The sequence below is a fragment of the Phyllostomus hastatus genome, unplaced genomic scaffold (assembly GCF_019186645.2).
Source record: "Phyllostomus hastatus isolate PE091 unplaced genomic scaffold, TTU_PhHast_1.1 phas_scaffold_60, whole genome shotgun sequence".
In the NCBI taxonomy this organism is placed as follows: Eukaryota; Metazoa; Chordata; class Mammalia; order Chiroptera; family Phyllostomidae; genus Phyllostomus; species Phyllostomus hastatus.
Window position 1 is genome coordinate 8,136,368 of NW_025334038.1, and position 288,358 is coordinate 8,424,725.

Below are 288,358 nucleotides of genomic sequence, written 5' to 3' on the forward strand. Positions count from 1 at the left end.
CCTCCTCTTCTCCCTCTCCTCCCCTTCTAAAATAAATGAATGAAATCTTTTTAAAAAATCCATGTTTGCTTTCTCAAGCACAGACTTTGGTCTGGAAAGTGGCTGCACAGGAGGACTACATTCCCTGGAGACTACATCTCCCATAGCTCCAATGTGGCCATATGATTCATCACTCCAATAACACTGGCTGGAAATGATGTTTGTATTTGTAAGTCAAGTTTTAAGAATGGGTTATGGTTCCTCTATGCTCTTTCAGCTTCTGCTAGCTTGAAGTAGGAGGCAACAAAATCCTGAGGATGGAGGAACTACACACACTAAAAAAATGGTGCTGAATTCATGTTTACGAACAGGAATATCAATGGTGAAATGAATAAGATATAAGGTAGGTTGCATTATGGCATTCTGTATCTGTGGGCCTACCTGATAGTACATTTTGACCCAGATTAATACAGTAGTGTTTTTGTAGATTTTACAAGGCCCACAAAGGAGTAAAACACTTTACACTTCTTACAAAAATTAACTTTACTCTAAAGAAACAAAGAATCATGCAAAAAATTAAAACAATACAAAATATGTAGTGATATAAAATTTTAAGAGACACCAAAGGACAGTAGAAGTGTAACAAATAATCAGCACCCCCCTAACTGCTGCAATTTCAAAGGAAAGAACATAAACATTTATTTAAATTATATCCTTGCAGAAATAATGAGTTCTGCTGCTGAGAGCTACACTTCAAGATATATTGCTGAAAATAATAAAATAATTTATAATAAGGATTGTTCTTCTGGAAAATTCTTCACTTGGACAAATAAACCTAAAACTCCAGGTATCTGTAACTCTTTTTTTAAATTATATTTTATTGATTATGTTGTTACAGTTATCCCAATTTTCCCCCTTTGCTCCCCTATTGAGCACCCTCCATTCCCTCAGGCAATCTCCACCCCTTTTTCCATGTCCATGGGGCCTGTGTGTAAGTTCATTGGCTACTCCATTTCCTGTACTGTACTTTACATCCCCATCGCTATTCTGTGACTACCAATTAGTACTTCTTAATCCTCTCACCTTTTCTCCCAAACTCCCCTCCCATTCTGCAACCATCAAAATGCTCATCATATCCATGATTCTGTCTCTATTGCTGTTTGCCTCATTTCATTTTAGATGCCAATGTTGATAGGTATGTATTTATTGCCATTTTATTGTTCACAGTTTTTATCGTCTTTTTCTTAAATAAGTCCCTTTAACATTTCATATAATAATGGTTTGGGGATGATGAGCTCCTTTAAATTTTTCTTGTCTGAGGAACTTGTTATCTGCCCTTAGATTCTAAATGATAGCTTTGCTGGGTAGAGCAATCTTGGCTCTAGGCCCCTGTTTTATGTGACTTTGAGTATTTTTTGCCAATCCCTTCTAGCCTGCAGTTTCTTCTGAGAAATCAGCTAACAGTCTTATGGGAATTCCCCTGTAGGTAACTAACCAATTTTTTCTTACTGCTTTTAAGATTCTCTCTGTATCTTTATCTTTTGGCATTCCAATTATGATGTGCCCTGGTGTGGGGCTGTTTGTGTCTATCTTGTTTCGGACTCTCTGTGCTGCCTGGACTTGCATGTTTATTTCTTTCACCAAATTAGGGACGTTTTGTTCATTATTTTCTTCAAGTAGATTTCCAATTTCTTGCTCTTTCTCATCTCCTCCTGTCATCCTTATGATGTGAAGTTGGTATGTTTGAGGTTGTCCTGGAGATTCCTCACACTATTCTCTTTTTGGAGGGGATTATTTTTTTTTCTGGTTATTCTGATTGGTTGTTTTTTGCTTCTTTATGATCCAAGTTATTGCTTTGATTTTCAGTTTAATACATTCTACTATTGATTCCCTATAAATTGTTATTTATAAATTAGTATATCTTTCATTTCTTCCTGGGTCTTTTTCATGCTGTTGAGTTCCTCACTAAGTTCTTCGAGCATCCTTGTAACCAGTGTTTTGAATTATACATTTCATAAACTGCTCATCTCCATTCTGTTTAGCTCTTTTTCTGGAGCTTTGGTCTATTCTTTCATTTGGGCTATGTTTCTTTGTCTCTTCATTTTGGCAGCATCCTTGTGTTTGTTTATATGTATTAAGTAGAACTTCTTTGACTTTCTGTCTTGGTAGCATGGCCTAATGTACTAAGGGTCCCATAGAGTCCAGTGGCACTGCCTGCTCTGTCACACAGTTGGGTACTCAAGGGACACCTTCTATGTGGGCTAAGTACATCCTCCTCTTGTAGTTGAGTTTTGATTGCTATTGACCGGTCAATGGGAGGGATTTAGCCAGGCAAGTCAGCTACAAGGACTGGCCCTGACCACTTATCAGCAACCTCTGCAACGTGTACCTTTGAAATGACTAAGCCACTTATACTCTTATTTTGTGTAATTTCCTTAAAACAACACTTTTTAATCAATCCATGCCCATAATGTAAAAGGATTTCTATCATTATTCAGGCAGTAAATTTATAAATTATAATTAAAGAGATTCAGTTCAAATTCCACCACAAATTTTAAAAGTTCCAGAAATAAGCTAGATGTACTCATATTTTTAAAATAACTACACATTGACTGTTACTATTTGTTAGACACTGCAGATGTAATGATAAGCAAAGCAACATGCCCATGCCCTTTTGGTACTTATATTCTAATAAATCTCCTTGTAAAGGATGACAATGTCATATACAGAAAGAACTGTATGTATTAAGCCCATACTTCTAAAGATGAGTTGGTAGTAAAAAGAAAACTATCTTCAAAGACTTAAGGCTTTTCCTTATGAAATAGAGATTAGATTATCCCTCATGGCCTCTGTCCACTGATGACCACCAGCAATTAGGGCTGTGTCCAACTTCCATTAGAAACTCAAAAAAGTATATTTTGAATTAGTAAATGAATATCAATCTGATTTTTGGAAATAGACTCTATCTCAAACCTTCCTCTCATTTGCAGTGAGGAGTGGCAGTTAACTCTTATCACCTATTTGTTGTTAGTCTTTGAAAAAAAAAGGAGTTAATATTTCTGAAAACCAGAACTATTGGATAAAACCTGTGAGGAAACTCACACTTGGGTTCCATATAAAGGAACGATTTCCAAAGACCAGAGTGCTCAAACACAAATAGTCTCATTTTCTGAAGGAAATTATTTACTGGAGGTTTTCATTCACAGTAGACTTGGATGATAGGGACTTTCTTTGTGAGAAATTCAGATGATGGAGGTTCTTAGACAATGACTCAAAATATGAACTTTGCAGTGGAAATTTCAGGTGGTTGGAAATAATCAGAGCAAAGACATTAAGATAGCTGAGAGATAAGATCAGTGAAAGAGCTAGATGATGAACCAGGAAACCTTCAGTAATCCAGTTTGGGACTAGAGTATTAGACAAGGTTAATAAGCTTAAAAAAGGAGGAAAGCTAACTGGAAACTTTGTCCTAAGGAGTGAGCTACCCAGCGAATTCATGTGCTAAGAATACAATGATACCAAGGACTCAGTGCTAAGTACTAAAACAAGGCCTGTTTGAATATGCAAAAGCTAGTGTGTTTGTTTGGGGCTTGGGTGTGGGAGAGGAAATCAAAGATCTCTTTAGTTCTAATCAAATGACTTAACCCTGAGCCTGGGAGTTTATTTCTTAGTAAAAGTAGTAAGGAATGAAGGGTCTTCACACATGCTCTGTGATCTTAAGAAGGCTTCTCTGATTTTTTAAAATCATTTTTTACTTTTCATTTACAGTTGCCATACAATATTATATTAGATTTAGGTGTACACCTCAGTGATTCAATGTTATATAACTTCCATGTGATCATTCCAATAAATCTCTTACACATTTCACACCATACATAGTTATTAGAATATTATTGACTATATTCCCTCTGATGTCCTTTATATCCCTATGACTATTCTGCAACTATCAATTTATATTTCTTAATCCCTTTACCCATCCCCTCCACCCCCTCCCATCTGACACCTGTCAAAATGGTCTCTGTACCCTTGTCTCTGTTTCTGTTCTGCTTGTTCCTTTATTTTTTAGATTCATTTGTTGATAGATATGTATTTATTGCCATTTTATTGTTCATATTTTTATGTTTTACTCCTTCTTAAAGGATATACTTTAACATTTTATGTAATTGAGCTCATAGGTAAAGTGAGGATAATAATGTGGAGCTGGTAATGTGGTGGTAAGAATTAAGTAGAACTGGTTCTGAGCACAGAGCAGGTAGCTTGCTTCCTGACCTATGCTGGCTGCCTAATCAATGTGTTTCTCGCCTTTTTGCTTCTAGTCTTGAAATTATAGAATTCTTTCTCTCTGAGAAGCTTCAGGTTCTTTTCATTTTCATTTCCAGTTGGGAAACTTTAATTCATCTTCTAAGGAAATCAAATAGTATTTATTGATCCATGGAAGTGAAATGTGTCATTATCTCATATCAAAACGCATCTCCTTAAACTGCAGTAAAGAAAAATCCCCCTTTAGAATCACAGTCACTCAGTTTGACTATTTCATTACCCCACCTATTTTTAATCCTTAAACTGCATTTGAATAATTAGAGTCACTGTAGGAAGGACAAACACACATTTTTACTTTCATTTCTGAATATGGCAAAAAGTCTGATACTGTCATGTGATTTTTCCTTCATCCAAAAAAATCTCTCATTAAACAAGCACATTTGCCTCCTGACTGAGTCACCAGGCTTGCATCAAATAAAAGTATGTTAGCATTACAATAATCAAAGCAGAACCAACTCTGCCATTTAGTCTTCAAGCTGCTTCAAATCAAACAAAATATGCCCCAAACACATTGCTCCCAAACAATGCTTTTTCATGAGAATGAATAAAAGGTCCTAATGCATTTTCAATTTACAAAGCAATGTTCCCTATATTTAGATATGTCAATTTATATCTGAGTCCAAAAATTAAAAGGGATCTGACATCTCTCATCTCTAACACAATATCGTTTTTCAAAAAAATCATGTTCTCAAACATTTTTACCCATCTCTCAGAAATAGACTCTTTAGTTGAGGTATCTCCAGCCACATAAATGCTTATTTTTATACTTGAAAACTGTCTGATTCACTTTTTCAGCTCATGGTTTTGTTTGTAAAGGTTCTATGCAAGGTGCATACAACAAAATCAAACAATCATGTCATTCAACATTAGAAAAATAGTCATTAATGCATCTTTTCAAGCCACATAAAATCAAAATTATGCCTTAAAATCCTCCAAATCTCTTAAATCTGTGTTTATTGTTTACTCATATGATTTGATTTGATTTGATTTGATAATAATCCCCTTGTATCTAAGTCATTTGTCCTTAGTATACTTTAATATGAATTAGGTTTACTGTTTGTTTTTAGGTAGATAGTTAAATAAAGACAGGGTAAAGTCAGGACCAGGAAATATCAGAAGACTTGCATCTCAAAAATACACCGAGAATCAAATGGAGGTATAGTGCTTAAGAGCAAGGGTAAGGAAATAATAGTTGGCATTAATTTTTTTATTTCTTCATATTGGTGGTCAGAAGTAACCCAAATGATAAGCACCACAGAAAGATTTTTTAAAAGTGGATAATGAAATATTTCTGATTACAGTTTTGGAAGGTGGTACATAGTCAGCATGTTAGCAGTTAGTTCAGGCTTTTAGCTAATTTCCAACTGGAAATCAGTCATTTCTGAAGTCCTATAAAATGTAGTCCTTCCTTTTTTTAAAGAAAAAACTAACTTGTCTGTAAATATAACATTTAGGAATTGGAAAAAGCAGACTTTTGTGTGAAACCTTATCAAAGTCATTTCCATGAACTCCTGTAATTTTTTTTTCTGGTTATAAATGGCACCTCAAAATTCCTTATGCTGAGTGGCTTTCCTTTCTTCATCTATAAAGTAAGGTACCATTACCTTACTAAGGGCCCATCTCTGGCTGGTGTGACTCAGTGGATTGAGTGCCAGCCTGCAAACCTAAGGGTTGCTGGGTTGATTCCCAGTCAGGAAACATGCCTGGGTTGCAGGCCAGGTCCCCAGGAGGGGGTGTGTGGGAAGCAACCACACATTGATGTTTCTCTGCCTCTCTTTCTCCTTCCCTTCCCTCTCTCTAAATATAAATAAATAAAACCTTTTTTTTAAAGGTAATGGACTAGATAAACATTTGTCCAAGTTTGTTCCTGAAGTTTCTTACCTGAAGTGCTTATTGAAAAGTAAACCTTTCTGGACCCATCCCAGACTTACTGGTAGATTCATATCTCTATGGAAGGGACCCAGAATACTTCACTTGTACCAAGTTCCTTCACTGACACTGAGACATACTAACATTTGAGAACTACCTGTTCCAGGTAGTTTCTGAAGTCCTTTCTACTTTTCATATCACAAGATGACAAGGACAGAGCCACCCCTTCTTCCCATCCAGTTGAATACATAGAACAAGTTAAATTCAAACAATGTGGCCCAAATAGGTTAGGTCACCTTAGTAATGCTTTTTGTCAGGCAACTGAGCTATAAAACATAGAAATACTCTGATGTCAGTGAAAGAACTCAGCATTTTAAATTAAAATGACTAGATTCAAACCTTGCTTCAGTTATGCCAACTTCTTCCCTTAAATTTCTGAGTTTCTGTTCCTATCTGTCAAATATGTATTATGATGCCACATTGCTTATATCTTAAGCAGGATTATTCCAAACATTTCTATAAAAGAGAGATTAGGAAAGGTAATGTGGTTGGAAATGCAAAGTGGGGTGATGACACAGGGGGTCGATATTGAGATTTCATTTGCCTCGCATGGTCCATTTGAGATGGCATTGGAAAAGGTGGGGTGTAGGAACTAGTGAGGATCTACTACCACTACTCATATGATTATGAGAATTAATAGAAAATATGAGAAAATATGGATTTTGCATAGCAGAATGTGACAAAAAAATCAATGAATAACTTCTTAAATTGAACTATATAAAATTGCTAGTTTTCTACACTTTTTGATTGTCAAAATGGGCAATTCCATATGGTTTCAACATGATATAATTTAACATTGAAATCCTACTATGATACAATTTGTCCATTTATCACAAATTATTCAGACCCTTTTCAAGTAAGAAAAAAGTAAGGGAGGCATTACTGACATTATAATGATTTTCTTTCTTCCACACCAATTTTTTTTCTTTTAATGAAAAATCAAAAAGCTTCATCTTAAGTCACACTACTATCATTTTCTTGAGTAATGATATAACAAAAGGTGAGACAGCAGGTGGAAATTTTGATAGAAAACACCCAGGAGGAAGTCAGATAAGGGATTTCTATGCCCTGTTTTATTATTATTACAGGCTGTCATTCTTGGAGAGCACACTCTGTTTCATTGACTTTAATTATGAACAAAACCCCTCTTAATCGTATGTTAAAGTGGCTCATAGACTTGGTTTGGCACTTAAAAAGTCACAGAATTTCTGTCTGCTAGTAATGGATAGCTTTACATTTCCTTCCTTTAAGGCTGACATATAAACAAGAACTAGCCATACGGAGTATAAAAATAATTAATGTACTTAACTGAGCTATTAATACTATGTTACTAACTAGATGAAGTATCAATCTAATTTATTTGGCTAATTTCATATTAATGTTTATATTCATTAAATAAAATAACTAAAATGATCAATAAATCACTTTGAGTTTCATATGTCTAAATGTTTTTAAATTGTGTGTGTGTGTCTTTATTGAAATGTATTTTCTGTAAGTTCTCAGAGCGTATGTGGAGAGCTTTGTAAAATAAAGAATGTAAACGCAAGGATCCCAAGTGATAACCACTTCCATGGAATGTCTTACCTATAAAACATAACATTTTGCCCCTTCTTGAGTCCAAATATTCAGGCTGTCATGTAAGGACATGATAACCAAGACAGAGAAACATAAGCCTAAATATTTTATTAGAACCTCAGAATTACAAAGAACCCAGGTTTAGCAAAATGCATCCTCAATAATTAGTATTGGTTGATAATGACCCAATAATTCAAGTTTTTTTTCTCTCAGGTGACAGAGGAACACAGAGAAGAAAGCATTGTTTTTTTTGTTGTTGTTGTTTTTTAAAGTTCATACTGATATCTCCATTTTTTAAAAGATTTTATTTATTTATTTTTAGAGAGGGAAGGGAGGGAGAGAGAGAGAGAGAGAAACATCAATGCACGGTAGCTGGGGGCTGTGGCCTGCAACCCAGGCATGTGCCCTGACTGGAAATCGAACCTGCAATGCTTTGATTCGCAGCCCGTGCTCAAGCCACTGAGCTACACCAGCCAGGGAAAGCATTGTTTTTAAGGTAGATTTGCAATCCAGCACTCAATCACTGAGCCACACCACCCATGAGAGGCAACCACACACTGATGTTTCTCTCCCTCTCTTTCTCCCTCCTTCCCCTCACTAAAAATAAATAAATAAAATATTTTTTAAAAAGTAATTTTGGGAGGGTTTTCTTGTGTATTTTATGTTTGTTTGGTTTAATTGAAATAGGTTGAGAAGAAGAGAGAATTTTTCACCTGAATTTTTCTCTACCTCCATCCATGACTTGTTGTCTGGGTCAGACTTTACAAGCTCCTATGAGACTTATTTCTGTGTCTTTCAGTGATGAAGTGAGGAGAGAATGCTGAACTGGGAACTAAAAACAATGAACAATGGATTCAGAACTGTGATTGGAGTCCCTAAATTTCCCTTGATTTGACTCAGCTTGACATATCTACACAACATGATATGGTGAAGAGAATGGGAGAAAACAAACAACCAAAAAGAAAACTACCTCTGTTCCGGTTTCAGCTTCTGACATGAAACCAAGAAACTGAGAAAGAACAAACCTTAAAATGAGAGATTGAGGTATACTCTATCCAGGCTAAATCTGAGCAGTAACCATAAAGACTACAAGCTGGAAATCTTAGCATTTTCAGAAACTGAAAGAAAGATGTGCCAAGGATGGTCTCATGGAGATCATGGGACTCAGGTTCATTGTTGGTAAAACAATAGTATTCAGGAGGCTAGAAAAGTAGTAAGTAAACTGTACTCAGAGGGCCAAATCACATTTGTTTTGTTTTTGTCTGTTGGCTTGTTTTTTTGTTTTTTGTTTTTGTTTTGGTTTTTTTCATCTCTATTGAGCTATAATTGAAAAATAAAATTATAGGATATTTAAAGTGTATAATAGCACAACTTGATATATGTATGCATTGTGAAACTATTTCCACCACCGAGTTAATTAACAAATTTATCACCAAACTTATTTACCTTTTTTATATTTTGGTGAGAATACTGAAGTTTTACTCTCTTAGCAAATCTCAATTATATAATACAGTGTGATTAACTGTAGTTGCCACCATGTTATATATTACACTTTCAAAACTTATTTATCTTTCAATACTCATTTAACAACCTGTCCCTGTTTCTCCAATCACCCAGCCCCTGGAAACCACCATTCTACTTTCTGCTTGTATGAGTTCATTTTATTTTAGATACCACATATAAATTATACCATGCAACATTTGTCTTTCTCTGTCTGACTTATTTTACTTAGATAGCATAATGCCATCTAGTATCATCCATATTATCACAATGGCAGGAATTTCCTTACCTTTAAAGGCTGAATAATATTCAATGTATATATTAATATATGATAATATATTACATAATATGTGATATGTATGTAATATATACAATGGAACTGCCTATGACCCAGTGATTCCATTTCTGGGAGTTTATCTGAAGAAACCTAAATCACTATTTTGAATGACTATAAACAACCTTATGTTTATTGCAGCATTATTTACAAATGCCAAGATATGGAAGCAGCCCAAGTGTCCATCAGTAGATGAGTGGATAAAACAACTATGGGACATTTACACATGGAATACTACTCAGCCATTAAAAAGAAGAAAATTTTACCCTTTGCATTAGCATGGATGGAACTGAAGAACATCATTTTAGGTAAAACCAGCCAGTCAGAGAAGGACAAATACTATATGATTTCACTCATATGTGTAATCTAATGAACAAACTGAACTAACGAGGAAAATGGAGACAGACTCATAGATAGAGAGCAGGCTGACAGCTTTGAGGGGTTGTGGTTAGGAGGTGGAGAGATCTAACAAAAGGGAAAAAGGACTCTTGAACATGGACAACAGTGTGGTGATTGAAGGGGTAAGGGGATTGTAAGGGGGATAAATGGTAATGAAAAAAATACAATAAAAAAATCCCACAAGAATCAAGTAGAACAGATAGTAGACCAAAGCGCAGCATTATAAAAATTAATTCATTTTATTGATGTGACCCTGCCCTCCCACTATTACTGGTGTACTAAATTATAAATACTGCAGATTTTGACTTGTTTAATGAGAAAGCAAAAGCTGCCTATGGATCTGTAGGTAGCTCCTCACATCCCAGTCCCATTGTGGGGAAGTGAGCACCCTGGGGTCATTTTGATTGAAGGGCCAATTTAAGTATACTTACACAAAGGAAATAAAGTCACAAGATGTATTACTACATATCCCAGAAATGACAGGGGTGGAGGGGAGCACACACTGAGCTGGAGGAAGGGCAGTCTTATGTCCTAGGTTATAGGTAAGCAGGAGATTGTAGAGTAGCAAGCACCTGTTATATTCATAAGGTGGTTGGGACTGAGGTCACTAACCTTTCACAGGCTCATCTCTAAGTGGTTATTTTATAAAGTGCCCTGGGAGAAGCAAAGTGGAATTTATGGCAAGATTAAGAAGCTCAAGCCCTTATCTAAATATCCAGGCTCTGAGTGCCTAGGCAGCAACTCAAAATAGTTGATGTCTCTAAATGGAAACATTGGAAGATACTTAATTCTACAAGTTAAGAGGAAAGGGGTCTTCAGATTTCTGAAAAGCAACATTGCTTTCAAAATTCTGAAGTACAACAAATGGTAGCATAGAATTCAACACCCGGGCAAACTACCAATCAAGAATCAGAAGAGTTTGAAAACACTTTCAAATTGATAAGATCTCAAAATATTAATGTCCTGCACATTTCTTCTGCAGAAAGCTGCTGGAAGAGATTGTTCATCAAAATGAGGGTGTAAACTAGAAAATAATACATTATAAGACATAACAAACAGGAGATGCAACACAAAAAAAGAAACAAAGAGAACCACCAGAATGATGGGGTAGCAGGTAAAACTGTTGTATACCAAATATAGAGAGCAACCAATCCAGACTTAAGCAAGTTTAAATTTGTGGCTAAAACAGCACAGGGCCCCATATCTACAGGCAACTTTTCCTCTAGAGTGAAGTGTTAGGCATACTGAAATTAAGGGGATAGTCACTTTTATTGATGATATTCATCATGGTCATAGTGTATGGCTAAGGCTAAATGACAAAACAATAAAAAATGTGTTCTCATTAGAAATGCTGACAACAAAGCCTGGTGTCTCTGTTTTAATCAGTATCTTGGCAAGAGCTATCTCCTTCCTGTAAACTACAATGCAGAAGAAAACACAAAGCTTCCTAAATAAAAGTAATTCTCCTACATACAATATATACTTGATTATATACACATGGAATACCTCTGAAGAATTCCTTATAAGCTTTATCCCCGGAGAAAGAAAGTGGGGTAGCTAGAGAAGATAAGTTGACTGAAGACCTAATTTTCACAATTTATTTCCTTGATCCTCCAGCAAGTACAATATGTTCTTGTATTACCTTTTGAAGAAATTATTAAAATAAAATATATTCCCTGAAAATTGTTATAAACACACATACTTTTGATTCATTAATTTTACTTCTAGGAATTTATCTAACAAGTAAACCTATATATGTGTAAGATGATCTGAGTAGGAAATTATCCATTGAAACATTGCTTGTAATACCAAAAGACTGGCAACAATACAAATAATTTATAGGGATATAGTAAAATAAATTAAAATACTATAAGAAAGAAACCAGACCAGACATATAAGTAATCTCAGTAAATGTTAATGAATTAAACACTAATTTCCAACAAACATACGACAAGATGCTCAATGATAGTAATCATTGAGAAAATATAGAATGAAATGTTAATGAGAGACATTTTTATGAGCATTATGTTAACAAAGTCTGACAAAGGAAAACTGCAACTCTTAATCTTTTGTCAGAATCTATATAGTCCCATATTTCCAACCAGGGTATCTATCACTCTTCAAATGAGTTGTCAAAAACGCCCCACTTATTCTCCCATTTATCTCCCCAAACGATCTGATGATCACTATTTCAAGAAATCACCCTGGTATACATACAAGGAACCATCCTCACTCTGTTCCCTGTGGCTACAATTGTGGAGTACCATCAAGCTTCGTGACACTCTGACAAGCTCAGAATCCCTATCCCTGCTGTCTAGTCTACTTTCTTGATCCTCCGGTGTGAGAGCTTTTAGTTTCTCCTCATCTTTTTCATTAGTGAAATCTACTGCATTTTGTCCACTAAGGTTCTGGGTTTTATCTGTGTGCCTTCAAAGTGTGCTCTCCTGTGACTTTGATTCCATACTTCATACCTACTGCAGCATGATCATAGGATGGGCAGACTACATGATTTGTGAGAGATGGAGTAAGAAAGAGAAAGACAGAGGTGTAACATTCAGTGAGCATTAACTAAATTACTGTGACTATATAAAATTTATTTTTTAATTCTTAAGATAATGTTGCAAGGAATACAATACTATTTTCCCATTTTACAAATGAAGAAACTGGTCCAGGTCTTTTATTTTTTTTGGTGTGTGTGTGTGTGTGTGTGTGTGTTGTGTGAGGAAACCAAGGAGGGTTCTAAGAAAAGGCAACAACTTAGCATTTCAAGAGATAGTGCTTAAAAAACCAGTTAACACTTTTGTGGTTAGATATGATCTACTTAACCTGGCTCCCCAACCCTACCCTTCTCACCTTCATAACCTTTTGTCTTCCAGGTCTTTCCATCCTAGATTCACCCAGAAGCCCTGGCCATCCTGGTTTGCTTGCACACTCAGGGGATCCTCTTTTCTCAGGACATTGACACTTGCTGCTTCCCCTGCTTGGCATTTTCCTCCCAGTGCTGGCTCCCTCACCTCCTTTAGGTCTTTGCTCAAACATCTCAATATAACCCACTCAACTTAACTTGCAGCTCCCCATCACAGCCCTCCCTATACCCTTCTTGACTCTTTTTCTCATTTCACTTAGCACCATGTGATAGACTTAAATGATTTATTTATTTGAGTACTCTGTCTTCCCCATTCAAATATAAATTCTAGAGTACAGAGACTTTTGTCTGATTGTTTACTCCCTGTGTCTACACCATCTCCTGTCACATAGTAAGTGGGAAATTAATATTTACCTGATGAAGTGACATAAATGAATAAAGTTTAGGAAAAGTTGAGTTAGACCAAGTTAACTAAATTTTTAACTACAGGAGAAAAAGCCATTGGTATTTCAGTGGGTATTTTTAGTCACCAAGAATAAGAATCTAGCATTCACAATCTCTCAAATATATGTAATGCATAACCCTGTTTACAGGGAATGGATGCTTGTGCTTCAATGGAAATGGAACTATAAGAACAGGTTTTGGCAAGAAGAAAAATGGGGACGACACTAGAATCCAGTGTGTCTTAAAGAAAGCGAGAAAGAGCAGTCTTATTCATTCATTTGTTCAGAAAATGTGTATCAAGTACATCTGATAGGCCACAAATCCTTCCAGACATAGGGCAAGGCAGAGACTGAAAGCAGCTAGGGTCCTAGCTCTCACAGAGCTCACATCCTCCACTAACCTGTCTGCCTTTAATCATATAAAACCTCAGAGCAAGAATGTTCTAAGACTGTGTCACTACTGTTTTAAGACTCTTCTTTCTGATTAGAAAAAATGTATAAATATAATTAACCTCTAGGTGAAAAAGCCACATGTAAATTTGTGAAGTAACACAAGGTATGGATTTCCCACCTGCTCTGATTTCACCCCTTAAAGATATGAACCATAATCAATATCCTGGCATCCAAAATGTGTGACTGAGGAATCCCAGATGATGGCCACCCAGATGAAGAGTGAACAGAACTTCACTCTTTTATCACACCTTCCTTTGTGGCAAGGGAGATGATCTTAATGCAGAAGGAAGGGGTTGGCTTAAATACTAATTGATGGGAGGTTACTTTATCATTTCCAGTAGAATAAATAAATAAATGAATAAATGGTTTTATCTTTTAAAAGGATCCTGTCTTACTGATAAATAGAACAGGGCAACAACATATTATTTAATGAGTTATTGTGCCTAAAATCTCACTGTGAAAATTACTTTTTATGGCAACAGGCAGATGTCACCCCTGAAACCAACAGCTTGACAGATTGTTTCAATTATCTAATTTTCACGATGAATGAACCCTGTTTATAGGAAATCCATAGGTGGCAGCTGTGGTAAATGGTGGCTGTGACATGTTGGGAGCCAGTAGATTTACATTCCCTGTCAAATTTCAGGATTGTAGTTTCTGTAAATATTCACAGAATTAAAAGAATAAGAGCAAGAGAAAAAAAGGAACTCATAAAATTTCCCCTTTTTTCTTAGCTCCTGAGATGTGCCCTTTCTCTCCAAATTGCCCTCTCTGTCTAGTTCAGACACTGTTGCATGGAAGCATGGACCGGTCTGTGGTGCATTACCTACCTGCATCTTCCTCCTCCCACTGTGCCCCTTACAGTGCTTCAGAGGCATTATACGCATGACCAGCAATGCCTGCAAAAACTCCTTGGCTTTATAGAAAGTGCTATTTCACAAAATAAGTTTCACGTCAAATGTATGGTGACATTACGTATAAAGCTCTCTGCTAAACAAAAAATTACCCTACATTTGAATAATACCTCTTATTTTGTCTTCTTCCAACATTTTTAGGCCAGCTGTCTAAGACATTTCTAGGGAGGCCTAAGGGATAGCATTAATTTTCTGCCCCACCCAGATAGATGTCCTTGGTTTGATTAAACCAAGAAGGAGGTAGGCCTTGTGATGGGTACATTCTCATCATCTAATTCATCCTTCAAGTGTTTATCTCTCACCAACATAGTCCTACTTCTCCACTTTACACCTCTCTTCCCATCCTAGTTTCCATCTCCTGTTCCCACCAACCCCTGCATATTCTGTTTGTGTGTGTGTTTTTTAGGAGGACAATATAAACCAAGATGTCTACCAAGAAACTTGACTTTCTCCAAAGTATGGATTTTTATGGTAAAGTTATAGGCACCAAGAACATTTTTGTGTTGTGCTAGTGGTGGATTCTTTTTCTTAAACTAGTGAGGGTAAGGCATGACCTTGGCACCAAAACAATCACACTGTGTGAAATTATACTCTCCAAACACACATGGTTCTTAGTATGACTCTCAGTGCTTAAGAAAATTGACACCCACCCATCTTACACATTCACTTAGATTCCTGATGCCTTCAGAGTCTGATACAGTGAAAAATTTCCATTCCCTGCACTGACTTCCCCCTAATAATCACTTCTCCTTTTCCATGCAGATTAAAAACAGAGAAGAGAAATAATTTGATTTAATATATGATTTAATTGTAATCTCTTCTCTTTTTTTTGGTGGTGTACACATTGATTGCATTGGTTTGTTTTCAAAGTAATGTTACTGAGTCCCAAAAATGAAGAGGGACTTGGGCATTCAGGTATGCATCACTTTATTTACTTGTTGGCAAAGTTTAGTTTACAAAGCCAAGCTCAGAAATGATCTTCTTTTTAATAAACTGGAAGGACACATTTAAAAAAAGGTTTTCCCAAGTCCACTGGCTGGTGCACATTGTAGGTGCCTTCAGAAAATCTAGAGCCCTATTTTTGACTCAAAGTCTCTGGTGATATAGGAGAGAAGCTATAATCATCAATGTTTTAAGTTCTAGATGGTGAGAGTTTGTGATCAGCTTCTTTTCAATCTTTGTTCAAAGACCATCTGTCTTCAGTTCAACATTTAAATTCTAATGACTACATGAGTAAACATTTATTTTGTAAATTGGCAAAGGGGAAGGCAGAAGCAGGCTGAACCTTTCACTAATATTTTGTTTACAGTGATAGAAAAATGTCATCAGATGAATTAAAGCCAGAGAGATTTTTTAAAAAGGCACATAATATTTATTGAGTAGCTGAATATTGTTTTGTTTAAAAAAATTAAAAAGGTATTAAAATAGTATTTTTGCTCTGTGTCATTGCCCTTTACCTCATGAGGCATTAAAATGATGATAAAATCTTTGCAACAAAGTCAGTATATTTGGAATTGTAAGTGTTAAATATACTGTAGTATTTGTAAGATACTTTGGGAATATGTGTAGTTGGGCTCTTGCAGAAAGTCATCTTTAAGTGAGAAGTGTGGAGAGTCAAAGGTAGAACAATTCAAGTTTTCACAAAACCTGGAAGCAGAACCAAATTTTCTGACACCCCTATTCCAGTGTGGATTTTTCCCCCATACACCCAAGCTATTCTCAGACACCAGCAGCGTACTCTGACAGACTGGCTATAAATTAAACATTTTCATGGCCCTCTTTTTGTGTTCCATTAATTTGCTAGAGAGGCTGACAGAATTCAAGAGAAACATTTTACATACTCTCTAGATTACCATTTTATTACAAATTATATGAAAGGATACAAATCAACCTGATGAACAGATATATAGAGCAAGTTCCTAAACAAAGAGCTTCTGTGTCCCTGGAGTTTGAGGTCTGGCACAGTAGTACTTGGAAGCATTCTGACTCCTAATACTGGAAGGTCTTTGAAACCCTCCATTTGCATTTTTCTGGAGGCTTCATTGCATAATTATGATTTATTAAATCATTGACCAGTGGTGATTGCTTCAACCTCCTGCCCCTATCCCAGGAAATTAGGAACTGAGAGTTGCAACCCTCTTTTCATGGTCGGTTCCCTAGCAACCAGCCTCCATCCTCAGGTGCTTTCCAAAAGCCACCTCATTAATATAAACCCAGTTGTAATGAGAAGGGGCTTGTAATTAATAACAAGACACCCATTTAATCTGTATGGCTCTTAAATATTTTCAGGAATTGACAAGAGTCCAAATATTAAAAAAGATACTACCATTGCTTGCTTTTTTCTTTTTCTACAAAATGAGTACAGAAAATTACTTTTTTTCAAATGATTTTTATTGTATTTTTCCATTGCCATTTAACCCCCTTATACCCTCTACCCCTGCAATCACCACATTGTTGTACAGGACCATGAGTCCTTTTACCTTTTTGCTCGATCCTTGTACCCCTTAAACACACCCTCATAGCTGTCATCCTGCTTTCTATCTATGAGTCTGTCTCTATTTTGCTTGTTAATTCAGTTTGTTTATGAGGTTCCACATATGAAAGACATTATGTGGTATTTGGTTTTTTTTTCTGGCTGGCTTATTTCACTTAGCATAACATTCTCTGGGTCTATCTATGGTGTCACTAAAATTAAATTTTTTCTTTTTTATGGCCAAGTAGTATTCCATTGTGAAAATGTCCCAGAATTGTTTGTTATTTACTAATGGGCACTTGGGCTGCTTCCATATCTTGGTGATTGTAAATAATACTACAATAAACATAGGGGTACTTATGTTCTTTTATATTAGTGTTGGGGGTTCTTTGGATACATTCCCAGAAGTGGGATTGTTGGGTCAAAGGTAAATCCATTTATAATTTTTTGAGATATGAGCCAGAAGAAGCAAGCATATATAGTGGGCTAAAGATAGTGTATTCAATAATGGTGTTGGGAAAATTGGACAGTTTCATGCAGAAAAATAAAAGTAGACCACCTTCTTAAACCACACACAAAGATAAATTCAAAGTGGATTAAAGACTTAAATATAATGTCCCAGGTTCGATTCCCAGTCAGGGTACATGCCTGGGTTGCAGGCCATGACCCCCAGCAACTGCATATTGATGTTTCTCTCTCTCTCTTTCTCCCTCCCTTCCCTCTCTAAAAATAAATAAACAAAATCTTTTTTTAAAAAAGACTTAAATATTAGACCTGAAACCATAAAAATCCTAGAAGAAAACATAGGCAGCAAAGCTTGGACATTGCTCATAGCAATATTTTTACTGATATACTTCCTAAGGCAAGGGAGATAAAGGAAAAATAAATAAATGGGACTACATCAAAATAAAGTGGTTTTGCACCATAAAGGAAACCATTGACAAGATAAAAAGACAACCCACAGAATGGGAGAACATATTTGATGATACATCTAATAAGGGGTTAACACCCAAAATTTATAAAGAACTTACAAAACTCAACACCAAAAAACACAAATAATTTAATTAAAAAACAGTCAAAGAACATGAAAAGACACTTTTCCAAGAAGGATGTATAGAGGGCCCATAGGTATATGAAAAGATACTCAGTATCACTAATCATCAGAGAAATGCAAATTAAAACCACAATGATATATCACCTCACACCTGCCAGAATGGCCATCATCAATAAATCAACAAACAAGTGTTGGCAAGAATGTGGAGAAAGGGTAACCCTTTTGTACTGTTGGTGAGAATGTAGATCATTGCAACCACTGTGGAAAGCAGTATGGAGATACTTCCCATCGCTCTTATCACTCAGAAAACTCCAAGGGTTTTGGAAGCTGTGAGCCAGGAATTGTGAACAAAGGCCAATATATGTGAGAAATATATATTTCTTATTTCTCATATGTAAGTCATAGTATCACAAGGACTCTGTGAAAAATTACTTCTTTTGTCTTTTAGCCGCAGCAGAGTTAAGAGGGATGTTAGATAAATATACAGTTGATACATCCATCATACTTCCATTTATACTTTTATTCCCAAATGTATCATTTACCTTCCTAAGTTTCATGACTTTGAAGAACTCCAAAAGCCTGACTTCTTATATATTTCAACAACCATAATATTTTTCATGCATATTAATTCACAAATATTTCTACTTAGGCTTCATACTTACATAAGAGAAGACAAGAAGTTGAGTGAGGCTTGGGCTGACTCTTATGGTGCTCTGTATAAAGAGTTACAGCTATTCCTCAGAAAGGTCTATCATGATGCTACCACTTGAAATATATAGGGTTTTAAATAAATTTTTATTGTTGTTCAGGTACAGTTGTCTCCATTTCACCCCCACCACTCCCAACACCCCAGCCATCCCCACCTCCCACCCTCCATCCTACCATCCTTTGGCTTTGTCTATGTGTCCTTTATACATGTTCTTGAAAACTCTTTGAAGGCTTCTATTTAAACAGACTTTAAGGAAAAACTCAGACCACAAGTACAGAAAAATCAGAAATCACATTTTGAGAAAGGGTTTGGCTTGGATCAAGACAGAAAGCAGATGTCCAGCAGGGAGTGGGCAGATAGCATCCACCAAGGCCAGCATGAAGGAGCCAGTCAGCAGAAGAACCCCACAAGGCTGTCCAATCTAATCTAGGGGCTGTAACCAGTCATCTCATCCAGTGGTTTTAAAACTAAGGGTAGGTAACAAGACTCTGCATGAAAAGCCAGTTTTTTATTCAATAAATATTTATGCACCTCTTATGTGTCAGGTACCCTGTGTTAGGTGCTAAGGATATAGTGGTGTATAAAACAGAATTGGTTTTTGCTTAATTGTATTTATAATCCAGTGGGAAGGCAGACTTTTCAAAAATCATCACACATATAAACTATACACTAACCAACAACCTCAGTTTCAAGTGTTATGAAGGGAAAATCTAAGAAACAGTTTGGAATCAGGGGAGTTTCTGAGGAGCCAACTTTAAACTGAGACATGGAGGATTAGCAGAGGTTGGACTGACAAGGAGTTAAGGCAGAGGTGAGACAAAACAGGAAGGTGCTGTGAAGAGGGGAAGAACTCCCTGGCTCCAGAGATCTGATAGAAGTCCCACATGGTCAGAGGACAGTAAGGAGGAGAATAACAATGGACATGAGACCAGCAACCTGCAGGGCATTACAGACCATGGTAGGATTTTGGATGTTATGCCAAGTGGAGTAGAAAGTCATTGAAAGATTTCAATCAGGGAAGTAAATCATATAGAAGGCATTTGTTTAGAAAGCTTACCTTGGCTTCCTAAATTGGACCAGGGAGGGAGTAGAGACAAAGACATTAGATAGGAGTTTTATGCCATGGTTGTATGAGAGCTGGCAATGGCTTGGGCTGTCACAGAACAGTGTAGTTAGAAACTAGAGGAAATTCTTTTCAGCTGTGACAGAAAAGTGAAGCCCACTGCCCACTTTCAGGACCCACTTGAGTGTCTATCTCAATTGCTGTTACTCATTTTCATCTGATGGGCCCACTAATATCAGATAAAAGAACTGAAAACCACCATAACAGTCACCTGGATTAGTAATCTTTAGAATGGTTTTTATAGCCAACATTCACTTGAAAACTCTATTTTGTTAAATTGAAAGATTGCTTATGGTAAGCAAAGTGAAAACATTGCATGCTGCTAATTCTTTTGGCAGAAGATTTCTAAAATACTGGAGCCAGACACAAGCTAGCACTGACCTAATCACAGGGAAAGCAGTAGTTCTTCATTGAAAACCTGCAAGAAACTTGTCATTTATTATTAACATCACCATGGGCACTGATGGCTTTCATATGAATGCTGGATATACCTGCCTTTTCCCAGCCTGGCACGATAACCTCATGCTCCTTTACTCAGCCCAAGAGCATTTAGGAAGAAGTTTTTTCAGTGGTTTGCCCTCCAGACTATATTGGCAAGCTATTACAAGTTTTGTGTGCAAACACCAAGTCATTTCAAAAGGGATGTATGATTTGCTCTCACCAAAATTTAGAAAACCGGACAGAAGATGGCAGCTTTACTCTAGGCAGCGTTTTTCTCGGCTTCTGTGAAGAGGGGGGAAACTCGAGGATCAGTGGAGAAACAGAGCAAGTGGGCTAGGTTACCGAATCACTTTTGAAAGCAGGACGTCAAAAATTATTGCACTCACTGGAAAACCAGACGGTAAGGAGACGCTACAGGACAAAAGGGGCCCAGGGATCAGTGTGGGGTCTAGGGGTGTGCAGATCCCAAGCCCTCCCGGTGCTCCGGGGTCTGCCCCAGGGCTCCCGGGGGAGGGAAGTCGCTGCTCCCTCCCCCGAATACGGGGGGTGAGCAACTCCAGGGGAGAACATGTTGCTAAAAGGAACAGATTGGCCAGTTAGACTAGGAAAAAATCTCCCAGGGACTATGAACACCCTCCCAGAGACCTGGGAGGAGTGAGAGACTCTAGCCAACAGGACCAGGGGCAGCCTGGAAGGGCGCCTGCACCCCTAGCCTGGTGGAAGTGCAGATCGGTGGAGAGTACAGAGCCGGGCCGTGCTCCGCTCACGCCCCAAAGGGAGGCCTGAATCTCGCGCTGCGATCCCGGGAGGGACGTGGCTCTTGGTGCATTCCTACAGTGGTGGCTCAGAGATTTCCAGCCAGCTCAACGGGGCGGGGCGGGGCGGGGCGGGGGGGGGGGGGGTGGCGGGGAGCCCAGAAAGGTGCCAACAGCCGGTTGGAGTGCGGTTCCGCGGGAAACACAGGGCTGGAAACGGCTTGGCTCGTGCACCGTCAGGATGACTGACTCTCTTGCGCTTTGATCCCAGAAGGGTCGCAGTGAGGCACTTAGGGCGATCCTAGACCCCAAATCTCAAAAGTTTGGGGGAGGGGCGTGCCCTTTTATGATCCCCAGGGAGGGCGCAGTGAATCCCAAAATGTCCCGGGTGCCTCCTGAGATCATAGAGCTGGAAACCTGCGGGACCCCGGAGTCCGGAAGAACGTGAAAGTGAGATCCAAAGAGCCAGTGTGTTTGGGAGCGCCCAGGATACCTGACAGACTTGCTGAGATCTGGCTGGGAGAGAGAGAAGCATTTCAAAGGTCCCTCAGCCAGCTGCAGCCAGCAAGATCAGAAAAACTGGTCTGGCCAGTTAGAAACCAACAAGAGGTTTTTTTTTTGTTTGTTTGTTTGGTTTTGTTTGGTTTTGTTTGGTTTCTCTGCCTGTTGTTGGTTAATTGATTTTATCTCATGTTTTATGTGACATTTTATTTTTCAATTGTTATTATTCTTATCTTGCAATCCTTTATGTTTCTCTTCCATTCATCCTAATATTACTCTTTCCACTCCAAATTTATCTCTCCTGCACTACATCTTCTGCTTTTTCTTTCCTTTTTTTTTAATCTTGCAAGTTACTCTAAATTTGTATTATCTTTTTCTCACTCTTCCGATATTTTTTATTTTAATAATATTTTGGTATTCTTTTTCTTTCTGTATAATCTTCTCTGCTTGGCTGGTTATACTGTCATTTGATAGGTTCCCCCTGGTATCTCAGTCACAAAGTGTTGATAAGTTACTACCCTTCATCTGTGTTCCATTAATACACCTCTCAAGGATCTATACTCTTTATTCTTGTTATCTAGACCTCATCGATTCTGACACAAGACTGTCACTTTACTATTACTGCTAGTAAGACCTAGTCTATACAATTGTAAATGCTTCTCAATACCCCTACCTGATCTCAGCCCACTTTGCAATTTTCTGAACTATACTATTGTGGGGGTTGTCTCTATTCTTTTACTCACTACTCCTATATACTAATCTTTAGTCCAACCCTACCTTAGAATCTGACCTCCCACAGCCTCACAGCTTTCTAGATACAACTAACAATCCTCTCGTCCCCAATAAGAGTCTTACCTTCTTTCCATCCTTTCTAAAACGTGGATAGTGGGGTGGAGGATCATGGTTAATACTATAAGGAGCCAAAGGATAACTCATCTCTTCTCTACTGGCTGCTAAAGTAAATATCATAGTATACTGTCTTGCTGTTTTAAACCATTTTGCCTTACTCCTCCAACTGATCACAAAAAAGAGTAGGGGGAAGCTGTGAGCACCAGGATACACGAAGGAGATTGCACCACTGAATCTCACAAATATTCTACCACAGAAGTTCACACCATAATTAAAGGGAATTAGAACAGATCAAATTAAAAAACAAGAAGAAAAAAGAAGAAATCCACGAACAATGAGAAAACAAAGAAACAACCCCCAATTGAAGGGAAACGAGGAAGCCTCAAGAAAAATGCTAAATGAAATAGAGGCAACTCAACTATCAGATAGTGAGTTCAAAACAATGATTACCAGGAAGTTCAATGAACTCACAATGAGCTTTCAGAAATTAGAGGGAAACTACATCAATCTCACTGCAAACTATATAAACATAAAAAAGGAAATAGAAACTCTCAACAAAGGTCAAGAGGAAATGAAGGATACAATTTCTGAACTGAAGAACACAGTAGAAGGAATGAAAAGCAGGAATGATGAAGCAGAAGATCGGATTAGCAAGCTGGAGGACAAAGTAGAAAACAGCATCCAGAAAGAGCAAGAAAAGAAAAAGAGGCTCAGAAAGAATGAAGAGGGATTAAGAGAAATGCAAGAGAATATGAAACATAATAATATCCGTATAATAGAGATACCAGAAGGAGAAGAAGAAGAGCAAGGGATCGAAAACCTAGTTGAACAAGTAATGAAGGAGAACTTCCCTAATTTGATGAGAGAAAAAGTCACACAAATTCAGGAAACACAGAAAGTCCCAATCAAGAGGAACCCAAAGAGACCCACCACAAGGCATATCATAATTAAAATGACAAAATTTCAAGACAAAGAGAGAATCTTAAAGGCAGCAAGGGAGAAAAAGGAAGTAACATACAAGGGAGCCCCAATAAGGCTAACAGCTGACTTCTCAATGGAAACACTTCAAGCCAGAAGAGAATGGCAAAAAATACTCCAGGTAATGAGAACCAGAGGGCTGCAACCAAGGCTACTATATCCAGCAAGGCTCTCGATCAAGATAGAAGGCCAAATAAGAAGCTTCCCAGACAAAAGAAGTCTAAAAGAGTACACCTCGACCAAACAAGCTCTGCAAGAGATTCTAAAAGGACTGCTTTAAGGAAGGGAGGGAAAAGAGAGAGAGAGAGAGAGAGAGAGAGGAACACACGTACATAAAAGACAATGAATACATACCTATCAATAATAACCTTCAACGTAAATGGATTAAATGCTCCAATCAAAAGACATAGAATAGCTGATTGGATAAGAAAAAATGACCTACATATCTGCTGTCTACAAGAGACCCACCTCAGGATAAAAGATCTACACAGGCTGAGAGTAAAGGGCTGGAAACAAATCTTCCAAGCAAATGGACAGGAAAAAAAAGCCGGGGTAGCAATACTCATATCAGACAAAATAGACTTCCAAAAAAAGTCCATAAAGAGAGACCCAGAAGGTCACTTCATAATACTCAAGGGAAGAATCCATCAAGAAGACATAAATATTGTAAATATATATGCACCCAACATAGGAGCACCCAAATACATAAAGAAAATCTTAGAGGACTTCAAGAAAGATATGGACAGCAACACAATTATAGTGGGAGATTTTAACACCCCACTATCAAAAATGGACAGATCTTCTAAACAAAATATCAACAAAGATATTGTGGCATTGAACAATACCCTTGAGGAAATGGACTTTACTGATATATACATAGCCCTCCATCCAAAGGAAGCTAAATATACATTCTTTTCAAATGTACACAGAACATTCTCAAAGATAGACCACATGATAGGACACAAAACAAGCCTCAAGAATTTCAAGAAAATTGAAATCATACCAAGCATTTTCTCAGACCACAAGGGACTGAAGCTAGAAACCAACCCAAAGGAAAAAAAACAAAAACACTCAAAATCATGGAGATTAAATAGCATGCTATTAAACAATGAATGGGTCAAGAATGATATTAGGGAAGAAATCAAAAGGTTTCTGGAAACAAATGAAAACAAACTCACAACAACCCAAAACTTATGGGACACAGCCAAGGCAGTCCTGAGAGGGAAGTTCATAGCGATACAGGCCCACCTAAAAAGGTTAGAAACATTCCAAACAAAGAACCTAACCCTACGTCTACAAGAACTTGAGGAACAACAACAGAGGCAGCCCAGAGCAAGCAGAAGGAAGGAAATCACCAAGATCAGAACAGAATTAAATGACATAGAGACTAAAAGTACAATTCTAAGGATCAATGAACCCAAGAGCTGGTTCTTTGAAAAGATAAACAAAATCGACAAGCCTTTAAGCAGACTCATCAAGAAAAAGAGGGAGAATACCCAAATAAACACAATCAGAAATGAAAGAGGAGAGATTACAACAGATACCACAGAAATACAAAGGATTGTAAGAAATTACTACAAAGAGCTGTATGCCAAGAAATTTGAAAACCTAGGTGAAATGGACAACTTTCTAGAAAAAATATAATCTTTCAAAACTCAATGAAAAAGAAGCAGAAAGCCTGAACAGACCAATAACAACAAAAGAAATTGAAGCAGTAATCAAAAAAACTCCCAACACACAAAAGCCCGGGACCAGATGGTTTCACAGGAGAATTCTACAAAGCATTTAAGGAAGAGCTAACCCCTATCCTTCACAGACTATTCCAAAAAATCCAAAAAGATGGGAGTCTCCCGAACTCTTTTTATGAGGCCAACATCATCCTAATTCCAAAACCAGATAAAGACACAACAAACAAAGAAAACTTCAGGCCAATATCACTGATGAACATTGACGCTAAAATCCTCAACAAAATACTGGCAAACCGCATGCAACAATACATTAAAAAGATCATACACCATGACCAAGTGGGATTCATTCCAGGGATGCAAGGATGGTTCAATATTCGCAAGTCAGTAAATGTAATACATCACATAAACAAAAGCAAAGACAAAAACCACATGATCGTATCAATTGATGCAGAAAAAGCATTTGATAAGGTACAGCACCCATTCGTGATAAAAACACTCGGCAAAGTGGGAATAGAGGGAGCATTCCTGAACATAATAAAGGCCATGTATGAGAAACCTTCAGCCAACATCATTCTCAATGGCCAAAAATTAAAATCTTTTCCACTAAGATCAGGAACAAGACAAGGCTGTCCACTTTCAGCACTTCTATTCAATATAGTACTGGAAGTTTTAGCCACAGCAATCAGACAAGAAAAAGAAATAAAAGGCATTCAAATCGGAAAGGAGGAAACAAAACTGTCACTGTTTGCAGATGACATGATAGTATACATAGAAAATCCTGTAGACTCTACCAAAAAATTGCTTGACCTAATAAATGAATTTGGCAAAACAGCGAGATACAAAGTCAATATCCAGAAATCAAAGGCATTTCTGTACACCAACAATGAAACAGCAGAAACAGAGATCAAGGAAAAAATCCCATTTGAAATAGCAAAAAGAAAAATTAAATATCTAGGAATAAACCTAACCAAAGAGGTAAAAGACCTGTATTCAGAAAACTACACAACACTGAAGAAAGAAATCAAGGAAGACACAAACAAATGGAAACATACCGTGTTCATGGATTGGAAGAATTAATATCATCAAAATGTCCATACTACCCAAAGCAATTTACACATTCAATGCAATACCTATTAAAGTACCAATATCTTATTTCACAGACATAGAACATACACTTCAAAAATTATATGGAATTATAAACGACCCCGAATAGCTGCTGCAATTTTGAGAAAGAAGAGTAAAGTAGGAGGGATCACAATACCCGACACAAAACTATACTACAAGGCCACTATAATCAAAACAGCCTGGTACTGGCATAAAAACAAGCACAGAGACCAATGGAACAGAACAGAGAGCCTAGAAATAAGCCCAAGTCTCTATGGTCAATTAATATTTGACAAAGGAGGCAGCAACATTAAATGGAATAAAAATAGCCTCTTCAACAAATGGTGTTGGGAGAACTGGACATCCACATGCAAAAAATGAAACTTGAGCACCAACTTACACCATATACAAAAATAAATTCAAGGTGGATAAAAGACTTAAATATAAAACGTGACACCATTAAAGTCCTAGAGGAGAACGTAGGTAGGAAAATCTCAGATATTTTACAAAGAAACTTTTTTACTGACGTGTCCCCTAGGGCAAGGGACATAAAGGAAAGAATAAACAAATGGGACCTCATCAAAATTGAAAGCTTCTGCACAGCTAGATAAAACAGTATCAAAATTAAAAGAGAACCAACTGTATGGGAAAACATATTTGCCAATGATACAAAATATATCTCCAAAATATAGAAAGGGTTTAATCTCCAAAATATATAAAGGGTTTAATCTCCAAAATATATAAAGAACTTACAAGACTGCACTCTAAGAAGACAAGGAATCCAATTCAAAAGTGGGCAGAGAACTTGAACAGACACTTCTCCAAGGAGGACATACAGAAAATCCAAAGACACATGAAACGATGTTCAATATCGCTAGCTATCAGAGAGATGCAAATTAAAACCACAATGAGATACCACTTCACACCAGACAGAATGGCCATCATAAACAAAGCAACAAACAACAAGTGTTGGAGAGGTTGTGGAGGAAAGGGGACCCTAGTGCACTGCTGGTGGGACTGCAGACTGGTACAACCACTATGGAAAGCAGTTGGAACTTCCTCAGAAAACTAAAAATGGATCTGCCTTTTGACCCAGCAATTCCACTGCTGGGACTCTATCCTAAGAATACTAAAACACCAATTCAAAACAACCTATGCATCCCAATGTTCATAGCAGCACAATTTACAATAACTAGATGCTGGAAGCAACCAAGATGCCCATCAATAAATGTATGGATCAAAAAACTATGGTACATTTACACAATGGAATTCTATGCAGCAGAAAGAAAGACGGAGCTCCTACTCTTTGCAACAGCGTGGATGGAGCTGGAAAACATTATGCTTAGTGAAACAAGCCAGGCAGTGAAAGAGAAATACCTTATGATCTCACCTTTAACAGGAACCTAAATAACAAAACAAAGAAACAAGCAAAATATAACCAGAGACACTGAAATAGAGGACAGGCTGACGGTGACCAGAGGGGAGAGAAGAGGGAATTTAAGGGGACAGTGGGAAGGGTTCACAGGAACAAACTTACAGGACACATGGTCATAAACTAAGGGGAGGGTGGTAATGGGAGGGAAGTGGGGAGGGTGGAAGGGGGGACTGGATTGGGAGTAAAAAGGAGAAAACTGTATTTGAACAATGATTAAAATAAAAACAAACAAACAAACAAACAAACAAACAAAAACAATTTAGAAAACCATGGGGTTTTCTAGAAACATCCTGTAAAGGAAATGAGAGCTTCTAAACAGGACTACAGGGCACATTCCATGTCATTTAAATATGAAACCCATGGTTGTCCTCTAACCCTAAAGGTACTGATTCATTACCTTGCTCTACCAGTAGGAGCCCCAAAAGGCAGAAAACATTTAGGACCTTGACTTCTGTTCCAAGTTCTCTCTTTGCTATATTTTTAAAATATATTTTATTGGTTATGCTATTATAGTTGTTCCATCTTTCCCCTTTAATCCCCTCCATTCCCCTCCTCCCTTTACTCCTCCACCATCACCCTCTCCCTTAGTTCATGCCCCTGGTCATACAAATAAGTTCTTTGGCTTCTCCATTTCCTATACTATTCCTAACGTCCTTCTATCTATTTTGCACCTACCATTTATGCTTCTTATCCCCTGTACCTTTCCTGCATTCTCCCCTCTCCCCCTCCCCACTGATAACCTTCCATGTGATCCCTATTTCTGTGAATCTGTTCCTATAATAGTTGTTTGTTCGGTTCATTTTTCTTTTTTTGTTTTTTTTTTTTTTAGGTTTGGTTGTTGGTAGTTGTGAGTTTGTTGTCATTTTATTGTTTGTATTTTTAATCATCATCTTTTTCTTAGATACACTAACATTTCATACAATAAGGGCTTGGTGATGATGAACTCCTTTAACTTGACCTTATCTGAGAAGCACTTTATCTGCCCTTCCATTCTAAATGAAAGCTTTGCTGGATAGAGTAATCTTGAATGTAGGTCCTTGCCTTTCATGACTTCAAACACTTTTTTCCAGCCCCTTCTTGCCTGCAAGGTTTCTTTTGAGAAATCAGCTGATAGTCTAATGGGAACTCCTTTGTAGGTAACTGTCTCCTTTTCTCTTGATGCTTTTAAGATTCTCTCCTTCTCTTTAATCTTGGGTAATATAATTATGATGTGCCTTGGTGTGTGCTTCCTTGAGTCCAATTTCCATTGGATTCTCTGAGCATCCTGGACTTCCTGGAAGTCTATTTCCTAGGCCTGATTGAGGAAGTTCTCCATTATTTTTTCAGATAAGTTTCCAATTTCTTGCTCTTCTCCTTCTCCTTCTGGCACCTCTATGATTTGTATGTTGGAATGTTTCAAGTTGTCTCAGAGGTTCCTAAGCCTCTCCTCATTTCTTTTTTTTTTAATTCTTGCTTCTTCATTCTGTTCTGGTTGAATATTTATTTCTTTTTTCTGTTCCAAACCATTGATTTGAGTCCCAGCTTCCTCCCCTTCATTGTCAGTTCCCCATACAGTTTCTTTTATTTCACTTTTCATAGCCTTCACTTTTTCCTCTATTTTGCAACCATACTCAACTATTTCTGTGAGCACTGTGATTATCAATGTTTTGAACTCTGTATCTCGTAGACTAGTTATCTCTTCATCTCTTAGTTCTATTTTTCCTGGAACTTTTATCTGTTCTTTCATTTGAGCCATATTTTTTTTGTCTCAGGCTCCTGTTATGTAGTAAGGCATGGAACCATAGGTATTCGCCAGGGCAGGGCTACCCACATGGCTGCATTGTGGCACTGTATGTGGGGAAGGAGTCTGGGGAACAATTTGGCTTGGTCAGTTCTCGATAGGCTTTAGTCACTTCCTCTGCTACCCACAAGCAAATTGGGCCCTTGTGGTGCTGATTTCCAGGTGGGTAGTTTTGTGTACATTCTAGGACCCTGTGGATCTCTCCAACAAACTCTCCTGTGAGACTGAGAGTTTCTTTTGCTGTCTTAATCCCCATAGGCTTTTTTCAGTCAGAGGTTATGAGGCTTTATTTCCCTGTGCTGGAACCCTGGGTTGTGCAGTCTGTCTTGCTCCCCAGTAATTTCTCCTGGTTTTTCTGCTCACAAATGTGGGACCATCCATTCCTCCAGTTGCTACCTAGCCTAGCCCGGTCCTCCAGCCACCACCTTGCCTGGAGTTCTCTCCACCCTAACTGCCCATCTCTACCCCTCCTACGGTCTGGATGAATGTTTCTTCTTTAACACTTTGGTTGTCGGACTTCCATACAGCTCAATTTTCTGGAAGTTCTGGTTATTTTTTGTTTTTAAACTTGTTGTCTTGCTTTTGGTTGTGTGAGGAGGCAAAGTATCTGTCCCCAGTTCTTGACCACAGAACTATGTATACTTAGATCACATTAGGTATTTCAGGTGAATGCTGAGAGCCTGGCAAAGCAGAATTGGAGTGGGAAAGAAGGTGGGCAGAGCCACAAACTCCAGATTTTTTAGATGGTAGACTACAGAGTACACATCTGGGAAAGTAGGGACATAGCACACTTGTAATCTTGCCAGCCATTTTGCCAATAACTTTGTTTAGTAAGCTCCCATGTCGAGTCTGCTAAGTCTTACATCAGCCACAGGGAGTATTTATTTCTATAAAATAAGGTAAGGGGAGCTTCCTTTATTGATTCCCTGTATTGGCTGAATAACATTCATTCATTCACTCATTTATTCATCATCAATTCAGAAATATTTGAATGCCAGACATTGGGCTTTTCAGACTAGTTACTAAGTCTCTCTGAGGACCAGAGGTCTTATTTTTATAGGGAGGTTTATAGTCCAATTACAAAGTGATTTTTCCAATTAAAAGAATAACATTTTTAAATAAAAGGCACATTGTCTGGCAATTAGAAGCTGCTCCATTTTTCTTGCCTTGAACCTTCATCTGCCACTCCTTCAGTGTAGTCTTTCCTATTGTGGAATTGCAACCATCTCAGAAAAACAGGAAACCAGGAAACCCTTGCAGTTACTTATAATTTCTGAAGGACATGGAATTCGACCAGCCTGCCGGCCTGGTAACACATCTCCACAATGGTAGGGTGCATTTATTTCCCCTTCTCTCTGATTAGGCCATGGTGATTTCTAAGCACAGTCTTTGGGAGGTCAGGTGAATCTTGTTTTCACCATGTGGGCCCCCAAATTTTCTGCACTGTCAGAGGAAAGAGCTGCTTTGGCTGACCTCTGGACTTCTTATGATGGCACAGAGCTCTGCTCTGCTGCAGCAGAGGCTCTGCAAGGTCTGAAGAGCAACTTGTAATTTGAAAATGCACCACAAAATATCAAGCAAGGCTCACCACACAACAATTGAAAAAAATATCAGAGAATATTACTGGTAAGGAAACAGTATAGTTAATTTCATGAAAACTTCACTGCAATAGAGACATGAAATTAATTGTGCAAAAATATTATGACATAACCTCAAAGCCAACATAAAATAATCACAGAAAAAATGAAAATGAAACAAACCTATTGTTGTACATGTAGAGAATGAATGACTGACAGTTGATAACAAACCATAAGATTCCAGCATGCAAATGCTGGCTGGAGTCATCTCACATACTTAGGAAGACAAAACTTGCATTTTGTTAATGTTAATGCTAAAAATCATATGCTGTTTGATTATATTTGATGAAGGCATTAGTGAAGTAAGAAGAAAAAAAAACCTAAAAGCATAAATTAGCAAAATAAAAATGGGGTTAGTTTTGCTAGCCTCAGTTGCAAAATTTCCATAGCCTATGTTTTCCCAAATGGAGAGTTGGATAAGTCTATTCTTTATCTTATTTCACTACAGAGACCATTGAGAGAAATTCTACCCTAGGAGGGGCTGTGTTACAGGGAGAGGAGCCTGAGAAGGAGTGACCAAAACTAAAGAGTAACTACCATTTATTGAGCATCTACTCTCTGCCAGGCCCTATGTCAGGCACTTCATATACACTATATACATCCTTTGAGCCAGCTGTGTGAATGAATTTGAGGGGCGACAGTGTGAACCAGCAGGAGAAATTTCCAAAAGGTCAGAAACCTTTTGTTCCAACCCTACATATGTGAAAAATGGCTAGATGGTACCAGATGAGCCACATCAGTCTTCCTGTGCCTGTTACCCTGGCTGAATGGCAATCATTGTTGGACCTACCTCAGATGGACCAAATAAGAGGATGGATACAAACAAGTGCAACACAAATGCCAAGACTTGTTTCCTATTGTTTTGTCTGTTTTGTTTTTTTTCTTGTTTTGCTTTTGGAATTCTTTGTATTTAAAATACTGATCCCAGAGTAAGTGAATTCTCAATGGTGCCAAGGCTATTGTACAAGTTTTTTCAGGGACTGGAGGATAAGTTTCTCCTGCTTTGATGACTAATGTGACCTTGAAGAGCTCCTCATCATTTGTATTTTGCTCTAATTATGTTACCTCTGAAATGAAGGGGTGTTAAGAAAGTGGTTTTGTTATTTTTTCCATGAATCTTGGAGTCCCTCCAGATGTTTAAAATGATTGAATTTGGTAGATAAAACTCTCATCTTTTTTTCTTAAACTCCAGAAATACCCAAGTACTGTCATGTCTTTACATTTCAGAAACTGACATTAGCTAAACCATCTTGCTTCTGCATTTTCCCTCTTCAATGACACTCATGTCCACTTTTTACTCTTGCTTCAAGCACTCTGTAGGAACATCTCTTTGAACCCCTACATGTATTCAGCAACTAGAGGTGAGAGAGAGAAACTTATTTGGGTAATTCAGAGAATATGACATAAAAGTCATATGTTCATCTTTTCATAGAATCTGAGCCTTTTTTGATTTCTAATGGACCTTACCAATTACCTCATTTGACACTCTGCATATGTAGATGAAGAAATTTGGTCCAAAGAGTCTGAAAAATTCTACTGATATTTGGACCTGGAAAATCACCTGCCTCTGTTTTATTTTCCTTTCAAATTTAGAAGTCCTCTGCCTGAGAAACAAGGAGCATGGCAAGGAAGTACCTGACTATGAGCTGCTGAGAGAACTGGTGGACACCCTAAAATACCTAGTGTTAAAAATCCAGAGATCAGGATACCCACAGGATATACTAGATTTTGCAGTGTATAATGAGCACATTTTGCCCAAATTTAAGAGGGAAAAATAAGGATGCACATTATACAAGGGTATAAAGATTACATACCATGGGTATAATAATGGGTATAATGAGCACAAAAATATGGTGTGCATTATACGTGGCAAATATAGTAAATGATGCTTTCCATGTTCCCTAAACAGACTCCATGACAAGCAGAAAATAAAATGCACATGACCATGATGACACAGCTACATATTTAAGCTAACATAACCAAAGACTTGTGATCTAAAATACAGGGAATCAGAAGTAATTAAGAAACTAGGGCCCAGTGTACCAACAGGTGCCAAGAAATGCTAATGTTTAGGCTATTATGGGGATAGGCCTTGTGGCAAGACCTCTGGGAGTTAGGTCACAAGAAACACATCACTGTATATGATGTGACTGGGCATGCACCCCTTGCTTCCCCTGTAAATGATGAGGCTGATATGCTAGCCAAGGTACAACTGCTGGAAATGGTGCCCACCAGCCCATTGGGAAAAGAAGTGGCCCAGCAGCTACACCAGCACCTCTTACATACTGGACAAAAGGCCATGTGATCCACTATAAAAACTTGGGGGTTACCTGTCCCTTTAGCAGAGGTACGGGAAGCTTGTGAGACCTGTGTTGTCTGCATTCCCGGAGGCCTGTGGGAACTACTGGGCAAGTGGCACAGGGACAAGTACCACTGATCCAGTGGCAAGTTACTGTCATTGGGCCCCTACCTAGTTCAGAGGGGTATAAATGTGCAATCACATGTGTGGACATGGCTACTGGACTTTTAGCTGCTTACCCCCCATGTCACCTGGATCAGAAAGTGGTAATTGCTACACTGGAGTGGTTTGCATCGCCTGTGGGTGACCTTTGATCATTAAAAATGATCAGGGAATGCATTTTACTGGGGCCCTGGTGCAACAATGGGCTCCAGACCTGTAAAGTGACTGGAAGTTCCATGTAGCCTATCACCCCCAAGCTGCCAGAATGATTGAATGATACAATGGTCTCTTAAAGCAGGACCTGTGAGCTGCAGCTGCCACCCCTACACTGGGGGGTTGGATAAAGCACTTGAGGACTGTCCTCCATATTCTAAATAAGAGGAGTTGGAGGCGGGGCCCAGCTCCAGTGGAAGCACTGCTCCACCAGACTGCTGTTGCAATTCAGTTGCAGGTACAGACTAAGGATGCTTTGTGGAAACCAGGCATAGGAAAATGGGGGAATATTCTCTTCCCTTCCTCTCAAGGCATGGAGCAAAGGCAAACAGCCACTAGGATGTGCCTGTAGGAAATAAAAGCCCCCCACATGGGTTGGGTGGTTCTTGTTGCCCCTTGGGGACAAGGGGTGGAGAGAAACTTGCAAATAGTGTCCTAGGTGATTGGGGCATGGCCCCCAGTCTTTTTTTTAATATTGTATTTATTTATTTTTAGACGAAGGAGAAGGGAGGGGCAAGGAGAGGGAGAGAAACATCAATGTGTGATTGCCTCTCAGGCACCCCCAGCTGGGGACTTGGCCTGCAACCCAGGCATGCTCCCTTACTGGGAATCAAACCAGCAATCCTTTGGTTCACAGGTCAACTCTCAAACTACTGAGACACACCAACGAGGGCTTGCCCCGCCCTTCCGTCTTAAAGACGACATACTTAGGGCCAGCAGACCATGAAATGCTTCTTTGTGGCACCTTTGTGATATCCCTATGGCCCATTATGAGATCTCCACTATCGTTACAAGTAGATGCTGAATCCCGACTTGAGACACAATAGGTATAGTATTGGTACCCAGGAAGGCCTCCTCTGCTGGCCATTGTCTTACCAGCTGACCAGAAACTTACTTGTATAAGTAAGCCTGGCTGGGGGTTATGTGGCAAAGAGACAATATTTATGATGATTCCTCTTAGCTTCCATGTAAAGGATTACAAGTGGTGACTCTTGATTCCAAACTGAGCTGGATCTCCTTTGCCAAAAAATGTTGCCCTAGTCTTCCTTTGGTCTTCCTGGTCTCCTAAGTTTATTCATCCATTTTAAAACACATGAGAACAAATTAAACACAAATGTAACAAAGTTTTAAATTGGGTTCCTTGAATAAGATGGCCCTCGTTTTGGTATAGGCCTTATGATTTAACATTATATAAAAAATCTAGTATATAATAATTAGCAACTACCTGTTTTGTAGATTCTGGGTAAAAATGGAAGCCACTGAAAAAGTCTTGCCCTAGCTCATTCAGAAAGAACAATCAAGTGACACAGGCCTCATCTACAACAGCATTAAAGCTAATGTCTCAAAATCTGTACACTATGCAGCACAGATGCTGTTGGATCACCAAAAAGACTAGAGAAAATGTGCCAAGGTGCTCAAGAGGTGTGAGTGCTCCAAAGTTTGGTTAGTCATCCTCATACTGATGGTCAGGTGGGTTGTGGAAAAGCTCAGGCCAGGGCCTTCTGAGCTGCCGCTTGAGGAAGTGAAGCTGTCAGGATGGGCTTCAGATGGAATCAATTTTCTTTACAAAAGACCATTTAACACTATTTATTCATTATAAAACACATTAAGAACAACAATCAAAATCATCTTTCTATAACCAGGTTAGCAGAAAATGATTGAGTCAGCCCCACATACCCTGGCCTTCTGCCCCTGCTTCTGTGAAATGGTTTTAACAACTATTTTCTATCAGTTGGAGGAAAGACGAGGGAAGGCTGACTGGTGCTGGGAGCCTGGAGTGAGGAGGAGAGTCAGGGGAGATCGCCGGCCCTCTTTAGGCTCCATTGTACCAGCTCCTGGCAATACGGAAGTCTCTGGAACCCCTAGAAGCAGGGCTCCAGGGGGCTCTGGGCCCTGGCACCCCCAGCCTCTCTCCTTGGCCCTGGGGCAGCCTGGAGCTCTCCATGAGGTCTCATAGCCTTGCCTCCCTTTCATTTCCCTCAGGGAATTGCAGGACATCCTTCTGGGTGGAAAGAAATAAAGCCTCCAAGTCCAATCACGTGTTCTTGGGAACGTTGACTCCAGCTGCACCTCTTCCAGGTCTGGGTTAAACAACTTCTATTGCTGGTAGAAGGGCCTGGTCTTTCTGAGAGCCCATAAAACGTTGCCCCCCAAGTAGCACTTGGGAAGGAAATTTGGCTACAACATGGCTGCCACCTCCCCACTTGGAGGTCAGATGCATCTCTTGAGAAGGCAAGTTTGCAAGATGAAGAGTGAGGGACTAGCCAAGCATGAAACCTCCCCACAAGCTTCTTCCCCAGGTTTCTCAGTTGCCCTGCAGCCCTGGGACCTGGGCTGAGCCTCTGAGAACCCAATCTTCCCTTTGTCCTGGGCTGGGGACTGAGGAGCTCTAGGGGACAAGGCTCCTGTCCCATGGAGTTATTCATTCAACTCCAAATGTATCCATTTACCCCATGAAGAATGGGGAGGGACCAGGTGTGCTGGGCAGTGTGTGGTCTCACGAGGACCAAGATGACCCATATTTGATTTGGAGGACTTCTGTGTGTGTGTTGAGAGAGAGCATGGACAGAAGGAATTTGGAGGTCAGGTGCAGGAGTAGAATTGGGCATTCCTCTGGAAGCAGGGTCAGGCCATGACTCTTCCCATGGGCTGCAGCTGGGAGGCAGCCCCAAAGCCAGCCAGCCCTCCCAACCTGGAATCCTGTCATGCTGGGCCTGGGGATGCTGGAGACTCTGGCAGTGCGTTCTTACTTGGCATTTGGACTGTGTCTGGACCAGAACACTGCAGAAGCCCCACTCAGGGTGGGACCTACCCCTCCAGCAGATGGACAGAGAAGAGAAGGGGGCTAACTGGTCAGGAAGGGTCCTGTGGAGGAGGTTCTCAAGCTCCGCCTGGCTCCCCATCTGCTCTTGGCATTAGAAAGCAGAGCCCAAGGTTGGGGTCCTGGCAGGCCGCATTCACCTGATGATCTTTTGCAAACTGGAGGCCATGGGCAGAAGGGGTCCAGTTCCTCTGGCCTGCAAACGCTGTGCTTCCTGGTGAGGGGGTACCAGTCACAGGGTGTGTCTTCAGCACATGACTTCACCGGACCCGAACGTGGTGATCAAAACTGAGGAGGCTACAGGGGCCAAAAGAGAGAATCATTCTGGACCCTGAACACAGCAGGCTGTGGTCAGGACAGCCAGCCCAGGTGGGTCCCCTTTGATGGGCAGGCAGCCTGTGTGGTTTCTGAGTGTCCAGGGGTCCCCCTCCCCACATAAGAGCACTACTAAGACTCACCTTTCTAGGAACGTTGGGGAAGTATGCCAATTTTTGGCCATCCACTCTCAAGCTGCTTGGGTCAGCTGGGCCAGCAGGAGAGTTGGAACATGGGTTCTCCAATGTCCAGCCAGTCACGGCTATCCTTGCTGGTGCCAGAGATGGGAAATGGGAGTAGCCCTGGCTGTCCTGGGCCCTGCAGGGAAGAGAGGGAAGGATGGTATGAGGGTTCCTGCAGATAACCTTCACTTCCAGGTGCAACATTCTCCCACACCCTTAGAGGCTTATGGCTGGCCCCAGGGAGGCTGCAGGAACATGGCCCTGACCCAGTGACACTGAGGACCAGCTCAACTGCAGAGCTCAGCAACTGTCTTCTGAGTGTCCAGAACCATAGTGAACAGGGAGTTTTACCCTAGTGGGGTCCCTGACCTTCCTCAGCCTCCAGATCCTAATATCTTACAGCAGGACTTCACCTCTCTTCCCACTGCCACAGTCCTCTTACTCCCAACCCAGATGGTCCTTGCTCTGCCAGAGGGATCCTAGTCATTCTCTCCCAGAGAGGCTGGTTTGGGGAGTGGGGCATATACCAGGCACAGGGCACCATCACCCCTCCTCCAATTTCCAGGAGGGCCATCCATCTGGTGACAAGGGCTAGATACCCACATGCCTGAGAACTTACTGTGGAGATGGCACAGGACAGAGGGCTTCCTGCATTTCTGAGAGTCCCACCAGGATTATCTGTGGCTGCTTCCCTCCATATTTTGTACCCTGAGCACAAGAGGTGTCTGACACTTGAATCTCTAAGTGGTCCCCTGTGGCTGGGACTCATGGGTCCTCGGGAAATTTGCAGGATGGCCCCACAGAGAGGAGATAGTGGCAGGAAGTGGTGACTCATCAAGAGGTGGGGAAAGGCTGGTAAACCCTCTGCCCAGGGAGCCAGAGGCTAGAAATGGCCCAGGAGGTGGTTTTGGGATTAGAGTACAATGACTAGCAGTGTGGGAGACCACTTGGGCAAAGGGAAGGAAAAAAGAGGAAGGGGGATTGGCAGTGCAGGGGGTAATAGGGACCCCAGACCCTATGGAGGCTGCTGGCCTTGTGAGCTGGCAAAACAGGAATGGCCCCGCTGATGACAGATGGGAACTTGGTGTGGCTGGGTGCGGGGGCAGGGAGAGGGACAGGCAGAGGCCCAGAAGGTCAGGCCTGTGGAGGGCAGGGGGAGTGGGAAACCCATAAGAAGGAAGAGGCAGAGGGAAAAGGAGTGGGGAAGTGTGGTCTGGGGAGAGAAGCAAAAGAGACATATTTCTTCTTCATTTCTGCCAATGCAGAGAATGAGAGCCTGACCCAACATGGGGTTCTAGAATCTCAGTTGTCTGCCTCTTTTCCTTCAGAGTCTGTCTTTGTGACATCAGGAGCAGAGAATTTTAGAGAGAGTGACCTGGAGGGCTTGCCTGCAGCACAACTGCGGACACTGTAGGAATAAACAAACTGAGGTCTTGATGGAGACTGGAAGGTAGTGCCTGGGCCAGAGCCAGAACACATCCTTTCTACACCCTAAGTCACCTGGGCTGGGGCTGCAACCCAGCTCATAGCCTGCTGGCTGCCCTGGGGAGGCTGTCTGAGAGCCAGGCTTGTTGGTGTTCTGACATGGCCTCTCCTTCCTGGGTACATCCACCCTCTCCCAGGATCCCCTCCACGGGAGTCAAGGGGCTCAGCCAGTCCCTGACCTTGAGTGCCTGGAAGATATCTGGGCTCAGAAATCTCCTGGAATGAACAGGGACGGCCCAGTTTGTTCCTGGGCATCACAAGCCAAGGGGGGCCAGGGCTCCAGGGGCAGCAGTGAGTATTGCTCCAGAAGCAAGAGCCCACACAGCTGAGTCCTCCCAAGGCTGTGTGCTAGGACACAGTGAACCGTGCACAGGCCCCAGGCCCACCCCTGTCCTCCCTGGCCCCTGCCCCAGTCCAAGAGAAGGACCAGTGACCACAGTCAGGAAGGAAACCCCTCTGTGAGGTCTCTCATCATTCACACAGTAACTCTATGTGAGTTACTCTCGTGATCTCAAGAAGGACCTCAAGGAGACATCTCAGGACAATGGTGGAAGTTTCCTAGCACTGGACCCCAGAATCAGGAAACCTGACATGGAAAGGAGCAAACCCACACCTGCCACATGTGACTGAATGATTTTTCCTAGGACTCCATCAGCCTCACAACTGGGGTTAAGGAACTTGGGGATCTGGAGTCTTAGTGAACTCACCAGGTGCTGCTTTGTCCCCAAGAAAATGCCCCAGAGAGCCTGAACCCCATCAAGCCACCAATGATGGCTGTCCTATCACAGCTTCTCCCTCATATCTGTTTCTTCTGATGTCACCACCTACATTTGCCACTGTGCTCCATCCCAGCCCCTCTCAGGGCCTTGGGGCCCCATCCATTACTCCACCAGCTCTTCACTGTTCTGTCCTCCCCTTTCCACATTCCCTCATTATAATGGCTCCCTTGCAGACACCTCAAGACACTGGCGGGTCATTGAGAAGGGTCCCTGTGCCAGCCTCTCACAGCCCCAGGGGTGAGGCAGCTGTGGGGAGGGCATGACAGAGCCCCAGGTAGTGCATGGTGACAAGAAATCCAGAAGGGCTGGGCTGCTTTATCTGCCCAGGTGGAAGGTGGGACCTTGTGCTGAACTCCCCAGAGATCCCAGTAGCCAAACCTGGTGTGGGAGCTCCAGGCTGACCCCTGCACACCTGGTGGTGGTGGGAAACCATGAGAGACCTCATCCAGTCATTCCTGGGGGTGGGGAGGGGGGCATTGGATTCTACATCAGGAAATATAGAATAAACCCTGGGGCTGTGAACGGGGAGGAAGCATGTCAGTATTCAAGCAGAGAGGACTGTGGATGGGTTATACAACCTGATTGCCCAGGCCCTGGCTGGCTAAGCTTTCTCAGGTATATCAGATGTTGATTGCAGTAGACCAAAAAATCCCCTGAATCTTGGGGCTGACCCCGCCTCAACTCTACAAAGCCGTACCTGCCACACTTGTGTGTTCCTGTAAAAAGAGGAAAAGACTCCGGAGTTAACCAAGACTAAGTGCCCTCAAGACAAAATTAATCCCTGGAAAAAAATGAAGAAGCTATGGGTCCATCACACCTGAGTTTCAGAACTCAGCAGTGGATAAAAACATCATTTCAGCCATAGGCACTGTTGCCTAGTGACAGAGGTAGATATTTAAAAAGATAATGATATGAGCTCCCGTATCCTCCTACGAGAACCAAGATTGTCATGTGCTGCTGGAATTCCCATCCTTCTGTCACCAGCCAGAAGTCAGTGTCATTTCCTTGTGAAACAATGTCCTTACATGTATCATCTACCAGGAAGAGTGGAGGTCACACTGGACTACAGACACAGCCATATTCTTGATGGAGGGCTGCTGTGGGGGCAGTAGGCTGTGCTGGGGCTGACTCTGAGCCACAAATCCCGGGCCAGGGGCTTCTCTCTCTCAACAGAGCAGCTGGCCCCTCAGTGTGTCCAGGCCTGGATAAGTCTTGCCAATGTCACTTGCTCAATCTCACCCCACTACCACTACCATAGGTTAGAGCCACTGCAAGCCGCCTCTTGATGGGTTCATTTCAGTGATCACTGGAGTTCCTAGTGGGTCAGCCTATAGTCTTGTTCCTCTGTTCCTCTACCAAAGACCTTTCAGAAACTGTACATGTTCACTCAGCAAAGTCCAACCTCCTCAACAGGCAGGTGAGGCTCTTGACCTGGCTGTTGCTTCTGCAGCAGCCTTACTCTCCTCCCTCCATACTCTGGCCACACTGACACGCAGTCTGAGGGGCTTTGCAGTTAAGCTTCTAGGCTAGGAATGCACTGCTGACCTCCCATCCCAGGCCTTCACCTCACCACAGTCCATATGGACTTGAAGTGTAAATTCCTCCATGGAGGGGAAAAGGGATCAAAGGAAAACAGTTCCTTTGATGAGATGGTAGATATCAAAATCATTTTTCTGATTCACATGGTGTTTGGGCAGTTGGCACTATGAAAGCTGGCTCAGCAGATGTGTCTTCACTGTACAATGGAGTCTCTATCCAACAGCTGATCATTCACTTGTCCCCCTGGGCTACTCCATACAGTTCATTTAAACACCTATGAACCCTGCATTATGCACCATGCTGGGCACTTTACAGGTTGTTTCATTTCTGTAATGACCTGGTTGGTACTCATGTTTGTTCCCACTTTGGCTGAGGAAGAGGTTGGGTACCAGCCCAGGGTCTCATGCCAGGTAAGAAGCCTGGGATTTGAAACTGCTCTCTCTGGAGCTAGGCCTCTGTTTTTACACATCAGACTCCATGGCCCACCACCCAATAGGTGGGGATGGCTTGTGAATAATGTTGTTGTAGGTTGAATTGTAACTCCCACTCCCTTTCAAAATAAAAGGCTATGTTGAGGTCCTCACCCGTTCCTCAGAACATGCCCTTGTTTGGAAGTAGGATCATTGTGGATAGGATCAGTTCAGAGGAGGTCATGCTGAAGCAGAGTGGTTGGTGTTATAAGAAGAGGAAGAGACTCCTTTCTATTAATAGTTGACAGATTCAGCAGGCAGATAATCAGTGAGGATGTTGTTAAAATGTCATCAATTATTTCTAAGTAGCATTTATAGGATATTTCACCCTACAACAGCGGGATATACATTTTTCTCAAGATCACATGGAATATTCACCAAAATAGACCACATTCTGGGTCATAAAACAGATCTAAACAAGTTTAAAATGAATTATGTTCTCAGACCACAAAGGAATTAAACTAGAAATTTAACAGGATAGATTTAAAATCACAAAATATTTAAAGATTAAACAACACATTGTAAAATGACATATGGCCCAAAAGAAAATATTGTGAAAATATTTTAAAATACTTTAGATGAAAATGAAAATTATCAAAATTTGTAGGCCACAACAAAAGCAGGGCTTGGAGGAAATTTATTGCATTGAATGCACAAGTTAGCAAGGAAGACAGATCTAAAATTAATATCTAAACTTCTACCAGAAGAAGTTAGAGAAAGGAGTACAGTATAAAGGCAAAGGAAACAGAAGATAAGAAATGATAAAAAAAAAGGAGCAGAAATCAATGAAATTGATAACAGGAAATTAATAGATAAAATCAACAAAACCAAAAGTTGGTTCTTTAAAAAAATATATTATTAAAGCTGATAAACCTCTATCTAGGTTAACCAAGGAGAGAAGATGTAAGTTACTACCATCAGAAAAGAAAGAGGAACAATTACTATTAATCCCATGGACACTACAAGGGAAATAAAGGAATATTATTTAAAAGTCTATGCCCATGAATTTGATAATGAAGATGAAATGAGCCAATTCCTTCAAAGGCACAACCTACCATAACTCTCACAAGGAGAAATAGATGATCTAAATAGTAATACTCAAAGAAAGTAAGTCAATAATTAATAACCCTTCAGAAAGAAAGCACCAGCCCAAATACTTTCACTGGGGAATTCTATATTTAAGGAAAAAATGATACTGGCAGAATAAAGTGCTGCAAGAATGTATGATTATTGTGAAAAGCATTTGTTTTATATACCAAAAACAGTTATTAAGAGCTTCCCAGTGGGAAACATCCAAGATGGTGGATGCGTGAGTGGCAGTTATACTAACCTCCTCCCAGAACCGAGCTGGAATTACAACTAAATTGTGGAGAAATCACCCAGAACAAACAACTGAACAATAGTGAGAGAGAAGCCGTATAAGCACAGACAAACAGAAGAATCTGCTTCAGCATGACATGACCGGTAAGGAATGTAGTGGAGACATGAGAGGGTTGGCTGGGTGCCCACAGGCAGCAGGTGAGGTGCTGGAGGGATGTTTAAGTGGCTGGTTGGATCCCACTGAGATGTGAGGGTCTAAACCCTAAGCTGGGATCCCCAGCATAGAGCACCAGAGCCCAAAACAATATTAAGATGACATCCTGGTGTGAAAATCGCAGAGTTGCTCTTTGCCAGAGACTGATGACTATACACACAAAGAGCTGTTTAAATGTCCAATGCATAAATTTTAACTTGCAGTCACTTACCCTGGGCTCTGGAAAAGAGGGGGACAAAAGGGACTAGAGATGTTTGAGGAGAATCTGGGAACAGAGGCTTTGGGGAGAGAATTAAGAGTAGCTGCTGAGTCAAGCCCATACTGCAGCAGCCATCAAGCTCAGGCAGTCCGCTCCTCTCTGAGGGTCAGCAGCCTGAGGGCAAACAATACTCTGACCCCAGAAAGTACCCTGTCCCACCCTGTGATGCTTAAGCCTGACTGCTGAGTGCAGAGTGACTAGAATAACAACTGAAGGAGTCAGCCACAGATAGTAGAACCCTGGAAGCCTCGAACAGGCTGCCTAAGGCCAGACTGGGACACCATCTGACATCACTAGAGGTGGATCCAGAAAGAAAAAACAGTGTTAAGTACTAGATGCTACTGAGACAAAATCCACCGCGGTTTTCCTCCATGACTTGTGATATTTTCTCTCTTGCATAGCTTTTTAACATTCATTTCTTGCCCTTCAAGTTCATGCATTAAATCACTGGATTTTAAACTATAGTTCATTTCAATTCACGTATTTTGCCCCTCCCTTCTCTTACCCTATTTTAACTTCTTCTTTCCTCTTATTATTTTCATTTTAAATTTTGTCTTTTCTCTTTCTGCAACTTGTTTCAATTCCACAATCTTACTATTTCTCCCCTGTCCAGCCTCTCAAAACCAATTTCCTTTTCAATGGTCACCTCATACTTTCTCACTCTTAAAATACCTGCGCCCTCTCTCGACCTTCAGCAATCTTTGCTCATTGGCTGTGGATAGGGTAGTTGTTGCTGCATTTTTTCAATTTTATCTCTAGATGTTCACTAAGTTTGTACTTCAAATCTCAGATCTTACACTTCCCTTCTCCTATGCTTTTTACATCTCAAATTTTAATTTTGCCCTGTCTTAGCCTATTTCTTTCTTTTTTCCTCTCTTTCATTCTACCCTTTATTTATTTATTTTTTAAATTTTTTTCCATCTCAAACTTTAACTTTTCCCTGTATTAGCCTGATTTTCATTCCTCACTCTTAGTATTCCTTCTCCCTCTATCATCTCAAAATCATTTTTTTCTCTATACATCTCTTAAGCTTTTCTTCCTTCCTTCCTTCCTTCCTCCCTCCCTTCTTATTTTCATCCCACCTATATTAATTTTAGCTCATTTGTTTTTCATAGTGCTGTGGTGGAACTTTCTCTACACTTTGGTTCCTATTTTTTAAATTATTTATTTACTTTTCTTCCCTTTTTCTTTCTTTCTCTCATTTTATTTTAGTTGTTTTAAATGTCTGTTTAAACTTAATACTATACACTTCCCTTCCCTTCATTCCCTTTTTTATTTACAATATGTAAATTTTACTGTCCCTCTTTGCATTGCTCTGATTCCCTACACTTATTAGTGCTCCTCCCTCTACCTTCTCAAAATCATTTTCTTTCAGTAAGTCATGCCATATTTTATCTCTTTTATTATAATAGTTTAATCTCTTTATACCCTTGTTAATATGGTTCATTTTATGTTGACAGTGGAATTGCAGGAGGGGAAGTTATTTGTGCAGATGCAGTTTTGTTTCCTGGGCTTTGTGGTTTTGTTCTGGAAGCATCTGCCCAACAACATACTAGATATGGTAGGTGGAGTGACACTCAGTGAACAGCTTGAGGGAAGGACCCATCAAAGAATGACACAACAGCATTCAAAACCCAATTATATTCAGAGAGCCAACATAAATAGCATAAAGACATCCCCAAAGCATCAAGTTCAGGAGATAAAGGAGACTGCACCACTGAATCTCACAGGTCTCCTACCATAGGAGATAAACACCACTAAAAGAGGAAGTCAGAACAGATAAATTTAAGAAGCAGAAACAAACAAGAAGAGTCTCCCCAACAATAGAAAGACAGAGATCCAACCCACAACTGAAAGGAAAGAAGGAATCCTCAGAAAGAGTACTAAATGGAATACAGGCAAATCAACTATCAGATATTGAGTTCAAAACAATGGTTATGAGGAAGCTCAATGAGCTCAGTGAGAATTTTTTAAAAAACTACATGGAAGCTACAAGGAATTTAGTGAGAACTATATCAGCATGAAAAAGAGCATAGAAACTATCAATGAATCAGGAGGAAATGAAGAATACAATTTCTGAATTGAAGAACACAGTAGAAGGAATCAAGGGCAGGCTAGATGAAGCAGAGGGCCAAATCAGCAAGCTGGAGGACAAGGTAGGAAAAACTCCCAGAAAGAGGAAGGAAAGGAAAAAAGACTCAAAAAAATGAAGAGGGGTTCAGGGAACTGTAGGACAACATGAAACAGAATAATACCCATATAATAGGGATTCTAGAAGGAGAAAAAGAGAAGCAAGGGATAGGAAACCTGTTTGAAAAAGTATTGATGAAAAACTTCCCTAAATAATGACAGAAAAAGCCACACAAGTCCAGGAAGCACATAGGGTCTTAATCAAGAGGAACCCAAAGAACCCTGGCTGGTGTAGCTCAGTGAATTGAGCATTGGCCTGTGAACTTAAGGGTCACTGGTTCAGTTCCCAGCCAGGGCACATGCCTGGGTTGCAGGTCAGATACCCAGTGAGGGGCTCATGAGAGTCAACTGCACATTGATGTTTCTCCCTCTTTCTATCTCCCTTCCCCTCTCTGTAAAAATAAATAACGTTTATAAAAAAGAGGAACCCAAAGAGGCCCACTCCAAGATACATCATAATTACAATGGAAAAATTGAAAGACAAAGAGAGAATCTTAAAAGCAGCAAGAGAGAAACAGGATGTAGAATAGAAGAGAGCTCCAATAAGGCTAGCAGCTGACTTTTCAAGAGAAATGTTACAAGCTAGAAGAAAATGGCAAGAAATTTTCCAAACAATGAAAAGCAAAGACCTGTAACCAAGACTACTCTACCTACCCAGGTCCTCATTTAAAATGGAAGGTGAAATACAGAGTGTCCAAGACAAAAGAAAACTAAAAAAATACACCTCCACCAAACCAACATTGGTTAAATGCTGGTTTGCATTTGCCACCAGTATGCTAAAGGGTCTGCTGTAAGAAGATTTTGAAAAAGAGTGAGAGAGACAGGAACACAGGTACAATGGGAGAAAATGGCATTGAATATGTAATTTTCAATAATAACCTTCAATGTAAATGGATTAATTGTTCCAATCAAAAGACATAAGATACCTGAATGGATAAGAAGACAGGACCTTAACTAAAAATATGCTGCCTACAAGAAACCCCCCTCAGAACAAAAGACTTACACAGTTTGAAAGAGAAAGGATGGAAAAAATATTCCAACAAATGAACAAGAAAAAAAAGGTGGGGTAGAAATACTAATATTAGACAAAGTAGGCTTCAAAAAAAAAGACCATAAAAAGGGACACAGAAGGACACTTCATAATACTGAAGGGAAGAATCATCATGAAGACATAAATATTATAAACTTATATACACCCGACATAGGAGCACCCAAATATATAAGGAATATCTTGGGGAACTGCAAGAAAGATATAGACAGTAACACAATTATAGTAGTGCATCTTAACACCCACTCTCAACAATGGATAGATCTTCCAAACAAAATATCATCACAGATATTGTGGCACTGAATGATGCAATAGATCAAATGGACTTTACTGATATATACAGACCCTTTCATTCCAAAGAAACAAAATACACATTCTTTTCAAATGCACATGGAACATTTTCAAAGACAGACTACATGATAGGACACAAAACAAGTCTCAACAGATTTAAGAAAATTGAAATAATATCAAGCATTTTCTCAGACCACAGAGACCTGAAAATAGAAACTAGCCTCAAGGAAAATACTCAAAAGCTTTCAAATTCATGGAGACTGAGTAGCATGTTATTAAACAATGAATAGCTTAATAATGAGATCAAGAAAGAAATCAAAAGCTGTCTGGAAATAAATGAAAATGAACACACAGAAGTCCAAAACATATGGGATATAGGAAACACAGTCCCAAAAGGGAAGTTCATATCAATATAGGCCTACCTAAAAAAGATAGAAACATTTCAAATAAACAACCTAACCCTCCAAAAACTGGAGAAACAATGACAAACAAAGCCCAGAGTGAGTAGAAAGAAGGAAATAACCAAGATCAGAGCAGAATGAAATGACATAGAGACTAAAAGAACAATTCAAATGTTTAATAAATCCAGCAGCTGGTTCTTTGACGAGGTAAACAAAACCAAGAAACCTTTAAGTAAACTCATCAAGAAAAAAAGAGAGAGGACCCAAATAAATAAAATCAGAAATGGTAGAGGAGAAATTACAACTAATATCACAGAAATTACCAAAGGAGTGAGAGAAAATACTATGAACAACTCTATGCCAAGAAATTTGAAACCCTGAGTTAAATGGACACATTTCTACAAACATATAATCTTCCAAAATTTAATGAAGAAGAAGCAGAAATCCTGAACAGACCAATAACAGCTAGTGAAATTGAAGCAGTAATAAAAAATTCCCCAACACAAAAACCTTGGACCAGGAGAATTTTACAAAGCACTTAAGGAAGAACTAATTTCTATCATTCACAGACTATTCAGAAAAATCCAAGAAGACAGAAAACTCCCAAAATCTTTTTATGAAGCCAGCATAATCCTAATCCCAAAACCAGATAAAGACACAACAAAGAAATATCAGGCCAATATACAGGCCAATGATATATATATATATATATACACAGGCCTGTATAAATATACAGGCCAATATCACTGATGAAAATAAACACTAAAATCCTCAACAAAATATTGACAAAATGCATCTGGCAATCCATTTAATGATCATACACCATAGTCAAGTGGGATTCATCCCAGGGATGTAAGGATAGTACAATATTTTCAAATCAATAAACATAATACATCACATAAACAAAGGAAAAGACAAAAATTATATGATCATATCAATAGATGAGGAAAAGGCATTTGATAAGGAACACTACCTATTTATGATAAAAAAAAAGCACTCAGCAAACAGGGAGTAGAGGGAGTACACTTCAACACAATAAAGGCCATATACAAGAAACCTACAGCCAACATCATACTCAATTGACAAAAACTAAAAGATTTCCCACTAAGATTATGAACAAGACAAGGGTGCCCACTTTTACCACTTCTTCAACATCGTATGGGAAGTTCTAGAAACAGTAATCACATAAGAAAAAGAAATAAAGGGCATCCAAATTGGAGAGGAAACAAAACTGTTATTGTTTGCAGATGACATGATAGTGTACATAGGAAACCCTAGAAACTCCACCAAAAAACTACTTGACCTAAGAAGTAAATTTGGCAAAACACCAGGATACAAAGTCAATATTCAGAAATCAGAGGCATTTTTGTACACAACAGTGAATTATCAAAACAGAAATCAGGAAAAAATTCCATGTGATATAGCAACAAAAAAAATAAACTACCCAGGGATAAACCTAACCAAGGAAGTAAAAAACCTGTACTCAGAAACTACAGAATACTAAAGAAAGAAATCAAAGAAGACACAAATAAATGGAAGCATATACTATGTCCATGGATTGGAAGAATTAACATCATCAATGTGTGCATACTATACCAAACAACTGGACAAGTATCCATACTATCCAAACAATAGATTCACATTCACAGATATACAACAAACATTTCAAAAATTTATATGGAACCATAAATGACCTCAAATACCCTCAGCAATATTGAGAAAGAAGAACAAAGTGGGACAGATCACAATACCTAGTATCAAACTATATGGCCACTGTAATCAAAACAGTCTGGTACTGGCATAAGAACAGACACATAGATCAATGAAATAGAATAGAGGACCAAGAAATAAACCCAAGACTCTATGGTTAATTAATATTTGACAAAGGGGACAGCAGCATAAAATGGAATAAAATAGCCTCCTCAGCAAATGGTGTCGCTCCCATCTGGAAAGCTACATGCAAAAAAATGAAACTCGATCACCAACTTACACCATACACAAAAATAAACTCAAGATGGGTGAAAGACTTACATATAAGTTGTGACACCAAAGAAGTCCTAAAGGAGAACATAGGCAAGAAAATTTCAGGTATCTCACACAGCAATATTTTCACCAATATGTCTCCTAAAAGAAGGGACATAAAGGAAAGAATAAACAATGGGACTTCATCAACACAAAAAGCTTCTTCACGGCTAAAGAAAATATCAGCAAGATGAAAAGGGAACCAATCATATGGGAAAATATCTTTGCCAGTGTTTCCTCAGACAAGGGTTTGAGCTCCAAAATATATAAATAACTCACAGGATTCCACATAAGGAAGAAAAAAAATCCAATTAAAAAATGGGCAAAGGACCTGAAGAGACACTTCTCATAGGAGGACATATATAAAGCCCATAGACATATGAAAGAATGCTCAGTATCACTAGCCATCAGAGAGATGCAAATTAAAAGTACAGTGAAATAGCTCTTCACACCAGTCAGAATGTCCATCATAAACAAATCAACAAAAAAACAAGTGCTGGCAAGGTTGTGGAGAAAAGGGAACCCTAGTATACTGTTGGTGGGAATGCAGACTGGTACAACCACTGTGGAAAATAGTATGAAATTTCTTCAGAAAACTAAAGATGGAACTGCTTTTTGATCCAGCAATTTCACTGCTGGGATTGTACCCTAAGAATCCTGAAACACGAATTCAAAAGAACCTATGCACCCCAACATTCATAGCAGCACAATTTATAATATCCAAGTACTGGAAGCAACCTATGTGTCCATCAGTAAATGAGTGAATCAAAAATCTGTGGTTTATTTACACAATGGAATACTACACAGCAGAAAGAAAGAAGGAGCTCCTACCCTTCATGACAGCATGGATGGATCTGGAGAGCATAATGCTAAGTGACATAAGCCAGGCAGTGCAAGACAATAAACATATTATCTCATCTATAAGTGGAGCCTAATCAACAAGCTAAACAAGCATGTGAAATGTAACTGGAGACATTGAAATAAAGAATAAACTGTCAGTAACCAGAGGGGAGAGGGGAGAGGGATAATGTTGGAAAATAGGGGAAGGGGCATCAAGGAACATGTATAAAGGACACATGTACAAAGCCAAAGGGGGCATGATCAAGGGTGGGAGGTGGGAGGGTGTGGTGGGGGTGAAGAATGTGGGGAAAGTGGAAACAACCGTACTTGAACAACAGTAAAAACTAACTAAATAAATAAAGTTTAAACAATCAAAATACTGTGGCACATTTACACAATGGAATACTGCACAGCAGAAAGAAAGAAGGAGTTCCTATCCTTTCTGACAGTATGGATGGAACTGGAGACCATTTTGCTAAGTGAAATAAGCTAGATGGTGAGGGACAAATATGATCTCACTTATACGTGGAACATAATCAACAAAACAAACAAGTGAGCAAAATAGAACCAGAGACATGGAAATAAAGAACAGACTGACAGTAACCAGAGTGGAGGGGAGAAGGGGTTAATGGGGGAAAGAAGGTAAGGGTCATCAAGGAACATGTATGAAGGACCCATGGACAAAGACAATGGGGTGGGGGGATGATTGAATGTGGGAGGTGGGGGATGGGTAGGGCAGGGGGAGATTAGTAGGGAGAAATGGGGACAACTGTAATTGAACAACAATAAAAATAATAAGTTAACATTTTTAAAAAAGGATTGTCCTATAAAGTGTCTATTTATTTAAGAAACAAAAAGTGATGAGAGAAAATGTCAAATTATTAAGAGGGTACATGTGTACTTTTAATGTCCTCTTTTTTGCTGTACGTCCTGGTTTGCAAAGTCACCAGCAGGAAGGTGCAGTTTGAGGAGTGGCAATTCTCTGGATTCAAGACATATTTTCCAAGATGATAGCAGTTAGATAAATATAACTCTTCAGTAAAGCACTGCAGAGTTGTGTGCTTCAGGGTATGACTACTGAAGAGAGCCCCCAGTTTTCCTAATTACAGGGTAAACTGTCCTGGGCTCCTCACTGTATTCAATGTAGTTAGAATTCAAATGACAGTTCCATTTTGCAAACCCATGCAAATCTCATTCTAAGCCAACACAAGTGTATCTAGCTCTCTAGCAACTATAAGCATTGCTAATATATTTCCACTTCATTAAAAATTCCCCTTCCTCCCACATCACATCTATTGTACATTGAGACCCCACACTGATGGTTAGCTGAGTGCACTGACTTCAGTAGTTAACCAAAACATGACATAAACCATTTCCCCAGTGTAAGCAAATATGGAAATTTAACATAATTTCCATATATCCACCTAATTTACTATCCAGTCTTCTGATCTAAATAAATCTCCACTGGAGACTCCCCCAGACATCCACGCTCTTTCTTCTATTCCCTGCCCAGTGAAGACTCAGTATCTGGAAGGTATACCCATTCAGGACAATAGCCTCAGCGTGAATGGATGACAAGGTTTAAAACTGGCCTTTCTTAACAGTGCAATAGAAATTTCTTTAATGAACTTATCTCCGTGAATGGCAAATACAAAGAGAGTGAGTGTATAAGAGGTATGTCTGACAAGCATGTCGTACTCTATATCCAGATCCATAATTTAAGGGTTATCTGCTACTCCCAACATTCTCAAAGAAAATGTAGTGTTCTGAATAATATATGCCCATTTGAAAATATATTCATAGAGGAAGTGCTAGATACTCTGTTAAAAGATTTGGTGAAGTAAACTACATGTCCCTTGTTGCCAGGAGGTTGCCAGAACTACAGATATGTATCTGGATTAGGATTCTTGGTTATGGTACTAAGAACAAATGGTGAGTTGATAAGCCAGAGATCAGCCTCAGTTGCCCACATTTTAAAAGATTTTATTTATTCAATATTCTAAACACTTCTTACCTTGCCTACATGCACTCCACTCTGGGACACTAAATAAAATAAAAAACATCATTTAATTCCTTCTACTCTCTGAATAATATACTAAAACTTAGGCAAAGGCTAATCAAGTTCTCTCTTCATCTTGAAGTTATAAAAGTGTATGCTACCAAATATCTTTCCAACAACAAATGCAATATAGGGTGTCCCTATGATGCTTTTTTAAGCTACTTTATATTTTCTGAAAGATGGTTTCTGTGGATAGCAGTAGTGTTTTATAGTTTTATTCAAAGAAGAATAAAGAACTAACTCAGGCCTTGCTTTATTTAGCTACAAAATTAAAGCACTGAAACTCATCACTTGAAAGACTTCCTATAACATTATACCTGAATATATATAGAAAGGTTCTTTACCACCAATAAATGTTCAAAACAAATATTACTTTACCTATATAATATGTAATAATAGCATAAATCTTCTTATGATGGAAATTTAATTAATGAAAAATGAAAACAAAGCTACCTATGTTTGCAATTGGATATATCTGATTAAGAAGTAGGGTGGTGTAATAAAATGAGCACATTCACATTTCCTTGTACCTAGAACTGCTATTTTTTTCAATTTTATCTTTTTTTATTGTTGTTCAAATACAGTTGTCCCTTTTTTTCCCCAATTACTCTTCCCTGCCCTACCCACTCTCACCTCCCATGTTCAATCCTCCCCACTGTCTTTATCCATGGGTCCTTTACAATTTCCTTGGCTTGACCCTTCTATTTCTCTCCCCCATTCTTTAGAATATTTCTTTTCCCTCATTTTTTAGAATATATTTTAGAATATATCTTTTCCCTTGTGGTTTAGATTGCTTTTTTAGAATATATCTTTTCCTAAGCCCAAGTTTTCTAGAAAACAAAGGCTTGAGGCAAAATATACATATGTTTTATGAAGGGTACAATCCCAAGTAAGCTAGAATGGGGGGAAGTGAAGTAAAATGAGGAAAGAGGAAGAATAAATACAAAATAGTGTATTATAATTTTGGCCAGTGAACAGCCTTGGCAGAAAACACACCTGGTTGCTTAAGTCACAGCACCTCTCCTAAGAGGACTTTGGAAACACTACATTTGGCAACAGTCTATCAAGTGCAGGGAGGGAGAATAATTTATTCACCAACTCTATGATGTCACCTTTGATGAAGGCCCCCCTCTGGGGGAGATAAGTATATAGTCAGTACCAGGCTAACTGAAAGTCACCCAGTAGCATCCAGCAGAAAACCATGGCCAAGCAAATCTGATGAGAAATATAAATTTGACCCAGCATAACTGTAAGTAAATACTTATACATGTGCTTAATGGAACATCATTAAGCAAATAAATGGAGCTTAATGCTCCATTAAGCACATGTAGCATTATTTTTATCAAGAAAAAGTGAAAAGAGATGGAATATACAGTATATTATGATAAATCTAATCATGGATGGATTAAAATGAATGAAATACATCTATATCACTTACTGAAAAATATACGATGGTCTTATTAAATGAAAAAACAAGTCACATAATTATGCATAGATCACAATCAATATTAATAAAAACAGAAGAAAACCTTGTATGTGTATAGCCATAAATAGGATATAAATACAACATTGTTATTAAGATACACATTAAAATCATAGTGGCTATAACCTCTGAAGGGCAATTTCACAATTATTCTAATTCCATTATAGTTTTAAAATTTTAAGTTAATAAATAAGTTAAAGAAGAATGGAGGAGAGAAGAGTGGAGGAAGATAGAACATAGGACTGGGATTCAGATTTCACTACTTTTGGATTCTGGTGGGGTGATTGTCACAGGCAAGCAATGTGTTTCTTTCTGAGTTTCAATCCTAATACTAGTGTGGTGATTTTTAGAAGTTTTTGTTTATGAAAAGTTTGGATGATATGTTTCAATACTATAATGATGTATATATTAAAAAGAAATCTGCTATTAATATGAAACAGAGTTTGAATGACTTTTGGTGAAGATTACAGACCAAAAAATCCTCCCCCCACAAATCATTGTAAATAGAAGGTCCAGAAAGCACATAAGTGAAAGAGAAGGAGAGTGCCAGACAAATTCACCAGCTTGGTTGAATGTGGTCAGGTAGTGAGGGCAGAGAAAGTCAAGGTAAGTGAAACAGCAGAATGAGCTAATAAGTGCTATGAGGGTTGAAGGGTTTATTGAAGCAATCTGTGTAAATGATGCCTTACAAATGCATCCTGAGTGACAGCAGTGAAAAAACTACAACCATCCTCCACCTAACAGGCAATGGAGGGAAATAAGAGCTCCCTTGGATGGCGAGGAACTGGCAAAAATTGTGTCCAATGCCTTTTAGCTGCACAAATAAAGAAATAAATCTCTGCAGTTGGTAAGTAAAAGATCTTACTCTGAAGTAGCTCAGACTAAATGTGATCATTTAAGTCAATGGAGTTAGTGGTGCCAACATATTCCACATTGTTGTTTCTAGTGTCTTCAAGTCATTAATTTTTTCAAAGGTCATTGAATTTTAAAGCAGAGATAAACCTTAAAGGCTATCTTACCAACTTCTTATTTTTTAAAGTATAAAACAAAACACAAGCAGAGAGTAGTAGAATGCAAGTCACTCAATGAGGGTGGGGTGTCAAAGACTTGGGTGTGGTCATAGCTCTTCCCTGATGACCTGTGTTACCTCAAGCATGTTTCTGACTTTCTCCAGAGCTCTGCCACTTCCTCTGTGAAGTGAACACTACAAACTATGGTCTACCTCTGAATTCTCTGCCATATTGATACTATTGTGAATTATCTTTCTTAGGGAAATAGAACATTTTTGGAGCTATAGATAAGTAAATATACACTTCCATTATTCCTATGGGTCAACCAGGGCCTAGAAACACCAAATGACCTAAGTTCTCATAGCAGGAGACTGCATGAGAAGATTTGAGAAATTGCATGCTTTCAAAAAAAAAATAGCTTGTTTATTTTTAAAAAGTTATATGTGTTTATTTTCTTAAATGAAATGTAAAAAAAAATCACCTGAAAATTTTATCAACTAGAAAACAATGGTAGAAATTTGGGTGAAAATGTATCTATAAACATCTCATTTTCTTTCTCACTGTGTCACCAATACCCCTTTCTCCCATTGGAGGGAATAGGTGTCAAGAAAACTCTTATTATAATTTTTTTTGCCAAACATACTACTGGTACCCAGAATTTGAATATTTCTGAGATATGTGGAGAAAATGCTATAAATAGAGCCTCCTTGAGGAGAAATTTCACAGCTCAAACACTTTTCATTTAGATTGAAAGATACAGAGACTTATTGGATTAATCCAGTAAGACCAACAGGACTACTATAAAGAAATTTCCAAAGGGACAGGGAAAAACAAGACCACAGTGAACATTTCCAGGCACTAGAGAAATGGGCTTGTGATTGATGGACATCAAAGCCCACAAACCTAACTTGCTTCTGACTGGCTGTGGGGGCCCAGGTTGAGAATCTGCCCAGTGTTGAGTTAGTGGGAATATTCCTCCTTGCCTCATCAGAGCATCACTTATGCTTTCTTGAAGGCATTTGCTCTATGAGTAATGATAAGAATTAGAGGCTGAGACTTGGTCATCTCACTCAGACTTGATGGGGATGGTGATATGCTCTCCCTTGAATCTGACAGTGTCAGCCATCCGGGGCGGCGGGGGGGCGGGGGGGGGGGAGCTGCAACCCGCAAGTCTTTGGCTTGGTAATGGATAATCCTGTTCAAAGGAATAAGATTTACTGGTATTGTTGGTAGCTTCCAGCCTCAAGGGAGTACAGCTGAGATCTGACTTCCACTCCGAGACACAAGTAGTCTGAACTGACTCTATGGGCATGAAAAGGGATTGTGTTAATTTGCTGAGATCATCATAGAAGAGGGAAAAGACTTTTGATTAGAGGCAAACTGGAAACTTTGGCTTTTTAATTTAAGAATTTATAAGGAAATGTGACAGTTGAGTTGCTTCCAAATCTTGGTTATAGTAAGCAGCCCAAGTGTCCATCAGTAGATGAGTGGATAAAAATGTTGTGATACATTTACACAATGACACACTACTCAGCCATTTAAAAAAAGAAAAGAAGAGGGAAAGAGAAAGAAAGGAAGGGAGGGAGGGAGGGAGGAAGGAAGGAAGGAAGGAAGGAAGGAAGGAAGGAAGGAAGGAAGGAAGGAAGGAAGAAGAAAGGTTGGAAGGAAGGATAAAGAAAAGGAAAGAAGAGAAGAGAAGAGAAAGAAGAGAAGAGAAGAGAAGAGAAGAGAAGAGAAGAGAAGAGAAGAGAAGAGAAGAGAAGAGAAGAGAAGAGAAAACAGAAATCTTAACATTTGAGACAGTATGAATGGATCTGGAGAACATTATGCTAAGTAAAATAAGCCAGTCAGAGAAAGACAAATACCATGTACTTTCACTCATATGTGGAATCAATGAATAAAATGAATGAAGAAGCAAAACAGAGACAGACTAAGAGATGGAGAACAGGCTTACAGCTGTTGGAGGGGACTTGAGGGGCTAGGTGGAGGGTGGAGGGATTGAATGAGAAAACAAAGAGAGAGAAATCCATGAACACATGACATGGACAACAGTGTAGTAATTGCCAGGGGAAAAGGGGGCAGGAGAGGTGAAAGAGAGCATAGGGGAGATAGTTACAGAAGGAGACTTGACTTGGGATGTTGAACCCACAATACAGTATACAGATGATGTGTTATGGAATTGTGCACCTGAAACATGTATAACTTTGTTAAACAGAGTCACCTCAATAAATTCTACAAAAGGATAAATAAATAAATAAATAAATAAATAAATAAATAATCTTGTTTTGAACTACAAACTCATAAATGAGCCATACTGATGGTCTATATATATGTATATGTGCAGGCTTTTAAATAAATGACACCATATTATATATGCCATTAAGCAATCAACTTTTTCATTCAATTTTGTCTTTTGGGTGCCATTCTATGTCAATTAACGAAGCCTGACATCCTTACTAATAGCTGCATATTATTCTAAAATAAATATACAAGCCATAATTTATTTGTTTCCTTATTAATAGACATGAAACTTGAATCTTTTTATTTTCTTTGTCAACATTATAGTAAAAGCAATGCTCATTTATTAGTAATCATTCAAGAATGATCATTATTAAATATTTGTCTTTTAATGTTTAGCTCATTATCTTAAGACCATTTCCTAGAAGTGGAAATGCTGGATCCAGAAGGATTCAAATTTTCTCCTTTTGATACCGTCTGCCAAGCAGCCCTTGATAAATATTGTACTGATTTTTACTGTACTAACAGGGTGTGAAAGGGTTCATTTCTCTATATTCGATGCACATGCTGTGTTACTAATATTTTATATGCAAATCTAACAAAGGGGGCTGTGGTTGTTTTAATTAAATATAAAATAAAATATTGAACATTTATTGGCCATTTTTATTTGTTTTGTTATGAATTACTTGTTTCTATCTTTTGCACATTTTTTAAAATTATTTTATTGTTGTTCAATTACAGTTGTCTGTATTTTCTCCCCACCTCTACCCCCTAACCCCTCCAAACCCACCTCTCTCCCTTGCTTCCACCCTCCCCCTTGGTTTTGTCCATGTGTCCTTTATAGTAGTTCCTGAAAACCCTTCTCCCCACTGTCCCTTCACCACTCTTCTCTGGCTATTGTTAGATTGTTCATAATTTCAGTGACTCTGGTTATATTTTGTTTGCTTTTTTTCTTTTGTTGATTATCTTCCAGTTAAAGGTGAGATCATATGGTATTTTTCCCTCACTGCCTGGCTTATTTCACTTAGCATAATGGTCTCCAGTTCCATCCATGCTGTCCCAAAGGGTATAAGCTCCTTCTTTCTCTCTGTTGTGTAGAATTCCATTGTGTAAATGTACCATGGTTTTTTGATCCACCCATTTGCTGATGGACACTTAGGTTGCTTGCAGCACTTGGCTATTGTAAATTATGCAGCTGTGAACATTGGGGTGCGTAGGTTCTTTTGGATTGGTGTTTCAGGGCTCTTAGGGTATAATCCCAGCAATGAAATTGCTGGATCAAAAAGCAGTTCCACTTTTAGTTTTCTGAGGAAATTCCATACTGTTTTCCACAATGGCTACACAAGTCCAAAATCCCACCAACAGTGCACTAGGGTTCCCTTTTCTCTGCATCCTCTCCAACACTTGTTTGTTGATTTGTTTATGTTGGCCATTCTGACAAGTGTAAGATGGTATCTCATTGTGTTTTTAATTTCCATCTCTCTGATGTCTAGTAATGCTGAGCATCTTTTCATGTGTCTCTGGGCCCTCTGTACGTCCTCCTTGGAGAAGTGTCTATTCAAGTCTTTTGCCCATTTTATAATTGGGTTTTTTGTCTTCCTGGAGTGGAGTCATGTGATTTCTTTATATATTTTGGAGATCAAGCCCTTGTCCAAGCTGTCATTGGCAAATATGTTTTCCCATGAGGCTGGCTCTCTTGTCATTTTAATGCTATTTTCTTTACCATGCAGAAGCTTTTTAATTTTATGAGGTTCTATTTGTTTATTCTTTTCTTTATGTCCCTTGCTTTAGGGGACATATCTGTGAAGACGTTGCTACATGGAATGTCTGAAATTTTCCTACCAATATTTTCCTCCAGTACTTTTATGGTGCCATGACTTATATTTAAGTCTTTTATCCATCTTGAATTTATTTTTGTGTATGGCGTAAGTTGGTGATCAAGTTTCATTTTTTTGCATGTAGCTGTCCAGATCTCCCAACACCATTTGTTGAAGAGGCTATTTTTGTTCCATTTTATGCTTCTTCCCCCTTTGTCAAATATTAATTAACCATAGAAACTTGGGTTTATTTCTGGGCTCTCTGTTCTGTTTCATTGGTCTATGTGCCTGTTTTTATGCCAGTACCAGGCTGTTTTGATGACAGTGGCCTTGTAATACATTTTGATATCAGGTATTGTGATCCCTACTGCTTTGTTTTGCTTTCCCAAATTTGCTGCTGCTATTCAGGGTCATTTATGGTTCCATATAAATTTCTGAAATGTTTGTTCTATATCTGAGAAATATGTCATGGGTACTTTAATAGGTATTGCATTGAATCTATAAATCACTTTGGGTAGTATGGCCATTTTGATGTTAATTCTTCCAATCTATGAACATGGTACATGCTTCCATTTGTTTGTGTCTTCCTTAATTTCTTTCTTCAATTTTGTATAGTTTTCTGAGTACAGGTCTTTTACCTTCTTGGTTAGGTTTATTCCTAGGTACTTTATTTTTCTTGTTGCTATGTCAAATGAAATTTTTTCTTAGTTTCTGTTTATGATATTTCATTGTTGGTATAACAAAATGCCTTTGATTTCTGAGTATTGACTTTGTAACCAGCTGTTTTGCCAAACTGATTTATTAGGTCGAATAGTTTTTTGGTGGAGTCTATAGGATTTTCTATGTATACTATTATGTCATCTGCAAACAGTGACAGGTTTGTTTCCTCCTTTCCAATTTTATTTCTTTTTCTTATGTATTGCTGTGGCTAGGACTCCTTTGCACATTTTTAATGTGAGTAGTAATCTTTTTCTCAATGTTTTATAGGAATTTTTAAAAGTTATTTGTGAGATATAGGTACTAACCTACATTTCAAACACTTTCTCCACTTTTTCTTTCTTTAAACTTCATTCCATAACATTTTTTTCACGTTATGGTTTATTGTTTTAACTAATCACATCTACCATCTTTTTCTTTTGTGGTTTCTAGTTGGAATGTTATACTTTAAAAGCCCTTCTTCAACCTCAAAATACACTAAGCATTCATAATTTTATCTAACATATGTATGGTATAATTTCTACATTTAAGTTATTGATTCACCTAGAATTATTTTAAGGCCTGTTTTTTCCATGTCTAGCCAACTTATTCCAACATTAATTATTAAATAATTAGTTATCAAATAATCCATTTTTCTTCGCTCACTTAAAATGTTAAATTTCCATGTGCTCTTGGAACATTTTCTAGAATTTGTGTATTGTTTCCCTTGTCTGTCAGTTCATTACTCACCCAGTACCACATGGTCTGATTACTGATAGTTTAAATATACTTTAATACCAATGAATTATTTGAAAATATTCAAGAAATTTTAATAAGTCCTATGAGATTCAGAGACATGAAATGAACCCAAGAAATTAGAAGACAGTTCATGTGAATTGATGTAGAGAACACCCAAGTAGAATCATACATCCATAGGATCATTAAATAAACCCATCTAGTAATAGAGAATTTCTTACTCAATAAATTTGGGGAAGAATCTTAAAAATATTTATTTGGATATCAATAATTGAAGTTGGTGTTAAACCCATCTCTGTGATGACACCCATCAGGCAATTCTCATTAAAACCTTTCCATAATTTAACACTGTCTTTAGATTTTGATAGGTTTAACATAAAATCTTATTTTAAAATAATCATCTTTTTCTCAAATGCCATATGTAAGATCCTGGGATATTTTTTTCCCTTCATTGTTTACAGAGAAGCTGTGCTTCTGCCTTACATTACAAAGTTCCTGTAACTTCTAAGAAATCAGATACTCAGTTTTTAGGACACTTCAACCCACATTCTCAGTACCGAATAAGAAGCATCAATTGTAAAAGTACCAAATGCCCCAAGTGTGGAAACACACATGAGGGAGATTGCTGAAAATAAATGTGGTTAATTGACCAAAGAGTAAGAAAGAAGTCCTTGGAAGATGGTCGTACTTAATCTTGAAAATGAAAGAAAAAACAGACAAACTTCTCAGTACATAAGTCCATAGATTATAAATATGGACAAAAGAAAAAAGAAAAGAAATGACTAGAAGAGAGGTCTTTGAACCTAGGATATGGTGCAACTTGAATGAAGCTACACTCTGGGTGATACAGGGACTAAATATTGGCCACAATTTTGATTCTGTCAGTCAGCCACTTAATGTGGGATAATAAACCCTGAATCCAGTGGATAATCATGAAGTCTAATGTTGAGCTTTGAAATCAAAACTCATCAGCAGTACCCTTAAGGATATTTCCTACCAGGGCAAATCTAAAACACATTTAGAATAATTCTTAGTTTATCATGTCACCAAAGTAAACAAATGTTATTCATCCTAAATACTCCAAGAGATCTTATATTATCCTTTTAAAATTTTATAGTTAGCTCTAATTTTATCCATGCTAAATTGGATAAAAAAATTTCCAGTTAAGCATTGTATATATATATATATATTCTGTTCCTTAAATATATATATTTTTATAATAGTACAGTATATTTTTTTAAAGATTTTATTTATTTATTTTTAGAGAGAGGGGAATGGAGGGAGAAAGAGAGGGAAAGAAGCATCAATGTGTGGTTGCCTCTCTTGAGCCCCAAACTGGGAATCTGTCCTGCAACCCAGCCATGTGCCCTGACTGGGAATCGAACCAGCCACACTTTGGTTCACAGACTGACACTCAATCCACTGAGCCACACCAGCCAGAGCAAGGAACAGAATATATTATAGTGATGTGAGTTAGGAATAAATTGCACTATACTCAGGTGGAGAAAAAAGTCTCTCTAACTTTCTCACAGAAATTTTAGGGTCATTCATTCATTCACTCAATAAATATGCATTGAGAACCAACAGAGTGCCAGATGTTGCTCTAGGAACTGTGAATAGAATAGTGAATAGACAGATAAAGTATTTGTTTTGCAGAGCAAAATATATACTGTGGGAGAAGTATAAAAATATAAATCAAATAAAATATCAGATATTGAAAAGTCTTACAAAGAAATGTGCTAAGGTAGTGTATGTCAAGAAAAACCTCTGAGAGGGGATGAGACTTGAAACAAGAGCTCAGAAAAGTGAGGGAACATGACCTTCCAAGGTTTAGAGTAGGAGTATTCCAGGTTGAAGGAAAAAGGTGGCCAGAATAATTGGAGAGGATGAGGTGGGCAGTGGTGAGAAATGAGATGATAGGGAGGGCAAGATTCTGATCAACCTTGTAGTATAATAAGGGATTGAATTTTATTTTTGGTAATCAGAAGCCACTGAAGAGTGTGAGAAGGGGAATTGAAGGATTGGATTTGCATTTTTAATTGATCACTTTGGCTGTTGACTTGAGAAATAATTCTAGAGGAGCAATAACTGAAATAATTTTTGTCAGTGACTCAGAAGAGAGATAATGTCAGGTAAGGTTAGATTGACAAGGTCAAGTTGCAGAAAAGAGGACAGACAGGAAGCAAACTCAACAGACATGACAATGCATTAGATTTCTACCTAGGTCATTATGGTCTAGATTCTGGAACTAATCTTAGGTGATTTCTTAATCTACCTGAGACAACTGGAATAATTTGTTTTTAATCTGTAGAATAAAAATTTTATAATATACCTTAAATTATTTTCAAAATTTAACAAATCCTTTGGCAAGAATATTTTTGGTCAGTTTTTCCATGTATAAGAGTTCTTTTCACTTCTTTAAGTATATATATATATATATATATATATATATTACTATGTGCTCAAGTAAGCTTTTCAAATAATTAATTTTAAAGATAATACTCATTCTATATTGTTCAGTATACATAAATCCTCACTTTAAAAAAATTGATAAAATATTGAGCCTTCTTTTGAAGTGATATTTTGCCACATACAGATACAATTTTAATAAACAAATCCGTTGCTATTATCACTGATATGACAAACTTTAAAAAACCCATGTAAAACCCATGTCTCTGAAATGTCTTTTGAGAATGCCATGTGCATAAAACCACTTAATTGGATAGGGAAAGAGATCTATTAAATATGATAGGTATTTTTGATTTTTTAGTGCCATCATAAAACTTTCCTACTTGTACACATACATACACATGTGATAAATTGTATAAGCAACAGTTATAAACTAATAGGAGCCATCAGATATAATGTGATATTATGGAGCATGCCATCCATTTACAGATTCAGATTTGACATTATGTTTATTTACTTTAGTGAAAACTATGACATACATAAAGGGAAAATAGGCCATTTCCCAATCCCCAAAAGACATCAAACACTGAAATGGCAGTGTGTGATTTATCTTTGGGCCCTGCATTTCACATAAATGGGGAAGATTCATTAATATCTTTGTGTGGAAGCTGCTGCAATAGGCAATCAAGAATTATCATTTCATTGAGAACCCACATTCTCCAGGCAGCTGTTGCTTGTTTGTGCTTAAATAAGCCGGGGAACAAGGAAGAGCACAAAACCAAAACACGGGGCCAAATCAAAGAGTAAACTGAATTGTATCTCAACCCCATGACACTTAAAATGCCATGTTCTCTGAATATAGAAATTCTTGACTAACTTTACATTTTTAAAAAATATACCCTGGTAAATTTATGCTATAATAAAATCATCTGAGCTCAGCTAAAATGGTTTTATGGATATAGTGAGAGGGCATTATTTTGAAGTTATGCTGGAGGCAAAATGACAGTGGCAAAGTCTGTGCATACAAGAAATTATGCTTTGATCTCCTCACACTGATATTAGTTCCAGTATCTTAATTTTTTAATGATCACATCAGATACTAAATCCATTTTCAATTATTTCATTAAGAAAAGAACAAAATCCCATTTTATGTGTATTTTTCCTTTGAGTGCTTCACCCCGCAAAAGGCAGTAATATTGTAAAATATTTATTCCATTAGTTTTATGTAATTGAAATGCCAACAGCTAAGCACTTAATCTCTGCCGGCAGAGAGAGCTGCCTGCTGTCACTTTTTATTAAGTCTTTTTCTGCTGCTTTTTCGTAGTCGATAACAGTGTCTGAACCCAAGAAAAGATATAGAGTAACATTTAAACAGCAGTCTATGATAAGGTACTGTTTACATTCAGGATAATATGAAAATGTCCACTCTAGAGTGGCAAAGATTTTTCTTCAGGTTAACTAATTAGAATGTTTATTAGCTTCATTCATTATTCTGACAGGCTCAGGGACTGCTAAACATTATTAACTTCTTAAGCACCTTATTCTCTAAAGAGCTTTGTCTGCTGAAATCTGGACAGGTGGATTTTGGCAGCACTTGATATTTATCTTCCCATGCCTACAATAGTACAAAAACAGAATACAGAGCATTCATTCTTAGTACCTCCAGGGCACGGAAGGGGCCTTCAGTAACTCCTCTCATCATTTTTATGTCACCCTTCACAACTCTGCCTGGTGAATGTACAGCCTTCCCAGCTGGACTTGGATCAGTAACTTATCATCATAGTAAATGGACAGAAAACAAATCTGTCTTTAGTGGCAATAACTGAAAGGGGAAAGGTATATTTCTGCCACAAGGGGTGGTAAGCACACAAGCAGAGCTTACAGCCTCCTCCTACTACCTGGGACACCATGGTGAGAAGTAAACCCCTGGGAAATCTGGCTCTTTAGTCATAAAACAAGAAAACTCTGTATCTTTTATTTCAACTATGCTTAGCTTGTGTTTTCTGCCATATACAAGTGTTTATTATTCTCAGCATCACAACTGGAGACTGAAATATACAGCTGTAACTAATTTTTAAAGCCTCTCACCAATGCACCAGGGTAAGGAAAATGGATTTTAGGTTCAAAATTACCAGTCTTCCTTCCCTACATATTAGCTGTGCAACATGAGTCAGATTATTTGGCCTCTCTGGGCTTCAATTTTCTCACCTATAAAGTAAAAATAGGTTCATATTTCGTGAACCTATTGTCAGGATTGGGAGGAATGAAAGGCAGTGTAGACAAGTGGTTCAACCATGGTCTCTGCAGTTAAACTCTGGCTTTGATCCTTGGCTGTACTCTATACTAAGTTCATGGCCTTGGGCAAGATATATGGCATGTCTAAGCCCCTATTATCTCATATGTGACAAATAAACAATCATAATCATAGCAGCCACTGCGTGGGATGAGAAATTTATTAATGCAACAACTATCTTTTCAGTGACTCTTCATCTAGAAACTAGGACATAGCAAAAAACTTAAAAAACGATCTGCCCTCATGGAACTTATAGTCTAGTAAGGAAAGACTGAAAACAAACAAAATGAGTGGTAAATTTATTACTTGGAAAAGTAATAAATTTTTCTATGGAGAAAAATAAAATAGGAAAGTAGTAGTTAAATGTAAAAAGTTTAGCTTAGTGCCTAGAACTTGGAAAGTACCAAAAATAGTCTTCATTTCTCAGCCCCATGTTGATAGTAAACATGTCCCAAAATGTTACCATCAATCCTTTTTCCTTTCTTATATCTGAGTTCCCCAATTTTTTCATATTTGAGGAAGAATTTGAAGCCAAAACCTACATCAACAGAGAATGAGCCTTTTTGGAGCTTTTTGGCAGGCAGCTCTTACCCATATAAGGGCCACTTAAAAACATAAGAGCAAGAAATAGTCTTTCATTTCAATTCATGATGAGGCTTAAAATGCAAATATTTCATTGAGGAGCCATTCTTAGTGAGACTGAGTTGCTGTAGGAGAATAAATTGTAAACAAATCAACACACTTAAAGCTCATTAGTTGTTCCCTGTTTTGAGCTAGAAAGAGAAGTGAAATTAACTATACAAGAGTTACTCATCCACGCCTAAAGAGTAAGTCTTTTTAGAAACTGAAATGCTGTTAACTCTCCAGGGTCTATGTGAAGAGAATAGTACATATCTATTGGGGATTTTGTAGAGGGGAGCATAGTAGTGCTGAGAGAAGATAAAAGAATTCGTGCAGCTCTGGCTGGTGTGGCTCAGTGCATTGAGGGCTGGCCTGCGAACCAAAGGGTCACTGGTTCGATTCCCAGTCAGGGCACATGCATGGGTTGTGGGCCAGGTCCCCAGTGGGAGTACACAAGGGACAACCATACATTGATGTTTCCTTTCCTCTCTTTCTTCCTCCCTTCCTCTATCTCTAAAAATAAATAAATAAAACCTTTAAAAAAAGAGTTTGTGGAAAGATTTAATGAAATGGGAAATCAGAAATCTACAGGAGGATCTTAGGGAAATCTATAGGAGAAAAGGACTCTTTAGGGTCAAGGTGTAAAAGTTTAGAGCAAACATTGTCCTTATCCTGTGTAGAACCCAGCACAATGAGATCAGCTATGGGACAAGTATAAATGGCACTGTTGGCCCAGGTATTGACTTCTTCACAGAGGAACTCAGCCAGAGGTCCATGGTAAAGCACAAATGGGACCAGAGCAGAAACACACCAGGCACCCACTAGAAACCAGAAATAACTGGGAGAATATTCACTGGGAAGAACTATTGTGAGACAGAAAACTGACTTGAGATAATATTGGAACCTACCATGACTACTTTGGTAAGTGGAAGTTGGTATATTTTTTTGTAAGTCAATTTTGGTATTTCATAGCTAGATTTTTTTAATTGCTAAAAAATATGAAAGTCATTCTATGCAACAATGAGTTATGAAGATACCAGCTGAATTCAGGTAAAATAAAATTATCTACAGTTATCGTCTATAAACCATGATCAACTTTACTTGTTTCTTAAAGAACAACCCCCTGTCCCTCACACATATATACATAAGTCTTTGTTGAAACACATAAAGACAAAGGTTAGCTCCCCCCTTACCCCCATGTACAGGAAATAGAAACTAAGACTGCCCACTCAATGCTAATGGCTTAAGTTAGTGGGAAGAATGCAGCTTCCCATTACTTCCATGATCTGGTAGCTGCATTATCCTACTTTGCTGTTTTTTCTTTAACCTGTCACTCATTCCTCATTCCTCCAGGTGACTAGAGATTAGTGAGTTGGGAGAAATGGCAAAAGAATCTGCATAGCTGAGGCCCTGTATCTTTTTGGAACAAGGTGAAGTCTTCTCTGTTTGGTTGTAAAGGAAGATCTGCCTGGTCTAGTGCCTGGGTGAAAATCTGCCTAATTCTATGGTTTGGTTTTAGGAGTTTATTTTTTTCTTTCTTTCTTAATTTATAAATTGTTCAAATACAGTTGTCTCCATTTCCCCACCACCACTCTTCCTCTCCCTCTCTTTCTTTCTTGGGAGCCTGCTTACCTATGGAAAGCACATGCTCACCATTGCTTTCTTCCAGGCAAAAAATCACAAGACCAGGTCCTAACTAGCATTGTCAGAGGAAATGAATTCAAGCTCCAGCTTCTGGAATGTTGAGCAAGGAGACTGGAAATGAACAAAAAGAAGCAAAGACAAGGAGATTCTGAAATTTTATAAAAAAACAAAGGACTTGGGAGAGGCTAAACAATTTTGAAAGGCATTAACAAATTTAGAGAACTCATACTACTTAATTTCAACATTTACTGTAAAGCTACAGTAGTAACAAGTAAGTAGTGTCCTTGTGTTTCTGGCACAAGGACAGATATATGAGTATAAATTAATGTGACAAAATAGTGTGCTCCCAAATAGACCCACACATATATGAGCAATTGATTTTGACAAAAGTGCTAAGTAAACCAGTAGAAAGAAGATGATCTTTTCAACAAATAGTGGTAGAATAGTCAAACATCCAAAAACCCAAGAGAGAGAGAGAGTCATGTCAAGGGTGGGGATGAGAGAGAAAGAAAAAGAAAACATTAAAAAATCTAGGAAAAATGTAGAAATATATCTCACCTGGGATTAGGCAAAAATTTTATTAAGGCCACAGAAAGTTTTATTAGAATATATACACACACACACACACAAAATATTCACCAAAATTAAAATATGTGCTGCTCCAATGACTCTCATTAAAAAATGAAAACAAAAATAAGCTGTAGACCAAGAGAAAATATTTTCAAAATACTACTGGAAAAACAATGTGGATCTAAAATATATAAATCACTTTTGAAATGTAGTAACAGAACAAGCAATACAATAAAAAAAAGCAAATGGTTTAAATAAATATTTCATCAGAGAAATGTTGCACAAAGAAGCACATGAAAAGATGCTTAATATTTTGAAACATGAGGGAAATGCAAGTTAAAACCATAATGAGACACAACTACATAACTATTAAAATGAGTTAGAAAAAAATTAGAATACCAATTATAGTTCAGAGCAATGGATATTCTCTAACATTGCTGATAGAAATGAAAAATGGCACAGCATCTTTGGAAAACAATTAAACACTTGCTTATGAACTTAAATACATACATGTCCACAAGACTCAGTTGCCCTACTCCAAGGTAAATGAATTACCCAAGATAAATAAAAATATGTGTTCACACAAAGACTTATGGATGCATGTTTATAGCACATTTACTCAATTTCCCAAAACTGAATGCAAGTCAAATGCACATCAGTAGGGAAAGGCATGGATAAGCAAGTTGTGGTACATCCCATAATGAAATAGTACTCAGCAATTACAAGGCACAAATTACTGATGACATAAATATGTGAGTAAATCTCAAAAATATTCTGATATAAATGAAAGAAGTTATATACAGAAAGCTATGTAGTAGGTACTCCCATTTATATGATACTCTATAAAAGGCAAAACTATAGAAATAGAAATTAGGTCAGTGACTGTCAAGACTTGGGGGTTGGAGAAGCAACTCATTATAAAAGAGCATAAGGGACTTTTCTGGGTTCCATATGATGATTGTGGTGGTGACTACACAACTGTATATACTTTTCAAAATGCAGAACTATACACTCAAAAGGGTAAATTTTACTGGATATAAATTATACCTCAATAAACTTCATTTCTAAAATACAAAGAAATGAAATTTAGGGGAGCTAATAAATAAAGAGCAGTTGTGACTTCCTGTGTGTCAGGATGCAGGTTGTTTAAGTTCTGGTATTTTACTGGGCTATAAAGGGTTTTAACCACATCCATTTGTAAAGTTTATTCTGGGTTATGAGGCTGGATTTTTATAGCTGGGCATTTTCAGTGGTGGCTGCAACCTCTCCTATTGGCTTGAAGAAACTATCATTTTCATCTTTTTCCAGCTTCCTGTTTATGAACCTCATGTTTGTCACTTAAAATTCACCATAGAAATCAGCAAACACTATAAACCAGATTGGGGATGGGGACTGATCTTCAGAGAGCTGGTGTTAAACATTTACCAGCACATCACTGAGTATTTGGCTTTTTACTGTTGTTACATTGTCACCTTTGCCAGGATCAGGAGTCAGGGGCCCTGGAATTTCCACCTTGCTGAGTGTCTGCAGTTAAGGTGGTTTTGTCCACAGATGAGGACTATTTGAGGAAGAATGTAGCTGCAAAAACAAGGCTTTAAACTGGAGGGCTTGGCAAAAACCTTACTAAAAATGCAGGAACAGGTTGGCCTCAGGAAAGCAATAGTGTGGAATGCCAAGCCTCAGCTGGGACACCAGCCAGAGGTGAGGGCAGAGAGGTGCCTATCCAAGCACTGGCACCAAAGCTGATCTCCACAGCTGGTTATTAGGGCCTAGCAAGGAAAGGCTGTGTGTTGGGCCTGTAGCAGATGCCATCAGTTTTGGGTTCAGCTGCCATAGCTTTTCCTAGGCTATACTGGCTCATTTTTTCCTACACAGTCACAAAAAAGATAAATTTTTTAAACATTTTTTTATTGTTCACGTACAATTTTCTGCCTTTTCCCCTTACCCCTCCCAACCACCCCAGCCCTTCTCACCTCCCTCCCGTTTCCATCCCACCCCTTATTATTGTCCATGTGTCCTTTATAATTGTTCCTGCAAACCCTTCATTCCTTTCCCCTATAATCCCCTCCCCTCTCCCTTCTGATCACTGTCAGTCTATTCTCAATTTCAGTGTCTTTGGTTATTTTTTGCTTGCTTGTTCATTTTGTTGATTAGGTTCCTGTTAAAGGTGAGATCATATGGTATTTGTCTTTCACAACCTGGCTTATTTCACTTAGTATAATGCTCCCCAGTTCCATCATGTTGTCACAAAGGGTAGGAGCTCCTTCTTTCTTTCTGTAGCATAGAATTCCATTGTGTAAATGTACTGTAGTTTTTTGACCCATTCATTTACTGATGGCCACTTAGGTTGCTTCCAGCCCTTGGCTATTGTAAACTTTTAATGATAGAGAAGAATCTATTCTAATACAAGCCATTTAGACACTGTGATGCAAATAGTATTTACTGATGTTAAAATGCAAGGAAGTCATGCTCTGTCCACAGAGATCATTTCTAAGGTTCTAAGTTTATATTGTTAGTACTAGGCAGAGCAAAGAGTAAAAGAATATTTAAAAGTGAAGAACACACCAAAAATGAAATACTTAGATATAAATCTAAAAGTATATGTATAATACTTATATGAAGAAAACTACAAAACACTAATGAATGAACTCAAAGAAAAATTAGATAAATGGAGAAATACTCCATGTTCATGGATAGGAAGAATCAATGTTGAAATACCAATTCTTCTCAATGTTGTCTGTAGATTCAGTGCAACCCCAACCAAAATCTCAGCAAGTTATTTCATACATATTGACACATTTGTTCTAAAGTTTATATAAGGCAAAAGACCCAGAAAAGTCAATACAATATTGAAAAAAAACTAAGTTGAAAAACTAACAGTACCCAAATTCAAGACTTACTATAAAGCTGTGGTAATTAAAACAGTGTAGCATTGGCAAAGAATAGACAAACTGATCAATAGAAAAAAATAGCCAAAAAATAGAACCCCTAAACACAGTCAACTTGTCACTGACAAAGAAAGACAATACAATGGAGCAAAGACAGTCTCTTCAACAAATAGTGTTGGGACAACTGGATACCCACATGCTGCAAAAATGAACCTAGGCACAAATTTTACACCCATCTTAAAATTAATTCAAAATGTATCACAGACTTAAATATAAAACACAAAACTTTAAAACTTCTAGAAAATAACATAGGAGAAAACTTAGATGACCTTGGGGATGGTGATGCTTTTTAACATACATTAAAGACATGACCTGTGAAAGAAATGATTGATAAGCTGGACTTCTATGAAATTAAAAACTTCTCTGTGAAAGACAATATCAAGAGAGTGAGAACACAAATCATAGGTTGGGAGAAAATATTTTCAAAGGACACATCTGATAAATAACTGTATCCAAACTACAAAAACAGCTCTTAAAACTCAACAATAACCAAACAAACAACATAATTTTAAAATGGAAAAAAATCGTAAGATGCACCCACCCTCAAAGAAGATAGATAGATGCCAAATAAGCATGTGAAAATATGTTTCACATCATATGTCATCAGGGAGCACAAATTAAAGTAACAATAAGATACCACTACAAACCTATTAAAATAGTCAAAATCTGGAATGCTGACAACACAAAATACCAGTGAGGATGTGGAGCAATGGGAACGCTCATATTTTGCTGAGGAGAATGCAAAATGGGATAGCCACTTTGGAAGACAATTTGACAATTTCTTACAAAACTAAACATAACTTTACTATATGATCCAGTAATTGTACTCTCTGGCATTTATGCAGAGATTGAAAATTTGTGCCCACACAAACACCTAGATATGGATGTTCATTGCAGCTTCATTAATAATTGTCAGAACTTGGGAGCAACAAAGCTGCCCTTCAGTAGCTGAGTGGATGAATAAACTACGATACACACACAGTGGAATATTATTCAGCACTAAAAAGAAATGAGCTATCAAGCCATGAAAAGATATGAAGGAAACTTAAATACATATTACTAGGTGAAAGAAGCCAATCTCTAAAGGCTATAAGCTGTAGGATTTCAATAATATGAAAAGGCAAGACTACAGAGACAATAAAAAGATCAGTGGTTACCAGTGGTTGATGAGGAAGATGAACAGGCAGAGCACAGAGAAATGTTTAGGACAGTGAAAATACTCTTTACCATATTGTAATAATAGATACATGCCACTCTGCATTTCTTCAAACCTATGCCAAGAGTAAATGCCAAGAGTAAATCCTAAAGTAGACTATGGACTTTGGATGATAATAATGTGCCAATGTATCCTTGATAAAATATGTACCATTCTGGTGATTGGTGTTGATAACGAGGGAGGATATGCACATGTGGGAGCAGGAAATACAGGGAAAATCTCTGTATCTTTCTCTCAATTGTGTGATAAACCCACAGCTGCTCTAAAAACAAATTAACTCTTAAAAAAGTGAAAACAATACTTGAAAAGAAAGAAGAAAACCTCAAAGAAGTCCCAGTGATCATATACACCATCAGGGAAAATTTCTAAACTTAATAAAGTGGGAAAACACACAGGATAATAGGTGAATTTCTCCTGAATGTGGTAAGAACACGTTATCAAAATCAACCTCCAGCTTGAAGATTTTCTCTCAATTGAGTTATAATTTACAAGTGGAAGCCTCTAGAAAACTGAAATAACTTGAGGACTTTCTGATAAAGTTAAAATCTAGATTGTCTTCGTCAATAGGATGGTCATAAAATTTATTTTCCAAATAAGGCAGTTTTCAGGGTGAACAAGGCTGCTCTTGATCATTACTTTGGGATAAGAGGCATAGCACTGAAACTGTCTCCAAGAAATTGGGATTTATGGTTGCCCTTCTGAATAACCACTGAGTCTCTCCCATGGATTTGAGCAGCACCAAGTACTGTGTTCTGCAAGCAAATGCTTACCTGGAACTGCTGCTATCAGGGCTGGGGATTGACCTGCTTTCTCAACGTGGTAGAGGAGACACCAGTGCTACTAACTACTAGTGCCTTAGTGAGATTCATCAGATATTAGGCATTGGACTAATTCATCTTCCCAGCTCCTGAAGGGACCATGATGATTCCAGTACAAGCTGATTCAAGAACCCCAATTCTACACACACACAAAAAAAACATGTTAAGCCAAAAGTGAACAAAAGAAGAAATTGGGGAGAACTCTTATTTCATTAGACTTTTAATTATCAAAAGCAAGTAAATTTGATTTCTGACTTTAATTCTTTTGCACTCAAACTTGTAAAGCAATTTAACTTTTGTACTAATTTCTCCCCAAGAATTTGATAATGAGTGTTTATATTCAATTGGAGGCATTTCTTTGTTCTTGACATTTTGTTATTGGGAATATCTTAATGTTGTCATTTAATTTTATTTTTATTGTAGTATCTCTGGTGGGCTCTTATTGTATAGATGACTAGACATAATTTGGAATAGCGATAAATGTTCAGCCTGGAGCATAGAGTGGCCTCAGAGTTCATTTCATTAAGATATTCTTCTACCTTATTTCAGAACCTTCTGGAGCAAAATCTATGCTGCTCACCAGGGATCCCAAAAGATGCCCAGAAAAACAGCAGTTAGTGGTGGGAATATGACCTGCAGCTAGTAGCAGACTCTTTCAGACAATTACCACCTCCCTGGGGAGGATGTCCATACCCCTCCTTAGTCTTCTTGCAAAGGAAAAAAACTGTGTTAGCATCACACACCTGGTTTCTCCACTCCTCTTTTTTGTTATTCTTTAGGAGAGGCCGAAAAACTTCCTTCCCAAGAATCTTTTGTTTGTGAATTTCAACTGGGACACACTAGTTCATCTGCACATGCCTGCGCACCTGAGATGTGGACTCTTCTCTCTCCACCCAGATGGTGGGAGGGAGTGGCCCAGGGAGCATGCCTGCTCTTCCAACTCTGACTGCCCACTGGTAAGCTCTCCACTGACAAGTAGTTAGCAATCACTTTTTGTTTTTCTGTCTGCTCTCTTTTGGCTTCTCAGTTGGCTCAGAAACTTAGTCAAGAAAAAGTAGCATTATTTATTGGATTTTTCTAGGATCCCTGGCAAACAGCTTATACAGAACTTCAAGCAGAATATCAGGACACTTGGTCAATATTGTTGAGAGGATGATGAGAGCTGAGATGTACAAATCACATCAAAGAGACAATGGTCCCCAAGTCTTGACTAAAGATACTGGCATTGTAAAGAACTGTGCCAATCATATGGGGTTGGGGTTTAACTTACTAAATAATGTAGATTTTTTAAAAAAGATTGGAAAATAAGTTTCAACCTAAGCCTTGGCAGGAGAGAGGAAGTTGGCCCATAGAATTTTGTGAGAAATTTTGATGGCAAGGGAAGTCTTTAAATATTATTTCTTACTTTTTTTACAAAAACAAAGAATTAATCTTTGTTATAGAATCATTGGAAACCCAGATAGTAAAAACAAAAAATCAATGACCTGAAATATAAAAGTCCAACAAGAACTATTACTAATGTGTATATCTTTATACTTATTATTTTTCAATTAAATACATATCATTATATAGAATTTTTACCAAAATAAGTTCTATTTTGTCCTTTCATTAGACATAGTGTGATAATATACATATATATGAATTTACTGTCATTTTTAAATAAATGTAATTATTATGTGATTTAGATATATAATGATTTCATCAGTGTTCTATTTTTAATTTATATGTAGTTGTTTGTAGTTTTTCTCTGTTAAAATAAAATTATAAAAACATAATTGTGCCTATTCATTATGCCCACATTTTTGTGCATATGATTGACCTTTCCCAGGATGGACTGTTACCATGTGCCAGTAGAGTTTTGAAATTTCTCAGTAATAACTTATGTGCCAGAATTTTATTGAGCATTTTTGGATACATTGCCTTCTTTGACCCTCATAAAACCCTGATGAGATAATATTTACTCAGTTTTACAGAAGAGGATACAAGATAAAGTTAGTTAACTGGTCACAACTAGTAAGGGGAAGAACTGAAGTTACAAGTGATCTGTCTTTTTACAAAGTTGGATGAAACCACATGGTAAAATCCCACTATGGTTCCAGGATGTGTTAAGATTTTTTCCCAGTAATTTGTTGTTTTAGGTGCTACTACAAATGAGATTTGCTTCCCAATTCATTTTCTAGTTAATGTTTATTGTTATATATTAAAACAATTACTGAAATATTTAGAACTCATTATTTCCAATAGCTAATTTTACATGAGTGTGTTAGGTTTTTCAGACATTCATCTCATTATACCTCCTGTAATTATTTTATTTACCACTTTTATTTTTTTATTTTAATTGTTGTTCCAGTACAGCTTCCTGTCTTTTATTCCCATCTCAGCCCACCACCCCAGTCCTCCCCACCTCCGTCTCATTTCCACCTCATCCCCTAGTTTTTGTCCAAGTGCCTTTTATACTTGTTCCTCTAAACCCTTCCCTTTTTTCCCTGAAATTCCCTTCCTTCTCCCCTCTGGTCACTGTCAGCCTGTTCTCTATTTCAGTGTCTTTGGTTATATTTTGCTTGCTTCTTTGTTTTGTTGTTTAGGTTCCTGTTAAAGGTGAGATCATATGGTATTTGTCTTTCACCTCCTGGCTTATTTTGCTTAGCATAATGCTTTCTGGTTCCATGTGTGCTATTGCAAGGGTAGGAGCTCCTTCTTTCTTTCTGCTGCATAGTGTTCCATTGTGTAAATACAGCATAGTTTTTTGATCCATTCGTTTACTTATGGGTACTTACGTTGCTTCCAACACTTGGCTATTGTAAACTGTGCTGCTATGAACATTGGGGTGCATAGGTTCTTTTGGATTGGTGTTTCAGGGTTCCTAGGATATAATCCTAGCAGTGGAATTGCTGGGTCAAAAGGCAGATCCATTTTGATTTTTCTGAGAAAATTCTATACTGTTTTCCATAGTGGCTGCACCAGTCTGCAATCCCACCAACTAGGGTCCCCTTTTCTCCACAACCTCTCCAACACTTGAACTTACACAACTCCACTCTAAGACAAGCAACCCAATTAAAAAATGGGCAAAGGACTCAAACAGACACTTCTCCAGGGAGGACATACAGAGGATCCAGAGACACATGAAAAGATGATCAGTATTGTGAGCTATCAGAGAGATGCAAATTAAAACCACAATGAGATACCACTTCACACCACTTTGTTTATGGCATCATAAACAAAGCAACAAACAAGTGTTGGAGAGGTTGTGGAGAAAAGGGTACTCATTATACCTCCTATAATTTAATAACTTCATCCTTTCCAATTATTATACTTCTTTTATTTGCTGTTGTTTTCATTCCTATTTGCATTAGGTAATACTTCCAAAACTATGTCAAACAGTAAATATAGTAGTTTTTTTTTTTAATTTCATGTGACCTCACCTAATCTAGTCTGTCTTTGGTAGAGCTGAAACTGGTGTTCCCTTGAGTTCAATTGCCCATTCCTGTCATCTCAAGAAAGGACATCTCTGTTCCTAAAGACTAAGATTTGATTTTTAAAATTATAATGTTAAATTTTATTAAATGCCTATTTAACAACTATGAAAATTATGTTTTCCTCATTAATCTACTAATATTATAAACTACATTAATAAAGGTCCTAATGTTGCCCCACACTTGCTTTCTCAGCATAAGTTCTACTTAGTTACGGTGAATTATTGATTGAAGATGCTGCTGGATTTGTATTTCTCATATATTATTTAAGATCTTTATTTCATATATAAATGAAAAATTAGTTCAGAGGTTTTTTTTGTTTGTTTTCATTCTGCACCATCTCTTTCAATTATTTGCTACCAGAAGTACACTATCCAGGTAAAAATAAATAAAATTATAGTGAAGGTCTTTTTTTCCTGTACTCTATAAAGTTGAAATAGTATCAGCACAATTTATCTCTTGAAGGACCATAAAACACTGATGAAAGCATTCAGGCTGACAACTTCCCTGAGACTAGTTCTTCTGATAATCTTTTTATTTATTTTAGAGTTATCAATAGATATATTGACACCTTTTATCTTCTTATGTGCCAATGTTGGTAATTTTTCAAAAAATTATATTTTAATGAGAATTTGAAGCTTAATAACCTAACATTTTACAAATTATTTTTATATAATTAACTTAATTTGCTTATATTTGTCATTACTAATTTTATGCATTTGTTTATGTTTTATTTAATTAGGTTACATAATCTTTTGTCTATATTATTTTTTTTACAAAGTAATTTCTTGGAATTTAATATAAGCTGTACTAACTTATAAAACTGTCCTTAATTTATTATGTTTTTTCACTTATTTCTTTGTTTTGTCATTCTTTTCATTTATTTTGACAGGTCATTTCTTTTTTTCTTAAAGAATTTCTGGGGGGGGTTTAATGTGCATAAGGGCTATAGTCCTAAATTCTTGCATGCCCGTTCATCCTTTTGCTGTTTTTGTTGCCTTTAAATGAATGACAACTTGGTTAAGGATAGAATTGGGGAGCATAACCTTTTCCATCAAACTGCTGTAATCATTGCTTCATTATCTTCTGGCATCATCTAGCATTACAAAAAAAGCCTGAGTGCCATTTAGATTTTCCTCTTCCTTTGTGAATCTGTTTTAACTGTTGGTTAGTTGATTAATGTTATTGTTTCAATGCCATTATACATTTAGAATTCTTTTTTCATTTTTTAAAATCAAAACTTTCATATTCAATTAAGTTTCCTTTGTACCTGAACCCTTTGCATATGTAGCCCATCCATTATTTCCCCCAGGCTGGTTATTGTTATTCCAACCATTCCTAGTATGGAGACAAAAGCTGCTTTCTATGCCTGTTGGGGGCTGACTGAAAGTCAGGAGCAGTGAAGTCCCCTGAACAAATGTTACTCTGGACACCCTGGGTCAAAAGACAGTAAATCAGGATCACGTTGTGGGTACAAATTTGCCAGGACAATTCTAATATTATGGCAATTAATTATAAATATCATGACAATTAATTATTTTCGTCCTTCTAAAAACCTCAAATAGCAAAGGAAACAAGAGAAAGACAATTAGGTGATTTGAAACTCGGCCTCACAATCAAATCTTTACACAAGATTCTGAGTACCAGCAAAAACACTGATAGCATTTGTCTTGTTTCCTTTACTCATCCTCGCATCATCATCCAACCAAGGCACTGGTTTCAGGGAAACAACTGCATGGCTTCTTGTCCTTCCGACTGAGTTTCCTTTTTTTTTCCATGGCACTTGTCCTATATTTTCTTCTTATACATTTTTGGGGTAGATCAAAGGATAGAGTCATTATGTATGTGCACATGTGCACAAATGAGAAAAGCTAGTGGAGAAAGAAAACATTGTCCCAGGAGAAAAAATAATAATAATAGTGGTCCTTGAATGTGTTGACACCCAGAAGGAATATGCCAACATGGACTCCCTGTGGTTAATTGGGCTTAAATTCATAACCAGAGTCCAGTGGCCGTTGCTGGCAGAGGCCTCTCACATACTCTGCATTTCAGGCAAAACCTATAGAATAAGCTGCCATGCCTCCTACACTGCATTCCTGCTGGCTGAGTTGACCCTTATGAAGAAGTTTCTGGAATTGAATTTCAACCAATAAGCTAAGATCTTCTCCATCTAATCAGAGCTGCTCAACTACACCCTCATTTGCATCTTTACCAATCAATGAAAGTAGCTCCATAATGACCAATCAAAATGCACAATTCTGACCAATTAGGACAGTGTTATTTGGACCAATCAAACTGCAAATTTATATTCTTCATTTGCATAAAAATAGATCAATCAGAGACTAGGGCAGACACTTTCTTTTTTATTACATATGTTACTGTTATTCTATTACAGCTCTAATTTTTCCTGCTTTGCCTTCCACAGTCCAGTCCACCCTCCACTCCCACAGTCAGTCCCCACCCTGTCATCCATGTCCAGAGGTCAGTCATTCATACATGTTCCTTGAATACTCCCTTCCTCTTCTTTCCACCCTTACCCCCCTTTCCCCACCCCTCTGGTCACTGTCAGTCTGTTCCTTGTTTCCATGCTTCTGGTTCTATTTTGCTCATTAGTTTATTTTGTTCATTAGGTTCCTCTTATTTGTAAGATCATATGGTATTTGTCTTTCACTACCACTTAAGACAATGCTCTGCAGTTCCATTCAAGCTGTCACAAAAGGTAGGAGTTCCTTCTTCCTTTCTGCTGTGTAGCATTCCATTGTGTAAACATACCACAGTTTTTGGATCCACCCATTTACTGATGAGCACTTAGGCTGTTTCCAGCACTTGGCTATTATAAATAGCTCTGCCAAGAATATACAGTGTGTAAGTTCTTTTGAATTGATATTTCAAGTTTCTTAGGGTAGATTCACTTTCTTTATATCAGTGGGCCTCCCTTTTGTCCTAGGGGAGCACCCTTTTTGTTTCCTCCAGAGTCTGCATTTCCCCATTTTACAAACTGTTCACCTAAATAAAGTTTCTCCTTTTACTGCACTTGATACTGGGGACTCCTGTTGGCATTCTGTTTTTGGCAGCAAACTTATGTTGACGAATAATAAGAAATAAATATGTCTTTGCTAAACATTCAGTCACTCGTGCCTTAATTACAGTGAGGAACTAGAGACAACAGAAGTTAGGAAGACATACTTTCTACCTTATCATATTGAATACCTATCCCCATCACTACCACCATTTACAAGGAGAGGTGGGCCTGGATAACTTCAAGGACACATAGTTTAGATACGCATGGATTAAGAGGACCAGTAACCTCAACCCCCACAAATATTTTGTATTGCTCCTCAATAACAAAGACACAGGAAAAACTCTACTAGGTAAAAGGCCATGATGAGAATCTGGAGGCTGAAAAGCAAGACTAACCTTGAATGAGTCATTAACCTCATTCCATGTGCACTGTTATTTCACCTGGTATCTCATTAAAACTCTATATGAATTCTTTGGGTACATACTATTATCTTAAGGTTGGAGTTGGAAACTGGTAATAAAAGAAGTTATTACATTCAGCCACACAAGAAATAGGAGAAATTTCTCTTTAAAATATGTTGAGGGTAGTTTCTTGCTTAAAATAACAAAAAGGTTATAATCACAGATTCAATTCTTAATTACAAGAATTATTAAAATCAAATTAAAATATTAAAATATATGACTCACAAGCATATTTCTAGATTGGATGTTGCCAATATTAATTCAATAATTATTTTGTAATGTTTCAGTAATATATTCTATATTTCCAATTAACATTGCATGCACAACATATATGCACACACATGTTCCTACATTATTTTAATTTAATTTCTATTGAAGTTACAACACGTGATTTAAAATTTTAAACAAACAGCGTACTGAGGTTTTCTAGGGTTCACAAATAACTTTGAATTCTGATCATGCGTATTTAATTTGCAGGCTTTGTACAGAATTTGTGCTTTGTCATCTGAGGCTACCACCATCTGAAATTACTGGAGATTAGATGAAACTAAAACAACCATGTGATTAAGTTGGAAGTGAATCCTCTAGCCCCAGTCTTACCTCCAAATGACTGCAACAGCAACAAACATTCTGACCACAACTTTGTAAGATCCTGAGCTAGAATCAAACAGGTAAGCCTCTATCAGACTCTATCCACATGTGATAACAAAAATTTTCTTGTTGTTGAAGCCACTAAGTCTTGAGGTAATTTGTTGCACAGCAATAAGTAATACTTGTCTCATGATTTTTATTGAAAACTGGACATTTTAGATAATATGTTGTAGCAACTAGAAAATTCTGCCCTTTTCTTCTGAAAATTATAGAATTTTTGCAGTGAAGCAGTATAAGTTGTCTGAAATATAACTGCAAACATTATCTTCCCCCAGGGTATTCAGCTGTTTATTTCCTATTCTCATGCCTTCCCATGGGGACTCCTTAGCCTATGAAATTTGACAGTCTGACAAAGATTTGAATAAAAATAGAGTTTACCCCTCTGTAGTTTTCTTGCTTCTAAGGCTTTCCTGAATCTCTAGCTTCTCTGTCAGCCTTTGGTTCTGCATTCCGACCCTTTAATATTTCTACCTCCCAAGCTGTGCATGGTTGGGAAGTTTTAAAAAGCGTGATATTCACAGATTAATCTGGCAAGAGTATATTTATCTCTGGTTTCTGCCTGCTTTTTCTACCATCCTTCCTAGAATCCTCCCCCAATTCCTTGTTTAGTTAACTGTCAACCACAGATGTGGGCATTTTTATGCCCTAAATTTGGGTCTAATTTCTTCAGGGGTGCTTATGCCACCAGAATTTTTCTTTAAACTTTCCATCTCCATTCCTTTCCTTTAGCCTGTGAGGATGGACCAGGAAAGTCAATGCTCTTCCATAGCCATGGCCATGGGGATGGACAGCACCTTGGCCAAGGAAGCCAAGAATTCATGATTCTGAGCCTTTTCTTTCTATTCCTTCTGTCACAAAGCTTGTTTTTCTTCTTTCTTTCAGACCAGCATCCCTCCCAGTTGCTTTCTGTTTGAGGGTTCTTTTCAGTATTTCTTTTTTATTATGTCATACTTATAACTGTTATCTACCAGGGGTTTATACAACTGCTTCAGTATTGCACTGTTAACTAAAGCGACCCCAAAAGTCTGCTTTCAGATCCTTCTTTTGATTTTTTTCTTTCTTTTGATTTTGATTGTGGCATCTTTAGACATTACAGGAGACTAAAAATTTTTTAATCTTTACATTTAGTGATTGGAGTTATCTCAAGAAGACAGTGATCAGTAAATTCTGCAAAATGATAAGATATATTGCAGACCTTCAAGAATTAAGAACAGTGAACAGATTAATTTAATTTAGACCTAGGACCTATACAATTTTTGCTGCTGAGAGCCTGCTTCACTGGGCTTAATATTAGACTGGGTACTTGTGTTAGTTACCTAGTACTGTATAACAAATTAACACAAACTGGAATACATCAATCAGCATCCGTTTCTTAGCTTCCAGTTCTACAGGTCAGAAGTCCAGCAAAACACCACTGGGCTTCTCTGGTCAGAGTATCATAAGGCTGAAATCAAGTTGCTAGCCAGTCCTAGCTCATCTAGCAGATCAGGAGAGAAACTGCTTCCAAGCTCAGTCAGCAAAATTTAGAGTTAGCAAAATTTAGTTCCTTACAGATGTAGCACTGAGGTCCCTATTGCCTTACTGGCTATTGGTAAAAAGACTTTCAGCTCCATGACACACACAGTGTTTCTTCTCACATGTTCTCTCCATTTTAAGGCCAGTAGTTTATCCCATTTTCTTCATGATTCAAATCTCTGATTTCCTCTTCTACTACCAGCTAGAGAACAATCAATTTCAAATGAGTTCACGTTATTATATCAGGTCCCCCTGGATAATCTTCCAATCTTAAAGTCAACTGTGCCATTTAACATGACATAAGCATGGCAGTGATAGCTCATTATACTCACAGATTCTGGATGCTAAATGATGGAATCTTGGGTTCCATTTTTAGAATTCTGGTTACTGCAGTCTCATCATAAAAACATCTCTTTTACTGTATCCTTATGCCACCCAAGCACTTGAGGACATCAAGAAAATATAAAATGTATTCACATATTACCCACTTTGCATCGTACTTGTCAAATTCAATTATTAATCAAGAGTCAGTGAGTCCTATATTGTAATCAGCATCCCAAGAGAATGCAACAAGAACAGATCCTCACATCTAACAAATTATAGATTCTTTCCTATTTTTTTTTACACCAATAGGAATAGTATTTATGTGTGAGTACTCTCATACATTATATTTTGGGAACTGAATCATGTAATTTGTAGTCCAAAAAGTGTAAAAAGTAACTAATTTACACATGAAAAATTATTTATATGCAATGCTCACTACAGCTTCATTTATAATAATGACAGTAGTGTTTAAAAACACTAGGGTCCAAAGCAAATTATGGCACATCTGAAAGAGAGTCATTTATTTACTCTTTTGGCCTTTTGACAAATGTTTATGTTTTACACGCCATGTACCAGGTACTGTTGGGTGGTAGATATGCAATGATGCAAAAGAGACCTGGTTCTTAGTCTTATGGAATTTATATTCTAGTTGGAGAGTAAAGATATTAATTAAATAATTATACAAACTAATGTAAAATTGCAATCTCTGAAGGGTGTAGCCATTTAAAATGATGGTTTTAATTTAAGTAGTCCAAAAAAGGAGAAACCTGCCTATGATCTCATGTTAAGATAAATAAGAAGTGTCTGTAGATGTATACATACAATGGCACTAATAACATAGATGTTGCAAGGAGGAAAGACTGGAAGGACACAAACCAAAATGAATACTAGTTATCTTATTTACATTTAGTTCCCAACTTATATAATTTGCATATATTATTTTTATAAATAGAAAAATTAAATTATATTACAAGAATAAGAAAATTATTTTTATTCAATCTACTCTTCTAATCAGAGGCTTAAAGTTTGCATGTTCTGAGCTAGATTTTTCACATCTTCTTTATTTGAATTTTGTGATTTAGGCTGAACTAATTGAAAACATAAAATAAATGTGAAACTAACCAGTTATCGCTTGGCAAATTCTCACTCCTTACATGGTCTTGCAGATGTTGCCCAATATTCTAAAAGCCTTCAAATGCTTTTCAGCAATAATTAAGCTCATAACATGTCACCATTACTGCTCCTCTACTCACCTCTCCCCTCCCCCTCCTTGGTCAAGACCAGTATCTTCTCCCCTTATCATAATATCACTGCTTATGGAGAACTTACAGTACTAGATATTTATATACATTGCTTCAAATCCCTACAACCATGCTGCATGCAGGAGACATGGCTGTCCTCACTTGGCAATCCAGGTATCAAAAAAGCTATATTACTTAACAAATTATAATGGCCAAAGGCAGGAGTTGAACCCAGTACTGTCTGACTCCCAGGGTCATGTTCTCTCATGAATTTGGTAGGCAGAACTCCAAGATGACCCAAAGATGACCCATTCCCTGGTGTGCATGCTTTCCCCAATCCCCTGCCCTCCAGAATGGGCAGGACCTGTGATTCTGATGGAGTATCACTACTGTGTTTGTGTTACATTATAAAGCAAAGAAATTTTGCAGATGTATTTAAGCTTTGATTTAGAGTTAATCAGAAGGGAGATTATTCTGGATGTGCTTATTCCAGTTAGGTGAACCCTTTATAAGAGAGGCTGGGCACCTCCCTGAATCAGAGAGATCTGCCTGCTGACCTTGAAGGAGCAAGCAGCCTAAGTCCTATAGCCACAAGGGAGTGAATTCTGCCAACAACCAGGGATTCTGGAGATTGATCCTAAGCCTGAAGGAGATGACAGCTCCAGACATCACCTTCATTTAAGTCCGGTGAGAACCTATGCAGAAAATCTGGTTAATTTACACCCAAACTCCTAATACATGGAGACTAATAAATTTGTGTTGTTTTAAGCTGCTAAATTTGTATGTGACTCATTACTAGAAAACTAATACAACTATATTATTATGCTTCATGCCTCTAGTGTGACCTCTTTATTTGGGTAAGTAGAGACCCAAGTTTCTATCCAGGCTGAGGAACTGTGAGCTTGAGCTGGTGATTTCTTTGGGGAATTGAAGTCTTCATGAATAAAGGGGCATTTGGAAGCTTCAGGCCCAATTGGGATGGCCATGTTGTGAGAACTGAATCCCCAGAAAGTGCCTAACAAAGACAAAACAAATGGAGTGAGCAAGTTCAACAGGTTCAGTTGGTGCATCCTTGAGACATCTCACAAAGTAAGGAGTAGCACACCTTTGTTAGTGCTCTCAATGGACAAAGGGGAGTTGATTAAATTATCAAACTAAGGATTTCTGTTCCCAATTCTCCCTGCCTTCCTTTGTGCCATTTTAATGTCCATAACCTGAGAGGTCCAAGTATGAGCCTGCAGAAAGTCCACCCAGCCCCTCCGCCCCATAACCAGCATGGACTTCCATGAAATCAAGTTGGGTTCACACACAGACATCAGGTTGCAGTGTTGTAGACCTCCAGGCTTCAGTCCCAACCACTGGGCCTGGTGATGTAGAGAATGGGAGATTTATGACTGTCATTCCTCAAAAGATCTCTTTTAACATTCATGCTTTACTATGAAGGTTGATATCATAAGAGATACTTAACATAAACTCCTATAAAATATTTTATTAAAGTATAGTTGACATACAATATTATATAGTTTCATGTGTACAACATAATGATTCAACATTTGTATGTTATAAAATGATCACCATTATAAATCTAGTAATCATCTGTCACCATACAAAGTTAATACAATATTATTGACTGTGTTCCCTATTCTGTACATCTCTGTGACTTATTTATTTTATAAATGGAAGTTTGTACCTATTAATCCCCTTCACTTTTTTTACCAATCCCCCAACCCTCTCCCATCTATCAACCATCAGTCTGTCCTTTATTTCTCATAAGTCTGTTTCTATTTTGTTTAGTTTGTTCATTTGTTTTGTTTCTTTAGATTCTATGTATAAGTGAAATGATAGAGTATTTGTTTTCCTCTGTCTGACTTATTTCACTTAACATAATACCCTCTAGATGCATCCCTATTGTTGCAAATGGCAATATTTCATTGTTTATCACTGAGTCATATTCCATTGTATATGTGTATATACTTTTTTCTCTATCCATTAATTTATTGATGGACATCTAGGCTGCTTCTATACTTTGGCTATTTAAATAATGCTTCAATGAACATGCGGGTACATATATCTTTTCAAGTTAATGTTTTTGTTTTTATCAGATAAATACCCAGAAGTGAAATTGCTGGGTTATATGGTAGTTTATTTTTAATATTTTAAGGAATGTTTTCATGCCTGCACCAATTTATGATTCCACCAACAGTGTACGAGGGTTCATTTTTTTTCACATCCTCACAAACACATAAGAGCCATTTTGACAGGTGTGAGGTGATATCTCACTGTGGTTTTCACTTACATTTTCCTTACAATTAATAATGTTCAGTATCTTTTCATGTGTCTGTTGGCCATCTGTATGTCTTCTTTGGAGAAAAGTCTATTAAGGTTCTCTGCCCATTTTTTAATTGATTTTTTTTAGTGAACCATTTGAGTTTTTTATATATTAACCCCTTAATATATTTTGGATATTAACCCCTTAGCAAAGATGTCCTCCATTAAGTAGCTTGTCTTTTTATTTTATTAATGGTTTTTTTCACTGTGCAAAAGCCTTTTCAGTTTCATGTAGCCCCATTTGTTTATTTTTGCTTTTGTTGCCTTGGCCCAAGGAAACTTTTCCAAAAAATATTGCTAAGAGTGATGTCAAAGAGTTTACTGCCTATGTTTCCTTCCAGGAGTTTCATGATTTCAGGTCTTACACTTAAGTCTTCAATTTTGATGTCAATGAGAGCTTTAAACAAAATGTCTCTCAGCACTGATGTTCCAAACCATTCTGGTGGGGCAAACAATTTACCATATTTCAGTTTATTTCAGGACAACCAAAAACATCTGATGATTACAAAATATCTTAGGCCTTGCTGGCCAACACTTAAAATTCATTATTTGAGCTTTAATTCTTTGGTTTATAGGTCTATGCTTGTTAAAATACAGGCACTTTTAGCAAAGACTCCTTACTTTAGTATTATCGGTCTACAGACAGCAACAAATTTCACACCCTATCTTGTGAGCAGATGTGGACATAAAAGGAATAAGAAATGAGTAAATTACAGAGGTTCTGAAGAGTAAATATAGGGCAGCAAACATTTGCAGAATGATTATTGAAGGTACTGGACATTGAAAGCAAACATTCTGTTTGTTAGAAGCACCTGGGGCCTGAGCAGCTTTTCTTTCTGTACCACTGAAACGAGGCAAATTTCCATTTACCTTATCTCTCTCTAGCTCAAAGTTCAGCACTGTTCCTCACTTTGCCCACAGAGTAGAAGGTGTAATCCTTAGTCTCAAAGTTACATATGGAACATAAAATTAGCGAGAAGTACCTTCAAATAAATGAGGAGGACACTGATAAAACAGAACCCACACTTAGTAACTAGGGAAACTTACACATGACTGCTCCAAACCTCGGATAGGAGAGAAGTAGTGAGAAGATTAGCAAGCACTTAGACCTGAGCCTCTAACAACAGGCCAAAGGAGCTGTTTCCCAGAGCACATTGTGGGGCAAAGGTCCATGCCTCCCCTTGAAGCACGGCAATGGTGTGCTGCTCTTACTGCTGTACCATCCCCCCTCCAATGCCCAGCCACTCCAGGCTTACAAACCAGGCTAATTAACCACATGGCCTCAGGAGTCTGCCATCTTGTGGAACACAGTCCTAGTCACTTTTCTTTCCACCAGCCTTCTCATGACCCCTCTACTACTCTCTTTGGCCCTGAAATCCAACTAGGCCTCCTCTTTTAAAGACAGCAGAATTTGATCTCTCAGAGGGAGAATAACTATCAAACATAAGCTTTTTTACCTTGGAGTGGGGAGGAGGGCAGGATGGGTGTAATGAGTAATTCTACATAAAGGCAACCAGGGTAAACCTCTGGCACCCGTTTCTGGAAAAGAAACAAAACCACAGATTTAATCTCTAACAAAAACTATCCTGCACAGGATTCTGCATGGTGAATATTACCTCAGAAGTGGGTAAAAGGGGAGCTCGAAGAATATTTAGACCTACAATCACTTCCGTCAATCATCAAGACACAGGTATCGCATGTGTCATGCACTGTGCTAGTTGCAGAACACCCAGAGATAAACGGGAGTTGGCAGGATAAAGCAGGGAACCAACCACCAACAAACATTGTTACAGAACAAAAGGGGCCAAGGGTAGCATACTATTAATGAAAGAACCCCTTACTGGGCTCAATTGTCTACCGCCTTATAGGAAAGACACTTCTCAATGCCAGAGATTTGTGAAAAGGAAAGGAAATGTTTATTTAATGCTATACAGACTTAAAGCAGTGACCTAACATCTTCATTAAAATATGAAAGCACTTTAGGATACCCACAGACTCCCACAGTGCTTCCTTCTCCCCCTGCCCTAATTCGGGGTACCATAACTCCAGAAAAGAAGCAAACATCCGTGATTCAGGCTCCTAACACCATCAGCTGTGTCACTGTCCAGATAGGATCTCCAATTAATCCAAAGCCATGAAGAACCTTCTCATGGCTTACTGGCAAGAGTTCTTATACCCTTCTTCCAGACAAAGTCTCTCCTACTTCCCAAGCCACAAGGTCAAAGGGAACACCCCAAAGCTGCATGGTCTTCTTCTACCAGAGCTGCAGGGGTCTGCACTCTGGCAAAACTGCCTGGATCTCACCACAAAGCTGCAGGGAGTGGGGGTCGCCACTTTAGCCAAAGCCCTGTGGCAGTTCACTGCTAAAGCCGCATGGTGGTTCCCCCTACTAAAGTTGCGGGGGTCCCCGCTCTGGTGAAGCACATGGCTCTCCCTTACATGGGCACAGCCAAGTGGTGCTCTCTGCACTGCCACAGCTTCGTGGTCCTCTCTCTCACATGGCAGTGAGAGTCCCTATTCTGGCAAAGCCACATGGTTCTCCCTCTCACAAGCCACCGTGTCTGGGTTGGGTTTAAATCCTCACACCAGTCCTCCCTGCAGCCCCATTTCTGACTCCTCCACAATTGGCTACACTTGCCAGCACTCTTATATCCTTCCAGCTTTACTGGGCTGCCATCGTGAGTCTGGGCAGGCGTGGCCCCATGGCATGGAGTCAATGTTCTCCAAGCTCCCACACAGGCGGTGTAACTCAGGGGACCTGCCCCCCAGTTACTGTCTTGGTGGGGAAGTTACTTCCATTCCCCTGGCTCAGAGCAGGGCCATAGCTATTTAACATATCTATTCAACCAATTAAAAGTTATAGATATGTTAAATGACCATGCCAGAGGCACTACAAAGCTGTTGCTATCCAAAACACTTCTCAATGGCCTTGCTCCATTTGTCCTTTCCCCCAACTCATGCCTGAAGGGGGGAAGGGGTGAGGACATCTTATATGTCCTCCTAATATTTCCTGGACACCCTGAGTTCTGGGCCCCATTCCAAATCCCTATTTGGCCCCCTCCCCCAACTCTTGGCTGCGCCCTGTTACAACATCACAGTGCGTGAATGTACAACAGATACAAAATTCAGGGTCTGCACAGCAGGGGGTGCAAAGTAGCAAGAGTCCCCTTTTCCTAGAGCTCTGGGGCTGCAATTCAAACCTCTGGGGTTATGTGTAATAGAATGCAAACCTCCTCAGAAGCAGCAAAAGGCCATGCCTCACTTGCTTCTAACATGTGACTTAGCTCCCAATCTCATCAGCAGCTAACTAAATATTTTTGATTGATTGGTAGATTGATGTAAAATCTGATCAGTGAGGTTGTTAAATCAGTTTGTTGAAATGTGCCAGTTTAAGTCAAATATACACAAACATCATATTCCCAAATATGACACAATATAACTTCTGAGAGGAAGAAAAGATATGTTTCAATGGAGCCTTGGCATGAGCTCAGAGGGGAGAGATAAGAAAGAAGTTGTCAAGTTCTTAATGGCAGCAACTTCAACTGAGAAAGCTTTTTACATTTATGGGGATTTGATTATTCAGAGCGATAAGATAGAAACTGGTAAGGGAAATCAAAGTGAAATAAAACTCTTGAGATAGCCTGAGAAATCAAGTTATTTGGGAATAGACAGAGATCATTCAGCCAGTTGTTTTCTATTAAAAATAAAATCCCTAAGCCAAGATTTCCAAGTTGGTATTATTTGAGTCCTTCATAAAAGATGAAAAATTTAAATGAAAAGAGTACTGAGCTAAAATCTGTTTTAAAAATAAATAAATAAAGCATTGATTTAAGCTATAGAATAGTAATTTACAAATATAAAATTGTCTTAGGAAATGCTTGTAAACTGATGGTAAGACTTAGTATAGACCATATTTTATCGTTTAAAGACATAATATAGCCCTGGTCGGTATAGCTCAGTGGATTGAATGCTGGTCTGTGAACCAAAGGGTCACTGGTTTAATTCCCAGTCAGGGCACATGCCTGGGTTGCAGGCCAGGTCCCCAGTAGCGGGTGCTTGAGAGGCAATCACACATTGATGTTTCTCTCTTCTCTTTCTCCCTCCCACCCCCTCTCTCTAAAAATACATAAATAAAATCTTTTTCAAAAAAGAAATAATATAAATCCTTAAATTGTTTAAAGTTGCATCAGTTACCATTGCATTTTCCACTCAGAGATTCCAATCCTGATATCTGAATAATAATGAATAAAGCTAAAAGCAATGATGAAACAAATAAGATGCTGGTGAGATGTGTTTCTTTCCTTTTAACCGATGAAGCAATAGCATATTCCTCCAGACTATGAATATCAGAGCCACACACATGTGCACAAACACCACATAAGCATGAGTACACACACATTCAAAAATCAGAAAGTAAACAGAGAAATGGTCTCAGTCGGTCTACACACCGCTTTAGCCTAAGTGTTTATATAAAGAAAAAAGAGAGAGAAAGTGTGTGTGTATGAGAGAGAATGGGAACCTCATAATTAGAATGATGGTGATTATTTTTGGATTCCTTGCCTGGTGTGAGACAAGTTGCAGTCATTTACAGACAGACTCTGTGCCACAGGCTAATTAAAATTGACAGCTGCCCAAGCTGTTGATAATAGCACTGCCTATTTAGAGAAACTATCCTCCCTTATCTAGTTAGGAAAAAACCTTAGAGGAACTGTGTCCATTCTTCATTTCATTTTCCCTACACCCACCTAGTTCATAACTGACCCAATGTATAATATAAGTCATCCAGCCTCTAACTCAAGGGAAGAAGTGGGAAAGCCAGAGCATTAAGCAGGTCCAATTTATCACCTCAAAAATAAACAGGGCCCTGCTCCTGCAGTGGTGAGAAGATAGCAGCTGGGTTATAACTAAACACCCCAGCAGCGGTTGTTGAGCAGGAACCAGTCAGTAAAAACTTGACCTTGAGGAACAGAGAGGCAGAAGACAGATGACCAGGCCAGAGAGATGAGTTTTGTTGTTTTTAAATGAGACGATGCTTTATAACTTCTTATATTTCTCTAGTTCTCCACTTTCTGAGGCACAGTACCAAATACATCTCATTTGATCCTCATGACCTCATTAGCAACTTTGAAAGATGCTGTCGAATTTTATCATTTCACCAGATTTGTGCATTCACCTTTGTCCTTGAACTAGCATGTTAGCAACATTATCAATCTCTAGTGAAGCTTGGTTATCACAACTTGTATGGCTAAGGAAGAACATTTTTTTAAAAAGGAAAATACCAGGGTAACAATCCCCCAAGCACATAAACTGAGACTCTAAGGTATTGAAATAGCTAATGTTTTTAATTTCTTTTGCTAACTAGCAGAGACCAAATCAGCACTGCTTTCAATACAGTCTGCCTTTTCTAAGTATAATTCATAGTTGCCAATATTTTTGGAACTTTTTTATTGGATGTAAATCCATAAAAAATTGAAATTTCTTTATTTACAGTCACATTTTATTTTTTAATTGATTTTGGTTAATAAAATTACACAGGTTTCAAATTTATAACTCTATAATACATCATCTATATATTTTACTGTGTGTTCACCTTTTAAAATTGAGTCTCTTTCCATCACTACTTATGTCCCCTTTACCCTCTTCTGCCTCTCCACACCTCCCTTGCCCTCTGGTAATCATCATACTGTTATTTGTGTCTATGAGGGTGGTTTTGTTTTATTTTGTTTTGCTTACTCCCTTCACCTTTTTCATCCTCCCCTCTGACAGTTGTCATCTGTTTTCTGTAGCAATGAAACTGTTTCTATTTTGTCCATTTGTTTTTTTGTTCATAAGATTTTACATATAAGTGATATCATATGGTATTTGTCTTTCTCTGACTGACTTATTTCACTTAGCATAATGTTCTCCAGGCCCGTCCACAGTCTTTCAAAAGGTAAGATTTTTTTTCCTTTTTTACCACTGTGTAGTATTCCATTGTGTAAACGTACCACAGCTTTTTTACCCACTCATCTACTGATGGGCACTTGGGCTGCTTCCAAATCTTAGCTATTGTAAATAATACTGAAATGAACATAGGTGTGGATATATTGCTTTGAATTAGTTTCTCAGGTTTCTGCAAATATACTCTAAGAAGTAGAATCACTGGGTCATAATGCAGTTCCATTTTTAATCTTTTGAGGAAACACCATTCTGTTTTCAACAGTTGCTGCACCAATCTGATTGTCACCAACAATGCAGAAAGGTTCCCTTTCCTCCACATCCATACCAGCACTTGTTGATTTGTTGATGACAGCCATTCTGACACGTGTGAGGCAATATCTCATTGTGGTTTTAATTTGCATTCCTCTGACAATTAGTGACATTGAGCATCTATTCATGTTTATTGGCCACCTGTATGTCCTCTTTGGAAAAGTGTCTATTCAGAACCTTTGCCCACTTTTTCATGGGATTGTTTTATTTGGTATTGACTTGTGTAAGTTCTTTATTAATTTTGGGTATCAACCCCTTATCAGATGGATCATTAGCAAATACGTTCTCCCATTCTGAGTGCTGTCTTTTAATTTTATTGATGGTTTCCTTTACTGTGCAAAAACTCTTTAGTTTGTTGTAGTTCCATTTCTTTATTTTTTAAATTTCCCTTACCTAAAGTGATAGATCAAAAAAAAATATTGCTATAAGAAGTGTCTGAAATTTTACTGCCTATGCTTTCTTCTAGAGTTTTTGTGGTTTTGAGTCTAACATTTAAATCTTAATCCATTTTGAGTTTATTCTTGTGTGTGATATAAGAAGGTGGTCCAGTCTCATTTTTGCACATATCAGTCCAACTTTCCTAACACCATTTATTGAATAGACTATCTTTATGCCATTGTGTGTTCTTGCCTCTTTTGTAAGATATTAATTGACTATAAGAGCATGGGTTTATTTCTTGGCTCTCTGTTCTGTTCCATTGATCTATATGTCTGTCTTTATCCAGTATGGTGCTATTTTCTATTACTATGTATTACTATGGCCTTGCAGTATAAAGTAATACAAGGCCAATGAATTACTATGGCTTTGTTGTGTAGTTTGATATTAGGTAGCATGATTCCTACAAATTTGTCCTTCTTTCTCAAGATTGATGTTTTTATTCAGGGTCTTTTGTGGTTTCATATAAATTTTTGGAATATTTGTTCTAGTTCTGTGAAATACACCATTGGCATCTTGGTAGGAATTTTATTGAATCTATAGATTACTTTGGGTAGTATGGACATTTTAATGATGTTAATTCTTTCTACCCATGAACATGACATATGCTTCCACTTACTTGCATATTCTTCGATTTCTTTCTTCAATGTCATAAGTTTTTGAATACAGGTCTTTTACATCCTTGGTTAAATTTATTCCTATGTACCTTTTTTTATGCAATTGTAAGAGAGATTATCTTAGTTTCTCTTTCTGATAGTTTCCTTTTCATTATTAGTGTATAAAAATGTAACAGATTTCTGGGTGTTTATTTTGTATCCTGATACTTTCCTGAATTCATTTATAAATTCTAGTAGTTTTTTTGTGGAATCTTTAGGGGTCTCTATATACAGTATCATGTCATCTGCATATTGTGACAGTTTTACTTCTTCCTTTCCAATGTGGATACCTTTTATTTCTTCTTTTTGGATTGCTGTGAGTAGGACTTCCAGTACTATGTGGAATAAAAGTGGTGAAAGTGGACATTCTTATCTTGTTCCTTATTTTAAGGGAAATGTTTTCGGTTTTGTCCACTGAATATGATGTTGGCTGTGGATTTGTCATATATGGCATTTATTGTGTTGAGGCATGATCACTCTATTCTCTCTTTGCTGGGAGTTTTTGTCATAAATGGGTGCTGGATTTTGTCAAATGTTTTTCTGTATATATTGATATGATTATGTGATTTTTAATCCTTCATTTTGCTTACATATTGTATCACATTTATTGATTTGCAAATGTTGTGACAATCTTGCATCTCCAGAATAAATCCCACTTGGTTATGGTGTACAATCTTTTAAATGTATTGTTGGAACCACTTTGCTGTATTTTGTTGAGGATTTTAGCATCCATGTTCATCAGGGATATTGACCTTTAATTTTCTTTTTTTGTAGTGTCTTTATCTGGTTTTGGAATTAGAATAATGCTGGCCTTGTAAAATACACTTGGGAGTCTTCCCTTCTCTTAAATTTCTAGAATAGTTTAAGAAGGATAGGTATTAGTTCTTCTTTGAATATTTGGTAAAATTCACCTGTGAAGCCATCTGGTTCAGGACTTTTATTTGTTGGAAGTTTTTTTATCACCACTTCAATTTCATTAGTTGTAATCTGTCTATTCAGTTTTTCCTGATTTAATTTTGGAAGATTGTACATTTCTACAAATATTCATTTTATTCAGACTATACAATTTGTTGGCATATAGTTGTTCATAATAGTTTCTTGAAGACCTTTGTATTTCTGCAGGTGTCAGTGATTACTTCTCTTTCATTTCAGATTTTATTTATTTGAGTCCTCTTTTTTTTATCAGTCTTGTTAAAAGTTTGTCAATCTTTTTTATCTTTTCAAAGAACCAGCTCTTGGTTTCATTGGTCTTTTGTGTTATTTTTTCAGACTCTATTTCATTTAGTTCTATTCTGGGAATATTTCCTTCTTTCTGCTTACTTTGGCCTTTATTTTTCTTTTTCTATGTCCTTTAAATATAAAGTTAGAATATTTATTTGAGATTTTTCTTGTTTCTTGAGGTCAGCCTATAATATACTATGAATTTCCCTCTTAGGACTGCTTTTGCTGTGTCCCATAGGTTTTGGAGTTTTGTGATCTCATTTTCATTTGTTTTAAGGTATCTTTTAATTTCTTCCTTGATCTTACTGTTACCCAGTCATTGTTTAGTAAAATGTTACTTAGCCTCTGTGTCTTTGTGTGTAATTTTTTCCATTTTTTTCTTCTGCTTGATTTCTAGTTTCATATCACTGTGTTAAGAGAAGGTCCATGATATGATTTCAATGTCCTTAAATTTATTGAGACTTGTTTTGTGTCTTAACATGTAGTCTATCCTAGAAAATGTTCCTATGCTCTTGAACACATTGTATAGTCTTCTGCTTTGGGGTGATGTCCTCTGGAGAGATTAATTTCATCTGGTCTGCTGTTATTTAAAGCTACTATTTCCTTGTTGATTTTCTGTCTGGAAGATCTGTCCATTGATATCAATGGAGTTTTAAAATCCCCTATTATGACTGCATTGCTATCAATCTTTTTTTATGTCCATGAAGATTTCCTTTATACATTCAGGTGATCCTATTTATTTCAGGTGCATAAATTTTTACAAGTGTTATGTATTCTTATTGGCTTACTCCTTTTATCATTATATAGTGTGCTCTTTTGTCTCTCAGTATAACCTCTGTTTCAAAGTTCATTTTCTCTGCTAAGCATTGCTATACCAGCTTTTTTTCATTTCCATTTGCAATAAATATTTTTTACATCCCTTTAATTTTAGTCTGTATGTGTCTTTTATTCTGAGGTGGGTCTCTTGTAGACAGCATATATATGTGTCTTGTTTTGTTTTGTTTTTTTTTTATGTCTTTTGTTTGGAATTTAAGCCATTTACATTTAAAGTGGTTATTCATAGGTGTGAATTTTTTGCCATTTTATTTTTTATAACCATGTTCCTCTTCTCCTCCTCCACCTCCTCCTTCTTCATTTCTTCTTCAAGAAGACTAACATTTTTTTTGTAATACTGGTTTGGTGGTAATAAACTCCTTTACCTTTTTCTTATCTGGGAAACTCTTTATTTCTTCCTCAATTTAAAATGGTAGTCTTGTTGAGTAAAGTAGTCTTGGTTATAGATCCTTGTTTTTCATCACTATGAATATTCTGTGCCGGTATTTAAGTCCTGAAAAGTTTCTGTTGAGAAATCAGCTGACGGTCTTATGGGAGCCCCTTATGAATAACTAACTATAATGCTCTTTCTACTTTTAAGACTCTATCTTTGCCTTTAACCTTTGCCATTTTAATTATGATGTGTCTTGTCATGGGCCCATGGTTTCACCTTGTTTGGGGCTTCCTGCACTTCTTGGATGTTATGTGGTTTTCTCTTCACCAGGTAAGAGAGTTATTGAAATACATTCCCAACCTCTTGCTCTCTCTTCTCCTGATATACCCCAATGATGTGCATGTTTTTATGCTTTATGTTTTCCCAAAGGTCCCTTAAGCTATTCTTAGAATTTTGTTAAAATTCTTTTTTGTTTTTGTTGTTTTGGTTGTGTTTTTGGCTACTTTGTCTTCCAAATTACTGATTTGATCCTCTGCTTCATCCAATCCACTGTTTATTTCTTCTAGTGTATTCTTTATTTTTAGATATGGTAATTTTGATTTCTGACTGGTTCTTTTTATGGTTTTTGTGTCCTTTTCCTCTAACAGTTCTCACAAAGTTCCTTGAGCATTCTTATAACCATTTTTTAAACTACATATCTAGTAAATTTCTTGCCTTCACTTATTTAGCTATTTTTTTCTAGAGATTTCTCCTACAGTTTCACATGGAGAGTGATTATCTTCTACTTTAGCTGCCTTTTGTGTTTGATCTGTCTCAGTCTTGATAAGGTTATCTTAGGTAGTAGGTATTCAATGGGATCCAGTGGCACAGTCTCTCTGGTCACCTGAGCTAGGTGCTCTAGGAATGGCATTTGTGTGGATTGTGTGAGCCTTCCTTTTGTAATTAACTTTTGATTTCTATTAGCCAATTCACACAAGGGTTCAACCTTCTGACTGGCTAACTATGAGGACTTTCCTCAACTATAATGTATAAGCCACTGTGTAGGTGCTGACCACATGAAGTGGAACTTGCCTCAGCAGATTCTTATGCCTGTCAAGACCTCCCTTTTATGCTGCTTGTAAAGCTAATTGGATCCTTCTCTGATATTGTATGAAGTTGGCCACAGGATGTTTTGGTTCTGGGGACTCTTGGGGAAAACTCTAATGCAATTCAATGTCAGATGCTGTCTGTGACTGGCCCTGGAAAACCTGTTTGGAGCTACAAAGCAATCTTCAGTTTGTGGATGCCTCTGCTAGTTTTGGGTGTGCATGGAAAAGACCGAGCTGTGCACCAAGTCCAGCTTCCACCAGCACCAAGTCCAGGGGCATATCAGCAAAAGGCCCAAGGTACCCCAAGATCCACTTTCCCCCCTCCATCTTTTGGCTGCCTATTAGACTCAGTCACTGAAAGAGCATTTGGTGGAACCGGAGTTGCATGAAAAAGGTTTCAGTGCATCACCAAGCAAGGGCAAGACATGTTTACCAAATTGATACAGTGCCAATCTCAGTGCCAATACTGGAACTGAGATGACTCTGCAAAAGTCCTAGGGTATTCTATGTCCAACTGCCACCCACCAGGTACCTGCAGATCTTTGTGGTTGGGTAGGGTCTCAGTAGTAATCAGGGTGAGTCCAGGAGAATTTATCAGGCTCAAAAATACCAAGGTTTGGCCATGTGAATGGAGAGCTCTGAACCAGATGGATGTGAGAGAGAAAAAAACGGCCCCCGTCCATGGCCACACAACTCATTCTGTCCCAGATTTAAGGCTGAGTTCAAACCCATCAGGGTGAGGGTGCCAAGAGTCAGAAGGGTATACCTAGTGGATCTCCTTTGATGGGGAGAACTGATCAGGCTTGGAGGAAAAAGAGACAAGTGGCTGTTCTCCAGAACTACACAACTCAGTTACTGATACTCTCTGAGTCTACTCGGACTTTGACACCCCTACCTAGGCAACTGAGTACTCCATAGGGAATGAGCTCATAGAGAGTCCAGAAGGAGGGGCTATTGCACTTCCCCAGGCTGATGCCACAAGAAGGGGAATGCTCCACCCAAGAAAGATTTCATCTGCCACGTGGAAGGGGAACTAAGCATGGGGATCCTGATGGCTATGCCTTCAGCTCTCTCCCCTGAGCCACAAACCCCAGCCTTTCCTCATGCAACTCTAGCCTGTTTCAGCTTCTTTCCACCAGAACCCAGACTGAGTAGCTGTAAATGATATATGTAGGCCTTTTAAGAGGATCCCTGTGTCTCTAGCAGACTCCTTTCTCTCCCTGACAAACAGACTCCCCACTGATTTTTACAGCCAGATTAGGACATGGCACCCAATCTTAAAGATGACATATTCAGGACCAGCAGACCACAAAATGCTTCTTTGTGGTACCTTTGTGATATCCCTATGGCCCAATATAAGTTCTCCACTGTTGTTACAAATAAATGCTGAATCCCTATTTGAGGCAGGAAAGGTATGGTATTCATGCCTAGGATGGCCCCCTCTGCTGGCCACTGTTTTATTGGATGAATAGAAACATAATTCTATATTGCCAAAGGGTCATGATTTGCCATCGTTGGTGCCTGTAACTCCTTTGTCTTTTTGCTCTTAGAGTGCAAAGTAACACCTTAGTGGACTGGGTTCATACCTATGCCTCAGTGACTAACCAGTCAGCATGCTGGGTCTGCACTGAAATCCCTGTGAACATATCTACTGGTTTCCCATGGTGCATCTCTCCAGCTTCTGTCTCGTATTGGACTTGGTTATAACACCAGTGGAACAGTGCACATCCCTTGTGGAATGTGATCTAGACTAACATCTAACTGAGGCAAAGCAGCAATGTGACCAGCCCAGGCCATTGGTCAGCTACTCCATATAGGATGGTTCAGAGTGGCTTACTGTTGAGGCCATGGAGCTGGCCGGACCAGCTCTCCTTTGCATTGAAAACCTGGAAGGACAAGCCTAAGTGGGCTGATCTCCAATGGGTCTTTATAAGATTCAGACTTTAAAGTATGCATGGGAGGTACAGACTGATGCATGGACTATCGTTTCTACTGGGGCCCTCTAGGTTTCTGGCTCATATGGGTGGCTTTACTTACCCAGAAAATAGACCAGCTGTTTTACCTGGGGATGGCCGTATTTGCCTCTGGAGTTCAGAAAACTCTTGTAATCCAGCCAACCAATTAAGAGGCATTGAAAGCATCACATTGGGTAAAGTGTACTCCCTGGTGGTGTGACCCATTAGCTATTTTTCTCTTCAAGCTGCTTCCATAGTCACTGAGACTGAGATAACTGCTTTAGCCTTGCACACTGTTCCTGCATTGAATGCAACACAATTCCTTAAGCCTCTTAAATGAGGAAGTGTATCAATTGAGAAAACAGCCTTACAAAATCGTATGACCTTACATAAGCTTATTGCATCCCAAAATGGAGTGTGTGCCCTAGAAGGGGTTGAAGGTTGTATATACAGCCCAGGTATCCATCACAATGTTAGCCAAGCCTTACGGGCATTAACTTCTGAGACTTGTGCTATGGAACACCTGACACATGGTCCCCTGCAGGAATAGTGGGCCTCCCCAACTACTGAATGAGCATGGGTCCTCGCTATCTTGGGTGGCAGTGCTTGTGTTTTGGTTGCTCATCGCTGTAATCTATACTGCTGTTGTGGTATTAGGGTGCAGGGCTCTGCCCTCCTCGCCAAGGGACATTCACAGAAGACACCCTCGAATACATTGTATAGTGAGGAACCGTGAAGGGATAGATTGCAGGGTAATGGAATCAGTCAGGCTCCCTTACCCAGATGTCTGGACAACTAAGATAAGCAGTGTTCTCATAGCCTTGAGACTGGATCTAATAAACTATATTCCTTGACTGAATTCCCAGAGCCCTCATAGTCTTGAGTGGGCCTGCATGCACAAAATCACACTGTGTTATACAGTGTTTGGGTACCATGCCAGTATTGTGTACATTTGGTATATAAGGGACTTGGGCTTCAGGCTGAGTGACACACAGCTTGCAGAGTGTGTGGATTGCCCCACCTGTGAATAAAGGCACATCAGGCCTTCTCACAACTCCACACATTTTATTCCTCTGCATGAATCCCAAGTGAAGCTCTTGGGCCCTGAAAGGCTAAAAGACAGGTGGTATCTAATTTTTAATGATACAATTCAATTATAATTCATACTGACTCATTTAAGTCCAATTTGGGGACTCCATATATCTCAGAATTTTACAAGGAACCATATAAAACAAAATGCATGACATATTTCATAAGGGAGTATTACCCAGAATACAGAGAACTCCTTAAAAAATAAATAAATAAATAAACACTCTGACTCAAAAATGGGCAAAGGACTTGAATAGACATTTCCCCCAAGAGATAGAGATGGACATTAACCACCTGAAAAAATGTTCAACATCATAATCATTCAGGAAATGGAGTCAAAACTACAGTGAGATTCCACTTCACACTCTTGAAGATGACTATTTTTTTTAAGCAAGTATTGGAGAGCATGTGGAGAAATTGGAACTCTTATGCTCTTCTGATGGGAATGTGAAATAGTGTAGCCACTAACAGAGACAGTATGGAAGTTCCTCAAAGAATTAAAGAGAGGATGACCACATGACCTACCAATTCCACTTCCTGAACTAAAAAGAATTGAAAGCAGAGACACAACAAATATTCACAATAGCCAACAGGCAGGAACACCTGAGTGTTCATCTATACATGAATGAATAAACAGCATGGCATTTATACATATACACAGTAAAATATCACCTAGCCTTAAACAGGAAGAAAACTGACACATGCTATAATGTGAATGAATCTGAAAAACATTATGCTCAGTGAAATAAGCCAGTAAGAAAAAAACAAACACTGTGTGACTGATCACAGATACATGAGAGACCTAGAGTAGTTGGAGACAGAGAGTACAGTGCCGGTTGCCAGGAGCTCGAGGTGGGGTAGGGCATTGATACCCAGTGAGTACAGAGTTTCAGTTTTGCGAGATGAAGAGAGTTCTGGAGATGGATGGTAGTGACGGTGGCACAGCAATGAGAATATATTGAATGTCATCAAACCATACACCTGGTTAAAATGGTAAATTTTACTAAAATTTTAAAACTTAAATAATAACCCAGGATAATTAGAGTGATGATTATAATACATTGTCTAAACTGGGACACTTTGGGGGGATAAATGTGATGGTCCTGAGTAGCCCAGGTTCCCCCAAACCTTCTACTCCTTCCACAGAGAAAACAGCCACTGGCCTCAGTAGAAAACTTAGTCTGGTGAATGTTTAGCAGAGTAACTATGGAAGCAATCTCACAATTAACAGGGACAAGAAATAATGATCTCTGCTCCAAAATCTCAAACTTTTAAAATTAGGCCAGAAGACTTTTGAAATAAATTTTTGGATATGTTTCAGATTTACAGTTTTCTCCCAGAAGTCCAGTCTGCTCTGGGACACTCACCTTTGGTTTCCGGGCTCAGCCATCCATACATGCACGTGGGACACACATTTACCTCCCTGCCCCGTCCTCCTCCATCTCAGTGCCATCCATCCTCTAAGGCAGATCCCTCCAAAGCACCCACTCATCTGTTTGGCCTCCCCTGATCCACCAGGTGGAATTCTCCACTTCCAAACTTTGGTGGCACTTTGCATGGTGTGAGGTTAAGATGAGAGAAAACATAGATTATTGAATGAATGCTATTGACCTCTGTTCAGCTGCCAAGCCTGAAAAGCAGCCATAACTAAAATCATCCACCAGCTGTAAGGAAAATTACCTTGGTCCTCCCCACATAAGCTCTGTGATCAGAGGCTTGGTTTTCACAGGAATTTGTTATGCAGATTGAAGCCGAGGGATGGAGGAAAAATCTGATTTGATTCTTGGCCATTGCGGAAACAGGTGTTCTTCTGAGTGTCTTTCACGTGCAGGGAGTGGTCATTCTCACCCTCACTGGTCTCAGGCTCTGACACTGGAATCCCCAGCCCCAAAGTTTGGTCTCTATGCTGCTAAAACCCTGGACTACAGGTGCTGGCTGAAAATTGTCCCTGGTGGGGCTGGTCCAAGAAGAGTGATTCCCCTACTGATATGAATTTTTCAGGAGGCCTGGATGTCCCAGGCCTGGGCCAGGTCACCCTCACCACAAACACAATGTAGCTTTACAAAGTCCTAAAAGCCAACTGTCTCAAGTATTTCACATCCCTCCCTGAAGTTAATATCACGTCTGTTTTTCTGTATTCCCACAGTACATTGTAAGAGGGCTATATGTTGGAAAACTGTCTCCTTGAGGTATTTTTGTTTGTTTCTTCATTTGTTTGTTTTGCAAACATTCAGCTCACCTCATGTTTAGTATACACCAGGATTCCTCTCTTACAGCTGTGAGTCCCTGGATCACCAACTTAGCTGCAAAGAAACACAGGCTCACCTGATTTACAGGAGAATGGAAGCCTTAGGGGGCCTCAGGAGACCAAAGGGCAACATCAGAGCAGATGACTGTGTCAATCACGTGACACAGGTCTCATCTAGAACAACATTAATGCTAATGTCTCAAAATCTGTACACTATGCAGCACAGATGCTGTTGGATCACCAAAAAGACTAGAGAAAATGTGCCAAGGTGCTCAAGAGGTGTGAGTGCTCCAAAGTTTGGTTAGTCATCCTCATACTGATGATCGAGTAGGTCGTGGAAAAGCTCAGGCCAGGGCCTTCTGAGCTGCCGCTTGAGGAAGTGAAGCTGTCAGGATGGGCTTCAGATGGAATCAATTTTCTTTACAAAAGACCATTTAACACTATTTATTCATTATAAAACACATTAAGAACAACAATCAAAATCATCTTTCTATAACCAGGTTAGCAGAAAATGATTGAGTCAGCCCCACATACCCTGGCCTTCTGCCCCTGCTTCTGTGAAATGGTTTTAACAACTATTTTCTATCAGTTGGAGGAAAGACGAGGGAAGGCTGACTGGTGCTGGGAGCCTGGAGTGAGGAGGAGAGTCAGGGGAGATCGCCGGCCCTCTTTAGGCTCCATTGTACCAGCTCCTGGCAATACGGAAGTCTCTGGAACCCCTAGAAGCAGGGCTCCAGGGGGCTCTGGGCCCTGGCACCCCCAGCCTCTCTCCTTGGCCCTGGGGCAGCCTGGAGCTCTCCATGAGGTCTCATAGCCTTGCCTCCCTTTCATTTCCCTCAGGGAATTGCAGGACATCCTTCTGGGTGGAAAGAAATAAAGCCTCCAAGTCCAATCACGTGTTCTTGGGAACGTTGACTCCAGCTGCACCTCTTCCAGGTCTGGGTTAAACAACTTCTATTGCTGGTAGAAGGGCCTGGTCTTTCTGAGAGCCCATTAAACGTTGCCCCCCAAGTAGCACTTGGGAAGGAAATTTGGCTACAACATGGCTGCCACCTCCCCACTTGGAGGTCAGATGCATCTCTTGAGAAGGCAAGTTTGCAAGATGAAGAGTGAGGGACTAGCCAAGCATGAAACCTCACCCACAAGCTTCTTCCCCAGGTTTCTCAGTTGCCCTGCAGCCCTGGGACCTGGGCTGAGCCTCTGAGAACCCAATCTTCCCTTTGTCCTGGGCTGGGGACTGAGGAGCTCTAGGGGACAAGGCTCCTGTCCCATGGAGTTATTCATTCAACTCCAAATGTGTCCATTTACCCCATGAAGAATGGGGAGGGACCAGGTGTGCTGGGCAGTGTGTGGTCTCACAAGGACCAAGATGACCCATATTTGATTTGGAGGACTTCTGTGTGTGTGTTGAGAGAGAGCATGGACAGAAGGAATTTGGAGGTCAGGTGCAGGAGTAGAATTGGGCATTCCTCTGGAAGCAGGATCAGGCCATGACTCTTCCCATGGGCTGCAGCTGGGAGGCAGCCCCAAAGCCAGCCAGCCCTCCCAACCTGGAATCCTGTCATGCTGGGCCTGGGGATGCTGGAGACTCTGGCAGTGCATTCTTACTTGGCATTTGGACTGTGTCTGGACCAGGACACTGCAGAGGCCCAGCAGATGGACAGAGAAGAGAAGGGGGCTAACTGGTCAGGAAGGGTCCTGTGGAGGAGGTTCTCAAGCTCCGCCTGGCTCCCCATCTGCTCTTGGCATTAGAAAGCAGAGCCCGAGGTTGGGGTCCTGGCAGGCCGCATTCACCTGATGATCTTTTGCAAACTGGAGGCCATGGGCAGAAGGGGTCCAGCTCCTCTGGCCTGCAAACGCTGTGCTTCCTGGTGAGGGGGTACCAGTCACAGGGTGTGTCTTCAGCACATGACTTCACCAGGCCCGAATGTGGTGATCAAAACTGAGGAAGCTACAGGAGCCAAAAGAGAGAATCATTCTGGACCCTGAACACAGCAGGCTGTGGTCAGGACAGCCAGCCCAGGTGGGTCCCCTTTGATGGGCAGAAACCTGTGTGGTTTCTGAGTATCCAGGGGTCCCCCTCCCCACATAAGAGCACTATTAAGACTCACCTTTCTAGGAACATTGGGGAAGTATGCCAATTTTTGGCCATCCACTCTCAAGCTGCTTGGGTCAGCTGGGCCAGCAGGAGAGTTGGAACATGGGTTCTCCAATGTCCAGCCAGTCACGGCTATCCTTGCTGGTGCCAGAGATGGGAAATGGGAGTAGCCCTGGCTGTCCTGGGCCCTGCAGGGAAGAGAGGGAAGGATGGTATGAGGGCTCCTGCAGATAACCTTCACTTCCAAGTGCAACATTCTCCCACACCCTTAGAGGCCTATGGCTGGCCCCAGGGAGGCTGCAGGAACATGGCCCTGACCCAGTGACACTGAGGACCAGCTCAACTGCAGAGCTCAGCAACTGTCCTCTGAGTGCCCAGGACCACAGTGAATAGGGAGCTTTACCCCAACAGGCTCCCCGACCTTCCCTAGCCTCCCAGCCCCAATACCTTACAGCAGGGCTTCACCTCTCTTCCCACTGCCACAATCCCCCGACTCCCAACCCAGATGGTCCTTGTTCTGCCAGAGAGACCCTAGTCACTCTCTCCCAGGGAGGCTGGTTTGTGGAGTGGGGCATACACCAGGTACAAGGCATCATCACTCCTCCACCAGTGTCCAGGAGGGGCATCCACCTGGTGACAAGAGCTAGACACCCACATGCCTGAGAACTCACTGTGGAGACCAGGGGAGTGGGCAATTTCCTGGATTTCTGGGCCTCCCACCAGGATTACCTGTCTCTGCTTCCCACCATATTCTGCATCCTGAGTACAGGATGTGTCTGGCACCTGAATCTTTGAGTGGTCCCCTGTGGCTAGGACTCCTGGACCCTGAGACAGTTTGTAGTATGGCCCAAGGCAGGGGAGGTGGTGGGATGTGGAAATGGCAAGAGGTGGGGAAAGGCAGATGAACCCTCTGCCCAGGGAGCCAGAGGCCAAAAAAGGACCAGGAAGGGGTTGGGGGAGAGGAGAAACACCCATATGCCTGAGAACTCATTGTGGAGACCACAAGGGTTGGGTGGCTTCCTGGATTTCTGGGGATCCCACCAGGATTACCTGTGGCTTCTTCCCACCGTGTTCTTCTCCCTGCGCATAGCAGGTCTATAACATTTGAATCTTTCAGTGGTTCCCTTTGGCTGGGATACCTGGCCCCTGGGACGGTTTGCAGGACGGCCCAAGGGAAGGGAGGTGATGGGATATGGTGACCCGGCAGGAGGTGGGGAAACGCTGATGAACCCTCTGCCCAGGGGGCCAGAGGCCAGAAAAGGACCAGAAGGGGGTTTGGGGATGAGAGGACACTGACTAGCAGTGTAGGAGACCACATGGGCAAGCGGGAGGGAAGTAGAAGAAGGGGTATTGTCAGGGCAAGAGGTGCAGTAGGCCCCAAAGGACCTGCGGAGACTGCTGGTTTTGTGAGCTGGCAGAAGAGGAGTGGCCCCACTGGTGACAGTTGGGATGTTGGTTCGTCTAGGAAGGGAGGTAGGGGGAGGGACAGGCTGAGGCCCAGAAGGTCGGGCCTGAGGAGGGCAGGGGGAGTGGGAAACCCGTGAGAAGGAAGAGGCAGAGGGAAGAGGAGAGGGGGAGTGTGGTCTGGGAAGAGGAGCAAAAGAGACACGTTTCTTCATCACTGCCAATGCAGAGAATGAGAGTCTGACCCAAGCGTGGGGTTCTAGAATCTCAGATGGCTTCCTCTGTTCCCTTGAGGTGTGTCTTTGTGACCTCAGGAGCAGAGAATTTTAGAGAGAGTGACCTGGAGGGCTTGCCTTCAACACAACTGTGTGCACTGTAGGGATAAGCAAACCGAGGTTTTGATGGACACTGGAAAGCAGTGCCTGGCCCAGAACCAGAGCACGTCCTTTCTATAGCCTGGGCTGGAGCTGCAGCCCGACCTGCTTGCTGCTTGGGGAGTCTGCCTGAGCGCAGGCTGGCTGGTGCTCTGGAGTGGTCCCTTTTTCCTGGGCACATCCACCCTCTCCCAGGATCCTCTCCATGGGAGAGTCAAGGGGCTCAGCCAGTCCCTGACCTTGAGTGCCTGGAAGATGTCTGGGCTCAGAAATCTCCTGGAATGAACAGGGACAGCCCAGTTTGTTCCTGGGCATCACTAGCCAAGGGGGGCCAGAACTCTGGGGGCAACAGTGAGTGTTGCTCCAGAAGCAAGAGCCCACACAGCTGAGTCCTCCCAAGGCTGTGTGCTAGGACACAGTGAGCCATGCACAGGTCCCACACCCACCCCTGTCCTCCCAGCTCCCTCCCCTGACCCAGGGGAAGGACCAGTGTTGGAAGACAGGGAAGAAACCCATCTGTGTAGTCACTCATCACTCACATAGTAATGTCCCCTGCTCTCTGGATCTCAGGAAAGACCTTGTGACTTCCCAGGACAATGGTGGAAGTTTCCTAGCACTGGACTCCAGAATCAGGAAACCTGACATGGAAAGGAGCAAACCCACACTTGCCACATGTGACTGAATGATTTTTCGTAGGACTCCATCAGCCTCACAACTGGGGTTAAGGAACTTGGGGGTCTGGGGTCTTAGCGGACTCACCAGGTGCTGCTTTGTCCCCAAGAAAATGTCCCAGAGACCCTGAATCCCATCAAGCCACCAATGATGGCTGTCCTGTCACAGCTCCTCCCTCATATCTGTTTCTTCTGATGTCACCACCCACATTGGCCCCTGTGCTCCATCCCAGCCCCTCTCAGGGCCTTGGGGCCTCATCCATTACTCCACCAGCTCTTCACTGTTCTGCCCTCCCCTTTCCACATTCCCTCATTATAATGGCTCCCTTGCAGACACCTCAAGACACTGGCGGGTCATTGAGAAGGGTCCCTGTGCCAGCCTCTCACAGCCCCAGGGGTGAGGCAGCTGTGAGGAGGGCATGACAGAGCCCCAGGTAGTGCATGGTGACAAGAAAGCCAGAAGGGCTGGGCTGCCTTATCTGCCCAGGTGGAGGGTGGGACCTTGTGCTGAGCTCCCCAGAGATCCCAGTAGCCAAACCTGGTGTGGGAGCTCCAGGCTGACCCCTGCACACTTGGTGGTAGTGGGAAACTCATCCAGTCATTCCTACTAGGGGTGGGGAGGGACAGTTGGGTCCTATATCAGGAAACATGGAATGATCCCTGAGCCTGAGAGTGGGGAGAAAGCAGGTCAATGTCCAAACAGAGAGGAGTGTGGATGGATTAACACGGCCTACAGAACTGATGACCCAGGCCCTGATAGGCTATGGTTTCTCAGGGATGTCAGATGTTGATTGGAGTGGACCACAGAAGCCCCTAGGCTAAGGCCTGACCCAGCCCCATCTCTGCAAAGCCCTACCTGTCACACTTGTGTGTTCCTGAGGAAAGAGGAAAAGACTCCTGAGTTATCCAAGACTAAGTGTCCTCAAAACAAAAATTAAACCCTGGAAAAATGAAGAAGCTATGGGCCCATCACACCTAAGTTTCAGAACTGAGGTATGTATTGCCCTAGGCAGAGAAGAAAGACATCATCAATGACTTTCTGGTTGATGCTACCTCCCTGGTGATGAAGGCAGATATCCAAACAGATAATGATATGATGCCCCATATCCTTCTATGAGAACCAGGATTGTCACTGTGCTGCTGGAATCTCCTTCCTTCTGTCACCTGCTAGAAGTCAGGGGCATTTCTTCATGAAACATTGTCCCACCGTGTATCATCTACCAGGAAGAGTGGGGGGTGCACTGGCCTACAGACAGAATTGTATTCTTGCTGGGGGGCTGCTGGGGGGGCAGGGGGCTGTGCCAGGGCTGATTACATGCCACAAATCCTGGGCTGGATGCTTCCTTCTCTGGACAGAGCCACTGGCCACTCAAAATTTCCAGGGCTGCACAAGTCCTGCCAATGTCACTTGCTGAATCTCACCCTACTACCACCACCGTAGGCCAAGCCACGACAGCCACTTCTTGTGGGATTCACTGCAGTGATCACTGCAGTTCCTAGTGGGTCGGCCTCTAGTCTTGCTCCTCTGTTCCTCCACCAAAGACCTTTCAGAGCCTCTGCATGTTCACTCAGCAAAGTCCAAACTCCTCAAGAGTCAGATGAGGCTCTTGATCTAGCTATTGCTTCTGCAGCAGCCTTGCTCCTCACTCTCCTCACTCCATGCTCCAGCCACACTGATAGAGTCTGAGGGACACTGTGTTTAAGCCCCTTAGCCTGGAACCCACTTCTGACTTCCCATCCCAGGCCTTCACCTCATCACAGTCCACTCAGCCTTGAAGTGTAACTTCCTCCATGGAGGGGGAAAGGGGGCAAAGGAAAACAGTTCCTTTGACGAGATGGTAGATTTCAAAGTCACCCTTCTCATTAGAGATTTTGGGCGGTCACCACTATGAATACTGGCTCAGCAGATATGTCATCATGGTATGGTGGAGCCTCTATCCAACAGCTGATCATTCACTCGTCCCCCCGGGCTGCTCCATACAGTTCATTTAAACACCTAGGGACTCTGCATCATGCACCGTGCTGGGCACTTTACAGGTTGTTTCATTTTTGTAATGACCTGGTTGGTACTTATGAGTGTCCCCACTTTGGCTGAGGAAGAGGTTGGGTACCAGTCCAGGATCTCATGGCAGGTAAGAAGCCTGGGATTTGAAAATGCTCTCTCTGGAGCTAGGCCTCTGTTTTTACACATCCATGGCCCACCACCCAATAGCTGGGGATGGCTTGTGAATGATGCTGTTGTGGATTGAATTGTAACTGCCACATCCATTCAAAATAGAAAGCTATGCTGAGGTCCTCACCCCAGATCCTCAGAAAGTGCCCTCATTTGGAAATAGGATCAATGCAGATGGGCTCAGTTCTGAAGAGGTCATGCTGAAGCAGGGTGGCTAGTGTCATAAGAAGAGGAACAGACTCCCTTCTGTCAGCAGTTGACAGATTCAGCATGCAGAAAATCAGTGAGGATGCTGTTAAAATGAACAGTATCATCAGTTAATTACTTCTAACTAGCACTTACAGAATTCTTTACTCAACAACAGCAGAATATACATTTTTCTCAAGATCACATGGAATATTAACCAAAATAGACCATGTTCTGGACCATAAAAAAGACCTAAACAAGTTTAAAAGGATAGAAATCATATAAACTATGTTCTCAGACAACAATGGAATTACTAGAAATTTAACAAGATAGATTTAAAATCCCAAAATATTTAAAGATTAAATAACACATTGTAAAATGACATATGGCTCAAAAGAAAACAATATTGTGAAAATATTTTAAAATACTTTAGATGAAAATGAAAATTATCAAAATTTGTAGGCTGCAACAAAAGCAGGGCTTGGAGGAAATTTATTGCATTGAATGAACCGGTTAGCAAAGGAGAAAGATCTAGATTTAATAATCTAAGTTTCTACCTCAAGAAGTTAGAGAAAAGAGTATGGTATAAAGCCAAAGCAAACAGAAGATAAGAAATGGTAAAAAAACAAACAAACAAACAAAAAACAATGGAGCAAAAATCAGTGAAATTGATAACAGGAAATTGATAGAGAAAATCAACAAAATCAAAGTTGGTTCTTTAAAGAAAAATCAGTAAAATTGATAAACCTCTAGCCAGGTTAAAAAAGGAGAGAAGACATAAGTTACTACTGTCAAAAAAGAAAGTGGGACAATTACTATTAATCCCTTAGAGTCTAAAACTAAAATAAAGGAAAATTATTTAAAAGTCCATGCCATAGAGAACAAGCTGACAGTGACCAGAGGGGAGAGGGGAGGGAATTTCAGGGGAGAAGGGGAAGGTTTGCAGGAACAAGTACAAAGGACACATGGACAATAACAAGGGAGGGGTGGAAACGGGAGGGAGGTGGGGAGGGCTGGGGGTGGACTGGAATGGGAGTAAAACGCAGAAAACTGTACTTGAACAACAATTAAAATAAAATTTTAAAAAATTTTAAAAACTCCATGCCCATGAATTTGATAGTTAAGATGAAATGGGCCAATTCCTTCAAAGACAACCTACCAAAACTTGCACAGGGAGAAACAGATGATCTGAATAGTTATATTCAAGGAAAGTGAATCAATAATTAATAACCCTTCAAAAAGAAAGCACCAGGCCCAGATGCTTTCACTGGGGAATTCTATATTTAAGGAAAAAAGTGATACTGCCAGAATAAAATGCTGCAAGAATGTATGATTATTGCAAAAAGCATGTGTTTTATATACCAAAGACAGTTATTAAGAGCTTCCCAGCGGGGGAGATCCAAGATGGTGGACGAGAGAGTGGCAGTTACACTAACCCCCTCCCAGGACCGATCTGGAAGTCCCGCTAAATTGTGGAGAAATCACCCAGAACAAACAACTGAACAATAGTGAGAGAGAAATCTTATAACCACGGACAAACAGAAGAATCTGCTTCAGCATAGCCTTACAGGTAAGGAGCGCGGTGGAGACATGAGATGGCTGGCTGGGCGCCCACAGGCGGTAGCTGAAGCACTTGAGTGATGTTTCGGTGGCTGGTTGGATCCCCCTGAAAAGTGGGGGTCTAAACCCTAAGCTGGGATCCCCAGCATAGAGCACCAGGGCCCAGAATGTACTAAGATGACATCCAGTTGTGAAAAGTGGCAGGGCTGCTCTTTGCCAGAGACTGAGGGCTGGAGACACAAAGAGCCATTTAAAGGGCCAACGTACATATTTTCAGTTTGTGCCACTTACCCGGGGCTCTGGCAAGGGGGGAAAGGGTGGGCACAGGGGACTAGAGATGCTTGAGGAGAGACTGGGGACAGAGGCTTTGGGGGTAGAATTAAAAGAGTAGGTCCTGGGATCCCAGTGCTGAGTCAATCCTATACTGCAGCAGCCATCAAGCTCAGGCAGTCCGCTCCCATCTGAGTGTCAGCAGCCTGAGGGGAAACAATATCCCCAACCCCAGGAAGGACACTGACACACCCTGTAGGGCTTAAGCCAGACTGCTGAGTGCAGAGTAACTATATAAATAACTGAAGGAGCCAGCCACACACAGTATATCCCTGGTAATCTTAAACAGGTTGCCTAAGTCCAAACTGGGGCACCATCCGACATCGCCAGAGGTGGATCCAGAAAGAAAAAAACAGTGGTAAATATTAGATGTTATTGAGACATAATCCACCATAGTCTTCTCCATGATTTGTGATATTCTCTTTTCTGCATGCTTTTTAACTTGTCTTTCTAGTGATTAAGTCACTAGATTTTATACTATAGGTCATTTCAATTCACGTATTTTCCCCTCCCTTCTCTTAATGCATTTTACCTTCTTCTTTCCTCTTATTATTTTCATTTTAAATTTTGTCTTCTCTCTTCCTACAACTTGTTTTCATTCTGCACTCTTATTATTTCTCCCCCATCCAGCCTCACAAAACCAATTTTCTTTCAATGGTCATCTCACATTCTTTATCCCGCTGTTAAAATACTGGCATCCTCTCTCCACCTTTAGCAATCTTTGCTTGTTGGTTGTGGATAGGGTAGTTGTTGTTACATTTTTTTTCAATTTTATCACTAGATGTTCACTAATTTTGTATTTCAAATCTCAAATTTTACTGTTCCCTTCTCCCAGGCTTTTTTATGTCTCAAATTTTAATTTTGCCTTTTCTTACCCTGTTTCTTTCCTATTTTTCTCTTTTATCCTGCCTGTTTTTCCTTTTTCTTTCCATGCCAGATTTTAACTTTTCCCTGTCTTAGCTTGGTATTTGTTCCTCACTCCTAGTATTCCCTTTTCCTTTACTATCTCAAAATCCCTTCCCTTTCCTCTAGACATCTCTTAAGCTTCTCTTTCTTTCTTTTTTCCATCTTAATTCCCACCCACCAATATTAACTTTAGCTCATTTGTTGTTGATAGTGCTCTGGTGGAGCATTGTTTCCAATTGGGTTCCTTTTTTCTTATTACTTATTTACTTTTCTTCCCTTTTTCTTTCTTTCTCTCACTTTATTTTATTTTATTAAAATTTCTGCTTAAGCCTAATAACATACACTTTCCTTCTTACTCCATTCTACCTTCTTCATTCCCTTTTTTATTTATGATGTAAATTTTGCTGTCTCTTTTTGCATTGCTCTGATTCCCTTCTCTTATTACTGCTCCTCCCTCTACACTCTCAAAATCATTTTTCTTTCAGGAGGTCATCTCATATTCACTCTTCTTTCTTATAATAGTCTTAATGTATTTACACTTTTATTCATATGCTCATTTGGCATTGATAGTGGGAATGTGGGGGGCTGAGGGAGCAGTTATTTTTGCAGAATTGGGTTTGTTTCCTGGGCTTTGTGGTTTCATTCTGGAAGCTCCTGCATGACAGCATAAAAGACATGGTGGGTGGAGTGACAATCAAGCAGCTGGAAGGAATGACTCACTAAAGAAGGACCCAACAACAATCAAAACAATTACATCCAGAGAACCAATATAAATGGCATAAAGGGCATCCCCATAGCATCAACTTCAGGGTATGAAGGAGACTGTACCACTGAATCACACAGGTCTCCTATCATAGAAGTTTATAGCACAAAGACAGGGAGTCAAAACAGATTAGTTTAAGAAGCAGAATCAAACAAAAAGAGTCTCCCCAAAAATGTGAAGACAAGAAACAACTCCCAACTGAAAGGAAAGGAGGAATCCTCAGAAAGAGAGCTAAATGACACAGAGGCAAGTCAACTATCAAATATTGAGTTCAAAACAATGTTTATAAGGAAGCTCATTGAGCTCAGTGAGAATTAAAAAAAAAAACTACACAGAAGCTACAAGAAACTTACTGGGAACTACATCAACATTAAAAGGGACATAGAAACTATCAATGAGTCAGAAGGAAATGAAGATACAAATTCTAAATTGAAGAACACAGTAGAAGGAATCAAAAGCAGGCTAGCTGAAGCAGAGCAGTGAATCAGCAAGCTGGAAGACAAGGTAGAAAAAAACTTCCAGAAAGAGTGAGAAAAAGAAAAAAGACTCAAAGAGAACAAAGAGGGGTTAAGGGAACTGCAGAACAACATGAAACAATATAATATCCATATAATAAGGATCTCAGAAGAAGAAGAGGAGTGAGGAATAGGAAACCTGTTTGAAATAGGAATGATGGAAAACTTCCCTAATTTGATGAGAGAAAAAGCCACACAAGTCCAGGAAGCACACAGGGTCCCAATCAAGATGAACTCAAAGAGGCCTACTCCAAGACACACCATAATTAAAATGAAAAAATTCAAAGACAAAAAGAGAATCTTAAGGGCAGCAAGGGAGAAACAGGAAGTGACATACAAGGGAGATCTGATAAGGCTAGCAGCTTACTTCTCAAGAGAAACACTACAAGCCAGAAGGGAATGGCAAGAAATATTCCCTTCTCATACACTTGTCTTTTTAAGACAAGTAATGAAAAGCAAAGGCCTACAACCAAGACTACTCTAGCCATCAAAGCTCTCATTTAAAATAGAAGGGGAAATAAGGAGTTTCCTAGATAAAAGAAAGCTAAAGGAATACACCTCCCAAACCAGCACTGCAAGATATACTAAGGGGACTGCTTTAAGAAGATGAAGAAAAAGTGTAAGAGAGAGAGAAACACAGGTACAAAGGGGAAAATGGCAATGAACAAGTACCTATCAATAATAACTTTAAATATAATGGATTAAATGTTCCAATGAAAAGACATACAGTAGCTGAATGGATAAGAAGACCTGACTCTAAAAATATGCCTGCTGTAAGAGATCAATCTCAGAACAAAAGATCTACACAGACTGAAAGTGAAGGAATGAAAAAATATTCCAAGCCAATGGATGAGAAATAAAATGTGGGGTAGCAATACTCAAACAAACAAAATACAAACAAAATAGACTTCAAAACAAAGACCATAAAGAGACACAGAAGGACACTTTATAATACTCAAGAGAAGGATCCATCACAAAGACATAAATGTAAACTTATGTGCACACAACATAGGAGTACCCAAATATATAAGGAAAATCTTGGAGGACTTCAAGAAAGATATAAGCAGTAACACAATTATAGTAGGGCATTTTAACACCCCACTCTCAACAATAGATCTTCCAAATAAAATATCAACAAGGATATTGTGGTACTGAACAGAGAACTAGTACAAATAGACCTAGCAGATATATACAGAACCTTTCACTCCAAAGAAGCAAAATACACATTCTTTTCAAATGCATATATTGCAGATGGAATGTTTTCAAAGATAGACCACATGATAGGACACAAAACAAGCCTGAACAAATTCAAGAAAATTGAAATCATATCAAGCATTTTCTTGGACCACGTGGCCCTGAAAATAGAAACTAACTTTAATGAAAAAGCTCAAAAACACTCAAATTCATGGAGACTGAGTAGCATGCAATTAAACAATGAGTGGGTTAATAATGAGATCAATAAATAAATAAATAAAGTTTCTGGAAAGAGATTAAAATGAACACACAACAGTCTAAAACTTATGGGAAACAGCAAACACAGTCCTGAAAGGCAAGTTCATAGCAATACAGGCTTACCTAAAAAAGATAGAAATCTTTCAAATAAACAACCTAACCCTACATCTATAAGAAATGGAGGAACAACAAAAATCGAAGTCCAGAGCAAGTAGAAGGAAAGAAATAACCAAGATTAGAGTGCAGTGAAATGACACAGAGACTTAAAGGACAATTCAAGAGCTCAATAAATCCATTGAGTCAGTTCTTTGAAAAGACAAGCAAAATTGACAAGCCATTAAGCAAACTCATCAAGAAAAAAAAAGAGAGGACCCCAATAAATAAAATCAGAAATGGAAAAGGAGAAATTACAACTAATACTGCAGAAATACAAAGGATTGCAAGAAATTACTATGAACAACTATATGCCAAGAAATTTGTAAACCTGGATGAAATGAACAAATTCTAGAAAAATAGTCTTCCAAATCTGAATCAAGAAGAAGCAGAAATCCTGAACAGAACAATAACAGCTAGAGAAATTGAAGCAGTAGTCAAAAAAACTCCTGGCACACAAAAGCCCTGGACGGCTTCATGGGAGAATTTCACAACACATTTAAGGAAGAGTTAACCTCTATCATTCACAGACTATTCCAAAAATTCCATGAAGGGGGAAGACTCCCAGACTCCTGTTATGAGGCTAGCATTATCCTAATCTCAAAACCAGGTGAAGACACAACAAAGAAAGAAAACTACAGGCCAATATTGCTGATGAACATAGATGCTAATATCCTCAACAAAATATTGGCAAACCTCATTCAGCAATACATTAAAAAGATCATACACCATGGTCAAGTGGGATTCATCCCAGGGATGCAAGGATGGTACAATACTCACAAATCAAGAAATGTAATACATCACATAAACAAAAGGAAAAACAAAAAACACATGATCATGTCAATAGATGCATAAAAAGCATTTGATAAGGTACAGCACCCATTTATTATAAAAACACCCAGCAAAGTGGGAGTAGAGGCAGCATACTTCAACATAATGAAGGCCATATATAACAAACTACAACCAACACCATACTCAATGGGCAAAAACTGAAAGCTTTCCCACTAAGATCAGGAACAAGACAAGGGTGTCTGCCTTCACCACTTCTATTCAACATAGTATGGGACACTTTAGAAAAAAATAATGAAAAAAAAAGAAAATAAAAGGCATGCAAATTGGAAAGGAGGAAGTAAATCTGTCACTGTTTGCAGATTACATGATTGATAGTGTACATAGAAAAACCAATAGACTCCACCAAAAACCTACTCCTCCTAATAAGTGAATTTGGCAAAACAACAGGATAAAATGTCAACACTCAAAAATTGAAGGCACTTTTATACATCAAGAATGAAATATAAGACACATAAATTAAGAAAAAAATCCCAGTTGCTATAGCAACAAGAAAAATAAAGTACCTAAGAATAAACCTAACAAAGGAAGTAAAAGACCTGTATTCAGACAACTACAGAATACTGAAGAAAGAAACTAAGGAAAGCACAAACAAATGGGAGCATGTACCATGTTCATGGATTGGAAGAATTAACATCAAAATGTCCATACTATCTAGAACAATTTATAGATTCAATGAAATCCCTATTAAAATAACAATGACATATTCCACAGATATAGGACAATTTTTCAAATATTTATATGGAACCATAAATGACCCCAAGTAGCCACAGCAATGTTGAGAAACAAAAAGTCAGAGGGATCACAATACCTGATATTAAACTATATTACAAGGCCACTATAATCAAAACAGTCTGGTACTGATATGAGAACAGACATATAGATCAATGGAACAAAATAGAGAGCCCAGAAATAAACCCAAGTCCCTATGGTTAATTAATATTTGACAAAGGGGGCAGAAGCATAAAATGAAGTAAAAATAGCCTCTTCAGCAAATGGTGCTGCTTCCATCTGGACAGCTACATTTAAAAAAATGAAACTCGATCACCAACTTACACTATACACAAAAATAAACCCAAAATGGGTAAAGTACTTAAATATAAATTATGACACCATAAAAGTCCTAGAGAAAAACATAGGGAGAAAAATCTTAGATATCCCACACAGCAATATTTTCACTGATATATCCCCTAGAGCAAGAGACATAAAAGAAAGAATAAATAAATGGTATCTCATCAAAGTAAAAAGCTTCTTCACAGCTAAAGGCAACATCAGCAAAATGAAAAGGGACCCAATCATATGGGAAAATATCTTTGCCAATGATATGTCACACAAGGGTTTGATTTCCAAAATATATAAAGAGTTCACAGGACTCCACATCAGGAAGACAAACAGTCCAATTAAAAACTGGGCAAAGGACCAGAACAGATACTTCTCATAGGAGGACATATATAGGGCCTATAGGCATATGAAATGATGTTCAGCATCACTGACCATCATTGAGATGCAAATCAAAACCTCAGTGAAATACCAGTTCACATCAGTAAGAAAAGCCATCATAAACAAATCAACAAAAAACAAGTGCTGGCAAGGTTGTGGAGAATAGGAAACCCTAGTGCACTGTTGGTGGGAATGCAGATTGGTGCAACTACTATGTAAAACAGCTGGAATTTCCTCAGTAAACTAACAACGGAACTGCCTTTTGACCTGGCAATTCCATTGCTGGGATTATACCCTAAGAATCCTAAAACACCAATCCAAAAGAACCTATGCACCCCAATGTTCATAGCAGCACAATTTATTGGAAGTAACCAAGTACTAGAAGCAACCTGTGTGCCCATCAGTAAATGAGTGGATCAAAAAAAGATGGAATATTTCCACAATGGAATACTACGCAGTAGAAAGGAAGAAGAAACTCCTACCCTTTGCAATAGCATGGTTGAAACTGGAGAGCATTATGCTAAGTGAAATAAGCCAAGTGGTGAAAGAAATACCATATGATCTCACCTATAAGTGGAATGTAATCAAGAAAAAAAGAAGCAAACAAAATACAACCAGACACATTGAAATAAAGAACAAACTGACAGTAACCAGAGGAAGGGTTAGAGGAGTAATAGGGTATAATAGGCAAAGGACAACCAAGGAACATGTATAAAGGACACATGGACAAAGCCAAATGGGGTATGTTTGTGAGTGAGAAGCAGGGATGGGTGGGGTGGCAGGGCATGGTGGGGTGAAAACGGAGACAACTTTACTAGAACAACAATAAAAAAAAGCCATGGTACATTTACACAATGGACTACTATACAGCAGAAAAAAAGAATCAGCTCCTACCTTCATAAGAGCATGGATGGAACTGAAGATCATTATGCTAAGTGAAATAAGGTGTACTTTAAAGAGTTTTATTCCACATAATTATTATGTCTAGTGTACTATTAATTATAGCTTGTGATCATTTTCTTAAAATATTGACTTTCAGACCCTTGTTCTAGAAAAAATGTCTATAACAACTGTAATAAAAGAAATAAAACGTATTCTCAGGACACAATTTCACTGTGAGAATACATTATTTTGTTGACTGAGAACTTTGTAAAGCCATTTCAGGGGCGAGGTAAAAAGAAACCCCTCCCATTATCTGTCCTTGTTCCTGGCAAGAGGCCATGCTTGAAGAATAATTGACTGTGACAGTTCTGCTAATATTCAGGGATTTTTTTTTCTGAGTGGTACAGGTAGGGAAGCAGGGGGTGTTAGCTACATTTCTTGACACAATAGAGAGGATTTCTTAGGTTTTCAGGGAAGAAGAGTATTAGGTTGGGAAGAAGATCTTTGATGGGAAGACAGAATGATCTGACAAGCAATGTTATTAAGTGGAATGTAATGTGAATCCCCTTTAACACCTTACAACTGGATTTTCAGTAGAATACAGGGTGGGACAAATATAGGTTTACCATTGCATGTGCAATGCAGTGTATTCTTATATTATTATTTATTGATCATTGCATTATTTTATATATGAACAACTGTAAGCCTACATTTGCCCCACCATGTGTCTATCTTTCATTAATTGTTGATTTAATATTGTTTGGAGAAGATGCAGCAAAAATGTGTGAGGAGCACAGCTGAGACAATACGTAAGTCCAGGGTATACAGGAAGCAGACTATTTAATATTAAATATTAGTTCCATGAGAAGTGTGGAATGGTTATTACTTTAATACTGGTTTATGTGAGAATGTAATTAGATATGAATATAAGAACTCTCATATTTAAAATAACAATGACAATAATAATGTCTTCAATATCTTTTTCTATTGCATTTCTGTATAAAAATATTTCTCTTTAACTGCCATAAGAGAAGACAGAGGAAATACAAGAGAACCAAAAAAATAAATATGATAATTGGATTAATTGTTGTCAGCTAGTATTTAGTAATAGTAACCACCTCCTTCTATTCCACCCTAAATCTCAAGTATAGAAGACTAAAATCTACATTTCCTAGATTCCTTTAGATCTAGGAATGTGAATAAAATATAGGTTCTGAGAGTACAATAAACTTATGTGATACTTGGAAAGCAAATGGAGGTGGAGGGATACTTCAGAGGCTACAAGCAGTGTCTGAACTCAAGATTCCACTTGTTGTCACCTGTTTGCGTAATGAGAGAAGCAGTGATGGCTGCAGGAAAGCAGCAGTATCCTGACTTCCAGATCACATCCACAGCAATGGCTTCTGATTGCTGTTTCTACAGGAATTTGAATAATTTTATAAGCACCTAATTTCCTGTGTTAAATCTCATCCTGTCTAAAGTACCTACCAGAAATTTCTGTTTCCTATGCTAAATCTAAATAATATAATGACATATGAGATCATACATACTAATACATCTCTAAATTTAAAGTCAATGGTTTAATTTTTTTAATTGTACTTTTTAAAAATGATATTTTTAATTTATTTTAGACAGAGGGGAAGGGAGGGATGAAGAGAGGGAGAGAAACATCAGTGTGTGATTTCTTCTCACACTGCTCCTACTGGAGACCTGGCCTGCAACCCAGGCATGTACCCCAACTGGGAATTGAACTAGCGACCCTTTGGTTCAAATGCAGGCTGTCGCTCAATCCACTGAGCCACACCAGCCCAGGCAATGGTTTAATTTGTAATTGGCATGATCTCTCTCCAAATTGTCCTGCAAAAGGAAGAAAAGCAACTTAATTTTGCTAGCTTAATTTCTTCCATTCTATTAATATTTAGAAAACATCCACTAGGCAATAGGACTACTTATTCAATTTATGAAAAACTTTACCAAATGGAGTATGCAACTCCAAATTGTAAAACATTCAACCACGATTAATAAAACAAGCAGTAGCCATTAAAACAGTCAAACTGAATAGAAATTCCTTAGAAAGCAACTTAAGCAAGGTATGTCCTGTGACCTAAAGGTCAACATGTAGACATGCTAACAAAGCTGGGAATCCAGGTAAATGTCTTTACCCACCTTCAAGCAATGCACACCCAAGTCATGTTGTTTGTGCTGTTCCTTTTTTTGGATTATTTATCTCTTTTGAAATTCCCACTCTACCCTCTCTCACCTACCCACACTTCTAATCTCCTTAGGAGCCCATATGAAATCTTACCTCCTCCAGGGAGATTTCCTTGACCCACAAAGCATAACTTTTCCTTCAGCTGTCTGTTTATAATTCCCATATCTATGGCATATACCATTCTTTCTGACATGACACTTTTATTTCTATTTTCATTGGATGTAAAAACACAGTGATAGTTCCCTGAAATCTATCCAGATGGTAAGCTCAAGATATTAAAAGCTGAATTTATTTTGATTTTTCTGCTTATTTGTTAGCTTCTTTGTTTTGTCATTGCTTTATCTCCAGCACCTAGCACAGTGCTCATTATTTGGTAGAATCTCAGTAAATATTTGCTTTTAAAAAAAGAATCCTGGCAAGGATTCTCAAGCCTGGCTGCATACTAGAAACTCCTGGGAAGCCCTAAGCCCCCGATGCCAAGACCTGACCTCAGAATTTCTGTGACTGAGACCCAGGCACCTGTAGAGTCTGAGACAGGTGAGTGCAGCCAGGAGATGGTGGAAGGGGGACAGGCTTCTATGTAGAAGATGCCATAACAAAAATGAAGCTGTGGGAATGAAGCTGTACTTGCCCTGTTACATTCAATTTGGGATTTGGCCACATACAAATGTCAAAAATGAACAGTATTTAACTCTATGAAGATTAATGGAATAAATAACATATCATTACCATTTGCATTAGCTCTCCCCACATAGTAATAGCTAATTCCTTTCTGTATGCCACAGTGGGGCAGGAGGATGATAGGACCAAAGAACACTGACTTTGAATTCTAGAGGCCTGTATTCCAAGGCCATAGAAACACGTTGTCCTCAAAACTTACTTCCCCCAAACTTTACATCCCAGGAAAACCCTCTCAAAATTTATAATCCATATTTGTCTCTTTGTCTCAGATCCAATAATTTCTGTCATAATTCAGTGGATCAATTTTCTAGAAAGAAAGCAGCAACAGAAAACAACTCATTTATTTATTTATTCATTCATTCATTCATTCATTTATTAATTATCAAACTTCTCAAAGTCTTTTCTTATTGCTAAATCAAAATCCTTAACCCTGTGTTCACTTTAATTACTTCACCCCAAATAACCCCTCTGAGTGAAACATGTATATCTAATCCCATTTTTAAAATGGACAATCTTTCTCCATCTAAGGCCCGGTGGAGTGGGAGCTACGTCTAGGCAGAGTCTTGTCTCTGAGTCTTTAGCACCAGGTTTGCAAGACATCTTTGTTGAACTAATAACTCAGACTCATTGGTTTCCTGTACAGATTCTCAAAATTTGATGACTACTTTACCTTTAACATGCTAAGAACATGGGTGCACAAAATCTCTTTATGCCTCTACTTTGATTCTTTTGTGTACATTCCCAGCAGAAGAATTGCTGGGTCAAATGGGAATGCTAGATTTCATTTTTCAATGACCCACCATACTGTTCCCCACAGTGAAGGCACCATGTGTTATTTTTTATTACCAGAAATTACTTTTGTAAAAAGCTGATAAAAACTTCAAACAAACATTGTCTTTAGTCGATCTCTTCATAAAGTGTAATGTCCAAAGAGAAGTCCTTCCCTAAAAAGGAAGGAAAGTGTGACACATGGTCTAACATGGATGAGCCTGGAGGACATCATGCTGAGTGAAATAAGCCAGTCACAGGACAAACACTGTATGATTCCACTTCTACAAGGTGCTTAGAGGTCAATGTCATAGAGATAAATGGTGGTTGCCAGGGTCTGTGGGGAGAAAGATGGAAGTTGTTGTTTAATAGGCCCAGAGTTCAGTTTGTGAGCCCAGTGATGTGAATATACTTAAGACCACTGAACTACATACTTACAAATAGTTAAGATGGTAAATTTTCTGTTATGTGTAGTTTACCACCATATAAATAAATATAAGTAAAAACATGCTAGCTACAGAAAACTAGGCAAAAGAAATAAAACCAGTCACAATCTCACTAAAAAAATTTAATTAATTAGTTAATTAATTAACTGTTTTCAACAGATAGTGGTCCACTGAAAATCCATGCACCCCTATCCATCGTAGAGTTATTCATGGGACTGATATTCCCAGCACCCTTGCATCGAGGGGTAGCCATATGCCTATTTCTTTTTTTTATTTTATTTTATTGTTGTTCAAGTACAGTTGTCTGCACTTACCCCCACTGCTCTCCACCACTCCAGCCATCCCTACCTCCCCCTCTGATTCCACCCTCCCTTGGCTTTGTCCATGTGCCCTTTATAGATGCTCCTGAAAACCCTTCTCCCCATTACCCCCATTATCCCCTCCCACCTCCCCTCTGGTTACTGTCAGATTGTTCTTAATTTCAATGACTCGTTATATTTTGCTTGTTTGTTTTCTTGACTAGGTGCCACTTAAAAATGAGATCCACACAGCAATATTTTCACTAATATGTCCCCTAGAGAAAGGAACATAAAGGAAAGAATAAACAAATGACACCTCATGAAAATAAAAACTTCTGCACATGCTTGTTTCTTGCCAGTAGAACATACACAGAAGTGAAGTGTGTCCTTTCTCGACTGGAGTAATAGAGACATATCCGTTTCCCTTCCAAAGACTGGAAACAAAGAGGTCCAAGGCTCTTAATAGTTAGGGAGCCACAAGAAGAAAGAGGTCTGGATTCCTACATTCCCAAAAGGGAAAACAGAGCATTCATTCATCAGTAATATTTATATTGCATATTTACATAAGTGAGAAATGAAAATGTATCTTACTGTCCATGTGAAGATCAGCACATGATTGTTTATCAAAGTTTTAGTCATAATAGCTAAAAACTGGAAATAATCCAAATGTTCACTAACCAGTAAATGAATAAATATATGGTGGCATATCTATTCAATGGAATATGACTCGGCAATAAAAAGAAACATACTAGTGATATATAGAACAACATGAGAGAATCTCAAAAAGCACTGTGCTGAGTAAAAGAAGACACACAAAAACACTATATCACAAACAATTCCATTAGCATAATATTAGTATAGTATTAACTTATTATAATATTAATGTAATATTCTTTAAAATGCAAAATCATAGCAGCAAAAGTCAAAGTAGTAGCTGTCAGTTTCTGGAAGTGGAGGAGGTTAACTTTAAGGGGTCACAAGGGGTCTTTTTTAGGTGGTGGAAATGGTAATGGTGAGTACATAGCTGTAAATGTTTGTCAAAGTTCATTGAACTTCACAGTTAAAGAGTACATTTTACTATTTATAAAACATTCCTGGAGATTTGATTTTTAAAATGAAATCTGTGTTAACACTTTGGAACTGTGCAGTTTATTTGATACATAGCCAAATATGTCAATGTCATCCCAGTTAATATATGCATGAAGGACAGAGGATGTCAATCACAATACCAGAGGCAGCGTCTACATGTTCCTAAAGCCCCACATGCTACTGAACTCATAATTAGTGCTCAGGAAAAATGTACTGAAGTAAATTTAATTTCTCTCCCACAATTTTTACATTCTGCAGTTTATCCACAATCATTTACATCCACCCATCCGTTGCCTCCTATCACTGCATCCCATGAAACAAAAGCTGCCAAGCCCTAAACCTGGCAAACATGTTTCTCAAATACTTTTCATGCAAGCAATCAGGCATTGGCCTGTTTTATTCATGAGACAAATTTTTCGTTCTAGTTGCTAGAGCCATTTAAACATTTAATATCCATAAAACTGTTTTAATTTTTAAGAACACAAATGGGGATTCCATAGCAATGAATATGCAATTATTTGGTGTCTTAGCAACAAGCCTCATTGTGCCATTCAGAATTCACTTGCTAGGAGTAGTTTTCAAACAAATCATCTGACCCTCTCAGTTATTTTTCTTATTCACAGAATTAGAATCCTAGGTTTCCAACATTCACTGCCATTCCACTTTGAAACTACTCTTTTCTATTGTACCTTGAAAGGAGTTAATACCACTACCATTTCATTGAACCTATACTCCAAAGTTAGCCAGAGTGAATGGAAGTGCCCTGGAAAAAAAAAAGAATTTAAGAGAAGAAGTAGATTCTCCATTTAGTATGATTTTCTGGAAAGTATTCTCCAAGACTATACAGAGTTAGAATGTTACAGGGTGCAGCCAAGAGGGGGGACCCCAAATAGGCATTTGAAATGGGGTCCAGAACTCAAGGTGTCCAGGAGATTTTAAGGTGTCTTCACCCCTTCCCCCACAGGTGTGAGTTGGAGGAAGGGGCACACAGAGCAAGAACATGCAGGGCAGCTTTGCAGCTAATCCATGGCGTGGTCATTTAGCATACCTATAGCCTTTGGCTGGTCACTTAGATATGCTAAATAGCTATGGCCATGCTCAAGGCCAGGGGGATGGAAAGGGATCTCCCCCCAAGATGTGACTGGGGGGCAGGTCCCCTGAGTTACAGCGCCTGCGTGGGAGCTGGGAGAAGATTGGCTCCATGACATGGGGTGACACCTGCCCAGACCCACGATGGTGACCAGAAAAGCTGGAGAAGACAGCAGATTGAGGGCAAGTGTGCCCAAGCGTAGGAGGAGTCGGAAATGGGGCTGCAGAAGAAGAATGGCGCGGGGGATTTAAACCCAGACATGGCAGCCATTGGGGGGGAACCACGCGGCTTTGGCAGAGTGGAGACTCCTGCATCCCAGAGGAAGAGAACCATGCGGCCTTGACAGAGTGGAGACTCCCATGGCCCTGGGGGGGAGGACCACGTGCCTGTGCCAGAGTGGGGACCCCCACAGCTTTAGAAGGGGGAACCACCACCTGGTTTTAGCAGAGATCCCGGCGACTCAGCAGAGGGTGCTGGGAACCCAGGGAGGTCTCCCAGTCGAGATGCAGGACTAACTAAGAACCAGAGGACTGCCTGAGCCATGGACTTCTATTTCCTTTCCTGAGATATGGTACTCTGGATGGGGCAAAGGGGGAAGGAAGGAAAGACTGTGTGTTTGTGGGTGTTTTCAGGGACTTTAGGATTTTTGATAAAGACTTTAAGTCACTACTTTAAGTTAGTATAGCATTAAATAAACATTTCCTTTCCTTTTCACGAATCTCTGGCATTGAGAGACGTCTTTCCTAGGGGGGTGGACATAACGGACCCGGGGCCTTCTTTCAATAATAGTATATCGTCCCAGGCCCCCCCTTGTTGTGTTCTGTAACAAGAATAGTACAGTAGCTCAGTAGTTTAAATAGAAGACAATGAAGGCTTTAGAACAATCCAGATGTACATTGAAATCCCAATCATATACTTAAGAGTTCTGTAAAATGGGCCAGTCATTTAAGTCCCCTGAATCCAGGTTTTCTCATCTGTAAAAATGATATGAGAAACCACTTGACAAGAAGGGGTTAAGGATTTTGTACATTATTACTCTCAAGGGCTTCTGTATTGATCAAGACTCAACAGAGAGGCTCTGCTTTACTTAAAAGAGTGAATTTTTTAAAGGAAAGACTATCAAGGTGAAAAACATTGCATCTTAGAGTTAAGAGTGGTCTAAAAGTGAAACTGCTTCCAAATTTGAAACAATGTATTGTGGTATAAGGAGAGAAATGAGTGGAAAAAACTAGGCACAAGTTCCATGTGGTCATGAACTATATTTTTTCCTCATGGTGGACACAGGCTGTCTCCTGGTCGGTGATCAAAGTCACTAAATGTTGATTGAAAGCAGGGATTCTGGACTCACACCACTATGACAGTTGTTATCACCCCAGTGGGCCTTGGTTTCCTTATATGTAAAGAGGTTATCTAGGTCTGAAACACAATAGCTTATAGCTCCTAAAAGTAAACAGGGCCTTAAGGGGTCACTTAGTCTAATGCTGTTCCTGCTGCCACTGTTTTTTCCCCTAGTAGCAGGCCACTTAAACCTTCCAAGATAGATTGTTGCCTATCCCTTTGATGGAAGAGAGGTACATGACATTAGGTGATATTTCTGTGTCTCCTCTTGCATACTATAAATAATTCCCTACCTTATAAAAAATGTGCTGTACCTTACTAACTGAAATGTCAAACTGACATGCCAAGATTATAGTTACTCTAAGAACAGGGTCAAATAGCTCAGAAAAAGCAATTTGCATTCTGGGGACCACCACAGTTCCAGAGGTCTTGCAAGTGCCTTGACACTATCAGAGGTCTGTGGAAGTAAAATCTGTCTCATAAGACAGATTTTGCACTGGCCAGACAATTAATAAGAGAGGCCATTAAAGCTAATCTGTGGTTGTTAGCAATTGAACAGGAGCTCTCTGAAAAATAGGCTGGAAAAAAAGACATTAAAATAAAGAAACCAAATTTGGTGATGGCACTTTTCTCCACTTTGGATGGATGATGGATGAGTAATGTGAACAGATGATGGATGAATCAGTAATGTGGACAAATGGTAGAGAAAGTTGTCTTCTGTTTCACAGTGACATTCTTGGGGACTTTGCCTGACTCAAGGAAGTACCACTGATCTGTGGGTTAATTAAGTACTCAGTCATTCATAGGACTAGAGGAATATAATTTGTAATCTAAAAAGTTTTTAATGCTATTTAAACAACACATACCCTCGTCACCCTTCTCCATAACAAAATCCCTTCCTTAAGTTCTTATGACAAAAATGGTTAATGCAAAGTTTGGCTAAAATTGCTAAAATTTGACAATTGAATGATAACAGGATAGTTGGCATGGTTTAGGAGGGTGACACAAGGAAGATAGGAAAAGGGGCAGAACAGAAAGAGCAAAATAGGTGTTTTAGTCAGGTTAGGAGAGGTTATGCTAGGTGACAAACTCCGTAACTACACATCAAAACTTTGATTTTTATATTTCACTCCTACAAAAGTCTGCTTCAGGACTGGGAGCTTCTCAAGAGCACCCAGCCTCTAATCAGCAATTTTGTGACCTTGGATCTGTTGGCTCTGCTACCTCAGCATAAGGATTCTTCAATACCAGTACAGAAAAAGAGGTAGGAGAGGACTAGCCATCTCAAAGCTGAGTACCAGACAGAACAGCTTTGAACAAGGCACACTACACCTGAGCCCCAAACCATCTTATTGAGAAACTGTCTTTTCCCTGAATTTGGCAACATCACCACAAAGGATCCTGTCAAGCCTAACTCCTTCTGCAATGTGGAAAATTAGGTCGGCCTATAGGGACATTTTATATGTTGATATTTAAATTTCAAAAAGAAAAGATAAGACAAAGGCCATTCTTAGAGCCTAGCATGAGATAAAGGAAAGGGGCAACAGATTCTGGGAATAGTGGAGGAAGTATCAATCACACTGATTCCTAGAATGGCTGAGATCCTCGAAAGACCCAGATTTCTGTTCACTTGAAGTGCTTCCTCACAGAGTTGAGTTGCTGACCTGATATCTCCCAATTGTAAGACTTCAAAGCTCGTGCCCTTAGACCCTACATAAAACTCAGCCAGTTCAGGCTTCAGTGCCAACATGGTCTTTATGTGAAGGCTGCATGAAGACCGCAAATCACAGTGCATGCTCAGCAGCTTTGCAAACCCAATGTTACAGTTTACCTGGTAAGTGTTTAGCACAGAGCCAGCATATACTGCTCCTGAAATGATAGCTCATGTTTAAAGCTCTCATTTTACATAAACTATTCCTTAATCCTCTTAACAACATAAAATCTGAAACCAGGCAATCTAGTTCACTACTCAGCTGCTCCAGAACCTCCAGCCCTCTGACAAACATCGTAGACCTTCTCAGACCAGGGTCTCACCTTCCATTGCAAAGGCCTCTCAGTGGCTGCAGAGTGCTTCTGAGTCCCAGTCTCTGTGACTGGATGCCTGCTTTTACTGGAAGAGCTCCTTTATGTTGACCATCTTTTCCATTTTTATTGTATATAAAAAAACAACTCCTTCTGTGTTGGGGGTCCCTATGTCCACCATCCCCACCGATTCAGCAATTCCCTAGGAGAACTTCTCACAGTACTCAGCATGGAGTCATACCCATGACTATGTTTTACTAAAGTGAAAGGATACAAAGCAAAATCAGCAAAGGGAAATGTGCATGTGGTAAAGTCCAGAGGAGACAAGGTGTAAGCTCCCAGGAGTCCTCTCTCAATGGAAACACACAGGACATGCTAAATTCTTCCAGCATTGGATTACAAGACATGTGAAGTGTTATCTGCCAGGAAAATCATTAGAGCCTCAGTGCACAGAGCTTTTGTTGAGGGCTGGTCATGCAGATAACCTCCCACCTAGTATATACCAAAATTACAGACTCCCAAAGGAAATCACATTATTTGTACAAATAGTTTAAGCACAGTGAACTACACTTATCAATTCTGAAGTGGTAGAAGCCCTCCTGAAATTCAAGTTCCCAGATGCCAGCCATAAACTGGCAGATACTGTAGGCAGATCTTTCTAAGTGTAAGAGATGTGGTACATTAACTCTTTTCTGGACACTCACCTATCCACTAAGTACTACTAGGAATGAGTCACAAAGACTCATTAAGTATCCACTATGTGCCAGCCATAGTTTCAGTGGGTGGATATATAGAAAATAGAAAAAGGCAGACAAAACCCTTTCCTTATAGAGGCCTCACTATATAGTGAGGAAAACAGACTTCACAGAAACTAATAATTATTTCATAAAAATGTCAGATAGTGAAGAGAGTTCTGAAGAAAATCAAAAGGGTGGAAGAATGGAGATGACTGAAAAGGCACTGCAGAGAAAGTACTTTGGAAAGGCCTTGGTTATATGGGTACATTTAAGAAGAGACCTGAGTTATGTGATAGGAGGCAAGTCATGTGACTCTCAGAGCTTTCCAGGTTGAGAGGGAAAGGAGTGCAAATTCCATCAGATGGGAATTGTGCTTGGTCTGTGTGGAACAGCAGCAAATAGGCCTTAAATGGTGGAGAGTGGTAGGGAATGAAATTGAAGAGATAGAATCATATATAAAGTCTTCAGCTTAGCCAATTAGTTCCTTTGTGATCTGCTCCTGTGTAAATGTGCCTAGATGCTGATGGAAGGTTTAGCAAAGGGGTGGCATGGTCTAGTTTGCTATAAAATGTGAGTAAGTTAAGTCCTGCTTCCTGCCTACATGGGGCTCCTGGTCTACTAGGTGAAACAGTTCTGTCAATTATGATGGTAATATATAATAGGTCATCTGCTAAAAAGGAGGTGTAGTATAGAACAAAATTGAAGGGATAATGCAATCTGATTTGAAGACTTATAATAAAGACAGACAAATAGATTGATGGAATAGATTAGTCTAGAATTAGACCAACACACACAAAGACAACACACACAATGACAACTTGACAAAAGTCAAACTGATTTTGACAAAGGAAATTCAGTGGTGAAAGCACAGTCTATTCAGCAAATGGTGCTAGAAGACATCTTTCTAGCACCATTTGGCAAATAAACACATGAAAAGATGTTCAACATTATAACACATGAGATACCATAGTACAACTTTCATAACATAATTTTAAAGCAAATAATTATCTAAGCTATAGCAAGGACATGGAATAACAGAAGTCTCATACACTGCTAGTGGGAATATAAAATGTTGCAATCACTTTGGAAAACAGTTTGTCAGCTTCTTAAAAATTGAAACGTGGAGTTCCACCCAAGATGAAGATGTAGGTAGAAAACCTTCACTTCCTCACACAACTGAGAGGAGAATAACAACCAGTCTAAAATCAATAAACAACCAGAAGTGCCAAAAAATCAAACTGCAAGGAGCTCCAATTACCAAAGAATTAAAGAAACAATCAACCAGAACAACCAGATTTGTGAGAACCCAAGGTGAGGCAGGAGACCATGTGGGTGGGGCTGGCTGAAGGGAAACTGGGACTCAGAACTGACTGGGTACTACAGCAGTTGCAGCAGTGGGAGAAACTCCCAGTCTCACACTAGTTCATTGGAAAGTCAGCTAGAGCCAAGCAGGTGAGCTGCATTGTTCCTTCTCTGGCCCCTCCCCAACAGGCAGCGCCACAGCGCAGCAAGGAGGGTTTCCCTGTTTTGGTGAAAACCTAAGGCCCCACCCCCTTACAACTTAACAGGTGCACAGAGACAAAGAAATATGGCCCAAATGAAAGAACAGAGCAAAACTTCAGAAAGAGAGCTAAATGATGAGGAGATAGCCAACCTATCAAGAATTTAAAGCCCTGGTCGTCAAAATGCTCACAGAACTGAGTGAGCTTGGACAAAAAATGAAAAAACAAATGAAAGCTACCCAAAATGAAATAAAGCAAAATATTCAGGGAACCAATAGTGACAAGAAGGAAACCAGGACTCAAAGCAATTATTTGGAACAAAAGAAAACATCCAACTGGAGCAGAATGAAGAAACAAGAATTAAAAAAAAAATGAAGAGAGGCCAAGGAATCTCTGAGACAACCTGAAATGTTCCAATATCTGAATTATGGGGGTGCCAGAAGGAGAAGAAGAAGAGCAAGAAATTGAAAACTTATTTGAACAAATAACAAATGAAAACTTCCCCAATCCGTGAAGGAAATAGACTTTCAGGAAGTCCAGCAAGCCCAGAGTGTCCCAAAGAAGTTGGACCCAAAGAGGAACACACCAAGGCACAACATCATTAAGTTACCCAAATAAAGATAAGGAGAGAATCTTAAAAGGAGCAAGAGAAAAGCAGATAGTTGCCCACAAAGGAGATCCATACGACTGTCAGCTGATTTCTCAAAAGAAAGCTTACAGGCCAGAAGGGGCTGTAACGAAGTATTCCAAGTCATGAAGGGCAAGGACCTACATCCAAGATTACTCTATCCAGCAAAACTATCATTTAGAATGGACAGGCAGATAAAGTACTTCCCAGATAAGGCCAAAAAAGTTCATCATTACCAAACCATTATTACATGAAATATTAAAAGGACTTATCTAAGGAAAAGAAGATAAAAATGTGAACAGTAAAATGACAGGAAACTCACGACTATCAACAAATGAACTTAAAATAAAAGACAATGAAAACAAAAACTAAGCAAACAGTCAGAACAGGAACAGAATCAGAGAAATGGACATCACATGGAGGGATTTCAGTGGGAAGGGGAAGGGAGGAATGAGGGGAAAAGGTACAGGGAAAAAGAAGTATAATTGGTAGGCATAAAATAGGGAGAGGTCAAAAATGGTATAGGAAACAGAGAACTCGAGCTTATATGTACAAGCCACAGACATGAACTAAGGTGGGGAATGCTGGAGGGTGAAGAGGTGCAGGGGAGAGGGGGAATAAGGGGGGGCAATTGGGAAAACTGTAAAAGAATAATCAATAAAATATACTTTAAAAAATTAAATTATAAAGGACACATGGACAAAACCAAGAGGAAGGTGGCAGCAAGGGAGGGAAGTGGGTTTAGCTGGGGTGGGGGCAGTGGTGGAGGAAAAATGCAGACAACTGTAATTAAACAACAATAAAATAATTATTTTAAAACTTAAACATATACCTTTCATATGATTTAGTCATTCCACTTCTAGATATTTACACAAGAAAAATGAAAGTATATATTCACATAAAGACTTACACCTGACTGTTCATAGAAGCTTTCTTTGGAAGAAACCTAACTGGAAACATCCCAAACATCTACCAGTAAGAGAACTGATAAGTGAATTGTGCTATGACCCCTACTGTGGAATATAACACAGAAATAAATGATGAACTATTGATAGATACAAGAGCATGGCTGATTCTCAAAATAATCATTCCAAGAAAAAGACGCCAGAAATAAAAAGAGTACACACTGAATAATTTCATGTGTATAAAAATCTAGAATCTATTGTGCAAACTAGTTTATAGTGATAGAAAGTTGGTAAATGCATGCCTGTGGGCAGGGGTAGAGGAAGGTTGGTAGAAGAGATTACAGAACATTTCCCCTGAGGTAATTTTTGAAGTGATAGATAGGTTCATCATTTGATCATGGTGATGGTTGCACAGATCAATCTTTCTGTAGATAGATATACTTGTAGATTTAGATATATAGATGGCAAAATTTATCAAATTGTATTATCTCAAATCTGTGCAGCTAATTGTATGGCAATTATACCTCAATAAAGCTGTTAAGAAGAAGGAAAGAGAGAAGGAGGTGGTCATGGAAAATATATCTGGTACAAGAGGAAGACATAGGACAGACCCTAAAATATTCCTATCTGTTATTTGAATCCTGACTATTACTCAACATGATACAACTACCCCAACCACTGTTCACCTTCCCAGATGCCTTCATGTTGCCATCTTCTGAAACACTTCCTCATCACCTGCTCCAAACTTTACAAATTCATTTCAGTGTCCGGATACCAACCACCCAGATAGATGTAGCTCAATCAGCTGTCTGCAGAGTCCCTTTCCCAACTTTGAGAAAGAAAGTGTAGTTTAAATAAGCATAAGACTGCATATAAATATGCTTAATATCAACTGTCATTAGAAAAATGCAAATTTAAATAATGAGATACCATCACATGCTGATTAGACTGGCTAAAATCTTAAAAATTGGTAATTCCAAGTGTTGACGAGGATGCAGAACAACAAGAACTTTCTTTCCATATTTAGTATTTGGAAGTACAAAATGGTACAGCCAATATGAAAGACAGATTTTTTCAGTTTCTTTCAAAGCTAAGCATAGTTATGCTATATGATGCACCACTTGTACTTGGTATTTACCAACCAATTTGAAAACTTAGATCCACACCAAAAAAAATCATACAAATGCTTATTGCAGCTTTATTAATAATTTCTCAAAAATGGCAGCAACCAAGATGTCCTATTATAGATGGATGAATAAACAACTGTGGTATATCGATAAAAAGGAATGCTATTTAGCAATAAAAAAGGAATGAGTTTTCAGGCCACACAAATACATGGGTGAATCTTAAGTGCAAACTACTAAGAGATAGAAGCCAGTCTGAGAGGGTACTTATGATCTAATTTATATATCATGCTAGAAAAGGCAAAACTTTAGAGATGATAAACAGACTAGAGAGACAGTGGTAGGGAGGGGAGGAGAATCCAGTTGAATAGGTGAAGCACAGAGCATTTTTTAGTGAGATTATTCTATATGATATTATAATTGTGGATAAATGATTACACATATATCAAAACTCATAGAACTTCAAAAAACAAAGAGCGAACCTTAATGTATACAATTAAAAAATACTAATAATTTCGTATGTTTGAAAATATGAGGACAAAATGCAGGTGTGATAAAAAAATTCTAAATGGATTACACATATATGGCCCAATCTTATGGAAGGAGATGGAGGTAAATGCTACTGATTTAAGTAAATTTGGAAATGAGTGGAGTATGTAAGACTAAAGACAAAAGGAACTGCACATGAGCACTGTATTCTAGTTGATAAATGTATTTCTCAGGAAGTACAGGTTAACAATTCTAAAACCACTACATATGTATGCTGGGGCTGAACAATTAGGAAATGTATGAAAAATTGTGGACGCAAAGGTTTCTCACTGTTGCAATGGGAGGATGCAGATAAGCAAGGAGAAAAGGCTAGAATAATCCATGTGATAATAGATTAAAATGGAAGACATTAGTACAAATTCATGTTTAGCTTGCTATACATATAGATGGCTATATACATTTATATTTATAGATATGTATATATAAACAGGTTAGTCTACACATGTATTTCTTTGCTCTCTGAGTTGAGAAGACCTTGATAAAACACAATCCCAGTAGCAACTGAGCACATTCAACATCCAGATTTTGGTTTCTAATATGTGGATTTGGTCCAATAAAAAGCCTAAGCTCCTTAGAGAAATATCTGATTGTAGGACAGTTTCAGAAAATATACAAGATTAACCTCGAGCATCTTGTAGCACAAGAAAGTAAGAAAATACTAAAAAAAATTAAAATTTTATAAACATAATAATGGAGGTTTGTCAAAAAGAACACAAGAACCAACTGAAAAAGCAACAAATAAAGTAATATTTAATTATAATCCAAAGTATAAAACAAACATCTGTAAGTCTATGCTGATGTAAATAAATGATTATATAAATTATGGAGAGAATAGACAAATCCCCCATGCAGACTAATTCTAAATAATTTATGTATATTCTTTACTCTCAAGGAGATTCAATGTAACTCTCACTCCTTAAGTACAGAAGCTTTTACTTTAAGTAGGTAATGACTTCCTTCCAAAGAGTACAGTATAGGAAAGAGGGAAAACATGTAACTGTGCAGTATAGACACCTGACAGCCATGGTTGCAGCCACATGACCAAGGCTAACAGCAACAGTACTAAGTCATGCTGATAACATGTGCCCTGGATATGAGGTGATGTGGATGGCACATTACCTCTCTGTTATGCCTCCCAGGACCCCCAAGTCTCAATCTAATTATAAGGAAAACATTAAAAGAAAAACTAATCAAGGGACATTCTACAAAGTGCCTGACCTGTACTTCTCAAGATTATTCAAAATATGAAGGTCATCAAAAACAAGGAAGACAAGGAAAGTCTGAAAAAGTCTTCATCCAAGAAGTATCAAAGGAGACCTGACAACCAATGTGTATATAGGGTTCTTTGGATAGGATCCTGGAACAGAAAAAGAACATTAGGTAAAACTAAGGAAATTTGAATAAACACAGGCTTTACAAGAAGTATTAATATTGATTCATTAATTATGACAAATGTCCTATACTAAGTAAAGTAGAAGTAATAGAGAAAACTGGGTATGGGGTGTATGGGAACTCAGTGTACTATCTTCACAATTTTTCTGGGATTCTAAAACTATTCTAAAGTAAAAAATATACACTTTAAAAAATCATGTGACATGAAGTCAGAGAAAGTTGGGTCTAATCTCCCATCTATGAGGCCTTGGGCAACATACTTAAACATATCTAGGCCTTATTTTTCAAGAGGTTAGTATAACCACATTCAATCTACCTCATGATGTAAGTAAAGTGTCTCTGCATAGCAGAGCCCCCCTGAATTCACACCCTTCCTTTCTCTCCCTGTACAAGATGACAAAGTACCAGGTGAGAGGTTAAAGGCCATATTCATCTTGCTCATTGCCGGTTAGCAGATAGCCTCTCTTCAGACCCAAGACAGGTAGGTGTCTCCTTCAAGTGTGAAAATCTAGCAATAGTGAGGCAAACAACATCAGAAACCTGCTTACTAGATGCTTCTGGACTGGGTCCTTCACTTTGCATAAAGGATACCTTACAAACCAACAGGGCTATGTTCCCCTAATCCCTCCCAAAACATCCAGGTGGTCTTCCCTAACCCTAACATTCTTCAGTCCCCACTCTGACCTCTGGGCTTCCCAGCAATGCATACCCATTCTGCTCTTCCATTTTGACCCCAAAGTCCATATATAAAGGCCTCTTGTATCATGAAGTTATTTCCATCATTTCAGAGGACTCAAGGCATATGGCATGATTAAGTGCATAGTTGGCCAATCTTTCCTTTCTTGTCCATCCTTTTTGTTTTTGTTTCCTTTCTTCCCTTTATCAGTGTTCCAATATTTAGCCATAGTTGGCATTCAAACAGAACCCAACGTAGGATTTTTGTTTGAAAAAAATTATAGCAAGGAGAAGTAATGAAATAAAGTAAGTGGAGAGGTTTTTAAATTTATTTTATTGTGTGCATTTAACAAATACTAATATGGACAGAACTGCACATATATGCACTTAATATATGCATTATAAATACTAATTCATTTAGTTACTACCTTATAAATAATGTTAAAACTTATAAATATTAATTCACTTAGTTTTCACTTAATCCCTATGGATTATTATTATTTGTATTTTGCAGGTAAGGAAACTAAAATATAAATAGTTTCAAGAACTTGTCCAGGGTCAGAGAGCTAATAAGTGGCAGAACAGAGCTGGGGTTCCCACTCAGGCAATCTTTCTCTCTGGGCTGGAACCTGTATAGCAGTAGACAAACACTTCAAGTTTTTTATTTCATCTCATTCTTATGACAACCAATTACAGTTAGTATACACACCCCCCCACCCCCAAGAGGCGGACCTTGCAAAATTCAATGTTATGCCCTGGAAAAGAGTGGAATAGACAGAAAGACAGAGCTGTAGAAATACAGGATGCATCAAAATAAAGGAAAGAATTTTGTTTGGGGCTTTTTTGTTTTCTTTTTGAAAAGGCAGACTCTCCCACGCAATGTCCTCTCACCCAATGCCACTCCGGTGTTCCCTATCACATGGCCCCCTCACCAAGCTATACAGTCCTGGAGCAGACCACCAGTATTAGCCCCTCCCTTTCAAGTAAACGAGCAAGACAGAAACACCCTTCATGTTATTACCTGGACAAAATCCAGGCTTTGTCTGCAGTTCCCAGGCTCTTTGAATAATAAAAACACTTCCCAGGCTTTAGGCCAGCTCCCTACCAAATTCCTTGTTTAAATAGTTATGGCTCCCCACCTCCACCCAGAGAGATGCCATGCCCCTACAGAAATGATTGGCATTTTAAATCCAGTAACCAATCAAGACAAATCATTACAAAAACTTGAACAGAGCAGTGCACCACAAAAGCCATTTGGCTGCTTTTCTATCATTTAGCATTAACACGATTTACTAATTTGCATGTTTGAAGATGTATTTTATTCAAATTTGGTGTGTTCTATCCTTATTAGACCTTGAAGAATTTCAGTAATAGGAAAGGCTTCTGCAGGTAGTGTTTTTCTTGGTTGTGGAATTTTACATTTCCATCCCCCCATTGTGTCCTTCCTCTCTACATCTCAGCTCCTTGATTCCCACTCCCATCTCTCCATAACATTAATGATTCCTGGTCAACCATGGATATCCCTGAGTGGATCACAGTGTAGCTTAGGTAGGAAGTAAATTGTAGGAAAGAAACAGTGTCAGACCAGTGGTCACTAGAAAAGGTCTGGTTCCAGGGCTACTAACAACCCTGTCTGTGGCTTTAGGCCAGTTAACTGACCTTTCCAAGTAGAAGGTTTCTCATCAGGCAAATCACCATTACACAAGGCCACTCTACCTCCTTTGCTCTGAGGAACACAAAGTGGTTCTCAACTGGGCAATACTGAGTTCATACAGGGCATTTGGAAAAGTATTCAGGCACTTTTTGGGTTATCACAACATCCAGGGAGCGTTACTGATATTTTAGTGTGAGGGGACCAAGAATACAATGTTTGCCACAGTCTTATGTAATGAATAATTTCCCCACAAACTTTGGTAACAGTGAGCCTCTAAAAATCCCCGTTGGAGCACCAAAAGGCAAAAACTGACAAAAAGCTTTACAAATTTAATATGTTAGCACTAAGTGGTTAAATTCTTGTTTTACTTTATTCAAAGGCATTTTATAACTGAAAAACTCTGTGTGTGTGTGTGTGTGTGTGTGTGTGTGTGTGTGAATACACTTAGATGAAAACAAGCACTCACCAAATTGAGAGTCTGGCGAGCCAGATGCTAATTCTAGTTCTACCACTGACCCACTGTGTGACCCTGAGAAGTACTCCCATGAGTCACACAATCTCCTGACCCCCACTTGGAACGTTTATTCTGGTTAATTTCTAAGGTACCATGAAGCTCAACATTTCCTTGACTCTAAGGCCCATGAAAACCTCATTATCCTTTCTCTACTTTAATAAGCAAATGTAAGCAATGTAGATAGATTAAATAAAGGAGTTAAAGATTGGTGGGGGTTACCCTAGGTTTTTCCTATGAAGGTCAAGTCCAGTGAAATGACAGCAGTGATGGAGAGACATCATCAGGAGGTAATGAAAGCAAATGGCAAGGTTGCTGTATGCTTCTGCTGGTGGTGTTTCCTTAACTCAGGAGCAGAGGTATGAAAAGGCTAAGACATATCATCTCTGAGCAAAATATCTGGAGCCTGAGCAAGGATGTAACTGGTTGGAAAGGAAATTTTCATGCAGCTGTTAATGTATTCTATGAACATTTATGAGGCCCACACTGTGAGGTAAGCACTGGGGTAGGAAGAGTAATAGAAAGCAAAGGCTCTACCCCCAGCCCTCAAAGTATTCACAAATAGTTAGAAGGAAACAAGCTATATTGAAAAACATGGCAAATGCATATAAAGTAAACTGAATACAAAGAATAGAGGAGCCTTACCTAAGAAAATAGACCTTCACAGGCTTTTGGTGGACATGGGGTCACCTGGCAGGGAGTTGGAGTGGGTGTTGGAGAGAATGGTGGGAACACCCTTTCAGGCAAGTGTGACAACACAAAGAGTAAGAGAGAGCAAGGCATGTAGGGGGAAGACAGATAAGTTAGTTTGTCTTGAGAGCAGAGTGGGTGTTAAAAAAAAATACAAGAGATGCCCTGGCTGGGTAGCTCAGTTACTTGCAGCAAATCGCCAAGATTGCTGGTTCAACCCCTGGTCAAGGCACATAAAGGAATCAACCAATGAATGCACAAATACGTGGAACAACAAATCTCTCTCTTTCTCTCCCTGTCTCTCTGCCCCCATCCCTTCCTCTCTCTTAAAAATCATAAAAAGAAATACAAAGAATAAGACCAGAGGAATAAGCATGGTTCAGCTGTTCAACTATGTAGTTTAGACATTATGTGGTAAAGCACATGGATGATTAAGGAAATTTCTAGTAGGGGCATGACATAAGCACATTGCAGTTGGCGAAATGTGGAAACAAACGTTAAGAAAATTAAGGCTATAGAAGGAGACAGAAAACTTTTCTGTAAACCTAAAACCATAAGTTGCTGTGAGAAAAGGAAAGGGTGAGTATACACAAGAAGAATCAAAAAATAATAAGGATTCAAAATGAAATTAGCACAAAAACTTTTGCTTAGGTCCCAGTGAAATACAAATGATAGAAAACCAAACAAAAGAGAATACGTGGGAGACCACCTGCAAACAAGACAGGTTTAACAAATTTTGAAAGGGCAAACAGAGAATGGAAAACTTTGAATGGGTAGAATGTAGCTAGAAGCCCAGAAAAAGCAGGAAGAAGCTGTCACCAAGAGAAGGGCCCAACTGCTCCCCAAAAAGCCCATGGAAATTCCAGATGCTGGATTTGTCTTGAATTCGTCCTTGAAACCTTTGCAAGGACACTGGAGAAAGAGAATGAAAAAGAGTGCCTAAAGAGGAGACCTGACTGAACCTCTACCTACCAGCCACCATATCAGTCAGTAGTCCTTGTTTTCTATCCCCCTGCATAGGTGTGTGTATGTGCATGTAGGAATGCAAACACACACACCTACACACTGCCCCAGTTGCCTTCATACCTAACATTATATTACTAGGAGAAACACCTACTACCATTAAACTGACAAAAGAACTCTTTCCCCTGAAAAACAGAATGAACTACTCAAAGGGAAATTGGGTAGCTAGGGTAGATTCCATAATGTAACAGGGTGCAGCCAAGAGGGGTACCAAATAGGGATTTGTAATGAGGTCCAAAACTCAGTGTCCAGTAAATATTAGAAATATATATATATATGATATTCATATATATATATATGATGTCCTCACCCCCACAAATCTGAGCTGGAGGATGGGACGCATGGAGCAGGGCCTTTGAGAGTTGTTTTGAATAGCAACAGTTTTGCAGATAACCTCTAGTATGGTCGTTTAGCATATCTATAATCTTTAACTGGTTTTATAGATATGTGAAACAGGTGTGGCCGTGCTTTGAGCCAGAGGGATGGGAGTGACTTCAACCCATGATGTAACTGAGGGACAAGTCCCCCTGGTTATAGAGCCTGCATAAGAGCTTGGAGATGATTGGCTCCATACCACAGAGCCACATCTGCCCAAACTTACTATGGCAGCCCAGTAAGGCTGAAAAAATATGGGAATGCTGGCAGCTATGGCCAATTGTGGGAGGAGTCAGAAATGATGCTGCAGAGAAAGACTGGCACTGGGATTTAAACCCAGGTGTCGCAGCCCTGTGGCACCTTTTTGGAATCATGCAGCTTGGGCAGAGAAGAACCATGGACTTCAATTTCTTTTTTCTGAGATACAGTACCCTGGACTGGGCAGAGAGGGAGGGAAGGATTGTGCATTTGTGGGTATTCTAAAGGACTTTGGGATCTCAATGAAGACATTAAGTCATTATTCTTAAGTTTGTATGACTCTTTAAATAAATAATCCCTTTCCTTTTTACCAATCTCTGGCATTGAGAGATGTCTTTCCCTGGCAGGGGCAAGGTGAACCTAGTACGGGGTGGGGGATCCCTGGAGTACAAGGGTAGGTCCATTCGGTAATAGTATATCGTTCACCATCCCCTGGGTCTGTTTTGTAAAAAAACCCAGAGTATAACTCTCCCTTTTTTGTACTTGAAGGGCCCTAGTATAAGAAACAGTTTTTATTTATTTTCTTTTGTTGTTGTTGTTTCACTTATTTTTTAATATTTTTTATTGTTATTCAAGTACGGTTTTCTCTATTTTCACCCCACCACTTCCCCCACTCCAGCCATCCCCACCTCCCACCCTCAATCCAACCCCACTTTGATTTTGTCCATGTGTCCTTTATGGATGTTCCTGAAAGCCCTTCCCTCTTCCCCACCCCAATATCCCCTCTAGCCTCCCCTCTGGTTATTGTCAGTTTGTTCTTAATTTCAATATATCTGGTTATATTTTGTTTGCTTATTTGTTTTATTGATTAGGTTCCACTTATAGGTGAGATCATATGGTATTTGTCTTTCACTGCCTAGCTTATTTCACTTAGCATAATGCTCGCCAGTTCTAGCCATACTGCTGCATAGGGTAGGAGCTCCTTTCTGCTGCATAGAATTCCATTGTGTAAATGTACCATAGTTTTTTGATCCATTCATTTACTGATGGTCACTTAGGTTGCTTCCAGTACTTGGCTATTGTAAATTATGCTATGAACATTGAGGTACATAGGTTCTTTTAGATTGGTGTTTCAGGATTCTTAGGGTATGATCATAGCAGTGGAATTGCCAGGTCAAAAGGCAGTTCCATCGCTAGTTTTCTGAGGAAATTCCATACTGTTTTACATAGTGGTTGTACTAGTCTGCATTCCTACCAACAGTGCATTAGGGTTCCCTTTTCTTGACAACATTGCCAGCACTTGTTGTTTATTGATTTGTTTATGGTGGCCATTCTGACTGGTGTGAAGTGGTATCTCATTATGGTTTTAATTCGCATCTCTCTAATAGCTAGTGATGCTGAGCATCTTTTCATATATTCCTGAGCCCTTTGTATGTCCTCCTTGAAGAAGTATCTGTTTAAGTCCTTTGTCCATTATTAATTTTTTTTTGTCTTCCTAGAGTGGAGTCGTGTGAGTTCTTTATATATTTTGGAGATCAAACCCTTGTCTGAGGTATCATTAGCAAATATGTTTTCCCATACAGTTGGTTCTCTTTTCCTTTTAAAGCATGCAGAAGTTTTTTTTACTTTGATGAGATCCCATTTGTTTATTCTTTCCTTTATGTCCCTTGCTCTAGGGCAGGGGTGTCAAACTCATTTTCACCAGGGGCCACATCAGCCTCATATTTGCTTTCAAAGGGCTGAATGTAATTTTAGGACTATATACATGTTTTTACCCCTTAACAGTTAAATGAAAGCTCAGCACTGCCACTGGGTAGAAACAAGGTGCTGGGCCAGATGAAACAAGGTGGAGGACTGGATTCAGCCCATAGGCCTTGTGTTTGCCACCTGTGTTCTAGGAGACACATCAGTGAAAATATTGCTGCATGGAATATCTGAGATTTTCTTGCTTATGTTCTCCTCTAGGACTTTCATGGTGTCACAACTTATATTTAAGCTTGTTATCCACTTTGAATTTATTTTTGTGTATGGTGTAATTTGGTGCTCTAGTTTCATTTTTTTGCATGTAGCTGTCCAGCTTTCCCAAAATATTTAGTTTTTTTCTTTTCTTTTTTTTAATTTTATTTTAATTGTTGTTCAAGTACAATTTTCTATTTTTTAATCCCATCCCAGCCCACTCACCCTGTCTTCCCTACCTACCTCCCATTTCCACCCGCCCCTAGTTTTTGTTTACATGTCCTTTATATTTGTTCCTGTAAACCCTTCCCCTTTTCCCCTGAAATTCCCCTGAAATTCCCTCCCCTCTCCTCTCTGGACACTGTCAGCCTGTTCAGTGTCTTTAGTTATATTTTGCTTGTTTCTTTGTTTTGTTGTTTAGGTTCCTGGTAAAGGTGAGATATGTGGTATTTGTCTTTCACCACCTGGCTTATTTCGCTTAGCATAATGCTTTCCAGTTCCATCAATGCTGTTGCAAAGGGTAGGAACTCCTTTTTTTCTGCTGCATAGAATTCCATGTGTAAATGTACCATAGTTTTTTAATCCATTCATTTACTGATGGGCACCTAGGTTGCTTCCAACACTTGGCTATTGTAAATTGTGCTGGTATGAACATTGGGGTGCATAAATTCTTTTGGATTGGTGTCAAAACCATTTGTTGAACAGACTATTTTTACTCCATTTTATGCTTCTCTCCTCTTTGTCAAATATTAATTGACCATAGAGACTTGGGTTTATTTCCAGGTTCTCTAATCTGTTCCATTGGTCTATGTGTCTGTTCTTATGCCGGTACCAGGCTATTTTGATTACAGTGGCCTTATGATACAGTTTGATATCAGGTATTGTGATCCCTCCTACTTTGTTTTTTCTCAGAATTGCTGTGATTATTCAGGGTCGTTTATGGTTCCAGATGAATTTTTGAAATGTTTGTTTTATATCTGAAATATGTCATTGGTACTTTTAATAGGGTGTGTTGAATCTGTAAATTGCTTTGTGTAGTATGGACATTTAGATGATATTAATTCTTCCAATCTATGAACATGGTACATGCTTCATTTGTTTGAGTCTTCCTTAATTTCTTTCTTCAGTGTTGTGTAGTTTTCTAAGTACAGGTCTTTTACCTTCTTGGTTAGGTTTATTCCTAAGTACTTTATTTTTCTTGTTGCATATCAAATGGGATTTTTTTCCTGATTTCTGGTATTTCATTGTTGGTGTACAAAAATGCCTTTGATTTCTGAATATTAACTTTGTGTCCTGCTGTTTTGCCAAATTCACTTATTAGGTTGAGTAGTTTTTTGGTGGAGTCTATAGGATTTTGTATGTATGATATCATGTCATCTGCAAACAATGACAGTTTTGCTTCCTCCTTTCCAATTTGGAGGCCTTTTATTTCTTTTTCTTGTCAGATTACTGTGTCTACGACTTCCAATACTATGTTGACTAAAAGTGCTGAAAGTGTTCATCCTTGTCTGGTTCTTGATCTTCCTGGGAAAGCTTTTAGTTTTTACCCATTGAGTATGATATTAGCTGTATATCTATTGTATATGGTCTTGATTATGTTGAGGAATGTTCTCTCTATTCCTACTTTGCTGAGTGTTAAAAACCAGCTTTTAACAAGTACCCTTGTAGTAAAGATGTTCCAGTAAGGGAGACCATTTGACTCAGTTTCATCTAACAACATAGAAGAGAAAATCTAATGGGGTTCTCCTAAACAATAATAAAGTTCCTAATAAAAGTCTCAGGTGCAAGACAAGCCTTTGTTTTTCTTCCTCTCTGGAACATACCTGTGATCATGGAGAAGGAGCAGTCCTCTAGTGACCATAAGGTAGCAAGCAAAGTGGGGAAATAAAAATGAATAAAACTTAGCAAAATTGGAAAGTAGAAAGATATGGAATAATTTTTTAACTTGTTTATCTGCTAAATGGCACCTAGAACATCCTATGTTCAGTCTTATTTTGAAGTAAGATAATAAACACCTAAATTGTTGAGGCCACTTTAGTTGGGTTTTCTATTATTTATAAACTTATCATAACCAATAAATAGAGCTAACATCAGACCTAAAATGAATGTTCTTTAGGAAGTGACACTGTGTAGAAACAGAAGAGACAGATTTAGCTTTTTTGCACTATTTTTAAAACATACATGTCTTACTCTGATAAAAGACCTATCCATTTTGTTAAATACATTGATTTTCTTAAACACTGGACTTTTAAATTACTTCATTTTTAACTGTTTTGTAATCTTTTGTATTGAAACAGAAGCCAGATATTTGTCCATAAGATTTAATCACAGATCTCATGTGCTTGTGACTCCCAGCTGAAGGATGTTGCAGCTGTATGATCAGTCTCTCTCCTTATCTAGCTACAGCAAATGCAGGAAATTTAACATTCAAATCACTGACTATGAGTTGTTTCACTCATGAAAGGTTTGTGACCTTAAGATGTTATTTTTACACAGAGATGGGAAATAAAGCTATGTAAGCACTAAGAATGGCTGTCAAACTCCATGTGTACAAGGATCACCTAGGAGCTCACTAAAGCTAAAAATGCAGGGTTCTGAGGCCCAATTTTGAAGATTCTGTTTCAGAAAGAATATGCATTTTTAGTAAGTCCCCAAATAATTCAGAGGCAGGTGTCTCATGAACTAACTAAACACCACCTGGTTTGACATACAATACGCTAAAAGGTGGGAGAAGCAGTTGCCCTCATGTAGACTTGATTGACCATTCTCCCACCCACCCAGCAATCCATTCATCTATGCATGCAACAAGTGTTTGCTGAGCACATACAGCATGCTTATCACTGAATACACAAATGTGAATAACACAAGAGTCTTGTCCTGGAGACCTAAAGTACAGTTGGAAGGAAAACATGTTAATGGAATTCCCCCTAGATTTTTTTTTATTTTAGCTTTATTAAGATATAATTGACAAATAAAATTGTGATATTTAAATTGTATATCATGATGATTTGGTGTAGATATACAGGGTTAAGCAAAAGTAGGTTCATAGTTGTGAGTATGTGAAACAGAGTTTATTCTTGTTTATTAATTATTGTATTATTTTCCATATGAACAACTGTAAACATACTTTTGCTCCACCCTGTGAACTATGAAAGGATTCCCCCATCTAGTGAATTACCATACCCATCACCTCACTTTTTATTTAGTTAGTTAGGAGAGAACATTTAAGTTTATTATCTTAACAAATTTCAATTATGCAATACAGTGTTATCAACTGTAGTTGTCATGCTATGCATTAGATTCTCAGAACTTATTTATCTTATACCTGAAAGTTTGTACCATTTTACAAACCCCTCCCTCTTTACACTATTTCCCAGCCCCTGGAAATCAATTTTCTAATCTCTTTTTCTGAGTTTGACTTTTTTTAAGTTTCACATATATCTAATGTCAAGCAGTATTTGTCATTCTCTGTCTGGCTTATTTCATTTAGCATAATGCCCTCATGGTCCACCCACATTGTCACAAACATCAAGATTTCCTTCTTTTCTCATGACTGAATAACATCCCATTTCATGTGTGTGTGTGAGTGTGTGTATACATACACACACACATGGATCTATTCTTCTTTATTCATTCATCTCTGATAGACCTTTGGGGTTTTTTTCCAAATCTGAGCTATAGTAAATGAAACTGCAATTAACATGGTATCACAGATATCTCTTCAATATCCTGTTTTCATTTCTTTTAAATAAATACCCCAAAATGGAATTGGTGGATCATATAGTGGTTCTGTTTTAATTTTTTGAGGTACTTCTATACCATTTTCCATAGTGACTGCACCAATTTACGTATCCACTAACACTGCACAATGGTTCTCTTTTCTTCACATCCTCACCATCACCTCTTGTCTCTTGTCTTGAAAATGAATGTTTCAGCATTTTGGAAACAGAAAAAAATTGCTATTCAGAGCAGAACACCTCAGAGATAGCACTTCAGAAATATTTCTTCTAATACTAGAGACACTGAAATCAAGAGGAACCATGAAAAAAGCCTGGATCTGGTCCCTTCCAATGGAAAGAATCCTGCCTCTTGAGCTTTACCAGTTATTTATCCTACATAAACACAACTTTTCCTAGGGTTATAACAACTAAGGTCACTTTGCTTTGTATAATTTATATGCATAACCATTTTGCTTGAGACTCAGATAATGTCTAGACATAAGCAATAAGCAAGTGGTTTACTTTTAATAAATTCCAGTGATTTGGCATGTTAAACATCTTAGAGATTCAAATCGCACAAGCTTTGCTACAAAGCTATTATGACAACCCAAGATTCTGAATAAGAGCTACTTGGGATTCTTTATATCATGTGTATGGACTGAGTCATTTTGAAATGTTTTAAACTTAGCGAGACATCCAGATATTATAATGTAATGCTGACAATCAGACATGTTGGCATTATGCAGCAAAAGCCTTGGTTTTTTCATAAGCAGAAACCAACTTTATATTTGGTTCTAGACAGAAACATAAGCTCCTGGTTACACTTTAAAATTAATTTCCCTTTTAATTCTCTGACCCAAGTTTCACATTTAAGAATTTATTCATCCCCTGCTTTTCATAAATCAGATCCACAAAGCAATAAACAAAGTTCTGAGGTTGATGCATCATGGCTTTAATTAAAACCACCTTTCTTAGTACATGTCAAGTCTGGCCCTGTGGAGCAAGCAGTTTGAAAATGTACTTCCCAAATTTAAGAAAGGGCCCTCTGAACTACAAGAACAACACTACTAGTTCTTTATAATGCATGGCTTTTTTTCAAGCATTAAATATTTTATTGACTGGAAACTCCATTCCAAATACTTTACTCATTTCATTATTCCCATTATTCCACCTGCATTGTAAGAGATTTAAAATGTCAAAAACTACACATTATTATAGGTAACTCTTAAAAATTATGGAAACTGACAAGTGCAAAGTGAATGTGGCATCATCTTCTTATATTATTCTTTGTTATGGTAGAACCTATCAAACCAGATCCACCCCCATTCACTCACACCATCATGTTAGAAAGTAACATCCAATAGACAATACTAATCTCATTGCTATCCTCCAATAGTAGTATGATAAAGAAGTTTTGTTTTTCAGGTTCTGACCCAGTTCTACTAGGTCACACTTTTCGTATCTTTTCATTTCTGGAAAATATATGCACAATATCCTCTTTAAAATAAGCTTTAAGACGAGAGTGAGTTTCTGAGTATGAAAATATTATTACTTAAAAGGTAATTATTTTAAAAGAAAATATTAGACTGATGAATTACCACATCAAATTAAGTATAGTATCTAATTAACCACAAGTCATACAAAAAGGATAGTGGTTGCATTTGGGCTAGTGAGAAATGTCTCACTTTTCCTGGGAATGAAATTGAAAAGAATAATAGTTAAAATAGTTTCCAAAGTATTTGTTCCTCTAAGTCTGTTTGAGGCAACAGCTTAAAGAGTCAGGTCAGGGGGCTAAAATGGGGCAGGGGAAATCATTACTCTTGAAGTTGCTCGACAATCAACATTTCTTAAACTAATCTCTCTGCAATATTAATCCTGACATATTCAGTGATTTCAAAAAGTTCTCTGACAAAAGATAATTGAGGGGCTTTGTATTTCACTCTCCTCTCTAAGATTTCCAATGAACCTCAGCATCACCAAGGTTTAAAAGTCCTGTTATAGAGAGCCTTTAAATTCTGCTTAAATCACAGTTCCCTGGAACGATGTTACCAGGTAGCATGTTATTTCATGGAGTCTGGAGGGTTAAAGCCTTGGAAAAGTGTTTTGATTTCTACCCAGATGCCCTGAACATCTGGAAAATGAGCTGAATTCTTCACTTTTGTATGATATTTAATTCTTGTGCAAACTAGTCAAAGCAATGCTAAAAATAAACAGTAAGACCTATATATGTTAGCATTGGTAAAATGTCCCAGTATATTGTTCTATGGCAAAAGAGTATTGATTTTTATGAAATTCCTTTGAAAGGAAAACAAAATATTGTTTTCCGAGTGCAAGTATTTCCTATTACTTTTTCATGCACTCTCCAATATTTTACCTATTCCCTGTCCCACCACTCTTCTTTCCGGGAATTCTCAGACAGTTGACAGCTTAGAGAGGGCAGCAGTGTAAATCTTACTAAAACAAAGTGGGAGTAAAACCTCGCAAGAAGCAATTCATTGCTGCAAGAGAAGTTTCATGTTCAGTGGAAGGAGACCAGAATAACTGATGGGGGAGCCCAAAGGACTTCCAAACTGCTTAACATTCTTTTTTGGTGTGATCAGAACAGTTTTCTACAGTATCTAAGCTTTTAAACCCAAATATAGTTTTCAAGATCAAGCAAGAAAAAGGATGCTTTTCAGCCAAAAAAAAAACATTAAAATTTTACAAATTTTCTCAAACTAAATCAGTACTGTTGCCAGTCCTACAAAACTAATTCAGTCCTTTGGAGTCGCACCTCCTGCCACACAGTTTCAGTCAGGATGTTGACAAGAGGATACCAGGATGGGAATATTCACGGGCTCAGGGACTGAAAAAATCTGTCCTAAACTCATTGCTGCCTCTAAGTTGCTTTGTCTTGATGCAATCACTATACCTTTTAGGCCTTAATTTCATTATCTTTAAGAAGGGTATGAGGAAATTGCTATCAAATGATTACACTCTCATTATGGAATAAATGCATTCTTAACTGTCTTGAATGTAATCATTTTGTAGGATAGATAAATTTATATTCTTTATTAGATCTAGAAAAAGTGTAGCTGGATTCCTACAGCAAGTCATAGCATACCAAGAACATCCAAGAACTTAAACCCCATGCTTGGCTCTATGCTAAGTTCCACTTAAACCTAAGTATACCAGTTGTATTTATGACAACAATTATAGCCTTTAATTTTCACTTTACACTAATAAGTAGAAAAACATTTTTTCTCAAAGGCTAAGTTAAATGCTTATATAAATCCCCACAGTAAAATAAAGATGAGATCCTAAAACTATTGTTGAAATAGGTATAAGAACTGGAAAAGTTTTGGTGTAAAACATATTAAAAATTCAGAAGAATACTGAAATATCTTCAAGTTCTAAATTTACTTTCTTAATTTCTATTTGAAATAGTTGGACTTATAAAAAGTTGCAAAAATAGTAGAGTATTCCTGATTTCCCTTCACTCAGCAACCCAATAATAACTTACATTGTAGTTATTATTTGACAATGTAGTACATTGTCAAAACCAGAAAATTTGTATTGGTACATTATTAACTTTAGATCCACTCTATAATCCAAATTCTAAATAATGAAGGATGCATTATGGATATTTTAAATGAGATAAAGGTGAAATGGGATTCCAACCCACAAGTTCCTAACCATATAGTTAATTGATTATTCATATGTCAAATAAAAATGTAAGAGCTGAAAGTTTTATAACAAGGGATAGGTAACTTTCACATTAAAAAAAGGCATAATATCTATTTATTCAACACTATCAGGGAGAATTTATAGAGTAGTCTACTTGACTTGTGACATATGGAAAGAAGAGAAACTGTTACAGGGTGCAGCCAAGAGGGAGGACCCCAAATAGGCATTTGAAATGGGGTCCAAAACTCAAGGTGTCCAGGAGATTTTAAGGTGTCTTCATCCCTTCCCCACAGGTGTGAGTTGGGGGAAAGGGCACACAGAGCAAGAACATGCAGGGCAGCTTTGCAGCTAATCCATGGCGTGGTCATTTAACATACCTATAGCCTTTGGCTGGTCACTTAGATATGCTAAATAGCTATGGCTATGCTCAAGGCCAGGGGGATGGAAAAGGACCCCCCCCCAAGATAGAACCTGGGGGGCAGGTCCCCTGAGTTACAGCGCCTGCGTGGGAGCTGGGAGAAGATTGGCTCCATGACATGGGGTGACACCTGCCCAGACCCATGATGGCGACCAGAAAAACTGGAGAAGACAGCAGATTGAGGGCAAGTGTGCCCAAGTGTAGGAGGAGTCGGAAATGGGGCTGCAGAAGAAGATTGGTGCAGGGGATTTAAACCCAGACACGGCAGCCATTGGGAGAGAACCACGTGGCCTGGACAGAGTGGGGACTCTCCCTTCCCATGGCCCTGGGAGAGAGGACCACGTGCCTTTGCCAGAGTGGGTACCCCCCCCACAGCTTTAGAAGGGGGAACCACCACCTGGTTTTAGCAGAGATCCTGGTGACTCAGCTGAGGGTGCTGGGAACCTCAGCTGAGGTCTCCCAGTCGAGATGGAGTACAAACTGGGAAGAACCAGAGGACTGCCTGAGCCATGGACTTCTATTTCCTTTCCTGAGATATGGTACTCTGGACTGGCCAAAGGGGGAAGGAAGGAAGGACTGTGTCTGTTTGTGGGTGTTTTTAGGGACTTTAGGATTTTTGATAAAGACATTAGGTCACTACTTGAAGTTTGTATAGCATTAAATAAACATTTCCTTTCCTTTTCACAAATCTCTGGCATTGAGAGACATCTTTCCTAGGGCGGCGGACATAATGGACCCGGGGCCTTCTTTCAATAATAGTATATTGTCCCAGGCGCCCCCCCTTGTTTGTTCTGTAACAAAATAACAAACACTTAATAAAGATAATGTGTTTGAAAGTGAAATTATTGATGATGCAGAGATGCTGCTATACATGACAGAAACAAATGGATCTAAAGATAAGGGAGATGGAAGAGGGTAAGAGATATGGGATAAATATAACAGCAAAAAAATGTTAATACAGTAAATAAAGATACCCAGGAATTAGTTTTTTATATTGAACAACCTGAGTTGATGTTGATGTCACCATACTTTTTAAGTATTAGACCACACTATGTATAAAAACTAGGTTACTTCTTTTAAGCAATGTAAAATTCTGTATTTTATCATATTAACACTCTTTTACACACATGTATTTATTATAAAATTGTGTGTATAGTTATATCTATAAATAATTTTTATATTTTCTCTTTTTTGAACTACGACTACCAGTCCCAAATTGTATTAGATAAGATAGGGTCTATTATTCTCTAATATTATAGTGTAGACTTTTCTCTGTGGGACCTAGGGAATAAAGAAGAGAAGAAAACAGAGTATTTTATCTGAGAATTTATCAGAAGAAACCATGTTAAAAATCGGAGTCAGTAAAAGCAAAATCATCTACTTTGGACTTATGTGTACCAATTAATAGTAACCTAGAGAGAGTCCTCCCATAGAATTCAGTGGCATTTCCTTAGTTGAAAAAGACTACTTGAAAAAGAAAAAAAATCAGTTTGGGGAAGCTGGGATTTAACTGTGAATAGGGTGATATATCAAAGAACAAGTTCTTCTAGTCTTAGAAAAACAAGATGGCTCCCACAGGTCTCATCTGTGAAATAGACAGAAGTTTAGGTGGGAAGAGTACAAAAAGCATCCCTGGCATTATCCCTGATAATCTGATTATCTTGACATAAAGAACTCTTTGTTGCTTTTACTAAAAATAGTTCTTTGGAAATAATATTGTTATTTTCTCACTTAAATGTCACTAAAGTTGTTTTGGAAATACTAGTCTATCTAAACTGAGCTAAAAAGAAAATAGCAAAAAAAAGTTTTTATTCAAGAGAGATCATCTTACAGGTTGAATTGTGTCCCCTTGAAAGATATGTTGAAGTCCTAATCCCCAGTATTTATGAGTGTGACTTTATTTGGAAGTAGCACCTTTGCAGATGTAATCAAGTTAAGATAAGGTCATTAGGATGGGCCCTAATTCAATATGATGGTATCCTAATAAGAAAAAAAATACCATGTGAAGAGAGAGACACACAGAAATGTCATCATGCAGACAAAGGCAGAGACTGACATGATGCTGTCACAAGCCAAGGAATACCTGTGGCCACCCAAAGCTAGAAGAGACAAAGAAAGATCTTTCCCTAAAGGCTTCAAACAGAACAGTTGCTGACAACTTGATTTTTGACTTCTAGCCTCCAGGTCTGTAAGACAGTAAGCTTCTGTTGTTTTAAGCCACCCAGTGTGTGGTACAGTAATCACCCCTTTATCCACAGGAATACATTCCAAGACCCCCAATGGATGCCTACAAATGTAAATAGTAATAAACTTTATATATGTAAATTGTTATTTTTTTCCTTCACATACATACTTATGATTAAGTTTAATTTATACATTAGCCAAGTAAGAGATTGGCCATAATAACTAATAAAATAATAGAGCAATTATAACAATATACTATAATAAAAATTATGAGAATGTGGTCTCTCTCTCTCAAAAATACCTTACTGTACTGTATTCACCTTTCTTGTGATGATGTGAGATGACAAAATGTCTACATGATGAGATGAAGAGAGGTGAATGACATAGACATCATTATGTAGTGTTATGCGACTAACAACCTCCTGAGCAAACATAGATAGCACTTTACAGCTTCTTCTTGGCATGTCCAAATGGCTAGCATCATTACTCATGTACTTGGGGGCCATGATTAAGTAAAATAAAGCTTGATTTAACACAAGCACTCCTATGCCACACTGTTGCTTTCATAACCCAAATGATTTCAAAGTGACTAATGGGTAGGGAGCATGTATAGTGTGGAGAGGATAGACAAAGGGATAATTCATGTTCTGGGTGGGATGAAGTGAGATTTCATCACACAACTCGAAACAACACACAATTCAAAATGTATGAATTGTTTATTTCCATATTTAGCATTTTAAGGCCACAGCTGATCTCAGGTCATTAAAACTGCAGAAAGTGAAACCCTGGAAAAGAGTGAGCTATTGTACAATTGACCCTTGAACAACTAGGGGGTTAGTCGTGCTGACGCCCATGTAACCGAAAATCATACAACTTAAGTTGGCCCTCCACATGCACAGACTCCCAACCACAGATTGAAAATACAGTTGCTGCCCTGGCTGGTGTGGCTCAGTGGACTGAGCACAAGACTGCAAACCAAAGCGTTGCTAGTTTGATTCCTAGTCAGGGCATATGCCTGGGTTGTGGGCCATGTCCCTGGTAGGAGGTGTGCAAGAGGCAAATCACACATTAATGCTTCCCTCCCTCTCTTTTTCCCTCCTTTCTCCTCTCTAAAAATAAATAAAATCTTCTAAAAAAGAAAATACAGTGCTATATACACAGCATATAGGTGGACTTGTGCAGTAGAAACCTGTGTTGTTCAAGGCTCAACTACAATTTGTTACACTAGCTCTAGGAGACTAATGCATGAAAAGAATTGTCTAGGAACAATTGCCTTGATGGGCATCAGAGCTGATAATTCTAGAAGTTGTGGGGAAAAACTTGGAAGCTTCCTTCAGGAGCTTTTTTCTATGTTCTTTGGGAAAATTATACTTCTTGTTTGATTAAAAAGAAATTTGCCCTCATTTGGGCTAAGAATAGAATCTCCACAGGCAGTCCTAGAGGGTAACTATCCTGTTTGCTATAGACAGTCCTGGTTTATGTCTCAACCCAAAGCAATTACTCATTGTACCACCTTTCACTTTCAAAGTATCCGATTTGAACAACAAAATTTGGGTCATCTACTTATAAGCCTAAAATACTATGATTCTAATAATCTATTAATCTAATACTAATCAGAGTTTAACAGAGTTTATCCAGGGTTTCCCATCTTCTTTTTACTTCAGGAAAAAATGGAAACAAAAGAAGAGTGAAATATTAATATTAAGAAAAAAAACCTTCCACAGATTGTTTGGGTCCATGTGTCTTCAACCAGTCTCCAACACATTCTATATCTCCATTTTTCATCTTGTGCAAAAAGTATAGGTATGTGGAATACTGACATTAAGACCATAAAAGATCTTCCATTATTCAATGAACACATGCATATAAATACACGAGTGCACACACATAAAGGCAGTCACTCTGCCTTTTAGGAAAGCTAGCATGTAGAACATGAGGAGGACATAAAACATATCAGCAGGGCTTAAAGACTATGAGCATGGAAAGTGCATACCCAGATAAGCACATAACAGGGGCAGGGCCAACTCCCAGAAGCCATCTGGCATATCCCCATCCTGATCAAATCAGTCCCTCCCCCTAACTTTTATAACAATTATTTCCTGGCTTTTATTTATGGTTTTACTGCCTCTGTATGATTTGCATCTTTAATAATTATAAGTAATTAAGAATTAAGAATTTAGTTTTGCTGTTTTCCCCAAAACTCTCAATATAAGAAATATTTTACTTTTTGCTCAACATTATGAAGTCCTTGATGTTCTGGCATATAGTTATAGTTTATCCATTTTCATAACTCCATAGAGTAATCCATTCTATGCCTAAGCACACTTTATTTATTCATTCTATTAATGACAGACATTTCTTTTTTAATTTATGCTATTAAGAACATTCTGGGCTATAAATATTCTTACACATCTAGCCTTGTGCTCATTTGCAGGAGTTTCTCTAGGAATGATTATTCATGGTATGCATATTTTCAGCCTTAACTACATAATGTCAGTAACTGTACTAATTTACACTTCTACCAGCAGTGAGTGTATGGGAGTTACTCTTGCTCCAAGTGTCACCAACACTTGGTACCAATACACTTTTTAGTATTGGCAAATGTGGTGCCTGAGTACTGCCTTGTTTTACAAATGAAGAAAATGCCAACCCCTGTTCCATATCTATTAAAGAGCTCATTGCCATGCTGATGGCATTAAGAATGCCACAAACTCTATCACTACTACTTCCACCTCAACTCAGGGAAAAATTCTGATGCTAACTTCACTTGAATGCCTTCAGTTACTGTTTCCATACAATCTCCATCTCTCTCTCTCTCTCTCTCTCTCTCTCTCCGCCCCCCCCCTCTCTCTCAGTCTCCATCCTTTCCCTCAATTTTCATAATAGGCGGGCTATTTCTTAACTATTTATCTTGGCTCTTTTCACTCCCTCCTGATACTTCTTTCCAAAAGTGACTCTCCATTCACCAGAGGAATCATGCTTCAGGTCTCTGCATCCTTTCTAGGCCCACAGGACAGGCTGGGGCAGCTGCAACCCCCAAACTGCTACTTGCTAATGTAGGAAGGTACTACACAAAAATAAGTCCCAAACAGGCAAGTGACTTGTCAAGAGTTACAGAGCTTCAGAAGCCAAACAATGCCAGACCTCCCAATTTCCAAGCCAGTGCTCTTCCTACCGTACAACATTTGTGCAAAAGGTTGAAATCTATGGATTTGGTGTCATCTATGTCCCACTGAATTCCAGATTGATGCTAAAAATTATCAGAATGAGAATGTGTTTTGAGAATTGAATTGAGTGTTTAAATAGCACAAGACACCACAGCAACTTGCTGGTCTGGTCAGAGTGGAATACTGACGGCAGCACTCTTGCAGTAGCACTCCATGGAAGCCTGCGGTTGGGAAGGTACTGTGTGCCCATCTGCACTGTTTCATTTCCAAAGGATCTAGTTGGCATTTCCATGCATGTGAAAAAGCTTCAAATTAAAATTTTGTTATTTTTCCTTTAGTAACTAATGTAACAGTTGCCATTCTTATGCCATAATACTCTTCCTATATGGGCCACATGATCAAGAAGAAATAATATATGGTCAGCAGGAAAAAAAGTTCTAAAATGATGAGCTTAAAATTGGCATTATTTAGATTTTAAAATACAAGTTAAAAGGAAACAACAATTTAAAAACAAAACCAAACAAAAAGCCTGCAAGTGGAAAGAGCACTAGGTTCGAAGACAAAAACCCGGAGATAAATACCAGGCATTAATTTGCTGTACATCCTGAACAAGTCATTTGACCTCTTTAAGGCCTGGGTTCTGCATATGTAAAATAGGCACAAGCAACAGTGTGCACCTCAAGCAGCTGTGCTGCGGAGCACAGCGATGGCAGCTGATGCAACTTTACACTTACTGAATTGCTATACCCATTAATCTGGAAATGGCCTTATTCTCACCATTAATTTCACCAGTAAGTCCTCAGATTCCAAGAAAATAACACAAGGAAAAAAGTCAGTAATAAGTACAAATTATTTCAGTCAGAAAATTAGAATTTAGTAACAACAGAAAAGAAATGAAAAGAAAACTCTAAAAAGAGTCACCAAAAGAGGTAAAGGTTCTTGGAACCTCCAGCTCCTCCATAGCTGAATGGGCAGTGGCATCCTGGGCAGTGGAGACAGGCACTTCTTGCTGGCAAAGTGACTATCACAACAATCTTGCGTTGTCACTTACAGGTCAAGAATTCTGGGATCTATCACTTTATAAAACACAACATCACATGTATCTTTGAGTTCATCACAGATATGTTTGTTTGTTTGTTTGTTTGTTTATTTGTTTGTTTGTTTTTTCCCAGATGTTACAGAGATGGACCTGGAGCCAGCTGCACTCATGGTGGCCTGTGGGCCTGGGTACGTCCTTTGACGTCTCTGCACCTCACATCCCCACCAGCCAATAGGAGATGGTGCCTACACAGCCTAACATGCACGGTTTTTGTGACAATTCAGAGATTGTGTGTGGAAGCACTCTGCGTAAATGCAAAACCTATGAGTATGGCTGGGGGAGGGGTATTTTTATTTGTTTGCAACAGTATCTAACTCCTGAGACTTTAGATTCCCCTAAAGATTAAATGTGAAACATGACACATCATCTCCCCATTCTGATGGTAACGAAATTGTCATCTTCAATTACTGTTAGAATTCCAAGGCCTGTCTTACAATGAGAAAAAAAAATCACTGTAATCTGCATTTGAGTATTTTATATTGTTGTATTTTTGAACCAAATAATTCTCAAGCGTTTATTAACTGTTGTACTGAGTCCTATTTATCAGAGGCAGGTGTATTATTTGATAATGCAATAAGCTCTGGAGGGTGCATGAGTTGATTTTTTTTATGCCTGTAATCAGTTCCCAGAGTGTAATAAAACAAAAGACTTATTTCTCCCCCAACCCCCTTCAGTTTTTTCTAGCAGTGAATCTGCAAATCATCAAATTTCAGACATAACTGTTGCTAAACAGCAATTTAGATATATAAGATATGCTTGCATCTAACAAGGAACATGATAGATAAAAACAAAGCCTTTTTTAAAATTTGATGATATGATGAAAGATGGGTATACACATACGTTGTATTAAAGTTTTCAATGGGCGTGACCCAGGGAAACAGCTAAAACGACCTCATTTAGATGTTATAAAGTGGATATTACACATCATTCTTCTAAAATGCAGTTGCAGGCATCTTATCTTACCTTCTCCTAAGCTTTGCAATTCCCCAAACTGTCAAAGCGAAGAAGAGAAAGTAGCTTATCATTCGAATATAGAGGCATAAAAGTGAAAAAGACAGTAAGCCTGTGCCATGTGAAGGTGCAGAACCTTGGATAAGCAGGGGCTGCCAGACCTCCACCTCCAGGCCTTCCTGCTCCATCCACCACACTCATCTCCCTGCCCCTCCCCCAGGGTCTCATGGTTTTCATAGGCTGTATCCAACTTGTTCCCTACACAAGTTCTTTAATATTTGATAATGAAATTTAAAAATCATTTTAATGCATCTTATTTCACAAACCAATTATGTTTAAGTCTCCAGGCTAAATGCTGTAAGTCAAAAATCCCTACCAAAATCTCTAAGTGCCTTGCTTTGGACAGGCAAGTGTGGTCTACATAACTAACATTTTATTAGAAGTGAAGAAGCTCTATTGGACAAGCAGGAGAAGCTTGACAGAACAATACATACTGTGTAATTCCTCTAAGTAAAATGCTAGCATGGTCAAGATTAACCTACAGTGACAGGAAGTGTGTTAATGACTGCCTGGGGCTGGGGGTCAGGAATGGGGTAACTGGCTGTAAAGGGGCAGAGGGAATGTTTAGGAATGGAATTGTTGTTGTTTTTATTTTTTTTATTTTAATCATTGTTCAAGTACAGTTTTCTCCCTTTTACTCCCAATCCAGCTCACCCACCCAACCCTCCCCATTTCCCTCCTATTACCACCCTCCCCCTAGTTTTTGTCCACGTGTCCTTTAAATTTGTTCCTGTAAACCCTTCCCATTCTCCCCTGAAATTCCCTCTTCTCTCCCCTCTGGTCACTGTCAGTCTGTCCTCTATTTCAGTGTCTTTGATTATATTTTGCTTGTTTCTTTGTTTTGTTGTTTAGGTTCCTGTTAAAGGTGAGATCATATGGTATTTGTCTTTCACTGCCTGGCTTATTTTGCTTAGCATAATGCTTTCCAGCTCCATCCAAGCTGTTGAAAAGGGTAGGAGCTCCTTCTTTCTTTCTGCTGCATAGAATTCCATTGTGTAAATGTACCATAGTTTTTTGATCCATTCATTTACTGATGGGCATCTAGGTTTCTTCCAGCACCTAGCTATTGTAAATTGTGCTGCTATGAACATCGGGGTGCAAAGGTTCTCTTGTATTGGTGTTTCAGTGTTCTTAGGATATAGTCCCAGCAGTGGAATTGCAGGGTCAAAAGGCAGATCCATTTTTAGTTTTCTGAGGAAGTTCCATACCATTTTCCACAGTGGCTGCACCAGTCTGCATTCCCACCAACAGTGCACTAGGGTCCCCTTTTCTCCACAACCTCTCCAACACTTGTTGTTTGTTGCTTTGTCTATGATGGCCATTCTGACCGGTGTGAAGTGGTATCTCAATGTGCTTTTAATTTGCATCTCTCTGATAGCTAGCTATATTGAACATCATTTCATATGTCTTTGGATTTTCTGTATGTCCTCCTTGGAGAAGTATCTGTTCAAGTCCTTTGCCCATTTTTTAATTGGGTTGCTTGTCTTCTTAGAGTAGAGTCATGTAAGTTCTTTATGTATTTTGGAGATTAAACCCTTGTCTGAGGCATCATTGGCAAATACATTTTCCCATACAATTGGTTCTCTTTTTATTTTAATACTGTTTTCTTTAGCCATGCAGAACCTTTTTATTTTGATGAGATCCCATTTGTTTATTCTTTCCTTTATGTCCCTTGCTCTAGGAGACATGTCAGTAAAAAAGTTTCTGCATGAAATATCTGAGGTTTTTCTACCTACGTTCTCCTCTAGGACTTTAATGGTGTCATGGTTTATATTTAAGTCTTTTATCCACTTTGAATTTATTTTTGTATATGGTGTAAGTTGGTGCTCAAGTTTCATTTTTTTGCAGGTAGCTGTCCAGTTCTCCCAACACCATTTGTTGAAGAGGCTATTTTTATTCCATTTTATGTTGCTGCTTCCTTTGTCAAATACTAATTGACCGTAGAGACTTGGATTTATTTCTGGGCTCTCTGTTCTGTTCCATTGGTCCATGTGCCTGTTTTTATGCCAGTATCAGGCTGCTTTGTGGAATTGTTCTATACCTGGATTACAGCAGTGCTGACACAGGTATACACATTTGTCACAACTCCTCAAACTGTCCATTTTTTTGTATGTAAATTATACCTCAAGAAATAAAGAAGAAACAAATGCCCAATCTCAGATTCCCCTTAGACCCACTAAATCAGAATCTGCATTTGAACTAAATGCCCAGGTAATCTGAGTATACACTGAAGTCTGAGAATCAAAGGATTGGAAGACTGTTGCTTAATGTGCCAGCACACTGACATCTCTTGGGAAGCTCAGGACATTACTGGTGCCCAGATCCCACCCCTAGAGACTGTGATTGATTTGGTATGTGGTATAGTCTCATACTGAGATTTTTAATACTAACCATGTGTGAACCATTCACTTAGGGCAACAGTTCTCAGGCTGGGATCTCCAGACCAGCAACAACTGCAGGTCAAAAAGCCTGTTGGAAATGCAAAATTCAGCAAAATTCCTGGGGTGAGGCCCAGTAATCTGTTTCCACAAACCCTTCAGGTGATTTCAACACACACCAAAATTTGAGAATCACTGATCTAGACCTAGGAAGATTATTTCAAAAACAAATTCCTCCAACTCCTCTCCATGAATCTGTCAGCATCTCCTAGGCCGGAGTCTCTATAAATCACCTGCACTTGAAAATCACTGTTGTATGTCTTATAGACGAGGTTGACTTGCTAAAGTTCCTAGAGTGTGACACCAAATTATCCCACACATAGATTCCTGCCTAATCACCATCCCAGTGCTTGTTGGAAGAGAGAGGAGGAAGAAAAATGGAAAACATACTATTTTGATATATTGACCAAGACTTTTTAAAAATCTCTATTTTCCAAGTACACCCTTCTCTCTTCCCCCAGTTGAGGCATTCAGATGTAATATGTCAGAAATTAATACCTACAGAAGGTGAAGGAAAAAGTGGAGTTGGCTCATTAGAATTTCAAAAGCCTAGCCCTTAAAACTAAATAAACAGCTCAGAACATAAATATTAGATGTCCAAATCAGATACATGATGAATCTGAGAAGGGCTTGTGGTCCCAAAGACTAAGGATTTTTCCTGGTAGAAAAAGAAAAGAGATTAAGTGAAAGAGTACATTACCCAAGTATGAATCCCTGAGAAGGGAAGTTCAGTAATCTGTGGTGATCACTGTTGGGAACCGCCCTGCCTGGTTTCAGAAGCTGTAACCTCCCCCGCCCCACCATGGCTAAGGCTGAGTGAGAAACCTTGGAACCCTAAGCCACTAAGGAGACAAAGCTTATCTCCCTGGCAGGGAAACCACCTCTGCCCCCTTTATTTCACCCTGCTTGGCCCCAAGCAGATGACTGGTTAGTCAATGAGGGGTAAGATTCCTCAAGGGAGGGATGACCTAAGATAGGCATGGTCATGAAAGGGCCCTCAGGGAAGGACTCGGGGGCCTATATAAAAAGCGGTTGACAGACCCTTGCCCCTCAGCTTTGACATTAGCCTGAGTCCTCATTCTATCTGCAAGAAGTCTCCTAATCTCATGGGTGCTTTATTTCCCCTGCCTGAGTTAAGATTGAAACAATGCCTTAAACCTGAAACAATGCCAGAGGTGGGTGTGGCCCTGTGCTGGAAAGGGTGGGTTCCCCTGGGCTATCTGGCGTAAGAAAGAATGCATAAAATCCTATGAAACCTGCTTTGTTAATACCCTCAATTTAAATGATAAGGGTCCAAACAGGAAATGAGTTTGTTTCCCCAAAGTTTTATGGCACTTTTAACTATCTGACCCTGACTCAAAATAAGCCCACAGAGTTTTTTGAATGTTATCTATTGTTTAATCATTTCTGCCTGACAAAGATTGATGAGTTTTACATATATGCACCGTATTCCTATGCAAATTAACCCCCCAAAAACCCTACTGAGGAACAGGCTCCTGGCCCTTCTCCTTTCAGAGATCCACCACTTTTCCTCCCCAAGTATATTAAGCCCTAGTAGACTCATTCTCATCTGTGGCAACCTGACACGGGGTGGGGGTAGGGAGGGGGGTGGGGGGTGGGGGGAGCTTGCTGGTGGAGTCCCCCCCTACAGATCACCACCCCTGGCAGAGATAGAGGTTTGATAGAAACCCAAATAGGTTTAGACTAGCGATTTTCAACCCACATGCTGCAAGAATTTTTAAAACCTGCAATACCAGACTATTTAGTCAGGGTCACTGACCTCTTTTCCCTTAGATTATCAAAATAAAAAAAAATAAAAAAAAAAAACAAGAGCTAACACAACAATAGCATCCTGTGTGAGTGAATCAAAAGTATACCTCTATTTTGTCAATCAGTAAAAAATATTTTTTTGGTGTGCTGCAGAATTTTAGTAATTAGTTTATGTGTGCCATGAGATGAAAAAGTTGATAATCACTGGTTTAGAGGATCCACAATAGAAAGAGTCTATGCCTCTTCTCCATGTAAGCCTCAAGAGGCCAACAACTTACCAGAGCCTGGTGACTACATGCTGAGTCTGGGCAGATGTGGTTTAGAGTTTCACTGAGTTTCTTAAACCCAGCATGAGGAGACAGCAGCTTGAATCCCATGTTCTATTCAATGCCAGACTTGGGCGGGGGGCGGGGGGGCGGCGAGGGCCTTAAAGTATGGCTCTTGCCAGGTAGTGCAGTTGGTTAAAGCATCATCCCAATACATCAAGGTTGCAGGTTTGACACCCAGTCAGGGCACATATAAGAAGCAACCAATGAATGCATAAATAAGTGGAACAACAAACTGGTTTCTGTCTCTCTCTCTCTCAAATCAATCAAATGGGACCAAATGGGATAGTGGACATCTCAGAAGATGCCAGTGTGGGAAAATGCCAGCAAGGACCCAGTGATCTCCTCTAGATCTCAGATGCAAGGGCATCCCCCAAGTTAACTGAGATTAAAGTCTCTGCCACCTGCTATGACAGGGGCTTTTAATGTAAATAGTTGCATTACAGAAAAATTCAGAAAATTCTAGAAAACTTCTCCTGAGTTGGGAACCCAAGATTAGTTTCTTTTATGTAATGAGTCACCCTGACTTCAATGTAAGTGCTATGTAAGTTTGTAAACAGAAGATAGGATGTGAAAAGCCAATAAAAAGAAAATTTTGAAAAATAAAATCAAGGGAAAATGGAAGAGGTATCACCAGGTGATGGAAAAATTGTCAAATGGATGGCAAGGCAAGTAGTGAATGCTGACAGGATTTTGTGAACTCTAAAGCAAAATAGAAATATTGGCTAACATTCCAGGTAGAAGAATTGTGTAACAGTCCAAGTAAGAAACGCATTGGAACTTGCAAGTATACCAGCCCAAACAGGGGACTGAAACACTAGTCTTCAAAACTGGCTAAAATGAAACATCAGCAATATTGAGCAGATTTAAGTTCAGATATAATTTTTATAGCTAAGCTCCTATAAGTACTCAGCATATTTATGGTTTTTGTCACATAGAGGAAATTTTCTCATTATATTTTGCAAGACCAATTGAAATTTACCTAAGTGCAGAGTGACTGTTGATTGGAATGCCATTTGCCAAAGGGTATATTGGATCTCTCTTACTGGATTATACAGTCTTCAAGAACAGTGATCATATCTTCAAGTCCTCTTTTTGTTGCATTGTTTCATCCTCAAATATTGGGATATGGTGCTTAGGTTTTGTCTTTGGTTGAACTAGAACTATTAAGATTTAAACATAGAATATTATCTTTCCCTTTACTAACAAGTATTAAGCACTTACCCTGGGTCAAGCCCTGGGCAAGCTGTTTAACCACAGCCTACATTATTGAGTACAGGTTCTTCAACAGGCTCTGTGCTAGGCTTCAAGAATTGTTTAAGTCTGAAATACAAACACAAAGAATATGTGCCAGTCATCTTACTAAATCCCCACAACCCATCTTCAAACTAGTCAGCTTATCTGGGCAACAATTTTCTTAAAAAATAAAGCTGGCAATAAATGTAGTCACTGGTTTTGGATTATAGCACAGTCGTGAATAGTAATAGAAAGCTCTCAGAAGCAATAGTCCTGATGTCTGTTATTATTTTCACCCCTCCCCCACACACCCTATGTCCCAGCCACACTGGCCTCAGAGCACACCTTGACATTCCAGCACTTGTTCATTCATTCAGAGTTTTCTATATGCCAGCACTTTTCCCCCTAAATCCACTTATCAAAAATCCTATCCTTCAGGATACTTTCTGAATCTTGACTTCTTCAAAAAGACCTCCATGATTAGATGTCACAAATGCTTTCTCCCTCACTTGAGTAATTTTTTCTAAGCCACCCATTTTGCATTACCTGATATTATAATTATTTGTAAACTGAATGAGAAATCCTTCCAGTCAGAGTATAGGCACCAAGAGAAAAGCAATATTTATGCTTTTTTGTCACACAAAAGGGTCTTGCTCATTATATTTTGAAAAATTGAATGAATTCTAAGTAAGTAAACAGACTGGTGACTATGGATTCTTACCCCACTTGAAAATAGGTATAAGCTGTCTTCTCCAATTAACTGGGCATGCTTCAAGAGTGGTAACTATGTTTTTCAATTTCTCTTCTAGCCCTCAGTCCACACACACAAACATGTGTCTAGTTTAGGACTCTATATAAAAAAAGTGAATGATGGAGCTCAACTGACCTTAAACAATAAGCAAGAAATCTGTTCCATGACTTTGTCACAAAGGAAAAATTGCCTTCAGAGATTACACATGAAAGTGATCACATGTGCATGAAAAATGCACATATTCTCCTCTGATGTTAATTGCAGAAAGTAGCTTTGGTGACTTTTTTGAAAACTATAAAAATATTCCACCATCTGCCATGAATATAAAAAGTGATGTGTGATTTCTCAATTTCTTAGGATCCTGAGTTAAAAATATTGAAATGGGGAACAATTGGAAAATTTACAATTGGAATACATATATAGAATCAGTATAACTGAAAATAAATTTACAAAGGATCAGTTCATGGTAGAAAAAAAGCCAATCAAAAATCAAGATCAAAACTAATCACTTGTCATGCTGAAAGTTCCATTGATACCTCTAGATTTTCGAAAATCTACTTTGGATTGTACTGTGAAGACAGAACTACATTGGCTGGTTTTAACTTTACAGTATTCTTCAAAGAAAGAGAATAAGAATCACAGAATAAAATATTAATTAAAATGACTAACCAAGTAAGTTGAGGAAAAGAGCTTCAGACTGGTACTCAGAAGGCCTGTATTCACATCCTGTTGTTTCCACTCAGTTATATCAATGTGAGCAAAGCACTTCACCTCACTGAGTCTCAGTCTCCCCATCTCTAAAACACAAATAGGAATTTTACCTTGCTTTTTTAAGCTTTCTTTTATGATCAAATAAAATAATGTTTGAGACATTACACTGCAAACTGTAAAATGTTGTAAAATATAATTTAAAAATATAAATATAAATAATGAGGACTGCAACCATATTTTTTAAACAAAAGAAAATATCCAATTTGTTCTGACAAAGCATTTTCTTCTTTTTAATGTATATGAGAAGTTGTAAGTCAAATTAAAAATTAAATCACATTTGGGTTGACAATAAATTACATAATTTAATGAAATGAAATTTACTTGAAACCAGTACCGCTCTGGGAAATCATAAACATAGATGGGTATGTAAAGACATGGAGATGTCGAAGTCTGGAGAGAGATGACAAGGATGGATAGGGCACCTTAGTACGGCCTTTAAATGTTTATCAGTAGATTCCACTCTAGCCCCATTTCTTCCATGATGATTCCCCCAGCTGCCTGCAGTCGCACACTTTTATCTTCCCCTCTAAAGGAACTTATACTTTCATTACACATACTCTCTTTTCTGCTACTGCTTAATTGTGTCTCCTCAAAAGAGATCATACCACCCTTCTGAGCAAGGACCAGAGCTTGCCCTTCTGCATGATTCATAGCACCTTGCAGAGGGCTGAAAACAGATGTTCAGTAGATGTTTGTTGATTAATATATCATTTTATATAAGGCTCTACCTTTTCCACTAACCAGCTAATCCTGTGAATCCACAGAGAAGCCATTAGAAGGAAAACAGGCATGATAGCAGGAAGGATCAAAGAAACTCCTGACTGTAATTTGTTTCCTCTGTATTACCTCTTCTGTGGAAGTCTTTAACAACCAATCAATCATTAGTGTATCCCCAAGTCTTAGGGCACAATCTCACTAGGAGACTCAAGCAAGACTGGGCCTGTGGCCAGAGAGCCGAGTCCTCATCTCTGTCACTGCTAGCTGTGAGCAACAGGGAAAGGCTCATCTCCTCTAGACCTTGCAGCCCCATCTATGCAATAAAGCAGTTGGACAAGACAGTTTCCAAGAACCCATTGCCATTCTAAACTCAATAAAATGGGACATTGAAAGAGGTGGCTTACTGGATCCTGGCTAGTGATTCAGTAAATACACTTGGATCATGAGAGATAAGTGGTAAATGGTGGCAGATCTTGGTGGAAAACTAAAAAAGAGACTTTGCTTCCCACTGTAGCTGCTTTTTCTTCCAAAAACGTAACCGTGGTTGGGAATCAGGCAGTGAGAGAAGCACAGATGACTGCACAGTTCTCTCACAACCAAGGAGAAAACAGCCCTGGATGCTTGCAGATTGTGCACACTTAGTAATAGGCTTCATGGAAAACAAAAATTACACCAAATTGCTCTTCAAAAAGAAATTCACCTTTATGAACAAATACAGCCTGGGGTATTCTCAGAGTTCAGGGAAGGGCAGAAATGAGGTTACATTTGCAAAATCTCTCAGCAATGCATAAATGAATTAGGCTATAAATGAACACTAGATTTGCTTCAAACGTAAGAACTTCTATAAAGCATAAAAGCTTTTAACTCCCTGTGAATAATATTTTCCCATAAAAACCTGTCGCACTGAGCTCTATTTCTATAATTTCTATATCCATAATTTGGGGACTTGTTATTTTAAGATACAGCAAAAAGTAGCTTCAAAGAAATAGTCCTCATAAGCACATCTGCATGCTAATACAATTAACTACATCATGTTTTCTCAGCAAAACCTCCTTCAATTATTCATTTATTAATCACAGATTCAACTTAATTTTTCCTTATCACTCCTCTCCCTTCTGCAGTCCAATTCCCATGTATCCTTCAAGACCCGTATCTTGGAAGTATGCCCTGCTTACTTAGTCTAGGCCATTGATCTCTCCTCCTCCAATTCATACAGATGTAGGTGGTACCAGATAATTTAGTGTGACTGTATATTTGGAATTCTATTGCCCACTAATGATTTCATAAAACTTAACAGAAGTTTCTTCAACTAGATTATGATTTCTTTGAGACTTTAAAAACATAACTTGCTTTTTAAAAATATTTTATTTATTTTATTTTTAGACAGAGGGGAAGGGAGGTAGAGACAGAGAGAAACATCAATGTGTGGTTACCTCTCTCATGCCCCTTACTCCCCAGTACTCCCTACTCACACGCCCACAGCCCAGGCATGTGTCCTGACTGGGAATTGAACTGGCAACCCTTTGGTCTGCAGGCCTGTGCTCAATCCACTGAGCCACACCAGCTAGGGTGAAAAACATGACTTCATATATATGAATCAATGGTAATGCTTAACAACATCTGTAGAAGATTAAAGAGGGAGAGAAAAGGGGAGGAAGAGAAGTAGTCTTGTTGCTTGACTTATTTAATTGAATAATACCTGGCAAGATGTCTTGAGAGGATTGCACAGATACAGAAATTCTTTTGGTAAAATAAGAGCTGGACCCTGAAGAGATGTATAGTGTAATGTAGCTTTTAAAAGTGAGAGCTCTTGAGTCAGAATACCTAGATTTGAGTTCTGGCTACCCACCTTCCTAACAATGTTATCTGCATTATGCCTCAATTTCTATAAAATCAGTTAAACAGGAATGCTAGCCATGCAGTAGGCAGTTAGGTACAAACAGAGCAGAAATGATGGGACAGGTGCAGAGGGTCACCAGGATGGAGAACCCTGGGTGCCTAGCAACATGCAAAACATCAAGCCCTTGCACAACCACTCCCTTAAGCATCAACCTCTAGAGATAACATCTAGGCCTCGGCAGTGTTTCAGCTCTAGGCCCAGATAAGCAGCAAAACCAGGCCCAGCAACTCCATGGCTGACATCAGAACCAGATGCAATGACTAATGACCCCCTGCCCTGGTATCAATCAGTAGTGGAGACCACAACCCTGAGGAGATACACCTGGAAAAGCTGATGAATATTCTATTGAGGACCTCCCCTGAGACCTCCAGATAAAAGCCCTCAGGATAGAGGACCCAGTTTGGCTGTTTGTATGGAGCACACAAGTTCCTTTCCCCACCCCCCTCTTTCCACAAAACACTCCCCCCCCTCTCTCTTTCTCTCCCTCCCCACCACCCTTCTGCACCCCTGGCTCCCCTTCCCCCCCACTCCCTGCACACAGGAACCTATCCTCCCCTTTTTGTCTCTCAAGGCATCTATCTCTCTCTCTCCCTCTTTCTCCTAAGCTACAAGGCCCCTTCTACTACTTCTGTAACTTTCTAAATAAACTTTCCCTTATAATTTGAGTTCCTTGTCTCTGAATTCTTTCAAGCCAAACTCAGGTAGCAAGGTTACTGAACCGAGGTCTGGCCTTAAACCACCGCTAACACCTGGTGCTGTTTTTCTGGACAAAATCACTTCACAGGACATTGCAAAGTTGACACATACAATGGAAAATACTTAGCATATGCCTATTGTGTAGTAAGCATTCCATAAATGCTATTACTGTTTTGGTTTAGATTCATAGCAATTCTCCTAGTGATACAGAACTTATATTCAGTTTTTTTGCTATGGGCAGACCAGTTAGAAAATAAGAAGCATACTAGGTTTATAGCTAAAAAAAAGAGAAAGAAAAATGATAACACTAGTGGACTTTGAAATTAACACAAGAATTGTTGAAAAATGAGCTTCATGAATTAGAAAGAGATCCATGGAGGCAGGATTTTGGGGTATGAAAAAAATGCCATAGATTGATAAATAAGCTTAGTGTCCAAAGATTGTGTGAAAGGGAAGGGCCTTAGGAAGTCATTATAGTTAGTCCAAGCTAAAAAGAAAAGGCAATTATCTCTTTCAAGCCAGACAGAGCTGTTTTTACATCTGCATTGATGAACTGTACTAATTATCCACTAGTCAGGACATACTAGGTTATGTTATGTGGCAGCAACAAACATCCCCCAAATCTCAAGGACTTAAAATAACAAAGGTTTATATCTCTCACACAATACATGTCTACACTGCTCAGCAGGGGGCCAAGGATCTACTCATCAGAATTACTCAGGGACTCAGGTGACCAGAAGTTCAACACCTGATATTGCCATGTCAAAACAATGCTTCATGGCTTTCCACAGGAGAGAAAGAAAGAATGGAGGCTTCACACCATCATTTAAAAGCTGCAGTACAGAAGTAGATGTGATCCTCATTTACATTTTATTGGCTATTGCAAGTCATATGCCTGTGCCTAATTTCAAGGAGTTATGTACTCAGGAGGAAACAAGTAGAAATTTGGAAGAGCCCTAGAATAGTCTATTGCTAATAAGTGTGTACTACAGATTCCTCACACTCTGAATAGCTGGGTGGTTGAGTGGGAATGGAATGGAATGGAAAGGAATGGAAAGAAATGGAATGGAATATCAGCCACTTTTATTGTTACTGAACATGAGTACGTGACACAGATACCCTGGTACTTAATAAATGGTAGCTATCTCATCATTATTGTCACCATAATTATTCTAATTTTATATTCCTGAAAGGTAATATTATCCACTCCATAGATAAATAAAACTGAGACTCAAAGAGATTAAGAAACTTAACTCAAGACCATGTAAACTACAAGATACTGACCTACTATCTGTCTTTCTATCACAGCATTCTTTCTTGTCAAAAAACCTTTAGTGTGGCACTAAACCTATCTTTCTAAGGATACTTCCCACTCGTTGCCTTGCTACAACCCACAACTTACCCAAACTACTTTCTTACTCTTCACCATGCCCTCCTTTATGCTTCTGTTCACATTATTTCTTACACTTGGAAAGGCTTCTTCCTCCTTTTCTAAGTCACACTGATTCTTCAAAATGTGCTGGAAAAACCACATCTTTCCATGAAACTTTCCCCATCCCCTTCAACATATTTTCCTCCTTCTCACTTTCCATAACTCCTTATCATTGCCTATGCCAACATTGTATTTATGTCTTATTCTCCCACCTTACTGTTAGCTCCATGGAGTCAGGACTTGCATCTATACCTTCTGAATATATACTTGCATCTATACCTTCTGAATATATACTTGCATCTATACCTTCATGAATTTTACTGTCAGTATATGGGGTGCAAGGTGTGCCATGGAACTTTATGTTCTTGAAAGTACATAGATATGATTCTGATACCTCACTTCATCCTCATGGACAGTCTGGTAGGGAATTCAGTAGTGGTCATTATTCAGGCCCTTCCTCACTCAAGCCCTGTGAATGTCCCAGACATAAGAAAATCATTCCCAGAAAGCCTCTGGTTTGGGTTCCCAGAAGTAACTGACAACATAGGCATAGCCTCTCAAAGTTCAGCCCTGTCCAGAGAAGGTAGCTGCAAGTCTCAAACCTGTCCTTATAGAAAACAGACCAAACAACTATCTCCTTTCTATACCTCTCAGCGTCTAAGCTCCTGTCTCCTTTCCAGGTTCCTAAGAGGGAGGTGACTATGGAACCAAAGACCATGCAGAAGTCCTCAGTTTGGGTAAAATCACCTCTACTCTCTACTTCTTTGCTCTCTCTCTTACCTTCTCTGTCACCTATGTTATTCTCTTGTTTCAGCTTTCAGAAAACCAAATCCTTGAAAAAACACTCTGAAGTAACTTCAACTGCCTGCCCTGCAGCCAAACCCCTTAAGGCATAGAAGGTCAGAATACTGTCTCTCTTTGAATGTGAACAGAAAAATACATACGAATAGAATTTCAATAAATTGTCTAATTACACAAGCTCACAGAGCTCCTACTGTTGATCTGCACAAAGGAGGCTTTTACCACTCGATTAAATGCATGGATGGTGGGGAGATAATCCAGGAAATGCAACAGAGTAGCTCAATTAGATGAACCAGTTGGAAAGCTCCTGATACACTTACTAGTAGAGCTGACAGCATTATCATGTGCAATACCATGCAGCAACACTGGCGACTGGCCTACAGACATACAGAAATTTAAACTGACATGATTGTATTTAATGGGTCCATTCAATAAAAGTGAGCTTTGAAGGGTTTATTAAAAGTATGACTTAGAAATAAGTAAATGGTTGACAGTTGTTGCTTCAATAAAATACGCATTGACTTATTTTGTTTCAAATAAAATCTTTGCTATATGGATTCACATATGTAATGTTATTTGCCATTAACTCTGCATTTCCAAGGGTGTGTTCCATTTTGATATTTTCTTGGCCTGGAGTTCATAGACTTGAGATATCTGTGAAATCCCTGGAATTTTATGCAGATGTATGTATGTATACCTGAAGAAAAAGTCACAGATTCCATCAGATTGTCTCAGATATAATCCATAAAAGATAGTGTCCAACGTATACTCACATTTCTAAACTCCCTCATCACTTTTCCTATTTTCTAAGTAAGTTAGAAAGTAAATTAGAAAATTACGTGGCAGCCTTAAAATTGACACATGATTTTGAAGTGCTCCCTTGAAGAACCCCCTATAATGACATTGTACTTTATTTTACAGACTTAATCCAAAAGAGAATTCCAAATAACTGGAGTTAAAGTATAAAAGAAAGTATACTACAGAATTCTAAGTAACAGCCATGGCAATATATAAGAGGGAGGCATAGAGAAGGCATGAGTGAGAATAGATGTTAAAACCTCTGCAAGTTAAGGTCACTTCACTACTGCAAGTAAGAGGAAATTCTTCACAGATATCAGAAAAATGAAAGACTACTGGTTATTAGCAAATTCACTGTATGGTTGATAGAGTCATCTCCAACATCAGGAAAAAAAAAACTGACGTGACATTAAAGGTCAACAAAATGTTTATAGCTCTTCAAAGAAAGAAAGTTGAAAACTGGTGTTTCAATGGAGCCTATTCCCACTAAGAGAAGTATTTCTCCTCAGTGAAAATGGTAACAAGTGGGAGCAGGTCCTAGGCTAATTCATTCCCACTCTCTGCTTTAGAGGGAGTATGTAACTCCTTGGGTCCAGGTCTCTACAATCCCTAGAGCAGTGATCCACAGTTTATTTTCTTCAGGAACACAAATACTGAGGGCTGATAAAGTGTAAGCTTCCTAAGGACAGGCATAAAAATAGTGACTAATACATTAGTTCATGGAATCCTCAGAAAAACCAAGGGGACACAACAATTATGCCATTTTACAGATGGGGAAGCTGAGGTACAGATGTTAACTACTTGCCCAGACTCAGGTGGTAGAGAAGGATTTTGAACTCAGGTGGACTGTTTACTGAGTAAACACCTTCAACTACAACTCAAGACTGTCTCCTATCCTTGTCTCCTTCAGTGCCACATTCCCAACACCAAGAGCAATGATTTTCATGTAGTAAATGTTCAGATATTAGTCATATGAATGAGTGAGGCTCACATATGCTTTTGCTGGCACACTAGCTTTAACTTATCCTATTTTTCTACTTTCTGAGGAGGCACATCAGCATGTCAGAAAGCCATTCTTCTAAGTACAAACATGAGTTGGCACACATAAATTTTGATGTGTTCTCAAAATTGAATACTCTTGCATTCTTCCAGCTGTTAGTAACCCCATATTTGAGAGAATGGAGACTGGTGGTTCTGTATAATGACTATAATGATTCCTCAGAACTGGCTACCAGAGAAGGATCCATCAGAGATGATGAACAGAACCCACTGGCATCCTTTCTTCATTTCTCCAAGGGTCGCAGATATAGGGACCGTGGCTGCCCACCTAGGTCTATGTTTCCAGCATTCTCTTGTACCATGTGTGGTCACATCATGAACTTCTTAATGGTGAAACATGAGCAGAGGTGTGATGTGCCATTTTTAGGCATGGTCCTTGAAACTTTGCCCCTGAGGTCCTCTGCACTGCAACCTGCACGCAAGCTGGAAGAACCCAAGCTCAAGCAAGTAAAGAGGACAACACCTTCCAGCCTTGCTACTCTCAGACCTTACCAGAAATGCATAATTTTGAGCCCCATCCCAGAATCAGAAACCACATTTAACAAGCTCCACAAGTAATCCATTTTTATGCTGGAGTTTGAGGAGTACTGAACTAGGAGATGTTGGAGGAACCAAATGAAGCCTGTGGACTCCTTCTCAGAATGACCTCTGGAATAAAGCTGCCCACAACCTGGCACATCCACCTCAGATTTTTCTGTTAAGAGTAAAACCAACTTCTGTCTTTTTTAAGCCACCAAATTATGGTTGAGTCTCTCTGTGGAGCAGCCTAGTCTTAACATGACTAACAATGAGGAAATAATCTACTTTTACTGAATAGCAAGGAAAACCTTTAAGGAAAGTATTAAGGACAAGTGTCAAAGAGATCTCAATCCTTTACTTCTGACAATGCATTTGGAGAACATTATTATAAGTGTGTCTTTATTGCACAACCCAGATGTCAGGGAGGGTTCATTACCCCTTTCAGATCTGTTTAGGATTGATTCAAACCTCAATTCTAATACTTAGTAGATGCTGAGAATTTTCTCTTTAGCTTCTGTAAGTTCCTGGAGATTTCTTCTCCCCATTTCCCTCAGCATTTGAGTGTCTGCTTTACTGCACACCTGTCTTGGTTCCATCACATATCAATCTATACTGGAAGCCTAGCTCCTCCTTCAATTGCCAATAAAAAGCCTCCCTTCCCCCCTTGAGTCTCAGAGTTTAGAAACATCATTAAATACTTGAGATATTATATAGAGAAGTCCTCTATGACCTTAATTATCTTTCTGGGTCCCCAAAATTGCCTCCCCATTTTCTCCCTTACTTGCCCTTGGTATAATAGAGAGGATTTCAACCAAGGAGGTGAGAATGGAGGGGAAAGAATAAAATTTCAGAATATAAGGGGAGAGAAATCCACTAAGGTTTGGAAATAACTTTGTCATTACCAGATAGCTGAGCTATTTGTTGTGCTTTCCCACAGCCTGTAGTCTTCAGTCTTGGACTCTCTTCCCTTTTCAGCCTCACCTTATGTCCAGTGAGTTGTGGTATATCTTATCCTGAATTAATGTACGTACACAGTCACTCACCCACCTTTATTATGCATCTACATAGGCACTTTCCTAGGCACAGAGGATATTTGCATAAGAATACATTAATTCTGACATCAAGGATCTGAATATCTATTGGGGAAACTGTCTCAGAAATTGATAAATATGAAACATGGCAATTACAGTCTGATCATATTCTGCACTAGGTGCAGATTGGGAGGGGTGAGGGAAGCCTGCCAGAGGCTTGTCACTCAGGCTGATGATTGAGGCAGGTGATAGCTATCAGGAGAGCATTCCAAAACCAACAACTGTATGTGCACAAGGCTGCAGAGTATGGTCTCCTCAGAACTAACTAGGAATATTCCAGTGTGAGGGGTGGGGAAAGATGTGGATGGGGATGGTGAGAGTGGGGCAGAAGGGTGGTGAAAAATTAAGTTGGTCAGGTGGGCAGGGCCAGATCACCAAACGTTTTTGCATATACAGAGGACTGAACTTGATCTAGATGCTTACCATTTTTGTGTGTGTGTGCCATAGGTCCTTTGGAAGTCTGATAAAATCAATGGACAATTTTTCAGAAAAATGTTTTTTTATGTGTAAAATATAATACATAGGATTACAAAGGGGCTCAACCGCATTACGATTCAATGCTTTTTGAACATCCAAATACAAATGATGAAGTACCCAAAAGCAGAGAGATGACATGATCTGATTTTTATTTCAGAAAGAGCACTCAGAAGCTGGGTCACATAAGACTAGATGTTGAAGGACTGGTCTGGCAGCAGTGAGAGCAACCCAAGTGAGAAGGTCTTGGTGAAAAGAAGGTCATTATCACTATCATTATTATTGATTACATCATCCTTCTTGAGCAGTGGCTCTTGCCTGTATAAGGCCCAGCACCTTCATTAATATTAAATACTTTGTAAAATCCATTTACCATCCTTAGACAAAATTTAATGATAATTTAACTTACCTATACACCTTTCTTACACCTTCAGGAACAAAGAAATTTCAAGTAACTTCGAATAAGAACATGTATTTCAAAATGCCACTGCTCAGGCACTAGCTAGACTAGAAAAGGAAAGGCAGTAGTGAGCACTGATACCCAGAGTCACTGCGAGAGCAACAGCTCCAAATGCTGACCAATGCCAAATGCACTAAGTGAGCAAATTCAGTTCCTCGACAACCATTGCCACCGTAATGTGAATTTCCTGAAAGAGTGAACAACTCAAATTCCAAATAACACAAAATGCGATCTTTTGTCCATTTTCACACCAATTACATTTCTAGAAAAGTTGGTATCTGTCTAAAACCATGCAAAAAAAAAATACTTTGTTTTCATAAGGGTAATAAAGTTAGGTTTCAGACTCAAATCATTGTAACCAGATTTGTCATCTATATGAATGACTGGGAGGTGTGTGTGGGGGAGGGGCAGCTGAAAGACTTATGGTTTAGGGATCAATTTACTGATATGTATGACTGTTCCATGACTGTAAGATGTCAAATTCTACTCCATTTTTACTGTAAAGTCTAAAAATATAATACCATCCCTGTTGAGAATCACTAGTATATAGTAGGCAGGATCTAAAATAGCAAACTAGCACTGGGTCCATGCATGCATGAGCCCAGAGGAATGGAATGGGATGGAGAACAACTAAAAGAAACTGCCCATTTCATGACATTTCTTAGGTCTGCTTCTAAAAAAGGAAAGTTGAAATGTTCTTATAAGAGACTCCAAGCCTTGACAAATTCTGTCTCCTATTAATATCCAGATTTGTTAATATCTGAGGATTAAAAAAAAAAGAGTGATTTGATCCACTAGCCTCTTCAACTGCACCAAAGGGGGAAATTAGCCTTTGACCCCCGAAGCCATTTACTAATGACCTGCAGCATGAGATTTGATGACTTTTCTCATTAGTGCATGTCTACATTGCAAATATTATTGCCAGTCAGCCGATTATAAAAGCATAAAGAGAAAGTAATTAGCACAATCATTTTACAAAGAGTAAATTTTAGTGCAGCCAGTTTGTCGGAAATGCAATTTCATAGGATCACAGCCATGCATTAATGGAGTTAAGGGAAACCATTAATTTGTTATTTGAAATGAAGTCCTTATATTTGGCCAGTTAGCTCAGTTAGTACATGATATGAAGGAGACCAAGGGCACAGGTTTGCCTCCACTGCTGTCCACTTTGACTTCGTAATCTTGAACAACTGCTGACTGGCACTTCCAGCCAGCCAATTCATGTGGGAGTCTGTTTGTTCCAAGCAGAATAATTTCCAGGGTTCTATGAGCATAGATGTCTCAAGAAAAATTGCTAGGAGAATTTAAATTCAAAATGCATGTACCAAAAGAGCAATATGAGGGCTCCCATGGTGTTGGGACTGTTTAGTGTTTTGGCTTGGATGGTAGATACACAAACTTCATAACATTCTATAGAGCTAAATACACACACACATATATGTGAACACAAACAAATGAATACAGGTAACACTGAGGAACTCTACATAAGATTGAAGAATTGTATTAAAGTCAATACTGTAGTTGTGTGTGGGAGGCCGCTCTGCATGGCATGGGCCCAGCTCCCACTGGGAGATGCACAGGACCCACGCCCATGGGTGGGTTCTCCTGTGGGGAATCAGGCCTGCAATGTACCTAGGCCTCTATGAGTCTTGCTTTTTGCTAAAACTCACTAACCCTGAATTGAGGATATTTATTGCAAAGCAACTTCCTAAAAACCATCCTAAACCTTCCAAGGATGAGTATAACCGGATCAACCACTTTTGCCCTTTCATTTGCAAATATCCCTCTTCTGTGATGTGATTAGCAGCATCCTCTCCTTTGTTTTCCATATAAAGTAACTGATAGGGGACTCAAGACTTGGAAAATTTTAGCTTAAAGTAAAAAGTTATTAGTCTAGCAAGTAATGTGTATGTTAAGCTTTTGTTTCAGAAACTACAGATAAGGCCCATCCTGGCTCCTGAGAAAATCAGCCAACCTCCTGGGGCACTGGCTAGAGATCACTGCCTGGGAACATGTTAGAGGCAATGGGGCCTTTTGTGTGACCACCTCCCCCCCACCTTGGGAACAGCTAACTACTGAGAACAGGAATGCTGCAGCTTCACTCACCTAATCCTCCCTGAATTTCAAAGCCTCCACTGCACCTTGTTTATCCTCCCCAACCCCCTTGCAAAAGATCTGGCCAGGAAAGAGAAGGGAAGATGGTTTGTTAGGGTATGAACTTGCCATCTTCTCGGATCCCGGCCATCTGAATAAAGCACCCATAAAAGATTCAATCACTGTCATTGCTTATTGAATTTGGTAGTGATAGGCAGCCCGAACGCCAGTGTCTTTTCTGGTTACATAACCACCTAAAGCAAGCCTGTGCACAACTAATGAGGACCTTCTTGTAATGTGCCCAGTAAGACAATAAAAGCTCATTGGAGGAAGGGCTGAGGCTTTGGCTCCCCTTGAGAGAAAAAGCATGTCATCCCTTTTCCTGTACCAGATTCGGTAATCCGTGTGAACGTCTCATTTTCATCCATAATGACGTGGACCCTACAAGCCAGGGTCTGCATTAGTTGTGATATTGTTACAGAACAGACAAGGGGGGCCTGAGACAATATACTATTATTGAAAGAAGGCCCTGGGTCCGTTATGTCCGCCGCCCTAGGAAAGACTTCTCTCAATGCCAGAGATTCGTGAAAAGGAAAGGAAATGTTTATTTAATGCTATACAGACTTCAAGTAGTGACCTAATGTCTTCATCAAAAATCCCAAAGTCCCTTAAAACACCCACAAACACGCAGTCCTTCCTCCCTTCCCCCTTTGCCCAGTCCAGAGTACCGTATCTCAGGAAAGGAAATAGAAGTCCATGGCTCAGGCAGTCCTCTGGTTCTTAGTCCTCGCTGAGTCGCTGGGATCTCTGCTAAAACCAGGTGGTGGTTCCCCCTTCTAAAGCTGCGGGGGTCTCCACTCTGTCCAGGCCTCGTGGTTCTCCCTCTCAGGGCTGCGGGAAGGGGAGAGTCCCCACTCTGTTTCTCTCTCCTAAAGCAGCACGGTTCTCTCTCGGATGCAGGAGTCTCCACTCCGTCAAAGCAGTGTGGTTCTCCCTCTCAGGGCTATGGGAGTCTCCACTCTGCTAAAGCTGTGTGGCTCTCTCTCTCAAAGCAGCATGGTTCTCTTTGGGATGCAGGAGTCTCCACTCCGTCAAAGCCGCGTGGTTCTCTCTTCTAATGGCCACCAAGTCTGGGTTTTAAATCCCCGTGGCCAATCTTCCTCTGCAGCCTCATTTCCGACTCCTCCCACACTCGGCTTCACATGCCGGAACTCGTATCCTTCCAGGTTTACTGGGCTGCCATCATGAGTCTGGGCAGGTGTGGCCCCATGTCCTGGAGCCAATCTTCTCCGAGCTCCCACGAAGGCGCTGTAGCTTGGGGGATCTGCCCCCAGTCATGTGTTGGTGGGGAAGTTACTTCCATTCCCCTGGCTCAGGGATGATCACAGCTATTTAACATATCTAAGTGACCAGCCAAAGGCTATAGATATGTTAAATGACCACCCCAGAGGGTAGCTGCAAGGCTGTTGCTATGCAAAACAGATCTCAATGGCCCTGCTCCATTTGTCCCTTCCCCCAACCCACACCCTGGGTCGGGGGATGGAGACATCTTAAAATCTCCTGGACACCTTAAGTTCTGGACCTCATTTCAAATGCCTATTTGGGGTCCCCCCTCTTGGCTGCACCCTGTAACAATATTATACTAAAGTGTTTTGCAAAATATTATATTGAGGAGAAACTGAGTAAAGGGTACAGGGGAGTTCTCTGTATTATTTCTTGTAAGTGCACATGAATCTACAACTATACCAATAATTTTTTTTCTTAAAAATACACATATGTTTGTTGAGAACTAAACCTTATATACCCAACACAATCTCTAATTCAGGAAGACTTTGAATGGTTCCCAAATACTGCATCTCTGTGCCCTATGAACTCAAGTGCCCTGATTTGGAATTCAGTCATGTGTTCTGTTTCAAAAATTAGAGACTAGACAGTCAGACTTGCCCTTCTCTGATTCTGTCATTTGGTTCATATTAAATATCATTACAGTCTCATGGGTGAGTTAATGTTGAAATCCTAGTATTTAAATTTTTATGCAAAGGAAAACTAGGAACTAGTGGGGGTTTTAGCATCATTTAAATATCAATGATCTCAAATGCACAACATCAAATCTTCATCTCAAAATGGAGCTACATCTCAATGTGTTACAGAACAAACAAGGGGGGCCTGGGATGATATACTATTATAGAAAGAAGCCCCTGGGTTCGTTATGTCCACCGCCCGAGGAAAGATGTCTCTCAATGCCAGAGATTCGATTCGTGAAAAGGAAAGGAAATGTTTATTTAATGCTATAGAAACTTCAAGTAGTGACCTAATGTCTTTATCAAAAATCCTAAAGTTCCTTAAAACACCCACAGACACAGTTCTTCCTTCCTTCCCCCTTTGCCCAGTCCAGAGTACCATATCTCAGGAAAGGAAATAGAAGTCCATGGCTCAGGCAGTCCTCTGGTTCTTCCCAGTTAGTACTCCATCTCAACTGGGAGACCTCCCTGGGTTCCCGGCACCCTCAGCTGAGTCGCCGGGATCTCTGCTAAAACCAGTTGTTGGTTCCCCCTTCTAAAGCTGTGGGGGTCCCCACTCTGGCAAAGGCACGTGGTCCTCTCTCCCAGGGCCACGGGAGTCCCCACTCTGCCAAAGCTCCGTGGTTCTCTCTCTCAGGGCTGCGGGAGTCTCCACTCTGTCAAGGCTGCGTGGTTCTCTCCCTGCGCAATGGCTGCAAGGGGGGTCGGGGGGGTCGCCACTCTGCCAAAGCCAAGTGGCGGTTCTCTGCTAAAGCCGAATTATGATTCTCTCTCTCAGGGCTGCGGGAGTCTCCACTCTGTCAAGGCCGCGTGGTTCTCTCCTCAATGACTGCCGTGTCTGGATTTAAATCCTCTGCACCAATCTTCCTCTGCAGCCCCACTTCCGACTCCTCCTACACTTGGGCACACTTGCCCTCAATCTGCTGTCTTCTCCAGTTTTTCTGGTCGCCATCGTGGGTCTGGGCAGGTGTGATGCCATGTCCTGGAGCCAATCTTCTCCGAGCTTCCACGCAGGCGCTGTAACTCGGGGGACCTGCCCCCAAGTCACATCTTGGGCGGAGGAGGTCCCTTTCCAACCCCCTGGCCTTGAGCATGGCCATAGCTATTTAGCATATCTAAGTGACCAGCCAAAGGCTATAGGTATGTTAAATGACCATGCCATGGATTATCTGCAAAGCTGCCCTGCATGTTCTTGCTCTGTGTGCCCCTTCCCCCAACTCACACCTGTGGGGGAAGGGGTGAAGACACCTTAAAATCTCCTGGACACCTTGAGTTCTGGACCCAATTTCAAATGCCTATTTGGGATCCCCCCTCTTGGCTGCACCCTATAACAAATGCAATTTTATAAGAGAGCCAAACGAAATTTATTTGAGTACCATGGTTAATCTTAGGCTACAAATTTTCCACCCCTGAAAACAGGTGAGACTTGGCGTTATTGTGGAATGGATTACAACATGAGCCTATAGAGTTCCATGTTTTAAAAACCCTCAGAGAAAAATCAACAACCATATGTCTAGGATGGTATGGACTCTCATCTAAATCTATGCCACGAGCTCTTCTGTGAAGGGTGCTTGACCAATTATGTTAAGGGAATACTTCATTTTATAGCCATCCCTCCACCTTTGTAATAGATTGAATAGTGCCCCTTCAAAAAAAATTCACGTCCACCCATAATGTCAGTATGTGATCTTAAGTGGGAAGAGGGCCTTAGCAAACATAAGTACATAAATTAAAATGAGGTCATACTACATTATGGTGGGCTCTAAGTCTAACAACTGGTGTTCCTATACGAAGAGGACAGGACACACAAAGACATAGAGAGGTCAGAGTCCATGTAACAACAAAAGTAAAGACTGGAGTGATATAGCTGGAAGCCAAGGAACATCGAAGGCTGCCAACAAGCCCCAGAATCTAGGAGAGAAGTACAGAGCAGATTCTTCCTCAGAGCCTCCAGAAGAAACCAACACTGTCAGGCCCTTGATTTCAGAGTTCTGACCTCTTGAACTGTGATAGAGTAAATAAGAAGTGGGACCCCAAAAATTGGAATTTACTTATAAAAATTGTGTATTTATTCTTACATGTTTAAACTTCAGTCACATTCAAAGTACTCTCCATTTGATACTGTTACAGAACAAAAGAAGGGGCCAGGGGGGCAAGGGCAATATACTATTACCCGAAAGGAACCCCCCAGGTTCGTTATGTCCACCACCTTATAGAAAAGACAACCCTCAATGCCAGAGATTCATGAAAAGGAAAGGAAATGTTTATTTAATGCTATACAAACTTAAAGTAGTGGCCTAATGTCTTCATCAAAATCCCAAAGTCCCTTAAAACACCCACAAACACATATAGTCCTTCCTTCCCCCTTTGCCCAGCCTGGGGTACCATATCTCAGGAAAAGAAACAGAAGTCCACAGCTCAGGCAGCCCCCTGGTTCTTCCCAGTAATCCGTCTCAGCTGGTAGGCCTCCCTCAGTTCCCAGCACCATCAGCTGTATCGCCAGGATCTCTGCTAAAGCCAGGTGGTGATTCCCCCTTCTAAAGCTCGGGGGATCCCCGACTCTGGCAAAACCACGTGGTTCTCCTCCTGCACAATGGCGGTGGGAGTTTCCACTCAGCCAAAAATGCGTAGTTCTCCCCCACTGCCACAGCTGCATGGTCCTCTCTCCAATGGCTGCCGCATCTGGGTTTGCCAGCACTCTCATATCCTTCCAGCTTTACTGGGTTGCCATCGTGAGTCTGGGCAGGCGTGGCCCCATGTCATGGAGCCAATCTTTTCCAAGTTTCCACGCAGGCGCTGTAACTCGGGGGACCTGCCCCCGCAGTTTTGTCTTGGTGGGGAAGTTACTTCCATTACCTTGGCTCAGAGCACGGCCACAGCTATTTAACATATCTGTGTAACCAGTTAAAGGCTATAGATATGTTAAATGACCACACCAGAGGTTAGCTGCAAAGCTGTTGCTATGCAAAACAGCTCTCCATGGCCCAGCTCCATTTGTCCCTTCCCCCAACCCACACCTGTGGGTGGGAGGGTGGGGAGGACATCCTAATATTTCCTGGACACCTTGAGTTCTGGACCCCATTCCAAATCCCTATTTGGGGCCCCCTCTCGGCTGCACCCTGCTACAATGTGATACACGTATCAAGACTTTTTTCCACTGCTCAAAACAATTTTGAACTTGTTGATTTTAATGCCTTTTAGTGCTTCTGCTCTTTTTTGTTTCACCTCTTCCACATCAGCAAAACATTTCGCTTTCAGGACTTTTTTCATCCTGGGGAAAAAAACAAACAAACAAAAAAATGTTGCTCGGGACCAAACTTATTTGAATAGGGAGGGTGAGGTAGTGGGATCATGCCATCTTTGGTCAAAAACTGCTGAATGGTGTGGGCAGCATGGTGTGGGCAGGTATGCTTGTAAATCATTCATGAAAAATGCAAACACGTTGGGTCTTCAAAAAAAAAAATTCACTGAAGCCAAATGTAGCCTCTCACAACAACACCAGCTGGTACACTGATACAGATGGGTTTTTAGAATTCTCACCTAGGGAGGGAAGTGCTACTACAAGGTGTCCACCTTCCAGAAGATAATTCTGGTTTTGGGGGAGGTACCCCCTCATATGTGGTTTTAAGTCACCAAGTTTGTGGTACTTTGTTACGGAAGCTCTAGGACATGAATAAAACCTCTCATGTCAGTGATCTACAATCTCTATGAGAGATTGAAAATGTTGAGAAGTCCTGAAATAATCCAAATTTATTTATTATAGAAGCATTTCCCCCCATATAACACCTATTAGTCTTTCATGGAACATATTATGAAAATGCCATTTTTAGATCATTTTACATTTTAATGTACATATAAAACACATGAAAATTTTATTAAAATGAAGATTCAGCAAGTGTAAGGTGGAGCCTGAGACTTTGCATTGCTAACAAGCTCCCAGCTGATGCTTCTCATCCTTAGACCATACTGGATTGCAGATTTATACACCAGGAGGCAAGTGGCCAGAGAGGATAATCTTCCAAGGGCTTTTCCAGTTCAGAGGACAATGACCTAGCCATATGTGGTAGCTTGATTTTTATTCCCAGCTCTTGATATCAAAATAGGGAACTTTGTAGTGCCTCTAGCCACAGTAGTGGAGGAACCTCCCTGCCTCCCTGGGGTCAGCTGAGCCATGTACCTTGCTTTGAGCCATGGAATACTCATGGATGAAGAACACACGCCAAGAATATCAGTTGATGGGGTCCCAGAATGACGACATGTAAAAAAGGCCTAAACCCAGCCAAGCCCAACCTAAATCAGTCAAACCAAAAGCTACCTGTAGACTTATGAAAGAAAAATAAATGTTGACTATTGTAAGCTACTGAGAGTTTCAGATTATCCCCAAAATACACCATCTTGGTCTTCTATCCATCCACCCATAAATATGAATGCAAATGTTTATATGTTAGTGGGTTTTTATTGACTGCCAACCATCTACCAAGTATAAGAAGGTAGAAGATATGATTCCTACTCAGACAACTGGCAGCCTGCCTTACAGGGAAAGTGGCTTACAAATGAAAGAATAAATCGCAATGTAAAATCATATAAGATTAAGAGTAATAAAAATTTGGCCTATTCTAAGTAGGCCGGAGTTGTCAGAGAAAGCTATAGATGGATTTTGGGTAGGTAAGAAGAGCAGAATTCATTTTAAGGAGATTAAGATGTCCTCTGGAAAATAGGTTCTAATGGAGTAAAATGTCACAAGCTATCAAAGTATTGATTGCAAAATTCAAACCACCTTTTCTGACCATTATGGGAAAGCTCACATACATTATTATGCTGTAGCAGGCCATTTGTGACCATTTGGAAGAGAAAGAACATTCTTCTTGTACATTATTCACTCCTGGCACAGTAACAATTGGAGGCACAATGAGGAACTCGCCAGTGGCCGGTTTTCAGCAGCCATGACAAAGCAGAGGCAGTGAAGCCAGTGGGCTGCCAGCAGGAGTCCGTGCCATTATTTGCCCAGTGGAGCTGACAGAGGGTGAGAAATATTGGAGCATGAGAAAAAGTGCTCTGCAGCAAATTACTTTTTATTCCTCACTTAATAAAAACTTCCTGGGTTGTCTGCAGTTATCATGGCTGGGTCCATGATTCGTAGATCATAAATGCATATATAGAGAAATTTTTCTGATGATGTGCTGGGGATTAGGTGAACTTCAGAGTGAAGAGAGAGTCTGTGCAGAGTAGCTAATACCCACCGCCAAGGGTCTGTTCACCAATAGGTCTTCAGCCACAGTCCACAGGTAAGCTAGGGTATGGCATCCACATCCAATGGCTCATGTAACAACAAGGATTGTAATTGTTTTAAAGACAGACTTCCTAAAAGTTGCCCCTGTATCCTCATGCTAGAGGTTAGGAAACTGAGACCCAAAGAAAAATGATTTGTCTGATTTAATCTCAGGCTCAGGATTCTCTGGCCATTGTCTTCCCACTTGCAGTAAGGGGTCTCAGAATGGTGGAAGGAGCTGTATAGTCCCTATAGTTCCAGCCCTTTCTGGTGTCTGAATTTCCTGTTCCAGGTCTATCTCTGCAGAGCACCTCAGAGGCAGCTCATCCTGAGGAAGAAAAGAAGCACAGAACACACAGAAGCCCAGCCATGGTCAAAAGGAAGGGAGGGTTTAAGTGTAGTAGGGTCTGTGTTCCTCGGATCACTCTCTGATCCCTCATCAATGCACCCTCTTCTCCAAACCTGGACCGGAATTGTAAGAATCAGGAAAGAAAATGTGGTGACCAATAATATAACAGCTGACATTTATTGAACACTTAGCATGACTTAATCTCATTCAGGCTTATAAAACCCCACTTTAAAAAGGAGAAAACTGAAACAAAGATGTTAAATAACTTGCCCAGGGTCTTAGTGAGCCTTTGTGGTAGAGGTAGGGTTTGGCAGTAAAGTTTTGACCTCAGGGCTCTTGCTTGTAACCTCTATTACCTGTCGCTGTACCACTGAAGCACACCTCTGTGCCACAGGCTAAAACTCACACAAGCATGGCCACAAACATTCTTCTCCCTCCAGCCCACCCAAGAGAATTCTACAATTGACAAATCAATTCCTTTGCCCAACCCTTCGCCCTCAGAAAGAAAGATTGTCTTACCTTGTAGGATTTGAGAATGGACAAGGTCTGGGTGGATCTGTAGAAGAAATGAAAGGAAATACCAAATCTTATGGTGAGCTACAAAATAAAAAATAGTAGAAAAAGGAGAGCAGTGAGAGGAGGTAAAGGCGGAAGGGTCTAGTAATAGTAGCTAGTGGTGAATAGAAGCTCCACATAGCACAGGATGCAAAGAACTGAGCAATAAAGATGAGAAATGTTGCTGGGGATTAATGTTCTTCAGTAGGCAAGTGTAAAGCATGGAGTTCCTTTTATATTACAGTGTGGTTATTAAATTGTACTTCAGTAAAGGTGGCACCATTCCAGAACAAAATAACAATTTGAATACTCCACAAATATGAGACTGAAGTGTGCAATTTCAATAGGTTCATATCTGAGTCAGAAAGCCTCCCCATGTCTAAATTTGGTACTTTAACCCTGCAAAGGATAAGAGGGTCTTCGGGTCCTCGGGAGTACCTGCAGGCACAACATCTAGAGGAAGAAAGGAGAAAATGGCAGAAGAAAAAATGTTACAAGTAACACTGCTCCCAACATACAGACACCACCCTCTGGAGACTTCCAGAAATTAGCAATATATTTAGATGGTATATGTTAACTTCAAGGACATGTAGCAAAGAAAGATCTGTCCACTATGGAAGTGCAGGCTTCAGTTTGACTTCTGAAACAGCAAGGGATCCTGAGATGTAAATTTAGGAGACGACAGGAGAAGCCAGGAAAACTATGAGGGAACACAGGGAGCAAAGGTGTGCAGAGGTCTGAACACCCAGCTTCCCAGTTGCTTAGCAACCCCTCTCATAGAGATTAAGCCATGAGTCTTTCAGGATTCTGTAGTGAGCTCTTTGTTGAAAGTAACAAAATTGTATCTGAGTCATCAAAGAGTTACTTTGGCTTTCAGAACCGACAAGCTCACCACCACAGGCAGTCAGTCACTAAGGTTTATTAAGGTTCAAGTATGAGCTGCCCTAGGGGAATTTAAAAGAAACAGGAGACAGCCCCAATCAATCTTGAAGAGTTCACTACCTAGGCAACATACACTCAAATGTGTAGCTACTGAAAAGAAATACATCTACCTCTCAGCGTTTTTTAATTAAGTTATGTGTTCTAGAAATGCAATGGATCATTTTATTTATTTGTTTTTGTGCATATGTGTCCTCATATCCATTTCAATGTAAACAAATTCAACTTCCTGGCTCTGCAATAAAACACCTAAAGCAAAGGAAGAACAGTAGTCAGCTAGCAGCCCTGGATTAAGGTGTAATAAAATATTGTGTGACCCAATCGGACTCACCTTATGTCACTGCTATGTGGATATGTTCACTATAGAAAGAGGGATTAATTTCAGCATAGAGCACACAGCATTTAGAAGAAAATAGCTGACTTGTGAACTGCTGCCCAAAACAGGGAGTTAAGGCAACCTGAGATAGAACTTCTCTAACCAAAATTTAGTGATGAGGAAAACTGAGAAAACTCTACAAATAAAATAACTTCTAGATACAGGAAAATCAAGACTGGGTTCAAGGAGACAGTCTGTATAGTGAGCTCATTTCAAAGCATACAGATGATACCATGTAAGTCCCTCGTCCCAAGCCTACGCCCGAGGATGATGCCAGTGCATGCATGTAAAATGAAGTAGCACCACTGAGCACAGCGGGCACCTCTGGAGTGATATCATCCTTCACCATCACTGCACTGAGGAGAAAGCACCACCGGCCAGCCCTGCTGAGGCCCTCAGCTACCTGTGTAGGCAGCAGCAAGTGGGGGGGCTGCTCAGACAAGTGTCTCCCCACTTGAGAGGGGGAGGAAGATGAACATTTCTCTTGGGACCCTTGAGTAACCAGCTGCCCCAGTTTCTTATGTCACTGCACAAGGGTCCATTTTGATTTCACCTCACATGGAGACCAGCAAAGCTGAGATGTCTGGAGATTGCTACAAACAAGGGAGAAGGGTAGGGACTACCAATATCACCTGTGGTGGGCACCACTGTGTCCCCAGTGGCCAGCCATGTGGAGGACCTCATCAGCTTTCACCCCTGAGGAAGCCCACAGCCAGCATGCTGCCACCAATAACTCTCTACAACTCTCTCTCTTGAGGTCTCCACTGGTTTTTGCATTTGCAGGCTCCAATTGCCTGAATCCCTACCGTCACCCATCACCCCACCTCCTCCTGATCTGCCCTAGCCAGTGCCCATCCAAATTCCATGATCCAGCAGGGCCATTCTACCTGCAGTTGGCCAGCTTTTGCAGCTGTGTGCATGCACAATATCAGGTGGGCCTGCCAACCTCTACCACCATGCATGTGGAAGAAGACACAACAGATGAAAACATATTCCATATTCATGGACTGGGAGAATTAATATTAATTCCACACAAAGTAATCTAGAGTCAATGCAATCCCTATCAAAGTTTCAATGCCATTTTTCACAGAAATATTTGTTAAAGATTTTATTTATTTATTTTTGGAGAGGGGAAGGGAGGGAGAAAGAAAGGGAGAGAAACATCAATGTGTGGTTGCCTCTTGTGCAACCCATACTGGGGATCTGGCCTGTAAGCCTGGCATGTGCCCAAGACTGGGAATTGAATTGGTGACCCTTTGGTTCACAGGCTGGCACTCAATCCACTGAGCCACACCAGGCAGGGTAGAAATATTTTTAAAATCCCCAAATTTTTATGGAATGACAAAAGACCCTAAATAGCTAAAATAATCTGGAGACATCAGACTTCCAGATTTCAAACTATATTACAAAGCTATAGTAATCAAATCAGCATGGTATTGACATAAAAACAAACACGTAGATCAGTACAACAGAATAGAGATCCCAGAAATAAACCCAAACATAAAGGCCATCTAATTTTCAACAAAGATACCAAGAGTATAAAATGGTGAAGTGATAGTCTCTTCAGTAAATGATGTTGGAGAAACTGGATATCCATATGCAAAGGATAAAATTGGACTCTTACCTTACACCATGCACAGAAATCAACTCAAAATGGATGAGAAATTTAAACATAAAACCTAAAACTGTAAAACTCCTGAAACACAGGGGAAAAACACTTTGACATCAGTCTAGGAATAATTTTTTGAATATGACACTAAAAGCAAGGCAAGGAAAGCAAAAATAAACAAGTGGAACTACATTAAACTAAAAAGTTTCTGCACACACACACAAATAATCAAAAAATGAAAACACAACCTATGGAATGAAAGAAAATGTTTGCAAACCACTTATCTGATAGGGTTTTAATATTTTTAAAAATAAGGAATTTATACCACTCACTATTAAAAATCAAATAAGCCAATTAATCATGGACCTGAATAGATATTTTTCCAAAGCAGAAACACAAAATCCCAACAGATATATAAAAGGTATTCAACATCATTAATTGCCAGAAAAATGAACATCAAAACTACAGTGATATATCACCTCATACCTGCTAGGATGTCTATTATCAAAAAGTCAAAAGATAAGTGTTGACTATGATGTAGAAAAAAGGGACTCCTTATGTACTGCTGGTGAAACATAAATTGGTACAGCCATTATGAAAAACAATAAAAGTATATATAGAACTACCATATGATCCAGCAATCCCACTTCACAGTATATAGCCAAAGGAAATAAAATCACTATCTTTAAAAGATATGTCCATTCCCACGTTCATTGCAGCATTATTCACAGTCACCAAGATGTAGAAACAACCTAAGTACCTGTCAAAGAGGAATGGATAATGAAGATTATGGATAATGATAAAGATAGAGTTAAACACAGAGATAGAGATGGAGATAGAGAGATAGAGATATAGCTATACAATGAAATACTGTTCAGCCTTTAAAAAGAAAAAAGTTCTGCTATTTGTGACAATATATATGAACCTGGAGGACATTAAACTAAGTGAAATAAGCCAGCTACAGAAAGACAATTGCTGCATGATCTCACTTATATGTGGAATCTAAAAGAAAGTTGAGCTTATAGTAACAGAGAGTGAAATAGTGGTTTTTTAGAGGCTGGGGGAATGTGAGAAAAGAGAAGATATTAATTAAAGAACACAACTTTCAGTTGTAAGATGAATATTTCCTGGAGACATGTACAGCAGTGTGACTACAGTTAATAATAACATACTGTATGTTGTACACTTGAAATTTGCTAAGAGAATACATTTTAAGCATTCTCACCACACACACACACACACACACACACACACACACACTAACAGTAACTATGGGAGGTGATGGTTATGTTAATTTGTTTAATTATGGTAACCATTTCTCTTTGTATGTATATATCAAAACATCCATACTATATACTTTAAATATATATAATTTTTATTTGTCAAATTAAATAAAAATTTAAAAATAAATTTTTTTACAAAAGAAAAAAAGAGGGGTGGAAGGATGTGCACCCAGAGTACTGTGGGACAATTCAATACCAGGTTTCTCCTTAGGACATGTTGCAGGCCAACACCTTGCCCACATCCACCTGACTAGTGCCATGTGTGCTGTTCTATGCAGAGGTTCTGAGATGACATTGAACATATTTGTTTTTCAAGCATGGGTGTATATTTTGCTTTTAAGTAAAAGCATGTCTGGAAAACATCAGTTAGTATCACAAGGAGGAACAGTAAAAGGCACTCACAATTTACATTCAAGTAGTGTCTACCATGCACATTAAGAAAGAAAAATATTATTTTGAGATGCATACTGGAGGATTTAGGGGTGAAATGTTAAGATGGGAATCACATTAAGATATAGAAAGAAAAATGGAAAAATAAAACAAGTTTGACAACATGCTGCCTATTATTGAATCTCAGGGGTGATGGGCTTATAAGTGTTCACTATACTTTTCTTTTGCAAATATTAACATTTGAAAATTTACACAATAAAACTTTTTTTAAAAAACAATGGCAGTGGAAAAAAAGGGAGAGGCAATAGGATTTTCAGTAGTTTCTGCATGCTTCCACTTCCTAAAAGCCAGTCAGGCTTTTAAGGAGGACTAGTCATATACAGCTAAAATCCTATATCTTCACAATTTGATATCATACAAATTATTTAATACATTAAATTTGTTCGGATTTCTGATGCAGATGGTTGAGCTGACCATATTCTTGGTTCATGATATATTTATTATCAGTAGTCTACACAAGGCTTCTTACTTGTTTTTTAATGCACATATTCCCTTTCATTCCTCTCCCCCACCTCTCCTTGTTAATGTGTAAGTTGCTCCCTGCCCAGCTCTCGCCCTCTTGACAGACAATTCAGTTCCTCTCCATATGCCTCCCGTGCCTTTCAATCTGCTGCCCCTGCACTGAAGCTCAGAGGGAGTGAGTCTAAGTAAGTCTGTGTGTGTCCCTTTAACAGGAACTGCCTGGGATTTCAGAAGTTTCTGTCTTCCACAGCCCCACTAGTTTCTACAGCCAGAAGTTCTGGAGACTTATCTCCTGGCATTGGAACCCTGCTCTGGGGAGCCTAGTGTGGGGCTGGGATCTTTCAATATTGAAATATTTCTCCCAATTTTTATCCACCACACATGAGTGTGGGACCAGCCTGTTCCACATCTCCACCCCTCCAGTGTTGATGTGGTTTCTTCTTTAATTCGATAGTTATAGGACTTCCATTCAGCTGTTTCTGATGTTTCTGAATGATGGTTGTTCTCTAGTTTAGTTGTAATTTTGATGTAGATGTGCAAGGACACGGGCTGTGTGGAAATATCTTTTTAACCTTCATTCAAAGATATTTTTTTCAATGCTTTGAGAGAGAGAGAGAGAGAGAGAGAAACATCCATGTGAGAGAGAAGCAACAACCAGTTGCTTCCTGTACTCTCCTGGACCATGGATTGCACACATCACAACCAGAGATAGATCCTAGGATAGATCTATCCTAGGATAGATCCTAGGTGTGTGCCCTGACCAAGAATCAAACCTGCAACCTTTTGTTTCAGGACAATGCTTCAACCAACTGAGCCACATCAGTCAAGGCTAGATCATGACTTTTTAAACCATCAGTTACTGAAAAAGTGATGTTCCATTTACATGAATAAATTCTAAAAAATGACAATAACTTCTTAAAGTATGTCAATGTCTAAAGTATTATATGTTTTTCTCATTAATAGTGATAAAACATCTATGTAGTACTATTTTTTCAAACTCTATGAAGAATATACAGGCTTATGAAATGTATTTTATGAAACCTAGATCAAATGTTTTTCTTGTCTCCAGCAAAAATAAAATAAAAAATAAACAAAAGTGTACAATAAAAGATTTTGCATTTTCAGTTACCTTTGTTTTGCACCTGAGCAAGTATCATCTGAGAGCCTGAGATTCATGATTGTCTCATATATGTTATTAGCCCAGTTGCCAATTACACTATAAACTACTTGCATGGGTGTTATCATCACATATGCTATTTCTAAATGAAAGATAACATATATCCAGCAGATGTTCATTAAGTATGGGGGTGGGGTTGAAGAGCATAATCAGATAGCACAGTCAAGACTGAAAAATATGCTAATTCTGGACCATAGATGAGGATAAGGAAAACTTGGTTTACAAGAATTTCTATAATGAAGAATATGGAGCATGGAATTAATAATGCTTGTAAGTTAATATCCTGGAGAGCTTGACTGGATATTTTCAATGGTTTTTAATATTGTTTATTTTGTAAAGAAATATTTTGCCCTATTCACTTTGTCTAGAAATGTTTACTAAGACTATCAGTGCATTATAACAAAAGACATGACTTGATTTTTATCTAACTCACTGGAATATGTCTCTTTCTCTTTAATTCCTAAGAGAAAATTAGTTTTGTTTTAAGTATTTTTTAATTACCTGCTTGTGTTCAAGAAACTAAGCATCTGTAAATGAGGAGACAGGTGCACTATGCAAAGTATTGACATATAGGCCATCCCCAACTTGTAGATGGAGTGAATTATCAAATTGTCTTAGTAAGTCAGCTGTTGAGACTCAGAACATTTTTTTACCATGAATATTTGTTACAGAGTGGCTAGTTTTCTAGATCCAATAAAAATTTTCCTACCCCATTAACACTGATGAAATTGTTTCCTTAGAATTATGGTTCACAGGTTCTAGGAAACCACTGAGATACTTTCAAATGGTCTTCAAGGGCAAAACTATTTTCAAAATCACATTGAGACATCATTTACCCTTTTGCTGCATTGACATTTGTGTTGATTGTCCCAAAGCACAATGGCAGATAAAACCACTGATGTCTTAGTTCAAAGCAAGGCAAAGGTATTGTTCTAGTAGTTTTCATATCCTTCACCACCACTCACACAAGGCAAAACAAAACTGCCAGTTTCACTTAAGAATGCCATGATGAAGCAATAAGCAGTATTTATTTTATTAATTCACAACTTTGAGGGCACATCTTTTTCATATCCTATGTAACAACAGGAAGTAATCATAAGACCTTGAGCTGCATACCAAAGTAAGAGAGCTGTCTTGGGTGGTAGGGGACGGTAAGTGTGTAATCTTTCAAGTTGTTGGTAAATGAGTTACTTTTTCATGGAAAAACATTGTTTCTTACAAAGGACAACTGGCAAACTTGGGTACCCAGCACATATTCTCTCAAAATGATATCAAGTGAGCTCAGCACTTACCAGAAAAATAACTAGTATATTTGTTGCTGATGATTAAATTTGAGATTGAAAGTAAAAATTAGAATTTTGGAAAACTTGTATCCATCACCATAAGCTTGACAGTTTTCTAAAATGTATAGATTGATATGGTTTCAGATACCACACAGCAACTAATCTTTGAGAAATTACTGTTGATTGCAATTTGATGTAATATCAAAGAAGAATATCCACAATTATCTGAAAAAAAGGTTGTTAAAATACTCCTTTTTTTCAAACAACATGTCTATGTGAGGCCAGATTTTCCTCATATAATTCAATTAAATCAACATACTTCAACAGACTAAATGCAGAAATAGATATGAGAATTCTGGTACCTTCTATACAGCCAGATAGGTATTAAAGATTTCCTCAAAAGTAAAATAATGCCATTTCCCTCACTACACTTGTTTTAGAAAATACAATTATTTTATTTAAAATTGGTTTTTATGTCACATATAATGGGCTTGTTATTTTTAATGAGCTAATAAATGTTACCTTTGTTTTGGCTCCTAATACAGTAAATTTCATATAGCCTACATAAATAAAAACTATTCGGTATACTTCACAATTTTCAAGCATTTAAAAGGTTCCTGAAACTGAAACATTTGAGGACAGCAACCTCCGCCCCCCCCCACATAAAAAATGGTGTTGAATTCCATCTGGAAATGTAAAAACATTTCTCCTGCTCTGTACAAGAGAAATGCCCTCTCCCAACCAGCACACCTATTCTAGGAAGTTTCTTCATCAGTTTCTAGGCAAACTCAAATTATACAGGAGAGGGGAACAGAAAGAAGGAGCTTCCCAAAACTGCTTGTATAAATACACATTAAAGGGGAGTGGTTGCAGTAGTAGGGACTTAAAACTTTAGTGTGGTGTAAAAGAGATCAGGAAATCAACTCAGAGCTATGTATAACTTCTTCCAAACATTCTGGATATGAGAGATTTGCCAATTTGTTAAAGGTAAATGTAACCCTAGCACACAGCAGTTTCCTGATATACACATGTATACATGCATATGTATACATACACACAGGAGGTCTTTCTGGAAAAAGGCCAGTCATTGTTAACAAGAGTGGTTTGCACACATCAGTGTAACCTGGCAACCAAGGAGAGTGGACTGGAATGCACATGCATGAATAATGATGATTTCACTGTTCTAGTCAGTGGGGGTGGTAGACACCATTGAGTGAGCTTGTGTACTGTTGCATTCAAAATGAATGAGCATGACCCTGCTCATGCATCATGTCTCATGCAGTTTTTTGGCAAAACATCAAATCACCCAGGTAACTCAGTTCCCCTACATCTCAGATTTGGCACCTTGTGACTTTTGGCTTTTCCCAAAACTAAAATCACCTTTGAAAGAGTGAATGAAAATGAATAAAGAAACTTCCTGAAAGAGATAAAGGCCAAGAATTAGAGGGGTTTTAGCAACTTGAGAACAGGCACAATACCCAGCATCACTACTAGAATCAATGAAATATTTACACATTAAAAAGGCAACTAACCATTCAAAGATGCAGCTAATTAAACATGTAACCTGAGTTTAATGATTATAAATAAATACAGTATTTAAATACTGGGAGCCAGGGAGAAAGAAATGATGAATGGAACAAGGTGAAGTGAATCAAAGGTTTCCTGGGAGTACTGAGATTTTGAGCTGGGTCTTGCCCCTAGACATGTGTTGGCAGAAGGGACATGGTACAGCACTGCAGGTGGAAGAAACACAGGACTCTATCAGAACTAACAGTGTAGAGTTATTCATCCAACACTGTCCTGTCTTGAGTAGGGAGATTATACAGAGAAATGGAAGGACTGAGACTGTACAGGAACAATCTTACTTATCTTGTCTCCAAAGAAAGCTGAGCTTGCCAATGTGTAACTCTCATCTTAACTTATTCCACTTTCAAAGGCATTCATAGTTACAATATCAGAGGCTGAATTTATCTGCTACTTTATTTTCTTCTACACCCAACACAGGAATGATGATGTAATGTCCCAAGAAAAGCAAATATTTTTTTACAGAATTAGAGAGCACTTGGTTCTTAACAGGATTTCATCCCTGAGCATATTGGACTTTTGGGAATTTAATTAAACATCTATTGAACACCTGCTATCTACGAGGAACCACATGAAACACTAGAAATGCAAGGATGGATAAGTTATGTTCCTTACCTTCAAGGAGCTCACAGTCTTTAGAGAATACAAACATGTGCCTGAATGACAACACCATGTGCTGAGCAGTGCAGCAGAACCACAAGCCAGGGCATTCTTCTTTCAGGTCAGCATTCTTCAAAAATTCAATTTCCTATTTATTCTTCCTAAGTTAACTTTCAGCTTTCTTCATCCCTGTTGAGATGGTCTGAAAGGTCTGTAAAATCCTATCACAAATAACCTTAATCAAGAATATTTACTGTGGGAGGAAGGGGTAGATGGGGAGATAAGTGGTACTGGAAAAAATACAATATAATTAAAAAATAAAAATAATTTAAAAGAATATTTATTTATTAGACACAAGGCTGCTCTAGTAAAATGCTACACTGAGGAACTGAGAGTCAGAGAGTCCTGAGCATGTTGAGCTTGGAGAAGTTACTAGAATTAGTGAAACAAAGGAGAGAGAGTCAAAGAGAAAGAGTGAGAAAGAGAGAGAAAGAGAGAGAGGGAGCTAGCTCATCATCTTTGTCAGTACCTCTGACATGGAAGAAACTACTTTTCTTACCACCTCAGCAAGCATGTAAAGGGACACCTGTGTTTAACTCTGAAAGAAATCATCTTCAGTTATTAAGATACTTCTGGACTACTAGATCTCCCAGTCTCTCACTTAACATGGGGTATGATGAGACCTGAGGATTAGTCATCCAAGCCCAGAACACCTAGAAACTTGGTGAGGGTTGTAGGTGGGCAGCCCCATAACATTGGCCAGGGAAATTCTGAGACTTATCAGGCTCTGTGTATTTTTCTAGCTCATATATGAGCTGAAGAAGCAGTGACCCTCAAATAAGAAACAGAAACTGGGGGAGCAGGTCTAGCCAAAGAAGTAACTTTGATACTGGCAAAACCAAAGATTCTGCTTGTGGCCACTGGAAAATACTGGTAGGATTTAAATTGAGTCCAGAAGGCAAAAATTCAGTCAAGCAAGCACAATGATTTATGAAATAAAAGGGGTTCTCAAAAATAACAGGGCACAGTGGTGAACAAGTTGCCCTCATGGACTTAGAATATAAAAAAAGATAAACATAAAATGTATAATTATAAATATGAAAAACAGAGGGAAATATGAGGGCTCTGTGACAACTTATACAAAGGCTTTTAACCTGGTTTGGGAAATTAAGAAAGATTCTTCTAAGTAAGTGATATTTTTAACTAAGGTGAAGGACAAATGCATGTTGAATCACAAGAAAGCATTGACAACCTGTCCATCCCAGACACCTGCCTGAACACACAGGCCTGGAAGTGCAGGTTCATTAAAAGAGAGAAGCAGTGTAACCATTGACCTGCTGACACAGTTCATCCTAACTGAACTTCTAGACACTGGTCAGTGACAGGCGTCAGCCTTCTGGCTGACACCCTGGGAGCTTTTGGGGGAGGCTTGAGGGAGCCATATCATCCAGGCAGGCCCAGAGGCCCATAGGAAGACAGTCCTAGGAGGGTCTCAATGGATATCAAGAATTCCACAGGGATTACAATCTGTGCATGGGGAAGTGGGAGGTAGGGTGAGTTTTTAAGATTTAAAGTTTTCCAGGGCAAAAATGGTGTCCCCCCAAAAAACAAAAAGCAGTTACAATTAACTCAATAGAGAAATGTATGTAGGAAAAAGTGAAACTCATGAGAAGTTGTGAGATGGTAAGGTATTCTCTTGTTCTTATTATTCTTAACACCAGTAACCTGAAATCAGTCACACACACACACACATCCCCAGGATATCTAAATAAATGCATGGATAAGAAAAGCTGTGGTGCATTTACACAATAGAATACTACATGGCAGTAAAAAAAAAGGAAATCTTACTTTTTGTGCAGCATGGAAGGACCTGAAGATTAGTATGCTAAGTGAAATAAACTAGTCAGTGAAATACAAATATCATATGATTTCACTTATACGGGAAATCTAATGAACAAAACGTCAGGATGGGCAAGGTAGGACAAGTGGGAATTTAGTTGCAATTAGCATTTTGGCCACCGTTTGGACTACAAGTAATATGGCAACTGAACTCTGACCCAGAAGAGGTGACTGACATCAGACCAGGAGCCACCAATGCTAAGTTGCTTCTTTGTTCATCAAGAACCAATCCTTGGCTCCCGCGGGAAGTCAAGCCATATAAAATTCCCAGCCTTTCCCTTCTCCCGCTCGGTCTTTTCTTAGCCCCTTCTCCGGGCGGGGAAAACATCGCCCGGGAGCACAAACTTCCAGAATAAAGCTCATCTGCCTGTTTCCATGGCTAATTGGCTGTTTATTTCCTCAGCGGGGTCTAAGAAAACCTTACACAAAATAAACTGACAAACAAAACAGAAATAGAGGCATGAATACATGGAACAGAATGACAGCTGTAAGAGGGGAGGAGATAGGGGGAGCTGGATTAAGGAAGGTGAAGGGATTAACCAAAAGTTTTATGCATAATCCATAGACAAGGACAACAGTGGGGTAATGGCCTGAAGGAAGGGAAAGTGAGGGCTGGGTAGAGGTGAACAAAGGGGAAAAAATGGGGACATCTGTAATAGTATAAACAATAAAAATGAAGTTAAAATATTAACTTAACAGTATAAAACTGACACAAATAAAAAATATAGACTTAAATGCAATTTATGCAAATTAAAATGCAAATTAAATGCAAATTAAATTCTATTTTATTTTTATCTTGTCATATTTTGTTTTTTTAAAATGTATACCCTGGAGGTCTAATGCACAATATAATGAATATAGATAAAATATTATATTATAATCATCAAACTTGCTAAGAGACTAGATCTTAATTATTCCCTCCACAAAAAAGAAATGATAATCATTTGATGTAATAAAGCTGCTAACCATCACTACAATGGCAATCATATTACAATATAAATGTATTGATTCAACGTGATGTATACTTTAAACTTACACAATATTATATGTCAAATGTGTGTCAGAGAGAGAGAGAGTTTGGGTTAAAGACAGGGTGGTAGGAAGGGAGAGGAGAGCTGTTCCCAAGTGTGGATGTTTGCCATCGCCCCTGCAGGTCTAGCCTCCATCCTTCGCTGTCTGTTCATTGCCCTGGAGGCTGATTTTTGTGTGAATTTCAGGTATTTATCCTAGGACCCATGGCTTTGGGCCACATCACCTGTACCTCAGTCACCCTGGTAACTGCCCCACCCTTTTTCTCACACCTCTCAGGCCTAGGGTTAGTGTCTGGTTCCCTATGTCCAATCTAGCATTACTTCACTGCTCCTTGCCAGCTGCTTGCACTTTGACAAAATGTACTCTCCTTGAACTCTCCTCAGTTCCCTCGCTTGAGTATGCCTGACACTGAGTGGGACACCAGAGGACTTTAGACCAAACTTTATCAGATTCTTGGTAGCTAGGGCTGGAGCACTCAGGTTAAAGAAGACCAAGAGAAGAGAAAGGAAATGACTGTAAATGCAGCTGTCTTCCCATGTCCTAAAACAGCAGAGAGTGTCCAGAAAGCAGAGTATAAGAGTCTAAGGCTAAGGGGATGGGGGCAGGGGAATCTGATTCTTTAGCTAAAAGGAGGAATGGAGGGAATGGGCCAGCATAATGAAAAGAACAATCAAGCTACCATTCATTTGGAGCTTACCATATGCACGACACTGTGTTTAAATGCTAATTGCATTACTTCACATGGTTTCACAAAAGCCCGTTATCTAGATAAGAAAACAGGTTTGGGCAGGTTACTTTACTTGGCCTTGGTGGGAGAACCTGCCATACCAGACATAATGGCTGGTCTGTCTGCTACAGACCCAGAGGCCTTAACCACATTGTTCCTGATACCATCAAACCTACAGCCGAGATGCTGAGAAGCTTCATCTGACTGCCCTGTGATGAGAAGGAACAGGGCCTAAATGCCCTATAAACAGTCAGCCAGGGAAATCTGTGGCTGGGTTTTAATATCAATCTATTTAGATGATTACTTCAGTGTTTGGATAGTCTTTGTTTTCTGCCATTTTGCTTTCTTACACTTTGTTTTGCTTCAATCTTTCTTTTTTCTTGTAACTTCCTTGCACCATGACAACCATCCTGAAAACAAAAGCCACAACACTGAAACTTTATCTTAGTTGAAATAAAAAGGAAGGGATTATTTTCACACATAGGCTAAGGATTCTAGGAAACCAGAGAGACCCAAGAGACCCACCTGAGTGATGGCAGCAAGAGAGGAATCCTCCAAACATGAGGAAGCCCAAAAGCAGGACTTGGGTAGAAAAGTTCAAACTTGAAAACACAATATGGGGGAAGAGCATAGCTATTTTTGCTGATCATTTTTGATAGTATTAATTCCAGAATGTGTGGGGCCCAGTGGAAAATGAGAATGCACGCCTTCATGTTCAAGAATTACTAGGAATTAGTACTACCCATGTATAATGTACATCCTTATTTTTTCCCTCAAGAATTTGGGCAAAAAGTGCACATATACACAGCAAAATGTGGCAATAATGCTATCATGTCATGTATACAGATAGGAAGCCACAGCCCATACCCTGATCCAAACCTCAGGACAATCAGCCTTGGATCTAAAGTTCTGTGTCAGAGCAAGGACTGACCTCTCCCAAATTACCCACCAGGGCCTGTGCTGGAAACAGTTCTCTCTCCTTGCTGGTCCCAGGGCCAAACAGCTGTGTTCCCAAGAAATGATGGAGGCTCTGGTGCAGCCATATCCTTACAAAATAGTCATTTAAATGGACCTGTTGTCTAAAAAGTCAATTAACAAAAGACAACAATGTTAATCAACAAATTGTAGCATTTAGAACCTGCCTCAAATTTGCCTAAATGTTGATAAATTGCTATTAATTTTGCACGTTAAAGGTCAAGTTATTTTTTGTTCCCATCTGCTCATAAGAAATGAGTTTAACCTCTAGATATTAATGAAAATGGTTCATTTGTAACAGAGGAACATTTTTAGATTTCTAGATATTACTGACATTAATATAAATTTATCAGAAATGTGGCAGCAAAGTCAAATCCCAGACCAAGAGAAATCCTCACTGACTGGAAAAATCAAATCTGGCTGAATACCAGGTCTGGGCCAGAGCCCACTCATATCTCCGTGTGCCATCTACATAACTGAAGGAAGACGAGTAGACCTATTACTTTGATTGCACTGACAGTCAAATTAAATCATTCATCTTCAAGCCTTTCACTTCCTGTAATAAGCATTTATTGTTTGTGTTCCCTTCCCTTTTTTCAAAAGTAATGGAACCTCAAATTTCTTTTGGGGACCTCACTTGTCCCTCATTGTATGCAATCTGGTGAGGCTGTAAATCAAGGTGGCTGCCTTTTCCCAAAGCATGAGAATTTACCTGAGGTTGGATAATCAAATGAACTCTCAACTCTCCCAGCACTTTGAATATTGATAGAAGGAAAAACAATGTTTGAATTTCATTCATTCCAGCAGTGGGACCCTGAAAAGACAATTAACTTGTTTCTGGTACATGGACCCTCAAATCTACCTCAACTCCTGTCCTTTTCCAACCTTTTTTCTTCATCTTTTCTATCATTTGTATGAATCAGCCAATAACCCTGTAGTAATTTTTCTGTTAAAATTAGTCAGAGTCTCTAATGCTTTGCAACTAAAAATATGTTTAACAATGTGACTAGAACTTCCATTGTGTATTGAGGAATGATTTAGCTCCCAATGGAGTAGGAATTGAGCTCACAATTCAGCATTTTACTGGAGAAAAGTTAAAAGCACCTATAAATATGATGGAAGAACTGGCAAAGCAAAAGACCAACGTGTTTAAATCAATATACAGGGTCTGGCACAAATAACACCCCTTTTTATTATAAAACCTTTTATTACAAAATCATAACCATGTAATTCTGTGACTGAACAACATCACAGCTGAAGCACACTATATGACATTTTAGGTGAAATGTTTAAATTAAAACTATAAATTATTACACTCATATTATTACCTTACCAATCAAACTCAAGTAAGGTGTTATTTCTGCCAGACCCTGTAGTATAATCTATGTTTGTGGTATGGGTATATATTAGAATGTATACTACAGAATACCCAGAGAATCAATTTTAAGGCAATTATCAGGAAAAATGTGATATTAAGGGGTGAAAGAACTTGGTTTAACATGATGAAAAGAATAATCTATACAAATCATATACTTGACAATTGCCAAAAATCATTTGCAATTAGCATTCTAGGATCAACTGAACACACACACACACAAAGACAGATTTTGACATTGTAGAACTGTTAAACCATCAGTGTGCTAACAATCAACTTGGCTGTGACACATCTGGTTAGGTTAAGTGATGCACTATGGTTTTTATCGACAAGAGGTGTCCTGGGAAAAGAGCAGTATGACTTATGAAGAAAAAAACCTATGGTCAACTTCCATAGCAACATTTTAGCATTTCTCATTTGCATACAAATATGGATGTCTTAAAATATGTAAATTCAAAATCTATTTCTCCACTCTTAGAATAGTAATATAATCTTTGTGAATAGCAATAACTATTTGAAATCTTTCTTTAAAAAAGAAAGACACTCTCCTTGTATTTCTCTAATATAAAGAAAATAATTGGGTATATTGACCATGATTTTGTAAGAGAACATAAAAACATCATCTTCAAGTAGCAGTATTTTTGTGTATTCTACTCCCCATCCCACTGGACTAAGGCCAGATTCAGGCCTCATTTACCTGCCTATATTCTGACAATAGCTTCTTTCCTTGCATACTAAACCTGCCAAAAGATCCAGTGACCTAATTTTGGCCTTAACTGTTCTGTTATTCCCAGCTTCCTCTAATCCTCCCAATGGTATAGTTTCAATGATGTCAAAGTTAAGCCTGAAAAATGATGACAGACATAACATTGTCACTTCTCATTCAAAAGCATTCAAAGGCAAGGAGAATGCAGTACAGACGGCTTTACTAATCCATGGCAATTCAGCCCTCTCCTAGTGCAGGAGCCATTCCTGCTGCTAATCATATGTGTCCAGCTCTCTGCTTCCTGATCCCAGGGATCTTCGGGCACATCCTGCCCACCTTGTGCTGAGTGAGACCACATGACTAGTCTAGACAATGAGTTATAAGAAGAAGTATGTGTCACTTCCAGGCTAGAGCATTAAATAGCCAGTGGACCTCCACCACAGCTCTTTTTCCTTCTGACACAGTAACCAGAAACATTCAACATAGTGGCTGTCTTAGAGCGAGAGTCTAGAATGAGATGTGGGGTACAATATCCAGCTGACCTGCAATGGAGGTAGAGCACTAATTAGAAATCAAACTTTGCAGTTAAACACCTCTGGGATTCAGGAAGCTTCTATAGCAAAATATCACCTGATCTGACAGACACAGGTATTACAACATCAATGTCAGCGTCTGGCTAGCTCAGTCAGTAGAGAGTGAGAGTCATAAAATGTCAACACCAATGCATTTTATTTTTATTAAATAAACTTTTATTTTGGAATGATTTTTAATTTACAGAAAAGGTGCCAAGATAGTGCAGAATAGTTCCCAGCTTAACCCAGAATCAGCATCTTACATGTTACATGGTACTAAGTTGTCAAAGCTAAGAAACTGACAATAGTGTATTATTAACTAAAATTAAGGCCTTATTCAGAGTTCCAGTTTTTCTACTAATGTCTTTTTTTGTTCCAAGATCCAATCCAGGATATCACACTGCATTTAGAACTACATTCCTTTTACATTCTATTGGTCACCTCAGTCATCTTTCCCTGGGACAGAGAATAGGTGAGAGGGCTATTGTCTTCATTACTAAGCTGGGGAAACTGAGGCTTGAAAACGGCAAATGACCAAGATGCCTCAGCAGGGTGAGGAGAGCAATGCCCACCTCACTCTACATCATTCCTCTTTATCTTCCCTTCTACACAAGGACTCTTGGCTTTCAGAGGCCCCTTTGGAATGTCCCACCTGACTTACCTCATCTCAGTGCAGATAAGGTGATGCCCCCATTAGAGTGGGCCCAGCCCTGGAAGAAATTCACCACCTGCCCTATTACCTCCTCCCCTAAGTTTGAGGGCCAGGACAATGTCTTAGAGAGTTCAGCCTGGGCAGAGTGAGGCCCTGTGCAAGAGAGTGAGAGAAACACTGATATTTGCCTATGCAAATCATTTGTGATAGCTGCAAAATACCACAAGTTATTTTCAGTTTTTTTAACAAGAATATTCTATTTCCCTACCCCTTGAATCTAGGCCAGCCTTATGATTTGCTCTGACCAAAAGAACTTAGCAGAAGTGCTGTACCAATTCTGGGCTTAGAGCTCAAGAAGCTTGCAGCTTCTTCTCTTATGCTCTTGGAATCGAGAAGTCACCATGGGATTAAGCCTGAGTTTGCCTGCTGGAGAGACTACATGGAAGAAAACTAGTCACCCAGCCAATAGCTTGTCAACTGCTGGACCAGTGAGTTAGACCATCCTAGACCCATCTAAGGTGAAAACCAATTGCATGCAGTCCCAGGAGCAACCCTAGGTGATATCAAAACTGTCCAGATAAACCCAGTCCAAACTGCCAGCCCACAGAATTGTGGGAAAATAAATCACTTGTTTTTAGCTGCTCAGTTTGGGGATAGCATTTTATATAGCAAAGACTATGGCAAAGTTTCTCTCTTGGTAGTGGAATTCCAATTTTACTTCAGGAGGCAGTGTGTCAGTTCTGGGGGATGGGATATGACTGGTCTACTCAATTGTGACAATTCTGTTCCCTGCTGTCTTAGCTTTCTTTGCATCTAGGTAGCTGGTTTGGGCCAACTGGAAATATGTAGGGGAGAGAGCAGGAATATGCAGAGGAGGGAGCAGGAAAAGGACCTCTGACAAAACATAAAATTTATGATAGAAATTTGTAAGTCCAGCTAGCACAACCCTTCCTTCTCTCTCTCTACTTCCTTCCTTGAACATAGCCATGATTTCTAGAGGTATAGCAACTATCTTGTGACCACAAAGCAATAAGCAATGAGGGAAATACTGAAAGGACCACAGAGATGTGCACTCTACCTTTGCTGAGCTGTAAAACCAATGCTGTTGGTCACCTGTCTTCAAAATTGATGCTGTATGGTAACATAAAATTCTTTGTTAACCTAGATTTTCCTTTAATTAGAGCCAAATGTATTTCACATAATAGGATGTACAGAGACAAAAATGCAGAAGGACCCTTGTTCTTGGGAATCTGGAGCCAACAGCATGTAGTTCTCCAAACCCATCTCCTTTCTCATTTCAACCTCTCAATAATCCCCCTCAAAAGCAAAAACCCGACCCTTTTCACAGCTATGGGATCTGGACCTCCCACACCATTCAGTAGTGAGCACAAGGTCTTGCAGGTAGCATAGAGGGTGCTTAGGGTCAGACTCTCTTCCCTCCAGGTGCAGAGAGAATGCTCACCTGTTACATTTTCTGCATGGCCCAGTCCACTGGGAGCCAGGCGTATCTTTTGTGCTTTTGGAGGTGATGACAGGTCCCAAGGAGCCTGCTATTGCAAGTCTGTGTGGAAATACCCAGGTACACCCTTAGGTCCGAGGTTGTGGACTACACAAGTTTGGCAGGCATGGTCTCTTGCTGTAACTGTTGGTAGGCTACAGAATGGTGGCAGCTCTCGAAGGATTAGCAGGAGTCACCACCCTGAGCTCTTTTGATCCAGAGGATATCACTGGGGGGCATGCTGTCTTGGCCTTCCTGTATTGTGTCCACAAAGCTCTGCACCTTGGCCAGGTCCAGCATAGATGGCAGTGGCCAGATGAGCAGTCTCATTGGCACATTGTATTCCATGGCAGTTCAAATGGATGTTGTCACCCAGGGCCCGAGTCCCTTGGGTGACTCGCCCCACCTTCCTTCCATCCTCTTCCCCACCACCCACCTCGGTCCTACCCAGTGTTCTTCCTGTACACAGCTCCGTTGCACCCCCATCATGGGTGGTGCCCCAACAATGCATTTTTAAAGCAGTCTTCAGAGAGCAAAACCAGGCTCTCAATTTTGTCTAATGAAGTGCTCAGGTTATCTGACATGATGCAAACAAATATCTCAATGACTAACTGGACCTTGAACAGACCACACTGATAGAATCAAGTACAGTTCATCCACTTCCTGCTCAGTTCCACAAGTACTTTCAGAGCATTTACTGTGTGCCTAAAGGTGTGCTGAATTCTAGAAAGAACATAGACTTGATGACAAATATACAAGTCTTATTGACAAAGTCACAGCTTATAGAAAGTAAAATAAAGACTTGGAAATTTTCAATGAAGTAAGCCACCAGCTGATAATTATTGACTTCAGTAAGAAGCAAAAGTCTCACCTGGATATACAGGTCGGGTAGGCAGTGCCATAGCAGCTTGTGTTCCCATCCCTGTCAAGCTTGCCCCTGCTGGTTCATCAGCTCAAGGCACCTATTCATTGATCCTGAGTCTCACCTCTGTTTATTGTTGGATGTGAGATCCTTAAGGGACTTGAATATAGAATAAAAAAAACTTTGCCAAAACATATTCTTATGAGCTAAACTAGACTGGTTATAATCTAAAGTAGACTGGTGCATTATAAAGCCAAAACTTCTAAAATGTAGTACACATGTACATGCATGCACACACACACAAACACCATGAATTATTAAAGGGATTGGGGGTTAAACTCTTAAAGGAGTGGTTAAAACATTAAGCAACTAAGGTTCATGAAGAGACAGATACTAGAGAAGACTTGAACTGAAGCTTGAAGAATGGGTACGTTTGAACCCACAGCATCTGATAGACGTGACTACGTCAGCTATGAACATTTTTGGACTATTCTCCTTAGTTTCTCAATGTGCTTATCTGCTTAGTTACCAACTGATAAACAACAAACAAGGCTTTTATTTTTAAGTAAAGCAATTCTTTATTCCTGAGAGAGAAAAAGTATGTAACATGTATATTCACACTCTAGTAAGTGATCTTCAACAACATGCAAAACTTATTTGAACATCAATTTCCTAGGCTATGAAATGCAGGCCTGGGATTTGATGATTCCTGCATCCCTTAAGAGCTTAGTGATTCTCTGATGACCTTATGCTATGATCTTCTAGCCATCTATTTTCTTCAAATTTGCCACACATTCACACAGACACACACACACACACACCCTCTTATTACAATTTGCATGCTATCCATCCATCTTTTGGCCAAATGAAGAAAGAGAGAATAAAAGGTAACCACCACATTTAAAAGAAAGGGCTATCAGTCATTCTTGTATATAGCAGCTGCTTGAAAAGCCGTAGGGCAAAGGCATTTATATGGAAGATAAGCTCATAGTGTTGAACAAATTAATGCTGGATTGTGAATTAAATGGTATGTCTTCGGACAGCTAATTAGCTTTGTGCTGCTCAATTAAGTTTTGAAAGGACATGTGATTCTTGATACAATTCAGAATATACTTCAAGGCTATTGCTTCTTTGGATAATTTCAATTTCAAACCCAATGAAAATCAGCAAGAAAGAATGAAGGGCTGTGTAAACCCCAAATAAGTCAGACTTTTCAAAGAGCTTAAATTTATGACAATAAACAGCAAAATAACAGTGTATTTTTATCCACATTTAGAAATTTCAACAAGCTTACAAATTTTAAATTAATTAAACTTTATTTTTCATAGCATTGAGCATCACATATTTTTATTTACAATTAGAACAAATGTTTTTAAAGGATGAATACCAAATTAAAATGCCTTCTGGACTCCATATACATTATTCTCTAAGATGGAATCATGAGCATCCCCTATTCCATATACTAAGAGGGAAAGTGTTTTTATCAGAAGTGCTAAGGATTTGGAATAAGAGAATATTAAACAGAACTCATTTCAGATTTTAGCTCTGTTATTGACCCTGGGAAAATTACTCAACCCCTTTGTCTGGGTATTCTTACCTACAAAATAGGGTAATAATTCTTACCTTGTAGAGTTATGATGAAGACTTCAATAGTCCAAGCATAGTGTCAGCCCCAGTTAAACCCAATATTTCTTAGCTTCTTTTACCTATCTATTTTGGCTATGACTTGACCTAAATCTACATGGAGGTTTTTTGTAAGTACCAAAAACCTCCAATGATTAGGGATATCTGCTACTGTGGACATATTGCCAGCAGTTGCTATGCTATACAAAAAAGCTTTGGATGTAATTTTGCCACTCATACAAATATAGAAAATAAACACAAAATCAACCCCATAGCTTGTTTGTATAAGCTTAGGGATATCCCTGCTTCTCTCTAGAGTAATCTGTCAAGCCTTAGAATGAAAAGTGGAGCTCTCAGGCAAACTCGACAGTGACCTAGAAGCAGGATCCTCTAATCTTGTCAGCTCAGATGACAATGCCCAGGGAGGTTAAAAGAAACAAAACCAGAACAAATCCAGACCAAGAACACCATTGCATGTGTGTGTAAAGGGATAAGACATATACGAGGTCTGTGCAGAAGGTAGCCAGTAATGTAATATGAAAAATAGAGAAATTTATTGAAGAAGATACAAGATAAAAGACATTGTACATAGGACAATGGCATTTCATTCCCCTTCAAAGAAGGCACCTTGAAACCTCACAAAGTTCTCCCAATTGCCATCAGTTGCCCCATTATATTTTCATGAATCTCATCAACAGTCTGAAATCTCTTCATTTTCAAAGGTGATATTAGTTTGGGGAAAAGCCAGAAGTCTCAGGACATCCAGTCTGAGCTGTAGAGGGTCTGAGTCACCTGGGTGATTTGATGTTTCACCAAAAAACTCTGCATGAGTTGTAATGCATGAGTGGGCACATTATTGCGATGAAACTACCATTCACCAGTTGCCCATAGCTGTGGCCTTCTGAATCATTGGAAGAGTTTCCACAGAGGAATGTTCAAGCTTACTACAAAATTTTGATGCAGATTCATTGCTCTACTTAGTCATTTTGAATGCATGGCCACACAGTACTCATGCCCACTCAACAGCCTCTACCATCCCCACTGACTAGTACTGTGAAATCGTCATTATTCATGCATGCACATTCCAGTTCACTTTCCTTGGCTGCCAGGTTACATAGACGTTGCACAGACCATTCTCATTATATTAACAGTGGTTGGACTTTTCTGGACAGACCTTGTGTATACAATACCTCCAATACCACCACCACAACAACCACCACCACATATGCAAGACCCTGGCCTGAGTGTTTCTTGCTAAACCCAAAACTAAAAAACTAAAAATTGTACTCTCCTGGACTTCTTTAAATGCCAATTTTTTTCACTAAACTTGAACTCACAGAGTGTACTTTTCCAAATATTCTTATTCTTAGACCATTCACTTCTAAAAACTGAGAACTGAGCATTTGTCTTGCTCCACACAGCACATTCTTGTTTTATGTGACTTTTTCTCATGCCTTTTTCTCCTAACTTGGATGCCTATGACCACATAAACTCTGCTAAATGCCAGAACACGGAGATATTTCCCTTTCAGATGTCCGCCTTGGCTACCAATGAGTAAAGCATCTTTCTGGCTCCATGTAAGCAGTCTTTTATTTCAGGGTTTGTTTGTTTGTTTATTTACTTTTAGAGAGGTGAGGAGGGAGGGAGAAAGAGAGGGAGGTAAACATCCATGTGAGAGAAAAACATTGATTGGTTGCCTTCCATATGCGTCCCAACCAGTACCAAACCCCCAACCCAGGACCTCACTGGGAATCAAACTGGTAACATTTTGGTTTGTGGGATGACATCCAACCAACTGAGCCAAACCAGCCATGGCTATTTCAGGGTTCTTTTACAAGTGATATATTTGTTATTGGATTTGCCAGATTTTTATACTTTCTAGCCAATCACATTGCTGAAAAAATAATTGTCTTCCCAGTGAAAAATTCCTTTTAGAAATCCTTGGGCAAGTAACACTCCCCAGTGTAGGTTGGAAATAATAACATTTGAGGCATTTGAAGGACCCATCTCTGGAGAATAGATTTCTGGTAATATTTCTTCAGATGTTAACCAACAACATACACAGCCCACTGTTTATACCAAATGACCTTAAAGTATGTGAGAAATAAGAAAACAACATTTTCAAGTTTTTTAATCATACCTAATTTTGTGATATCAGTTTTTAAAATTTTTATGATGTATAAAAATATAGTGTGGCAAAGAATAAGAGACTGTGTCTATGCAGACAGACTAGTTTGAATAAAAACAATACACTTTTTAAAAACATAAAAATTTAACACAAGTCAATTGAATCTATTAGTTTCATTTTCACTTGAATAGAGTGGACTATAGTGAAACATCCAGACAATGAAATAGTACTCAGTACTAGAAAAAAATGAGCTATCAAATCATGAAAAGACATAGAAGAATCTTAAATCCATATTATGAAGTGAAAGAAGCCAATCTTAAAAGCTACATACTATATGATTCCAATTATATAACATTATGAAAAAGGAAAAACTATAAAGACAATAAAAAGATCAGTGGTTCCTTAGGGCATGGTAGAGGGAGAGATGAATAGCTGGAGCACAGAGGATTTTTAGGACAGTAAAAATACTCTGTATAATACAATAATAGATACATGTTATCATACATTTGTCCAAACCTATAGAATATGCAACACCAAGAGTGAATCCTACGGTAAACTAGGGACTTTGGGTGATTGTGATCTGTCAAAGGATGTTCATCCTGTTTAAAACAAAAGAAAATGTTCTGGTAAGTAATGTTGATAAGGAGGGAGGTTATGCCTGTGTGGATCTGGGTATATATGGGAAATCTCTGTATCTTTCTCTCAATTTTATCACAAGTATAAAACTGCTCTAAAAAAATAGTCATTAAAAAGGGGGACTGCAGAGCCTACTATGTGCCAACAGGCCACAGACTACATGCTGGGGACTCTGAGAGGGAGACAGGGCCCTGGTCTTCAGGGAACATACAACCTAGTGCTGAAGGAAACACTAATAATGATCTGGTGGATGTAAAATTCGCCTTTGTAATATCAGTAACAAGTGGTGATTCAGTTGTGATGGAATATATTGTAGGGACCAAAAGCCTCTCTCTGGTACCCACTTCTTCAGGGACAAGCTAATGGGCCAGTTCATTTTATTCTTAATTTAGTATCTAGTAGAGATATAAAATATTACCTTTCCTTTATTTGCATCTTTAAACAGATTCTTGTGTTTAGACTAAGGCATCATAGTTGGAATTTCAGACATGGTGGTGGCAGACCAATCAGAAAATTGTTTCTTGGTTGGGGTGGAAAAGAGACCTGTCTGCCTTTTCAATCATATAGTATGACTAGTTGCCTTTCCCATATAAAGGATTAATCCCATTTCAAAAGATAATTGTAAAGATTAAAACATCTTTCTTAGAAGAAGTCACAAAAATAATCATCTCTGCTCTCACATAATTTCCCTTCCTTCATTCCACTCTAATTTATGAAAATGATGTAAACCATAGGACTTCAGTGAATACTGCAAAATCTGGTCTGCAATTAGTTTTATATGTTTAAGGTCTCTTACATCAGAGTAAATCATAATTCTTTAGAAGCAAGGTAAGGCTTAAAAAAGATAGGAATCTGCAAGCTCTTGCTTTTAGAGAAAATGACTAATAAGAAAAAAGAACTTAAGTATGTTTCCCAGGAAGAAAACTTCCTAAAGTAAACTTTGGGGAAATCAGTGCAGGAAGCTGCCATCAAATTCCAGTTCTCAACACTAATGGTCAACTACTATTATTACAAGGTGCCAGGCACTGTGCTGAGTGTTTTTGCACACATTTGGCCATATGTCTAGGGGAGCTGGCCTGGTGCAATCTAATTTTCAACAGTGTCAAGAATAAAGCATGAGGTCTATGGAATAACCCTGAAAGAGAAATTCCTCAAGTTGCTGTCTGACTGCCATGCTTGCTTACCCCTCTCTTTGACTAGAATGGTACTTGTCACTAATGACACCCAGCAAATGATTACTGAACTGAATAAAGGCCATATAAAAGCCATATAAAGTCTGAAACCTGCTGCTACCACAGCTTCTTGAGGCATTCAGATGGTTTATTAGAAGATAGTACTTGCTCTCTCCCTCAACATTCTGTCCTGGTGATTGATGATATGACAGATGATTAAAGATACTCAAACTTGTAGTCTTTGATATATTGGTAGTTAGTAATCCCTTCAAATAAATCACATGCTAAGTAATAAGTTAAAGATGTCATTCAAAAATTACAGAGGAAGTCAAAACCTATTTACTGAGAGTCGGCAGAACTGTGATTTACTCTCTCATTATCAAAAATGTAATACCAGATTGTATTTTCACCTTGATTTTGGAATGACTCTTTTGTTTTAATAATAGCTCGGGCTTAATGAACATAACAACATTTGGTGAGAAAACAGCTAAATCTGCTTACAGTACATGAATTTCACTCTGTATTATCATGTTGGCATCCACAGTCACATCTGTAAGGCTAAAGGGAAAAAAAATAAGCAGCTTCAGAGACAAAGGACAACCAACCAGCCCCTGAGTAAGTCTAATTGACTCTGGATATTTTCTTGACTTGCAGGTCAAATTGAATAACATCTAAATCACTTCATTTTATAGGAAAAGACTCCCTTTTACCCAGAATTTCAAACTATTTTAATTATAAAAAACAAATACCATATGATCTCACCTATAAGTGGAACCTAATCAACAAAACAAGCAAACAAGCAAGCAAGCAAGCAAAATATAACCAGAGACATTGAAATTAAGAACAAACTGACAGTAACCAGAGGAGAGGTGGGAGGGGATAATTGGGGAAAAGGGAAGAAGGGTTTTCAGGAACAACTATAAAGGACACATGGACAAAACCAAAGGGGGGTAGGATCAACGGTGGGAGGTGGGAATGGCTGGGGTTGGGGGGAAATGGAGATAACTGTACTTGAACAACAATAAAAAAATTGGAAAGTCTCATATTAGCAATGATTCCTAATGCAGTGGAGAGATTCAAAGTTAAAAAATAGAATTTTTGCTCATCAGGAGCAAAAAAAAAAAAAAACAGGCAGGTAAGTAACCTTATCAGTTCAGCCAATATCCCTGATAGGACATCTTAGAGAAGATTTCTCTGGCTTAATCTTAGAATGCCATTTTGTTATTTCTCATTATTTATTTTTATTTTTTTATTTAATATATATTTTTGAGAGCCTACTAAGTATCAGATACTGGGAACACCATGATGACCCAAACCAGATGAGGTCACTGCCATCAGGTAACAACATGTTGGTAGAGGAGAGGGTCAAAATCAGACACCACAGTCCAGCATGGACAACTACTACAAAGGTGTTGTAGGGTAGACCCACAGCTTGGGGTTTGACTTAGCCAAGGAAGTCAAGCAGGGAACTCTGGGAAGAAATGATCATTATTGCTCCAGGCAGAAGGAATCAAAAGTGCAGCCCTTGTCACTGGAAGGAGCAAGATGACCACAAGGGACAAAGAGTATCAGTACATGGCTAACACAACTCAAGGGAGAGCTTGATGCAAGACAAGGTGAATAGAAGAGGAGAAATCAGACCATTAGATCTCACTGGTCTGCTGAGGAGTTTTTTCTTCACATTACCAGCAGTGGAAAGCCATGAAGGGTTATATGTAGGGAAGTGTCAGAATCAGACTTGAGTTTCTAAAGATTGGTGCAGACATAAGAACAGGTTAATAGGGGCAGATATCTGTTAGTGGGTCAGTTAGGAGGTTCAGAGCCTATGCAGAAGATGGAGGTAGTTTAGACTAGACCGTATCATTAATGAGGAATAGACAGATTTAAATGGATTTCTCTCATCCATTTCTATTTTGGAACTTGTACCTTCTACTTCTTCATTATAAATAGTTTCACATCTAAACTGGTTTTCCTGCTTAATACTCCCCTGTGCAATAACAGCTTTTAGTGCTATGGTTTATAATAAGAACTGAATGTGTATTTGTATTATGAATTAATAGTTCCCACTTTCATTATGTTTCCCTATGAACCATAAAATTCTTCCAATCCAATTTGTCCTATAATATACTACGTAGGTGTACACACAGAGGTCACAAAATTGGCCCAGTGGTCCCAAGAGCACAACTGAGAACTCCCTGTGGAAAGGAAGGGTCCCCTCTCCATCTTCAAGCATCAACCGGAAATGCAAAGCCAGCATGGGAACAGCAGTCCAAAGAAAGTGAAGGCTTAAGGAACAAATTGAGTCTCTGAGCTGAGTTTTCTCCATAATACCTGCTACCCTGTCACTGGCATCCATTTCATAAACCACCTTTGATAGAACATTCTCTAGATTCTCAGATGGACTTTTAACATTCTATTAATGGTAGTTTATCTCCAAGACAACATAATGCCCTTAATACTATGAGATAACTCATCACCTAATAATGATAATACAAAAACAAAACTTTTAAAAAATCTTTTATCTTCATTATCTTTTTTGACACTTACAATAACCCCACAGGGTAGGCAAAACTGGGACTGAATTCCCAACAATGGGTAGAGGATGCAATCAACTCCTTTAGAAAACAGTATTGCTAGCAATTGCTGGTCTGACTAGTCAGGAAGACAAACATGGCCCCCCTAAGAGTCTTGGTCATCCTAAGTTCAGCTCTCTAAGACTTGGAGTACATGCTATTTCCCTTACAGACTCTTCCTCTGGAGAGTATTTGGGGTATTGTGATAAGATATTTAATTTTAACCATTTCACTTAAACAATAGGAGCACCCAATACACAAAGGAAATCTTGGAGGACTTCAATGATCTGAAACTGGAAATAATATTCACAGGTTTTTAGCTTAAAAAAAGGAATGAAGAGGGATTAAGAGAAATGCAAGACAATATGAAACATAAGGATATCTGTATAATAGGGATACCAAAGGGAGAGGAAGAAGAGCAAGTGATAGAAACCCTATTTGAAAAAGTAATGATGGAAAACTTCCCTAATTTGATGAGAGAAAAAGTCACACAAATCCAGAAACACAGAGAATCCCAATCAGAGGAACACAAAGAGGCCCACTTCAAGACGCATTATAATTAAAATGGCAAAATTCCAAAGCAAAGAGAGAATCTTAAAGGCAGTGAGGGAAAAACAGGAAGTGACCTACAAGGGAGCCCCAATAAGGCTAGCAGCTGACTTCTCAATGGAAATGCTCCAGAAGAGAATGGCAAGAAATATTCCAAATAATGAGAACCAGAGGCATGCAACCAAGACTACTTTACCCAGCAAGGCTCTCAATCAAGATAGAAAGCCAAATAAGGAGCTTCCCAGACAAAAGAAGTCTAAAAGAATACACTTCCACCAAACCAGCTTTTCAAGAGATGCCAAAAGGACTGCTTTAAGGAAAGGAATGAAAAGGGAGAAAGAGAAAGGAACACAGGTATGAAAATAACAATGATTAAGTACCCATCAATAATAACCTTAAATGTAAATGGATTAAATGTTCCAATCAAAAGACATAGAATAGCTGAATGGATAAGAAAGCATGATCCACACATATGCTGCCTACAAGAGACCCACCTCAGGATAAAAGACCTACAAAGACTGAAAGTGAGGGGCTAAAAACAAATTTTCCAAGCAAACGGACAGGAAAAAAAGGCAGGGTATCAATACTCATATCAGACAAAATAGACTTCCAAAAAAGGGCCATAAAGAGAGACCCAGAAGGCCACTTCATAATACTCAAGGGAAAAATCTGCCAAGAAGACACAAACATTGTAAATATATATGCACCCAACATAGGAGCACCCAATACACAAAGGAAATCTTGGAGGACTTCAAGAAAGATATTGACAACAACACAACTATAGTAGGGGATTTTAACACCCCACTATCAAAAATGAACAGATCTTCCAAACAAAATATTAACAAAGATATCGTGGCATTGAGCAATGACCTAGATGAAATGGACTTAACTTATATATATATGGAGCCCTTCATCCCAAAGAAGCTAAATACACATTCTTTTCAAATGCACATGGGACATTTTCAAAGATAGACCACATGATAGGACACAAAACAAGCATCAACAAATTCAAGAAAATTGAAATCATACCAAGCATTTTCTCCAACTACAAAGGGACTGAAACTAGAAACCAACCCCAAGGGAAAAATCCCAAAACACTCAAAATCATGGAGATTGAATAGCATGCTATTAAACAATGAATGGGTCAAGAATAAAATTAGGGAAGAAATAAATAAGTTTCTGAAAACAAATGAAAATGAACTCACAACAACCCAAAACTTATGGGACACAGCAAAAGCAGTTCTGAGAGGGAAGTTCATAGCAATGCAGGCCCATCTAAAAAAGTTAGAAACAGTTCAAATAAATAACCTAACCCTACATCTACAAGAACTCGAGGAACAACAACAAAGACAGCCCAGAGCAAGTAGAAGGAAGGAAATAACCAAGATCAAAGCAGAATTAAATGACATAGAGACTAAAAGCACAATTCTAAGGATCAATAAATCCAGGAGCTGTTTCTTTGAAACAAAACTGACAAGCCTTCAAGCAGGCTCATCAAGAAAAAAAGAGAAAGGATCCAAATAAACACAATCAGAAATGAAAGAGGAGAGGTTATAACTGACACCACAGATTACAAGGGATTGTAAGAAATTACTATGAAGAACTGTACGCCAAGAAATTTGAAAACCTAGGTGAAATGGACAAATTTCTAGAAAAATATAATCGTCCAAAACTCAATAAAGAAGAAGCAGAAAGCCTGAACAGACCAATAATAGCAGATGAAATCGAAGCAGTAATCAAATAACTCCCAACACACAAAAGCCCTGGACTCGATGGTTTCACAGAATTCTACAAAGCATTTAAGAAAGAGCTAACCCCTATCCTTCACAGACTATTCAAAAAAATCCAAAATGACGGAAGACTCCCAAACTCTTTTTATGAAGGCAACATCATCCTAATCCCAAAACCAGATAAAGACACAAAAAAGAAAGAAAACCTCAGGCTAATATCGCTAATGAACATAGACACTAAAATCCTTAACAAAATATTGGCAGACTGCATCCAATAATACATTAAAAAAATCATACACCATGATCAAGTGGGATTCATTCCAGGGATACAAGGATGGTTCAACATTCACAAATCAGTCAATATAATATACCACATAAACAAAAGCAAAAACAAAAATACACGATCATATCAATAGATGCAGAAAAAGCATTTGATAAGGTACAGCACCAGTTTATGATAAAAACAATCAGCAAAGTGGGAATAAAGGGAGCATTCCTCAATATAATAAAGGCCATACATGATAGTCCTACAGCCAACATCATACTCAATGGGCAAAAACTAAAATCTTTTCCACTAAGATCAAGAATAAGACAAGGGTGTCCACTTTCATTACTTCTTTTCTATATTGTATTGGAAATTTTAGTCACAGTGATCAGACAAGAAAAAAAAAATAAAAGACATCCAAATGGGAAAGGAGGAAACAAAACTGTCATTGTTTCCAGATGACATGGTAGTGTACATAGAAAATCCTATAGACTTGGCCAAAAAGCTGCTGGACCTAATAAATGAATTTGGCAAAACAGTGAGATACAAAGTCAGTGTCCAGAAACCAAAGGCATTTTTGTATACCAACAATGAAACAGCAGAAGCAGAAATCAAGAAAAAATTCTGATTCAATATAGCAAAAAGAAAAATAAAATACCTAGGAATAAACCTAACCAAGGAGATAAAAGACCTGTATGCAGAAAACTACACAACACTGAAGAAAGAAATCAAGGAAGACACAAACAAATGGAAACATATACTGTGTTCATGGATTGGAAGAATTAACATCATCAAAATGTCCATACTACCTAAAGTAATTTACACATTCAATGTAATACCTATTAAAGTACCAATGGAATATTTCACAGACATAGAAAAAACACTTCAAAAATTTATATGGAACCATAAATGACCCTGAATAGCTGCTGCAATTTTGAGAAAGAGAAAAGTAGGAGGGATCACAATACCTGATACCAGACTGTATTACAAGGTCATTGTAATCAAAACAGTCTGGTACTGGCATAAAAACAGGCACATGGACCAGTGGAACAGAACAGAGAGCCCAGAAATACTCAACTCTTTATGGTCAATTAATATTTGACAAAGTGGGCAGCAACATAAAATGGAATAAAAATAGCCTCTTCAACAAATGGTGTTGGGAGAACTGGACAGCTACATGCAAAAAAAAACGAAACTCGAGCACCAACTCACACCATACACAAAAATAAATTCAAGGTTGATAAAAGATTTAACTATAAGCTATAACACCATTAAAGTCTTAGAGGAGACATAGGCAGGAAAATCTCAGATATTTCACACAGCAATATTTTATTGATATGTCCCCTAGAGCAAGGGACACAAAGGAAAGAATAAACAAATGGAATCTCATCAAAGTAAAAAACTTCTGCATGGCTAAAGAAACAGTAATAAAATAAAAAGAGAACCAACTGTATGGGAAAACATATTTGCCAATGATACCTCAGACAAGGGTTTAATCTCCAAAATATATAAACAACTTACACAACTCCACTCTAAGAAGACAAGCAACCCAATTAAAAAATGGGCAAAGGACTTGAACAGACACTTCTCCAAGGAGGACATACAGAGGATCCAGAGACACATGAAAAGATGATTAGTATCGCTAGCTATCAGAGAGAGGCACATTAGAACAACAATGTGATGCCACTTCACACTGATCAGAATGGCCATTATAAAGAATGCAACAAACGAGTGTTGGAGAGGTTGTGGAGGAAAGGGGACCCTAGTGCACTGGTGGTGGAATTGCAGACTTGTACAACCACTATGGAAACAGTATGGAATTTTCTAAGAAAACTAAAAATGGATCTGCCTTTTGACCCAGCCTTCCATTGCTAGGATTATATCCTGAGAACCTTGAAACACCAAAAGAACCTATGCACCCAAATGTTCATAGCAGCACAATTTACAATAGCAAAATATTGGAAGCAACTTAGGTGCCTATCAGTAAATGAATGGATCAAAAAGCTATGGTATATTTACACATAAAATTCTATGCAGCAGAAAGAAAGAAGGAGCTCCTACCCTTTGCAACAGCATGGATGGAACTGGAAAGCATTATGCTAAGCGAAATAAGCCAGACAGTGAAACACAAATATTATATGATCTCATCTTTAACAGGAACCTAATCATCAAAGAAACAAGCAAAATACAACAAAAGACACTGAAACAGAGAAAAAGCTGACAGTGACCAGAGGGGAGAGAGAAGGGAATTTGAGGGGAAAAGGGGAAGTGTTTGAAGGAATAAGTATAAAGGACACATGGACAATAACAAGGGTGGGTGGAAATGGGAGGAAGGTGGGGAGGGCTAACGGGGTGGACAGGGAAGGGGGTAAAAGGCAGAAAACTGTACTTGAATAACAACTAAAATAAAAAAAAATGAAATTAAAATTTAAAAAAAATTTTAAAGAAATGATCAGACTAAACCTGCAGGCCTTCTTCATAACACTGTATCCTAATCCTTTGCACAATATATGCAACTATGATGCAATATAAATATGTCCCCTGTCTTGTTGATTTCCCCACTGGATTGCAAATGGGACTACTATGTTATTTATCCTTGCAATGACCACAGTGCCTTCCTTGCACTTTATAGTATGTGTCCTTTTACAATGTGGGCAATTTTGACCACAACCATCCCACCTCACAGACAGTAGATTACAGAACTCCCTGGTATGAGAATTCTGCAAAAGAGTGTGGCCATCAAGAGAATCCCTATATGCCCGAACTGGCAAAGCTTGTTGTACATATATATATTCAGCAATGCATGTATTATTCCCAACTGGGGTTCCAAAGCTTTCAATATACCATTGCTCCACACAGAGTTAAAAGCCTATACTTAAAATAATGTTGCTAGGCTGTCAGATTGCCCAGATCAACTTTAGGGAATGAGATGATATGAAGGTTATAGGGTAGGGAGAAGAGCACACATGGGACAGAAGTAGGAAGGAGCTACTTCTTGAATGGTGGATGGGCATTAAAACCCCTCAACACTGTGAAAGTCAAGCCACAGCTCTAGAATCCATATTTGTCTAACAGCTAAGACTTGCAGTCACTCTATGGGAACAGATGAGACAGGAATACACCATGTGTGATTAGGCTGACATAGAGCTATTCGCATTGGGAGGCTTGTTAGGCAATTTCACATTCTTCTAAAGTTGAGCCAACTGATAGGCTGTGACACGAGATAATTGGTGTCACTCATGTGTGAAGGTCCCATAAAAGATGACAGGAAGACTGCAGAAACAGGCATTCCAGGGTCTGTGTATGAGAGCAGACAGAATAAATGCACGTAATAACATGGTACCCATTTGCAGAACAACAGCTTATTTCGTAAAGCTGACAATAATAACCAGTTTCTTGAACTGTTCCTCTTAATGATTTGGAAAGAAAAAAATGAACTCCATTTCTTTCTGAATGTCAGTGATAGGTAGAGTGCATCAATTTTTTTTTTGTTTGGGAAACAATGGATATTTGGGGATAAATTGAAACACATGAGTATTTTTTTTTCAGTGACTTTCAGGTTTAAAAGCATAAAAAGGTAAAACAGTTAACATGGAAAATATCTATAATTTTTTCTCTACACCTTTATTCAACCCTGCATATTACCCACCTTCCACTCCCCTATATCAAACCAAGTCCTGACTGAGAAGACCCATCATGATTTCCATTTTGGCAGCTCTCATTCATTCTTCACCCCTCCCCACACTGCCTCAGCCAAGGTCACTGCTTGAACCAAGATCACCACTGGCTTCCTAACAGACAAATCCAGTAAACATGCTGGTCCTCCTTGGCAGCTCTGTTGCATTTAAGACTTGATTCGTATGATTCTTGCTTTTGGAACTTGACAGTCCAAGGGAAAGTTCTCCTAACATCATGAAATCAAAGACTGACTTCAGGCTAATAGAAGACCAGGGGCAAGAGAGCAACAATAACTGCCAGATCCAGCAGCCAGAAGAGCACCCAGTGAAAGGGGCAGGATGACTGAGTACAGACTCTGAAAACTGGGTTCCCCTGGAAGCTTTGATCTGTAGGTCAAATACTGCAAGTTTCCAGGAAAACAGGACTCAAATTTAACATTATTCAAAAATGTTAAATGTGCCTGACCAGATGGCTCAATTGGTTGGAGCATCGTTCAGTATGCAAAAATGTTGTGGGTTCAATTCCTGGTCAGGGCACATAGCTAGGTTGCCAATTCAGTACTGGGTTAGGAGTGTGTACAAGAGGCAACTGATTGATGTTCCTTTCTCACACTGATGTATCTCTCTCCCTCTCCCCCTTTCTCTCTCTAAAATCAATAAACCTATCCTTAGCTAAGGATTTTTAAAATGTTAATGCATTTTTGCACAAAAGTTTGTAATTTTTTTCAAAATACTTTCTCTCCTTTTATGTGAAAGGAGCAGGACTTCATTAAAGATTCTCATCTATAAGCTTAGGTAAGGCCAGTACCCTTGTGCACATACTACTGAGCCAAAAGTTACTGATTTGTGTTTTGCAACCATGAAAATGCCTCTGAGTCAAATAGCCATGTACTATTGGCATGTACCTATCTTTGAACATGCTGCTGCTCCCTTCTCTTTTCCCTCTTTCCCTGGGTCACTCCTACTCCTCTCCTTTAGGAAGCCTTCTAGTCCCCTCCCTCCAGCTTGGACACTGACCAGCATACCACCCTCTGCCTCACACTGCCATGGAGCTTAAAAAGGACCATTAATATAGAGGAAGCTGAGTCTGTCTTGCCTGGTCAACTGCAAAATCATTGGCAATGAAGATAATATGTCTTATTCATCTCGAGGGCCTAATGCAGTGCCTGCCAATGAGTAGGCACTCAATAAATTTTCATAGAATGAATTAATGAAATAATATTATTACTAGCCAACAACAGCACCAATTTGAGTCCATAAATGTTGTAAAACAAAAATGCTAAACTGTTGAATGTAATGTGATATGCAAGGGAAATTACTGAGTTATTAGGAACCAAGGATTTTAATGCTGTACATTTAAAATAGGCTCAATACAGGAAAAACATAAATCCTAGCATTAGTTTCATGCCACTTGCACTGACAGCACAGATCTGCTATCTGTCTTCATTTGGCTTCATAGTAATAGGTTACAAGAACATTATTTGAAAGGGTGTCATATTCTTTTATTGAATATTCAAAAAAATGTGTAATAAAATTGAAATGCTGGAGTCCATAGGAAACATTGTATACTTTTGTTGTTCATTTTGCCTTAAGATAAAAATCTATTTTTATAGTATTAAAAAACATGTCTTCAGTTTTAATTGCTCCAGTAATGCTCAGTGCTGTGTGATATAGAACCCCTGTCTATTCTGGAAAATGAGCACTTTCCTTGCAATATGAGAAATTCTGGATAAAAAACATTATCTGCCAGAAACAGAGGAAACAGACAGTATGTGTTTTGAGATGAGCCAAAGGAACTGGTCTTGGGAAGGACAGAGGGAAATGGATAGTCAGAGTGGTCACCCAGGGGTGATAATTAATTAATTAATTAATTTAAAAAATTGGGTTCAGTGAGTTATCTATGTGCTTCCAAGAGACATCCCACCCCCCTCTGTCTCCTCCCCCTAGCCTAGTAGAATGCAGAGTAGGGTGGAGGTTGAGGAGTCTTCTGATCTTTCTTGTTTCACTAAGATTCTCCAAGATCATGTCTCTTTTTCTTCTATCTTCTTAACAAACCCCATAATTTCTCCTGAGCAATTAAGCTTTTGAAAAAACAAGACCAAGGGACCATGAGGCTACTTGTACCTTCTATTCTCCCATGCAACTGGCCTGAATCAATGAAGAGCTGAGCCAGGTACCTACATAAAGGGGAGTACAAAAAGGAAGACATGACCAATTAATATCTCAATCAATTTCAGAAAGCTATATACATAACTACATGGGAATGGACTTTTATGTCTCTAATATGACAGGAAAACAGTCCAGAGGCTTGGTTAAGACATTTGTGGAGTTTTATTAGTAGTGAAGATGCTCTCCATGTTTCTGAAGGCCTGCTTGATCCAGAGTGGCTGCTAGTCTCCCAGGTGAGCATATGGAATGTTAACCCAGAGTTCTCTTAGGGCCTTTGCTGAGTGAATCAGACAACCTGGCAGTTCTGCTAGCATGATTAGGACTAAAGCTCTCACCTTGTCTGCAGACGGTAATAAATCCAATTTGCTCACCTCCTCAAGTTATCTGCCCCCAACACTCCTCCTTGGGAAGTGGAAAAGGAGCCCCCTCATAAATCACAGGCATGATGGATTCTCCAGTAACTGACAGTGACAGGAACAAGGCTAATGACTGGGTGTAAATAAGGAACAAGCCACCGTAGCCAAAGCCCAGCATCACCAGGGTCTCCTTCAGAGAATAATAACACAAACAACTTCACAATCACACCTTGATTTGTGAAAGAAAATGCCAATTGTGGTGGAGGAAGCTGTTTAAATCCATCTGTTTTTCTTTTCTCAAACTGCCAGATGATTTAATCATCTTCCTTAATAAGCTTCAAAGGGATGACCTTTAGAAAGCCTCCTGCAAGCAGGAATATTTAAAGGCAAATGTTTTCCAAGCACCAAAGAGCTAAATGTTAAATATTCATATTCTTCTCTGCTCTATGGAACTTGCTACAATTCCAGGTTAAGCATCTGGACCAAAAGTGCATCTCTATGAGACCATTCAAGAGTTTCCTTTATGCCCCGATCTGTAGTTAGTGCTTTTGCAAACCCTACCTGATATAACCTTCCACATAATAATTATTATCCTTGCCTTATAGATGAATTATCTGAAGCTCAGAGAGGTTAAACAGCTTTGCCAGAGTCACACAGCTTGTGAGAACCCTCTGGGAAGGAGTTATGTGTACTTGCTATACTTACAGTGTTTAAACCAATGCACCTAAGAGGCTCTTGATGAGATCGGGAAACAGGCTATTTTCCTTGATGTTCTCTTATTTTTGCAGACCCTCTGCCCCTAGCACATTTTGGCAGATGTCTCCCCATGGAGGTAGGAACTTGCCCAACTTCATACAACCTAATAAGCCTCTGGCCAAAGCTTGATTTACCGGTTTAAAGTAAGCGAGACTGACCTTAGGGCTAATGTCCCTACTGTATTTGGATCTCTTAGGTGCTGACTGCCTTGTGTGTCATTCCACCCCCAACACCATTAAAATATAGAAGTGCTTTATTGTCAATTTGTCATAATACATATACTTGAAAATTAATGGTGGAAGGACTTTCAAGATTTTTTAATCCTGTCATTTTGTTATAGGTGAGAAAAGTAAAACAGAGAGAGAAGTAGCAGCTTGGCTGAGGCTACCAGAGATGTGGCCCTTCTCCCCAGCCTCAGTCCATTGCCCTGAGGCCATGCCATGCTCATCTTCCATCTAGGTGAAAGCTCTCCAAGGATACCCATATGCTCCTCCTTATCTTTAAACTTGGGATAAGGCATACATTTTGTTCATTTCAAAGGAATTTCTGACATCAGCCATCCAGTAGAAGTGTTTGCCTCTGAAATCACACTATTAGGAATCTTGTGTTATTATTGCTGAGTCAATAGGGAGTGCAGGTGAAGAGGCAGGTGGTAAGCAAGAATGGAAGAAACCAAGCCAAGAAAGGAAGCCAAGGTTCCTTTTCCACGTATTCCCAGGCCTGCATCCCAGGCCAGCCCTATTCCTAGAGTTTCTGAGTGGAAGATTTTGAGTCCCGGTGTCAGCCCTGCAGCAGCAGCCCATGACCCCATTATCAGGTCCCAGACCAACCGTAACCCTAATCGCAACTTTCTATCTGCCTAAACACCCCTCAGCCCCTTGCCTCCATCCTTAGCATGAAGCAGAAGATGCAGAAAGTTGGATGGACAGCTCAAGAAGGGAGAAGCAGTAATGGAAGGGGGTGGCTTAGAGCAGGGCAGCAGTCATAGTCCAGGGCCAGGGGGAAAAGGGTCTCAGGAAAGGGCACTGTTTAAGACTTTGCAGGGGTTACCTGCAATGTGTGAGTGTATATGCATGCATTAGGGCCTCCATATTTATGTGCATATGTGCCTGTGCTTATGGCTATGTGTGAGGGGCTGTGTATATGCTCGTTTGTATGCACGTATGTGAAGAGGGTGAGACCAAGCGGCACTGAAAAGAGCCCTCAATCCTAGTGCCATTATAGGTAGACAACTGTTAACAATAATGAGAAAAATTCCTCTCAAAGTAGTATGGTGGGAAGCAATGAGGTGTCAGTGGAAAAAGCAAATTCCTAATTTGGAGCCAATCAGCTCACATGCCTATAAAATGCAGACTGTTACACTGAGTCCCTTCTAAGGTCATCATGGTGAACACTGACTGAGTCTGCCCTGGCTCTGCCACACAGTGAAGGCTCAGTGAATGCTGGCCCCGAATGTGCTGGTGGGGAGGGGCAAGCAATAAGGAATGTGGAAGGAAGAGAACATCTCCCTCCTTCCCCTCAGGCCTAAAGAAGGACAAAATATACTAATTTAATTTTTTTAATTCTCGTATTATGTATCTCTTACTGTTTTAGAAATTTACTAAACAAACTCTCAGGAGCAAATTGCAATCTGTTGCTTCTTCTAAATGGTTTAGACTTGCAGCAGTTGGTGGTAGTCTTTGATCCTGGAGAGTCTGTTTGGTGCCGATTGTGCTGAGGAACTCTGAGGCAGCTAATAAGACAAGACCTTTCAGGGAGAGCTGAAGTTCTTAACAATTACTGAATTACCTCTAACTATGCTGAGAAAGGGAGAACACTTTCAATTACCACATGTCCATTCTAATCCCCACTTATGAGTGCTGGAAATGCAGTGATGCAATAATTACACAATCTACAAGAAAACTGACAATTACCAATACAAATGATTTATTGAGCCAGCCCAGCCACAGCCTGGCTTTAGTCCTTAATGGAAGCTGTAAAAACCATGCCCTGTGCTTCAACAATCACAGTGATTTCTTACAAAACACTGATTAGGCAATAGATGTAGCAAACATTTTGAAAACTCTGAAATATCTTTGGTTTGTTGGAGATCTCTCCAAAATGATTGACTATCTGCTCAGGCAACCTATTAAAGAATCATATAGTGGTATATCAGAAAGAACCTTTCACAACTGAGGCCATTTCAGAGATGAGAAGAGGTTGTGTCATGCTGAGGGCATGTAGTGGTATTGTTACAGAACACAAGCAGGGGGCCAAAGGCAATATAATATTACCAAAAGGAATCCCCCAGGTTTGTTATGTCCACCATCTTATAGGAAAGACATCTCTCAATGCCAGAGATTTGTGAAAAGGAAAGGAAATTTTTATTTAATGTTATACAAACTTAAGTACTAACCTAAAGTCTTCATCAAAATCCCGAAGTCCCTTAAAACACCCACAAACACACAGTCCTTCCTTCCCACCTTTGCCCAATCTGGGGTACCGTATCTCAGGAAAAGAAATAGAAGTCCACAGCTCAGGCAGCCCCCACGGTTCTTCCCAGTAATCCATCTCAGCTGGTAGGCCTCCCTCCATTTCTGGCACCATCAGCTGTGTCACTGGGATCTCTGCTAAAGCTGGGTGGTGGTCCCCCCTTCTAAAGCTGCTGGGGTCCCCACTCTGGCAAAGCCATGTGGCTCTCTTACATGTCCACAGCCACGTGGCTATCCTTTCTATTGCCACAACCGAGTGGTCCTCTCTGCACAATGGCCAAGGAAGTCCCCATTCTGGCAAAGCCCAGTGGTTCTTTTTCCAATGGCTGCAGTGTCCCTGTTTAAATCCCCACACCAATCTTCCTCTGCAGCCCCATTTCTGACTCCTCCCACAATTGGCTACACTTGCCAGCACCCTTGTATCCTTCCAGCTTTACTGGGCTGCCATCTGAATCTGGGCAGGCGTGGCCCCATGTCATGGAGCCAATCTTCTCCAAGTTCCCATGCAGGCACTATAACTCAGGGGACCTGTCCCCCAGTTACATCTTGGTGGGGAAGTTACTTCCATTCCCCTGGCTCTGAGCATGGCCATAGCTATTTAACACACCTATGTAACCAGTTAAAGGTTATAGATATGTTAAATGACCACATCAGAGGTTAGCTGCAAAGCTGTTACTATGCAAAACAGCTCTCAATGGCCCTGCTCCATTTGTCCTTTCCCCCGACGCGCACCTGAAGGGGGAAGGAGTGAGGACATCTTATATGTCTTCCTAATGTTTCCTGGACACCCTGAGTTCTGGGCCCCATTCCAAATCCCTATTTGGGGCCACCCTCTTGGCTATACCCTGTTACAGTATGAAACCCAAATGCTCTGATTTCCAGTCTTTTACACAATCCCCCATAGCCTCACCTATTAACAAGGTATAATCATATGGGCCATTAACTTCTATTAGTTTCCACTTAAAAGCTAAGCCAATCAATATGTTACTGTCACCAACAAGGTGATCACTTGGAAGCAGTTACTGTTGATCAGAAAATTAATGAGTTGGGTAATATAGAAAGAAATGTACCAACCATTCTACTCTTGGGCAAAATCTGTATAAGAAAAGCTAGATGAGAGTCTGAGTGATGGTATTTACCCAGGAAGATGCTTGAAGTAGAACAGTATGGTTGTTCTCCAGTGAGGTCATTCAAGCATCATATATACCCTAAGTAGTAAGAGAAAAATTGCCTAGAAATGCAGAAGACAATTAGGGGAGCAGGAAATAATAGAAATAGAAAAGCAACATAGAACAGAAGATTTGGAATAAATAATAAATATATTTTTAAGTCATGAAAAGTGTATAGGTTAATGAAATACTTTAGATAACATTTTTTTAAAAACTGTGGATTCACTCTCCAAATAAATTCACATGTACATATATATAGAAAGTACTCTACATAATTTCAGAATATGCAAAGACCCTTGTGAAAGTTCCCCAGTGGATCCCAGAATATAGTACCCTGTATTAGACTGAAAAGTTTTAACCAAATATATATTTAAATATATCCCCCAAAATCCTGAAACTGCTTTACCCTTGAAATTCTCAAAAATTCTGATCTACATACACTGCTACCTGAGATGGAATGTAATGTTTCTGTCCATTCTCCAAACTATCAATGTAATCCATTGTACATATTTGTAAAGAATCCCATGATTTTATAGGTCTCTGGACTCTCTGCTTCCTGAGCACAACCTCTTTCTTTTATATAAAGGTCTGTGTATATTTAAATGCTTGGGAGATGTATTTGTTCATGATGCAATATGCAAGATACAATTTTTCTGTTTCTCATCTGTAATCTGAGAAGATGGATATCTGGCATATTTATCTCAGAATTGCTAAGAAAATAAAATGAGATCATTGATAGAAACATACTTTTAAAACTTTATGAAGAGACATAAAAATATGTGACATTTTCACTATGTGCCATCATATTGTTATTATGTGCAATACTTAAATGCAATTTGTAAGCCTCAGTATCATTTCAGGAAACTACTTTGAAATTTTTGTTTACCTACACAATAAAGATGCCATAGCTTTCATTATATTAAGCATGTTGGCAATACCTTCTGCTCCAGATGAAGAAATTGGTCATAGCTTGGGCCCATATTCCCAAAAAGACAGGACCCTGAATGAGGAGCTCAGATTAATAATCACACAAGGTATCTAGTATTTACTTCCTTGAATTAAGTATTTCAGTAATTTAGAAAAAGCAATCACTTTGAGAAGAGTTGATGGGCAAGACTCCACAAATAAGGTGGAACTTATAATATCAGCTCCATAAAAAAATGCATGTGGGGGCAGAGTGAGTCACCTACCTGCCAGCATTAAACAGGGACAAAGAAAGCAAGAGTCTTTGCATTTTATTTTATAAATGGTGTATTCTTCCTCCCCTACATCCAGGCAGAGATTTAATTACTTTAGAAGGGTAATTTGCAAAGTCCTTTAAGATCTCCAGCCATCAGGTGCCGCAGGGAGGATGAGCGTTATGCCCACTGTTATCTATTTTGGTGCTGTGAGTAATGCACCATTAGATTAGATTGATGCAGCTCTCATTTCACGCTACCAAATTCTGTTCTATTAATTCTTGACTCAAATCTGCTAAGCACCTCTTCATTTGCCTCACCACTGTTATAATTTAATATGAAAAACCCAAGTTGGAGTTTAATTGCTTCTTGAGTAAGCTAAAATCCAATATTTGTAAAAGGTATTCATTTAAGTGAAACCTCAGCAAGGTTCAGCCTCTCCCCACAGCCCCATCGGGATGGCTTCCAATCCACTCCTGTGCAGCCTGGCTGTTTCACAACACTGATTCCATTAGCTGAAGGTCATAGCCGCCTTGGGACTACCTTGCTGATGGTCTTGCATGCCCACCAGCCCTCACCTTTGTCCTCTTGGCTGAAAGAATTAAACATGTCAGGCAAAACATGTTAATGTATGAGTGCCAACAGCCTGTCCCCTTGCTGCCACTAAAGGAGAGCCTGGCTTTGCTTTCCTGCATCAATAAGCAAGAGCCTAGCTGGATTTTCACTAAACTGGAGAGAAAGAGGAAAGAGAATGAGAAATATAAGGAAACAACAAAGCCTTCATGTCATGGAAAGAGTCATTAAGTTAGGGTCAGGAGGGAGAGAAACCCATCTTTGTACAGGAGTCAGAGAGACAAAGAAAGGGAATGAAGCTTTGAAATTTAGCTCTGTGCGTTGAAGGCAATCTTTCTTTGGTATTTTTCTCAAGACTGAAGTCAAGGTAGGAGAGGGTAAAGATGGGATAGATGGTGATGGAAAAGACATGGCTTGGGGTAGTGAACATACAATACAATATACAGATGATGTATCATGAAATTGCACCCCTTAAATCTATATAATTTTATTTATTAACGAATATAACCCCAATAAATTCAATTAAAAAAGACTGAAGACAAGATTCAATCTTCTTTTTTGGTGGAGGGAAGAGTAACTGAAGAGTATGTATGTATAAACCCAGAGGCATGGATACATGGAAGACTGACAGATTCCAGAGGGGAGAGGAGGGGGGCGGGGACTGGAAGAGATTAGCCAAAGAACATACATGCATATATTCATAGCCCATGGACACAGTCAACAATATGGTGAAGGTAGAGTGGGGGGAAATTTTTTTCAAGTATGATTAGATGCTGGATTGGAATGTCTTTCCATGAAATATGGTAAAGAGAAGATGTGCCTGAGGATGGCTTACAAAGCAGGCTATTTGTGAAGCTACAGATTAACAATGCATTTCCATTCCACATCTGAGGAGCAGAGCAATATCACTACTTCATGTTTCCTCATCACAAAGAGGATCAGGCTGGCCAGAACACTGCATACTCTTATGCTCTTCAGCAGGCCAATCTGTTTTTCTCCCACAGCAAGTTGACACATCAAATCCCAAGTAATTAGGCTGGAGTTCAAAAGCCTCCAGAATAACCTTACTTTATACCACTTCCCCAACAAAAGCTTCTCTCTCTTCTCATCACCTATTCCTAACCATTTCTACCAAGTTGAAATCTTTTTATTTGTACAAAGATATCCCTTCCAAAAACCTCTCCTGAACATTCATCATTCTTCCTTAAGGCCAGCCCCCTCAATCAGGCCTGCCCAGGTAACTTCAATGCACAATAATTTTTACCCTTTCTAAAAGCTGGACTCATGTAGTTATTAAGTGATTAATTACTACATTGGGTGAGAGGCAGTCACAACAACAGACAGAGAGATGTAAAAGTTAGAGATAGTTCTCCAGAGAGTTCCAAAACAGTAGCAATAAAACTTAGCAACTAATTGAGTGTGATACATAGATGGGACACCTCACTCCTGGTACTTGTGGCAGAAAATGACCCATCAATAGTGTCCATGCCTCCCTGGCTGGCATAGCTCAGTGGATTGAGTGTGGGCTGAGAACCAAAGTGTCACAGGTTCAATTCCCAGTCAGGGCACATGCCTGGGTTACAGGCCACAGCCCCCAGCAACCACACACTGATGTTTCTCTCTCTCTCTCTCTCTCTTTCTCCCTCCCTTCCCTTTCTAAAAAATAAATAAGTAAAATCTTTAAAAAAAAAAAGTGCCCATGCCCTTGTCCCTAGAACCTGTAAATGTTACTTTACATGACAAAAGGGAATTAAGCTTCCAGTTGGAATTGGATAGCTAACATTGAGGTGAGAAGGTGAGCCCAGATGATCTGGGTAGACACAATGTAATCACAAGGGTGCTTACAAGTAGAAGAGGGAGGCAGATGAGAGATGGCAGCACCAGGACTTAACTTGCTGTTGATGGGTCTGAAGATGGAGGAAGAGGCCAAGAGCCAAGAAATGTGGGAACCCTAGGATCTGGAAAAGACAAGAAAGCAGATTCTTCCCTGGAGCCTCCAGAAAGAATGAAGCCCAACAGATACCTTGATTTTAGCCCCTGACACCTATTTAGGATTTCTGATCCATAAAACTGTAAGACAGTAAATGTGTGTGGCATTAAGCCACTAAGGTTGTGCTAATTTGCCACAGCAGCCATGGGAAACTAACACAGCACCTTCTTCCCCACTGTTCTGCCTTCCCCAAAGCCCAGCCCCAAGCCATGAGCCTTATCCATCAGCAAGCTGGTTCAAGAGGAAGTCCATACTCACCTTTTCACCAAAAAACTTTGTTATCCAAGTGGAGCTAACAGAGCTCTGTGTGGTCAGTAAGTGAGCACATTGAGCCTTTAAAGGGCTCTGTTGACAAGTTGAGAACACTAATTGTCAATTTATCGAAAATAAACTCTAATGTCAAATAGCCAACTTTTTAATGAATATTTGGAATACCTCATATTGGTAAATTGAATATTGCCCATGATCTGTGCTGGTGGTTAACTGAGAGCCATCAGTTGCAGACTCCAGGCATCCCAGAAACCAAACTATTATTCATTTTCAAAAGTTTAAAATCCTGGCTCGTGATCTTGTCCAGAAAATCAATCTGTTTTAGCAGAGACCTGCATGCTGCATAAACCTAGGTCAATACAGAACATTTTCTCAAGAAAGAGCTCAGGAAATGCATCTCTCAGCACCTTATTGAGATTCCCAATCAATTGGGAATTGGGAAGTCACATTGCTCAAAAAACACATCTGAAGATGTTTTGCAAAGAGCACATTGAACCACTCCTGGAAGCTCTCGCTCAGAATCATGTAAGCTGGAATGTAATTCTAGACTCACTTAATCAGACAACAGGGGTTGCTATAATAAGGCACATGTGATATACTGATGACACTGGATGTCCAAATCAAATCACAAAATAGATATTAAGAAACATTTTATTGTTTCTTCTTATAAGTAATGTGAAATTATGTCTCAGTTTTCCTCAGCTAGTCTCAGCTTCATCTGCTGCCTCTTCTCAATTATTAATAATTTCTCTTTTTACTCTCAGAACTGTGCCAGTTTGATGAAAAACTATATGGTCACCATAGATATAAAAGTCTCAGTCATAGTTTTCTTATACATTTTGTTAAGTCAGACTACAGTTCCTTGTGGTTTCTCCTAGGTCCAGTGAGACTCTGCATATTTGATTTGACTCCATGGGGAGAAGAACAGGACGGAAAAGAAGAGGGCTTTAACTGAGAAGTGGGTGATTTCATAGGTGAGTATAAGTAGATAATTACAAATTACACCCACACACACTAGCAGCACAATGCAACTAAGTGGCAAAGCTATGCCTGGCTCTATCTGTGTGTGTATAATAAACTCATTCCCCAGTTCTCATATTTACAAACCCCTGGCATAAGCCATGCATTTTTTCATCAACAGCTTGGAGATAGAAGAAATTCTTGCTCACTATTGGTAAGAAATTTAAGCATATTTTCCCAGAAAAATATTGTTATCTAAGCTAGTAGACCTACATGGGCTCAATAACACAAATATATGTGTTAAAAATTGTATAATATATAATTATATAGCAATATTATATAGCTCATATGCACACACACATACAGGGTCTGGCACAAATAATTTTTTATTATAAAATATTTTATTACAATATCATAAGCATGTAATTGTGCAACACAACAATATCACAACTCAAGCATACCATATGACACTGTAGGTGAAATGTTCAAATTAAAACTATAAATTATTACACTCATATTATCACCCTACCAACCACACTTGAGCAGGCATTACTTCTGTCAGAAGTAATTATTTCATCCATTAAAAAAATGAAGTACAGACACCTGCTATACCATGAATGAACCTGGAAAACATTATGCTGGATGAAAGAGAGCAGTCACAAAAGTTCAGATATTATGTGATTCCATTTATATGAAATGTCTAGAGTAGGCAACTCTGTAGAGACAAAAAGTAGATTAGTGGCTCCCAGGGGCTGTGAGGTAGGAAGAAATAAGTGACTGCCAATAGGTACAGAGTTTTTTTGAGGGAGTGATGAAAATGTTCTGGAATTTTATAGTGGTGACATGGCATAACTCAGAATATACTAAACCACTGAAATGTGTCCTTTAAAAGAGTGAACTTTATGATTTGTAAATTATATCTTATTTTCAATAGAAAAATAAGAATAGTAGCACCTCTATCTAAAGATTGCTATGAGGATTAAAAATAAGGAAAGACACATAAAACAATTAGCACAATGCCAGAACTGATGATGATGGTGGTGGTGGTGGTGGTGGTGTCATCTTCAGGAATGTCTTGTGCTGACAGGTTTAAGGCCTAAATTCAAACCCAAAAGTGACCCATCTGCACGCTGCTTCATTTTCTCCCATTCTCCTTCTCCCACACTCCTACCCCACTATTTCCAGACTTTCTGAAACTGGCACTGGGCCCAAACTCTGCTATTCAATTCACTCCAAATACTTGTATCTGACTGAGTAATCTCCTTCAGTCTTTTTCCTGCTTGGCTGGCAAAGCTCAGATGTGTCAAAACTGTCCCAATTAGCTGCATCCTCTGACACTGCACTAGCACAGAGGCTGGATCAATAACGACCCACACAGCAGGACAGAATCCTCAGTCGATCAGGTGAGAAGAATGGATAATTTTGGAAATTGGATGCCTATGTCAACATTTTAATGAAATAATAACAGAATTTCTTGATTTGCACCCATTTGCGATATTACTGCCCAACAGACAAGCTTCTCAGAGAAGGTGATTCGTCAGTCAGCCACCCCATTGTGAGCAGGGAAGAAACAAATCACCATGCTACACACATCATAAAAATGGAAATCAAGGAGGCTGTTCATTAAGGCAGATTAGTTTTAAGTTTGAAATGGCTCTGCTCTGCCAAGACTAATACACACACAAGAAATTCTCAGTGGGCCATAGGTCCTTGGCAATATAGAGTCCTTATTACCTTGCTGACTAATGAGCCTTCCAGCTCCAGAAGAACAACTTCGGATGGCCCATGTTCCCTGCAGATGGACAACAGAGCAGAGCTGCCTGAAACAGGCATCCCCAACTCTCTACCCCACCCCTCAGTTGCTTTGTCCTCATCAAAACTAAAGAATGATTTTGTATTCAGAGTGTCCAGCTTTCAACAAAGCACTGAGTGATCAAAAGAGTTCATGGCTAAAGGCAGCCTATTGTGCTGTTCTTCAGTATCAGGATAAAAATCTATTTTAAAGACAGCCTTTCATTCCATAATCAAATTAGAGTCAGTGTGATATGGAGCCAAACCCAGGAGTACAGGCAGCTCTGGGCAGGTACTGCTGTTTATGCAGCAGCCTGCCTCTTCTATTTCACTTTCCCCTGGTCTTTTTTTCTCACTTTTTCTTCTTCTTTTTCTTTTTTCTCCTTCCCACCTGCCCTTTTACTCCCTCCCCTCCTCATATTTGTTCATAATCCCTTCCTGAATATATCACTCTGCTTTTTTCTCTTATAATTTGCATAATAAAAATACAAACATTGCACAAAACAATATGTGTGCCTTTAATGACCCCAACTACATCAACAAAGGCAGTCATTTGTGGATATTCTTTAAATAGTAAACCCTAAACCTATGACCTCCACATTTTTTAGATCCTCTCCCAAAGATATGCTTAATAATTTTAGAAAGAGAGGAAAGTGGGGTAGAGAGAGAAACGTGGATGTGAGAGAGAAACAGTTATTGGTTGACTCCCACATGTTCCCCAATGGGGGGAAGAACCCACAACCTAGGTATATGCCCTGACCAGGGAGATAGAACCCATAAACTTTTGGTGACAGGACAATACTCAAACACTTTTAATGTGCCACTATGTAAGTAAATGATTTTTAAATGTATTCATAACTTGTATATATGTGTATGTATATACACATACACACACACATATATATATATTTATAAACTATGTACCTGTGCCACTACTATGTACTATATAAAATACTGGATAAAACATTCACAAATTTAAAGGATAAAATTAAAATAGGGGTCAGCAAGCTTTTTCTTAAAGCACCAAATAGTAAATATTTTAGACTTTGCAGGCCATGTGGTCTTAAGCAGACAACTACTCAACTCTGCCTTTGTCTCATGAGAGCGTCCACAGACAACATGTAGACAAAAGGACATGGCTGTATTCCAATAAAAATTTATTTACAAAGACAACTGGTGAACTGGATTAAGTCATGGGCATGGTTTACCAATCCTTGAATTCAAACATAAGAATTAGTAAAAGTCCTAAAGATTTCCCATGCCACCTTGGAGGCCACTGCCTAAGAATATAAAGAAGAATATGACTAGACTTTCCAAAATCAACAACTCTTGATTGTTACTAAAAAATATAATTTTCTCTGTTATTTCTATATCCAGAGACAAAGAGTTTAAAACATATCCAGGTTGAAACACAAATGCTAAGCTCTGGGCTTGAACTCACTTCCAGGTATATAAAGTTACATGTCTCACAAGTTCTGTGATTCAAATTCATGCTTCAACAAAATGTCAAATCACGTGGTATCTTGGAACTTTGGGGGTTTTAGGAACTAATCAGAAATAAATGTTAAATTAGAAAATCCCAAGGGACTATTGAATAATCAAAAATAAAACCCCAAGTAAAATTCTAAGATGTGTGTGTATTAAGTTGCATAAACAAATCTTGTCACCTGCTACCTTGATTTTTAAAAATGTTATTGTGCTGAACCCAATATATCTCCTTATAAACAGGGATCTGGAAATTTTTGACTAATTATTGAGATACCTGTATTAAACCCAGTTGAAATAGGAAAAAAGGCTGAAAAAATGTAACAGTTTTTGAGTATCAGGCCAGAATCGCTGATGACTTTTTTATCTTGCTTCACTAGCATAGAAAAATTTAACACTGCACTGGCATGTATAGAATGCCAGCACAATCAACCTTCTTGATGCAGATGCTCCCTCCATGATGCTCTGCTAATAACTTCACCAAACAAAATGGAAGAGTTACTTTAATCACTTTAGTCAAATTGAATGTGTCAAGGAAAAGAACTGTAAAGACAGGCAGCACTAATTCCAAAACATGCCTTCAGTCCCCGTGATTTTGAGTGAGGCAGAGAAAAGAGATTGCATGACCAAGAAAAAGATGCAAGCAATTAGGAAACCTGAGCTCTAATGCAATTCAAATGCAAACAATTTTGATGTTCTGACCTCAGTTTTCTTATTAATTTTATAATAATACATGACTTACAAATCTATTGAGAGACTAAAATAAAATATGCATGTGAAAGTGTTTCATAGAGTACCTGACACATGAGGTGCTCAATAAATATCTTTCTCCTTTCTCTATTATATACCTCAATATTATCATCTGTAAGAAAAGAAAGCTATCAAATTTATATGAATACTATGAAGATTTAATTAAAAAAAATGAAGATAATTAAAAAAATGCCTTGTGAAATAAAAAATTCTCAGTTCATGGAATACATGGGTACAATTAAAATTAACCCAAAGTAACTTGATATACAGCAGTCTCCTAATACTCCACACAGGACATCTTTTGGCCACCTAAAGAAAAAGATTGTCTACATCTCCCCTACAAAAGAATTAGTGCCAAGATGATGCTAAAAATTCATCCTCTAAACAGGTACTTTCCATGCTATCAACAAAAGCTTTTCCTTTTGCCATTTCAGACACCATACAAGAAAAACATTGTTTGCCCCAGAGACAACTTTTCTGTAAGTATATCAATACCAGTCCTGACACACCCAACCAAAACTAAAGGTGATTAAAAAGAAACAAAGGAAAACTTTTACTGGTGTGGCTCTGTAGGCTGGGAGTCATCCTACAAAGCAAAAGTTCACTGATTCATTTCTCAGTTGGGGCACATCCATGGGTTGTAGGTTTGGTCCCTGGTCAGGGCATGTATGAAAGCAACCAAGTGATCTTTCTCTCCCTCTCTTTCTCCCTCCCCTCCCCTCTCTGTAAAATTAAATGAACAAAATCTTTTAAAAATAAAATTAAAAGGAAAGAAGCAATTCCTTCTCTTTCCTCTCCAGTATCCCAAGATATCACCACAGGCCTCCAAAGAATTTCCATGTTTTACCTGGGAGTTGCTCTAGATGGTCACCCATGTAAGTGTGACTTGAGGCAAGACAACCTGTCTGTTCAAAACTGATTATCATGTGTGATCTAAAATCTCATTACCAACTATTTCAGTAATGGATAAATTTACCAAATATTTCTGTTGTTCACTTTTCAAGGTACATATTAGCATTCTACTTTCTACTCCCTCTTCTTTGTGGCTAGGTGTGGCCATGTGACCAGTTCTGGCCAATGAGTGGCCACTGAATGTCTCACATGTGCCCTGGCTGGTCTGGCTCAGTGGATTGAGTACTGGCCTGCAGACTGAAAGGTTGACAGTTTGGTTCCTAGTCAGGGTACCTGCCTGGGTTGTATGGTCCATGTCCCCAGCTGAGGGCATGCAAGAAGCAACCAACTGATGTTTCTCTTGCACATCAATGTTTCTCTTCCTCTTTTTCTCCCTCCTTTCTCTTCTCTCTAACCATAAATAAAATATTTTTTAAAAAAGAAAGTCTCACATGCATCCCCAGCTGGGGAACAGAAATGGGAAACCTTCAGCAATTTTTCTCCACTAACATGGTGATTTGCAATATTCAATATGATGGATGCTCTCTCTACCCAGGATGAAGATATACAACCACAGTTCATAACTGCTTCATGATAGACATGTGGTATGAACATAAAATAAACCTCTCTTGTTTTAAGTCACTAAGACTCTGAGATCATTTGTTAATGGAGCATAATGTAGCCTATCCTGACAGTTACACCAGCAAAACTAGTGATTGAGTTTCCCTCAAATGCAGATTTGAACACAACTGTTAGCAGTAATTAGTATACAATCAGTTAATAAATTAACCATAGAAAAGAGCACATTTTTGAAGAATTGAAACATATGTAAACACAAATAATTAACACTATTTCAAAACACAGCATAGTCCCAAGCAGGCAGACTAGAGTTAGACAGTATTAGAAATTCTTCAGGGCATACAATTGCCTGAGAGCTATAATATATCTATAGTTAATGATTAATATCTTCATAACTGCAAATATCTAATGAGAACTTAGTAAATATTAAGCATTGTGCTAAGTACTTTACATCAAATATGTTTTCTCATTTAATCCTTATAATAACCTTCCAAGGTAAAAAGTTATCTCAATTTTACATGGACAATGAAGACAGCAATAAAAACATAAGTTACTTGCAGCTTACTTACAGGTCTGTCTAAAGCCAAACTAATCTCTCAACAGAAATGATAATAGATATAAAGAGATAGATAATAGATAAATCTATCATTGTTTATAAAAAATAACAGGAAAAAATACCTAAATATATTATCTCCAGAGGATGAGATTGATAGAGTTTTGTTTATCATATTTGCTGTGTTTTCAAGTCCTCTGCATAAGCCTACACTTGTAATGTTTATAATCAGAAAAAAATAACAAATTCTATAACATGTAGAAATTATTTGTTCTTGGTAGCACCTCCAAAACTACTGCTAGCTCTTATAATAGGGGCAAACAAGATGAACATTTATGTGTTGACAAATTTATGTTCATTATTTCATTTAAGCTCACAACAGTCCTATAATATAGAGATCTAACTTTTTAACTGAAAGGGAACACTGAGATTTATAGAGGTTTAAGAAATAGACCCACAATCATATAACTAGAAAGTGGCAGAATTTTAAATGCAGATCTGTTTAACTTCTACAACCTGGACACTTTCTTCTATCTCTCAAATAGTAGAAATAGTTAAATAATTAATTATTAAAGTGATATTTACCTTCCAAGTCTCAGATGTGATTGGTAAAGGAAACATGGGTTCTGAGGACTGTGCCCATGCTGGAAATGAAAGTTCTCTCTCTTTAAAGTCAAGGCCTAGATACAGGACTCCAACCCCTAGATACAGGGGTTGTCTTTCTTGTCCATGAAGCACAAGAAAGTTTCAGAACTTGAAGAAATGTGAGAGCTGAGCTCAGTCATCAAGTAATGAGCCTTAACAAGGAAATGAGGTCACTGCCTATAGGAGCAGAGAAAACCAAGAGACAGCAGTCACTGCTCCAGAACACAGGTTCCCCAGCAGCCCACCTGGCTTTCTATTGCTTTTCCAAAGATTTTTGCGGGGAAAGCAATGTGTCTTTTTATTATGGAGCCACACTGGGGCTCAGAGTGAAGTAGTTTCTGGCTGGAATTCCCATTAGATGGCTGCAGAACCAGCTCTGTGGATTTGAGACAAATACTTATGAGGCCAAGATGGCAGTTTCATTCTACTTATCTTTCTGTGAAGAGAAACTCCACAATTTATAGTTTATACTGTTAATCTCTTCCAGCCTGAAGGGGAACCAGAGAACAGTAGATCCTTAAACAATATGGTTTGAAGTGCATGGTCCACTTATACCCTCCTTTTTTTTTTCCTTTTTTTATTGTTGTTCAAGTACAGTTGTCTGCATTTCCCTCCCACCACTCCCCCCCCACCCCAGCTATCCCCATCCTCCTCCCCTGATTTCACCCTCCCCTTGTTTTTGTCCATGTGTTCTTTATAGCTGTTCCTGAAATCCCTTCCCCTTCTTCCCCCCATCATCCCCTCCCACCTCCCCTCTGGTTACTGTCAGATTGTTCTTAATTTCAATATCTTTGTATATCCTCCTTTTAAAATAAATAAGTAAATAAACAAGCAAACAAACAAATAAATAAAGCTAATCTCTTGTAGCTGCAGGTTTTGGGAATCTACCAACTGTGGCTCAAAAACCCTTTTGCATTCCCAACCATAGTTTCCCAACCACAGATCAAAAGTACTGTTTTCAATCTGCAGTTTGTTGAATCCCCTGGTGTAAAGGACCAACTAAAGTCAAAAGTTATAGGTGGATTTTCAACTATGCAGAGGTATGTTGCCCCTAAATGACATGCCGCACCCTCCCTGTTACTCAAGGGCCAGTGGTACTTTTGATGAGCCATCTTTGACACCTGTGACTTTAAAATACTGAGCCTTTTTGAAACATTCTAAAAAACCATGTAATCAGCAAGTCACTTATTCCAATAGCACACCAATAACTTCTCATCATTCCCAAAACCACTATATGACCATGAACAAACTGGAAAAGAAAACAATTTATGGCAGCTGTAGGAATAAGATGACGGGTCCACTGGCAGATCAAAAATGTTTGCAGCTTTCCAGAAGTGGAAAAGGGATGGGATTGTACCTGTTGATAATAGATGAAAGAAGCCACATCCCAGAATATACTGAAGAGAAAATCCATGGTAGTGAGAGTTAATCTTCCCTTTGGTTCTATAGTGTTTCCATGACTTGGAATATTAGATTACTATTGTTGTTATAACAAATTACCATAATTCCAGTGTTTTAACAACATCAGTTTATTATGTTTTAGTTTTTGAGTTCAAATGGATCTTATGGGGCTAAAATCAAAGGATGTGTTCCTTCTGGAGGCTCTAGGAAAAAATCGGTTTCCATGCCTTTGTTAGCTTCTGAAGGCTATCCACAGTCCTTAGTTTACGGCCACATCAGTCCTACCAAGTCTTCTGTTGTTGCATTTCCTTCTCTGACTCTGACCTCACTGCCTACCTCTTATAAGAAGTTTTATGATTATATTGGGACCATCTGGATAATCTCCCCATCTCAAGATCCTTAACTTAATCATAGTACCAAGTCCCTTTCAGTAAGTAAAATAGCATATTCACAAATTTTAAGATGTGGACTCCTTTTGGGGCTATTTTTCTGCCCACTACAGTTGGTGAGGAAATACAGAAAGTGAAATGAGAAACAAGAGAAGAAATAAGGCCTTTGATGTAAGACAGTTCAAGGAAGCTACAGAAGCTGGCTCTACACACTGCATTCAGAACAATTGACAATAGGAATGTTTACCCCAGAACAAAACTGGATAAACACTGTCCAACAAAACTGAGCAGTCTGACAAGAAAGGTTTTGTATCTTATACAAAAGAGGAAGCTCAAGACGAACACACAGAACAACTGATCCTGGATGAAAGAGAGAAGGGGGGTGGGAGAGAAGATTGAACATTCTTAATTAGTATTCTCACAAGATTTTAAATGTTACATTAATGAAACAAGAATAGTCTATGATACCCTGGCTGGCATAGTTCAGTGGATTGAGTGTGGGCTGTGAACCAAAGCATTGCATGTTCGATTCCCAGTCAGGGCACATGCCTGGGTTGCAGGCCATGGCCCCCAGCAATCGCACATTGATGTTTCTCTCTCTTTCTCCCTCCCTTTCCTCTCTAAAAATAAATAAATAAAATCTTTAAAAAAACAGAATAGTCTATGATGAAAATGGAAAAATTCAAAAAAGTTTCTTGGAAAATAAGGCAATGATATGAAAGATAAAAAATAAAATAGAAAGCCTGGGAAAAGTTGAGGAAAACTTATAGAACAGAAAGTAAAAAAGACAAGAAACAAACATGAATGAAATGGAAAATAAATCCAGAAGCTCAACATCCATCTAACAACAGTTTTGAAAGAAATAAACAGAAAAAGTTAAGATCATAAATAATCAACAAAATAAAAGAAGAAAATTTCTTGAACTGAAGAGATCTAGATCTATAACTCTCCTTTTGAGAGGGTGAACTCAGTGCTAAGCAAAGTGAATAAAAATAGTCACCCTGAAATACAACCTCACAGAATTATAAAACACCATGATAAAAAAGACTCAAAATTCTCTCAAGAGATTAAAAAAAAAAAAAGACCCCACCTACCAGGGAATGCAAATCAGTTCTCAGTCGCAACATTATGTAGAAGACAATGAGCCATGTTTTTGATGCCCAGTGGAAAATTTTAATATTGAATCCACAATTTGAATATTAAACAAACTATCCCTTATTGATAAAGGAAAAATCAACATATTTTCTGACAAGTTTGCTCAGGAGATGCATTTAGGAAGTTGTAGCCTTAATATAAGGTACTGGAAGTACTGCCACCAATAAAGAGAAATGCAGAAAGGGGAAGACACTGAAGCTAACTCACTGTATACCCATTTCCACCACCTTTTTTGTGCCTGGTGCTACAGAGCCTAGAAATTCAAAAAGTGCCATTCCCTCCCTTTCTTGCACTAGACACCACATGTAGGGTGATGCCGTACCCTAAGGCAGCTGAGGTCCAGCTTCTTTTTTTTTTTAAGATTTCATTTATTTTATTTTTTAGACAGAGGGGAAGGGAGGGAGAAAGAGAGGGTGAGAGACAATAATGTGTGGTGTTCTCTCATGCATCCCCTACTGGGGACCTGGCCCACAACCCATGGATGTGCCCTGACTGGGAATTGAACCAGTGACCCCTTGGTTCACAGACTGGTGCTCTGCCCACTAAGCCCCACCAGCCAGGGTTGAGGTCCAGCTTCTGCTCCCTGCTCCTTAATGTCCTAGGTGCTAAGTGCCAACAGCAGAGCAAAAATTTTCCATCAGAACTTCCCATCATGTGCTTGGGGGTTCCTCCTGGCCAAATTATTCACTCCTGACTTGGTCACATCTTCTATGAAGGACATAGAAATTCTGTAAGCCACCTATTGCCCTGGCATGAATCACTTACTATTGAAATAAATTAATGTGGATTCTACTATCTGCCTTTGGGGATTAGAGATAAGAATGAGAAAGAATACAACAATTGGTTATTGCTTTCTTTATAAAAGCTTCTGTATTATTTTATTTTATGTATATGTATTACTTTAAATAGAAATTTTAATTTTCTAATGTAGTAATGGGCAAAAGAAATAAAGCCTTTTGTGTAACAAGGAATAGCAAATCTAAATAGGCCACAAACATATGTACAGTTTTCCACTTCAGTAGTAACAAAAGAAATGCAAATTGAAGTTATGCTATACCCAGCAAACTGACATAAATTTAGAAGTACCACATCTATTGCAGGTTGAAAAGTAAAGAAAATGTACTTTCAAGTGGATGTATAAAATGTTAGAGACTTTTGGGAAAGCAATCTGGCAACACCAACTAAAATATAGATTAAAATTTTAAATACATGTACTCTTCAATTCAATAAACCTGGTCTAAATAACATATTATTAAACAATAAAGGGGTCCACAATGACATCAAGGAAGAAATCAAAATATGCTTTGACACAAATGAATATGAGGACACAACAATCCAAAATCTGTGGGACAATGGGAAAGCAATCACAAGGGGGAAATTCATAGCATTACAGGCCTATCTCAAAAAAAAAAAAAAGCTCAAATAAACAATCTAACTTTACACTTATGGGAACTTGAATATAAACAACAAACACAAAGCCTTAAGTGAGTAGAAGGAAGGAAATAATAAAAATCAGAGAAAAAATAAATAAAATAGAGTCTAAAAAAATGATCCAAAAGATCAATGAATCCAAGAGCTGGTTCTTAAAAAGATAAACAAGATTGACAAAAATTTAACCAGACTTATTAAGAAAAAAAAAGAGAGAATACCCAAATAAATAAAATCAGAAAGGAAAGAGGAGAAATAACAACTACACCAGAGAAATACAAAAGATTGTAAGAAAATATTATGAATGACAATCTGCCAACAAACTGGACAATGTGGAGAAAATGGATAAATTCCTAGAAACATACAATCTTCCAAAACTAAATCAAGAAGAATCTAAATAGAATCTAAATAGATAGGGTACACCTAGTGAAATTGAAGCAGTAATCAAAAACTCCTGCACCAAAAGCCCTGGACCAAATGGCTTCAGAGGAATTTTACCAAATATTCCCAGAAGAACTAATATCCCTCCTTCTCAAACAATTTCAAAAAATTCAAGAGGAAGGAAGGCTCCAAAGCTCATTTTATGAGGCCAGCATTATCCTAATTCCAAAATCAGACAAATATGCTACAAAAAATGAAAATTAGGCCCATATCCCTGGTAAACATAGATGCTAAAATCCTCAACAAAATATTAGCAAACCAAATACAGCAATGCATCAAAACAATCATACACCATGATCAAGTGAAGTTTATTCCAAGAATGCAAGATTGGTGCAACAGTCCCATTCACAATTGCTTCAAAAAGAATAAAATACCTAGGAATAAATCAAACCAAGAATGTGAAGGACCTGTACTCAGAAAATTATAAGATACTGAAGAAATAAATTGAAGATACAAATAAGTGGAAACACATACCGTATTCATGGATAGGAATAACTAACATCATTAAAATGTCCATACTACCAGAATCAGTCTATAAATTCAATGAAATTCTTATCAAGATTCCAATGATGTATTTCAAAGAACTAGAATAAATATTTCAAAAATTTATATGGAGCCACAAAAGGCCTCACATAGCAATAATTATCCTGAAAAACAAGAACAAAGTTGGAGGAATCATACTACACAACATCAAACTATATTGTTAAGCCATAGTAATCAAAATAGCATGGTATTGGCATAAAAACAGATACATAGATCAATGGAATTAATAGAGAGCCCAGAAATAAACTCACACCTTTATAGTCAATTAATATTCAACAGAGGAAGTAAGCATATGCAATGGGCTAAAGACAGTCTATTCAACAAATGATATTGGGAAAATTAGACAGATATGTGCAGAAAAATAATACTAGACTACCTGCTGACAACACACACAAGAATAAATTCAAAATGGATCAAAGACTTAAATGTTAGACCTGAAACCATAAACATCCTTGAAGAAAACATAGGCAGCAAAATCTTGGACATACATAGCAATATTTTATCAGATATAATTCCCCAGGCAAGGGAAACAAAAGAAAAATAAACGAATGGGACTATATCAAACTAAAAAGTTTTTATAGAGCAAAGGAAAACATCAACAAAATAAAAAGAAAACCCACACAATGGGAGAGCATATTAGCTAATACATCTGATAAGGGGTTATTATCCAAAATCTACAAAGAACATAGAAAACTCAACACCAAAAAAATCAAACAATCCAATTAAAAAATGGGTAAAGGACCTGAACAGACACTTCTCCAAAGAGGACATACAGATGTCCAACTGATTTATGAAGAGGGGCTCAATGTCGCCAATCATCAGAGAAATGAAAATTAAAACCACAATGAGATATCATCTTACACCTGTCAGAATGGCTATCATCAACAAATCAACAAACAACAATTGCTGGTAAGTATGTGGGCAAAGGGGAACCCTAGTACATTGTTGGTGGGAAGGCAGACTGATGTGGCCACTGTGGAAAGTAGTATGGATTTACTGCAAAAAATTAAAAATGGATCTGCCTTTTGACCCAGTGATCCCACTTCTGGGAATATAGTCAAATGAACTGAAAACACTACTTTGAAAGAACATAAGCACCCAATGTTCATTGCAGCATTATTTACAATTGCCAAAATATGGAAACAGCCCAAGTGTCTATCAGCAAAGTGGTAAAACAACTATGAGACATTTACACAATGGAATACTACTTGATCATTAAAAAGAAGAAATTTTATCCTTTGCAATCATATGGGTAGACCTGGAGAACATTGTGCTAAGTTATATAAGCCAGGCAGAGAAAGAAAGTTCTATATGATTTAACTTATATGTGGAATCTAATCAACAAGTAAACTAACAAGCAAAATAGAGACAGACTGTAGATGGAGAGCAGGATGACAGCTAAGATAGAGGAGGGTAGAGAGTGGAGGGATTGAGCTAAAAAGGAGAAAGGGCTCATGGACACGGACAACAGTGTGGTGATTGCAGAGGGAGGGGGATGTAAGGGGACTAATTGTAATGAAAAAATACCATAAAGTTTATTTTTTAAATGAAAGGAATTCCCAAAACATTTCAGCAGCATTTATCTTTAAACATATAAGATTTAAGCAAGTTTTAATTTCTTCTACTTTTTCATTTTTCCTATTGGTTTAATTTTTACTCAGTTATGTTGTATTTTATTTTTATCAATTCTGAAATTTTTTTCTTGTTGTTCAAGTACAGCTGAACCCAACCCATTTTCACCCAACCATGCCCCCCACCTCACCCACCCCCACTGCCCGCCCTCAAACCTACCCCCTTTGGTTTTGTCCATGTGTCCTTTATACATGTTCTTTGATGGCCCTTTCCCTATTTCCCCTATTATTGCTCTAGCCCCTCCTCTCTGGTTACTGTCAGTTTTTTCTTTATTTTAATGTCTCTGGTTATATTTTGCTTGCTTGTTTGTTTTGTTCATTAAGTTCCACTTATAGGTGAGATCATATGGTATTTGTCTTTCAGTGCTTGGCTTATTTCACTTAGCATAATGCTTTCCAGTTCCCTCCATGCTGTCATGAAGAGTAAAAGTCCTTCATTTGCTACAGCAACAAGAAAAATAAAGTACCTAGGAATAAACCAGACCAAGGAGGTAAAAGACCTGTACTTAGAAAACTACACAACACTGAAGAAAGAAATTAAGGAAGACACAAATGGAAGCATGTACTGTATTCATGCATTGGAAGAATTAACATCATCAGAATGTCCATAGTACCCAAAGCAATTTATAGATTCAATGTAATCCCTATTAAAATACCAATGGCATATTTCACAGATAGAGAACAAGCATTTCAAAAATTTATATGGAACCATAAATGACCCCAAACAGCCACAGCAATTTTGAGAAAAAAGAACAAAGTAGGAGTGATCACAATACCCGATATCAAACTATATTACAAGTCCACTGTAATCAAGAGTATTGTACTGGCTTAAGAATAAACATATAGACCAATGGAACAGAATAGAGAGCCCAGAAATAAACCCAAGTTTCTACGATCAATTAATATTTGAAAAAGGGGGTAGATACATAAAATGGAGTAAAAATAGCTTCTTCAGCAAATGGTGTTGGGAGATCTAGACAGCTATGTGCAAAAAAACAAAACTTGATCACCAACTTACACCATACACAAAAATATGTTATATTTTATAAACACAACAGTACTATTTTTTAAATCAATTTATAGCTCTCTAAGTTCAAAGTTTAGAATATCAACTTAACTTCACTAGATTTAATAAAATCATAACTGACATTTATTAAGCATTTACAATATAACCAGTGCTATCCTAAGTACTTGTACATATATTAACTTACTCGTCTTCACAACAAACTTATTAGACTAATATAATTGTTATCCAAATTTTATAGTGAGGAAAGTAAAGCATATGAAGGTTATTTATTTTAGAAAACTAAACTGTTATATTTTAGAAAAGTTTTCAATGATTTAACAAACAACAAGAAAAAAGCAAAAAAGAAAAGTTTTTTATTCAACATCACTCACCCCATTATCTATGAGCCAATTAACCAATCTCTTTCCTAAGTCTTGTTTTTTTTAGCATGAAGATTTAGCTTTTTTTCTGTTCATAACTATGTGCCTTTTCCCTACTATATTTTCTGCCACTGTTTAAAGCACAGCTATGTTCTACTTGTATAGGTTATGTTTATTTACATGCACTAGTATATGTGTGGTTATAAAAATCACCCTTTGCAAAATTCCCTTCATGCAGCAACACCTAGAAGGCAAAGGGAACATAATAAATTACTCTTAAGCTTTACTACTTAAAGTGTTATGATATCGGGGGAAAAGAAGGCTCAACAAACATAGCAACCCAGCACCCACCCATGAACTTCACATTTCAGAGCTCATAATGGAAGAGATGTAATTACTATGGTTAATTGCTTCCTAGTAAAATGTCATTGAGAATGAGAATTCATTAATACATCATTTCAATCACTGGAGACACCAGGTGCTCTTACTCAGAGTCTGTTCTGTGGTATCAGGCCTGACATCTTTCTCAGGGTCACTGACCTCCTCAAAGGAGAAAATATAAACATCAATTTGCATATTGTGATTTGGAATGCATTCTCTACAGTTTTTGTAAAAAATTATACAAATTATCCAATCAAGTAAGCTTCTGCATGATTCAGGGAGATCCGCATGAAATTTCTGTCTAAAAGCCTAACCTTTATTCACTAAGCAGGTGTACTGAGTTTGATAAATATAAATGTAGATGAGTAAAAAATACTCTCTGACTTCATTATTAATGTTATTTAGAATTTTTTGAAACTGATGATGCTGAAAGGAAAGCTGTTACATCAGGATCATCTCACAGGTCATGTTTTTACACCACAGAATTAAGTCAGACTTAGAGATTTAAATAGTTTAGTAAAAAGTCCTAAATGTATTCCACCAATTTTTAATATCATCTCTTCTGTTCTCATATGCCCCATTCATATAATTCCCAAATCTCTAAACAATGGAGGTTGAAATGGGAATAAGAATAATAGTGATGAAAGTAATGAAGGATGAGAAGGAGGAGGAGGGAAGGGAGTGGGGAAGAAGAAATAGGAACTAGGAGTGGTGTCGATAGTGGTGAAGATGATGCTGGTGGTGTGATGATGATAAAGGTAAGGGTGATAGAGAGATGATGGGTGTCTTTTTGCATTAGCCACAAGTGTGCACTTCTAGGTTCTTAACAAACATAGACACATTAAAAAGACAATCACTGGCACCAAAGAGAGAAGCTACTTTTCTACATTCGCTATTTCTTCATTTTATTTTTTTGTTTAGTTGTTATTTTTAGTAACCAGTCTCCATATCACCTTCCATGAAAGATAATTCTAACATTTTGAAACTTGCAGAGGTTTGTTTTTTCTTTAGCTAAATAGCAAATGTCTGTGGGAAGGGATTTTCTCTCTAGAAGCATGGAATTGTCTCTTGCACAGAAGAAAGATTGGGTAGCTTAGAAGAACACAAGCTTTGTCAGGAACAGGCTACTAAGCTAATAAACCAAACTACAATTTTCTATGAAGATTTTTCACATGAAGACAATAATACATTTATTGACCAAAAGCTAACAAAATTTTTCTCTATGCTGAAGAGTTTCTTCCTTAAAAGTATTTGTACTTTTGCACACAAATTAGTATTCATTAACACGGAAAATTGGTCTTAAAATGTTAAGTGAAAAAAATGAGATTACAAAATAGAATGTACAGCATGATCATCAGAGATATGACATCAGTATACAGTTAACTCTGGGCTGTAGAATTGTAAATGATTTTGTGTTCTTGGGCTATTTTGTTTTTCTGTATTTTTATGTTTTTATGTTTTTTTATGTTTTTTGCAGTGAACATGTGATACTTCTATGATTTAAAAAAACATATTTGTATGCCTATGCAAAAAAAAAGTATATTTTCTCTGGCTCTGGCTAGAATACTATTAATAAAACTATGAAAGGAATACTTATGTAGAGAAAGCAATGAAACCTGAAAATACAGTCATGACCTCTCTGCTAGGCTGAACTTAGAGCAGCAAAAGAACTCTCAGGAAAAAGAAATAACATGAAGTGTTGATGAGGAAACATTTGTAAGGGTCAGGGAAAGAGGTGTGAAGGAGACAGCGTTCATTTCAGCTCAACAAATACTTATTTATCACCTGCTCTGCTGCAAGCATTGAGCTCAGAGCAAGAAAGAGAATAAGAACATACAGGGAGCCAATAGTCCAACAGGAGAGAGAGAAATGGGAACATATGGCATCAATGTGGTGAGAGAGAAGAGTGATCTGCGGGAGTGGGCACTGGCTTCCATAAACTCCCAGAGAAGAAGCCTGGAAGGGGTGAGTGAGGGTAGTTTCTCAGAGACATAGATATAAAGGGTGAGTGGAACTACAGGAGAGGAAGATGAGAGAATATATGGTCAGGGAAAAAAATAGAAATGCCACTGACAAACACACGCAAGTGAACAGCAAGGTGTGTTTGAGGAGTACACACAGGGTGAGCATGGGTGTGTAGATAGAGCAAGAGTAATCAGCAAGGCAGCTGAGGCTGATGGGGTTGGGGAGGCCCATTCTGGGATATCAGACTAGAAATGTTGGAATTTAACTAGTGGAGATGAAAGCCCATTCCTACATTTTAAGCAGGTTGATAGTTCTGAACCCTGTGATGAAAGAGGTTCCAGCAAAAGGGGAAAGGTCTGTGTTTGGTCTTGTCACAGATGAGCAAGGGAGACACCCATGTTTTTACAGGAGTTGGGACAAAGAGTGGATGATGTGTCTTGTTCAAGTCACCACATGGAGAGGGTGGTTCTTTTTCATAAGCCATTTCAGGAACACAAAATGGTGGGGGCATTTTTGACCATTATTATTTTCCAAAAGAAATCAGGCACAGACTGTATGAGTTTCTCTGGGCAGCCATTTCAGAATACCACAAACTGGGTGGCTTAAAACAACAGAAATATATTGTCTCACAATTCTAGGTTCTACAAGCCTGAGAGGGCCATGCGTTCTAAAGCCCATAGGAAAGAATCTGTTCCATTCCTTTCTGTTAGCTTCTGTTGTGATAGGGGATCCTTGGAATTCCTTGGCTCCCAGCTACATCACTCTAATCTCTGCCTCCTGTGGTCACAGGGTGCCCTCTGTGTATGCCTCTGTCTTCACCTCTTCTTATAAGGATACCAGTCATCTTGGATTAAGACCCACCCTAATGATCTCATCTTACCTTGATTACATCAACAAATCCTGTTTCCAAATAAGGCCAAGTTCATGAATATTGGAGGTTAAGCTTTCAACCTATCTTTTGGAGGGCCACAATCCAACCCATAACATAAACCCTTCAACTTCCCATTCTTTATCTCATGAATGATTACAGCTGTTTGTTCCCCCTAAAACTAGCTAACTATGGAGTGGGGGAATTTTTCTGTTTGGATAATTGACAGAGGCTTCTCTTCTTACAAAGAAACGCCAACTATAAATCACTCATTCTGCAATGTGCTTACCCCCCTACAAAACCTAAGGCAGAGCTTACTCCACCAAAACACTCTAATCTTCAGATCCAGGCGCTTTCCCTACTGCAAAAGGATGAATAAAATCAATATCCTTAATTGTACAGTGTTTGTCTTTGACAGTAAGGTGTTGTGGTCAAATTTTCTCATGTGTTTTGACTAATAAACAACAGGGGGCCAAGGCAGAGAGGGCTGATAGTAGATGCTTGACAGCACATGCTATGTAGACATCATGATGCTCAGCCAAGATGCCTCTGCTGGACCCCTGCACTCATACCCTCCCTGTTGAGCACATCGGCTGCTGACAGATCCCAGGCTGAAGCAAGTCTCTCGCTGGAAGCTGCCTCAGCTTATTCACTGTTTTTACTCTATAGACTAGACATATGGGACAGGGTAATATATATGTGGTTTCTCACTTCTAACTATAGGTATTTTCTTTTCCCACCCTCCAGAGAATGCAAAAAGGGATCCAGGCCTGGTGTTGCCTTTCTTGTGTGCTTTTGTGTTATAGCGAGTAGTTGATAGGTACCCAGGAGATAACCCTTCCTTCCCCATCCTGCCTTTCATGTGCAAGACCTGTGGCTCATTAAAGTGATTAGGCTGAATGGTCCCAGAGCAATGGAGTTGGTAAGGGAGACCATATGAAAGCAGCCATATCAAAAGCAACTGGTATCTCTTTCCAAAAGAACCTAGAAAGTAAACGAGGTTTTGCAGCCCCTTAGAAAGAAATACCAGAATTTGATTGAGGTACTGGAGAAACAGACCATTAAGAGAGGTGGCTGTTGGAACAGTGATCAGAGATGGCATGCCAGTGCTTGAGAGGGAAGCAATAATACCTCCCACCTCCAAATGGACCATGTAAGTTTGAACAATGAGGATCTTAGTCATCATAATTATGGACTATAGACTACAGATCCTTTCACCGCCTCCACTCCCCTGAGCCTTATGCACCTGCATGGAGATGGAGCAGCCTTCCAAATGGGACTGAGAGCTCATTTTTCACCCTCTAGAGAGGTAAAGCTCTAAGTCAAAATAAATTTTACTTATGAAAACAAGGTATTTCTTGCGCTCCAAGAGTATGGATCAAATTTTTAATTATTATATAGGCAAATGCCAGCCAGCCAGACAGTATATAAAATAACACAGTTCCCAAATGCTGACTTGAGCAGCAGTGTGTCCCCAGACTTCAGCCGAAAGATCATGATTAAAGCCCTCTGGAAATTTCCATTTCTGGGAACCATACAGGGCCACTGTTCCCAGTGCTCTGCAAACAAAAATGCCTCCCCTCTCTTCCTTGTTCCTCATGTGTTTTGTAAACAGGAAATTAAACTGCTGTCTCTAAATTGAAGCTAACCTAAGCCCAATTACACAAGGAGAAGTTCAGTGGGTCTTCCTGCCCCCATGGAGAACAGAAAGAAAGAAGAGAGTGCCCCTCCTTTCAGAAATTCCCCTCAGTTGAATCTCAGAATATTATGAAAAGACAGACTCTCAAATGCATGTGGCAACAACAAACCAACAAGCACATGTCAGAGAGAAATGCTGGCTGGCTACTGGTAATAATCAGCTTACTGGTCCTTGTGGGGTATGAGGGGGTGGGGATTGTTTTTTGGTGGAGCTCTGTGTCATCTCCCTTCCATTTCATTGGGAAGCATCTTAGGACAACTCCCACAGTTTTCCAGTCACTCTCAGTTATTAGAGTCATTTGAATCATTTAGACTCACTTTTCCTGCCCAACACAAATAAAAATCTTATCTCATATGCAATTTAAACCTTCTCCCTCCTCACATTCAGGCAAACCTATAGCTTAGACAGAGAGAGAGCCTGGCCTGTTTCTTTATTCCCTCTCCCCACACTCCTTCTCTCTCTACCTGCTCTTCCTCCACCAGAGCTGGGGATCAGGATAAAGCATGAGAGAAGGGGGACTAGTGCTGTTTCCCTTCACTAGCAACACCATTGATGTGACAGGTGGTGACATGTAGGTTTGGGGGTGATCCCAGGGGGACATCCATGACACATGACTCCTGGACTACAGGGTGAACTCTTTGCTGACTTTCTGTAACCTTCCTCTCCTCACCTCTTGCCCCTTTATACACCCAATAGATTTTCATAGCTGAGAATCCTCCACTGGAAGGCCAGCCCATTCCGTCCATGTTCTACTGTATCCACTATCTCCACAAGACACTGACCAGTACTTGGCAGGCCAAGTGCTGGAAACCCAGACACTTCCACAGTCCCAACATCACAGACAGCTCCTACCTTCCCACACCTTCAAATTTCCCCTGCTCACCATGCCCTCTCACTTCCAGGCACTTGTGTCAAGTTCTCCCAAGAACTTCCCACCGTGCCCTATGCAAGGGGCAGCCCCAAAGTGGGTCTACAGCTTCAACTGCTTAGCATCAAACTCAGGAGTGGGCTGGCAGGCTTTCTTCTCTCTTGTCTCAAGAAGGGAAAAGGGGTACAACTCAGTCCTCCTCCATGGAAGGGAGAGAAAGCATCCACCACTTTCACTCAGCAGACCATCTACCATTAAAAATCCCAGCAAGAACCTCCTCTTGCATTATAATTGTCTGTTTTTATAAACTGGTGAGAGGGTTTCGGGGCACAGAAATGGAGAATGGGCAGAATCCAAAGATGTCCTGGCCACCTCTAAGTAAGCCTTGTCTAGGTTTTGCAGCTCCTTGGAGAGCTCTTAAGAGTTAAGATTGTGAGAGTAATTAGGTCATACTGTTTTCAGCATTTGGAGCTCTGTAGAAACTTTGAAACAATGAGGTAAGTTTTGTACGTGATTCTGTTACATAGCAGAATGCTCCCAACCCTCCAAAACCCCACCCCAGCCCCCAACCCCGCTGAGAAGTCTTTTTGCTCTGACAACAGTGGCCCTCACAGAGAGCTCCTGTTCTGGAACATCCAATGCACTTAATGTCAGAACAACATATTCTGATGAGTAAATATATTCTGTCTCATGTTGGTCTCTTCTTTCCCCAGGTCAGTCCCAATTTCATGCAGACTATTTGAAGATAGAGACTATGCTTTATACTTATTTTGTATCCCCTATGGCTTTTACTACTTTGCTGCCAACATAAAGGTACTCAGTACATATTTGAAGTGAGTTGAATTGAATTTTCAATGAGACACATGCTGGATGGATAGAGCGTCAATATGGTTAGGGGTGCAGTGCACAAAGCAGAAAGAGAGATTGCAGACAAAGTTTCTTTCTGATATTTAGGTGTTGTAAAATTGAACAGAGACTTGGTAAAGATAACATATGCTGCTGTTCCTTGGAGTTGGATGATGTTTACACAACTCTGGGAATAATAACCTGGGCTCAAGATCCAATGCAGAGAATCCATTTGCATTGGCAACCCCAGGGCATTAACACTCTGAAAATGGAATAAAGGAAGAAGCAAGAATTTGGGCTCCTTCCCCTCATCAGCTTAAATGTCCTCTTACTCAGAAGGTTTGGTGGCTAGAAAGGAGTGGTAGAGTCACAGATATGGCAAGAAATTCCTGTGGAAGCAGGTTCAGTGGATTAGATGGACATGACCCCCTTCTCTTCCTCTCTTTTCCTCCTCCTCTTTCTTCTTTTATATCTTTATCTCACACACACACCATGCACATACAGAGGCATACACACATGCAGTGAATCAGGAGGGAGTTCCTTGCCAAGATGCAAGTAAACAATAGGGACTGAGCTAGTTCCTAATTCTGCTCTTCCTTACCTTTGCACATGTTCTCCATGGACAAGGAATTTTTTCAAGAAAGATTGTAAAACTACCTAGCACCCTCCTAGTGCACTTTAATACATCTGACTGCAATGTGTCCATCTTGGATAAGAAAAGAAGAACCCAAGGTCTTGGAATCCACCAGATAACAGGTTCAAAATTACATTAAAATATAACACCCAAAATGACATGACTGCATCCCCACAGGCTAGAGCAGGAAATCCAGATTTAATGCATTGTACCCCCACCCTCTCCTGTATGGCTATGGAACACTAAAGTGTGCACTCTTACTTGCTTTTAAAGCTGGTGTAGTTAGGGGTCCTGAGCCTCACAAGCATCCACCTCCTCCCTTGAATGCAGAAGTCAGGCCCAAGGCCTTCATCTGCATCTCATCTGCTCCTCTGCTCTTCCACCCCTGCAAGATGACAGTGGCCATGCTCCCCTAGACCTGTGGGATCAGAAGGTCCTCCTACCATTGCCAATCAGGTTTCTCCTATGAACACCCTTCCCAAACCTCTCCCAGGAGCTCAAAAGTTATTTGGAGATGATAATAATACAGCATAAAAGTGAAAATAATTTATTTCCAGTTGTAGATCATTAATATTTGACTTGTCATTTTTAGGTAGCAGCTAAAAGAAGTAGGACCAGAGAAAAGGCTTTGGGATCTTTCCTCAGTCCCTTTGAGTCCAGTTAACATCCTACAATCCTACTAAAAAGGGCACTAAGTGTCAAATTTTAACTGTAGTCAGTGGAGATATTTGGTGCATATGAGTTGTATCTCTGCTTGGTCCTGTGACTAATGGCATTGTGTTCTCAATATAATAATTCTTTTTATGTGACAAGGAGTTGGAGAAAGAGATGCTGAGCAAAGGAGTCCATATATTCCCCATAACTCGAATTACTACAATGAATTGCTACATTACTCACCTTTGCACTGGGCATTAATCACAAAAACAAAAACTGCAGAGCCAAGGAGTTAGAGAGGATGTGCTGCTTCAACCAACACCCAGTGCCAAGTGTATGCAGCAGTCATGAAGGTCTTCAAAACTCCTCTTTCCCATCTGCTTTTAAACCACTGGTACAGTGGCTTGTGAGGGAAAGTCACAGCTGGGATTAAGACAGAGCCAAACCCTTAGTCATTTTTGAGGGCCATCTGCCTGCAAAGAGCTTTCCAGACCCTCCTCAGGGTCCTAGTACTTGCAATTCAATGTACCTCTACAGGCTCATGCTTGATTTTGTCAAACTTCTAAGAGCTGAAAATATTAAAAACATCCAAATTATTATGGAATATTATGTATCTAGAAAAAAGATTAAAATTATTTATTTTATGTCACAGAAAAAGGTAAATTATTAAGCTGGTCTTGTTTTTTATTTGTTTTGTTTATCTTTTAAAAACAATTTTATTGAAATATAATTTATATACCTTAAAATATACCAATTTTCTGTGCAGAATTCAATGAATTTTAGTAAATTTTCCAAATTGTTTAACCATCACCATAATCCAGTTTGAGGACATTTCCATCACCCCAGCAAGACTCTTTAGAACATCTGCAGTTGCTTCTAGTTGTCACTCACAGACCCAGGCAATCCCAGAATTTCCCCCAGAAGTACTTCCTTTCTTCTATTGCCTCTGCACACTCTCCAGTTTCTAGCAGAATCTTGGGCTTTAAAAATAAACACCAGAAATTCTTCACAAGTTATTTCACATTTCAACTTGCCACTCATAAGATATTGAAAATCAACCTGGCCAATTGCTTGAATGATGAAAAAGAAAGGAGAAAATTAACAAAGGAAGAGTATTGGGACTGGTGCATACCTGTGGAGATAAAATTAGTGGAAAATGAAAGGGCATTTTGACTTCTTAATCTATATGCTTATGGGTTAATTTTGAACTTAAAAGTAAAGACTATAAAAGATGATGTTTTTACTAAGAATAAAAATACTTCCTGTTTCTTTCTGTTGAAATAGCCAGGCAAGTGAGTATTCTATTATTTTTTTCATACTGTTGCTGAGTATTTTTCTAGGGAATGCTGACCCACAAGAATTTAAAAAAACAAAACAAAATAAAAAACCCTGTAAGCCCAATGGAAAATCGTAGAAGAATTTGAAATTTCCAAATTAAAAAACAAAAGTCTTCAAAAATACAGAAATCTCTATATGCTTATTACAGCTATGAAAGAATATGAGTTTTATAATTTCATTTGTTGTTGAAAAGGTCCATTTCACCAAAGCTTGTTGGTAATAGTGCTTGATCACCACCTTCATTGCATGGCAAATCCTGAGAACTTGTCATGCACCAGGCACTATTTAAAGCCCTTACATACTAGTTTATTTAATCCTTTCAATACACGTAAGAGGTAGTTGTTTTAATCATTATCATTTTGCAGTTAAAAGAGAATTGTAATTAACCACGGAGATTTGCCTGGCGTAGCTGAAGCTTTCAGCACTGTATGGGTGGACAGCACCCTGTTCCCCTGTTTTCCACTACCTCACTGTCCTGGTTGGTATGTATGCAACTGCCCCTTTCCCAGTCAAATCCCATAGTGTTTTGCCTGTCTCCATTCCGAAATCTGACTGTTATTTTCTAATGGGAAAACAGGGAAATTATTGAGGAGAAGGAGACTGAAAGAAAGGGAAGAAAGGATAATTTGGAAATGAAGATTCCCTGGTAGATGCCCCTACATGTTTCCTCAGGCTGAGACTAAAGCTATATTTGTTGGAAGGTGAAACCCAGCTGCTGAAGGACCTAATGTGACAGGACTCTTTCTGGAGGTCTGGACACCAGCATAATAGGAAACCTGGGACCCAGACTTGAGGGAAGCTTTTCTCCATCGCCCACACACATAGTTCAGGAAGACTGAAATCTGCTACCTAGGAAGACTGCTACCTTCGAACACTAAGAAGAAGACCCTTGGCAGGCTTACTAGTGTTCTCTTATAGGCATCAAGCAGCAGCATTTTTAGGTGACCCAGTGGAGGAAATTGATTAGTAAGTATCCTAGAGCCTTTGAATCTGTAGTTTTGTAGATACACTGGAGAAATATTCTCCAGGTAATGTGGTACAAAACAAATGCCCAGATGTACAGAAGAAGACATCCTGCTTGAGCAGAAGAGCAGTGTTGATATGGCTCCTCCACGCAGGCTGGTGATAATGACATTTTTACCATGATTCTTGTCCTTACGTACAGTTCTGAGCTCCATTCTGTCAGCAGACTGATGAAAACTGGGAGACGTGACCAAGCTGAGAGGGTATCCAGGTAAAAGATAATGAAAGGCACTCTAACCTGAAAAATGGAAGACCTGGTAGCTCTCTGTAAGCATTTAAAGGGCTATAATATGAAAGATTAATTAATTTTTTAGCTAATTCCAGAGAATAAATGAGATCTTTGAAGAGTTTATGGGGAAACAGTGTTCAGCTCAAGATGAAAAAAAAATGTTATGATAATTTTGGCTGGTTGGTTTCTGAAGAAATGGGCTATTCATTCCTAGATATGTTGAAGCCATAAGAAAATAGCTCTATCCTGGTGATGCCCTACACATTGCCTGGGAGATGGGCTGGATGACTGCTGTTTCCAACACTGAGAATTAAAATCTGCATGTGAAAATCTCTCTTCTCGATTGTTAAGGACTCTGACCAGGGTTCTGTTTTCTTCTCTATAGAAGCCATTGATCACATTGAAAGATTCATTGGTCTTTAAAAATGCCTTCACATAAATTGAGCATAATGAAGAATAGGATATTATAAAGAGAGCACTGCAATAGGCGATTAATAATCTGGGTTCTGCTCCAGAGAATTCTGCATTTTACTGTGCGACATGTAGTCACTCCGGCTCTCTGGGTATCAGTTTCCTCATCTGTAAAATTGGTATAGGTGGTAAGAAGATAAAGTCCTTGGAGTAGATCAAATGGACTTCTAGCTACTGGAGCATTCTGAGTATTCCTCTAAAGTCAGCACTGGCCCTTGGCAAGTCAGGGAGACAGGCTACAGTTCCCCTCTCATGCTCTCACTTCTTCCTTTTCACAATCATTTCCACACTTCAACTACAGCATTCCTCTCAGAACCTTGTACTCTATTGCTGCCACTTTTCCTCTATATCATAAAAAAAAAACAATCTGGAAAGATCTTGCAGAAAAAGACATTGGAGATTTTAATGTTTGTACTTGCAGAAAAGTTAAGATTTAAAAAAAAAAAAAGTCATCCTTGAGAGAAGACAGTGCTGAAACCATGATTAGGATCACAAACTCCATGGTAACCAAAAATAGAGCTTTAAATTTGGCCAGAGAAATCTTCCTGGCATGGCTGGAATCATCAATGTAGATGGCTTAAAAACTAAATAATGTGGAACCCAGAGATATTTTTTTCTTTCTTCACCAAAGGGACAAGCTTCAAATTGAAGAGTGATTGAATGGAGTAGCACCAGGCGCTGTCTCCTAATCAATGCAGCTGCAGGAGGCAGCTTAAGAAATGTGATTTTCCACCCTATTTGGCCAAAGCTGTTATCATCTAAAATATCACTTACATGAAATACACTCTCTTAAAACAATAATCAATATTACACACCCGTCACCTTCCCGTTCAAATCCTGTTATACACGGAGATCTGCTCAATGATGAAATGTGAAAAAGAAAGAAAGCCTTCTGAGTTTGTTTCATCACTCTCATGAGCCAAGCACAGGGGCCTGGATGAGGAAGAAGGGGAGGGCAGTCATTGGGAAGGTCATCTGTGAGGCAGGTAAGGGGTTCAGTCATTTCTTTTTCTTCTACTACCTTCCCCTAGTGTGTGTGCATATGGAGGGAAGCTACTAGCATAATAACCTATCAATATTATGCCACAAAGGGAATCATTATTAGCAAAAAAAGTTTTTGTTACTGAGATGCTTTAGACATTTGAAAGTCCAACACTGATCACAGAAAAACTGGTTCTGCACCCTCATTTCTGGGGCACTGGGCAAAGTTTTCCAGCCTTGACCACCTGGAGCAACTTGATGTAAATAGAGCCAGAGAGGATGGAGGGTATAGAGGGAAGGAAGAAGGGAGTCCAAGAGCAATGAGACCCCAAGGCCCATCCAAAGCCTTTCTTCTGAATGTTTGTGACTACTCCCTAGTAAAATAATACCCTCTATTCACTGTGGATAACTGCACTTATAGGCAGTGGGTGTTAATGTGGGGGTCACACTCACTGTGGAGTAAGAGTCCATGGAGCCAGAAGACTAATCTGGGTCTAAATGTCAAGTGCACCATTTTCTGCCTATATGACCCCAGGCAAGCTTCATAATTTCCTGGACACTCTTTTCTTAAATGGAAGTAACACTGTATGAGGGTTAAGGTCCCAAACTAATGATTAAGGACTTACCTGATTCACCTGACAAATACATATTGTCTGATGATGGTAGTTGGTGTGTGTCATTCTGGATTTCTGTGCTCTCATTAATTACCAAAATAGTGGTATTTTCTTGGTAAAATACCAAGTACTTTAATTTGCAATTAAAAAATATTCCCATCTGGAATTTCAGGGGAGAATGGGAAGGGTTTACAGGAACAAATTTAAAGGACACATGGACAAAAACTAGGGGGAGGGTGGTAATGGGAGGGAAGCGGGGAGGTTTGGGTGGGTGGGCTGGAATGGGAGTAAAAGGGAGAAAACTGTACTTGAACAATGATTAAAATAAAATTTTAAAAAATCCCATCTGAAATGTACCTGAAAAGTGATATAGGCCATGGAATGTTTAATTTAGAAAGCATTCTTATCTCCTTCCATAAGAGGAAGAAAATGACAAGAAACAAAGCAAACATTCTATTGCAAGGATCCAATTCTGGATCAAAGAGTTTCTGTGTAAATGGAATATGAATATGATGGTGTTAAAATGAATACAGGTGTATTTGCAGTGGAATATCCATCTATACAAAGTGAAATAAAGAGAACAAGGGCAAACCAACATAGCCTTCTTTGAAACAAAAGCTTCAGCTGGGAAGGAGTGAAAAAGATTGTATTTCCTAAGAGAAAAGTTTTAAAAGATCTCATCATGTTTAAAGAAGGGAAGGAATCATTTGACAAGGAAGAAATCAGAATAAAAAATTTGGAGTTTGAGTATCACTCTCTCTTCTTCACCCTCACCCTCACCTGGTGGTATGTCAAAACAGGCCATTTCATCACTGAAAATTTTTGCACAATACTTAGTTGTCAATGACTCAAAGATGATACAATTATTACATTTTTTCCTCACACCTTTTTGTTGTTGTTCAAGTATAGTTTTCTCCATTTCTCCCCATCATTCCCCCCTGCCCTACCCACTGCACATCCCACCCTCAATACTACCACTTTTAGCTTTGTCCATGGGTCCTTTATACATGTTCCTTGATGACCCTCCCCCTTCTTTCTCCCCTTATCCCCCTACCCCTATGGTTACTGTCAATTTGTTCTTTATTTCAATGTCTCTGATTATATTTTGCTTGCTTGTTTGTTTTGTTCATTAGGCTCCACTTATAGTTAAGAGGATATAATATTTGTCTTTCAACACCCAGCTTATTTCACTTAGCATAATGTTTTCCAGTTCTAGTCATGATGTTTGGAAGGGTAGGAGCTCCTTCTTTCTTTCTGCTGCATAGTATTCCATCATGTAAATTTACCATAGTTTTTTGATCCACTCATTTACTGACGGGCACTTAGGTTGTTTCCAGTATCTAGCTATTATAAATTGTGCTGCAATGAACTTTGGGATGCATAGGTTCTTTTGAATTAGTGTTTCAGAATTTTTAGGGTATATTCCCAACAGTGGAATTGCTGAGCCAAAAAAATAGTTTTATTTTTAGTTTTCTGAGGAAATTCCATACTGTTTTCCACAGTGTCTCTACCAGTGTTCATTCACATCAACAATGTACTTAGTGTTCCCTTTTCTCCACAACCTCACCAGCACTAATTGTTTGTTGATTTGTTTATGATGGCTATTCTGACTGGTGTGAAGTGGTACCTCATTGTGGTTTTAATTTGCATCTCTCTGATGGCTAGTGATGCTGAGCATCCTTTTGTATGCTTCTGGGCTCCTTGGAGCCCATGTGCTCCTTGGAGAAGTGTCTGTTCTCATCCTTTGCCCATTTTTTAATTGGAGTATTTGTCTTCCTGGAATGGAGTCATGTGAATAGAAAACGATGGAAGATTTTATTTTTAAAAGGATGATCAGGAAGGAAGACCTCATTCATAAAGTGACGTTTAAGCAGAGGCCTAAAAGAGATGAGACAGCATGATGGATGAAAAGTCTCTAGTGGAGACGAGGTTGATGTGGAGAAAGGGCAGCTTGGAAATCCAGAATCTAAGATTTACTGGGGTCAGACCACCTGAGCTTCCATCTGTTGTTCAACTTTCACCTCATACCCTCTCACAAGAGATTGTGGAGTCTCTGCTGGCATATGTCCAGTGACATGGAACTCAGTATGAAAGCATCTCTTTTCCACTCTACCTACACTTCAGGATCATCCATATAAGTCCCACAAAGGAGATAGAACATTTAAGAGCATTTTATGCCCTCTGGGAATTTTATGGGCAAAACAATTGCCACAATGACTGTCAAGTTCCAGGAACTCATTAAGCCCGATGAGAGGACAAATGTGAACATAAGGTATTCACTAAATGGGGACACAGAGGGGGCATTCTTGCCATGAGTGGTTAGTTCTGGAACTCCACCCACTTCCTTAAAATCTTCCCTGATGCTAAGCCCTCATCTTTGCCCAGTGCCCACCCAACCTTCTTCCTGTGATCCTCACTGGGCTTCTGTAGGGTATGCATCTCTGGGCCTGTCCCCATTTCGCCACCTTGCTCCCCAAATCCACTGGTACCATTTCTCTTCTATACTGAAGATATGGACATGTTTTTCACTCACAGTACTTCCCAACAGCATGGTATACAGTAGCCCCACCCCACTTATCCACAGTTTTGCTTTCCAAGGGTTAAAAATATATATGTAGTAGAATTGTATCCCTGCAAGTGCAAAGGCCCTGAGGCAGAGTGAGCTGGATTTGCATAAGAGAGCCAATGTGGCTGAGGAAGGGTGAAATGGACATGGACATGTACTCTCCAAGGTGTCAACTAACAACCTCTAGTATTCTAGCTTCTTCAAGGTATGTCTCAGCTGCAGAGAGCTATATGCTCAGGTCAAGGTTCATCCAATAACTGATAAGACAGGTGTAAAGATGCAGCCATATTGGCCTAAAGAGAGACAGCACTGGCAGGCTATCATAGATGGTACAAGCTCCTTGTAGGGTTGTCTGCAACTTTATTAGGCTGCTTTACAGTTTTACTTATCTCTCTTGCCCCATCCTGCTTCAGCCTACTTCTCTCTACAGGTGTCAAGCCCTACTAAATAGTCAAGTCATTCTTCAGTGTGATTCTGAAAAACCCCACCTACCACAAACAGTAAGCAGAAAGGATAGCTAGAGATAAAAGAAAGTTGTCTGGGACCTTTGGCTTTTACTGAGGAAGACAGGAGCTCTGGAAAGTATGGAGCAGAGAGCTGACTCCCCCCTGGCTGCTCTGTTACAGGTAAAATGGAGAAGGACAAGGGTAGAAGGGAAGGGATGGCACATTCAGGCAAGAGATGATAATTTTCATCCAGTAGTTATGAGGAGGGAGATTGTTAGAAGTGATAGAACTCTGGATACATTTTAAAGAAAGATGGATTGAATGTGGAGAAGGAAGGAAGACCAAGGAGACTCCATTGCTTCGAACTGAGTGACTAGAGGAGCAAAGTTGCAGGTTTGCAGAGAGGATTAGAAGTTGGAAAGTGGTGGCAGAAAAATAAAGACAACTCTACTTGAACAACAATTTTTAAAAAGTAGAAAAAAAAGAATAAAAACTTGGATTTTGAACTTGTGACACCAGAGATGACCTTTGGACATCCAAATGAAGATGTGAAGAAGACAATAGGATATGAGTCTAGACTTTTGCAAGAAGTCCAAATGGATATATAAATTTAGGAGTCATCAGCATATGTATAGTATTTAAGCCATAAATTAGAAGGAGAATGAGTCTAGAAAGAGGAGAAAAGATCTAAGGACCAAATGCTGTGACATTCATCACATTTCACTGTCCCCTTTTGGTCCTAGCACAAGTCTCAAACTGTAAAAATCATCCCTTATGAAAAGCAGAGGTGCTAACAGAAGAGACAGGTGGTATAGATAATAAATAGAGTTTTATCTTAATTCTGAGATGTTTGTACACAGGAGCTTCATATTAGCTTTCATGTAAGCTGTCAGCATAAAAAAAATGAATGATTTCTACATGGAACCAGCCTTTACTAGACATCTTGAACCTCCTGATGTCCAATATTGACAAACCAACCAAATGCCCAAAGCATATAATCAAATATGTTAGCTAATGAAGGTAGAGAGTAAATATACCAAGGCAAATGGGATTGCAGGTGATTGTCTCATTTACTATATGAAGAAATTCAGATTTGCAGATGAATTTCATTAAAGGAGCATGTCCAGAATGATCCCACAATCTTAATTAAAACAACTTTTATCAATTAAGTCACAATTTAATTTTGGTTGTCACCAGCAAAACTTAAATTGTAGATCACCTGGAAATGGTCTGACTTTTGCTTTTAATGAGGCAGCAATCCACATTAAGTAAAGTGACCATACAGTAATGCTAATGGAGTAGGTAAATGCAGTACTCACATCTTCCCACAACCACATCAAAATTACAACTGAACTATAAAGCCACCATAATTCAGAACCACCTGAAATCTAGCTGAACAGAAATCGTACAACTACAGATATAAAGAAGAAGCCACACTGAGACTAGTAGGAGAAACAGAAAAGCAGAATAGCCTAGTCTTACACCTACATGTGGCAGATAAAAATCAAGAGGAATATCTCAGCTTCAGAGGCCCCCTTGTGGAGTGAGGGATCCCAGCCCTAAACCAGGCTCCAGCCCAGGTATCCAGTGAGGGAAGAGAAGTCCCCATAACTTCTGCCTGTAAAAACCAGCAGGGATATATGGCTGAGTGAGACAGAAGGCTGCTGGAGTCTGAGTCATTCCTCTTAAAGGGCTGAAGCATGAACTTACTCAGACTCACTGGCTCTGAGGTCCAGCACTGAGGCAGCAAGTCTTAAGATTCCAGGGACATATGTGGAGGAATTAAATTGTCCAACAAGAGTTAGAGAGGCAACTTTATTTCAGACAGAAGTGCTGGCAGAGGTCTTTGTTCCTTAGCTGAGACCTTCCCCTACAGAGCCAGCAGATAGGTGCCATAGCTAAGTCTCCATCAACCTGTCTAACTCTGTTCACCCTCCTGTAGTGATTCCTTGAGACCCTGCCCCACTCAACTTGCAGGCCCACCTAAACCATGTACAGTGGCTTTTCCATACAAATGGACTGTCTTGACTCATGCTGATGACTTTTCTAAAACCTCTCAAAGATTCATAAACCCCAAATAAGCAGCATCTGGTCTAAGATTGCCCTATACTTCATAGTGAGTGTCCCCAGGCCCAGTACTAACAGCAGTCAGCAGTGGTGCACAGCTTGGCCACAACTGGGCACCTCCAAGCCTAGCTGTCTGCAGATCACTTTATAGCTCATGCAGGGTGGCCCTGACCAGGTCACAGGCAGCAGCTAAACTTGATGTCCACTCCTGGGAGTTTTCAAAGCCAGAAAACTCAGTGGGCAGCTTCAGGCCATGTCAAAGCATCACCAACCAATCACCTCCACAAGCAGCACATTCAAGAGGTGACTCATTAGGCACCAGAGACTCACTGAAGCAAGTATTACTCCATGGGGTAGGCCCTTGCATACCTGATCCTCCAAGGTGGTCTTAGCCAGACCTTGAAACCCATCAGCCTAGGGGTTAGTCCATCCCATTGATGTGCCAATAATAATCAAGGCTTAACTATAACAGAAGGGTACACACAGCCCATACTGGGGCAAACTTGAAGCACCAAGCTCAGGTGAAAGGGGAGGCTGTGCTTCTGGGCCCCATAGGACACCTACTACATAGGGTCACTGTGCCAAGACCAAGAGACATAGAAGCTCTACTTAATACATAGAAACAAACATATGGAGGCAGTCAAAATTAGGAGACATAGAAACATGTTCAAAGTGAAAGAATAGAGCAAAACTCCAGAAAAAGAACTAAACAAAATGGAGACAAGTAATCTACCAGATACAGAGTTCAAACTCTGGTTATAAAGATCCTCAATGAATTTAAAGGAAGAGTAGATAAATTTAGTGAAAACATCAAGAAAGAGATATAAGAATGTAAAAATGGGATAAAAAATAAAAAAAAAAACAGAATTGAAGAATACATTATAGGGTATCAATATTATAGTAGATGAAGCAGAGGATAGAATCAATGATTTTGAAAGTAAAGAAGCAGAAAACACCCAATCAGGATAGCAAAAAAGAAAAAAAAAGAATCAAGAAAATGAGGATAGTTTAGAGAGCCTCTAGGACTACTTCAAGTGTACCAGCATGTGCATCATGGGAGTACCAAAAGGAGGAGAGGGAGAGCAAGAAATTGAAAGCCTATTTGAGAAAATAATGACAGAAAACTTTCCTAACCAGGTGAAGGAAATAGACATATAAATCCAGGAAGCACAGACAGTCCCAAACAAGATGAGCCCAAAGAGGCCCACGGCAAGACACATCATAATGAAAATGTCAAAGATTAAGGACAAAGTGAGAATATTAAAAGCAACAAGAGAAAAGCAGTTAGTTATCTAGAAGGGAGGTCACATAAGACTGTTAGCTGATTTCTCAACAGAAACTTTGCTGGCCCAAAGGGATTGGTGCAAAATATGCAAAGTGATGTAAAGCAAGGACCTACAAACAAGATTACACTACACAGCAATACTATCATTTTGAACTGAAGACAAATAAAGAACTTCCCAGACAAGAAAAAGCTAAAGGAGTCATCACCTTCAAACCAGTACTACAAGAAATGTTAAAGTGTCTTCTTCAAGAAAAAAAGGAAAAAATCCAAAATATAAATGATAAATGTCAATAAATACATACCTGTATTTATCAGCAATTACTTTAAATGCAAGTGCGTTAAATGCTTCAAAGACCTATGGTGGTTCAACAGATAACAAAAAAAGACCTTTATATATACTGTCTACATGAAGTGAGTCTCCACAAACCGAAACTAAAGAGATGGAAAAAATATTTTATGAAAATGGAAACAAAAAAAAACTGCGGTAGCAATACTAATACCAGACAAAATAGACTTTAACAAGAGGCTGGATCCTTCTTAATCCAGCAATAATATTTCTGCGTATTTATCTGAAGAAACCCGAAACACTAAATCAAAAAGACACATACATCCATACCTTCACTGCAGCGAAGACATGGAAGCAACCCAAGTGTCTATAAATAGATGAATGGATAAAGAAGAAATGTTGCAACTTCCAGCCAGAATAGAAGCATAGGTAGATACACAGTGCCTCTTTGCACAACCAAAAGAAGGACAACAACAAATTTAAAAACAAAAAATAACTGAAACTGCCAGAAAATTGAACTGTATGGAAGTCCAACAACCAATGAATTAAACAAAAAACATTCATCCAGACCAGTAGGAGGGTGGAGATGGCAGCCAGGGTAGAGAGGAATCGAGGTAAGGTGGTGACTGGCTGACCAAGGCAAGTGGTGGCTGGTAAACCCAGCTAGGTGGCACCTGGCAGACATGGACATGGCACCTGGCAGAGCAGGTGGTCCCACATTTGCTTGAAGATAAACCAGGAGGAACAACAGGGCACCAGACAGACCGAGTAACCCAGGGCTTCAGAGTGGGAAAATAAAGCCTCAGAAGCTCTGAGTGAAAAAACCTGTGGATTTTGCAACAGCAGGAGAAACCCCTAGCCTCACAGGCAAGTTCATTGGAGAGACCCACAGGGCCTAGAACTTCACAAGCCCACCCACCTGGAAATCAGCACCAGAAGGGCTCACTTTGCTTGTGGGTAGCGGAGGAAGTGACTCAAAGCTGGCAGAGAGCTGAGCAAGTAGCATTGTTTCCTCTCACACCCCTCCCCCACATATACCACCACAACATAGCTACATGAGTTGCCCCACCCTGGCAAATACCTAAGGCTCTACCCCTTACTATATAACAGGTGCACTGAGACAAACAAAAACAAAAACAAAAACAAAAACAAAAAAACAGCCGAAATGAAAGAACAGGTCAAAGCTCCAGAAAAAATAACTAAGTGATGAAGAGATAGCCAACCTATGAGATGCACAGTTCAAAACACTGGTAAGCAGGAGGCTCACAGAATTGGTTGAGTGTGGTTGCAAAATTGAGGAAAAAGTGAAGGATATGAAAAGTGAAATAAAGAAAAATGTACAGGGAACCAACAGTGATGGGAAGGAAACTGGCACTCAAATAAGAGGTTTGAAGCAGAAGGAAGAAATAAAGATTCAACCAGAACAGAATGAAGAAACAATAATTCAAAAAAAGGAGGAGAGGTTCAGGACTTTCTGGGACAACTTTAAACATTCCAATATGCAAATCATAGGGGGGCCAGAAGGAGAAGAGGAAGAGCAAGAAATTGAACATTTATTTGAAAACATAATGAAGGAGAGCTCCCCTGATCTGGCAAAGGAAATAGACTTCCAGGAAGTGCAGGAAGCTCAGAGAGTCCCAAAGAAGTTGGACCCAAGGAAGCACATACCAAGGCACATCATAATTACATTACCCAAGATGAAAGATAAGGAGAGAATCTTCAAAGCAGCAAGAGAAAAAGAGACAGGTACCTACAAAGGAGTTCCCATCAGGCTATCAGCTGATTTCTCAAGAAAAACCTTGCAGGCAAGAAGGGGCTAGAAAGAAGTATTCCAAGTCATGAAAGGCAAGGACCTATACCCAAGATTGCTCTATCCAGCAAAGCTTTCATTTAGAATGGAAGGGCAGATAAAGTGTTTCCTACATAAGGTCAAGTTAAAAGAGTTCATCGTCACCAAATCATTATTATATGAAATGTTAAAATGATTTATCTAAGAAAAAGAAGATGGTCAAAAATATGAACAGTAAAATGACAACAAACTCACAACTATCAATAACTGAATCTAAAACAAAAACAAAAACAAACTAAGCAAACAACTGCAACAGGAACAGAATCAGAGAAATGGAGATCATATGGATGATTATCAGCAGGGAGGGGGATGGAGGAGAATAGGGGAAAAGGTACGGGGAATAAGAAGCATAAATGGCCTACAAAATAGACAGGGGGAGGTTAAGAATAATATAGGAAATGTAAAAGCCAAAGAACTTATATGTATGACCCATGGACGTGAACTAAAGGGGGGAATGCTGTTGGAAAGGGGGTGCAGGGTAGAGGGGAATAAAGGGGGGAAATGGAAGAACTGTAATAGCATAATCAATAAAATGTATTTAAAAAGAAAATGGGGGAAAAAAAAAGAAATGTTGCATATATACAATGGAGTATGTCTCCACCAAATAAAGGAATGAAATCTTGTCATCTGCAATAACATGGTTGGACCTAAAGGGTACTGTTCTGAGTAAAATAATTCAGACAAGGAAAATTGCCAGATGATTTCACTTTCACGTGAAATCTAAAAAGCCAAAATAAACCAACAAGCAGAAGAAAAAAAGAGACTCATAGACACATAGAACATTTTGTTGGTTGACAGATGGGGGTGGGGGGTACAGGGAATGGGTAAAAAACGTAAAAGGATTAACAAGTACAGATTGGTTGTTACAGAATAGTTATGGGGATGTAAAGTACAGCATAGGGAATATAGTCAATGACATTGTAATAACTTTGTATGGTGTCAAATGGGCACTAGATTTCTGGAGTGATCACTTTGTAAGTTATGTAAATGTCATCAATGTGGTGTAAAACCAAAACAAATATAATATTGTATGTCAACTGTAATTAAAAATAAAAAAGTATTAGAAAAGTGAACATAGAGCTCTGAAAATAGATGCTAAAAATGAAAAAGTATAAATCATATATGCAGATGCTGAGTTTTTAATAGAAATCTTTCTCTTGCTTATCAGATTTGCATAGGAAAGAGGTAGAAGCTAGTGCAAAGGCATGAGCAAAAATAGTAAAGGACTTTCCTTAGTTCAAAGCTTCTTACACTTAATGTGCAGATAAATTACAAGTAATCTTGTTAAACTACAGATTCTGATTCATTAGGATCTGGAGTAGGTTCTGGATTTCTGCCTTTTTAACAAACTCCCAGGTGTGCTGCTGCTGCTGCTGCTGCTGCTGCTGCTGCTGCTGCTGCTGCTGCTGCTGGTAAACAAACCACACCTCCAGTAGAAATGCTTTAATTAACACTATCTGATAAGATAGTAAATTGACCATCAGAGGAAAGACCCTGCAGACACAACCCACTGGGAGACCTTAAACATAAGTGCACAGTGACAGAGAGGGAAGACTTTTGAGTATAAACAGAATAATTCTAAGTAAATAATACCTGTTTGAGCCTGAGAAAATCTGGTTGACAAATCACAACATTTTACAGAATAAAAGTTCAAGCAATGATTGGAAACCACAAACCATTCTGTTAAAATGGTACCTAACTATGCATATATCCTTATATTTCTTCAACTTTTACAATCTAATCTAATTTGTACATCCTATTTAAAGGTAATGTTTATACTAGTACTTTAATGGTTTACTTCAATGCTTTTGTTTATTTTTTAAAGAATAATTAGATGGGGATTTTTTTATATTTTCTTCGGTTCAGTCATCTCAGTAGTTCTCAATCCTGACTGCACATAATAATCTGGAAAGCTATCACTTTCCACCCCTAGAAATTATTATTATATTATTCTGAGGGAGGGCTGTGGGCTTCCATAAATTTTAAAGCTTCCAAAGTGATTGTAAATTGCAGCTCAGGGTGAGAACCACTCAATTTAACCAAACCTAAGAGAACTTGTCGGCTCCCTAGGACTATAATCCAGGAAACACCATCCACACAGTGGCAACATCAGCAGAAAACAACTTCTAGAAACTAAACCTGCACACCCAAATTTAGAAAGTTATAGAAAACATCTTAAAAGATTAACCAAATCCTTTGATCTCAAAATCTTCTAAGAATCCAGTCACTTCTCTTTTTTTTTTTTTCATTTTTCCAAATCAAAGGCTTCAGATAGATTATCTTTAAGCAGGTTTTAAAACACTCTCACTGAAATTGAAATGTTGATTATTCCCAGAAGATATAAGAATAAAACTGATATGATGAACTGTTCTCAAGGTGTCAGAATGACCTATTGATCCTAGGGTGCTTTAAAATATACAGAAGGAAGAAATGAAGAAAGGAAGGAAAGAAAGGAGTGAGGGAGGAAGGGAAAAATGAAGAAGAGGGGAGGTAGGAAAAGAGTAAGCTCCTTGGAGATAATAGTCAATTTCTTTTGTGTTGTTGTTGAGGTGATTTTGAGGAGAAATAGTTCAAACGATAGTTTTTAGAGCACCAATTTCTACCTCTGACTCTAAAAATGAAAATACAAGTTGAAAATAAACATCAGATTTCACAGTCAGAATGGGACAGGTACATTAAAGATTGGACAGTGGGAGAGTCCCACGAGATAGGTTAGATCAATTTGTGGAACTGCAACAACAGTAAGATTAAAGCAAACTAATAAGATGTCCATGTAAGTCAGTTCACTTCCCTCTATTCTCCAGCCACTGACAGCACCCCCAAATCCACCCAGCTATTTTAGAAATGTATTCTTCTGAATAATAAGAAAATTCAGTGAGAATCAGCGCATGGCTCAGGGCAGATCTATCCCACTAACTGGGAAAATCAAGGAACTTTATAGATGAGGGATGTCATAGTTCAACAATATTATCTTTGGTTCTTTTATCTGTTAACTAGGAAAATAAGAATTTGATTTTTGATTATGAGAAATCAAATGATAATCTAAAGTGTAGCTGCTGCTACTTCTTTGCCTTTGATTTCATTTGAGTTTCTACAAATAATCACAGTGGGATATGAGAAGATTATCTAAAAATTATCCTTGCTTATTTACTCTGGGTTTCCCAAACAAGGAGCCAATGTGGAGAAGGGATTCCTCTTCCCCAAGTTCAACTTCCCAAAATTCAGTTTCCCACAACAGAAGCACCAAGTTCCCATGGGCTTGAGGCCACCAAGTTATTGGCTTTCCAGAACACCTCTTAAAAGAATGGCTGGTACCTATAATAAATTATTTGACTTCTCCAATTCCAATTCCTCCCATTCTTAACCTCCCTCTTTCTATTTTGTACCTACCATTTATGCTTCTTATTCCTTGTACCTTTTCCCCCTTTCTTCTCTCTGCCCATCCCTACTGATAACTCTCCATGTGATCTCCATTTCTCTGATTCTGTTTCTGTTCCAGTTGTTTGCTTTGTTTGTTTTTGTTTTTGTTTTAGGTTCAGCTATTGATAGTTGTGAGTTTGTTGTCATTTTACTGTTCATATTTTTGACCATCTTCTTTTTCTTAGATAAGTCCCTTTAACATTTTATATAACAAGAGTTTGGTGATGATGAACTCTTTTAACATGACTTTATCTGAGAAGCACTTAATCTGCCCTTCCATTCTAAATGATAGCTTTGCTGGATAGAGTAATCTTGGATTTAGGTTCTTGCCTTTCATGACTTGGAATACTTCTTTCTAGCCCCTTCTTGGCTGTAAGGTTTCTCTTGAGAAATCAGCAAAAAGTCATATGCGAACTCCCTAGTAAGTAACTAACTGCTTTTCTCTTGCTGCTTTTAAGATTCTCTCTTTATCTTTAACCTTTGACACTTTAATTATGATGTGTTTTGGAGTGGTCCCCTTTGCATCCATCTTGTTGGGGACTCTCTAAGCTTCCTGGACTTGTATGTCTATTTCCTTCACCAAATTAAAGATGTTTTCTTTCATGGCTTTTTCAAATAGATTTCCAATTTCTTGCTCTTTCTCTTCTCCTCCTTCTCATTCCTATGACAGGAATGCTGGAACACTTGAAGTTGTCCCAGAGGCTGTTTATAGTACCATAATTTTTTTATTCTTGTTGTTCTGATTGTTTATTGCTTCCTTATGTTCCAAATCATTGATTTGATTCTCAGCTTCAACCATTCTACTATTGTTTCCATGTAAATTATTCTTTATTTCAATTAGTAAATCCTTCATTTTTGACTGGATAATTTTTATGCTACTGAGGTCCTCACTAAATTCCTGAGGATCCTTATAAGTAGTGTTTTAAACTCTGCATCTGATAGATTACTTATCTCCCTTTTATTTGGTTATTTTTCTGGAGTTTTTATGTGTTCATTTGTGCCATGTTTCTTTGTCTCTTCATTTTGGCAGCCTCCTTGTGTTTGTTTCTATGTATTAGGCAGAGTCGCTATGACTTTCTCTGTTGGTAGTGTGGTATAATATAGTAGGTGTCCTGTAGGGTCCAATGGCATGGCCTTGCCTATCACCCAAGCTGTATACTCAAGGTGCACCCTTTGCGTGGGCACCCTTTTTTTGTAGCTGAGCCTTGGTGGCTGTTGGCAGATCAATGGGAGGCATTTACCCAGGCCAGTCAGCTGCAAGGACTGGCTGTGTCCATTGACCACCAATCTCTGCCCTCCATGGAGAATCAGCTGTGCAGCAGCAGGGTGGTGGTGCTCCATCATGGCCTGTGGTTGTCCACTAAGTGCACAGGCTCTGGGGTGACCTGAGTGGTGCAGGCCAAGATCAGCCCCCACCTGTATTTTGCCCAGGGCCACCCTGCCTGGGCTAGAAAACATCTGAGAATGTAGCTACTTGTGCTCAGTTTTGAGATTCCTAGGTGAAGCCAAGCTGTTAACCTAGCCTGCCTGTTGCTAGTGCTGGGCCTGGATCATTTAGAAAGAGGTTCTGAGGGTAGGGGCTCACTAAGGTCAGTTGTTGCTTATTTGAAAGAATTTAGGAAGTTGTGAAGCATGAGCCAAAACCAGCTACTCATATTGAAAAGTCTCTGCTAATAGTTTGGGTGGACCCATAATTTGGGTGGAACAGAGTCTCACAGGATCTCCAGGGAGGGACAAAAGTGTTAGGTTGATGGAATCTCATGTATGGCACCCACCTGCTGGCTCTATTGCTCTGTGGGGGGAGGGTTCAGAAAAGAGAAAATAGCTTCTGCCCATCTTTCTGTCTGTGCTAAAGCTGTCCCCCAGGTGTTGCCTTGATGTCAGACATTTCAGATTCTTCCTGTTTGCCAATGGTGCTTTTCAAGCTGCTACCTTGGTGTGGGAGCTCAGACAGAGTGAGTCAGATTTAATTCCATGTGTGATTTTTTAAGAGAAACTGCTTGGGACTCCTGAAGTTCTTCCACTGATCTAATCCCCACTGGTTTTTGCAGCCAGAAGTTTTGGAAACTTATCTTTCTGGCACTGGAACCCTGGGCTGGGGGGCCTGGTGTGGGGCTGGAACTCCTCAATCCTGAGATATCCTTTCTGATTATCCACAACAAGTGGATGTGGGACCAGCCTATTCTACATCTCTGTACTTCCTACCAGTCTACATAGATGTGCTTTCTTTACTTCCATATTTTTCAGACTTCCACTCAACTCGATTTCTAGCAGTTCTACAATTTAGTTGTAATTTTGATGTGGTTGTGCAAGGAGGCAAGCTGTATTTATCTATGCTGCCATAGATAAATTTGTCATTTATCATTTGTTATTTGTCAGTTCTAGTAGTTTCCTGATGGATTCTTTAGGGTTCTCTATGTATAGTATCATGTCATCTGCAAATAAAGAAGTTTCACTTCTTTCTTTCCAATTTGGATGCCTTTTATTTCTTCTCTTGTCTCATTGCTGTGTCTAGGACTTCCAGTACTATGTTGAATAAGAGAGGTGAAAGCTGACATTCCTGTCTTATTCTTGCTCTTAAAGAAAACACTTGAAGTGTTTGTGCACTGAGTATGATGCTGCCAGTGGGTTTGTAATATATGGACTTTACTATGTTTAGGTATGGTCCCTCTAATCCCACTTTTCTGACAGTTTTTATCATAAATGGGTGATGGATTTTATCAAATGCTTTTTTTCTGCATCTATTGAAATGATCATGTGGTTTTTATCCTTCATTTTGTTTATGTGGTGAATCACATTTATTGATTTGTGAATGTTATACCAACCTTGCATTCCCAGAATAAATTCAGCTTGATCATGATCTTTTAGATGCATTGTTATATTCAATTTGTTAATATTTTGTTGAAGATTTTAGCATCTATGTTCATCAAGGATATTGGCCTATAATTTTCTTTCTTTGCAGTGTCTTTACATGGTTTTGGAATTAGGGTAATGCTGGCCTCATAAAATGAGCTTGGGAGCCTTCATTTCTCTTGAATTTTTTGAAGTAGTTTGAGAAATACTGGTGTTATCATATATATCTCCCCACGCAAGGAAAACAAAAGAAAAAATAAACAAATGGGTCTACATCAAACTAACAAGTTTTTGCACAGCAAAGAAAAACATTAACAAAATAAAAGACAATGTAAAGAATGGGAGATCATTTTTGCTGATATATCTGAGAAGGAATTCATATTCAAAATTTATAAAGAACTTACAAAACTCAACACAAAACAAAACAAACAATCCAATTTAAAAAAAGGGCAAAGGGCCTTTACAATCAAAGATGACATACAGATGGCCAATAGATTTATGAAAAGATGCTCTATGTCATTAATCATCAGAGAAATGCAAATTAAAAGCACAATGAGATACCACCTCACACCTATCAGAATAGCTATCATCAATAAGTCAACAAACAACAAGTGTTGGCAAGGATATGGAGAAAGGGAAACTCTAGTGCATTGCTGGTGGGAATGCAGACTGGTACAGCCACTGTGGAAAGCAGTATGGAGATACCTCAAAAACTTAAAAATGGATCTACCTTTTAAACCATCACTCCCACTTCTGGGGATATAGCCAAAGGAACCCAAAACACTAATTTGAAAGAACGTAAGCACCCCTATGTTCATTGCAGCATTATTTTCAATTGCCAAGATGTGCAAGCAGCCCAAGTGTCCATCAGTAGATTGATGGATAAAACAACAATGGGAATACTAGTCAGCCATAAAAAAGAAGAAAGTTTTACCCTCGATGACAGTATGGGTGGATCTGGAAAACATTATGTTAAGTGAAATAAGCCAGACAGAGAAGTATAAATACCATATGATTTCACTCATGTGGAATTTAATGAATAAGCTGAACTAACAGGCAAAACAGAGACAGACTCATAGATAGAGAGTCAGTTGACACCAAAGTTGGGGGAGGATGGTAAGGAGAGACTGAGCAAGAAGAAAAAAGGACTCATGGACATGGACAACAATGTGGTGATTGGTGAGAAGGGCAGGGTGTAAGGGGACTAAACGGTGATAAAAAGAACAATGAAAAATTTGGGAGAAAAGAAAGATAAAAAAGAATACAACCTAGAAAAATGAGCAAAAATTGTTCCTTTGGGTGTATCTGGTGAGCACTATTTACCTAAAGTCTGAAACTATTTCTGAATTTCATATGTAATAACAAACTTTGTGTCATGCATAAATTACTAGGGGTGTTTGGCTACTTTCAGTTGTTTAAAAATCTCATTTCATTAAACAATGTTGATCTATCCTCATAAAAAAATTAAAATGAAATTAAAATAATAAACCTCTGCTTATGTCACATTTGCTTATCTTCTATTGGCCAAAGCTAGTCTCGAGGAGTCAGCATAGGGTAGCACTAGCAAAGAAAGTAGATAGAAGGAGGGAAATAGCTTATGGTTATTTTTGCAGTCTACTACTTATTGTGATGGAAATATATAAAAATTGCCCTACTCTTGCCCTTGGAGAACTCTTCCTGGGAGAGTTCAGATACCTCTCTCCAGAAAAAGAATTTCCAGTGTAATGAAATTTATACTCATGGGCTACAACTTATTACACTGTCAATATGAACAAGTCAGGCAATTTCCTTATCAAATGAGAAAAGCAATCCTCATTCTTCCCTTCCTCACACAGACCTTGTAAGATCAGATGTAAAAACTCTTTGGAATAAATGTGCTCTGTCAGTCTCCTTTAGTGACATATGTATTGTGCTGACCAAATTTAAGGTATCAAGCAATGTGGATATTTTGAATCAACATTAAGTCATGTAGATGTGTTTCTAAACATTGCCCTTTAACAAGACACTTCACAATGCAGACTAAGTCTTTCAAGTGACATTGTGACCATCACTGCTAAGTCTCTGTCAAGCTAAGCTCTCTGTACAGTGGTCAGTAAATAGCATAAGATTTCCACAGTCCATTTGCTCCAATTCAATTTGAGTGGTGTCAGAATCTTTGAGGTTCCAAAAAACCAATGAGCACAGAAAATGAGGTTTTGTAATAAATGCTTCATAAGAAACAACAAGGTCAGACATTTATCTGAATCCAATGCATCCTTTTAAGACACAGCTCTAGCCCCTCCTAGTCCAGGACACTTTCTCTGATCATCCTTGCCCACAGAGATCTCTCCTCCTGAACTTCAATAACATTTTATGAATGGACTAGATTTAATAAGAAGCAAGCAAAACCTGATTATTTTTCTTACCTTTCTCCATAAATTTGATTAGCACAGTCATAACTTACCACCTGTTTTGGTAAGATTTGAAGAAGATTCCCTTTGCTTTGGCCACTTTTAATTTTGAAAATGTCCAGTAGAAATTAATAATACCAGAACATCAACCCAGTCCATTCTTACAATCACACAACTTTAACATAGGCAGTGCCATAGCCAAACTCCTATTTAATTAAACCTTCTCCTGTCCCCTGTCTGGCAGCGGCCTCAGGCTTGAAAGCCTGTAGAGGAGGAGGAAGAGTGGTCACTTTCTGTACCTGCCTCTCTTCTCTGCTCCATCTCCTCTTCCTCCACTGGCTGCTGGCAGAACTGAAACCTGGGGATGGTGCCTATTAGCCAGTGCAGACGTACAAAAAAGACTCTTCCTCTCCTGATTTGCTTTTGCTGATTTCTGGAGATTTTTCATTTTGACTCCAGTTTTGTTGCTTCCTGCAATGCTTCTCCTCTGGCTAATTACTTCTGATTCCCACTTCTGTTCCCAGGGATCCATCTCTCGTTTAGTGTTGTCTCAACCTTCTAGATGATCTTCCTAGACAGGAACACAAGGAGATACACCAAGCTATGGCCTTTCCATAAGGCCCACATCTCCCCAGGAAATAAGTGCTTTTATCCCACTCTCAGCAGAAGTCCTGACCCTGCCATCTCTTTTCTGAATTCTGTTGTTGTCCCAGGGCTGTTGGCAAGACACATTCTCAGCCATCTGATTTTATTCGCTTTACATGAGAATCATATATCAATCTCTGAGTCTCCCAAATTCTAAGGAATGCAGCCAGGCTTTCTGAGTAGTTTTCTTAAAACTCCCCTTTATTGAGCTTAAAATTAGTGAAAAGTACTGATGAGGGTGAAAGAAATGCATAGAACCTTTCAGCTCTCTCCAAAGAAATACCTTTCTTCAATTCTTCAATCTCTCCAACCTGTATGTGCTAGAATTGGATGATGGTCAATGAGGACCGACAGTTTCACAGTCTCGTTACATTCTCTGCCCAGGTGATCTCATCTAGCACATTGCCTTAGAAGTGTGGATCCTTGGCATCAATTGATTTATCCTCACCTTTGGAATCTTCACTGAAAATCTAGACACAAATAACAGTAACATCTAACAACTTGTTACTCTTCTATATGTATTTTATTTAACCAAATTGATTTTATTTTACTGACTACCCTCTAAGATTGACCATATTTAGACCTTGGGAAGATGTGAGTCTGGGAAAAGTGAAACAAATGAATATGAGAATAAAATTTGTATACTTGAGGTCCTCACAAACTAGTGGAGACTAGAGTAGAAACTTTTTATAAATATCTATCTGTTCTAATGGCCTCATACCCCATATTTTTGGAAGCTCACCCTTTTCCCCTTGAAAGACCCCAGTGGCCATGTCTGTACCATATGCCACTTGTAAACCATGGTCTACTGGATCTATGATTGACATCTTCCTTAAAATAGGCTATTTAATTGTATTACTGTCCTGGAAATTAAGGATTGAACTTAAAATCATGTCAGACTCTGTAGCTGAAAGGGTAGGGACTTTCTCCTTGTAGAACACAAATGTGTCCTAAGTATTCTAAGCAATAGAAACATAATAAATACATAAAAAGGAGTTTCTAGAGAAAGGCAAGAGCATAGAGGTAAATGTGGTTGATTAGCAGAGGCATTACGGAGGCTCAATATTTGGGGTAATCCTCAGAATATCAGTAGGATTACTATGGGAAAATGGGAAATATTCCAGGTAGAAAAGTGCTATGAGCAAATGCAAGGAGGTAGAGAATTTAAACATTTAGCTGAGGGGCCTAATGTGTCAATAGAAGTACCAAAAAGAAAAGAAAAGAAATAGATAAGGGACAGATTTTAGACAATCTTGAAAGCCACGTGAAAGAAGTTGGGAAATTCATGAACACTTTTTAGCTGGGGTAACATGACAGGGTCTGTGCTATCAAAACAAATTCTTATTGTAGCACTGTAGACAAAGTAAAAAGTAAAAGGATTGGATACAGGGAAAGCAGACAGCAACTGCAATAACCTGAGAAAGGGTAATTAGAGACCAGTCTATGATAGTGGGTATAAAAATAAGAATAGGAAAAGGCCAGTTCGACATGTTAGTGCTGAAATTAGAGTATCTAGTGATGGTACCATAGCAGAAATAACATCAGATGTAAATGGCAAGAAATATGATCATGCCCTAGCACATTTAATGAGTAGCTACCTACTGTCCTAGAACACTGCTATTGGGCAAGTTGAATGCATGCCATAGTAGACATAGACAGCGATTTTCAACTGGTGTGCCACAAAATTTTTTAAAATATGCAATGCCTGAGTATTTAGTCAGAGGCACTGACCTCTTTTCCCTCAGGCTGACAAATTTAAAAAATGACAACAGCCAACACAATGGCCATCCAGTGTGAATAAACCAAAATTATGCCTGTTTTGTTTTTTTTTTTGAAAAGCTGAGTTATATTATTTATTTATTTATTTATTTATTTATTTATTTTTTAGAGAGGGAAGGGAGGGAGATAGAGAGAGAGAGAGAGAAACATCAATGTGCGGTTGCTGGGGGTTATGGCCTGCAACCCAGGAATGTACCCTGGCTGGGAATTGAACCTGGGACACTTTGGTTCCCAGCCCGCGCTCAATCCACTGAGCTACGCCAGCCAGGGTATGCCTGTTTTTTTGTCAGATCAGCAAAAAATATATTTTTGGTGTGCTGCAGAATTTTAGTAATTAGTTTATATGTGCCATGAGACAAGAAAGGCTGAAAATCACTGTTGTATGGAATAGGACAAGGTAATTAACCTCAACATGACTTACGATCTTCACTTGTACAATGGGGATAACAGTTGTTCTTACCTAATAAGGATGATAAGAAAGATAAATACCTGAAGACTCACAAAGTTTTTAGGACATTGTCTGGTGTACAGAAAAGGCTGAAAATATGTTAAGTATTAGTATCAGAAGCATTTAAACATGTTGGCTAGTTACTATCCAGAAAAAGAGTTCAGCTTCTCGTTGTACAAGGGCCAAGATAGTTGTGTTTAGCATATTTGCTCCATATTTATCATAAACAAACTTGTCCATAAAGCATTTTCATGTGTCTATTTAAGGATGTACTTTCTAGCAAACTCATCCTAGTCGCCTATCATAATGATGCAGCTAAATTTAAGTTTAGCTGTTTCACTGGGATTATACTAAGATTCTTTGATGAAGGAAGGTTTGGGCTGGTAATAGCTGCCTTAAATTTTTTTGTAATAAATAATACAGACCTCTGAGAATAAATCATATACTTTTTGCTGACATTGCAATGTCTTCATCTCTTCTTTTCTTTTCTTTTTTTAAGATTTTATTTATTTATTTTTAGAGAGGGAAAGGAGGGAGAAAGAGCGAGAGAGAGAAACATCAATGTGCGGTTTCTGGGGGCCGTGGCCTGCAACCCATGCATGTACCCTGACTGGGAATCAAACCTGTGACACTTTGGTTCACAGCCCGTCTTCTTTTCTTTTAAGTAAAAATTTACTGTCTCAAGTTTAAATAATGCATGTCCACTTGGTGGCACCATTCCCTCTCCCTACCTCATCACCCACCACCAATCTTATCTGCCAACTTCAGCTGCAGCCTCAGACATTTCTCAGCCTAGAGGCAGACCCTGGGCCACCTCTGACCCCTTAGAGATAATAGGATGTGAGATCCATTTGCCATTTAGGGTGATTCTGTCAGTGTGAGGACCTAAAACTTGATCAACATCTTCAACAAAACTTGTCATTCAATGGAATAGTGACTGTCTTTTCTATCACTTTAATCAACACTTCAGAATTTCCATGATACTAAGAATGAGTACTGCAGTCATTTGTTAGATTATTTGATTGCCCATGGCCTGGGTATTGAGAGAACCACTCTAATTATCAAGTTAACTAAGAACCCAGGGTCTCTGAGTGTCTCTAGGTTTCCTTATTAGGTTATTAGGAAGGGAAGGACTTGGACTTCCCACTGTACAACCTGAAGAGTGCAAAATAGAAGCTTTGGCTCCAAGTCCCAGGCTTGCGACTCATTTACCATGATACATAAGGACAATAATACTGGTGCTGCTGACCTCCAGAGGGTTCTTATAATAAGCCAAGATGATCAGTCATGTTTGTATATATGTCAAATGCTCTGCTACCACAATACAAATCTCCCAACATCCACACAAATGTCTTTGGTAACATATGGCAAAGGGATAGATCCACCTAAGAGGCAATCATTAAAGTGGTATCATTCATAAAGACAGTGCTCACTAATGACTAAAATGTCCAAGGAGCATTTATCATTCATCAAAATTTTGTAAGATTTCTTTTATCTGACAAGGAAAATTATGTAACTTTATTTCACTTTTTAGAGACAAGATTTATGAAAAACTGTTAAATTAGCACAGCCAAGGTGCTTGGGAACATCTATTCTTATTGTTTCTTTCAAAGTGTGAGGTCTACTGTTTTAATTTGACCCTTCTATATTGAATTTTATATAAGCGCTCACATTCATTCACAAGAAGAAGGTATGAAAATTAAGGAGATATCAGAGATGAGTGACTGAAGATTACAGCCCTGTCATCCACCCTGAAGGCCTTCCAGAAGAAAATAAATACCTGTCCTACCAGTCAGTCAGCCATTTACCTAGAGGTACTTTCTAGGGACCTTCCTCAACACTCAGATTCTCTGATTTCTTCTGCATCCAAGGCATTGTAGTAGTACCTTTAAGATTATTTAGGACAAAGTTAACAAACCCAAGAAACCCACTGCAATCCACAACCCCAGCAGGGTGCCCTCTCCAGATTATAACAGGTTCCCCACTGGAGAAAGGTGGGAAAGACTCATTTCCCAGTCCCAATCCCTTAGAGCAGGAATGCAAACACAAATGTAGGACACAATTCTTAGTCCCAGTTGTGGCAGGGAAAGAGACAAATGTTGATCTAGCCCTAATAGAGGGTGTAGTGGGATAAAGCTGGATAAAATGCATGCACCACAGCTGAGAGGGTGAGATGAGAAGCACAGTGGTGGAACAGTCAGCAGTCTGAGCTCTGAAGCCAGATCACAGCCTCGGCTCAAATGCCCACTCTGCTGCTTACAAACTGTATGAACCTGAGCAAGTCACTTAACTTCTCTGTGCCTCAGTTCTCTCATAAAGTCAGGATAATAATAGTACCTACATCACTGGTTTATTGTGATGAGTAAATGAGTGATACAGGAAAGTGCTTATAATAGTCCCAGACATATAGTGCATGCTATGTTGGGATAAGGGGTAACCTCTTCATTCTTTTTACTGGGGAATCCCAAATGGATAGGAAATAAAGTCCGTGACCAGTCCAACCTCCTTAACCATACCTCCCAATAAATCAGCTAATGATATTTGCTAGTGTAACCAAGCAAACCCAGGCCCACCCACGTGGTACATTGATGTGTGACCCAATGATTAGTGCTGAGGGTAACAGATTTTTACTTACAGGATTCCAACATCAAGTTGGAGGAGGGTGACTGAGAGTACTCCTGCTCAGAGCCCTGTTCTCCCACAAGACCTAGCACTTCCCTTACTCCCCACCAGACTGTAAGTCAAAATCACACCCAAAATTTCCTCATACCTTTATCTGTTCTTAAGCCAGCTATGCAAACAGGTCTCCATTCCCTCTTCAATGTATACTTGTGGGTTTCAGAGTCTCCATCTTTTCACAGCAGCTCTCTCCTTCAGGATCTAGAGTAATTGTCCTCAGCATTTATGTGGTAGTACAGGAAAGCATGTGCTGTGTTTCACTGGATCATGGTGAAGTCCCGGTTCATACCATGTCCCAAGAAGTGGCTTCTCTATACATCCTTCAGAAAAACAAAAGTCTACAGTCTCAGCATTCCCAGCTACCATTCAGCATTCCAGGCATCTTCCACTAATCGGTGCTTGGTTAGGCAAGTCCCTGCATAGCTCCATCAGCTTTTCCAAATCCCTGCACAACTCCATCAGCTCTCTCCTTACACCCTTTCCACAGCCCACATGGCTGCCTTCCATACTACCCAAGGCCACATGGCAGAATCCTGACTCCTAGCTGGCATGGCTTATACCTTACACATCAGCCCTCATGGTGGGCTGCTTCACTACAAACTGCATAGCTGCTTGCTGCCTCCTCTCTCATGGCCATATCCCTTCTGTACACTCACTCCACCAGCATGGCTACTACTTACTACTGACCTCATGGCCGATGGGGTGGCACATCTACACCCTTTCAAACCACATGTCTGCTACCCCAATGACTGCCTGCCCTTATTTTAAATGTTGACCTGGAGCTCCCTATGTGACCTCATAACTGGCCCCTCCTATAATGTGCTAGTTTTGCCTGTTCCCCCATACCTTTTACTTCCTTTCAGCTGCTATCTTTAGTCAGGGCAAAAGGACCCCATGACATGGGAGCTTCTGCCTACTTGCCTCTCACACAGATACTGTATAAGTTTCCCCCCTCCACTACGTCAAGAGTCACTGAATGCTTTTAGAGTCACATCCACATTTCACTAAGGGTAGCAGCACAGCTATCAACTTGCCATAGTCACACAAAGTACCTTAACCTCTGTATGCATCATCCCCACCCCCCAATCATGAACTGTGGGGGATATTTTCAAGGACCCTGCTTTGTACCCCATTTCTCTAGGAGGAATACCCTTAGAGAAATATTGCTCTTACCTCCATAGATGGGCCCCTTTTAATCATATTGCTAAAGAGACCACTCCACAACCACTAGGACAACCCTAAATTAAAATGTTTTTAATGCCCTTAAAATTAACTTAAAGGATTTTAAGGAATTAAATTGAATCACCAAGTCTCTCTTTTACTGTTTCAATATAATAGCAAGCTTCTCCCCATTTATTTTTGGGATTCAGCTTCTGTTTAAAATGTTTGATAACTAATGGTTAGTCTCCTTAGTAATCATAATTTTGCCTCAAATATAAGAAGAAAAACATCCAAAGTGTCCCCACATAGCACCTAGAGAAAAGAAAAATTGAAAAGAGAATGTGGATACAAAAGACAAATGTTTCCCTTTTCAAACTTTGCCCATGACCAGGCCCTTCCTCACACACAGAGAGGAGAGGTTAGAACTCCACAGATCTGGATGGAGAACATCTTGGAAGCACTCTGACCCACCTGCAGGGACACCCTGTGTTCATAAATGACTGAGATATCCATCTAGTTGTTATAAATAATAAACTCTCGGGATCAAAGTTAGATAGATGATAGATAGATAGATAGATAGATAGATAGATAGATGATTAGTAAACAAATAATGTCTCTAATGTCAAAAAACTTTTTTGAGCCCTGGCTGGCAAAGCTCAGTGGATTGAGTGTGGGCTGCAAACCAAAGTGTTGCAGGTTTGATTCCCAGCCAGGGTACATGCCTAAGTTGCAGGCCATAACCCCCAGCAACTGCACATAGATGTTTCTCTCTCTCTCTGTCTCTCCCTTCCCTCTATAAAAATAAAAAAATAAAATCTTTAAAAAAAAACATTTTTGTCCCCAAATATTTTTCCCAACCCAAGATTTACTGTGTCTGATATTCTACCACTAACATGCCTTTCAGTTAAGTCACACCCTTTACAAGCATTATTTAATAAATCCAAGTGTTCTCAAGATTGGTGATGCCTGTGTGTCCCCAACACCTTGGTGTGAACGCAGTCTGCAGGCTGCCTTCTTCCTGGCTATGGCAACAAGGGAGTGGGGAGATGCCAAGCCAGCAGGAGTCCCAAAATGGCTGGCGGCAGAGGACAGACTCAGCCAGTGCCCAAACTCTACGCTCACAATTTTGTTGAGAGCTGACTATATCCCTGCCTTGTCCAATATCATCTTCTAACTTAATAGCAAAGTCAAGAAAAGATTTATTATTCAGTTCTTGCTTTTGTCTTGTAACTGTAATTTCTGGAAGTCAAGTCAGTCTTGGCTGGATTAGCATACCTTTTCATTGTTGTGAACTGTTCGGGCTATAAGAAGAAAAGTATATGGGAATGAAAATACTCAGAGAACAGCATCATCATGGGCATTTCAATAGCAACCAGCGAAATCAATCAGGATAAAAACTGGCTAAAGGCCACTTCTAGTCAATCCTGGAAGAGAAAACTTAGTGGCATATGTTCCCTTAAAATGGAAAATTGCAATTCATTCCCAAAATAATCATTTGTAGCTCCTGCCCCAACTTTTTATGCCTCTCTGAACTTCCTAGATGCATTTACAATGCAAAACTTTCTTCCTGTGTATGTGTTCATGCTGTGTTTTATTTGCATTGCAGAATATCACTGTAGCCCTCCTAGTCCTTATAAATTAAGTTTATTTTAAGATAGGAGGAATGGAGCAGAAGTAGTCCCTGCTGTGACAATGTTGTAAGAGTTTATTTGTTTGTTTGTCTTGGAAACTATATTGATGGGGCAGGCAAAGAAAAAAAATAAAAAGGCAGAAAGCCTTCCCCACTCAATGCCTGTTTTCACTCTCATTTTTAAAAAAGCAAATGTATCCAAATAATCTCCTTCCAGATATACTCAGATCAAATGGGGACACTGGGTAATTGAGAAACAAGATTTCCATCTGCACTATCAATTGAAAGGCAAAAGTGGAAGACATAAAAAAAAAAAACAAAAAACAAAACCGGAACCAATCTTTCCCTGCCTGTGAGCACTGTTGCTGGGTGGATAATTCAGGTGCTCTGGGAGCTGGGAAGAGCTGGGATCCTTGAGGCAACCACAGTACCAGCTCAGCCACGCAGTCTCTGTGTTCCCAAGGCTTTCTTCAGAGCCAGGATGAAGCCCTCCATGCCCCATTCCATTGGTTATTATGTCTCCTGTTCCCCACGTTCATTAGCCATCTAGCACACATATGTATTTCTCAATGCAACCACTAAATACTAAATATATTAAATTTCTAGATTTTTTTTTCATTTTTTATTTTGATTGTATATTTTCCATTACATTTATCCCCTTTCTACTTCTCTGCCCTCCTTTTTCCTTTTTGCTCCATCCCTGTACCCCTTAACGCTCCCCACCATGTAGAGCTTAATAAAATCTTTCTGTTTGAAGATTTTTTTTCCTAGAGCACCTTGAAGGATACATTTCTCAGAGGCACATGCAGATACCACAAATAGGGCTCTTTATGTCGTAGGTTCTCCAAGCCTAAGCCACTGATATTACCAGTGATAAATATTCAGTGATATTACCACTGATAAATACCAGTGTTTCATTCTCTAGATAGTGTGGAGGGATAGAAGAATTTACCTTTAACAGTGCTTTACACTTTTTATAAAAATACATTACTTCAGTTAATCCTCAGCAACTCTTAAGAGATAGGTAATTAAAAGCAGTGTTAGCACTGATACTATGCAGGTTAAGAAACCAAGGCATTTAAGAGGTTAAATAATGTATCCAAGACCATATACCTACTCAGCAGCAAAGCCAGGACTTAGGTGCCAATACCTGTTTCCCAGTTTCTGGTCTGACATTCTTTCCTCCATACCTGGGTGTATTTTTTGAACGGTTAATGTATTTCTCATTTTCACATTCTGTGAGTTTTGTTCCACAAGTGCCTTTTCACAGGCACATCTGTTGGAAAGGATTTGAAAAAGGCAGTTTTTACAGTCTTGCTGGTTAAGCCAGTCATTGCCCTTGCCAGGGACCAACAGCATCAGCCTCACCCTGTGAGCTACTGAGAAATGTAGAATCTTGGGCCCATTGGGACATATTGAACCTGAATCTGCATTTTAACAAGATCTCTGATTTATATGCACACAAAGGTTTGAGAACTACTGCTAGGACAAAGCCGCATCAGCAAGTAAGAAGTTGAATGTTCTGAGTGGCTCTGTGAGAGTTAAAAGTGTATCCTACGTATTTGACTACACTCAGATATTGACTTGGTAAGCACCAGCTGGGACTCACGCATGACAAGAATGTGAAGGATGTTGGCACCCGCCTTAGACTTGGACCTGTTGCAAACTTCAGGCAGCACACACTGGGGAATGCACAGACAAATGCTGTACACCTGGCAGTCTCTCCCACAGAGGAAACCTAGGGGAGCTGACACACACCTAAAGAGATATACACAGATTTTCTGCCTAGAAATAGGGTATTGACCACCACCGGTGCCTTGCCCCGTGCTTTCTGATGCTGCAGTAGGGTGCTGTGGGCCTCAATGTTCCAAACACACAGATCCAATTCTGTTTGGCATAGACCAGAGAAGTGACTCTTTGCATTACACATTAATGCTTCCTGAGTTAATATTAAGAAGGTCTGTCACCTTGTCAGTGGACAGGTGGTAATCTGAATTTAATTAAGCCTCCTCCTCCTACCCCAACTCTTCTTGCCAGCTTTCATGCCAGAGGAAGTCTGAGTCAAACACTATTTTTTATTTTCATAAATTGCCTCTATAGGATGGTGCTCAGACTGTAATATGCAGTGTTTTACAGAACCAGCTTTTAAAATTTGTCTGGAAAAGCTAACACATTGAGAAAGCTTCCACACTGAGACAAGCAACCACTAAACCAATACCTTAATGGTACTTGCAGTGGGTTGAATAGTGTCTCCCAAAATTCATGTCCATCTGGAACCTTGGAATATAACCTTACTGGGAAATAGGTTTTTTGCAGGTGTAATTAGTTAAGATAAGGTTATGCTGGATTAAGGGTGGGCCCTAAATCCAAAGCCTGGTATCCTTATAAGAAGAAGGATGTTATAGGAGCTACACAGACACACACAGAGAGAAGGTGGTCATGTAATGATGGAGTGATGCAGCTACGAGCCAAGGAATACAGAGACTGCTGGCAACCACAAAGAGCCAGGAAAAGGTGAGGAAGGATTCTCTGCTAGAGGCTTCAGAGAGAGTTCAGATACCTTAATGCCAGACTTCTAGCTTTCAGAACTGTGAGAACATAAATTCCTGTCAAATGAAGCCATCCAGTTTGTGGCACTCAGTTACAACAGCCCTAGGAAACTAATATAGTGTATCTAATAACTAACTTCACTGACATTGTTTTGAGAGTTTGCCGTTTGCCAGGCACTGCTCAGAGCACTTTACAGGTATTTACCCATTTAATCCTCAAAGCAACCATCTGAGGAACATAGAGTTATCCTCACTTCACATAAGAGGTATTAAGTCACTTGCCCATATTTGTTATCCAGCTGATGGTGGTCAAGCAGATCCTAACCCAGGCAGTCCCAATCTAGAGCTCCTACCCAGATCCTTTGACCAACAGCTCTGAAGGGGTAAAACTGAGACAAACATGTGGGCAACAGTTGGTGTGAATACACAGCATCCAGGTTCCTACTGAAGCTCCACCCCAGTGATGAGTAGAAGTGAGTCACAAGGGCAGGACTCTTAGGAATTAATTGGTTGATCAGGAAGCTCAGCCACCTGGTGGTACAAATTAATGCTATTTGGTTCCCAGGAAATGGAGTTAACAGTGAGTGTGCTCTGTTTAAAAAAGCTCCAGTGTGCTAACCTAAGCTAAAAAGGACTCAAAGTCTCTGTAGCTGGCATGCCTGGGAGCATCAGCAGGGGTGAAGTTTCAAAGAGAGCTGACAGTACCACTGGGACAAGACATACTTCATTCCTGGACTCTATCATAAGTGGACTTACAGTAGCGATTGGGAGGAGAGAACCAAGGAAAGAGTCATCTTGCTGAGTTCAGATGTTTAATTCTTTGAATATATTTCCCTGAAGTCTCTTATGGCATTTATTATAAACCATTTCTAAAATTACTGGGTTCATGTATAGCTCAGTTAGTTTAAAAGGTAGGCTGGCTCTCTAGAATCTTTGAAATACCTGCATTCAAAGTGACCCTGCTGTTGAGCCACAAACTAGAAAGAGCTGGAATGCCAGGTATTGGCAGACAGTTCTCATTGTAAACAGGATACTTGAACCTTGAAAAGGATGTATGGAATGAGCATATCCAACACAAAAAGTCTGTATTAGGATTTCTCAGCCTTCTCACTTGATATTTGGACTGGGTTTGTTCTTTATGGTAGGGGAGCTGTCCTATGCATTGCAGGATGCTTACCAGCATCCCTAGCTTCTTACCCACTAGATGGCCAGAAATATCCCTGTCCCAGTGTGGCAACCAAAAATGAAACCAGAGGGATAAAATCACCACCCCCTGCACCACTAAGAATCGCGAGTCTGTATAGCAAAAATATGTCACCATCAATCAGGAGAAACCTCATGTTTACAAGCTATATTTGGTGGCTAAAGTAGAGATAGGATAACATTCCCCAGTCATATCAGCTCTGTTCATATACCCTGAGAAGCCCGGATTTGCCCACCTACCTTCAAATTTTGCCCTATTTCTCACTTTTCTCTTTATCTTCTTTCCTTTGCTCCATTCCCAACCCTTCTCATCCTCCTTTTCTGACTTTTTTCCTTCACTTGCCCCTAAAATGTTAATATTCCACCAGTTTCACTTTAACCCTCCTGCTTGCTTTCCCTGTTAACTTTCATTCATCCCATAACCCCATTTCTCACCTGCATGCTGTGACAACTGACTTAAGCCTGGTCCTTGTCCTAAGCTTTCATTAAAAAGTACTGAATGAGAATTTCAATATTATCAACTTGGCATCTATACATGTTCTACAAATGTTGCAAAAACAAATTATCTAAAACTATGTAAAATATTTTTTAAATTCCAGGCATCTTTGTCTCACACTGTCATTTCATTCTTGGGATCAAAATTCCATCAAAATTCTGAGATACATCTCTTCTGTAAAGAAGTCCCCCACAATCAACTAGTCACCAGGCACCAATACAGATTCTCCTTGTGGCTGAGTTCTGAGGTCCAAACTTGCCTCTTCACTCTTGCTGTTGCTGCCCTGGTCCAAACTCTTTTTTAGGACTGTAAACCTGGGCCTCTCCATCTCTTTCTGTTCCCACTGTTGCTAAGGCACCATTCAAAAACATAGGATCCAGTCCCCTGTCCCTCTTGTGCTTCTAACACAATGAGAGGCTC